Source organism: Grampus griseus (genome assembly GCF_964374135.1).
Source record: "Grampus griseus genome assembly, chromosome: 14".
Taxonomy (NCBI): domain Eukaryota; kingdom Metazoa; phylum Chordata; class Mammalia; order Artiodactyla; family Delphinidae; genus Grampus; species Grampus griseus.
This window is the reverse complement of record NC_139008.1, coordinates 331,492-547,992: the sequence shown is the minus strand read 5'-3', so window position 1 is coordinate 547,992 and position 216,501 is coordinate 331,492. Positions and strand designations below refer to the sequence as shown.

General features: G+C 53.3%; 5 protein-coding genes across 12 annotated transcripts; 2 read left to right on the top strand and 3 right to left on the bottom strand.

Annotated features, from left to right (window-relative positions):
• The first annotated feature begins 4,837 nt into the window (after positions 1–4,837).
• On the top strand, positions 4,838–8,874 carry COX19 (cytochrome c oxidase assembly factor COX19). Its single transcript, XM_082671155.1, has 3 exons — positions 4,838–4,962; positions 5,622–5,737; positions 8,652–8,874. The coding sequence occupies exons 1-3, from the start codon at positions 4,881–4,883 to the stop codon at positions 8,730–8,732; spliced, it is 279 nt and encodes a 92-aa protein (XP_082527281.1). The 5' UTR covers positions 4,838–4,880; the 3' UTR covers positions 8,733–8,874.
• Positions 8,875–21,068: 12,194 nt separating this feature from the next.
• Positions 21,069–82,256, top strand: ADAP1 (ArfGAP with dual PH domains 1; the record flags this gene model as incomplete). The annotated part of the gene is made up of 11 exons (XM_082671154.1): positions 21,069–21,150; positions 48,840–48,970; positions 58,600–58,691; positions 62,191–62,273; positions 69,502–69,614; positions 70,431–70,577; positions 80,812–80,895; positions 81,152–81,214; positions 81,655–81,726; positions 81,917–82,145; positions 82,228–82,256. The coding sequence occupies 11 exons, from the start codon at positions 21,069–21,071 to the stop codon at positions 82,254–82,256; spliced, it is 1,125 nt and encodes a 374-aa protein (XP_082527280.1).
• Positions 82,257–84,857: 2,601 nt separating this feature from the next.
• GET4 (guided entry of tail-anchored proteins factor 4) lies at positions 84,858–99,631 on the bottom strand. 2 transcript variants are annotated; one of them, XM_082671330.1, is made up of 9 exons: positions 99,425–99,631; positions 94,806–94,884; positions 94,466–94,547; positions 93,912–94,061; positions 91,582–91,720; positions 90,151–90,291; positions 89,879–89,954; positions 89,696–89,768; positions 84,858–85,143 (listed from the first exon to the last, which is right to left on the bottom strand). In XM_082671330.1, the coding sequence occupies exons 1-9, from the start codon at positions 99,574–99,576 to the stop codon at positions 85,058–85,060; spliced, it is 978 nt and encodes a 325-aa protein (XP_082527456.1). In that variant the 5' UTR covers positions 99,577–99,631; the 3' UTR covers positions 84,858–85,057. The 2 variants fall into 2 exon arrangements, with proteins under 2 accessions (XP_082527456.1, XP_082527457.1); XM_082671331.1 differs by lacking the exon at positions 99,425–99,631 and adding an exon at positions 97,526–97,543.
• A 2,308-nt stretch (positions 99,632–101,939) lies between these two features.
• Positions 101,940–152,131, bottom strand: SUN1 (Sad1 and UNC84 domain containing 1). Of its 7 annotated transcripts, none has more exons than XM_082669700.1 (23): positions 152,064–152,131; positions 137,098–137,194; positions 131,741–131,890; positions 130,175–130,359; positions 129,222–129,248; positions 128,933–129,118; positions 123,387–123,584; positions 122,823–122,906; positions 122,461–122,571; positions 121,237–121,335; positions 120,620–120,713; positions 119,761–119,819; positions 119,467–119,612; positions 118,417–118,593; positions 115,557–115,643; positions 114,083–114,126; positions 111,916–112,051; positions 110,262–110,516; positions 109,450–109,534; positions 106,635–106,750; positions 104,424–104,591; positions 102,470–102,562; positions 101,940–102,077 (listed from the first exon to the last, which is right to left on the bottom strand). In XM_082669700.1, the coding sequence occupies exons 2-23, from the start codon at positions 137,172–137,174 to the stop codon at positions 101,964–101,966; spliced, it is 2,691 nt and encodes an 896-aa protein (XP_082525826.1). In that variant the 5' UTR covers positions 137,175–137,194; positions 152,064–152,131; the 3' UTR covers positions 101,940–101,963. The 7 variants fall into 7 exon arrangements, with proteins under 7 accessions (XP_082525826.1, XP_082525828.1, XP_082525829.1 ...); XM_082669702.1 differs by having other exon boundaries at positions 111,916–112,048; XM_082669703.1 differs by having other exon boundaries at positions 123,414–123,584.
• Positions 152,132–169,121: 16,990 nt separating this feature from the next.
• On the bottom strand, positions 169,122–204,743 carry DNAAF5 (dynein axonemal assembly factor 5). The gene is made up of 13 exons (XM_082669985.1): positions 204,110–204,743; positions 203,151–203,335; positions 195,208–195,332; positions 194,732–194,850; positions 191,172–191,404; positions 190,406–190,618; positions 186,641–186,784; positions 185,081–185,249; positions 182,810–182,957; positions 179,834–179,984; positions 178,981–179,137; positions 177,168–177,359; positions 169,122–169,504 (listed from the first exon to the last, which is right to left on the bottom strand). The coding sequence occupies exons 1-13, from the start codon at positions 204,726–204,728 to the stop codon at positions 169,368–169,370; spliced, it is 2,592 nt and encodes an 863-aa protein (XP_082526111.1). The 5' UTR covers positions 204,729–204,743; the 3' UTR covers positions 169,122–169,367.
• Positions 204,744–216,501: the final 11,758 nt, after the last annotated feature.

The window sequence follows — 216,501 nt, the reverse complement described above, 5'->3', positions numbered from 1 at the left end:
AGCAAGGTGAGCACCCTCCCCGACGTACCACTTCCTCGTGCATCCTTCAGAGATGCACCCTGTCGTGTACACGCTTTGTTTTTACAGGTTTATTCACGTACGGTAAACGGCGCACGTAGAAGCGTACAATTGAACGGGCTGAGAGGCATAGACACCCGGGACCCTTTGCCACGTTCAGGACAGTGAACATCTCCATCAGCCAAAGTCTCTGCATTTTATTTTTATGGTAACGATGTAGCCAGGACCGAGCGGGGGCCTCCTTCCCACTATGTAACTGCTGCCGCGTCGGGCTGGGCCTGCCTGTCCGTCAGTCCGTCTCAGGCCCTTACGAACCTCCTGCTAAAAATGCCTGTGTGGGGCTTCCGTGGTGGCGCAGTGGTTAAGAATCCACCTGCCAATGCAGGGGGCACGGGTTCGAACCCTGGGCCAGGAAGATCCCACATGCCGCGGAGCAACTAAGCCCATGTGCCACAGCTACTGAGCCCGCGTGCTACAACTACTGAAGCCCGCGCGCCTGGAGCCCATGCTCTTCAACAGGAGAAGCCACTGCAATGAGAAGCCCGCGCACCGCAACGAAGAGCAGGCCCTGCTCGCCGCAACTAGAGAAAAGCCCACACACGGCAACGAAGATCCAACGCAGCCAAAAGTAAATAAATTTATAAAAAATAAAATAAAAAGACCTGTGTGCCCGTTCCTGTGCACAGCTGCCCGGCTGCTGTAAGATAACTTCCTGGCAGCGCTACCCGAGCCAAGGGCTGCTTCTCGTCAGATCTGGCAACGTTCCCACCCGGGGAAGCAGCTGCACCCGCGATGCCCCACACCCCAGGTGAGGCCCCTCCTGCCCCCGCGTCTGCAGGGCCTCAGGAGGAGCCGCCTCCTCCGGGTGTCCCTGGTCACCGCCGCGCCTTCATTTCCTGCCCCCCGATATCTGACACCAAATGCTGGGGGGTCTCCTGAGCTCTGCTCCAGGCCAGCCGGTCCCTTTTCTCGGCAACAAGAGTGATTTTTCAAGCTCGTGACCCCTGAACTTTGAGGTGGCGCCCACACCCTGGAGTCCAGAAGGGCCCCCTGCCTCTGCATTGCATCACCTGAACCCAAGGGTTCTGTGCCTGCTGGGACTCTTCATAGGGAAGAAACCCCGAAGTGGCTGGAGCAGGGCACTGGGTCGAAGGGCATCCCCCCGACATTCACACCAACCCAGAGCCTCAGAATAGGACCTTGTTTGGAGGGAGGGTCTTTAGAGAGGTCGTCCTGCCCCTCGCGCAGTGACAGAGGCAGAGGTGCGGGCCACAGCCACAAGCCAAGGAGCGTGGGAGCCCCAGAAGCTGAAAGGGGCAGGAAGGACCCCCCCTCCGCTGGAGCCGCCGTTGGGAGATGGCCCTGCGACACCAGCCTCCAGAGCTGACAGGGTGTGAGTTGATGGTGTTTGCAGCCCCCTAGGCTGTGGTCCTGTTAGGGCAGGCCCAGGAGACCGTGGAAGCAGAGTTCAGAAAATTACCCCACTCGCAGAAACGAGGCGAATGGGTGACGTGTGTCCCTTCACGGGGTCACTGTCTAACCAGCCTGCCGGGTGTCGCTCGGCCCGGGAGGGTTGCTTTCTCTGACTTGCCATTTATTATCGACCAGGCCCAGGTGCCACGAAGCTGGAGCTTACCTTGCGGAAAATAGGAAAAGTGCAGGTGATTTTCCCCCATAAACATGCAGGTGACTTCTGTCTGGCGGAGAAGATAAGCAAGGTTGTGGCTTTATTGTCCTGTTAAGACATTAACCTGACATCGATGTTAGACGTTAACTCCTGAGCCCAGCTCAGCAGCCTCGTTCCGGAGCTCCTTCTCTGACTGCACGTGGATCCGTCAGGGTTTGACGTTCTTCTTTGAACCAGCCTTGCCCTCTAGACTCGTTCACCTTGTTAACGGGTGAGATAAAATTCTGACACGTGCTCAGTATATGTTTGGCTGAAAGCCCTTTGAAAATGACACTTAGACAGCAGAATTTGTTGAAGTGGGAAGATCAGCTCTTCGTTTCAGGCAAGGGTAGATCCAGGGACCAGATGATGTTATTAGCATTTGGATGAATTCTCCTTGCTCTTGGGTCTGCTGGCTGCACTCTGGGGCGAGTCACGGTGGCCAGACGACAGCCGGCCGCCCAGGCTCGCGTCCTCCTAGCTGCAGTCCAGTGTGCAGTTCCACTGGCTCTGTTCTGGTGCTCAGGCAGAAGCCTGGGGATTGTTCTGGTCAGACCTGATTGGCCAGGCCCCCTGCTGGCCAGGGGTCGCCAGGCTCCTACTGGGGCTTAGGTCACACCTGGCCTTGACACCCGAGGTTCAGGGTGTTCCCTAGAGGGGTCTGGAGTTGCACACACCAGGCTCCACACTCAGCGCTTCCATCCACTTGTTAGCTGAGGCAGACGGCATGTTGCAATGACAGCACCCAGCCCATAAGTTCTTCATATAACTTGCCCTCCGCCCGTGGGGAGCAGGGGCCCTGCCCTTGAATGTGGGTGGGAGCTTGTGACCACGGCGGAGGCAATGCTGTGTAACATTTTTTTTTAATAAATTAATTTTATTTATTTATTTATTTAGGCTGCGTTGGGTCTTCCTTGCTGTGCGCACAGGCTTCCTCTAGTTGTGGCGAGCAGGGGCTACTCTTCGTTGCGGTGCACGGGCTTCTCATTTCGGTGGCGTCTCTTGACCTCAAGCCAAGGGGCTTGGCCTCTCTGTCTCTACGTGTGACATGAGGGTAATAATACCTGCCCAACTATGCTCATTCTACAAAAATATTTTTTTATTTTTATAGATTGATCGATTGATTGGCCGCACCACATAGCATGTGGGATCTGAGTTTCCCTGCCGGGGATCGAAACTGCGTCCCCTGCAGTGGAAGCGCGGAGTCTTAACCACTGGACCGCCAGCGGATTCCCTCTTCAAAAAATATTAACAGAACACCTACTGTGTTCTGGGCACTGTTCCCGGCCCCGTGACCCCACACGAAACAGCCCGGCGCGTAAGAGGGGTTCCAAAAACATTAGCTCCTTCCCCAATTTTCAGATCTGTGCACTGCTAAACATCTCCTACAAAGCAATAACCGCTTGTCAGGTACAGACATGTCAGTTAAAAGCTGGCCGTCACCTCCAGGTCACTGGGCCTCTGGTGCTTCAGTGGTCCCTCAGGGCCGCCAGACGGAGAGGTACGGGCAGCCCTGGTGGGGATGGGCTGTTCCTTTTACTGCTAAGTGGTACGATCTAGTCAAGTGGAAAAGTGCTACTTGCTGGGTAATAAAAGCTTCCATTGTTCACCAGCCCTGGAAACATATTAATGAATAACCCAGTGTGCGGCCCCTGGCCCCAGCGGTGTGAACGGTTGGTTGTTAATACGGCAGGAACAGGTACAATCTTCCTTTTGTAGTTTTAAGTGGGCCCAGAGCCCCAGGTCGACCAAGGCCCAGACAACGGGATGGGCTCTCCCTGCAGACCCCTGTTGTCGGCCCACAAACGTTTGGTGGAGCTCTGTGCTGGCTCTGGACAGAGAATCCAGCCTCAGGCACAGAGATCCGGTGGAGGGCACCACGGGTGGGGGGGCGGGCTTCAAGTGGGTGGAGGCAAGCAGATGCCTTCTGGAGGAGGGGGCACCCAAGTCAGCCCTGGAAGGGGGCAGGCCTGTGGGGGAGGGGCTGCTGGGACTGGCTGGCAAGCTCCTGACATTACAAGGGGCAGGGCCTGGGGGGAGGAAAGCTTGTCCAGAGGGGCCAGTGGTGACTCTGTGATGCTAAGGCCCCTCTGTGCTTACGTCTGGGGCCTGGCACACGGTGGGTGCCAGTGACTGTTATGCAGGTGGGGATTGGAGCTCAGGGCAGAATCACAGACAACAGGGTGTGCTGGGCGGGCAGCCGCCCACTTTCCCCGTCACCCAGATGAAAGCCAGAGGCTCTGCCCAGGGTGCAGGGCTGGGAGGGGCTCGGCTGGGGAGAGCTGGGGTCCCCACTGAGCGCTTTCCCTGTTGTTACTGTTGTCATAACAACAATAATAAATGATTACCAGGGGCTTTCCTGTTTATGATGCATTTTTACTCTCTTATCTGTTGAATTGTGTCCCCAAATTCATATGTTGAAGTCCTAGCTTCCCCTACCTTTCCGGGAACAGGGTCCTTGCTGATGTAATTAGTTAAGGTGAGGTCATCGGGGTGGGCCCTAACCCAATACAAGTGCGTCCTCATAAAAGGAGGAGATTTGGACAGTGACACACAGGGAGCTGCCACGTGATGAGGCAGAGATAGGGTGATGCATCCACAAGCCAGCAACCCACCAGCAGGGATGGGAGAGGCCAGGAGTGGACGCTCCAATCTCAGACGACTGGCCCCCAGAACTGTGAGAGAATTTCTGTTGTTCTAAGCCGCCCAGAGTGTGCACTTTGTTACGGCAGCTGCAGGAAGCTAACGCTCCTTCCTTCTCACCAGGCAAGCACCAGGATTAGGCCCTGGTGCCCAGTGGGGAGAAGCCCCTGCAGACTCTCGGGGATACAGAGACCCATAGGCACAGCCTGCAGGACCGTGCAAGTCTGCTGTGTGTCCTTGGGCAAGTTGCTGAACGTCTCTGAACTTCCATTTCCTCATCGTGAGGGGGTGACGGCTGGACCCTCTGCCGCTGGGTTGCCCTTAGGGTCATAGGGTCCCGCAGAGCAATTGGCGGAGGGTCCGGGCCTTTTAGAGCCCGGGGGTGGGGCCCTGGTGGTGAGGGCGGGCCCTATAGGGCGAGGGGCGGGGCCAAGCGACCAGGGGTGGCTCGCCGCTCGACGTGATCGGCGCTCCTGCGGGGGCCTGCTCGGCGCTCGGCCGGCCGTCCTGCGTACAGCGCGCGTCGCTCTTGGAGACTCCGGCCGCCGCCATCATGTCGACGGCCATGAACTTCGGGTCCAAGAGCTTCCAGCCGCGGCCCCCGGACAAGGGCAGCTTCCCGCTGGATCACTTCGGTGAGCGGGGCCGGTCGGGGCTCCCCGGCCGGACCGGCGCAGCTGTGGGCCGGCTCGTTGGAGCCGCGCGGCCGGGGAGGCACTGGCGTCTGCTCGCGGTGCGGGCGGGGCCGCTGAGGCTGGGTTCGGCCCGGCCGCGTCCGGTCCCGGCTCAGGGCCTCCCGCCGCGGCCCGAGGGTGGGCGCCGGACAGGGCTGGGCCCTCGGAACCGGGGAGGGGACGCGGAGTCCCGGCCTCCAGTCTGGGGCCGACGTTGCGTTGACAGGGTCCTTCGCGGGTGTGAGGCCCGCGGGGTTAAACAGGTGTCTCGCGCGAGAGCGAAGGACGCTCCTGATCGTCGCAAACTACGTGGAAACCAAGGCTTCGGAGATAGGTTTCTGGATGGATTTTTCGTGTGCCAGCATTTTACTGAGAAATGTTAGACACACGCGGCAACGTCGGGAGAATCCCGCGTGAGCTGCCCGGCGCCGCCGCCTGGATGCCCTCCTTCTCCTGTACTTGCTTTCCCACTTGGTACATTTGCTTTTTCCAGTCTGTTTCCAGCGTGTTTGGGAGGAAACCAGTTTTCAAAGGGGGAGGAGGGGTTCTGCCAGTAAGGCTGCGGGGCGGGCCTGTGATGTTTTCACTTTAAGAAGGAAACGCTTTTCTGTTTGTTACAGGGGAATGTAAAAGCTTTAAAGAGAGATTCATGAAGTGTCTCCGGGACAACAATTTCGAAAATGCTTTGTGCAGAAACGAGTCAAAAGAGTATCTGGAGTGCAGGATGGAGAGGCAAGTACATGCCAACGGTTATTTATGGCTTCTCCCCCCTCCCGCGTCTCTGGCTAAAATGTTGATTCCCAGAGACCTCAGTTCAGCTTGTGTTTCGGAACTGTAGGGCTGCTTGCCCGCGAAGTTGAGGCTTTTCAGAGATTCAGCTGTACTCCAAGTTGTTCAGCAAAATCGCGGGAACCTTTTCTCCCGTGATAGCATTGGACATGATTGCCCTCCTCCGAGTATTTTTTCTTCCCAAGTTTGGGTGCTACTGACATGTCATTCAGCTTTCAGAATCGCACATCATAAAAATGCTGACTGAGTCGAAAGATTTGAAGATTTGTGGGTACACAGCTTATTCCTTTAAATATTTTTCTTGAAACATAAAAGTATGTGCTCTGTTGTTTTGTTCCACGTCGGCTCAGAGCTGTTTGCAGCGTGACAGGCGAGACAGTGGGCCCTGTAAGGAACGATGAACGACGAGTGATTCTTCCTGCCTTAATCAGAATTTACTGGATGTCACCTTTAAAGAAAACAAGAACGCTCTTAACTGATCTGTTGAGATTTTCCTTATAATAAGTACTATTGTAAACCTTCACGGGGAAAGTGTGTAACGTACAATTACGTCCTTGGGTAGGAACTTTTATTTCTGCCTTTTGAACCCTTCGTTAGTTCACTAAGGAGTCGAGTCATCAGAGGCCTTGTCTGAAGACAGGTTGACATAAAGCTGAGCCTCATTTTCATTTTCCCTTAACAAACTCAGACATTCCGCCCCAGGCAAGATCTGCTGTGCTTCTCAGGCCCCGGTGTGTTGAGGGCTGTCGGGGACACTGGGGCCTTTGAGGGGGACGGACCCTCAGGTGGCTTCCTGAGTCGCGCAGGCTCGCGGTGCTGGCATCTGACGACGGGCCGGCCCCGGCCCCGAGTAGCGCATCAGTCGGATCTGCACGTTCCAGTCACTCTCTTTCAAATTGATGCGTCTTCAAAACACCTGAACTCCTTGAGTTTCTTCTTGGTGTGGCCACGCCTCCGAGACTGAGTTTGGAGCTGGTCTCCGCCCTGTGTGAGGGTGTGAGCAGGTCGCCCGCCTCCCCGAAGCTCGGGTCACCGTCCCTGGGTCAGTCATCCCTGGGCCAGCACGCGGCCCAGCAGCTCCTGCGTGAGGTTGCTCGGAGGGTTTGGCTGGTTGGGTCCCAGAGCAGCTCCTGCTGCCTGACCAGGGCTTCCAGGCAGGGCCAGCAGAAGCGCCCTCTTTTCCCCATTTGCCCCTGGGAGGGAGCTGCCCGCGCCTCCATGTGGTGGCCCTCACCCAGCGCAGCTTTTGGGCACCATCCTCCCTGGGCCGCTGAGGACGTGGGGAGACGGGGACGTGGCCGGCCGCTCTGTGGGTCCCACGATTCAAGTGGCTTCACTGGTTGGTCAGGCGACGTTTGGATGAATGTACGGGGATGTATGTGTTTCTGACTTGGTCATTTATTTTGACTGGAGACTTTCAGTTTGTTTTCAATGAAAATCCTCAAACGTACAGAAGCAGAGGATCGTCTAGATCTCCATAACCATCACCCAGATTCAGGATCAAGGTTTTTCCCATTTTGCCCTCATCCATCACCCTTTTTAAAGCCTCTTTTCTCCTCCTCTTTTTTCCTTTCTGCCGACATTCCAAACCTTATTTTGCCCCTACCTACTTCACGTGTGTCGTTTTAAAAACCAGACCGTGGTAGGGTTTGCAAGTCGCCTCACGAGGACTCGTGAGGACAGGGCGTCAGCCTGAAGTGGACGTGTCTGCGACTTAGGTGGGGGCACGTTTTCTCACAGCAGCAACTGTTAAAATTGAGGTTGCACTGTCGGCAGAGACCCAGCAAACACACGTGTGATCCCCGACCTCAGGTCCGGTTCCCGCCTGAGGCCGGGCCTCCTGACCGGGTGCCAGAGGGTAGAGCAGACAGTCCTGGGAAAACCCTCTGCCCGACCCAGGTGCGGGCAGGTTCCCTCTGGAGGCGCCGTCTCCTGGCCTGTTCCAGCTCCCAGCGACGCCGTGTCCTCAGCCTGAGGCCCCTTTCTCCACCCTCACGTTCCACAGAGCTGCATCCGGTCCCTCCTCTCTCCTCTTTACATTTTTTCTCTCTGACCAGAGCCAGCAAAGTTTCTCTAATTTTAAGGATTCATGGGATTAGGTTGGGTCCACCTGGATAATCCACGGTGGTCTCATCTCCAGACTGGCTGATTGACGTTATTTTCATCTTCAGCCTTAACCCCCCTCCCGTGTAAGGTCGCACTCACAAGCTCTAGGGAATAGGGTGTCCTTTGGGAGTCGTGGTCCTGCCGACCGCAGTGGAGCTGACAGTCAGTTGTAAGAGCTGTCGGCCAGTTGTACTCTTTTGGCAAAGGTGTGGGAAGGTTTATCATTATTTGCCTGTTTGGGGTTTAAGGAGTGTCTTGTGCATCCCATCACTGTACAGTTGGTTTAATCTGCTGCCAGGTTAGATTGTGCCACCTGGGGTTTGCGATTCTGGGGACATCGTCTTAAGGACTGTTGCTGGGCCACTGGGTTTCGTGCGCATGGCAATCGGGGCAGGTAAAGGGGGCAGGAATGGAGGGACTGCACCCCGGAGCTGCCAGGCTCTCCTTCACCCCTGCACCTCAACGCGCTCTGCCTCTGGTCTCCTGCTGGCTGTCTAGGCGGCCGGCCCCGCGAGTTCCGGGGCCACATGACGAGGGAGGTGTGGCCGGGAGCACGGCGGGGCTCCTCTGTCCCGGCCTCGGCTGCTTCCTGCCCCTCGGGGGTGCAGGGCTAAGGGTACCGCTCGGGGTCTGTTCCCAGGACGGAGTGGTTGGGGGTGAGATGGTGGCGGGTGCCCAGGGCCTACCTCAGCCCCGCGTGGACAGGGCTTGTCCTCCCGGCCACCCTGACAGCTCTCACTTTTCCTTTCAGGCAGCTGATGGTACCAGAACCCCTGGAAAAACTGGGATTTGGAGATTTGATAGATGGAAAGTCAGAGACAAAATCGGAACCGTGATGGGAAGAAGCCCGCAGAGCTGTGTGGGTTGTCCGATGACCTGCCGCCCCAGCAGCTTGCTTGTAGGTATCGTGGCTCAGGAAGGGGCTTTGGTGACGCCCGCGAGGTGCCACTCGAAATAAAGACATACACCCCTCCCTGATCGATGCGCCTCGTGGCTGGGAGATGGCTCGTCTTCTGAAACTCCCAAAGGGATTCTGGAAAACCGTTGTCTCTTTTAGATCCCATTTTCCCCCAGGAGTGTTAGGTTTTATCTTTAAGTTCAGGTGTGCGATGGGGCTCCCGGGAAGGTGAGGTGCCGGATGACGTCCGCCTAGTGAGTGGACACCGCAGGTTCCTGTGAGACGCTGGATTCACATCACGGGTTCTGCGTGTCTTTTCGGTGCAAAAGTGATAAATGTTCACGAATTGTGGTCTGTCACGTAGACAGAGATTATCAGGAAAACGTTTCCTAGCAAATGCGTTTCTCTTTGTATTCATAAATATACGTGCCTTTTCTTTCTTTTTTTCTTTCTTTTTGAGGATAAACTTGGAAGTGGGAAGCAGCCTGGCTTTTGATTTTTCTGACTTCTTGATTTTTTTTTGCTGATGCACAAACACCACGTATCTTTCTAGTCCAGGGGCATTTTCTGATTTGGATCAGACGATACTTGTTAAACTAGATGGTTTAATTTTAAGAACTCATTTGCTGTAACTGAGAAACAGAACGTCCCCCCGTCGATCGATGTGCACAGTAGCCTCCAGTGCTTTTACTCCGAGGAAGCCCCCGAGACGGCAGCCATCCCTGCTTCCCGGCCAAACGTGGTCGGGGCAGCGCGTTCCCGCTGAGAGCTGCCCAGGGCGCTGTCAGGACAGACCTCCTGGGGGTGCAGACCCCGCAATGGCGTTTCTAGGGCGCCTTGTCGTGTGGGCTCAGAACCACAGCAGAGCCCCCGGACTTGCCCTGTGGACTGCCTTCCCCGACCCCCCCAGTCAGCTGGCTTTTGTCCCAGTGTGGCCAGTGCTGGGAGGATCCAGGTGTGTCCCCGCTGGTGGGGACAGCCGGCCCTGATCCCCCACTTCTTCTGCCTGGCAACCCAGGCCAGGCTCCGGGAAACCCTTGTGGTCTGCTCCTCGGCCGTGTCCAGTTCTCTGTGTTGACGTCCCTCTGCCTCGGTCCTACAGTGATGGCCATTACTAGGTCAGGCCCTCCCTGATGGTCCCTCTGAGGCTGGTCCCATCTCCACGGGGCTCCCCAGCACCAAGGGCTTCATCTGTGGTTTGTCACTGTTCAGCATCGGCTCTCTGTCTGTGCTTCTAATTGTTCTGCAGGTGGTTTCCATATTTTTAGCTAGTTTATGAAAAGCCGTGGTTTCTATCAGCAAAGTGAGGCACGAAAATATTTTGTGTTTTCCAACAGTGCAGCGTCACACACACACAAGGTTATTTATCGCAGCATTGTCTGCAGTTGGAAAGCATTTAGAGACGGGGCCCTGGGCGGCCACAGGAAGGACTGGGGGAGAGAGAACGGAGCGCCCCGCGCTGCCCCAGGGTGGCTCACCGTGAGCGGGCTCCGAGAGGGAACCAGGGCCCAGAGAACGTCGTGGTGAGAGAGAGAGAAGGAACCAGCACAACACCCGCGTGCCTGAGCAGCAAGAAACTACGGAAGGCAAACTGGAAACCAGTGAGGATGGTTGCTGACAGGTGTGGGGTGGGGGGCAGCTCTCTGAGTGCTTCTGACTCAGAGCCATGTTCTTATTTTCTGTGCTCAAAAGATAAACCGGGACGTGGGGGGGGCCACCGTGGGACAGCGGCAGTGACCCCGAGCCCAGCCGTGTCGCAAACGCTGACTCTGCCCACGGCAGAGGGGCCGGTGGGACGGGACTTGTCCAGGTAGCTTTGGAAAATAGTGTTTTGATTAAAGCTAGAAACAAAAAGACGAGATTTGTACCCTGGTTAGTATGTTTGTTCTTCATGTGGACAGTGGTTCTGAGGCTGTGAATTTTAAGGTGGAAAAAGCTGGAGCTGTGCTGTGGGTGATAAGAGCCGGGGCTGTGGGATCCTGGCTCTCGGACATCTGCCAGGGCAGCGGGTAGAGAAGCAGACGTGTAAGTGTGTATGCGTGCGCGCGTGTTCGTACGGACGTCCCCTCGCTCTGGGCACCAAGGGACCAGGGGCAGTGACCTCTGGCAGCACGGATCTGAGCCTCTCTCCAGCAGGAGGACCCAGGGGCAGGAAAGTCCAGGTGAGCCTGGACCCTCTTGTGTCAGAAAGTAAGGAATTGCTGGAACCATGATGGGCTTGTCGAGAGGACATGCGATGGAGCTCCCAGTGGCCCGATCGGGGACCAGTGGAGCAGAAGAAGGAAGGACTGTTGTGGGCTTTGGCTGCAGAATCAGTTCCTACCCAGGAGCCCCCGTTGATGGAAATAATGAATGGGGTAAACGTATCAGTGCAGAAAGGGACACCCCTCCTCCGGGTCCCAACCCACATGGAAGGAAGGGGCGTCGGTGGTCCTGAGGTTGGTGGGCAGCGTGACGTGGAACAGCTTTGCCTGGTCTGGAGGGCGCCCTGCGAGGCACTTGGCAAGCAGCTGAGGCTTCTCAGCGTGGCTGCCTGACTGCCCGCTCCCCACAGCGCCTGCCCCGACCGGTGCCCTGAGAAGGCGGCATTGCTTCTGCCGTTGTCTTCCCCGGAGTGCCTCACCTCAGTCTAATGAGCACACGCAGACACACCTGACATGCGGGACGGGCTGCAGAGTGAGGAACAGCGCTCCCCAGAAGGGCCGCGTCCTGGACAACAGATGGAGGGGCTGCCCCGGGCCAAGGGTCCAGGGAGGCTAGGGCCACCGGGGAGCCCGAGGGCCCGCACGTCAGTCACAGCACTTCTTGTCCTGTGCTCGCAGCGGGTGCCGTCGGGAGAAGCAGGCAGACAGAACTGGCCTGTTTCTGCAACTTTCTGGAAGTCTGAAATTATTTTGGAATCATTTAAAAAAATGTTTTGTGCTAAGCTGTTTGTAGTTGAACTTTCTATATACGTGATTGGGTAAATACTCACTTTGAAACATATTCATGAATCTCGGATAGAATGCAGACGCAGTGGTTTCTGCGCCAGGAGGGGACGGTCGGGCTCTTGACAAAGGGCAGCAGCGTCCCGCGCTGCCTGCTGTCTCCTGGGTCTCTGTTGCTAAAAATGCCAGGCTCAGGGGTCCAGACGTCCTGTCTGGTCCTGCCAAAGCTCCTGTGAGATATTTTTAGTTGCCCGTCATTTGTCACGTAAAGAATGCCTTTTATTTCTCATACATACTCGTCACGATGAGCCAGCGACATTATTAGAAGACAATTTCCAGAATGTTTTCCAAGTGTCCTCCTTAGGCAGGAGGTAAGCCGGAGCAATCAGGTCAGACCTGGGCCCACAGCTGCCTTCCCGGCAAGTGAGGCCAACGGAGCCCCTTGACCTGGCTCTCACTCCAGCCCCTGGGGCGGAAGCTCGGGGCGCAGGGCCAGGCCACCCTCCGTCCACAGCCTCGCGCAGGCCTCCACTCTGCTGGCTGGGCCCCAGGTCCTTTTAGCAACTCTGTGAAAACCTCAGGCAGCACACAGGGTGGCTGGAATATGTCTACTGTTAGGAAGGCAGTGTTTTTATTTTTTAAAAAGGCAAGTCAGGTTCCTTCCCCACTAAGAGGTCAGCACAGACCTGGTGGCTTAAACAACACATTCCTGCCCCAGCCCGGAGGCCACACGTCCAAAGGGGAGGGTCCGTCTCCTCCTCTTCCAGCTCCTAGAGGCACCGCGGTTCGTGGCCCGAGGCCGTCCTCCATCTGAGCCAGTGGCTTCTCTCATCCCCGACTCGGCCTCCTCCCCACACCTCCCTCTGGCCCTGGCCCTCCCACCTCCCTCCTGTTAGGGCCCTCGTGATGACATTGCCCCCCCCCCCCCGCCCTGGCATAATCCCGCCTCCCTTCTCAAGACCCTTAACCACAGCTGCACAGTCCGCTTTGCCACGTGGGGCCGCAGAGTCTCGGGTTCCGGGACCAGGACGTGTGCACTTGAGGCTGGTCCTCTGCCGGCGGCAGCACCTGCCGGCGCTTTGGGAGGACGCTGGGGCGCGGCACGGGGCCGAGCGGCGGGCGGCTTGCTCGGACTCCAGGACGGCCGAGCGCCTGTCCTCATGATGCGCAGCAGCCCGGGTGTGGGTCGAATTTTCTCAGGGCTGAGTTTAAATCCCTGTGTTTTTCGGAATCTTTGGCCCTGGCTTTGCTGGGCTTGTTGCTGGCAGACGGCGGAGAATGGGTACGTACTTAATAACCGGGATCGGAAAGTCACTGCCAGCGTGGCGTGTGGGACGGGGCCCCCCTTCTTGTCAGGTGTCTGTCTGGACGTCCCCTGGTTCTCTGCAGGTGTGAGCGGGTTTGGAACCCTGAACAGCAGATGTTCAGGACGCCTGCCAGTCGGGGTGGTTTCCTGGTATTTTTCTTTTAGAAACTTTATTTTCCGTCAACCTATTTCCATTTTAAGAGTTTGTGGAAGAACAGCTTAAGACCGCTCGGTGGCGGTTCCTACCCACTCAGTGGCCTGAGCAGCGGGGAACCGCTGAACAGGCACAGAGGGCACCTGCACACCTTCGGACCAGTCCGCCACCTCAGGCTGAGCGGCAGGGAACTTTTCTTTATGGCTGTATTTTGTAACATGCACATATCATTTCGATAGAAACAATAAAATCATTAGTTTAAAACTCATTGTGTTTAGTTGTATTTTATATTCTCTACAAGTTGCGTGCCCGTGGTTGTAACTTGCTGCGGCCCGTGAGCAGAGACTGTGCTAGTTTGTGTGTCGGGTGCCGTGTGGCCTTGCTGGTTGAGGGCAGGCTGGCCGCCACCAGGGCGTGGACCCTGTCAGCTCTTAAGGGAGGGGCCGCGTTGGTTCCCCGTGGGAAGTGGGAGCTCCGGCAGTGACCCCGGGGCGGGGGACAGGCTGGCCCCCACGAGCATGTCTTCCCGTCTGCGGTGCCGCTTCCCCAGCCTTTACTGGGGAAGAAAGGGCTCCTGTCTTTGGTGTCTGTCATTCTACATGCCTGGTGCTTGAAGTCAGTCTTTTAGTGAAATTAGGTATTTATGGGGCTTTATTGTTGCAGGAGGCATGAGGAACGTTCTGTTAACCCGTGCAGCAAGTGACCTTGTCTTAACACTGTGAATAAAGTCTCTCCTGGAGGGATGGAATCAAGTCTCAGCTGTGCTTGTGGAGTGGGGGTCCCTCACCCCGGGAACAGGGCCAAGGGTGCTCTTGCAGAGCCCCGGGGGGAAGCGGGCGTTGGGGAATCTCAGAGCAGCGGGCTTCCTGCCGTGTTCCCTGCAGGGCCCAGCGATAAACCCGCGACTTCCAGCACCTTCTGGGAGCCTCCATCTGCAGGATTCTGCCAGCTGCGTTTGCGTGGGATTTACAGAGCTACGTGCGATGGCAGATGAGGACTCAGCTTCCGGGGGCCCAGCGGTGTCTCTGATGGCCGCTTTCTGAGTGTGAAGGGAAGCAGATCTCTTGGGCACTGGGGACAGAGTGAGGCCCGATGATGGGCGCTGGGGGCTGCAGACTGTGTTGGGGGAACAGGCAGACCCTCCCGGACGGGGAGGGTCTCCGGCACCTCGGCGCTGGGGGGACAGAGCTTTCTGAGGGTGCTGAGCCGCGTTACCACGTCAGGGCAGGGGTGGGGGCAGTTAGGGTTGGTTAGGCCAGGGGTGGGCTGGCCTTGCTACTGAAGGACAGAAGCCTGGGGGCCTTCCCCTTCTGGAGACCGTGGTCCTGGTGCCTGGGGGACAGAATGTGGTGGCGTGGCGGCCCCTGCTGGACGGTGGCGGCACTGCAGCACCTGAGAGACACCTGTGGGAGGGCTGTCCCCGGGGGCCCCCCCGAGGGGACAGTGTTATGTGCAGTGGCCTCCACACTCCAGGACCTAAAGATTGGACCAGGGCTTTGCATGCCTGAGGCCCCAGGTCCTGCTGACACGACGGCCCAGCTGGGGGGCCCTGAGTGCAGTGGGGGCCCCAGCTGAGGCTCATCAACTCCCCCTGCCCCCCAGCGCCTGGGCCAGCGCCCTGCCCAGCACGGGCTCAGTGACGGCGGCAGGGGCCTCGCCGTCCACACCCACGGGCTGTGTGCCAGAGGGCGGTGGAGCCCCGTCCAGAGGAGACCACCCTGGGGCACAGGGAACTGGAGGAGGGCTTGCGCCGGGCCTCCGTTCCCGGCCTCACTCTGACCAGAGAGTCTTGGGCGTGATGGCTGTGGGGCCGGCTTTCCAGAGACCCCCGTGCCCTCGCTGGGTGGCAGCGCCCCATACTTGGCTTCTGACCCCAGCATTCGATGGTTGCCACCCTCACGGCCCTGGGATGGGCTGCGGTCAGCCGGGGGTTCTCACCCCCGGTGAGGTGGTGGCTGAGGCTCCCTGAGGCCGTTCCGCATGGCCAGCACCTGAGCGGAGGGGACTCAGGCAGAGTGGCCTCCACGGGGCCTCGGCAGGAGAGCAAGACAGAGACCGAGGCAGAGAGCTAGAGGGAGAGACACAGAGAGAAGGAGAGACACGCAGAGAGGGAGAGACAGAGTGCGCCCGGTGGAAGCTGCATCCTTTCCCGGCAGCCCCGGAAGCACCGTCCTCCGCGGGTGGGAGTACTCCTGGCTCCCGCCCCAGGTGGGGGCGAGCAGGTAGGTCCCACCTCTCAGTGGGAGCTGGGGGGGATGTCAGTGACGTGGTGCGAGATCCTGGGGGAGGGGAGGTGGATGGATGATGGATGGACAGGGTGGGGCACAGACAGAGGACCCCTCTCTGGGAAATCCAGGACCCCTCACGCCCCGCCCCATCCCCCTGTCCGAGGCCTGTCCTGACAGGTTGGGTCAGAGCCCGGCCCGGCTCTGTCTGCAGTCTGCAGAGCCTGGTGAGCTGTGAGATGCGTCCAAAGGGGCTGCGGGCTTCCCCGCCGCCTCCCTCTGGGGGTGTGGGGGGTCCCTTGTGCTCAGTCCTCAGGCCTGTGGTCTGATCCTGGAGACAAGCCCCAGGAGGCAGGTGACCCAGGGCCTCCCCGTCACTAAGGGCTGCTGAGGGGCGGAATGAAGGACCCCTCCGTTCAGTGGACCCGGTGGGCTCAGCACAGGGGCTGGGACTGTCACGTGGAAATACTCTTCAGATCCGAGGACTCACATGAGCAGAAACGCACCCTGCCGTTTCGTGACTGGGTTCTCTCACCGAGCATCGCGTGTTCAAGGTTTGCCCAGGTTCTAGCTGTGTCAGCACTTCCTTCCCTTCCTGTGGCCGAGTCCTGTACCACTGCAGGGAGGGACCACGTTGTGTGTATCTATTCATCTGCTGATGGACGCGGGTCTGTCCCCTTTGGCTCCTGTGAGTAACGCTGCACGTGCGTGTTTCTGAGTGAACGTGTGTTTTCTGTCCTGCGTGTGTACCTCGGAGTGGCACTGCTGGGTTGCGTGGTGAGTGTGTTTAAGTGTCAGCACTGGCGAGTCTCTGGCTGAACTGCCCCCGTCCCAGCGTGTGTGCGGCCGTGTCTCGTCTCCCTGACCACGCGTGGTGCTGAGCGGCGTCACGTGCACACTGGCCGTCTGTGCGTCTTCCTTGGAGAAGGCTCTGTGCAGATCCTCTTCCCGTTGGCTTGTAAGAGTTCTTTATAAGTGAGTTTTTAAAATTTAGTTATTTATTTTACTTTTGGCTGCGTTGGATCTTCGTTGCTGCGCGCGGGCTTTCTCTAGTTGCAGCGAGCGGGGGCTACTTTTTGTTGCAGTGCGCGGGCTTCTCACTACGGTGGCTTCTCTTGTTGCAGAGCACGGGCTCTAGGTGCACGGGCTTCAGTAGTTGTGGCACACGGGCTCCGTAGTTGTGGCTCGTGGGCTGTAGAGCACAGGCTCAGTAGTTGTGGCCCGTGGGCTCTAGAGCAAGGCTAAGTAGTTGTGGCACATGGGCTCAGTAGTTGTAGCTCGTGGGCTCTAGAGCACAGGCTCAGTAGTTGTGGCACACGGGCTCAGTAGTTGTGGCTCGTGGGCTCAGTAGTTGTGGCTCGTAGGCTCTAGAGCACAGGCTCAGTAGTTGTGGCCTGTGGGCTCTAGAGCGCAGGCTCAGTAGTTGTGGTGCACGGGCTTAGTTGCTCTGCGGCATGTGGGATCTTCCTGGACCAGGGCTCGAGCCCGTGTCCCCTGCATTGGCGGGCAGGTTCTTAACCACTGTGCCAGCAGGGGAGCCCCTATCAGTGAGTTTGAGTTGTGCTGATTTGTGTGTGAACTGCAGATCCACGGCTGGATGTTGCTGCTGCTGCGGGCTCCCCAGACTGCATCTGGGACCTTTCCCTGCGGCTCCCGCCCCTGCCCCAGCCAGGCCGCCCGTGCTCACTGCCTTTGGGAAGCCACGTCCTGGCAGCCTCGCTCCAAGCCCGAGAGATGCTCCACCCTCCTCCTCCTGCAAGATGCTGGTTCTCTTAGGGACACCAAGCAAAATATATTTTTAAATGTCCCCAAACCCACTAAACAACCCATAGCGCCCTGCCCCCACAGACACCCCACCCCACATGTCACCTCTGGGGACAACCCTGAGACCCTGTCTTCCCAGGGGGTCTCCAGGGCCGGTGCCGCTCTCAGATGGAGAAACCGTCCTGGTCCCAGGGGCCTGTCCCTGCTGCCCCCTGGCTTTAGGGTGGGGAGGGGCCTCCATACCTGTGTCTGTTAAGCACACGCAAAGCTCCTGAGTGGCCCTGCTATACCAAGGGTCCCCTTTCCTTTGGGTTTTTCTGTGTTTCTCTTGGTGAAGAAAAAAAAAAAAAGATCCTTTTTGTTGGGGGTGGGGCCGGAGGCTGAGGGCAGAGGCTCAGGAGCTGCACTGGGTGAGGGCTTTAAAACAGGAACTGTCCCAAGCCACACCAGGAAGCTGGTCCTCGTGGCCAGGCGTGTCCTCGTCGCTCATTTTCGCCACCATCTTCGTGCCATCTCCACCCTTCTGGGGGGTGCCTGCTTCCTCAGCCCCCAGTGGAGGGCTGACCCCAAATCCCCAGCCACCCCGCTCCTGGGAAGACCCACGGGGGTCCCCTCTGGGTCTGGCTCAGCAGGCACGGGGAGGAGGGTGGGCGCAGGCGGAGGGATGCCTCTGCAGCCCTGCGAGGCCCCAGGAGGGTTCTGGCCTGGTTCCTGCCCTGCCCCATTCTCGCCCAGCGCCACCCCGGAACCTAGTGGCTGCTCAGCCCCCGAGCACAGCGCGTCCAGGGAAGGGCTGGAAGGCAGCGCCCACTCTCCCCACCCCCGTGCCGGGGCTGGGGCTAATTCATCCTAAACCCGGGTCTCAGGCCAGGGGTGCTGGCACAGCCTGGGGCTCCCCGTCTTCTCCCCTACTTAGACGGGTCAAGCTGCTAAGGGCTCTGCATACAGCAGGCGCTGCGAGAATGCTGTCGAGGGGAGGGGCCTATGGAAGGAAGGACCCGGCTGCCCAGAAGGCCGGCACACGCGTCAGCCAGGGAGCTCTGAGCATCGCTGTGCCCCTGCCGCTGGCGACCTCTGCGCTTGGCGTGTCCCCTCCCCTCCCTTCCCCTCCCCGTCCGGGCAGGAGTGCCTACCCACCTGCTCTACAGAAGCTCCTTAGGAGTCTGGGGACAGCTGCCGGTGGCTGGGGGCTGCACTGCCCTCTGTGGGGATGAGGATGCCTGCTGCACCCCCGCCCCGGTGCTGGTCCTCTGCCTGCCAGCACCCCCACCGCCTTGCAGCCCCCCTCAGCCCTCCCACCTCAACTTCTGGGCCCTCCCCTCCCCCCCCACCGCCCGTCTTCGTGGCCATCTCCCCACCTCCCGCACGGCCCTCTGCTGCTCAGGCCGTTGGTGCTGCTGCCCAGCGGGCCCCGGCCCCCTCCTGGGCAACCCACCCGCTGTAGCTGCCTCGGCGTCGACTGCCCTGGACTCTGTCCCCAGCCCTGGAGTGGACCCCTCCCTGGATCTTCTGTGGGCTTTGGCGGCCCCACCATCCCCAACGCCTTCCTCGGGCCACGAGGCCCTGAGTCCCGGGCATTTCCCATCCCCTACACCCAGGCAAGCACAGCTGTTTCCCCACTCACCCTCGTGTGCCCCCCCCAAAAGCAGACGGAGTGGTCACTCTCCTTCGTCCCCATCCCCCTCAGGACAGGAGCCGGACCCCCAGGGCCGTTCAGGGACCCTGGGGTCTGGCCCCCAGCAGCCCCAGGACCCTGGGCCAGCCCGTGTCTGGCTGTGGCCCACCCTGGGCTGCCTGTCACCTTCTGAATTTTGTGAGTCCTGAGCCCTGCACCCCAGCCCCACTGCACCCCGTGCCTTCACTCCAGCCTGGGCGCAGGGGGTTGGGGGGCGCTGCAGATCTTGACCTGCCTGTCTCCTCTTTTAAGAGTCTGTTTCTTGAATTCTCACTTCCTCCTGCCTACCTGGACAGTATCTTCACCTCCTTAGCCGGATGGGAAGACAGAGACAGTGAACAACCCACCGCCAAACAGGGCGTGGCTGTGCGCTCAGCCCTGCCTGCTCCGCACCTGCCCTACTCTGAGGCCCCTGTAGCTTCCCTGCCCCTCTTGGACCCTCAGCAGCCCTGCCCTGCTTGAGGAGTGGGGTGTCTCTTTGTTTCCGAGCTGTATGTTCATCCCAGCCCTTCCACCTAGAAGCCACGTGCGGCCTTGGGTGTGATTGAACTGCTCTGTGCCTCAGTTTCCCCATCTTTAAATGGGGATTATATAAGAAAACACATGTGAGGGGTCTGACCTAATGCCTGGTGCTGTTGGTAGAGTGGCTGTTGTTGTAATTGGCGTCAGCCTGTCTTCAGTGACGTGCTCCACTCTGCTGTGTGGCAGATTCTGACCCTGGCACGGGGACCCAGAGATGAAAATGCCACCCATCCCTCCCACAAGGCCCTAGAAGGGCTGCGTCCCTGCTGTTGGGCAGAGTGGGCGGCTGGGGGCCGGGCAGGGGCCAGGCCTTGGTGAATTGGCACCAGCACAGCCTCCACGGAGGACGAGGTGGCAGGCCTGTCACCAGTTGGGATGCTCTTCCCCTTGTCCCGGAGGTGCCACTGCCGGATGTGGACCCACCCGGGACGATTGCAGAGCGTCCGACTGTGATCCCAGCAGATGGAAGACGCCCGCCCCTCAGCCAGTCCCTGGGGAACAAGTCGTTGTTCAGCTCTGAGTAGAACGCAGCCGTTGGGAAAGAAAGGGGCAGATCTGTGTGTATGGACTCGAAAAGGGGCACGTACGGTTTACTCAGTGAAAATAAACCGACCCAAAACCCCCAGCAGCAGACCAGAGGAACAGGGACTCCCTTGGTGTTCTAACAGGCCGAGGACCATTCTGGAAGGATGCTAATGGTGTTAACAATGGTTGGCTCACAGTTGCCGGGGCGGGGGTGGAGGTGGGGAGATTCAGTCTGGTACTGTTTCAAGTTGTTTTTAACAAGATGCATCGTTGCATTCATAATTTAAGAAGAAAATGAAAAGAATTTGAAAAAATGCGGTGGGGGGGGCGCATCACCTCCCTCCCTCCCCGTGTCTCGGTCCTGGCCTCCTGACTCAGAACGGGCTTTATCGGGAGCACCGCGGCCCACCCCTTGTCCTGTCTCTGCTGGGTGGACGGCGGGGGCCCTTCTCCAGCCTGAGCACCCACCGCACTCACTGGGCCTTGTCACCTGCCGGCCATCTCCTCCCAGGGCAGGGATGGTGTGAGCCCCGGCCCCCAGCACTGGGCACACACCCCTCCCTCCAACAGGCATTCCCAGCGTGCCCACTGGACCTGGTGTGCTGACCCCCTGGGCGCACAGTAGGTGTCCAGGCGCTGTTGGGGCCCAAATGACCGAAGGATGATCCCACCCAGGCCTGTGGTTATTTGGTTCCCTCAAGCCCCCCACCACTGTGGCTGGTGGCCTCTCGCTCGGGCAGGTGGGCCGCTGCGCTGGGATAGGGTGGGCGGAGGCGGCGGCGGCGGCGGGCAGACCTCCCCGGGCGGGTCCCCGGGCGCGCGGGCGGGCGGGTTCCCGGGCGCGCGGGCTGGGACGCCGGGCGCGCGGGCTGGGACGCCTGGCCGGCGCGGGAGGAGGCTGCCCGCCCTCCCGCGCCGCTGGGGGCCGCCCGCGGGCCGCGCCGGCCAGAGCGCGCCGTGCGCCCCGGGCCCCGCGCCGGCACACGCTCGGCTGCCGCGGCGGCGACGAGAGCGGCGGCGGTGGAGCCGAGCCGGGCGGCAGGAATGCGGAACCGGCGCGCGGGCTGAGCTGCTCAGGATGGCGCAGGGGCGGCGGCGGCGGGCGGCCTGCGCGGGGCCCTAGCGCGGCGGGGCGGACGCTCCCCACCCGGCGTCGCGGGGGGCGGCAACGCGGCCATGGCCAAGGAGCGGCGGAAGGCCGTGCTGGAGCTGCTGCAGCGGCCGGCGAACGCGCGCTGCGCGGACTGCGGCGCCCCGGGTAGGTGCGGGCCCGTTGGCTGCGCCCGGGGTAGCTGGGGGTCTGGGTGGGTGCGGGCCGGGTAGTGGCCGGCCCGCGTGGGGGAGGGCCCGAGTGGATGCGGCCCGGGGTGGGTGCCGGCCTGGATGCCAGCCCCGGGGTCGGGGAGGGGTGCTGCGGCGCCTGCTTGGGGGGGGCGCGGGCAGCGCAGCCTGGTCCCCGCTCGGGTGGGGCGCGGGCCCGAGGGCACCTGCCGGGACCCGGACATCGCCTACCCGCCCACGGCCCCTGGCCTGCGGCTGTGTCTCCGCCTCCCCTCCCCCAGGCTGCGTGTCTCGCTGTCACCCGCGGACCGCCGCCGCCTTGCGAAACCTGGGGCTCCGCAAAGAAAGAGGAAATCGCGGCGGGCGACCGGCTGCAGGGAGGGGACGGACAAGCGGGCCGCGGGCCTCTGTGCGTGGGTGTGGGGTTCCACCTGGCCCTGCCCCCCACCTGCGGGTGACGTCATGGGCCCCCGCCTGGAGCCCCCCTCTAGCCCTGCACCCGGCGGCAGGGGGAGGAAGCACCTGCCGCCTCCACGTGGACCCCGTGGGAACGGGCGCCCCTCCCCCCACCCGGCCTCACTGCTCTGGGGCAGGTGGCCAGTTCAGGTGGGGCAGAGGGGCAGGTGCAGCTCGGAACAAGCACTAGGCTACCTGCACCCCATCCTCCCAGCAGGCATCTCCTAGACTTTGCTCCTGGGTGGTGCCCGCTATGGGTTGATTTCCAAGGCGCCAGAGCCCTGGGGCTACGTGTGCTGGGACTGGCAGGAGGAGAGAAGGCTTTGCTCTCGGACCAGTGGCGCCCTGCTTCTGGGCTGGCAGCCCCTGGCGCGGCTTCGCTGCGGTGGGGGGTGGAAGAGCCCCGAGAGGCTCACCTGCTCAGGCCCCCAGCAGGGAGGACGGCTCAGCTCAGGCGCTGTCCCCAGGCTCTGCGGGGACACACGGGGCGCTCCACTGGGGGCTCCTAGCCTGAGCCCCTCAGAGCAAACCTACCACAGCAGGGAGTGGCCGAGCCCCCGGGGGGAAGGTGGGAAGACTCTGCTTTTGTTCTGAGACTCCTGTTTGAGACACAGTCTCTGGACACCCCGCAAGTGGGACACCCCCCCAGCTCTCCTCTGCTGCTCGCCCGCTGGGCTAGGAGGGGTCCCCAGCGCAGCCCCCGCCCCTGCCGAGTGCTGGGCATCTGCTGGGCAGCTGCAGTGTGGCTTCGAGAGGCCACGCCAGAGCTGGAGTGTCCCAGAGGGGCGGCAGATTGAGGGCCTTTCCCCGCCGCCCTGAGGGCCTGCCTCGCCTCGTCTGTGCAGTGAGGCAGCAGCACCGTCCCCTCCGAGCCTGCTCTCGCCCGCTCCGCCGTCCCACCTCCCTCTCCCAGACCTGTGTTTCCACTTGCTGGGAGAGCGGCCGTGCCAGGGAGCAGTCTGGTGAGGAAGGGCTGTCAGCATGTTCTGCTCTCAGACTTGGCCTGGGGGGCCCGGGCAGCGGGGAGCTGGCCCCGGCCCTCCCCTTCCTGGCCACCCTGCCCAGCGGGGGCTTCTCTGGACCCAGAGCCTCCCTGGCAGGAGGGACAGTGGGCTTCCTTGGTGTGGTGGGCCCTGCAGCTGCCGTGCCCACCCACCCACTCGGTCCAGGGGTGTGGCCCTCCAGCAGGTACAGGGGGTCAGGAGTCGCCGGCTCTCCCTGGCGTCGGGCCCGCCTCTGCTTTTCAGACTCGGTCCATGACCTCAGCATCTTGCCTCATCTTGTCTGGCAGCCTGACAAGACAAGATACGGGCTGTTGCCCCCATTTTACAGCTGGGGAGACTGAGAACTTGAGCTGTCTTAGGGGACATGGGGCCTCAAAGGCAGACCGGCTCTCCTGCCCTGACCTCCCGTGACCCCCATGTGATGCCCGCGTATGGTCTCTGCTGGAGCCCCGCTGGTCCGTCCATAGTCTGTGCCACTGTGGGGTGTCACTGGGACCTCCCATCCCTGCTGTGGCCCAGATAGGCAACTCGGGCCCACTCTGGCATTGATGGGGGCTGGAGGGGGGACAGAACACCGTCACGTGGACTGGTTCATGGCTGCTCTTCTCAACTGCAGCCCACCAGGAGCTGGGTGCCTCAAGGGTGAGGGTCCCCATGGCCTGCACTCTGCACCACAGGACACGGGGTGGTCCCCGGCCCCCCTAACCACCAGAGCAGATCTGGGAAGACCTCACAGCTGGCCATGCAAGGGCTGCTGGGAGGAACGCAGTCTGGGGTTGGCTGCAGCCCCCATGGGACCTGCTCCCAGATCCTCCCATTGTCTGCTCCAAGAGTGGGTCCCCTGCCCTTGAACACAGGGCCTTGTCTAACAGCTTCCGGAGAGGCTGCTCTCGTTGCAGGCCTGGTGGTGGTGGAGGGGGTGTCCTCCACCTTGGAGGGTGTGGGTAGGGGGCTGTGCCTCTTACTTCCTCTGAGTCACCTGCCTAGTTGGGACAAATGACAGTGTCACCTTTGAAGCTCAGGTCTGATGCCCAGGAAGGGCATGGCCTGTCAGCTCTTCCATTGGGCTGAGGTGTGGGTGAGCATTCTGTGGGGCTTCAATGCACGTCACCTGGACCTTGGGATCGCCTAGAGCGCCAGACAGGACCACCTCTGAGCACACGTGGGCCTTCTGACTGGCGGTGAGGTCTGGGCTCGTTAAGGAGAGCTTCCTGAGAAGACGGATGGTTTGGGACGGCAGTGTGGAGACCCTGCTGCTCCTGGACCGGGGGTGTCTGGGTGTGAGTGGCCCTGGGGGCCCGTCCTCGCAGCTCTGCCAGGACTGGAGCAACTGCCTGCAAGACCAAGGGGGTGAACTCAGAGCGGGAGGTCCTCCCTCAACTCTGGAAGGCTTCAAGGCAGAGGTGACTTTTCAGACTTCGCTGTAAACCTGGGCAGAGAGGAATTTCGGGAATTTGGCTTAGTTTGGGAGAGGGTCCTCTGAGAGCGTGGTTGGCAGGGGGCTGCTGAGGAGTGGGCTGGGCAGTCAGTCCCTGCTCCCTGGAGCAGCAGCCCACTTGGGTTTTGGGTTCAATTGTTTTTTCATTGTGGTAAAATATACAAAAAAGTTATTTTTCAGTGTGCAGCTCGGTGGTGTTAAGTACATTCACACTGTCGTGCAGCCATCACCACCACCCATCTCACAGCTCTTTCCATCTTGCAGAACGGAAACTCTGTCCCCATTAAACACTGACTCCCTCTTCTTTCCCAGCCCCCACCCTTCCAGTTTCTGTCTCTATGAATTTGACCCACATAAGTGGAATCACACAGTATTTGTCCTTTTGTGTCTGGCTTATTTCACTGAACGTAATGTCCTCAATGTTTATTATGTTGTGTCAGGTGTCAGAATTTCCTACCTTCTTTAAAAAATTGAGTTATAATTGACTGTCACGTCATATTAGTTTCAGGTGTACAGCGTAGTGATTCGCTATCTGTACGTGTTGAGAAATGATCACCATGGTAAGCCTAGTTAATATCCTTCAACACGCAGAGTTCTTCCTTGTGATGAGAACCTTTAAGATCTACTGTCTTAGGAACTTTCAAATATACAGCACAGTGTTTTTCACTGTAACACCATGCTGTGTGTTACATCCGCAGGACTCATTTATTTTGTAACTGGACGTCTGTACCTCTTGACCCCCCTTCACCCATTTCACCCACCCCACCCTACCTCTGACAACCACCAATCTGTTCTCTGTATCTGTGAGTTTGGGGTTTTTTTGGTTTGAGGTTTGGGTTGTTTTTAGATTGCGTATACAGTATTTGTCTTTCTCTGTCTGGTTTATTTTATCAGCATAATGCCCTCAGGATCCATCCATGTTGTCACAAATGGCCAGGTTTCCTGCTTTTTTATGGTTGAATAATATTCATATATTATACATCCCATTTTCTTTATCCAGTCATCCATATCTTAGCTATGGTAAATAAGGCTGTAATGAACATGGGGTACAGATAGCTTTTTGAATTTGTTTTCATTTCCTTCAGTAAAATATCTAGAAGTGAAATTACTAGATTGTATGGAAGTTCTAGTTTTAATTTTTTAGGAACGTCCATACTGTTTCCATAGTGGCTGCATCAATTTACATTGTCACCCAGGTGTACAAGGGTCCCCTTTTATCCCCGTCTTTGTCAACACTTGTTATTTCTTGTCTTTTTTTTTTTTTTTTTTTTTTTTTTTTTTTTTTTTGCGGTACGCGGACCTCTCACTGTCGTAGCCTCTCCCGTTGCGGAGCACAGGCTCCGGACGCGCAGGCTCAGCGGCTCCGCGGCATGTGGGATCTTCCCGGACCGGGGCACGAACCCGTGTCCCCTGCATCGGCAGGCAGACTCCCAACCACTGCGCCACCTGGGAAGCCCCCTCTTGTCTTTTTTTGATGATGGCTATTCTAACAGGTGCGAGGTGATACCTCATTGTGGGTTTGATTTGCATTTCCCTGATGGTTAGTGATTTGAGCATCTTTTCATGTACCAGGCCATCTGCATATCTTCTTTGGAAAAATGTCTCTTCGGAGGCCTTGCCCGTTTTCTAATTGAAGTGTTTTGTTTCGTTTTATTGCTATTGTATGAGTTCTTTTTGGGTATTGACCCATTATTATTTTGGGTATTGACCCTTTATTAGATATATGATTTGCAAATATTTTCTTCCATAGGTTGCCTTTTTATTTTGTTGATGGTTTCCTTTGCTGTGCAGAAGCTTTTTAGTCCCACTGGTTTATTTTTGCTTTCGTTGCCTTTGCTTTTGGTGTCAAATCCAAAAAATCATCACTAAGACCGACGTCAAAGAGCTTATTACTGTCTGTGTTCTTCTAGGAGTTTATGGTTCCATGTCTTACATCCAGGTCTTTAATCCATTTCAAGTTAATTTCTGTGTATGGTGTAAGACAGTGGTCCGAGTTCATTCTTTTGCATGTGGCTGTCTGGTTTTCCCAGCACCATTTATTGAAGAAATTGTCCTTTATCCATTATATAGTCTTGGCTCCTTTGTTGTAAAGTAATTGACTGTATATGTGTGGGCTTATTTCTAAGCCATCTGTTTTATTCCACTGATCTGTGTGTCTGTTTTTATGCTAATACCATACTTTTTTCTCATACTGTTTTGATTACTATAGCTTTCTAATACAGTTTGAAATAAGGAAATATGGTGCCTCCAGCTTTGTTCCTCTTTCTCAAGATTGCTTTGGCTATTTGGGCTTCTTTGAGGTTCCATACAAATTTTAGGATGGTTTGTTTTTGTCAAAAATGCCATTGGAATTTTGATAGGGATTTCTGTAGATATCTACATTGAACCTGTAGATCGCTTTGGGGGGTAGGGACATTTTAACAGTATTAATTCTTCCAATCCATGAGCCCAGAATATAATTCCATTCATTTGTGTCTTCTTCAGTTTCTTTCATCAGTGTCTTATAGTTCTCAGTGTACATGTTTTTCACCTCCTTGGCTAAATTTATTCCTAGGTATTTTATTCTTTTTGATGCAATCATAAACGTATTGCTTTCTTTCTTTCTGCTAGTTCTTTTTATTAGTGTAAGGAGATGCAGCAAATTATTGTATATTGATTATGTACCCTGCAACTTTACTGAATTCGTGTAGTAGTTCTAACATTTTGATGGCGTCTTAGGGTTTTCCGTATTTTATATCATGTCATCGGCAAACAGTGACAGTTTTACTTTTTCCTTTCTTATTTGGATGCCATTTCTTTCTTATTCTTGCCTATTTGCTCTGGTTAGGGCTTCCAGTACTTTGTTGAATAACAGTGGCAAGACCGGGCTTCCTTGTCTTTGTTCCTGATCACACGATTTTTATTCTTCATTTGGTGGATCACGTTGATTGATTTGGGAATGTTGATCCATCCTTGCATCCCTGGAATAAATCTCAGTTGATCATGGTATATGATCCTTTCAATGCATCATTAAATTTAGTTTGCTAATAGTTTGTTATGGATTTTGCATCTCTGTTCATCAGGGATATTGGCCTATAACTTCCTTTTTTTTGTGGTGTCTTTGTCTGGTTTTGGTATCAGGGTGATGCTGGCCTTGTAAAATGAGTTTCAAGGTGTCCCCTTCTGTTTCTTGGGAGAGTTTGAGAGGGACTGGTATTAATTCTTCTTTAAATGTTTGGTAGAATTCACCAGCAAAGCCTTCTGGTCCTGGACTTTAGGTTGCTGGGAGGTTTTGATTACCGATTCAATCTCCTTATTAGTGATTGGTCTGTTCAGATTTTCTGTTTCTTCATGATTCAGTCTTGGTAGGTTTCATGTTTCTAGGAAATTATCCATTTCTTCCAAGTCGTCCAGTTTTTTTACTTCTAGGTTAATACCCTTGTGGGTAGAAAAGATGCTTGATGTGATTTCAGTCCTCTGAAATTAGACTTGTTTTGTGGCCTAACAAGTGATTTGTCTTGGAGAATGTTCCACGTGCACTTAAGAATGTGTATTCTGTGTTGCTTCTGGATGGAATTTCCCATGTATGTCTGTTAAGTCCATGGTCTAACGTGTTGTTTAAAGCCAGTGTTTCCTCGTTGATTTTCTGTCTGGATGGTCTAACCATTGGTGAAAGTGGGTGTTAAAGTCCCCTGCTATTACTGTATTTCCGTCTATCTCTCCCTTTAGGTCTGTTAATATTTGCTTTACAGTTTTAGGTGTCACTTATGTTGGGTACCTAAATATTTACAAATGTTATACCGTCTTGTTGGATTGCCTCTTTATCATTACGTAATGACCTTCTTTGTCTCTTATTACAGTACTTGTTTTAAAGCCTATTTTTTCTGAGTATTTTTTCTAAGTATAGCTATCCTAACTCTCTTTTGATTTCCATTTCCTTCCTTTTTAAGGTCAAATAGTATTCCATTGTATGAATGGACTACATTTTACTTATCCATTCTTCCACAGATGGACACTTGGGTTGCTTCCACGTTTTAGCTATTGTGGATAATGCTGCTATGAACATGGGTGTACAGACATCTCAAGACTCTGCTTTCAGTTCTTTTGGGTATATACCCAGAAGTGGAATTACTGGGTCACTTGGTAATTCTGTTTTTATTTTTTTGAGTAATCTTGTACTGTTTTCTGAAGTGGCGGTACCATTTTATATTCCCACCAACGGTTCACATGGGTTCGAATTTCTCCACATCCTCACCAACACTTGTTTTCTGTTTCTTGGTTAGTAGTCATCCTAGTGGGTGTGCGGTGGTGTCTCACTGTGGTCTTGATTTGCATTTCCTTAATGATCAGTCACGCTGGCATCTTTTTGTGTGCTGATTGACCATTTGTACATCTTCTTCGGAGAAATGTCTTTTTAAATTCTTTGCCCATTAGAAATTGGGTTGTTTGTTGTTGTTGTTGAGTTTGGGGAGTTCTCTGTATATTCTGCACATTAATCCCTTATCAGATATATGATTTGCAAATATTTTCTCTCATTCTGTGGGTCGCCTTTTTACTCGATGGATAGTATATTTTGATGCACAAAATATAAAATATTTTCATGAGGGAATTCCCTAGCGGTCCAGTGGTTAGGACTCAGTGCTCTCACTGCTGAGGGCCTGGTTTCAATCCCTATTCAGGGAACTAAGATCCCACAAAGCCGTGCAGCGCAACCAAAAAGAAAAAATTTTTTTTCATTTTCGTGAAATCCAATTTGCTTATTTTTTTCTTTTCTTGCCTGTGCCCTTTGGTGTCATAGCCAAGAAAGCATTTTCAAATCCAGTGTTATGAAGCTTTTGTCCCATGTTTTCTTCTCAGAGTTTATGGTTTTAGGTCTCACATTTAGATTCTTGATCTATTTTGAGTTAATTTTTGTACATGGTGTTAGGTAAGGGTCCACCTTTATTCTTTTTTGCATGTGGCTATCCAGTGTTCCAGCACCATTTCTTGCACAGACTGTTTTTCCCCATTGATTGGTCTTTACACCCTTGTCAAAAATCATTTGACCATATATGTGAGGGTTTATTTCTGGGCTCTGTATTCTATTCCATTGGTCTATTTGTCTGCTTTTATGCCAATACCACACTGCTTTGATTACTATAGCTTTGGAGGTCCCTTGTGATTACCTATGAATTTTAGGATGGGTTTTTCTATTTCAGCCAAAAAAGTCTTTGGGATTTTGGTAGGGTTTGCACTGACTTTTTAGATCACTTTGGGTAATGTTGACATTTTAACAATATTAAGTCTTCTAGTCCATGAACATGGGATGTGTTTCCATTTATTTATGTCCTCTTTAATTTCTTTCAGGAATGTTTGTAGTTTTCGTTGTACAAGTCTTTCACCTCCTTGGTTAAGATAATTTCTAAATATTTTATTCTTTTTGATGCTAATGTAAATGGCATTGTTTTTGTAATTTCCTTTTCAAATTGTTCTGTATATATAGAAATGCAACTGATTTTTGTGTGTTAACTTTGAATCCTGCTGCTTTGCTTAGTTTGTCTATTAGTTCTAACAGCTTTTTTGTGGAGTCATTATGAATTTCTACATATAAGATCATATCATTGGCAAATGAGATAATTTTGCTTCTTCCTTTCCAATTTGGATGTCTTTCATTTCTTCTTCTTTCTTTCTTTTTTTTTTTTTTTTGCGGTACGTGGGCCTCTCACTGCTGTGGCCTCTCCTGTTGCGGAGCACAGGCTCCTGACGTGCAGGCTCAGCGGCCATGGCGCACGGGCCCAGCCGCTCTGCGGCATGTGGGATCCTCCCGGACTGGGGCATGAACCCGTGTCCCCTGCATCGGCAGGCAGACTCTCAACCACTGCGCCACCAGGGAAGCCCTTTAATTTCTTTTTCTTGCCTGATTCCTCTGGCTAGAAGTTCCAGTACTGTGTTCAACACAAGTGGTGCAGAGGGCAACTTTGTCTTGTTCCTGATCTTAGAGGAAAAGCCTTCAGTCTTTCACCATTGACTGTTATGTTTGCTGTGGGTTTTTCATATATGGCTTTTATTATGTGGAGTTAGTTTACTTCTGTTTCTTTCTTGTTGATTGTTTTTATAGAGTGTTGACTTTTTTCAAATGCTTTTCCTGCACCAGTTGAGATGATCATGTGTTTTTTCCCCTCTTTATTCTATTTAAGTGATGTGTTACATTGATTGATTTTCATGTATTGAACTGTTCTTTCATTCCAGGAATAACTCCTACTTGGTCATGGTATATAATCCTTTTAATATGGTACTAAATTCAGGTTGATAGTGTTTTTTTAAACTTTTTAAAGCCTTTTATTATGGATATTTCAAACATATACAAATATACCCATTACCCAGGTTTAACCATTCACTCTTTTTTTCCATATTCTTTTCCATTATGGTTTATTACAGGATATTGAATATAGTTCCCTGTGCTTTAAAGTAGGACCTGTTGTTTATCCATCCTGTATATAATAGTTTGCATCTGCTAGTCCCAAACTCCCAATCCAACCCTCCCCAGCCCCCTCCCCTTGGCACGCACAAGTCTGTTCTGTATATCTCTGAGTCTGTCTCTATTTAGTTTGATAGTATTTTGTTAAGGACTTTTTTTCCTAAATTATTTATTTATTTATTTTGGCTGTGTTGGGTCTTCGTTGCTGCACACGGGCCCCCTCTAGTTGCAGCAAGCGGAGGCCACTTCTCACTGCAGTGCACGGGCCCCTCACTGTGGTGGCCTCTCCCGTTGCAGAGCTTGGGCTCCAGGTGTGCGGGCTCAGTAGTTGTGGCCTGCGGGCTTCAGCAGCTGTGGCACACGGGCTCAGCTGCTCCGTGGCGCGTGGGATCCTCCCGGACCAGGGCTCGAACCCGTGTCCCCTGCATTGGCAGGTGGACCCCCAACCACTGCACCACCAGGGAAGCCCATTGTTGAGGATTTTTGCACCAATGTTCATAAGGTATATTGGTCTGTGGTTTTCTTATAGTGTCTTTGGTATCAGGTTTATGCTGGTCTTATAGAATGAGTTAGGAAGTGTTCCCTCATCTTCAGTTTTTCAATTTTTTAAAAAAAAGTTTGAGAGGAATTGGTGTCAGTTCTTCTTCTTTTTTTTAAATAAATTTATTTATTTTTGGCTGCATTGGGTCTTTGTTGCTGCACGCGGGCTTTCTCTAATTGTGGAGAGCGGGAGCTACTCTGTTGTGCTGCCCGGGCTGCCCATTACAGTGGCTTCTCTTGTTGCGCAGCACGGACTCTAAGCACGTGGGCTTCAGTAGTTGTGGCTCGCGGGCTCTAGAGCGCAGGCTCAGTAGTTGTGGTGCATGGGCTTAGTTGCTCCGCGGCATGTGGGATCTTCCTGGACCAGGGCTCGAACCTGTGTCCCCTTCATTGGCAGGCGGATTCTTAACCACTGTGCCACCAGGGAAGTCCCCAGTGTCAGTTCTTCTTTAAATGTTAGGCAGAATTTGCTATTGAAGCCGTGAGGTCCAGTTCTTTTCTTTGTATGGAGAATTTGATTGTGGATTCAATCTCCTTCCTAGTTATAGGTCTATTCAGATCATGTATTTCTTCCTGATTTAGTCTTGGTAGGTTTTGTGTTTCTAGGAATTTGTCTGTTTCATCCAAGTTATCCACTTTGTTGGTGTACAGTTGTTCACAGTACTTTCTTATAATCTTTTTTATGTCTGTAGAATTGGTAATAATATCCCCACTTTCATTTCTTTCTTTTTTTAAGTTTATTTTTTTATATGAAGTATAGTCGATTTACAGTGTTTTATTTGTTTCTGATGTACATCAGAGTGATTCAGTTTTATGTGTGTGTATATGTATTCTTTTTCATATTCTTTTCCATTACGGTTTATCACAGGATATTGAATATAGTTCCCTGTGCTCTACAGCAGGACCTTGTTGTTTATCCATCCTCTACGTAATAGTTTGCATCTGCCAATCCCAAACTCCCATGCCATCCCTCCCCCACCCTCCTCCCCCTGGGCAACCACAAGTCTGTTCTCTACGTCTGTGAGTCTGTTTCTGTTTTGTAGATATATTCTTTTGTGTCATATTTTAGATTCCACATGTCAGTGATGTCATATGGCATTTGTCTTTCTCTTTCTGACTTACTTCACTTAGTATGATCATCTCTAGGTCCATCCCACTTTCATTTCTGATTTTAGTATTTTGAATCTTTTTTCTTAGTCCATCTAGTTGAATTTTTGTCAATTTTGTTGATCTTTTTGGACAACCAACATTCGGCTTCGTTTATTTTCTCTATTGTTTTTCTGTTCTCTATTTCACTTATCTCTGCTCTAATCTTTATTTCTTTCTTCTTTCCTCTGGCTTTGGATTTAGTTCTTCTTTTTCTAGTTCTTTACATTGTAAAGTTAGGTTACTGATTTGAGATCTTTTTTTTTTTAATGTCTGCATTTATAGCCATAAATTTCCCCCTTAGCACCGCTTCTGCTGCATCTCATAAGTTTTAGTATGTTGTGTTTTTGTTTTCATTCATCTCTAAGTATTTTCTAATTTCCATCATGATTTCTTCTTAGATCCATTGGTTGTTTAAAGAGTGTTGTTAAATTTCCACAGAATCGAGAATTTTACAGTTTTCTTTGTTATCGATTTCTAACTTCATCCCGTGGTGGTTAGAAAAGATACTTTGTATGATGTCTATCTTTAAAATCTATTGAGACTTAATGTGTGCCCTAAGGTATGGTCTATCCTGCCAAATGTCCCATGTGCACTTGTGAGAACGCGTGTGCTGCTGTCAGGTGGAGAGTTCTCTGTGTGTCTGTTAGGTCTAGTTGGCTTATTGTGTTAAGTCCTCTGTTTCCTTACTTCTGTCTGGTTCTTCTGTCCATTATTGAGAGTAGAATATTGAAATCTTCAACTGTTACTGTAGAATTGCCTATTTTCCCCTTCAAGTTGTCAGTTTTTGCTTCATGTATCTTGATGGTGTGTCATTAGCTATGTAAATATTCATAATTGTTATATCTTCTGGCTGTATTGAACCTTTATGAATATATAATGTCTTTCTTTGTTTCTTGTAGCCTTTTTTGATTTAAAGTCTGTTTTGTGTAGCCACTCTTCCTCTAACTTGTTTACTGTTTGCATGGAATATCTTTTTCTATCCTTTTAGTTTCAACCTGTTTGTGACTTTGGATCTCAAGTGAGTCTCCTGGAGAAAGGATACAGTTGGATGATGTGTTTTTCGCCATTCTGGCAATCTCTGTCTTTTGATTGGGAGTTTAATACATTTACATTTACAGTAGTTACTGATAAGGAAGGACTCACTTCTGTCATTGTGCTATTTGTTTTCTATGCCCTGTAGATTTTTTTGTCCCTTATTTCCTGCATTCCTGTCATATTTTATGTTTATTTTTTTAGTGAAATATTTAATTTTTTCTTAATTTCTTTTTGTGTATATTCTATAACTATTTTCTTTGTGGTTACCATGGGAATTACATTTAACATTCTAAAGTTATAGCATTCTAATTTGAATTTATAGCAGCTTAACTTTAATAACCTACAAAACCTCTGCTTTTTTATAGCTCCGTCTCCACCTCTTTCAGTTGTTGATGTTGCAGAATGATATCTTTATACATTGTGTGCCCTAAAACATAAACTACTAATTATTTTAAATGCACTATCTCCTAAAGTATGTAAAAAACAAGGTTTGGAGTCACAACCCGGAGCTACAGTAATGCCAGCTTTAACATTAATGTTTTTTCCTTTAAAAGTATTAGTCTCTTAAATCATGTAGATAACAAAAAGTTACGAACCATTGTTACAGCAATACTGGCTTGTATAATAGCCCACGTATTTACCTTTATTGAGATCTTTGTTTCTCCACATGGCTTTGAGGTACCATCTAGTGTTCCTTCATTTCACCTACAGGACTCCCTGAGCATTTCTTGCAGGTAGTCCTAGTGGTCACGAACTCCCTCAGCTCTTGTTTATCTGGGAATGTCCTCATTTCCCCCTTACTTTTTTTTTTTTTTTGGCCGTACTGCATGACTTGTGGGATCTTAGTTCCCCAACCAGGGATTGAACCTAGGCCCTTGGCAGTGAGAGCGCGGAGTCCTAACCTCCGAACTACCAGGGAATTCTCTCCCCGTTACTTTTGAAGGACAGTTTTGCTTGGATAGAGGAGTCTTTGTTAAGAGGTCCCCCCCGCTGCCTTGAGCACTTTGAATATATTGGCTGTCTTTTGCCTCCAACATTTCTGATGAGAAGTCTGCTCGTTATCTATTCAAGGATCCCTTGTATGTGACAGGTTGCTTTTCTTTTGATGCTTTCAAGATTCTTTGTGTTTTGAAAGTCTGGTTATAATATTTCTCAGTTTGGGCTTCTTTGAGTTCATCTTCCTTGTAGTTTGTTGAGCTTCTTGGATGTTTATATTCATGTCTTTCATCAAATCTGTGAAGTTTTCAGTGAGTATTCCTTCACATATTTTCTCTGCATGTTTCTTTCTCTGCCTTTTCTCCCTCTGGGACTCCCATACTGCATATGTTGCTCTGTTTCGTCATGTCCCACAGGTTCTTCAGGCACTGCTCACTTTCATTCAATCTTTTTTCTTTCTCCTCCCCAGCCTCAATAATTTCTATTCTCATATCTTTACGTTTACTGATTCATTCTTCTGCCTGCTCGTATCTGCCTTTGAATCTCTCTAGTGAATTTTTCATTTCAGCTGTACTTTTAGCTCCAGGTTTTTTGTCTGTTTATTTCTTTTTAGCTTACTGTCTCTTCGTCGATATTTCTACTTTGTTTATATTAATGCACTGTTTTCTTGACTTTCTCTGCATATTCCTGTTGTTCTTTGAGCATAGTTAAGGCTGTGCTATAAAATCTTTGTCTAGTATATTTGCCATTAAGTCTTTTTCAGGGACACATTCTGTTTAATTATTTTTCCCTTTGGATAGGCCATACGCTCCTGTTTCTTTGTGTGCCTTGTGTTTTTTGTTGAACACTGGGCATTTGAATCTAATAATATGGTGCCTCTGGAAATCAGATTCTGCCCCTTCCGCAGGGTTTGCTATTATTTTGTGATTGTTTTTTTCCCCTGGCTGTTATAGGCTGTGTCTGTGCTGTGGATCAGCCTGAGGAGTGAATTTAATGTCTTCTCAGGTCTTTTCTAAGCCTTCCTCTGGTCATGCGTGGTCACTTTCTAGATTTCCTCGTATATGCAGTTGTTTCTGAATGTCCTAGTCTTTAATGAGTGGCTCCCAAAAGGGGGAAAGCACAAATGAAGGGGGAAAGCTGGTGCTGGCCCTTTAAGTCTTTGGGAGGTCTTGAGATGCAGGGGGAGGGGCTGCAGCGAAGGCTGCCTCCCCCTTTTTCTGCGCGTCTGTGGTCAGAAGCAGCAATCAGAGCACAGATCCCGGACATTTGAGGGACAGGGTCCTTCTTCACCCTGGCTCCTGCGAACTGAGTGCCAGCTGCACCTAGGACACATGCCCAGCGGCCTGCTGTGCTCAGAGCTGAGACTGAGCAGAATTAACTGCAATTTATGTCCACGTTCTCCCCTGGAAGTTGTAAGACTTCAACAGGCTCTGGAGTTCAACAGTTGTTACGTCAGTCAGATTCTGCCAGTACCGTCGTTTTCCAGGTGGGGGGAGAGGTTTCTGGTGCTTCCTGCCCAGCCATCTTTCCAGAATCTTCTCCGGGATGGGCACTCCATCCAGGCCCAGAGGTGGACGGCCGTGAGCCAGTCTCACCTGGCCCCCGACCCTGGTCCGCGGCATCCTGCCACTTTGCAGAGGTGGCTCGCGGCTGCGCGGCTCTGCCCACGGACCCAGAGGCCTGTGAGGGCCAAGCCTTCAGTTGGCCGACCACCCCGGACTCCAGTGCGGGTGCCCCCTTACCCCATCCCATGCGTGTGCAGGAGCACCTTGTCCTGTGCCGTCGCCCGGGCTGTTTGCTCATGTGTCTGCATTCTGTGGGGAGGATGGATGGTGAGCAAGCGGTCCCATGCAGAGACGGGACGGGCAGAGGGTGGCTAGTGCAGTGGTGAGCACTGCTGGCTGCCCATCAAGAGCGGGCAGGGAGGATGATGGGCCGCCTGGGGCCTGCATTGTGAAAAGGAGCTGGGCCTGCAGGAATCTGGAGGAGGAGCATTCTGGACTCTCGGAGCAGCTGCCCAGATGCCTGGGTCCAGGCCTGGCCTCTCTAGGGAGCTGGAGGCGGGGGGTTGACTGCAGGGAGGCTCTGGGACAACAGGGGAAGCGTGGGGTCACCTTGTGCAAGGGTCACCTCATCTAATGACGGGTTTGGGGTGGGTTTGGTGGGGAGCAGCCTGATCCACATTTTGGGGTCCCGGGGAGGACAGGTGGAGGACAGGTGTGGGCACTGGGCACTCCCTGCTGGAGCCGCACCAGCAGAGGAGATGGTGAGGGACCCCCGGGGAGGGTGGAGACCCCCGTGAAGACAGCTGTTAACAATGCGAGGGGACGCCTGCGTGCGAAGGGGTCAGAGAAGAGAGCAAACTGGACTGAGCCCTGGCGGGGCAGCTCAGGGGTTGCTGGCTGACGGGGCGGGATGGTGGGAGCCAGCGGCAGTGCCTGGAGTCACCCTGTGAAAGGAGCCGAGACCTCCGTGGACACAGGTGGGACCGGGAGCACAGGAGGCGGCGGGGGCGCCTCTGTCCCCGGCGTGAGGTGGAGGGGTGGGCGGGGAGGAGAGCGTGAAGCAGCGGCTCTAATGCGGGAAGCCCCGGGAAGGGGGGCCCTGGCCACATGCCCTTGGATGTCCCCGTGATGCATGGTCCTGGGTCAACCTGCGCACCTGTACGTGGCTGGGCCCTTCCCTGTGCGTGGGGCGCCCCCGGGCGAGACCTTGGTGGGTGAGAGGCGGCCCGCGTTGTGCAGCAGAGGGAGGGCGGTGGAGACTCGGGGTCTGTGCTCTTGAGGTGCAGGGCAGGCGGGTCGGAACAGGGCCCCTGAGTGGGAGCGGCGGCCTCTGTGGTGACAGGGTGAGGGTGTGGCCCTGGGTGCGGCTGGGGTCTGGGTGGGGGTCACTGGGAGGAGGGTGTTACTGGGATGTGACGAGGGGACAGGTGGGTAAGCACGGGCACCAGGGTCATCTGGGGTCCCCCGGGGGTCATGGCTCCTCTGGAAGCGGGTGGGCCCGCCAGCTGCTGTGGCCCCGGGCCGGCCAGAAGCCGAGAGGCCGGTGTGTCCAGAGCAGGAGGCATGAGCTCAGAGGGGCCCTGACCGGGGGCGCAGGCGGGGCCTCAGAGCGGGACGGAGGGCCCGAGGCGCGGAAGCGAGATGGAAGCAGGTAGGCTGTTAGGATGCTCACGAATCCTCCAGACTGGAGGTGACGGTGGTGTGGTGGGAAATGATCGAGTCCCGGATGCATTGTGGAGTCTGGGGAGCAGGGCTTGCTGGCAAACGGGGCGGGGGGGGCAAGGGCGCCCCGGCTTTGGGCCGAGGCTGAAGGAAGGGTGAGGCGCCGTCGCCGGCTGGGGCCGGCCTGGGGAGGTGGGCTGGGGACCAGGGGCTGGTTTAGAGGCCGCGACAGACCTGGAGTGGAGGCGCGAGCCCGGCGCCCGGACGGCCCTGGGGGAAGGAGGGCAGAGGTAGAGACCAGGCAGAAAATAGCCGGAGGGGTGTCACTGTTTGGGTGTAACTGTTTCCTTTTCTCTTTTTCTTGATTGAGGTGAAATTCACATAGCATAAAATTGGCCATTAAAAGTGAACAATTCAGTGGCATTTAGAACATCCCCAGGTTGTGTGACCACCGCCTCCGTCTAGCTCAAAGTACAGTTTTCACAGCCAAGAGACCAGATGAGATGCCGGGAGGGTGCCTGGCGGGGAGGGGTACGCACGCGGCCTGGAAGGCAGGAGGACCCCTGGGAGGCAGGCGGCCTGGCCAGAGGCTGCCTGGTCCAGGAAGGATGGGGTCAGTGCCACGGAGGCCAGAGGGGTCTGCGATGGGGGTGGTGGAGCGGTGGGGTTGAGAGGGATGGGGGGCGTCTGGAAGGTTCCTCGGGGCCAAGAGAGGGACTTTGGCAGTGTGCGTGGTGCTGGCCGGAGTGATGGAAGAGCTGGGGAAGGACGGTGCGGGAGAGAAGAGGGAACTAGGCCAGGCAGGTGGGGAGGGCTCAGGAGGGGAGGCTGAGCGAGGCTGGGTCCCGTGCTTGCCTCTCAGTGGACTGGGCACTGGGGCCGGGAGAGAGGAGGTGTGAACCACAGGTATTCACTGAGCGCCTGCTGTATACAGGGTGCCGGCTTTGGCGATGGGAACCACCAGGCACAGAAGCCAATTGCCTGCCCTCCCGGAGCTTTGATTCCAGCGGGAGACAGGATAAACACAGCCCAGGCTGCACTGTGTGTTGGGAAGCGCCAACAGTGGAAACGGGGCGTGGGACCCAGATTGAGGCGAAGGGCGGGCGCTGTACGTGTGGGGAGGGCCTGGCCCCAGCAGATGAGTAACTGTGATGGGCGGTGGGCACAGGCTGTGGGCCCCTAGGCGGCCACTGGGCCTTCTGCCCAGAGCCAGTTGCCTGGCTGTGCCCACCAGGACTCGGCCCTCCTCTGCCTTGCGGGGGCCGAGGTCCCTGGAGCCGGGCCACAGGGCTCAGCCAGACCCACCGTGCCATTGACAGGTCCCGCTGCACACCCTCCTCCCCCTGCTGGGCCTTGGCCGAGGGACACACCTGCTCTTGCTGGCTCAGCCCCAGGACGTGTCTCACCTGGCCTCGGTCGGGCTCCCGGAGACGGAAGTAGTCAGGGGGCTGAGTCACTGAGAGTGCCCTAGGAGAAAGCCGGGCAGAGCCGGGGCAGAGGGAGGGCAGAAGACGGGAGAGGAGCCGGACGGAAGCTGGCGGCCTGGAGCAGCCTGCTGGGCGGCAGGTCCCGTCACCCTGATTCAGAGAGGGTGCGGCAGGAGCCTGGAGAAGCACAGAGCAGCCCCGGCACTTGAGGGGCCGGGGCAGGAGTGCACGTGGAGACTCAGGCCTGGCCCCTCTCCCGCCCCCTCTTATTGCAGGGCCCCGTGCGCTCCACCCACACCAGCCCATGCCCTTGGCCACCCCGTGGCCCGGGCCATTGGGCAAGGAATCCCTGAGTCCTGGGTGCTCAGAAGTAGACAGAGGGGCAGGGCAGGCTCTGGACGGCTCGGCGGCCCCTTGCCCTGCAGGGACGGGGTGCAGCCAGAGTGGAGCCCGGACCAGGGGTGGGGCCCTCCTGCCCGGGACTAAGGGGGTCCTGGTGCTGGGGTACCCCTACCAGCTCTCCTCCCGCCGTGGGCCCCTTTCCACCCCAGGAGCTCAGGAATGTGGGGCTTTCGCATATACACGGACACCCCAGCCCTGTGCCTGCCTCCTGGCCCTGTTGGGGAAGGGGGGCTTGTGCAGATGGGGTGGACCTGGCTGTGCCCCAGCGGCTTGGGAGGGAAGCCTGCAGGAACAGCCTGTCCACTAGGAAAGCTGAAGGTCACCCAGCCCCTCCCTTGGGGACCTCCTGCCAGCCACGATCCAGCCCCTCATTGCCCCCGCTGCACGCGTGCACATGCGTCCACCCCGGAGGTCCTTGGCCTCAGGGTCGGCATCGCCAGTGGACAGGCCGGGGCGGCCCTCCTGCCCGAGATTGTGCTGAGAGCCTTTTGTGGGAAGGAGGGAGGGGCTGGCGTCAAGTGAATTACCGATCAGCTGAAGTGCAGGCACAGCGCAGGGAGAGTTAATCCATTAATCGACCAGATGGACACACAGGAGACTGTCCTGGAGCTGCCTGCAGGGCCACGGCGAGGGGCCCGCACACCCCACGGGTCTCCATGTACTGCTTTGGGGGGCGGTCACTCTGCCTGACCCCAGGGACCTTAAACTGTTTCTCAGAGTCACCCCCAGAACTCGCCTCCCAGGGCCTGAATACTTCCTTAAAGTAGGGGCTCTTGATTGGAAAGCCCTCCCGGGGCTCAAAGGCCTGGCGCCCAGGGGTGCCGTTCCTGGCATGTGCTGCTTGACCGGCCCTCCGGGACGGTGAGTCCTGAGAGCAGCAGGTGGTCTGTGGGCTGGGCCGGCAGGCCCTGGACTGGTGCCCTTCTCACTGCCTTTAGGATTTTTGCAGCAATTTGCAGGGGCAGAGGACAGACAAGGGTGACCCGTGCGTCGGGGGCACTGCAGGCCCACTGTGCGCTGGGCAGGCGGGGAGCAGCCGGTGCCTCCCCCAAGCAGAGGCAGGCCTCTCCTCTCCCGCTGGCCTTGCCATGGTGCCGCGCGTGACGGCAGGGGTGGGGGGACTCCCCCAGGCCCGGACTCTGGGCTTCCCGAACTGCGGTGCGCAGGCTGGGCTTGGGGTCAGGACGCCTCCTGCTTCAAACCTGTTTCAAACCATCTTCTCACTTTTCCCCGCCAGCCCCTGGGGGAGCCCCAGGAGGGAGCAGCGGGGTGGTCACCTCCCGAGATGATGGACAGGCTTCCTCACCAGCCTGGATGCTGGGCTGGGGCTCCCGTGGGCGCCGGCCACCCATACACATCCTCACGCCCACCTTCTTTGAACCAGGAAGGTGGTTCCGGGGTGGAGGGTGGGAAACATGTGCCTGCCCTCTGATCCCAGCTTTGCCGCTGTGTGACCTCAGACACCATCCGACCCTCTCTGGGCTTTTTTTGCCTTATTGTGTAGAACTGGACTAACAGCAGGACACAGCCTCAGAGGGAGTGGAGAGGAGCGGCAAGGTAACATGGTCGGTCATTGCGCCGTGAGTGTGATGAGGCCGTAGAGCTGTTACAGCGGCTGAAGGGACCAGCAGGAGGCCGGGCGGCAGGCGCTGAGTCCCGAGGACACCGTTGCAGGTGTGAGGATCTGCAGGACGCCCAGGACAGACCAGGCCTCTGGATCGGCCCATGTGGCCCCCGGGTGCCAGCTGGACGTCACTCTGGGGGACGCACCCCTCGAGAGGAAGCAGGTGCCTGCCCCCTTCAGGGCAGGACGCAGGGGGCGGAAGCCCTGACTTATGCTGCTTCTCCTGTCTGTTGGGACAGGTCCGGGGTTGTAGACACATCTTTCTTAAATTCATTTTTATTGAGGTGTGACTTACAGAGGATAAAACGCACCCCTTTGGAATATGGGAGAAGTATCCGCCATCACCCCACAAGCCCCCGCGGGTCCTGTGCAGTCAGCCCTGCTTCCCTGATGACGTAAGATGGGGAGCATCCTCCTTGTGCTTATTTGCCGTCTTCCATCACGTGTTTGTTAAAATCTTTTGCCTATTTTTGTAATTGGGTTGTTTTATTACTGAGTTTGAATAGTTCTTTTTTTTTTTTTTTTTTTTTTTTTTGCGGTTTGCGGGCCTCTCACTGTTGTGGCCTCTCCCGTTGCAGAGCACCGGCTCCGGACGCGCAGGCTCAGCAGCCATGGCTCACGGGCCCAGCCGCTCCGCGGCATGTGGGATCTTCCCGGACCGGGGCACGAACCCGTGTCCCCTGCATCGGCAGGCGGACTCTCAACCACTGCGCCACCAGGGAAGCCCTGAATAGTTCTTTATATGCTTTGGACACAAACCTTTTATCAGATATATGATTTGCAAAATTTCTCCCAGTGTGACTTGCCTTTTCATTCCCTTGGCTAGTGCCTTTCAAAGAGCAGATTTTTAAAAAATTCTGATAAAGCAATGTATCTTTCTTTAAAAAATGGGTTCTGCTTTTAGTGTTATAGCTAAAACGTCTTTGCCTAACCCAAGGTCACAAATATTTTTCTCCTATTTTCCTTTGGAAGCTTTATGGTTTCAGGTTTTACATTTGGTGCTCTGATGCAGTTTGAATTACTTTTTGTATATGGCGGGAGGTTTGGATTGAAGTCTAATATTTGCAGATGATACCTGTTTCAGCTCCATTTGTTGAAAGATTATTCTTTCTCCACTGAACTGCCCGTACACCTTTGTCAGTAATTGGTTGTCCACACATGTGTGGCCTACTTCTGGACCCTCTATTCTGTTCCGTTGATCTGTTTGGTTTTTTTTGCTGATACCAACACCATCTTGATAACTGTGGCTTTGCAATAAATTCTAAAATAAATTCTAAAACCTTCATCTTTGTTCTTTTTCAAAGTTGTTTTGGCTCTTCTAGGTCCGCTGCATTTACCTACGGATTTTAGAATCAGCTTGTTAATTTCTGCTCTAAAAATCCTGCTGGAATTCTGATTGGGATTGCATTGAATCTATGGATTAATTTGAGAGAGTTTACATCGTAACAATATAGAGTGTTCCAACCCATGAAAATAGCATCTCTCACCACATATTTGGGTCTTTAATTTTTTCAGCAATATTTTGTAGTTTTCAGCGTACTGTTTTGCATATCTGGTCATATTTACTCCTAAGTATTTAATATTTTTTATGCTATTATAAATGGTATTCAAAATTTTTAAATTGTGGTAAAATACATGTAACATAAAATTTGCCATTTTACTCTTTTAAGGGTATAGTTCAGTGGTGTTAAGAACATTCACATTGCTGTGCAACCGTCTCCAGAATGTAATTGTATTTTTAAATGTCCAGTTTCTGACTGCTTGTTGCTGGTTTATAGAAATACGACTGACTTTTGTATATTTATCTTGTATCCTGCCACCCCGTGGGTTAGTTCTGGTAGTGTTTGTGTAGACTCCAGCAGATCTTCTATATGGATAAACATGTTGTCTCTGCATAGACCCATTTTACTTCTTCCTTTCCAACCTGGATGCTTTTTATTTATTTTTATTGCCTCACTGCACTGACCAGAACCTCTAGTGTAGTGAGTGTAGTGTTTATGTTGTTTTAAATTTTTTAATAGCTTTATTGAGATGTAATTTATATACCATACAATTCACCCATTTGAAGTGAACAATTCAGTGGTTTTTAGTGTACTCACAGGGTTGGGCTACTGTCACCACAGTCGGTTTAAAAACATTTTCATTATTCCAAAAAGAAATGCTATCTCCCCCCATTCTTCACATCCCCCCAACCCTAGACATCCACTGTTCCCTCCGGGGTAATGTTGGATAGAAGTGAACAGAGCAGATATTCCTGTCTAGTTCCCCGTCTTAGCGGGGAAGCACTCAGCCTTTCTCCATCGAGTATGATGTCAGCTGTAGGTATTTCACAGATGCCCTTTATCTAGTTAGGGAAGTTCCCCTCTATTCCTAGTTTTCTGAGGAGTTTTATCAGGGTGTTATATTTCGTCGGGTGCTTTTTCTGCATCTGTGGAGACGATCGTATGGCTTTTCTTTCTTAATCTGCACATATGGCGAATCACACCGACTGATTTTCAGATTTTATGCCAGCCTTGCATTCTTGGTATGAACCCCTGTCGGTTGCAGTCTTTGTACTTTTTACATATTGTCGGATGTGCGAATTTTTATGGACATATTTTCATTTCTCTTGGGTAAATACTGAGGAGTAGAATTGCGGGGTGATAGGAGAGATACATGTTTAATTATGTAAGCAACTGCAAACCGTTTTCCAAGGTGGGTTGAACCAATTTATGCTCCTGCCGGCAGTGTCTGAGAACCCTGCTCTGCGCTCTCATCCGTATCGGGTGGTACCAGTCTCGTAAATTTTACCCTTTCTAGTGAATGTGTGACAGTGTCTTATCACCATAGCTTTTTATTCTTTTTTTTTTTTTTTTTGCGGTACGCGGGCCTCTCACTGCTGTGGCCTCTCCCGTTGCGGAGCACAGGCTCCGGACGCGCAGGCTCAGCGGCCATGGCTCACGGGCCCAGCCGCTCCGCGGCATGTGGGATCTTCCCAGACCGGGGCATGAACCCGTGTCCCCTGCATCGGCAGGCGGACTCTCAACCACTGCGCCACCAGGGAAGCCCCCCACCATAGCTTTTTAAAAAGGCACCAACTTCCTGCTCTTTAAGTGACGACTTTCTGTTGCCCCTGCCCCCAACACTTGATTTCGCCGTGTCTTGTCTTCTTACTGTTATATGAAAGGCTTAGGGTCTCCGTTCCTTAATTTTAAACTTCTGTGAGCCCTCTTTGGAAGGAGGCCGCCCAGGTTGTATCTGTGGGCACACACCTGTGCACACCCTCACACACACAGTGGGCGGGCGGGCGGGGATCAGTGGGTCCCGGTGCCGGTCGCATGACACTGGGCAAGTGTGTCGCTTCTCCTTGAACTTCGGTATCTGTGGTCAGAGATGGACGGTGTGGGCAGTGGCCTCGAGGCATCAGTTCTAATCACCTGCTTCCTTAGGCTGCTCTCTGCGTCACACCTATTTTTCTCTCTAGAGCAGAGCTTGGCAGATGTAAAGGGCCAGATAGTGACTGTTTTAGGCTTTGTGGACCACACGTTCTCTGTGACAACCACTCAGCTCTGTCCCTGCGCCACAGAAGCAACCATGAGCAGAATGTAAATGATGGGCATGGCTGAGCGCCCATGGTTTGTAAAACTTCACGAGACCAGGCCCGAGGGCCGCTGTTTGCCAATCCAGTCCCTGCTAAAGTGTCCTGTAAACAGGGCTTCCGGGATAGGGGACAGACAGTCTCCTGCTGGAGCCTGTGTGAGAGGATGGGGGCGCGTGGGCACCGGTCCTGGCCCCGCGGCAGGGCTGGATCTTCTGGTGGCCCTTGTTCAGCCAATCTCAGAATTTTCACTTCAGTAGACAAAGGCTGTGAGGGGGCCCGGAGCCAAGGTCCACGCTCAGAGCAGAACCCAGCAGCATCACCGAGCTGTGCACAGGGGGTCTCCCCTGCACCAGGGCCCTCCCGGGGGCTCGTTTCACCCATCACCCTAGCAAGTGGCTGCCATCGTCCCAGCACACAGAGGAGGAGGGTGAAGCCCGGAGCGGTGCCGCCTGCCCTGGGCCCTGGGAGGACGGAGCACGGTGGGTGAGGGTGGGACCACCCCCCGGCCCCGGGCCCTGGGAGGACGGAGCACGGTGGGTGAGGGTGGGACCGCCCTCCGGGACCTCACTTCAGTCTTTCTCCGCAACCCCTGGGACACTGCCGCTCCCTGCAGCGCGTTCTTCCCCGGAAGCCGTGGTGCCTGCCCAGCGCGCCCTCACCCCGCTGGCACACGTCTGTTGATGCGGATCCCGGGCGCTGGGACTTAGGGCCTCAGGATGCCATAGAGGACGGGCAGATAGACTCCCTGCTAAACAGACAGCCCCACATCTCTGGGACCTGACTTGTCCTCACAGCAGTCCCCTTGGCGGTGTCCGTCCCCCTCTCTCCGGGCCTCTGTCCTCCGGGCAGTGACTCAGGGGTCCAGCTCTTCCCCCTGCCCCGGCCCCCGAGTCCCCCGTCAGCCCAGGATGGGCCCGGAGCACGGCGTGCGGGGTGTGTGGCTGTCGGCCGGGCCTGGGGGCACGTGGGTCCCCCTGCTCACGCTTCACTGGCCAGACTCGGATCCCGTGGCCACGCTGAGCTGCAGGCGAGGCCGGGAAGTGTCGGCGCCGTGACCCCACGGAGGGGCAGACGCTGGCGAGCCGGCAGGTGCTGGGGGCCAGGCCAGGGTGGGCCGAGCTGGAGCAGCCCCTGGAACCCCCAGGACAAGCGGTGCGGCTGGCCCAGCCGGACTGTGGTGGCCGCCGGGCAGGGAACCTCTGTGCCCAGAACTGTGCTGTCAGTGGCCTCGGGACGCACAGCCCGGAATGGCGGAGGGGGGGCACCCGGCGTTTGGCAGGCGGGTATAACAGGGCCGCGGGGCTCAGTCGGGAGTCCTCCAGGGTCCCGGTGAGCGGCCAGGTGCCAGGAGCTTGGGCAAGGGTGCCACAGCCCCTCCCCCTGCCCCGGTTCAGTTTTCTAGCGGTCCTGTCCCCATCCCCATTGCAAATGGGTTCCTGCACCACGGGACATGCAGCGGCCACCCCGCTCGGGCCCCGGGTGCCTGTCTTCTCCGTTCACTTGCTCTCGGACCTGCTAGCTTTCCGTCCGGATTTCCTCACTTCCGCAGAGGGGGCACCGCTGCTGGACCCGGCGGGGGGTGGGGGAACGTGGCTGGGCTGGGGCCTGGCAGGGGGACCCCGGGTGGGTGCTCTCCTGGGTCCTCTTTGCAGCAGCCAAGTGGTTTCTTGAAAGTGACACCCGTGGGGAAGCACGTCCTGAAGATACAGGGCTGATGTGGCACGTCGGTTCCTGCAGACGCACGTTTTCCGCCGCCCCACGAGCTAGTGGAAACTGGTCACGAGTGGGGGTCTTCTGTCCAGGAGCCCTTGGGCTGGAGGTCTTCTGGGGCTCCCTGGCCCCCAGTGTTTCCTTCCGCCCCCTCCCCAGAGGCTCAGAGCTGGGGCATGCGGCCTCCTCCCTACCCAAGCCCCCTGTGCCCACCCACCAGGGTCCTCACACACCCGTGCACCCCAGTACATCGGGGGCCTGACTTGTGGCCGCTGCCAAGCCCTTGCCACCAGAGTACCTCCCCGGGTCACATTCAGGGCAGTGGGGTGGTGGCCTCTCCCTGGCATCCCCCCAGCGGTCACCCTGGGGCAGTGGGAGGGAGCTTGCAGGCCCCCCACCCATGTACGTTCCGGGGGCCGAGACAGCCCGTGGTGAACAGGGACCTAAGTGCCAGGACGGGCCGATGCTGGGGAGAGAGAGGTGTTGCGAGGGATGCATGGGGCCCGGCCGTGGTCAGGGAGGCCCGGGGGGGACGTATGAGCTGGGGCGGGGGTGCCGGGGCAGAGGAGAGGTCCCCAAGGCTCCACCCAGAGAGTTGACGTGATGAGCGTCTGTGTGCCCAGCGGGCAGAGGCTTGGCCGGGGGGACGCAGGGCAGCAGGGCGCGAGGCTGGGAGTCAGGAGGATGGAGGGGCCCCTCCGCTCACAGCCCTTCTGAGCTGGGGTGAGGCCCGAGGCCCCCGGGTCTCTGGGCTGCCCCGACCCGTGCTGGCCCCGGTTGGGAGCCACCGCTGTCAGCCAGCCCCATGCAGGGGGGAGGCAGGGCAGGGGCCCCCCGGAGGCCTTGGAGCGCCTGCCTCTGTGTCCCTGGGCAGGGCAGCCCCTCCCCCGCCGCCCAACTGCAGCCCAGCCCCCGACCCTGAGAGCGGCCAGCATCCCTCATCAGGAGGCCGGGCTCGCCGGTGCCCGCAGCGCCCCGTGGAGCGTCTGCCGAGAGGCTGGGGCAGGGGCCTCGGGATGACACGGCCTTTTGACTCCCGAAGCTCCTCTGTTCCACGTGCCACCTAGACTGTGTGTCACGGGCCAGAGACCTACCTCCCTGGCTTCCAGTTTCTTCCACGAGACCCTAGAGCGGTCACACCCCGTGCGGCCTTGGGACTGGATGGCTGTGAGCTGGGCCGTGAGTGCCAGAACGGGGCTTTTCCTTCCCCCGAGCTCACCTGCCCATCCCGCCAGCCGCCTGGGCCCCTGTGTCTGCGAGCTGACCCTTCATTCCATACAGGCAGGGAGGTGTGTCTGGGGCCCAGGCCCCCGGGCTGGAGGGGTCTTGACCCAGGAACCAGAGGTGCCTGCCACCCCCACGGATCCCCTCCCCCCCCACACGCACGCACGCTGTGTGGGCCTGTGGCTGCTGTTTGGTCTCTGAGGAGGGCTCTGACCCTCTGGCACCAGGGTGGGTTCTTGGGGGTCCCTAAAGGGAGGTGCAGGGCTGTGTCCTCAGTAGGGTGGGGGCCTGGGCCGGCCCCCCGTGGGCACAGCCACCTCCCAGCCTTGTCTTTCTTTTATTTATTTTTGGCTGAGTCCGGCCTTCGTTGCGGCGCACGGGCTCTTCGTTGTGGTGCGCCGGCTCCTCTCTAGGTGCGGCATGCGGGTTTTCTCTTCTCTGGTTGTGGCGCACAGGCTCCAGGGCGCGTGGGCTCTGTAGTTGCGGCACGTGCGATCTTAGTTCCCTGACCAGGGATCGACCCCACGTCCCCTGCATTGTAAGGCAGATTCTTTACCACTGGACCACCAGGGAAGTCCCCCAGCCTTGTCTTATCACAGAAGAAAGTGTCCTCCTGACCTAGGGCTGGGGCATCCACGTGCTGATCCCAGCGACCCCCGGGTCTGTGGGCTCCCGGGCCCCTCGGGTGGCAGTGACCGCAGGGTGGGCTCAGTGCTGTGCTCTCACACGGGCGTGGGGGGTGTTTGCTAGTTTAGGGGCTGGGTGCAGACCAGCCCCCCAGGGGCTCCCAGGGAAGCCTGCTCAAGCTGGTGGCCCTCGGCTGGGAGCCACTGGGCATCTTGATTTAGACCAGTCTGATACAGAAGCTTCCCTGAGAGACGGGAAGCCTTTACTGGACAACCTGTCCTCTCCAGAGAAAACCTCCTCTGTAGGACTCCTTTCCGCGGCCCAGCCCCCCACGCGGTTACCACGTGGATGCACAGATGGGGAGGAACTGGGGGCTCGGGCACCAGCACCCACTTACCCTCCGCCCAACTGAACAAGCATCACGTCCCTCACTGTCTACGGTGCCGCTGTCCAGCTGAAAAATTTCAAACCTCTCGAAGTGTGGACACAATTGGGCCTCCACAGCCCCGCCCTAGCCTTATTCTGCTTTTTCCGTTGCCTCAACTGCAGGACGTGACACATGTTGGCGTGTCCTGGTCACGCCTGCCGGACAGGCACTGATCATGGGTTCTCATCAGCACGTCGCCCCAGTGTCTCCCACGCTACTGTGGTCCACTCAGGGTTCCCTCGGTCCCCGGGAGCAGCTAGGATGATGAGGTGGGGCTGCTCCTCTGTGCGGGGGGCAGGGACCCCCACTCTGGGCCCCCAGAGCCTGTGAACCTGGTCTCCTGGCCGGCCTCCCATTGCACAGACGAGACCAGGGCCAGAAAGGGAGGGGGCCTTCCAGCCCTGTGGGCCCTGGTCCAGTGTTCTGTCCCCTCTGGGGGACCCTCGGGGTCAGCGCCCCCTGAACATCTGGCCTTGTCTTCCAGATCCTGACTGGGCCTCATACACCCTAGGGGTGTTCATCTGTCTGAGCTGCTCTGGAATTCACCGGAACATCCCTCAGGTCAGCAAGGTGAAGTCCGTCCGCCTGGACACCTGGGACGATGCCCAAGTGGAGGTAAGGCCAGGCAGGGGTGCCAGGTGGGGAGGGGAGGACACAGGCCTGTCCCGTTGCCCTGGGTGACCTCGGCGCCACCCTCTGGGTCATGACACCTCAGAGGTCGCTCCATCTCTGGTGCCCCAAGGGGGCCTGGGCTGTCAGGGATTCCAGGCTGTGGGGAGACCATCCACAAGTGTCGGGAGGCCAAGGGGCCAGCAGCTGGACCTCGGCCCTCCTGTGCCGCTGCCCCCGCCCTGTGCACCCGGTCCCAGGACTGCCTCTCCCTGCCTCCCTCTTGCGGCAGCTGCAGAGTGAATGAATGAGCGAGTGAGTGCGGGGGACTGTTGATTCCTCTCCGTGGGCAGAGCCTGCGGCTTTGGGCCCATTTCCCCACACCTGGGGCATTCTGGTGCTCAGGGAACACAGCATATGGAGCAGCTATGCAATGGGACAGGCCCTCTTGTTGTTCGGGTTTTATTGCCATTAACCTTATGGAGAGTCGCAGAAGGTAACGAAAGTCAAGCCCTTCACTGAGCCACCCACCCACCCATCCACCCACCCATCCATCCATCCACCCACCCACGCATCCACCCATCCACCCACCCACGCATCCACCCATCCACCCACCCACCCACCCACCCACCCACCCACCCATCCATCCACCCATCCACCCACGCACCCACCCACCCATCCACCCAGGCATCCATCCATCCACCCAGGCATCCATCCATCCACCCACCCACCCATCCACGCATCCACCCATCCACGCATCCACTCATCCACCCACCCACCCACCCATCCACCCATCCATCCATCCACCCATCCATCCACCCACCCACCCATCCATCCACCCACCCACGCACCCACCTATCCACCCACCCACCCACCCATCCACTCACCCATCCACCCACCCACCCACCCACCCATCCACTCACCCACCCACCCATCCACTCACTCATCCACCCATCCACCCACCCACCCACCCACCCACCCACCCATCCACTCACCCATCCACCCATCCCCTCACCCATCCACCCACCCACCCACCCACCCATCCACCCACCCATCCACCCACCCATCCACCCACCCATCCACCCACCCACCCATCCACTCACCCATCCACCCACCCACCCACCCATCCACTCACCCACCCACCCATCCACTCACTCATCCACCCATCCACCCACCCACCCACCCATCCACCCACCCATCCACCCACCCATCCACCCACCCACCCATCCACCCACCCATCCATCCATCCACCCACCCACCCATCCATCCATCCACCCACTCATCCATCCATCCATCCATCCACCCACCCACCCATCCACCCACCCACACACCCACCCACCCACCCATCCACTCACCCATCCACCCACCCATCCACTCACCCATCCACCCACCCATCCACCCACCCATCCACCCACCCATCCACTCATCCACCCACCCATCCACCCACCCACCCACCCACCCATCCACCCACCTGACCCGTGTTTATTGCACAGTTGCTATGGGGGGCCTGGCGAGTGGCTGGCCCCTGGAGAAGGCCTTAGAGAGGGGGACACGCAGGTTGCTGGTGGGCAGGGGGTGGTGACTTGGGCCGGGGTGGCAGGCAGGGCCCCCCAGCCTGACTGAAGGTGAGAGCAGGGCACAGCCTGGGGTAGTGAGTTCCAGACAGAGGGCTGTGGCTGTGGAGGCTGCCCAGGTGGGGCCTGACCCCTGACGGAGGCTGCGGGGAGATGTGTGGGAGCCGAGGGGCAGGCCCCCTAACTCCTCAAATTTGACTCCAGGGTCAGGGGTTCGGGGGCGTGGTGACCATGCCCACCCAGCGAGAGGAGGAGTTCCCTGGCTGGTGGCTGCCTCAGGGCTGGGGATCCAGGCTCGGTGCTCCCTGTGTGCTCCCCCTGCTTCCGGGAGTAGCAGTTTGCTGCTGTCCATGCAGCCTTGGTGACAGCAGCCTCCCGGGCCTACCCAGGCCTTCCTGCCAAGTCAGTCTGCAGGTAACGAAGCCGCCCTGTGCACGTGGAACATTCACACATGTGGCTGGAGGTACCCTTACCCCAGTGGTCAGACAGCGGAGGCGGAGGCTGCCTTGACGCCCCGCAGGGGGTGATGCCTCGTGAGGAGAGAGGGAGAGGGTCCTAGACACGGGTGCCACCAGGAAAGCTCTGCTTTCCACCTGCGAACGCTCGTGAGAAGGTCCGAAGAGAGGCCGGGTTGGTGCCAGTGGTGCAGGCGTGGGACGGGGGCGCTGGGAGCTGAGAGGGGCCTTCATCCCCTTTCTGTCGTCTGCCCCTCTTCTCCGCCATTAAAACAGAGGTGACCTCGAGGGGCTGGAAGGGCTTGGCCTGCAGGGTGCTGGACCCCCGCCCCAAGGTGGGGCAGGGCGGTGTGGACGGGGACCTGCCGGGCCTCCGGCCCCGGTCCTCCCCTCACTCTGCCCGTGAGTCCCTGGGCTGGTGGTTGGCTGGGGGTGCTGAGCCTGCATGAGCCAGGCCCGCTCCCGGGAGGGCGGCCGTGACGCGGGGAGCTCGGCCCTGGCTGTGGGCCAGGCACGCGGGACCCTCGTCCGTGCCTTTTCCTTTTGTTTCTTTTCATGATTTTCCCCCCAAACTTTATATTTCTCTATAGCATCTCCTTTAGAGAAGCTTACTGAAATATAATTCACAAGGCACACAGCTCGCTCTTTGAAGCCCAATTCAGCGGTTTATGGCACAGTCACTGAGTTGAGCAATCGTCACCACAGTCAATTTTAGAACATTTTCATCACTTCAGAAAGAACCCCGAGCCCTCAGCTCCCACCCCTCCCCCAGGCCTAAGCCACCACGCGAGCGCTTCCCCCACTTTAGAAAGGCCCAGTGACACCCACTGTGTGGACACACCACGGTCACAGGTGGCGGACCCTGGCGCGTTTCCCCATGTCCGCGTGCACAGACTCCGGGGAATGCGGGTGCCCCTGGGACGGCCGTGTGTCGCAGGCCGTGGCTGCCCAGCGCACCCCTGCCTGGAGAGTCCCAGTTACCCAGCAGGCTCCTCCGTGCACACAGGGGCGCAGGGGGTCTTCCCACCGTGCCCACCGGGCCAGCGGAAGCGTCACCTCCTGCGGGGGGCAGCGACGGGGCTCACATTCCTCGAAGGGGAGTTCAGAGGCTCTGTGACTAGTTTTAAGGACTTTGCCAGTCTCCCCCTCTTAGCCACGCCTGCACCCGCACATGTGAGAGCGTTTGCCCGCGTTCCTGCCGACCCCTGTCTCCCAGGGCCCGTCTTTGCCGACAGAGAGGTGAACCCTTGTTCCCAGCGGGGTCTCTTCTCGTCTTGAGTGAGGTGCAGCGTCTTAGGAGACATTTCAGAGCCATCTGTGAATTTCCGGGCCCCGGGCCGCTGCTGTGAGCTGCTTCCGTTTTCTCGGGGGTTTTTGCGTAGGAGGGCTGCAGCCCTCAGAGACGGTAGGTGAAGGCGTTTTTCTCAAGGGTGTCTTTTGACTCTGCTCATGGTGGTTTTTGCAGTGGACACGTTTTTACTTTGAAGTAATCACATTTATCAACCTTGCCTTTTGTGGTTTTAGGGTTTACAGCACACTTAGATAGGCCTTTTTACTCACAACAGCCTGATTTCTGTCATTCACACACCATACACCTCCCCCTTTTAGAGTGTACAATTCAGTAGTTTTCATGAATTCTCAGGGCTGTGCAACCATTGCCACGATCTAATTTCAGAATATTTTCACATCCCCAGATAAGCCTGTACCCACTAGCCGCCACTCCCAGCACTGCCCCCACCCCAGCTCCTCCTGAGAGCAGGACCTCTGCTCTCTGTCCTGGTGGATTTGCCTGGCCCGGACACTGCGAGTCGGTGGGCTCACACCACGTGCGGCTCCTGTGTCCTCTTTCACTGAGCGCCATGTGTTCAAGATCCATCTACGTCACCGAGGTGGCAGCACTTCGTTGCTTTTTATGGCCGAGGTCATTTCCATCGCATGGATGGACCACATCTTGTTGATCCGTTCCCCAGCTGACGGACCTGGGTTGTCTCGTTTTTCCAGCTCTTCCGAACAATGCTGCTCAGAATATTTCTGTGCTTTCAGTCCTCTCAGAAGGGAGTGGCACTGCCGGGCCTTACGGTGGCTCTGTGTTTAATGTTTGGGGATCTGCCAGGCTTTTCCCAGCACGGCTGCCCATCCCCACCAACGATCATGTGGATTCCAGTTTCTCTGCGTCTTCTCCAGCATCCATTGCCATCTGTGTGACTTCAGCTGTCCTGCTGGGTGCATGGCGGGCTCTTGTGGTTTTGGTTCCCATTTCCCTAACGATGAGTAACGTTGAGCATCGTTTCATGTGCTTCTTGGCCATTTGTGTGTCTTCTTTTTTTTTTTTTTAATAAATTTATTTATTTATTTATTTATGTTGGGCTGTGTTGGATCTTCGTTGCTGCACGCGGGCTCCCTCTAGCTGCGGCGAACGGGGGCTACTCTTCATTGTGGTGTGCAGGCTTCTCATCGTGGTGGTTTCTCTTGTTGTGGAGCACGGGCTCTAGGCGCGCGGGCTTCAGTAGTTGTGGCACGTGGGCTCTGTAGTTGTGGCTCACGGGTTCTAGAGCGCAGGCTCAGTAGCTGTGGCTCACGGGCCTAGTTGCTCCACGGCATGTGGGATCTTCCCAGACCAGGGATAGAACCCGTGTCCCCTGCATTGGCAGGCAGACTCTTAACCACTGCACCACCAGGGAAGTCCCTTTTTGTGTATCTTCTTTGGAGAAATGTCCATTCAAATCCTCTGCCCGTTTTAAAAATGGGTTGTCTGTTTACTATTGAGTTAGGTGATTTTATTATTGAGTTCTTTGTGTATTCTGGACACAAATCCCTCATCAGATTTAGTATTTGCAAGTAGTTCTTCTCATCCTGTTGGTTGTATTTTAACTTTACTTTAAAATTTTTTTTTTTTTTTTTTTTGTGGTACGTGGGCCTCTCACTGCTGCGGCCTCTCCCGTTGCGGAGCACAGGCTCCGGACGCGCAGGCTCAGCGGCCATGACTCACGGGCCCAGCCGCTCCGCGGCATGTGGGATCTTCCCGGACCGGGGCACGAACCCGTGTCCTCTGCATCGGCAGGCGGACTCTCAACCACTGCGCCACCAGGGAAGCCCTAAAATAATATTTTTAAAATGCAAAAAGTGCAGTTTATATTCTTAAGGAGCTATGTAATTTTTTCAATTACTGAGGTGAAATTCATGTAACATAAAATTCATTTTAAAGTGAACAATCAAAGTGGTACATGTATATAATGGAATACTACTCAGCCATAAAAAAGAATGAAATAATGCCATTTACAGCTACATGGATGGACCTAGAGATTATCCTACCAAGCGAAGTAAGTCATAAGGAGAAAGACAAATACCATATGATGTCACTTATATGCGGAATCTGAAATACGACACAAATGAACCTATCTATGAAACAGAAACAGACTCACAGACATAGAGAACAGACTCGAGGTTGCTGGAGGGGAGGGGAGCTGGGGGAGGGAAGTCCTGGGAGTTTGGGATGAGCAGATGTAAACTATTATGTATAAATGGATAAACAACAAAGTCCTACTGTATAGCACACAGAACTATATTCAATATCCTGTGATAAACCTAATGGAAAAGAATATGAAAAGAATATACAGTATGTGTAATTGGATCACTTTGCTCTAAGCAGAAATTAACACAACTTTGTAAGTCAACTATACTTCAATAAAAGAATTTTTTTAATAAATTTTATTTTTGGCAGCATTGGGTCTTCGTTGATGCACGCGGGCTTTCTCTAGTTGTGGCCAGCGGGGGCTACTCTTCCTTGTGGTGTGTGGGCTTCTCATTGTGATGGCTTCTCTTGTTGTGGAGCATGGGCTCCAGGCGCGTGGGCCTCAGTAGTTGTTGCTTGCAGGCTCAGTAGTTGTGGCTCGCGGGCTCAGTAGTTGTGGCTCGCGGGCTCAGTTGCTCCGTGGCATGTGGGATCTTCCTGGACCAGGGCTTGAACCCGTGTCTCCTGCGTTGGCAGGTGGATTCATAACCACTGTGCCACGAAGGAAGTCCTCAATAAAATAAATGTTTAAAAAATGAAGCGAATAATCCAGAGACAGGAACATACAATGGGGGAGAGTCTCTTCTATAAATGGTGTTGGGAAAACTGGACAGCCACATGCAAAAGAATGAAACTTGGACCACTTTGTTACACCGTATATGAAAAATAAACTCAAAACGGATAAAGACCTAAGTGTAAGACCTGAAACCATCGATTAAAGACGTAAATATAGGACCTGAAACCATAAACCTTCTAGAAGAGAGCACAGGCAGCATATGCTCTTTGACATCCGTCTTAGCAATATCGTTTTGGATCTGTCTCTCAGGCAAGGGAAGCAAGAGCAAGAATAAACAAATGGGGCTACAGCAAACTAAAAAGCTTTGCACAGCGAAGGCAACTGTCAACAAAATGCAAAAGCCACCTACCGAACGGGAGAAGATATTTGCAAACAATTTATGCAGTAAGGGTTATTGCACAAAGTATACAAAGAACTCATACAACTCAGTACCAAAAAAAGAAACTGTCCAATTAAAAATGGGCAGAGGACCTGAACAGACATTTTTCCAAAGAAGACATACATATGGCCAATAGGTAGGCACATGCGAAGGCTCTCACTGTCGCTAATTATTAGAGAGATGCAAATGAAAACCGCAATGAGGTACCACCTCACGCCAGTCAGAATGGCCATCATTAAAAAGTCTACAAGTAATAAATGCTGGACTTCCCTGGTGGCGCAGTGGTTAAGAATCCGCCTGCCAACGCGGGGGACATGGGTTCAAGCCCTGGTCTGGGAAGATCCCACATGCCGTGGAGCAGCTAAGCCCGTGCGCCACAACTACCGAGCCTGCACTCTAGAGCCTGCAAGACACAACTACCGAGCTTGTACTCTAGAGCCTGTGCTCCGTGGCAGGAGAGGCCACCATAGTGAGAAGCCCGCGCACCGCAACAAAGGGTAGCCCCTGCTCGCCGCAACTGGAGGGAGCCCACGCGCAGCAGTGAAGACCCAACGCAGCCAAAGATAGATAAATAAGTAAATTCATTAAAAAATAATAATAGTAATAAATGCTGGAGAGTATGTAAAGAAAAGGGAACCCTCCTACACTGGTGGTGGGAATGTAAGTTGGTGCAGCCACTACAGAGAACAGTATGGAGGTTCCTCCAAAAATTAAAAATAGAACTACCATATGATCCTGCAATCCCACTCCTGGGTGTTTACTAGAACATTTTTAATCAAAAAGATACACGCACCTCCGTGTTCACTGCAGCGTGATTTACAATAACCGAGATATGGAAGCAACCTACAGATGAATGGATAAGGAAGATGTGGTGTATATATACATGGAATATCACTCACCCATAAAAAAGAGCGATATTTTACAATCTGCGACAACACGGATGGACCTAGAGGGTAGTACTATGCTAAGTGAAATCTGTCAGACACAGAGAAGTACTGTATGATCTCCCTTACACGTGGCATCTGGAAAACAAAATTAACAAATATTAAAAAACAGAAACAGACTCATAGGTACAGAGAACAAACAGCTGTTGCCAGAGGGAAGGGGGCGGGGGAACAGAAGAAGTAGGTGCAGGATACTCAGAGGCATGAACGTCAGTCATGATAAGTAAGTCACAGGATGTAACGCACAGCACAGGGGGTACAGCCAACAATGTTGTAATAACTTTGTCATCTCGTAACGTGTATACATGTCGAACCACTATGCCGTACAACTGAAACCAATCCTGTATGTCAACTACACTGCAGTAAAAAAATAAATAAGCATATTCACAATCTTGTTCAACCGTCACCTCCGTCTAGTTCCAGAACATTCGCCTCACCTCAGGGGAGACCCGTCCCCCTTCGTGGCCACTCCCCTCCCCCGAGACCCCCAGTTGGCTTTTCTGTCTCTGGATTTGCCTGTCCTGGGTGTTTCATACAAAAGCAGTCCTATGCTGTGTGGCATTTTGTGTCCGTTTCTCATGAGCCTCGTGTTTTTAAGGTTCATAAATCTTTTCACTTTCCTGATGGTGTCCTTAGAAACACAGAAGTTTTTAATTTTGATGAAGTTCCATTGATTTTTTTTTCTTTTGTTACTTGTGCTTTTGGTGTCACCTCTAAGAAACCACTCCTAACCCAAAGTCATGAAGATTTCCTTCCATATTTTCCCAAAATTATTTTTAAATCATCCCATGATTTTCACCTACCTTTGGCCATGCTGCACGGCACGCGGGATCTTAGTTCCCTGACCAGGGGTTGAACTCGTGCCCCCTGCAGTGGAAGCGTGGAGCCTTAACCACTGGACCGCCAGGGAAGTCCCTTCGTCTACTGTTTGTATTGTCTAACTTTGGAAATTCAGTCTTTAATCCAGTTGGAGTTTACTTTGCTGAAAGGCATACCCCCTTTTCTCCAGTAGCTTCCAGTTTCTTACTGGTCATCAAGTAATGGGCACTTCCCCCGTCGATCTGAGATGTTACCACTGTTGTACACCACTTGTCCTACTAAACCTGTTTAATATTGGACATTAGATCCCATTGGATCTGTTTCTGGACCTTTTAGGCTTTCTGGTCAGTACTGTTTGACTCATAGTAGCATTATAACAGGTTTGAATATCTGGTAGGAAGCATGTTCATTTTCAGAATTTTCTAGGATGCTTTTGCTTGTTAATTTTAAAATGAACTTTAGAATCTTTGCTAATAGCTCTTGAAAATTCTATTCCTGGTTTTCTTTTTTTGAGAATTGCTAAAAATAGACCAACACAGGGAGACAGCACGCTTTCTGTCTCCCTGACCACGAACTTGGTATGTCTCTGGAGTTGCTTTTGCTGCCCTGGAGCACGGGACAGTTTCTTCATGGAGACTGAGTGACCCTCATGAGAGCTAGTTCTTAGGTGTTTTGTCCACCTGCTCTTAGCGGCGGCCTTTCCTCCTATTAGACCTCTGAGCAGATCGGTGTTTTGTATAGAAAAGCCATCGCTTTTAGGATTCTAAGTTGGTGCCAGCCTTTTGCTGAAGCATCTTATTGTTTGTGATTTTTCCCCCGTTGATCGTCCACATCCACGGCCTGACGGTCCTCAAATGCGATGACTTAGAGGGAGGGGTTAGGGCACCGGCAGCCCACACTCCCTCCCTGCTCTTGAGGCCCCTGTGGTCAGGCCCCCACCCACGCCGGCCAGGCCAGGGCAGGGCATCTCCTCCAGTATGCCCAGCTCGCTCCACCTCAGGGCCTTTGCATGTGCTGTTTCTGGGCCCGGGACGCCCCGCATGGCGGCTGCTCCAGAGGTTCCCCCTCACCCCCCCCCCCCAGCTTGTTCATAGCTTGCAGCTGCATGCCTGGTCTCTGCAGCGTGGCTGCCCTACAGGAACGTGGGCTTCTTCTGTGCCGCTCAGGCAGAGTAGACAAGCCAGGCCTCGTGTGAGGCCAGGGGCAAGGGCCTTCGTCCAAGGAGGGCCCCGTTCTGGAGGCACCTGGCCCCCGCCAGCTGCGGGGAAGGGCAGTCCCCTAACCCTTGCTCACTCCCTTCCAGGCGCCGAGCTGCCAGGGCCCTGGGGTCAGCTGGCCTTGGCCTCTGGGGCCCTGACCCACCCTCTCTCTTGCAGTTCATGACCTCCCGCGGAAACCATGTCGCCAGAGCCGCATTTGAGTCCAAAGTGCCCCCCTTCTACTACCGGCCCTCGGCCTCCGACTGCCAGTGAGTAACAAAGGGCTTCTGTCACGGTCGCTGGTAAACAGCCCGCAGGCTCTGGAGATGGCTCGGGACGACCCGCTGGCGGGCGGGAGGCCGGGGTGGGGGAAGGTGGGCGCCGGCCTTGCGTCCTGGGGGCCCCGTCCAGGCTGTCCTCCGCTTGGTCTTGGTTCTTGGTGCGCCAGGTGTGGACCTGGGGAGGTAGGGGGCCCACTCCCGTGGGACCCCAGCCCCCGCACTGACCTCAGTGTCCCCATCTGCACCCCACCTGGGTTCCCAACCCGCTGGTCCCTGAGTGGCTCCCCATCCGGGCTGGATGGCCATTCCGCACGCCCCTCCCGCCCCAACATCCCCCGGCTGTTCCTTCCACCCGAGGCCCTTGCTTGACCCCCCAGGACCCCAGCCCCCCCCAGGACCCCAACCCCCAGGCTGGCTCCGTTTGGCCACCGCTCATTCCTGAGGACCCCTCCCCCCTCCTCTGGCCCCTCAGAGCCAAGGGGTCGCAGAGGCCTTTCCTCCTTTGGTCCCATGGGCTCAAGGGAGGGTGGGCTCCTCAAATCTCTTCCTGGCGCCCAGCAGAGGGCAGCACACTGTGGGGTTCCAGAAGGTTCTGGAAGTCAGGGGAGGTGCGTGGGGTCAGCTGCCCGAGTCAGGTTCAGCACCAGCAGGGAACCTGCCCACCAGGGGTCTCCGGATCCTTCCTGGGGGGCTCCTGGGGACTGTCCCCCGTCTCACTAGCTGGCCCCCCCAAGCACCCCTCATACCTTCTCCACCCATATCAGACCCACCCATCCATCCCTGGCAACCCTCCCAATGCCCTCAAGGGTCACTCAGGCCCCTGATGGCCCCTCCTCAGCTGGCCGGTGTCACAGCTGCTCAGCTGCGGCTCGGAGGTGAAGGGCCCCTCTGTGATGAGCGCCCCTCCCGGAGTTTCCTTTTCTGGGAAAGGAGGGTAGGGACGCAGCCCCATCTCCTCCCAGGCCGGGGATGCGCCCACGGCTGCGAGGCCCCTGGGCGCCCTGCGTCCAGCCCTGGCCCCCGGGCGGCACCTCCCTCCTGTTGGCTCAGCGCTGTCGCCTCCTGACTCACTGGTGTACCCCACACCCCGGGGACCCCGCCCGGCAGCACCTGGACCCAGGCTGCACGCAGGGCTGTGTGTTTCTAGTTCTGTGTGAACGAGGGGTGGGACACCGGGGGGCTGCTGGCGGCCACAGTGGGGAGACTGGGAGGCGCGTCCAGTTCGGACACTTCACAGGCAGGGAGACCGAGGCTGGCCTCACCTCAGCATGCCGCGCCCACCGCTTCAACCCTTCACGGGCAGGCCGGCCCCCCAGGCCCTGGCGCACCCTGGGCTCTGGGCTCCCGGGGAACTCGCGCCCCGCCCCACTGGGCTCCATCTCGGTATGAATCAGCAAGATGGCCGCTGATTCTGACCCGATTTTAATCACCCAGCCACAGGCTTCTCCGTTGTCTGGGCCATTTGCATGCACACCCTGCATCCCCACCGCTCTGAGCGTGTGGCCACACGCCTGCCTCCTGCCCAGGGCTCGGCCAGCCCCTCTGCAGCCTCATCCCTGCAAAGCCCCCATGCAGGGCTATGTGGTCAGGGCCTCTCGGGTGACCAGGCGTCCCCACTGGGAGGGTACTCTGAGCCCCAGTGGGCCCCACCTTCCGGAAACCTCCACTGAGTGAAGGTTCACAGGACCCGAGCCCGCCCCATTCCCCAGACTCAGGTGCTCAGGTCTGCCCGTGTACACTGTGGAGAGCCGTGCAGCGGTGGAGGGGGTGTGAATGCCCGCGTACACTGTGGAGAGCTGTGCAGTGGGGTGTGAATGCCCGTGTACACTGTGGAGAGCTGTGCAGCGGTGGAGGGGGTGTGAATGCCCGTGTTCACTGTGGAGAGCTGTGCAGCGGTGAAGGGGGTGTGAATGCCCGTGTACACTGGAAAGTACACCTCCTCAGCTATGCACACTTAGCACAGGGGCTGCAACAGCCTCCCGGCAGTCTAAGACCCAGTGGCCTCAGTTTCCTCAGCCGTGAAGCTGGAAGGATGCCACCTTTCCTCCCCCCCACCCCCCCGGGGCATCGCGAGGGTGCAATGAGGTGGTGAGTCAGGTGGCCGGGGTCTGGCCCAGGGTGGGTTCTGGACACAGTGGTCCCCCAGCTCCTGCTCTCTGGAGCTCGGAGCCCACCCCACCAGCTGGGGCAATGTGAGAAGCAGAGGGCCTGGCCGTGTGACTCAGAGCGTGGCCGGGGCCCAGATTCCCTTCCGGTGCCACCCGTGCCCTGAGTTTCAACCCCAGCGTCGTGGGTGGCGGTCAGTCCGGCCCCCTCAGTTTGGCCTCTGCTAGAAGCCGGGCCTCCTGCTTGCTGTGTGGCTGGGGCAGCTGGGAGCCACCCCCCTCAAGGCAGCCGTGGGCCTGTGGGTGCCCCTCCCTTGGCGGGTCCCAGGCGAGGCCCCCGAAGAGGGGCCACAGGCTGGCGGCATGAGCAGGAGAAATCGTGTCTCCCGGTCCCAGGGCTGCGTGGGGTCCTTCCGGGGCCGGCACCCGTGTCCTCGCGTGGCCGTCCCTCTGCGGCCTGTGTCCAGACGCCCCTTTTCCTGAGGGCCCCGGTGACGTGGGGTTAGGGCTTCCACACCACATGGCCTCGTCCCGGCTCACTGGTGTCAGCTGTCGTGTCTCCAGACAAGGGTAGGCCTGATGTCTTGCAGGTTGGGACTCTAGCATACATATTTGGTGGGATGGGGACACAATGTGACCCATGACAGCCCAGCTGGCTGCTCATGGGGGACCCCACGGGAGGGGGCGGCCTGGGAGAGGGGAGCGGCTGGGGGCTGCAGGCGTCAGGCCGCCCCCGTGGGGCAAGCCCCCTGCTCACTGCCTTGTCTCCCCTGCCTGCTGCCCTCCCGCGACCCGCGACCACTGCTGCGCTGGGGAGCCGCTCTCCGGGGAGCATGGGGCGGGCCCCGCGGGCAGGTGCTGGCCGGGCCTTTTCCTTCTCTGGACCCGAGCGTGAGCCTGGCTTCCCAGACAGAGGAGGAGGGTGGGGTGACTGAGCTGCCACGTGGTTGAGCCCCAGACACTCTGAGCACATCGCACGTTCCAGGCACAGGAGACGTCCCGACAGGAAGCGGACTCACGGTTGGGGCCGGGATGCGGGGGCACTGCTAACGGATGGGGTTTCCATTTGGTGTGATGGACTGTTGTGGAACTAGATCCTGGTGGTGGCTGCACAGCCTGTGAGCGTACCAGGAACTGCTGAATCGAACCCTTAAACGGGTGGATTTTATGGTACGTGAATTATATCTCAGTTTTTGAAAAGGGGACTCTATGAAGTGGTGAAACTATCCGATTAGCAGTGTTAAAACCCAAAGCTGGTGGCCCTTCAGCCCCGCCACCTGCGAGGCGGTGGGACCAAGCCCAGGGCCACCCCTCCGCGCGGCAGCTCCCGCGGGCCTGCGCTCAGGCCGGACTGTCCCCCAGCCCGTCCCCTCTCTCCCCAGACTCCTGCGGGAACAGTGGATCCGGGCCAAGTACGAACGGCAGGAGTTCACCTACCCCGAGCGGCAGGAACCCTACTCCGCAGGTGAGGATGCCGGCACCTGTCCGTCTGTCCTTCCGCCCTCTCTGTCCCCCCGCCCCTACCTCCCAGAGCTGGAGCAGGGTCCTTAGGAACCTGGGCAACCGCTTAAGTGGGCTGAATCCGTGTCCATCCGTTGGCCCCTGACACCAGCTGGCTGACCTGGCACCAGGGGTCCCCGCAGCTGCTCACAGCCCAGCCCTGAACCCCAACCGAGGGGTGGGGGGCTGCCCGGGGCCCTCCAGGCTGGTGGCGGCAGCACCTCTGCCCTGGGAGGGCCCGCAGGGTGGGTGGGTCCTGGCAGGAGGGATGTGGATGGGCCTGGGCCAGGTGGGCCCGGGGAAGGGGGGGCCAGGCCCCGGGGGCTCTGTCAGCACACGGGTTGGGGGTGATGACATGCGAGCGGCCCAGGTGTCTGTTGCGGGATTGGCCCCTTTATCCTCCATTGGCCAGGAGGGGCTCTGCGTGCAGCCCATGCTCCTGCACAGCAGGCGGCTCCAGGTCCCCTCTCCTCCTGAGCCCCTGATGTGGCCCAGGGCTGGGACGTGGCCGGGATTCAATTACGGTCCACCCCAGAGAGCCACTTCCTCCTCTCCTGATGCCCCCGACGTGCGAGGGAGAGAGGACGTGGGCGCCCGTGCCTGTTCAGCCCTGGGGCGCTTGTGTCCCGTCCTGCCTGAAACCCGGCCTCCCTGCTCTGGGACCCCAGGAAGGCTCAGCCCACAGCCTTTGTACCCCAGGCATAAACATCTCAGCGGTTTATAACGCATGGCGTGCGGCCTCGATTCAGAGGCAGGTACAGGATTTTGTTCCTGCTGCTGCATCAGGACCTCTGGTTGTGAGCAGCAGTTGTCCAGCCCAGGTGGGTGTAAGGAGAACAGGGAAAAGAGCGGCTCGCACAGCTGCCCTGGCTTCAGGCACAGTTTGAACCAGGCGCTCAGTCAGCGCCGTGAGGACTTGACTCGTGTCTCCCGCTCTGGTTCTGCTTCTCGGGGTGGCACCGCCCCTGCCGGTGGTGGCTTTACTGCCGCAGGTCCAGCTTGGAAACGCCTTTGGGTTCCATGAGAAAAGGGCAAGTGTGACTTTCACCCGAGTGTCAGGAAGAGTCTTAGCTTTGGTCCCGACTGGTCAGGGGTGGGTGTGTGACCGAGTCACGACGGCCGGGAGATGAGCGCGCACCGACCGGCTTCTGGAGCCCTCCCGCGAAAGTGGGGCTGTACACAGGGTGGCACGACCACAGACCTTCCCGTCTCGAGTTGCTGCCATTCCTCTCGTGAAACGACACCTCAGGAGTGCTTGGGGCGCCGGGCAAGGGGACTGGGATGGGGAGAGCCCGTTGGGGGTGCACACGTGGCGGGATGGAGCGGGCGGCCTTTGAAGGCCATGGCTTCTCCGTCAGACCCTTGGGGCAGCGAAGAGCAAAGGCTGGGGCCCACCTGCGGAGGCGGGCCCTTGTCTCACCTGGATAGGTTGTGTTGGCCACAGAGGGCCAGCCCTCACGGGGCGCAAGGGGGGCGAGCTCAGCTGGGCCCAGGGACGCTGCTGGGGTGCTGCTGAGGGGGCACCGGGCGGGGTGCAGGCCCCGCAGGGGGTGACGGTGAGAGCTTGGCTGGAGCAGGCGGTGCCGGCCCCCACCCCGGGGGCCCTGGCTTCCCACTGGGCAGCAGCTCATCCGCTGGAAGGGCCCTGTGCACGCGTGCCCCCATCTCTGATTGCCCGGCCCCTGCAGCTCTGCAGCCTCCCCCCGACTCACACGTCACCTCCGGTGTGGGGGGCCCTGGCCTCAGGCCTTGTCTCTGCTCCCCACACGAGGCGGCAGCCGCTTGCGGCCTCGGTGCAGAGACCCTTAATGGGGCTCTGATCCCTATTTCTCTAAGCCCACCCACCCTGCCCAGAACGCTAACGCCCCTCTCCCTCGAGCCCTGAAAATTCACGCCTGTGGCTCCCCACCCCCCCCCCCCCCGCTCAGCAGAGCCCTGAGATTTACAGGCGCAGAGTCCTGGGTGTGCGGGGCCCTGGGGACCGTCAGCTTGGTCCCCTGACTCCACGGAAGTGCTCATCAAGCCACCTGCAGGGCAGGGCCCCTCAAGGAGACATGGGGAGTGCCCGGGGCACCAGCTGCTGGGATCCACCTGGGTTCCCAGAGGTGCCTGAGCCCTGGCTCTGTGCGCGGGTCCTGAACAGCCTCTGACTCTCACTCCCGGCGGAGCCCCCCCTCGCCCACCTGTCTCCCCAGAGCCCGCCACCTCCCCTCCCAACCCCCGGCCTCCTCCTGAGAGAGGGCGCCGCTTCTCACAGCCGCTGCTGCCTGGCTGGCCGGGGCCCCTGGACCAGAGCCCCGCCCGGCACACTGTCGGGATGGTGGGCGACCAGGCCCCCGGCCCACCCACCGCTCCTCTCGCCCACCCGCCCCTCCCCCCGCCCCGGCCACGTCCCTCGCAAGGCCCAGCCCCCCCAGGAGCGCCTTTCCCACGGCACAGGGGCCGACACGCCCACGGTCCCCGAGAATGGGGATGTTCCAGGGAGGGGGACCGCGGGGCCAGGGCAGGGCCGCTCCAAGGTGTGACGTGGCCAAGGGAGGCCGGGCTGGGGCACCCACCTGCCTGGGGTGGGCTCGGGGGGCTGCTGGGGACCCTCGGTCGTGGGCGGGGATCCCTCCCAACACGACGCCTGCCGGGGCCTCAGGCAAGCCCAGCCCCCACCCGGTGCGCTTAGGGCGTCCGCGGAGGAAGTGTCGCTGCCAGGCCGAGCTGGACGGTTTGAGCAACAGCACGGTAGCGGCGTCACAGGATCTGAGCCGGAGCGAAGGGCGTCTCCACGGGTCCCTGTGATAACAAGGAACCCAACTGTGACAGGAGGGAGGGGACACAAGTTCCCGCTGAGTGACCGTGGGGGAAACGTCACCACAGCGAAACCGCTGTGGACAGATGTGACCGGGGTGGGGACTGGCCAGCAACCCCCAGAGTGGGGGCGCGGCCTCTCGGCGCTGCTGGGGCACCAGCCTGGCTTTGCCGGTTCCGCTGTGGTGCTGGGTGTGGCGGCAGGTGCTCGCCCCGGGATAACAGGACCGAAGCTTGGGCGCGCCGGGGCCGGGCTGCGCCTCTGTCGCCCCGCAGGCCCCTCGCCGGGGTGACCCCGGGTAACAGCTGCTCCTGGCTCCGTCCCCGGGCCATCCCCGCCTGCAGCCGGAGCCTCAATGGCCGCCTTTCACGGGCGACAAGGGCCCCTGTTGTCCGGAGGGCCGGCCGCCCCCGTCGCCGAAACGCTCAGCCTCCTGCGCGGCGCGGCCGGCCCTGCCTCGCGGGTTCAGCCCCCTTTGGAGAGCGTGGAGCCCTGGGGGCGGTGGGCCGGGGGCCCCCGGGGGGAGTGGCAGGCCCCCCGCCCCCGTCCCCGTCTGTGAGGTGGGGACGCGGTGGGACCGTGGAGGGAGCTCAGGCGCGGGGCATACAGGGCCCGAGGCATCCCTGGCGGGGCTGGAACCACACACGAGGCAGGCGCTTCGATCCCCCTCCTGGTGCCGCCCCGACACAACCCCTGTGTGTTCACTCGGGCTCATACACACCCCCGTGGTGCGTGTAGCCACAGATCACACACGTTCACAAGCGTGTGCTCTTAGATGCACTCAGTCACACACAGATCTCAGGTTCACACCTGTGTCCACACCCACGTTCACACCAAGAAGCACCCTCCACGTGTGCTGTTCCCAAAGCCTGTGATGTTCCTGGAACACCGGACAAGGGGCTTTGAGTCCTAGCAGCACCGCGCCCAGCCCAGCCTGCGCCCACTGACCCTCGGCCTTCAACCTTTCCCCACCGGCCCCTTTGGCCATTTCAGCCGGAGCAGCTGGGAACCTGAGTGGTGGAGGACCGGGGCTCCCAGGGCTCTCGTGCCAGCCTCTTGGGGAGCAGAACCCAGAAACCAGGTCCTGGCCCTTCTGGGGAGGTGGCTGGAGGGGCTATCCCTAGTGCCACCCATGCCCAGGGGACACCCTCCACAGGGCACCGCCCAGGAGAAGCCACCCGGCGTGGGGGCCCACCTCCTAGCCAGGGAGGGCCACCCTGGGGCCTGGGCACAGGACGCCTGGCCCAGCCCCCGGCAAGCCCTGTGCCTCCCTGGAGCACGGCCACGTGGTCCCTGCTCCAGTGTTTTACGACGTTAACGTGTGACTTGCACACTTGATGAACAGCTCCACGAGCTGCCTGGGTACCCCGCCCCACCCACCTGGTCTGCTCTGTGCCCGCGTGTGTGCCTGCGCTGGAAGGTCACGGATGGCTCCCCTCGGCGCTGCACGTCTGAGCCCTGCCCGGCCGCCCCGCGAGCCTGGCGCACAGCCGTCTCAGCGCAGCGTCCGCTGTGCGAGGGACCAGTTGGTCCCCAGCTGAGGGACATGGGTCGTGTCCAGTCTGTGACGCTGATGTGTGAAGCTGCTGTGAACACGTGAGTGTGTGTTCACCACGCTTGTGTTTTTCTCTGGGTCACGTGGGAGGTGCATGTCCAACTTGAGACGCTGCCCCGCTGCCCTGCTGCTTGCCCACTGGGGGGTGGTCAGTCTGTGGCTTGGTCACTGGTCCACCCCAGTGGGCATCTCGTCGCCGGCTCCGGCATCCACGGTCTCTCTGGGCTCGTCCCGGGCCACCCCACGCAGGGCGTGAGAAGAGGCGGCTGAGCGGGCCCGGGAGCGGCCTGCCTCCTCCAGCTCCCCTGCAGCGAGCACTGGGCCCAGCACACAGTAGGTGCTCAGTAAATGCTGGGTGAGCGCTCGGCTTCTGCCCCAGCACCGGCCAGTCCTTTGGGAGAAAACAGTCCCTTCCAGCCAGCCGGGCCCCGGGTGTGGGCCGGGGCAGGGGGGTGCCACTGGCAGGGGTCACGCGGGAGGCCTAGCAGCAGACCCCCAGCCCGCGGCTGTGTGCCGGGTGCTGCGCCGCTACGGCCCGGGAGTGGGCTCGGGAGTCTCCCAGCGCCTGGGCCCGCCTCAGGGTGGGTGGCCAGGGGCCCGCGGCCCGGAGCCCGGGACACGGTGGGCGGGCGTCCCCACGGCAGAGTCTGGGCTGCGCACGTCCCACGTCACGGGGTTGGGGGGCCCTGAGAGAGGACGGCTCGGGCGAGTTTGGACGCGGGCAGGTCGGGGGCCGCCACCTTCAGGCTGCGGCCAAAGAGCTGCCCATCTGCTGGGGCAAAGTCAGGGACCTGGCCGGCACCCACCCAAAAATGCCGCTGCCGCATCACAGACCCAAATCGGGCATCCTGGCGGCTCGCCATCGGGCCTGGGAGCCAGGCAGACTCGGGCCAGCGTTTCCGTCTGTTCCGCTGGGCTGGCCCGGGACATGTTAGCAGAGCCGCCTCAGGCGTGACCATGGGAGCGCCATTCCGGCTGCGGCAGAGACGCCCCCGTTCCGGGCCCGGCATCCCGAGGCGCTGCTGCCCCCTGCTGGGCCCCGCAGGCAGGCGCGGGCTCCTGGGGGCTGGGAACCGCTGACCGGGCCGGCGGCTCCAGCCTTGCTGGCCACTGGCCTTGGACAGGACTCCACGCCAGCCTCAGCTTCGTCCTCTGCAGTGGGGATGACCACAGGATGTTCCTAGAGGCCCGCGTGGGGGCCGTGAGACGGGTGTGCACGTGCTCGGCCTGCTGTGTCTCAGGCGTGGTCGGGGGTGCTGGCGGGGAACGTCCTTGCAGAAGAGCTGCGCCTTGGGCACTTTTCTGTGTGGCTACTGCAGGGTCCAGGGGGGCCGGCCTCGAGCCGACGGCAAGTGGACTTCCAGCCAAATGCTCACTGAATCAGGGAGGGCCCTGCTTGAGCTTGGGGACACGGTGGTGGCCCTGCTCCCTGGCGCACACAGAGGGGATGTGCCTGCTGGCGCTGTGTGCAGGGGACCCGGGGGACCTCTGAGTCGCAGGGGGAAGGGAGCAGGCCTTACCTGGCACTGTCCCACCGCAGACAGACAGGAGCCAGCTGCCCCATCCCCGACGCCAGACTGCTGCCTCTTCAGGACCACACATCTCGAGAGCAGAGAAACAGCTCCTAGCCTCCATGGTGCTGGGCGTGGGGCTGCCAGGACAGCCGACGGGCGGCAGCAGGCTGGAGCTGGGGGCTAGGGGGGCCAGGGCCCAGCGGTGGCGTCCAAACTACAAAAGCCACGCCGTCAGGCTCTGGGCTCCGGGCACCACCCCTACTGACGGCACCCCCGGCACGGACCAGCCTCAGACGGCGCCTGGCAGGGATCTTACTCAGCTCACGTGGGCATCGGGACCCTCTCCCCGGGGCAGGAGCAGAGGGAAAGCTGTAGGGCAATGACTGTGAGGGCCCCTGCCCCTAGTCGTGTGCCCCCGGGCTATGCCCAAGGGCAGTGGGACGCCTCCTGGAAGACACGGCCGCGCTGGGCGCAGCAGAGCTGCTCAAGAAGGCCGGGCACGACCAGGCGTCTGTCCGCCAGGCGTGGGTGGACAGCCCGGCATCCACAGGGCCCCGCTGGCGACAAAGAGGCACGAATCCCTGATCAGGCAGTAGCAGCACGTCCAGGAGTGTGGTGCTGAGAGGGAGCTGGCCCAGCCCCGGAGGCACGTGCGGGGCAGACCTCAGACACAGAGCCCCAGAACAGGCAGAGGGGAAAGGCCGCGGCCGCCTGAGGGGCTGCCTTCTCACGCACTGCTGCTGGGACGCTGACTGCGGGCTGCGTGCCTTCAAGCGACGTGAACAGACCCTGCGGTCCCTGCAGGTCGGGGCTCCACCATGAGGCTCGGGGCCAAAGCTGAGGAGAGTGCAGGGCTGGCTCCTCCTGGGGGGGTCTCCCCCTGCACCGCCCAGCCCCGGGGGGCTCCCCACACTCTTGGCCGAGGCCCCATCGCCCCAGTGTTGCCGGGCTCACTTCTCCCTCTGCCCCCCTCTCTCGAGGACCCTTGTGGCACCCTTGGGCCCCCCCCCCCGATGGTCGAGGACACTGGCCCGTCCCCAGGCCCTTGCTCACACCCAAAGAGCACACACCATGTGCCCGCCCGGTGCGCCCACATCCCCGCGTGCCTGTCACACCTGCCAAGAGAAAGAAAAGAAAAAGGGCCGGAGCGTGCAGCCCGGTGGAGAGGGGGTGGCCTGGGGTCCAAGGACAGGCTGATGCCCGCTCACACCCGCCGGCCTCCTGGCACCTGGGGGCTGCGGGTCCCCTGGGGATGGGAACAGGGTCCACCCCGGCCTCTGCTTCGTCAGGGTGGCGGCCTTCCGACAGGGCCCCTCTCCCCCAGGGTACCGAGAAGGCTTTCTCTGGAAGCGCGGCCGGGACAACGGGCAGTTCTTAAGCCGGAAGTTTGTGCTGACGGAACGCGAGGGGGCCCTCAAGTATTTCAACAGAAGTGACGTGAGTTGGGCACAGGGCCAAGGGCAGCGGCCGGGCCTCCCACCCGGGGCCTGGGGCGGCTGGACACTGGACCCTGGACAGCAGCGCCACTTCCTCGGCGGCCCTCGTGCCCCTCCTGGGAGATGAGCTGCCCCCTCCCGTGGGCACCTGCCGGCCCCTGTGGGGGCCCCTCCACCCACCCCGCTCACAGCCACTCCCTGTGCTGTGGGTGATCCTGGGGCACAGAGGTGGCAAGCCCTCCCCTGGCAGACACTCCCAGGTCTGAGAGGGACAGGGGACCAGCACCTGGCAAGCACGCCGGGGTGACCCCGGGTGCCGCAGGCAGTGCGTGGGGAGGCGCCGGGGGGGTCCCAGTGTGGCGGGGCAGCTGGCCGAGCCCCACCCACACCCGGAGCAGACTGGCTCCTGGTCAGAACATGACCCTGTGATGCAGTAACCACGGCAGCTCATGGCCCTCAGGCCCGCCGCCTCTGCCCAAGCGCGCCACACAGCCGTCTGCCGGCCCCAGCGCAAGGAGAGGAGAGAGGCCTGGCAGGATGGGAGCAGGAGGGGGGGGCCCGGCCGCGAGCAGGGCGGACCAGACGGGGCAGAGGGGGTCAGCCTACATGTTGAGCGCCCGCCTTGTCATCCCCCAGGAAGGGATGCTGTTATCTTAGACTTAGCCCAGGGAGCCTAGGCCCAGAGCGGGTAAGTAACTTGCTCAAAGCCACGCGGGACAGCAGGTGTGTGGCCGGCATCCGGAGCCCACCCTGCCTGCTGCCTCGCCCTTGGAGACTCCCTGCCAGGCCAGCGCTGAGGCCGGGCCTTGCTTCCCAGGCCAAGGAGCCCAAGGCCATCATGAAGATCGAGCATCTGAACGCCACCTTCCAGCCGGCCAAGATCGGTCACCCGCACGGCCTGCAGGTCACCTACCTGAAAGACAACAGTACTCGAAACATCTTTGTCTACCACGAGGACGGCAAGGTGGGTGCACGGCGGGGTGGTGGCAGCTGGACCACCCCCACTGTCTCAGGAGAACCCAGTGGACCCCCAGGGTGGCAGGCGCGGGGCCAAGGGCCCGCCAGACCACCCTGCCATGGCTGCAGTGGGGAGCCAGCCGGGCCCTTGGGGAGGGAGCCTAGAGGCCTCGTGAAGAGATGAGCGTGGCAGCTGGCTGGCAGAGCGCCGCACCCCACCCCGTGGCCATCGCCTCTGTGTCCCCACCCAGCGAGGGTGGGAGGAACCGCAGGCCCCGCGAAGTCTGTCCTAGGCGCTCGCTCTATATTCTGGATGTGAATCCCCTATCAGACAAGTGACTGGCAAGTATTCCCTGCCGTCCTGTGGACTGCCTGTTACTCGATGAGCGGTCTTTGGATGCACAAATTTAAACATTCATTTCCGTTGAATCCGTCTGTTTTTCTTCGGTTGCGCGTGTCTTTCGGTGTCACATCCAAGACATCACTGCCAAGTCCGATGTTGTGAAGTTTTTGCCCCATGCTTTCTTGGAAGAGCTTTATCGTTTTAGGGCTTACATTTAGGTCCTTGATTCATTTTGAGTTAATTGGGTCAGGGTCCAGCTTCATTGTTTTTTGTTTGTTTTTAAATTTTTATTTCTTTTCTTTCTTTCTTCTTTTGGCTGCATTGGGTCTTAGTTGTGGCATATGGGATCTTCACTTAGGCACGTGGGATCTTTCGTTGCAGCGCGCTGGCTCTTTGTTGTGGAGCGTGGGCTTCTCTCTAGCTGTGGCGTGTGGGCTGCAGGGCGCGTGGGCTCTGTAGTTGCAGCACGTGGGCTCTCACTGAAGCATGCAAGCTCAGTAGTTGTGATGCACGGGCCTAGTTGCCCCGAGACGTGGGATCTCAGTTCCCTGACCAGGGATCAAACCCGCGTCCCCTGCATTGGAAGGCGGATTCTTTACCACTGGACCACCAGGGAAGTCCCAGGTCCAGCTTCATTCTCTGGTGTGTGGATTTTCAGTTTTCCCGGCACCATTTGTTTTAAATTCAATCCCCATTGAATGCTGTTGATACTGTCATCAAAAATCATTTGACTGAATATGTAAGAGTTCATTTCTGGGCTTCCTATTCTAGTCCATTGGTCTGTATGTCTGTCTTTATAACAGGACCATACTGGGGGTTTTTTGTTTGCTTTTTTAAATTTATTGAAGTATGGTTGACTTAAAATGTTGTGTTAATTTCTGCTGCACGGCAAAGTGATTCGGTTATACATATATATATTATTTTTCATATTCCTTTCCATTATGGTTTATCACTGGATGTTGAATACAGTTCACTGTGCTATATGGTAGGACCTTGTTGTTTATCCATTCTATATATAATAGATTGCAAAAAAAAGGTTGCATTTGCTAATGCCAAACTCCCAAACCATCCTTCCCCCACTCCCCTCCCCCTTGGCAACCACAAGTGTGTTCTCTATGTCTCTGGGTCTTTTTCTGTTTCATAAAAGTTCATTTGCGTCTTCTTTTAGATTCCACATATGTGATATCAAATGGTATTTGTCTTTCTCTTTCTGACTTATTTGACTTAATCTCTAGGTCCATCCATGTTGCTGCAAATGGCATTATTTCATTCTTTTTTATGGCTGAGTAATATTCCATTGGATATATGTACCGTATCTTCTTTATCCATTCCTCTGTCGATGGACGCTTAGGTTGCTTCTATGTCTTGGCTATTGTGAATAGTGCTGCAATGACTGCTGGGGTGTGTGTATCTTTTCAAAGCAGTTTTCCGTAATCCCACTCCCAGGAGTGGGATCACAGGATCATATGGTAGTTCTATTTTTTGTTTTTTGAGGAATCTCCGTAGTATTCCATAGTGGCTGCATCAATTCACATTCCCACCAATGGTGTAGAAGGGTTCCCTTTTCTCCAAACCCTCTCCACCATTTACTGTTTGTAGAATTTTTGAGGATGGTCATTCTGACCAGTGTGAGGTGGTATCTTGTAGTTTTGATTTGCATTTCTCTAATAAGTAGCAACGTTGAGCATCTTTTCATGTGCCCCTTGGCCACCTATATGTCTTCTTTGGAGAAATGTCTTTTTAGGTCTTCTGCCCATTTTTCGATTGGGTTGTTTGGTTTTTTGTTACTGAGTTGTAGGAGCTGTGTGTATATTTTGGAAATTAAATGCTTGCTGGTCACATCACTTGCAAATAATTTTTTCCCAATCCGTAGGTTGTCCTTCCATTTTGTTTATGGTTTCCGTTGCTGTACAAAAGCTTGTAAGTTTGATTAGGTCCCATTTGTTTATTTTTGTTTTTATTTCTATTGCCTTGGGAGACTGACCTAAGAAAACATTGGTACGATTTACGTCAGAGAATGTTTTGCCTATGTTCTTTTCTAGGAGTTTTATGGTGTCATGTCTTATAAGTCTTTAAGCCATTTGGAGTTTATTTTTGTGTATGGTATCAGGGAGTGTTCTAATTTCATAGATTTACATGCAACTGTCCACCTTTCCCAGGACCATTTGTTGAAGAGACTGTCTTTCCCCCATTGTATATTCTTGCCTCCTTTATTGAAGGTTAATTGACTGTAGGTGTGTGGGTTTATTTCTGGGCTCTTTTTTAAAAAAAATACGAGGCATGTGGGCTCCTTGTTGTGGTGCACGGGCTCTCTAGTTGTGGCACATGGGCTCTGTAGTTGCAGCACCTGGGGTCTCGTTGTGGCCTGCATGCTCAGTAGTTGCAGCAGGCGAGCTTAGTTGTCCCGCGTGGCATGTGGGGTCTTAGTTCCCCGACCAGGGATCAAACCCGTGTCCCCTGCATTGGAAGGTGGATTCTTTTTTTAATTTAATTTAATTTTATTTTTTTAACATTTTTATTGGGGTATAATTGCTTTACAATGGTGTGCTAGTTTCTGCTTTATAACAAAGTGAATCAGTTATACATATACATATGTTCCCATATCTCTTCCCTCTTGCATCTCCCTCCCACCCTCCCTATCCCACCCCTCCAGGCGGTCACAAAGCACCGAGCTGATATCCCTGTGCCATGCGGCTGCTGGAAGGTAGATTCTTAATCACTGGACCACCAGGGAAGTCCCCTGGGCTGTCTTTTCTGTTCCACAATCCATATGTCTGTTTTTGTGCCAATACCATGCTGTTTTGATTACTGTAGCTTTACAGTACTGTCTGAAGTCTGGGAGGGTTTTGCCTCCAGCTTTGTCCTTTTTCCTTCAGGATATCTGTGGCAATTTGGGTCTTTTATGAGAACCATACTCTTTTGATTACTGTGGCTTTGTAATCAAAAGTGAATTCCTCCAGTTTTGTTCTTCCTTTTTAGGATTGTTCTGGCTGTCTGAATCCCCTTGAGACTCCATATGAATTTTGTCAAATGCATTTTCTGCATCAATTGAGATGATCATGTAGTTTCCCCCCCTTTATTCTGTTAATGTGGTGTATTACACTGATCGATTTTCATGTATTGAACTGTTCTTGCACTCCAGGAATAACTCTCACTTGGTCATGGTGTATAATCCTTAAATATGCTGAATTCAGTTTGCTAGTGTATTGTTGAGGATTTTTGCACCAGTGTTCATAAGGTATATTGGTCTGTAGTTTTCTTGTAGTGACTTTGTCTGGCTTTGATATCTGGGTTATTCTAGCCTCACAGATGAGTTAGGAAGGGTTCCCTCCTCTTTGATTTTTTGGAAAGTTTGAAAAGGACTGGTATCAATTCTTATTTAAACGTTTGATAGAATTCACCAGTGAAGCCATGAGGTCCAGGGCTTTTCTTTGTGGAGAAATTTTTTTTTTTTTTTTGTGGAGAGACTTTTGATACTGATTCAGTCTCCTTACTAGTTACAGGTCTTTTCAGATTATCTGTTCTTTTCATGACTTAGTCTTGGTAGGTTTTGTGTTTCTAGGAGATTATCCAGTTTCATCCAGGTTATCTAATTTGTTGGTATACCGTTGTTCATAGTACTCTCTTATAATCCTTTCTATTTCTGTACAATTAGTAGTGATGCACCCACTTTCATTTCTGATTTTAGTAATTTGAGTCTTCTTTTTTTCTTAGTCCATCTAGCTAAAGTTTTTTCAATTCTGTCTTTTCAAAGAACCAACTTTTGTTTACATTTATTTTCTCTATTGTTTTTCTGTTCTCTATTTCATTGATCTCTAATCTTTTTTTCCTTCTTTCCTTTAGCTTAGTTTGTTTAGTTTGTTCTTCTTTTTCTAGTACCTTAAGTTATAAAGTTAGGCTGCTGATTTGGTATCTTTCTTGTTTTTCAATGTCAGCATTTATAGCTATCTGTTTCCCCCTTAGCACTGCTTTTGCTGCATTCTGTAAGTTTTGGTATGCTGTGTTTTCATTTTGATGTACCTCTAAATATTTTCTAATTTCCATTGTGATTTCTTCTTTGATCTGTTGGTTTTTTACCTTCCACAATTTTGTGAGTCTCCTGGAGAAAGGATATAGTTGGATGATGTGTTTATAGCCATTCTGCCAATCTCTGTCTTTTGATTGGGAGTTTAATACATTTACATTTACAGTAATTACTGATAAGGAGGGACTTCTGTCATTGTGCTATTTGTTTTCTATGCCCTGTAGATTTTTTGTCCCTCATTTCCTGCATTCCTGTCTTATTTTGTGTTTATTTTTTGTAGTGAAACGTTTAAGTTCTTTCTTATTTCTTTTTGTATATATTCTTTCACTGTTTTCTTTGGGGTTACCATGGGGATAACATTTAACATACTAAAGTTAAAACATTCTAAACTGAATATATAGAAGCTTTTTGAATGTTTTTTCAATAGCATAAAATTCTACTATTTTAGCTCCATCCCCACTGCTTTTGGTTGTTGATGTCACAAAATTACATCTGTACAATGAGTGATAAAAAAAAACCCAAAAAACAAACAAACAAAAAACCCCCTACTAATTATTTAAAATGCACTATCTCCTAAAGTATGTAAAAAACAAGGTTAGGAGTCACAACCCAAACTTACTGTAATACTAGCTTTTACCTTAATTTTTTTTTTGCTTTATCCTTAAAAGCATTAGTCTCTTAAATCATGTAGATAACAAAAAGCACAGTTACAAACCATTGTTACAATAATACCGGCTTTTATAATAGCCCATGTATTTACCTTCATTGAGATCTTTGTTTCTCCACAAGGTTTTGAGGTACTGTCTAGTGTTCCTTCATTTCACCTGTAGGACTCCCTGAGCATTTTCTTTTCTTTTCTTTTTTTTTAAATATTACCTTTAATCTCTCCTCTTTTTTAGAAATTTATTTTATTTATTTTTGGCTGCGTTGGGTCTTCATTGCTGTGCGCGGGCTTCTCACTGCGGTGGCTTCACTTGTGGAGCATGGGCTCTAGGTGCACGGGCTTCAGTAGTTGTGGCACACAGGCTCAGTAATTCTGGCTCACGGGCTCTAGAGCACAGGCACAGTAGTTGTGGTGCACAGGCTTGGTTGCTCCACGGCATGTGGGATCTTCCTGGACCAGGGCTCGAACCTGTGTCCCCTTCATTGGCAGGCAGATTCCCAACCACTGCACCAGTAGGGAAGCCCTAGGATTCTTTATTGAGAGTTTTGTTTTTTCCTCCTTTGAATATATTGGCTAGCTGTCTTGTGCCTCCAGCGTTTCTGATGAGGTCTACTCATAATCTATTTGAGGATCCCTTATATGTGACAAGTCATTTCTCTCTTGCTGCTTTCAAGATTCTTTGTCTTTTCAAAGTTTGATTATAACGTTTCTCAGAGTGGACCTCTTTGAGTTCATCTTACTTGGAGTTTGTTGAGCTTCTTAGATGTTTATATTCACGTCTTTCATCAGACTTGGGAAGTTTTCAGCTATTTCCTCAAATATTCTCTCCACCCCTTTCTCTCTTCTCCTTCTGAGACTCCCACAATGCATATGTCAGTCTCTTGGTGGTGTCCCACAGGTCTCTTAGGCCCTACTTGCTTTTCTTCAATCTTTTTTTCTGTTTCTCAGCCTTGATAATTTCCATTTTCCTCTCAAGTTGACTGATTCTTTCTTCTGCCTTTGAATCCGTCTAGTGAAATTTTCATTTCCATGATTGCACTTTTAGTTTCAGAATTTCTTTACTGGTTTCTTTTTAGGTTTTCTCTGTATTGTTATTTCCATTTTGTTTATGCATTTTCTTGAGTTTCTCCAAATATTCTTTTCTTTGAGCATATTTAAGACCATGTTTTAAAGTCTTTGTCTAGTATATCTGCCGTTAAGTCTTGTCAGTGACAGATTCCGTTGATTTATTTTTTCTTTTGAAAGGGCCATTTTCTGCTTCTTTGTGTGCCTTGTGATTTTTTGTTGAACGCTGGACATTTGATTCTGATAATGTGGTAACTCTGGAAATCAGATTCTCCCCCTTCCCCAAGGCTTGCTATCTATTTATTTATGTCTGTTTGGCTAGCTAGCTGTTGCTTTTGGGCTTTTTGTTTTAGTTGTTGGAGGCCGTGTCTGTGCCAAGGACCAGCCTTAAGTGTAAACTTAATTTCTGCTCACGTTTTTTTCTGAGCCCTTCCCTGGTCATGTGTGGTCACTTCCTGATTTCCCCTGTGTATGCTGCTGTTTCTGAATGTCCTAGTCTTTGATGTCTGGCTCCCAAAGGGGTAAAACCAAAAGTGAAGGGGAGAAACTGGGTGCTCACCCTTTAAATCTTTGGGAGGTCTTGAGCTGGAGGGGTAGGGGCTGCAACAATGCCCCCCTCCTTTGTCTCCCTGTGATCAGAGCACAGATCCCTGATATGTGGAGGACAGAGTCCTTTTTGCCCACCCTAGCTCCTGCAAACTCTTGTGTAAGTTGCTCCAGGACACCTGCACAGCGGGCTGTCCTGGGGGAGGGGGGCGGGGAAGGATGGGTAGCTGCATCTGTTGTCAGAGCTGAAATTGACTGAAATTAACCACAATGTACTCTCCAAGTCTTCCCCTGGAAGTTGTTAAGACTTCAACAGACTTCAGAATTACAGAATGGTTACATCAGTCAGATTCTGCCAGTGCCGTTGTTTTCCAGGTGGGGAGACAGATTCCCAGTGCTTCCTACCCCATGTTCCCAGAATCCCCTTTTCAGCTTTTAGCTGATCCCTTGGGAACCCACATCCAGGTGCGTGCATAACATGCTCGAGCTGCTGCCAGACCTGTCCACGTTCCCATCGCCTGATGACTTCCCAGCACGCGGATGAGGCGCTGGCTTTCTCCAGTCCCCACCCCTCACCTCGCCCAGGCCTGCGCCTCTCCCACCTCACCCGTCACCCTTACGTTGCTATTCTGTCCGCACGTGTACTCAGAGTGTATGTTACCATGACCACAAAGATGCTCTCAAGCCTTAGCCGTGACTTTTCACTTCCTGCACGTTTCGTTTCTCCTACAGCTAACAGCTGCCTTTCCCCCCCGTTAACCACGTCCTCATTACTGACTCACCTCGCCACCGACTGTCCAAGTCCCTGGATATGTCCTGGGCAGCAACCAACTTCACCCTTCTGGAATCCTCTCTCCTGTGACCACATCTCAGTCCTGGGCTGATTCCATTTCCTGGAACCTAAGTCTGTCTTGGTTTACTCCCTCCTCCTGGTGGAACAAACCCTTTAGTAGCTTCCTGAAGGAGTGCCTTGGAGGCAAGCTTCCACAGACCTTGCACATCTGAAAATCCTAACTTCCACTTCAGAGTTTTCCAATGACAGCCTGGCCTTGGGTCTGTCTTCCTTCTCTGTGTTGGGAGCTTGGTGAGTCCTCCTTGCCTAGTAATTTACATCCATGAGGTGGGGGAATAGCTCTTATTTCTTTAATAATTTCCTCCTCTATTTTCTCTGTTCTCATTTTCTAGAACTGTTATTCAGATATTGGCTGTCTTAGATTGGTTCTCTCATTCTAGTCCCACTTTTTCCCTGATTTCTAGAAAATTTCAACTTTGTCTTGCAACTTTCCTATTTAGTTTTCTTTCTGCTCTCAATGTTTCAGTCTTCAGAGCTCCTCTTGGGTTTTGCAGTGTCCCTTTTTCAGAGTACATTGTTCTTGTTTCTTGATTGTAGTGTCTTATCTCTGATTATTAATGTTAAATTTGAAGCTTACTTACCCTTGAACAATGTTTATTTCTTCTAAGTGGCTATTTCCTGTTTGTGTGCTCTGTTCTCTGACTTCCATGTGAGAGATTTTTGGGGCTGTTCAGATTCTCTGGAGGAAACCCCTCCTGCCTGGTGCAGATACCTTTGAGTCCCAGCGCTGAGGGAGCTGAGAGGGAACAGGAGGGGCCTCAAGCTTGGTGTGCAGTCATGTAGCTTCACTCTTTCTGGAATGGTGCCTCCCCTCCCCCACACACACACCCTGTACCTGGCACAACTCTCCCCTGAGACCCTCTATTTCTACCCCCTGCAAAGAGTAAAGGTCCATCTTCTGCCAGGGTGGCGGAGGGGCCGTCTCTTAGCCAGTTCTCCTGCTGAGAACCCCCCTCACTTCCAGGGGAGCCTAGAGCTCTGCATTCCCAAGCCCTTTGGGGCCTGCAGTACAGACTGGGCTGTGCCTCCGCTTTCCCCTGCGGGTCACACCCCCACCTGTCTGCCAGCTCCTGGCACCTTGTGACCGTTCTCGCCATCTCGTGGGGTTAAGCCGTGAAAAAACAATCCCTTATGCAGTACTAACAGGATTTGGGAGGGAACCTGGCTCAAGGAACGTGAGCAAGTCTTCAGTTTTACCCAGAAGCCTCTGCTTTCACTTTCCTTGTGGGGAGACTGAGCCCAGGGAAGGCAGAGGGTAGGTGCCGGGAGCCCAGACGCTTTCTGCACGAGCAGTGGATGCTGGCCTGGCCCGCGTCCCCAGAGGGCTGTGGGCACCTGCTCTGCACCAGGCCCTGTGCGTAGGTGCAGCTGAGCCTGTCTGATGTGGCTCTGTCCTTGGTGAGTGACAGCACAGTCTGGCAGGAGATAGAGTCTATCACACGGGCGACTAAAACCCCAACTGTGCCGAGTGCCGGGAAGAGTGAGAGAACAGGTGATGTCCTGAGGGGTGAGGACACAGCCGTGCAAAGGCCCCGTGACCGAGACTCTGCTGAGGATGGGGGAAAGGAGAAGAGGAAGGGGTGGGGCACAGCATGACGTGGTCCTGCTGAGGGGGCTGACCCGACCCTGCAGATGTCCATCTATACTGGAGATGCAGTGGGGGGGAGGGTGTTGCAGCCCAACTTGAATTTCCGGAGCATCCCTCTGGTTTCCGTGAGTCAAGCGAGGTCCTGAGCCAAGCAGGGGGCAGTGCTAGGGACCGGGCAGGGGAGGGGCCAGAGGGACTCGGTGCGCTGGAATGGGGCTGGGGGGCACCAGGCCCGAGCAGGGCTGCCTGGCAGTGCCCAGAGGCTATGTCGCAGCCTGGATTGTGTGGGCTGGGCTGGGGGTCCCGTGCGCCGAGGCAGGAGGGACAGAGCACTGAGGTGGGCAGGGAGGTGAGTGGGGCCTCAGGTGTGGCTGGAGGTGGGCGTCGGGGTGACACTGCAGGACCCAGGGGACCTGGAGATCAGGGAGGGCGCTGTCTGTCCAGGTGTCGGCAGGGAGAGATGTTCGGTCCATCCAGGGTTGTGGGAGACCTCGGCCTGGAAGGGCCTGGGAGGGGAGAGATGGGGGAGCCTGTGGCGGGGACGAGGGGTGGGCAGGGGTCCCTGGGGCAGCGAGCATGGCAGCCAGGAGGAGCGTGGGGGGTTGGGCCGGGCCCAGGACGGGCGCTGGGCCTGGGGTGGGAGGGATGGTGTGGCAGCACCTGGGCTGTGACGCTTCAGCCTGGGGAGCCGGTCCTCTGCACGCCCCCGTGGGGCGAGGGCCGGCCTCCGGGAACAGCTCTGCCCTCCTTCCCGCGGTGGTGGTGGCGGGGAGGTGGCAGCTCCAGGTGGGTTTATAAATAAATGGGCCTCCCTCTAGGCTAGAGATAGCAGGTCATAAAGACAGAACGATCCGAGAGGAGAAGAGACCGCCCCGTGCCGGAAGCAGCAGCAGGGCTTGGGGGCAGCTTGGACGGCAGCCCCGCACCCACTGTCCCCGCCTGTCCGGAGGTGGCTGTCTGTGGCGCGGCCCACTCCTGCTGCCTGGGTGTCGGGCCACACTGGCCCTGAGGCCTGGTGCCCCTGCGGTGGAGCCTTCCCTGTCCCCCCCCCCCCGGCCACCCCGGGGGTGTCCCCCGAGCAGGCCCGGGCGCTGAGGGATGGGGTGTGTGTGCAGGAGCCTTGAGGCCGCAGCCCACACCCAGCCTCTGACCCCCCAGGAGATGGTGGACTGGTTCAACGCGCTCCGTGCTGCCCGCTTCCACTACCTGCAGGTGGCCTTCCCAGGGGCCAGCGACGCAGACGTGAGTGGCTGCTACCTTTGACCCGGGTCGGGGGACGTGTGCCCCAGGCTGGGACGGGATTGGGAGCCGACCCAGGGCCCACGTGGACCCCTCCCCACCCGAGACCCCCGCTGCTGACTGGCCTGAGGCCCCTGCAGACCTGCTTTATTCCGGGGTGTTTTAGCTTCGCTGGGAGGGGGAGGGAGGAGAAGGGCGGGAGGGGAGGGGGCAGCTGGGGAGGGGCTCCCAGGGCCCAGCCCAAGTGGTTCTGCCCTAGCTGGTGCCGAAGCTGTCCAGGAACTACCTTCAGGAAGGCTACATGGAGAAGACGGGGCCCAAGGTGGGTCTGACCTGGAACCCCAGATGCCCAGGCCTCACTCTGAGGTCGTATCCCGGGGGGGGGGGGAGGGCGTGTCAGCAGTGCCAGCCAGTGACACTTGCGCGCCCCCCCCCCCCACTCCCAGTGCTTTGCGAGAGCGCGGGCTCCACTGACTTGGGGCTCTGGGTCCAGCCCCAGCCAGCTGCGAGCCCTGCCTCCTGCCCTGGCCCCACCCCCACAACGTGTCCCTGTGCACCCCCAGGTCCCTGCCACGTGGGGGATGGGGGCAGACACGGGGGACTCGGCTCCCAGGACCCAGGTGGTCCCACAGCCCAGATGGGGCCCCGCGAGCACGCGCGCAAGGGGAGTGGACGTGCTGGCGGCCCTGCCCTGAGGGAGGGGGGACAGGCAGTAGGGGCAGGGCCTGCCTCGGGCCGACCAGTGGCTCCCTCGACCCCCAGCAGACGGAAGGCTTCCGCAAGCGCTGGTTCACCATGGACGACCGGAGGCTCATGTACTTCAAGGACCCCCTGGTAAGGATGGGCCGCGGCCCCAGGGCCCCCGCGGCGTGGATGCGCCCTCCTGGGTCACCCGCCTGCCTGGGAGGCGCCGACCAGCATTTGCTGGGTGAGCTGGAGGTGGCAGGCCCGGTTGGCAAGGAGGGGCCGGGCCTGGGGGCCGCACGTGGCTCTGAGCAGCGCTCAGCCCGGTCCCCCCACCCAGGACGCCTTCGCCCGTGGGGAGGTCTTCATCGGCAGCAGGGAGAGCGGCTACACAGTGCTGGACGGGCTCCCGCCATCCACCCAGGGCCACCACTGGCCGCACGGCATCACCATCGTCACGCCAGAGCGCCGGTTCCTACTAGCCTGCGAAACGGAGTCGGAGCAGCGGGCGTGGATGGAGGCCTTCCGGAAGGTGGTGGACAGGCCCATGCTGCCCCAGGAGTACGCAGGTGAGGTGGGCGGGGCGGCCTGGGGCCCCAGTCCCATGGCCCCGAGCGGCCCTGACCGGTTGGCACCCTGTCCCTTTTCCAGTGGAAGCCCACTTCAAGCACAAACCCTAGCACGAGACGGTCCTGGAGGCCTGAGGGCTCCGGACTCGCCAGACGTGGCAGGCGAGGCGGCAGCGGAAGGAGGGACTCGGCAGCCCCCAACGTGGTCAGGTGGGGCCTGAGCTCGAGCTGCTAGGACCCATTTCTCTGGAACGCCACTGGGACGCCACCGGGAGCCGGCCCAGCCCGACCCCGCCGTGCCGCTGCCCCCGGTGTGACGCCCACGGCCCCCCACTCGCCTCCCCGCCCGCCAGACCGCCTCCTCTGAGGCCCCCCAGCTGCTGCCACCCACCTCCGCGGGACCGCACCCCTGACCAGGAGGCTGGGCTGCGGGGACAGAGGGCCTGCCTGCATGCCCCCCACCCCGCCGTGTCCCCTCACTCCCCCCACCCTCCCCCAGCAAGTACTTACTGAACACCCGCTGTCAGCTGTGGGGTCCCAGGGGCTGGAGTGGCAGACAGGGCCCTGGCTCCCTCAGCACGCCGACCCCATGTCCGCGAGGGTCCCGGGGGTCGGAGGCCCCGACGGCTGGAGCCCCCCGGGCCTGGGCCACAGGGCTGGCTGCACCCACCCCCGCCCCCAGCCGGGGCACTTCCCACACCGGCTCCGGACTCCGTGCTGACATGACCCGCCCTCCGCCTGCCCTCACGGTCTTCGAACCCTTGGAGGATGGAGGCCCGCGTCCGCGCCTCTCCCCGGGTGCCCTGGGGGGATGGGGGACATCTATGAGAACATACCTGGGGGAGGAGGTGAGGGAGGGAAGGAACCCTGTGTGGTGGAGAACTTGGGGGCAGGACGTGCATAGGGGTCCCGTCTCCCCAGGAAATCTCACCTGCTGGGTTATCTGGGCGGCATCCTGTGTGGCTGAGACGTGCTCCCAGGGGAGCCCTGGTCCAGCTGTTGGGACCAGGAGAGGGGCCCTGAGCCAGGGTGTCCCCCCTCCATGTCACATCTTGGAATAAAGTGGGGGCTCTGGGCCCCCAGGAGGACCTGCCAGGAAAGGGACACCCCCAGGAGAGGGGCACCCAAGGGCCTCGGCCCGGCTGTGGGCGACACCCAGAGGATGAGGGAAGGTACCCTTCCTCCGAGCCCCCATCATCATCTCCCCTCTCATCTGAGCAAACGCCCACAGCTCAGACCCATCGTGCACCTGGATTCTGAGCAGGGACTGCAGGGTAAAAGGGGGAGCACAAGGCCCCCTCCCCTGGCAGTGGGGGCCCCAAGATGGCTGGCCTGGGGGTGAGAACAGCTGCAGGGTCACCCAGGGCCATGGTCCCTTTCTCCCCTAAACCCTTCCTGCCCCAGGCAGTGCCTCCTAGCCCAGGCGAGGCTGCGGGGGTCACCCTTTCCCTGAGAACCCAGGTCCACTGTCTTCCAGATGAGGCAGAAGGACTCGCCCTGGGTCAGAAGCGAAAGCCCGGGCTCCCCTAGACCTTCATGACCATGCAGGGCCACCCACCCACCCACGCGCCCTCGTGGACTCAGCCTCAGGCCCTGGGAGCTCGGGCGCCCGCTCAGCACCAGTGTGAGGTCTGTGCCCTTGTCTGAGCGTGTGCACACCCACACGCTCTACCCAGAAAAGTCCAGAGAGAAACGACAAAACACCCTGAACAGCTGGACGACCGGTGGGAAGAATTTCTCAGATGAGGCAGGACCCGTATGGTCCACACCAGGCCCGCCCCTCCTGCTGGCAGGGCCCCCGCCCTGATCCTCAGGCCCGAGGCTGGCGCAGGCTTGGGCAGCCCCTGCACAGAGGTGGGGGAGTCGCAGACACAGGCGGCCGCCTGCGACAACAGCACGACGTGTCCCCATCACAGCGCTGAGACCGCAGGGCGCCCCAGCCCCGCAGGCTGCTTGCAGAGCCTGGGAGGCCTCACCTGTCCGCAGATTGGAATAAAACACTGTATATTTACGTCTACAATCGCGACACTCTCAACACCGGCCACCGCCCACCAAGGACACACTCCGGACAGAACTGGACAACACCGGTCACGGTGCCCATGCCCCTCGCGGGGGGCTCCCTGGCCACTGCTCACAGCCCCAGCCCCGTGGCCCAGCCCACGACCAGCCCCAGGAGCTCACTCAGAAAGGACCAGTGCTGCCAAGCCCAGTATAAAGGATTTATTTAAACTCAACACGAACACCAACCTTCCTTTAAATTCCATTTTTACAGTAAATAAAATTGTGTATTCCGTTCCTTCCCATGCATGATCACTGGGTATTAATCTACGACTCTTATAATTGTGAAAAAATAAAAGTGTTTCCCATTTTGTAACTATCCTGGGGCATCTGACAGACACAATCGGTGAGAAGGGACAGACCCGCTCGTTCCTGGGCCGATCATTTGGTTAAACCCTAAAACATTGTCACCTGGAGACAATAAATACTGCCCCACGATGGCGGACGGTCCTGCAGCCTCCCAGACGAGACGCCTTTCCGACGGCTGGGCGCTCGGCTGCAGCTCCTGGGGTGTAGCATGGAGCAGGCGCTCCCCAGGACACGTGCCAGGCCACCCCCGCCCCGCCTGAGGGCATGGCACCCCCGCCGCGTGCCACAGGGCCCTCCTGTGCGAGACCCAGCCCTCCCCAAGCAAACCAGACACACGGGCCGGGAGAGGAGGCGCGGCAGGGCCTGTGCTTTATTGGGGTCATCTCAGGGTACACGGCGGCCTGGCCAGCACGGCCCCGGCAGCCCCAGAACACCCGCCGTGCGGCCCCTCGGCCTTGGCCGGAGCCCGGGGGGCCCAGGTCTGGACCCGCATCGGGAGCCGCACCCGCCGCAGTCCAGGCCGAGTCCGTGCAGGTCCGCGGGCGTCAGTCGAGCTCAATGGGGCTGCTGTCGTCCTGACTGTCCTCGCCCTCCTGCTCCGAGGAGCCCATGAGGCTGCTCAGAAGGTTCCCTGGAAGGAGGTGCACGGCGCTGTCAGGGCCACGGCCGCACCTCGCCCGCTGCCCGACCCCCGGACGCCGCCTCCTCCCACGGCGCGTGACCGGGGCCTGGCAAGACAACAGCAGCCCAACCCCGGAGCCCCCTCCGGGGGTCTGTCCACAGAAACGCGTCTGCCGCGCCTGGAGACGCAGGGATCCTGCTGGGGCCGCGAGGGGAGGAGACCCAGGTGCCTGTCGAGGGGCCGCTGCACAGCCGCCAGGACGGGCCTGGGAGGATCACGGGCGGCCGATCGGCAGGTAACTCGCTCACATGTTAACTCTCAAGTGACACAGAAGTCAGTCACATGTTACAGTTCCGAAGGCTACACATGACAACGTTAACTGCTGTGGGCCTTGTCAAGATGGACACTTTTCCTTTTTACCTAATTTTTATCCAAAGAACCATCATGTCAATAGAAAAGCGAAGTTTCAGAAGTGCGCTAAACCAACTCGCGAAGGGGAACAACAAACAAAGGGCGAGCGGCGCCCTCAGGGTAAAAGCCGCCTCGAGCTGCAGCGAGCTCGGCCCCGTCACCGCACCTGGCGCCAACGCGCTTGGAAGTTCTGTGGGAAAACGCAGGGAGTCAGACGGAACGCAGTAGCTGACGGTCACAGCAGCCCGAGACTGAACATGCTAAAATGTCACCACGACTGTGGACGGACAGACGCTGCAGAAGCCCAAGGCGTGGGCAGGACAGGACACAGCCACCGAGACGAGTGGCTGTGACATGAGAGCCTGGAGAAGGGAAGTGGCCCCCCACACCTTCCACTAAAACTCCAGACAGACCCAGTTTACAGGTAAAAAGTCCAACTTGTATTTAAGGGGAAACAGCCTTTCAAATAATCTGGGAGACAGGAAGACCTTTCCACGGAGCGCACAGTTTGACGATGGCAACGAAAACGACAAACGCTCATTCCACCCTCCCCCCAGGAGAGCCCCACGAGGCAGGGCCAGGAGCAGCAACTCGTCGGAGCAGCGAGACCAGGCGCCGAGGGGCCAGCCTGGCGGTCCTGCCACTGCAGGCCGTCTGCGTGCCTGCAAAGTTCCCCCTGGAAGGAAGCTAAGGAAACCTAGCACTGCCTGGCCTGCAAGTCACCATGGGACAGTGGCAGGGCTGGGTACGAGCCTGCACATCTGGACTCTGTGAGACAAGCTTTACCTATTCAAAAATAAAACATTAAGGATGGCAAAACCCACTTTTAAGTGCAGGCCTACACTGGTCCCCACCCTGCTGGAGGGCAGGAGTCCGATTAGGAGCCCCGAGGCTGCATCAGAAGAACGGGCAGGACACGGGGAGGTGGCCTGGCCTTGAGAGGTAGGGTCAGCGATCTGGCCACCAGCACCTACCAAGACTGAAGCACGAAGAAATACATACTCTGAAGAGACTCTAATGAGTAAGGAGACTGTGTAATCTCTCCCAACAAGAAAAGCCCTGAACTTCGCGGCTTCACTGGGGAAGCTACTGAATTGGTACCACCCATCCTTCCACTACCAAACCCAGAAAAGACACTATGAGAAAAGAAAACTACAGACCAATATCCCTTATGAACACTGATGCAAAAATCCTCAACACAATACTAGCAAACCGAATTCAGCAGCACAGTGGAAGAATCAGACGCCATGACCAAGTGGGATCTGCTCCTGGAGTGCAGACGGCTCAACATGTGAAAATCAGTCAACACGATGCACCACAACAGAGTGAAGGAAACACCAGTGATCACCTCAAATGATGCACAAAAAGCACGGGACAAATGCCACACTCTTTCATGAAAACACTCACCCAGCAAGAACATAAGGAAACCATCTCATGTTACGATGTAATAAAAGGCATATATGAACAGCCCACAGCAGACATCACGCTCAGCGGCGACAGAGTCAAAGCTCTTCCTCTGAGACCAGGAACAAGGCGAGAGTGCTGCTCCCACCACTCGTGTCCAACATGGTACAGGTGACCCCTGAACAACACGGGTTTGCACTGTACGGGCCCACTTATTGTGCACTGTTTTCTATATACATACTGAAGTACTACCTGGTCCGCAGCTGGTTGAATCCACAGATACGATGGGCCAACTGTAAGTTAATATGCCAATTTTCAACCGTGCAGGGGGTCAGCACCCCTAACCTCCACGCTGTTCAAGGGTCAACTGAACCTGAAGTTCTAGCCAGAGCAATTAGGCAAGAAAAAGAAATAAAAGAATTCCAAGTTGAAGAAGAGTAGTGAAACGATCTGCTTGCAAGTGATACGATTTTACTTGTCGTAAACATTTCTGAAGAGTCTACACAATAACTTCTTTACGGAGACAACTCCATTTACAACAGCCTCGAGAAGAATAAAATACCTAGTAATCAGCTGACCCAAAGAGGTGGAAAACTGTACAATCAAAACTATAAAAAATTCTGAAAGAAATTCAAGACGTAAATAAATGCAAACATCCCACGTTCCTAGACTAAAGGACTTAATATTGTTAAAATGTCACGCTACCCAAAGCAACCTACAGATTTAATGAAAGCTCAAATCCCCAAAACATTTTTTTGCAGAAATAGAAAAACCCATCCTAAAATTCATACGGAATCTCAGGGAACTCAAAGAGCCAAAACAATCTTGACAAAGAACAAAGCTGGAAGTCTCACACTTCCTCATTTCAAAATTTACTACAAAGCTGTAGTCATCAAAAGAGTGTGGTCCTGGCATAGAGACAGATATCGACCAATGGAATACAGAACCCAGAAACGAACCCTCGCATGTATGGGCAAATGATTTTTGACAAGGGTTCTGTGCCCACTTGATGGGGAAAGGACAGTCTATTCAACAACTGGTGCTGGGAAAACTGGAAATCCACATGCCAAAGAATGAAGCTGGACCCTTATATAAGTAGAACACCACATAAAAAAACCACCTCAAAATGGATCAAGGACCTAAATGGAAGACCTAAAATAATAAAACTCTTAGAAGAAACCACAGGGCAAAAGCTTTGTGACACTGGATTTGGAAATGACACCAAAGGCAGAAGCAACAAAAGGAAAATAGACAAATTAGACTTCATGAAAAGTAAAATATTTTGTGCATCAAAAGACACTCCAGGGAGTAAAAAGGCAACAAGGGAGGGAAGGACGAACAGGTGGAACACAGAGAATTTTTTAGGGCACCACGACAACTCTGCACAATAGTATAATGGTGGATACACGTCATCACATATTTGTCCAAACCCACAGAAGGTAAACACCAAAAACGAACCCTAATTTATGTATCAATATGTTGGCCTTCGGGTGATAATGACATGTCAATGCAGGTTCACCCATAATAAATGTACCCTCTGCTGGGGGACGCTGATAATGGGCAGGCCGCGCCTGTGGCGGGGAAGGGGTATTTATGCGAAATCTCTGTACCGTCCTCTTAATTTTGCTGTCAATCTGTAACTGCTTTTAAAAAATAAAGTCTTTAAAAAAAATAAAGAAGGCAACCCGCAGAATGGGAGAAATATTTGCAAATCATGTATCTGGAAGGGAATTAATACCCAGTGTAGAGAACCTGTAAAACCACCAACACGATTCAAAACTAAGCAAATGACACGAACAGGCAAACACACAAATGGCCAATAAGCACGCGAAAGATACGCAGCGTGCTTAGTCACTAGGGAAATGCAAATCAGGACGATCAAACCAGAGACCCACCTCAGACCCATTAGTAAGACGACAACTGTCAAAAAGACCAGAAAACAGCAACTGCTGGTAAGAACGTGGAGGAACTGGGACCCCTGTGCCCTGCTGGGGAGCAGCTGCTGTGGGAACACAGTATGGCGTTTCCTCAAAACATTAAACAGATCCAGCAATTCTGCTTCTGGGTGTCCCAGAAGCACCGAAAGCAAGGCCTTAAGGAGGTAACTTGCACACCCACATTCACAGCAGCCAAAGGTGGAAGAACCCAGGTGTCCACTGAAGATGCAGTCTTATCCACACGATGGAACATGAATCAGCCTTAAAAAGGAAGGAAATCCTGGCACCTGCTACAACAGGGTTGAACCTGACAGTGACATAAGCCGGCAAAGGAGGACACTGTGTGATTCCACTTATGTGAAGTCCCTGGAGGTTCACAGAGACAGAAAGTAGGGGGTGGGCACTGGGAGCCAGTGTGTAATGGGGGCAGAGTCTCAGTTTGGGAAGACGGAAAGTTCCGGAGATCCGCTGCACAACAGTGTGCATGCAGTTCACACAACTGTCCTGCGTGCTTAAGCACGGTTAAGGTGGGGAATTGTACGTAATGTGTACTTTACCACAAAAAAAAGAAATCTGGCTTCGATCCTGTGGCCAACGGAGAGGGACCCCAGGGGACAATTATTCATCGGGGGCCGTACGAGCTCTGCTAGGGGAACACGCAGAGGGAAACAGCTAGGAGCCCGCAACCCTCCTGCTGGCACTGGGCCCCGCTCCAGGCCCCTGCCTGCTCCGCTCCCCCGGCCGGCACACCACACTTGGCCTCACCCACAAGCCCCCACTATGAGCCCCCCGCCCCACGAGCCCCTCACCTAGCAAGCCTCCGTAGGAAGACGTCTGCTTGGGTGGCACGCCGAAGAAGAGCTGTCCTATCCTGTCGAGGTACTGGAAGAGGCACAGGCGTGGTCGCGGAGGGCGCTGAGCCCGAGGCTGCACGCGGACCCCGCGCACAGTGTCTCTCCCCCTCCCCCTCCAGCGGCTGCCCCCCGCCTCACCTCGTTGTACATGGGGTCCCGCCGGAGGGATGGCTGGTACTGTTCACACAGCACCGTGAACACCGTCAGCTTCCCCCTGGAACAGGACAGAGCGCAGCATAGCCGATGCCCACACGAGACCAAGGACGTGGACAGAAACCGCACGACTCCACCCCCCCCACGCGCTCACCCACACATCTCTGCGTGCTTCCACGCACACGTGTGCGCCCCTCCACACAAGCACGTGCGCACGCCTCACCCACACGCCTCTACACGCACGCAGGCACGCTCACCCATCGACGGCCAGCAGCAGAAACCAGAGGAAGTTGAGCAGGGGCTGCACGAAGGGAGGGCCGCTCTCGATGGACGGGTGTTTCCGTGTGTACGTCGTGAACACCACTGACGCGCTGCTCTTGTTTTTTAAACAGAGAAACCTGCAAATAAGATCCCAGTGAGTGGGCACACCTGACCGGAGGAGGAGGAAACGGGTTTCTACAAGCGCCTGCCCAGAGGGCCCCATGTGGCCCGTGCCCCCGTGCAACACACCGAGGGCACCAGCCAGGCCCCTCGCATGGACCAGCCACCCCAGGGAGTCCCAAGGTTTATGGCCGGGGAGAACTAACTTGAGAAGGTGACGTGTTCAAGCTCAGCAGATCCAGGAGACGGCAGGGCTCCCTGAACCTGTCCCACACCTGTCTGCCCCTGCCCGCGAGAGCACGGTGGCCCAGAGGCTGCCCGGGCTCCTGTTTCCGCCCCGTGGAGGGCGTGTCCACGGCCGGACTTCACTGTGGTGCACGCCCTCGACAGAGGCGGATGGGCGAGAAAGGGCTCGCGCCAGAGGAAACACTGCCAGCACATGCCAAAGCCAGGGCCAGCGAGTCCTGGATTTTAAACAGGTTTCGTTTTCAAAGTCGCAGATTCAGCAACAAGTGGTGACATGTCAGAGCTCGGAAGCTCCCCGTCCACCCCAACTCAGGGACACACCCCATCCCAAGGCCCGGCCACCAGATGCAAGTGCTTCCCTGGGAGGGAGTAATCTCATCGACAGACATGTGGTGGGACAAACACATGGTCCAGTGGCAAGGGAGGTCAGGCCCCAGGTCACCCAACGTGTGCTCTCGGCTGTGTGAGCCCAACAGGATGCTCACGCCTCTAGCGACTCTGCTGTTTCAGTATCTTCAAAATAAATTGTCGAGAGAAAACAAAAGAAGAGGAGGCCCAACGGGGACAGAGGGGCAGAGACACAGAGCTGGGGTGCGGAGTGGGCGGGCAACTCCCCCATCACTGTGTCTGGACGCACAAAACACCTGGGAAGGCAAACGGCCTTTGAACAAAGGCTGTGATGCACGCGCACGTAACATCCCAGGAGGCTGAAAATTTGGTAAGTGTACGTGTCCTAAAAAAAATAGTTGCACACCACTAACCACCGCCCCCAAACGTGATAGATAATGGGGAAAATAGAAAATCAACGGCAACAAAACGCTAATTTAAAGCACAGAAAGTACTTCTACCGCCAATGGAAACGTTACAAGTCGGCCTAGGGGAGCTGAGGGGCACGTCTGGGGTGCCCGGAGGTCAGCAGCAGGGGTCACACTGGGGGACGTGAGCTGCGTGTGGGACACTGAGTGACTTCAGGCCTGTCCTCACGCGAGGCTCAACCAGAGGCTAGCCCTGGACCCCAGGAGGCCACGGACGCAAGGGCCGGACAGCAAGCGGGTACCTACTGGAGGACAGCCTGGGCCACGAACATGTCCACCTCGCTGCGGAAGCCCCGGGCCGTGGAGTACTCCACCAGCATGTTGGCACAGCCCTCCCCGTCGCTGGAGTGCAGGAAGTGGTACCGGGACTCGCAGTAGTTCTGTTCTGCGGAGGCAGGCAAGCAGGCAGCTGTGAGTGCCCCTCCTCCCCCTGCCCCGCAGGCAGGGAGGATGGCGGTCCTACGTCATCGCCGCGCTGACTTCCACCTGGGCTGTGTCCCCAGCAGAGACCAGACTGTCCCCACTCGAATCGGGGTCACCTGGGAGCTGGACAGGAAGGCGGCCTCAAGCCCTGGGGCAGAACCCGCATCCCGCCAGTGCGGTGTGTGCACGACGGAGCCCAGCGGCCCTCTTGGCCCTGAGTCTGCCGTTCTGACGAGGACCAGGACAGGGCTGGATGCCAGCCCTCCAGGACGGTGCTTCCTCTGATGCTCTGCTGTTCTGAGCCTTTGACTCTAAACCGGCTACTGAGCTCTAAGGGGGTTCTAATGGTCTGTTTTCTTAAAAAGCGACCAAGCTCCCAACCTCCCCAGTTTCACCTGGACACACACACCCCCTCCTCCCCCTTGGATCCACCCTCCACGCCGATGGCTCTCACCCAGAGCGACTCGACCCCTACTCCAGACGCAGGGAAAGGTCTGGAGCCGGCGTCAGCCGTCACAGCTGGGGGTGCTTCTGGCACCTAGCTGGGGAGCCCAGGGATGCCACTCGGCACCCTGCAGCGCGGGAAGGACGCCCGGGGTCAGCGGTGCTAAGGCAGAGACCCAGTTCCAGGGCAGCCCCCCAGTTCCCACTCACACGCCGCACTGGCTCCCTCTCCTTCCGGACAGAGGGCACGCCTCCCAGGCTGGGCCTTCTCCCACCTTCCACCAGCACTCTCCTCCCACCTGGGCACCCCCAGATCGCCACTGCCCCCCAGCATCAGCTCCCAGCACTGCAGGTGACTTCAGAGAAGAGCGTGCTCTGTGTCGTTGTGTTCTGTTGGTCTCCTCTCCCTCCAGCCCCAAGAGCGACCTTTCGGTTTTAGAGCCTCCACGTGAGAAGAGAAATCCGGCAGGCCACTAGGCGCCCTCAAGCCCCGGAGAGGCGCCTGCGCGAAACCCCAGCGGAGCGGGGACACCGAGAGTAGGCAGGTCTCCCACGGCGCCCTGCACAGCATGGCGGGCCCCGGGCCACACCACACGCCTGCCTGGAGGCCGCCCACCGCCGGGGCCCTGCAGATGCCCCTCAGCACGGCCTCCCACAGGTGCGGGGCCCGCTGGCCTCACTCGCCATCCGTTCCTGACGTGACACCATAAGATGCCTGGGTCTTGAGGTTCAAACATTTAATGTTAAATATACGAGAGCTTAACAGCTCTCGACCCCAGCGAGGCCTCTGAGCAGCTCTTCAGCCACTGAGCAGGTGCCACACTCCCTGCTTCACGCCAGGCGCCGGTCCCAGTAACACGGGTCCCACAGACACGGGCCCCCTCCAGCTCTGCCTGGCACCTTGGCACACAGGCTGAGTGAGGCGGGTGTGAATCGAGGCACTGATGCTGCAGGTGGCCCGCACGGCCGACGAGGCAGTGCGGAGGGCGGCCGCTGGCTGAACGGAACCATCGACAGAGCCCCAGCACGAGCGTCCAGAGGTCTCTAGACCTTCCAAATTCCCACAGCCTCAGACAGACGAGGTCGGGCCCGCTCGCGCGATCCCAAGACACCTGCCCAAGGTCGCCGTCCCTCCGCCTGACCCCACCCGGGTGACGGCCCGTGAGGACGAGGCACAGAGCCGACCTGGCCGGTGGGGCCCAGACCCCTGGACCACCACGTGGATGAGCTGCACACACGGCCGCCACGCGAGGCCCCAGGTGCCACAGCTCCCTCACACCCGCCCAAGAGTGACTCAGGCCGCTCCCCTTCCTCTGCCTGAGCCCGGGCCTGACCCCCTCTCGTGGACTGAACAGCCCCCGCAAACGCTCACTTAGAAGACAACAGAAGTGCTGGCAGAACGCCGGCGGCGGAAGGACCGGGGGAAGGACGTCCTGGAAGGAGGCCCCAGCGCGGGGGAGCGGGTGGCCGGCAGGGGACCGGAAGCTCCATTAAAAGGAACGCCCCGCCCACCCGAGCGCAGCAGGTGTTCACACTCAGAGCAGCGGCGGCTTGGGACTCTGAGGGCCACCCCCCAACCCCCGTCAGCAGCGCAGATGATTGTAATTGATCCGAACGGACCCTGCCAGCAGCAGCCCGGAGAGCATCAGAAGGGCCGCCTGTTCCCTGGCCCACCTGCCCGCAGGGGCCCCCGCCCACCCACGGCCTACCTTTCCACAGGGTGCGGGCCAGCAGCTGGTGGAGCCGGGGGTGGCCCAGCTTCCCGGACCCCCCACTGGACCACTTCAGGGCTCGAGACACAAATGCCACTCGCTCCGGGGAGTTGGGATCCATCAGGCTGAACAGCTTGGCCAGACTTTCTGCAAACGACACCCACACAAGCCTGAGCCAGAGGAAGCCGCCGCTGCTGCCGTGTTATGCAGCTCACAGAAATTAATTAAGAACAACTGGTTCACGTTGAAAGAAAGCGCAGAAGCGGCAGGCACACCGGGGGGGTCCTGGGGCCACCCCAACCGTCCTCACTGTGACGCCTCCCCACAGCTGAGCCTGTGTCGGGGAGCAGAAGGGAGGGGGGCCGCCCCAGTGGGGATCCGCGCGCGCCTCTCCGGCCGGGCAGCTCGCAGCAGGGCTCGCCCAACGGGGCAGGGGCTCCAGACCACGTGGCACCCACCACGCGCCAGGGAGGCTGGGTGCGTCTGGGGGGGTGGGGGCGGGGGAATGGCGTGGTGATGTGGCAACGGCACGCGTGTCCACTCCATCTCACCCAGCAGCTCCTCGACCACCTCGACCTCCGCCTTCTCCAGCGACTCCAGGACCAGCATGGACAAATCAGCTGCACTGTTTTGCTATAAAACATACAAAAGGACTGTCAGTGGGACGCGAGGCTCTGGCCCGTTTTCAGAAGACGGTGAGGCTGGGCAGTGGCTCTGGTTTCCAGTTAGAAACCAGCGACCGACTGCACCTAAGAGATGGTTCTGAGCACCAAGGCCACTAGCCTTCAGGCCCCACACTGGTGCTGGGACACAGGGCCGCTCAGCCCAGGCTGCCCACCAGGCCTCTCCCTGGCCCCCCACGCCAACCCTGGCCCCGGGCAGACGGCTCACCTGGCCGTGGCTGAAGAACAGCAGAGCTCCTGAGCACATGAGCTCGCGGGCCTCGGCGTGCTTGCTCTGGGCCATGTACCTGCACGGAGAGAAGGGCAGGGCCGGCCAGGGCCGGGATCTCACAGGGCTCGTTTCAGAGATGAGATCCCAAAGACTCGGCCTCCGAGTAGGAAGCGAGCACCCGCCCCACATACGCCTCCGCTGAGAACGGAGCGGAGCTGGGCTTCGGGTCCCGAGGGCACCTCCCGGAGCTGCCCCCGACCCCCATCTGTCCAGGCCGGTGCTGGGCGCCCACAGCCCAGCCCTCCCGCCCACGAGGCGCCCCGCGGCAGCAGCAGCACCGTCTGATGACAGTGTGCCAGGCACTCTCTCCGCCCAAACGGACCAGAAGCAGAGCCTCCCTGCAGCTGGGCAGGGGTCTCAGCAGAGGGACCAGCGGGGGGCCGGGGGCCACTTCCAGCTTCAAGCACAGGCCTGGCTGTGGTGAGGGGCAGCAAGAACCGGGCGAGGGCCACATGTTGGGGCCGAGGGCCTGCCGGGCCGCCCCCTCTGCTGCCCCCTCCACCCCGACCACTTTCCACCGGGGACGTTTCTCACCAGGGACGGAAGCTGGGAAAAGCCGGCTTGCCGAACTGCAGACGGATGAGAGCCTGACAGGCAACCCGGCACACACGGGACAGAAAGGATGCTCCGTCCACGATAAGTGAGACAGACGTTCAGGGGGGCGGGGCCAGGCCCGAGCTGAGTGCAGGACACCGAGCCCACGGCTGCACGTTCCTCTCAGGGACGATCAGGAAGGAAACCCGCCCAGCCGGTCAGACCTGCGTCCCGGCCCAGACAAGCGGAGTCAGAGACGAGGCCTGCAGGCGCGCGCTGGAGGCGGAGACGGAGCCAGGGGAGCCCCGCTGCCCTCTGGCTCGCGGCCCGAGGCTCAGGCCGGGACCAACCACAGAAAAGGACTGTTGTGCACCAGGCTCGGGAGCAGCAGCCCCGTCCCAGTCAGCACCCGGGCTGGACCAGGAGAACCCCGCGCACCTCGCGGGGCAGACGGGGCACCTGGGGGCGTGGGCACGGAACGGGGCCTTCTGGAAAAATGAGCCCTCACGCCGCCACCGGCACAGACGCCCGGATGGCGGGCACGCCTCCTAGGGGACAGTCACGCAGCCCCGCTCAGCTCTGGGGACACGACAGGGCTCCGGACTCTCCTCCCCAGGCACAGCAAGAGATGAATGCCTAGAAGGTTGGGGAGGGAGCGGAGCCCTGAGAGGCAGACAGGCTGGATTCCTGGGGCGGCTTCCCCAGTGACCAAAGCCGCACGGCCCTCGGCAGCCCTGCCCTGCAGGAGGGGGCCTGGAGCTGGAAACCCTGCAGCAGCGACAGGCACCCTGAAAGCCGGACGTGCTCTCTGGGCACCGCAGAGCCCTGGCAAGGGCGGATGTGGCTCCCCGGTGCCCGAGCCAGAGGGGGCGGGGTGCCACCGAGGCCTGGGGGCTCAGAGCACCACCGCCCCTCCCCCACCGCAGCCCCCCACCCCCCCACGCTGCGTCTGTGCAATCGTTCATTTTGCACTTTTTTTTTTTTTAAAGCAGAGCATAGACACAAGCGTTAACACTAACGACGCAGACGCAGTGTCTACCCCACGCCCTCTCCCGGGCGCTCCATCCTACCCCCAGGTGGTTGAGTACACAGGTTTGAAGTTCCTCTTCCAAAAAATTTCTTCATTTGATTTAAGACACAAAACACCCACAATCGACACTCATCTCAGGAAGGCCCCTGGGCAGCGAGGCCCCTTTCACAGTTAAATCCTGGCAGGTGCAGAGGCCCCTCCAGGCCACAGGCCACCCTACAGAGCAGTCGCCAAAGTACCGACAACCCATCAGGCCTGGAAAACGGACCCTCCCCCGTCCCTGCAGAGAGAAGGCTGGAGAGGCAAGGGAGCGCCCTGGGCACCCGCACCTTCGAGGAGACGGAGCTCAGCCTCTCTCAGAACCATTGGCTCCTGCCGCGGGCGGCGGCACCCCACCCCCCATAAGTCCAACCTCCCGGGCTGCCCAGTTCCTCCTCTCCTCCTCAAACTGCTGGGGGACACAGTGTAAGTGAATTAAAATAGCACAGATTGGTGAACTTATCCAGCAGGTGAATGGGCAAACTGTAGTCCACCCATACGATGGAACACCACTCAACAATAGAAATTAACTAACGATACACATAAAGGCGAATCTTGAAATGATCGTGCTGAGGGAATTCAGAAAGCCGCATAAAAAGAGGACGTACTGTACAATCCTACGTACATAAAAGTCCAGAAAACGCAAACCCATCTACCATGACAGAGAGATCAGCGGGCACCTGGGGGCAAGTGGTGAAGAATTCACCGTAAAGGCAGGTGAGAAGGCTTTTGGGGATGATGGGTATTTTCAGTACCTTGATTGGTGATAATTTCTTGGGTGTATACATATATCAAAACCCATCAAGTTTTACATTTTATATAAACACTTAAAAGCACTTATTTATAGAAAGACATCAAAAGAGCGAAGCTGACTTCTCAGGGCCCCCGTGCAGAGCTCTAAACCAGGGCTGCAAGCGCAGGTCTGAACGCGGACGGTACCCAGCAGAGACAGGGACGACTCCAGGCCTATTCAGCTGGGCCCCCGGACGGCCACAACTGCTACGGTGCCTGAGTTCACCGCATCCCCCAAAGAGGCCCACAGGAGACCACTTACTTCTCAGGAGTTCTGAAGAGGTGTAAGAACCCCTAAAAGATCAAAGAGGAAGCCAAGGCTCAGAGAAGAGATTCAACAAGTTGTCCTGGATCACAGGTCACAGAGCAGAGAGAGAATGCGAACCCAGGTCAAGGCCGGGCTGGTGGACGGCCTGCATCTGTCCCCACGTCACCACAAAGCACACTCTGCGCACAGAGACTGGCCTCTTCAAAGCTAATCAACAATCACGCTCCTGGTACAGCAGCAACTGCAGAACTGGCTCAAAACAAGGAACACCATGTTTATCTTTGGGAAGATCCAGTTTTGTTGACTAGTCACCGGGGCAAATACTTTATATAAAAGTCCCCAAGAAAAGCAAGCACCACGACAAATCTTGAGCGCTACGAAAGCTCCCCATCACACAGATCTGACTGGCTAAGCTGCCAGGCCGAAAGCTCGACGTTACAGACCTTACTTAGAGCCTACTTACCGTGAAGAACAATCAACTCACCCCTACCGGGTCCTCTGGCGCCAGAGCTCAAACTCGGTCTGGGACACGAAGCGTTACGTCTAAACCCAACTACAACCAAAGCAGAAAGTACTGCCAGAGTTCCCAAAATATTGATTCAACTTGCTATTTGAAGAAGAAATTTAAATCTAGGCCTAAACGGTGTAAGGCAGGCATGAATGCCTTTAGATATCACAGCAAAGTATTTGCTGTTCTGCACCAGTTTAGAACGAAAAGGCATTCCACAGAACAGACGAAATCCTCTAAAACTATCTTTAAATGCTAACGAGCGTCTCAAATGTTTTCTGGCAAGAAACCTGAAGGCTAACAGAACGTGTGTAATATACAGGAATGCCTTACACATGTAAGAACTAAAAAACTACAGCAGTAGCTGCGTGACAGCAGAAACGGTGTGACACACTGCAGTCCAAAAGAAAACTGAGCTAGGTTTAAGAAAACCTAAATTCCTAAGGCCACACTAAAAAAAGACATTTTATTTAATCCAACATATTCAAGCATCACTTCAACGTGCGATCAAGAGTTGAAGGTTCCTAATACCTGACATTTTCTCTGCGCTAAGTCTTTGAAGGCCGTGTTTTTACCCTCACCGCCCAGGCCGTTAGGGACTCACATTTCAGAAGCTCAACTGCCGCACGTGGCCAGGCAGCGCAGGTACAACAAAAATACCGGCTTTATGGGAACAGCTGGTTTAGTAACAAGACACTCGGGTGAGCAAGGGCTACACAACAAGAGGAGAAAGACGTTTACAGCCTCGCGACGGGACTCCCAGAGGCAGGAAAACCGTGGAACTCAGAGCTGGGGCTTCAAACCCAAAGGCGCTCGGGGCGGGGGAGGGGGAGGGTGGTCTGGGCCGGGGACTGGGGTCCGGAGTCTGCGTCTGCGGTTCGGGTCTGGGTCCGGAGTCTGGGGTCTCGGCCAGGGCTTTGGGTCTGGGTCCGGAGTCTGGGCCGGATCAGGGTTCTGGGGCGGGCTCCGGAGTCTGGGCCGGGTCTGGGGTCTTGACCAGGGGTCTGCGTTGGGTCTGGGGCTCGGCCAGGGGTTTGGGCCGGAGTCAGAATCTGGGCCGGGTCTGGGGTCTCGGTCTGCGTCGGCTTCCAGAGTCCGGGCTGGGTCTGGGGTCTCAGTCTGCGTCTGAGTCCAGAGTCTGGGCGGAGTCTGGGGTCTCGGTCACGGTTCTGGGTCGGGGTCCCGGGTCTCGCTCCCCGGCCGCAGCCCTCCCCCGGACGCCGCACGGCCCCTGCTCCCACCGCCCAAGCGACGGACAGCGGCATGGGCCAATGGGGGCGCGGGGCGGCGCGGCGCGGCCAATGGGAAGCGGCCGAGGGCGGGGCACCGGACTCGGCGGCCGGGCGGAAAGCCCTGGAAGGCGGCGGCCGCGGCGCAGTGGCTACCTGAAGAAGAGGGTCCGGTACATCTGGTGCGCCTCATAATAGTCGCCCTTCTCGACGCTGGCCCGCAGCTTGCCCTCCACGCGCTGGACGCCGCCGCGGTTGCGGGCGCCGTTCCGGGCGCTCTCCTGCTCGGCCATCGCCGCCGCCGCCATCAGGCCGGCGCTCCGCGCAGGGCCGACGCTGTCGCAGGCGCGGTCGGCGGCGCCTCGCGGCTTCCGTCCCGGCGGCCGCCCGAAGCCTTCTACGGTGGCTCACGAGGAGCCGCGGGCGGTACGCGGGCGGCCACGTGACCGAGGGGCGTGCCCGCGCAGCACGGGGAGGGCGGGCACACAATCAAAGGGCGGGGCTCCGGAGTGACGGCGCGGCCAGCAGACGACGACCGCGGCGGCGCGGCTGAGGGGGGCACGTGACTCCGCGGGGCGGAGCTGGCACTACGATGGCGGGCAGGCGGCTGGGAAAATGCAGCTCAGCCGCGGGGAGGGTGGTCCTTGCTGTAACTGAGGCCGCTGAGGTATTTAGACTTTCCAATGAATACGTTCCGGGTATGCCGGCGGCTCGGGGTCCCGGGCAGCTTTCCCACTCGGGCGCTCGGGATCAGCGCTCGCCCCGACGTCCGAGACCCAAACACGCCGCTCTTCTCTCGTAAGTGGTTCGTGTGGAAGCGCGGAGACACGCCCGCGAGCGGGGCGCGCACGGCAGGGACGCACGCGGCCCCGAGTCCGGCGGCCCCACAACGCGGGCCGGACGCGCTCCCGGCCCAGAGTGGTCCTGGGAGGGGCCGCTCCACGCGCTGTGTTCCCCTCCCCGCCCGGGGCAGAGACCAAGCAGGTACAGAAAAGAAACACACAGTTTATTGTTCATCTGAAATATCACATGCATTTTTTTAAAAATTAAAGCTCTTTATTTAAACGTTTCGATAGCATCTTACCAATTTGGTGGCAGCGAAAAGAAGCTCTACCAATGACAAATATTTTGAAAAGCATTTACAAAAATACATTGCACAAAGTCCTATCTCTCATCTTTAAAAATAAATTAATATTCAAAATATTTCCACCCCATCTCCCAAATTTAGTTTTATATAGGAAATTTTGATCTATATATGTATCCTGTAATATATGAAACATCTGTATACGTTTTACCCAACTTAACTGCATAGGCATTATTTTCAATTCTAACAAGAGTGAAAAAAAATGCTAGTTTATGTAGTTTTTGTATATCTGAGGACTGTTGTGCAATATACATAAAACTCTTCAGAAAACCAGTCAGCACCATCATTTTATCTTTTTCTGAAAATACAACATTTATGGTACACCAAAAGACTGTCTTAACCCAATAAAACTTAAATAATTTTTCAGGTAAAACATCTGTAACACCTTAAGTGCCTTGCAGATATCTCATTTATAAAGTCTGCTCAGTAAAATAGTCTAAATATTAAATACTAATTATAACCAAAGCAAGTCTCACAGGAATTGAGAGAGAATGGCCAACAGCTATAATAAAAGGCAAATCCCAACCAGAGCCAGTACAAAGTGCTGCTGTAAGAAAACCTCATCACCAAATGTCCTGGTTTCATGAATTTGCCACACCGGACAATCTCCTTTAATAACCATCAGTGGAATAGAAGCATAAGCCTCTGAAAGACTTAGAGCATGTTAGTGTTTGCTTTTCCAGAAAAATTCAAAACAAAACCTGAACATATCCAAAAGATTGGATTTCTTGGTTCCTATTCATAGTGTGAAGTAAAACTGCAGGGAAAATCTGATGGGATGAGCCCAGTGGAGACCTGAGAACTCTCTTTACATGTTTGTGTAGATCCAGACCATCCCCTTTCGAAGCAGACCCACTTCAACCTGCAAAGGGAAACTCTCCAGGGTTCCTGAACGGATGTTCACACGCCAAGCCCTGACGGAAAATCGTTCTCAGAAGTGGGAGCAAACTAGGCAGGAGAACCCGTTTTCATTACTTCCCCACCTGGTGACTTGAAAGAACTACTGGTGCCGAACAGAGGAGAATCTCACCCTAAAGAAAGGGAGTTCAGAACTCTGAACTTTGGTGACACTGTTCTTCCCTGAAAGAAACGTGTGCTGGGTTGAACACATATCTGCCCCAAAAGGTCCTTTTTAAAAGGGCCAGTGAAGGCCGCTGTCAAGGCTTCAAGAACACTCCAAACCTTTTAACTTCCTTTGCTTTGTTGCTGATGTCAAGCAAATACAAAGAGTTTTATGTTCAAAAACAAATCCCCCAGAGGCCAAAAGTAAGTATCTTTGTGAACTATACATTCAGATGAATCTCCACAGAGACCACCTGTAGCTAGTGGGTCTCTGAGCCCAAGCAGTCAACATGCAGTGTTTCCTGTGGACAGAACAGCAAGCTGGGTGTCGGCATTTATCGCTTCCACACCCACGTCCTGCTGGCAGTCAGTGCGTTTATTTCAGGGGTGACATTATACTGCTCTCTGTATGCCCGTGTCCGTGAAGGATTCCAGTGTTCCAGGCTGTCCCAGTATATACAAAATGTACAAGAACAGTGAGTAGTCTCTTTACTTGATAGGCTCTCCGTGAACTCTGAACCGGTAAAGACACGTGTATTCGGGATGGCCCCAGTTAGAAAAAATCCGAAGTTCCACTATTTGGAAAGCTCTTTCTGGTCTTTTCTGCAATTGAGGAGGGGAAAAAACAAAAACAGAACACATTTATTTCCTATTACTACCACCAAGCCCAATCACTTCCCCAGGTAAGAGATTTGAGATTAAACAGCCAAGTTGGAGATTAAGCTTTCAACGTGAACTATATCATCTATCACAGGACGCAAAGTTCAGGTGAAACTCTTGAGAACTCATCACCCTTGACACATTTATGCAGAACAAATTATATACTAAAAAGGCTCACTCAGGAACAGAAAAGCTAGGAAGCTCAGATCCGCTTTCTCAGAAGTTGGCCCTCACACCCCGTGGGCATTTTCGTGAGTGCTGGCAGGTCCTGTGGATGCAGGCAGCAGGGAGGAGACCCGGGAGCCTGAAGCCTGTGTGAAGCCAAGGATCCTTACCGGGGCAGAGAACATCTGTAGTGACTCCCCTTCTTGATCGTAGGTAAACTGCCCCAGGAGCTGCCCTTCTTCTTGATACTCATTTTCTAATCCCTGAAACAAAACCATCTAGTCACTAAATAAAGGAAAAACGGTTAGTGAGGTAACTGGGAGAGGGAAATTACTGTTCCATTAAAGTAAGGCCCTCTGTGTGCTGGGCATTTTATTAAGGGCTTCTCGCAGATCACAAAGCCCGTGAGGTAGGCATTATTCCTCCCGTTATACAGATCAGGAAAACTGAAGCTGGGAGAGGGCGAGCTAACAGGTAGCAGAACACACTCGACACCCACGCGGCCCACTGTAGCCCTCCATGCTCCCAAGTGGAAACCCAAGGGCACGTGATGAGCCTGGGGAAAGGAGAGCAGGTCAGCAGAGTGTGGGGCCCCAAGGAGGTCAACTCACACAGCCAAGAAGAGGAGGACAGGCGCCGGGGGGCTGGGGGACAGGAGACAGTGTTTAACAGGGACAGAGTCTCAGTTTGGGAAGATGACAAGCATCCTGGAGATGACAGTGGTGATGGCTTTACGACAGTGTGAATGTACTTGATGCCCCTGAACTGCATGCACACTTAAAAACGCTTAAGATGGTAGGTTTTATGTTCTGTGTATTTTCCCACAGTAAAAAAGTAACCAAGTAGGAAGTACAGGTGACTAATTTGAATGTCTGTTTCATAAAGGGAAAGGACTTTCTAGGTACAAAAATGCCATGGAAGAAATTACAGGTAATGAGCAGGTGTAACTAAACAAAATTAAGACTGACAGTGGGAAGTATATCTGTAACAGAATAACACATGATTAATATTTTTATATTAAAAAGCTCAAATATTCATAAGGAAACTAAGATACCGAAAGATAAATGAATAGAAACAAAACCAGAATCTACAAAAAAGGAAACATGCATGTGAAATACATAGAAATGTAGATTAAAGTAAGATCTATCGAATTAGCAGAGATTTAGAAAGAAGAGGACTCAATTAGAAAGGGAACTACAAGATAAGGAACGCTTCTCATACTAACAATGCGTATGGTGCGATGAATCCAAGGCCCCCTTTGAACCCCTGAAACATAACGCCACCTGAGTGTCTAGCCTGAAGGATCACCAAAAAGTGAAGAGGCTTATCCTGAAACGTGGGGAGTGGAAACAGTCAACAACGGCGAACTGGGGACGTGGACAAGGGCACTCTGTGCTGCTCTTTAAAGAAGCATGTGAAGATCTCACTTCACACCCTGTGGGTGAGAGGGCCAGGGGTCCAGCGTGGGTGACTGGTGGTGACGCTCTAATGTGTTCAGATTTCAGATGCTGCTGCTGTCTGTACACCTGAAACTGGCACAGTAAAGCTCAATGCCATGGACAAATACTTAACGGCCAATTTGTTTCTTTAAGGCAGGAAGTGAAATTTTATGAATGGTTTTGTCTCAACTGTACTTCTTTTTCGGCACGCGAGATCTTAGCTCCCCAACCAGGGACTGAACCCGTGGCCCCTGCAGTGGAAGCGTGGAGTCTTAACCACCGGACTGCCAGGGAAGTCCCTCCACTGCACTTTTTAAGGGAAAATACCAGTGTTGGTGGTGACTTCTGTGGTGCTGGGATTCTGGGTGTCCTTTTCCCCAACGTCCTCGTGCTGTTCTGTACATTCAGCCTCACGCTGTTGTCAGAACAGACTTCACGGCCGAGCAGATGAGAGGCCAGTCCTCCCACAGCCGGGCTGTTGTTGTCCCCCTGCGCCCCAAGCCTCCCTCCCTGGGGAAGCCCTGGAACATCTCCCTCCACATTTACTGGCTACTCAGAGGTCAGTGGGCAGAGGGGGGGACGGCGACACCGGTAATATACTCAAGTCCCCAGCGTTTGCAGGGCTCGTCTCCAGGAGATTCCCAGACGGGGTGAGGAGGGCCGCCCCGGGACGGGGTGCACTCACGTAGACCGCGAAGTCCTTGGGGGCGCTGGTGATGTTCCCCGTGGGTGACAGAGTCCTTGGTATGTGCTCTAGGGTGAAGGTGGTCGGGTGGATCTTCATCGACAGCCTCACCACGAGGTACCCCTGGGAGCCTCTGAACGCCCAGCAGTTCCCTGGATAGATGTCAGGCTGGGGAAAAGGCAAACACTAAAACTCAATAGCTGAACAAGCTCTTAACCACTCGAAAAAAAGGAGCAGTAAGAGAAAAAACTGGTTAACATTGGGGGGGGGGTGGAAATGGAATTTTTGCTGGTAAGAAACGGTCGTGAGCAAAATCAAAAGATGAAGTGAGGCAAGGCATTTGTGACTTAATCCCAAAGGCCCACTGTGTGCAGTGTGAGGCGAGTGCTGAGTCAGCCAGAACCTTAAAGAGAAAGGACGGCACACATCTCAGAGAAACACAACTCTCGGTGGTCCTCAGACAGGAAAAGATGCGCCGCCCTACAGAAAACAAGAAATTACGAATTTAAATGACGGGGTGCCACCATGTCTCACCTCACAGATTGCCAATAACCCTGAACCGAACAAAACCTGCTGTGCACGCTGCGAGGACGTGCACTCTTGCACACTGACACCGTCGCCGAGGGAAGCAGCGCCGGGAAGACCAAGCATCGGCGTATGCGGCTACCCTCTGACTGACGGGAGAGCCACCTCCAGCCGAGCGCGTGTGGGCACAGGCACAAGATGCAGAGGCGGCGCACACTCATCGTGACAGCACTTTTAACAGCAACAGAGGAGCCACAAGCCCACGCCAGGGCTTGGTCAAGTCGGCGGAGCCGCGTGTCTTCAGAGGCCAGGACGATGTGGGCCCCCACTCGCCGTTCATCCTGATGCCACGCGTGCGTCTCCTGCCCCTCCAAACACGCCGCTGCCCACCTGCGTGAGGGGCTCAGGCCCTTGGCACAGCCCTCCCGCCCGCAGAGGCTGCCAGGCTCCACTGGGGTGAGCCAGGCTGCGCCCTCTCAGACAGGCCTGGATCTGAGCCGCAGCAGAGGGGCCGATCCTGGATCCTTTGCAGACTCTGGCTTCCCGTGAGCAGCCCCTCACCTATGACTCACAGTCCCTCGGTGTCAACTCTCCCGTCCAGGGTGCCGTGCGGTTCTCCCGAGAGGATGTTCCCAGCAGGCCCGCCTCCACTTGCCCCTTCACATCCACCCAGCACCTAGGTACTGGCCGCTACCTAAGCTCCAGACCCAACCTGCAGCCCAGGGACAAGGCTGTGGACCTGCTGCAGAACGTCGAGACCTCTGGAGCCCTTCGACCTCTGGGACAGCCCTGCAGCTTGGGGCCAAGGGCAGCGGGGTCAGTCCAAGCAGCTCAGACGACAAATGCCAAGCCGGGCAGCCCCCAAGGACAAGACGGCCACTAGGACGGGACTGGAGCACCCAAAACATGAGGTTCACTGACCCTGACTGGATGCTCAAGTCAACTCCCGACTCTGAGATCGGATTTGCGCTTTTTAAGTGAGAGACGGCTACTGTGTGCATGGTTCACACAGAGGGAGTTATTGGACCTTCCTTCAAACACTGTCATTAACGTTAGTGCCGAGGTCCGGTGGACGTCTCTGAGCGCTGCAGCTCTCTGTCCCTGAGCCCTGCGTGGGCACAGCCCGGGCGGTGAAGGGAGGCTCTGCAGCAGCGGGGCGCCCAGCGCCTCTGCAGAAGGCACTGGAGGACAGGGCCCTACAGTCCCCTGAGCAGCCGTGGGTGTGACATGCAGAGGGAGAGGGGCTCCTCCTGACGCCACCTGCGCGTCTCCACCCGTTCCACCTCCTGAAACACCGAGGAAGCGCAACACACAACCTCCTCGTGGAAGGCCCTCCAGCTCTGACGGTGAGCGACACCCCAGAGAAATGGGTGAAGTCAGACACAGGACAGGATAGGCAGCCTCGCCTGCACCAATCAAACACAAGCAGAACCAACAGATGGCATCGGAAGTCACCTTTGAGGTGAGAGGGGGCAATAGGGGACCTAGAGGCGCTGGGACTGTGCTCCTGGGTCCACAGACGTGCCCGCTTGATGCAGATCCCCTGAGCTGTAGACTGAGGGTCCGCATGCTCCAGCTTACACCTCAACAACAAGGTAAGCAAGCACACCCCTAAAACGGCTCAGCCGGCACCATGACTGTGCTGGAGGCCTCGACCCGCACTCGATGATCCGGACACCTGCTCACCTGGATGGCCACGCGGGGGGACTGGGAGAAGTACCAGAGCGGCACACCGAACAGGCTGATGAGTGCGGTCTTGGTCTCATACGTCTCAGAGCAGCGGGTACTCAAGATGCTCCCACCTACAGCAGAGTTGAAATGTGTCTCAGTATCTTGTCCTACTGTCTCAGAAACAATATCACTGCCCACCTGTAGAGGTTTATCTGAAGTGCTCTAAACTTCTCACGTCTCTAACTTCCATGAAGAACCTTCTGCTTGCAGGTCGGCTCTATTCTTACTGTTTCCAAATTCAGGGCCAACAGCTCACAACTACTTTAGGACACGCAGTCCCTCCCACCCACCAAAGACTCTTAAAACACTGGGCTCCCCGCCTGCCACTGTAGGGACAGCGACTGAGTGAACTTTTGTTCACGTTTTAAAATAAATAATGACGAATTCAACCCGGCACCAGTGTTACCTGTCAGGTTTTCAGAGGACCTACTTAATAGGCCAAAGGGATAAAATATTATGACGATTACCAATTGCTGGGGTAAATAGGAAGGTGCTAACAAGGACAGGGTTTCTATTTGGAAATAAACAGAAATGTCCTGGGGCTTCTTTGGTGGCGCAGTGGTTAAGAATCCGCCTGCCAGTGCAGGGAACACGGGTTCACGCCCTGGTCCGGGAAGATCCCACACGCCGCGGAGCAGCTAAGCCCGAGCGCCACAACTGCTGAGCCTGTGCTCTAGAGCCCGTGAGCCACAGCTACTGAGCCTGTGTGCCACAACTACTGAAGCCTGCGTGCCTAGAGCCCGTGCTCTGCAACAAGAGAAGCCACCGCAATGAGAAGCCCGCGCACGACAAAGAGTAGCCCCTGCTTGCCGTAACTAGAGAAAGCCCGCATGCAGCAACGAAGACTCAATGCAGCCAAAAAATAAATAAATTAAAAAAAAAAAAAAAGTCCTGGAATTAGGTAGTGGTGACTGTTGTACAACATAATAAATATACTAAAAGCCATGAAACTGTACACTTGAAAATGGTGAAGTTTGTTATGTGAATTATACCTCAATAATAATAATAAAGAGTGTTAAAAAAAAAAAAAGTCCACTTTGCCGGAAACAGGACAGACAGGATGTTGGTGCCAAAGCAGGCCAAAACAACATGGTGTGGGAAGAAACATCAACTAAAATAAATTAAAAAGAAAAACAAATAAGTGAGTAATAAAACTAAAAAGTCCTGAGCAGTCTGTATGCTAAGAGCCAACAGTCCCTAACGTGGCTGCACATCACGACCCCTCAGAACATCTGCAAACGCAGCCGCAGGCCCCTTTTAGAGCTTCTCACCCGATAACGGGGGAGGGGATTGGATGGGATGGAATTTTAAACAAGAAAACAATGTGATTTTGACATAGCTGATCAGCAGGTCCAAACTTCTGAACCACTGAATTCTTTTTAAAATATCTTATTCTCATTCTAAAAAAGTGTCTTCTTAAATACACTGACTCACTTTTTTCACTTAAAAAGAGCCAATATACGTTTTGTTCAGTAACAGAACGTTCAGTTCAGCCTTGTCAGGATTATCAGAATTCTGAATTAATAACATACCAACCTGTGAGGACTCATTAAGCCTCTAAGAAAAAATGACAACTACTGGTCCCACTGAACTGTTAAATCGTCATTTGATGTCTCTGAATTGCAAAAATGATTTCTTCAGAAATCACTGAATTTCAAAACACAAAACTAAAATCATTTAATATTCTAAAACAGTCATTCTAAACAAAATATACCGAAGAGCAGTTAGCAGCCTTACTAACTTCTGACGCTGGAAGAACCTGGCGGTGTCTGCCGGGAGCGGCAGCCTCCTGCACTGTCTGTTCAGCCCCCGTGAGAAGGTGAGCGATGGGGACGGGCCGCAGCTCCCGCCAGGCCGCTCTGAGCCCCATCGCCTGGTGCTCTGAATGGCTGGGGCAGGTGACTGACACTCACTGTGGGTTGATGTCCCCACCCCTCCCACAGGCCCTCACCCTTTATTACTGAAGTGTTATCAAGAACCTCCTTTCCTCCAAGAGACCGTATTAGTCACCCAGCCCTCATCTGCAATTCCTAAGTTTTAAAAATTCAGAAAACCAAGATTTTCTCTAACACGTATGGTGGCAAAATGCTCCCTGCATTGACAAGACGTCATTCCCGTTTTCACAGACGTGTTCCCATGTGTGATCCGGGTGTGCTGCCCTGGACGCCACCGAGGGATGGTGACAGAAGTCCACGGACACGATGCTTCACTAAGCCAAGTCTGGTTTATCCAATACACCTGGTCCAGAGCCTGTGCCATGTCCACGCAGCACTTCCAGACTCAATGGACCACTTCCTCGAGAAACCAGAATAGCACCCCCATCCTTCCCTCTATTCATTCAGCTTGACCCATGCTGCTCTAGGGTCAGTTTCTTTTTACTGAACTCTATACTTAAAAAAACCCACACACTGTACAACACACAAGATCATAAGTGAATAATCAATAATTTCTGTGGTGGTAAACTCTCATATGGCCAGAAAAACCTAAAAGCTACTGAAAGGCCCCCAAACTGAGATTTTGCTGATGTGTGTCATCTCACAGGCTCACACCCACAGCTGACGCGTGAGCTGCAAGCACAGCCACCAGAGCTCCTGGGGGAACCTGGCTGTGCTCTGAGGCAGAACACTAGGGGCCCGCCTAGAATAATGCTCTTTCTCAGATCTTTGAAAGTTCTAACAAGCTCCCTACTGTTGGGCGTGGGGCAGGTAACAGCCTCTTGAGTGGTCTCCCGCTGACAGTAGCACTTTTGGGTCAGGGGTCTGGCACTCACCCCCGGACTCCAGGGCGAAGTCCACCATGCCAGTCTTGTCCTGGGAGTACAGCCTCAGGGCGCTGTTCACGATGGCACGCGCTTGCTGGGCAGTGGAGGCACACACGGAGACGACCCCAGAAATGAAGGACATGTTTTCAGTTAACTCTATTTGGGGACAACAGGCACGGGGGCTGTCTCAGCAATCCCAAACTTCAGTCCTGCTCTCAACTGCGGGGATCCCGGCTCAGACACAGGCAAGAAAGTCTCAGAGCCGGAACCCCCAGTGCCATAAAAAGTGGACAAAGCAAGGACTAGCGTTAGAGATGGTAACTTGGGACTGTATTATGGGAAATTTTTGTGTAATTCCAGAAGGTATGTGGCCACCCAGGGAGACCAAGTCTTTGGGACAAAAAGATTAATAAAGTATAAAGTACTCCTAAGAAGTAGTGTGATAACAATAACACCCGAAGCTTACCGTTCCCAGCACCCTGCATGGTGCTAAGCACTTTTTATATCATAATCACATCCCTAGAAGACCATTCGTAGAACAAAACATCAAAATCTGCTAGCTTGGGACTTCCCTGGTGGTCCAGTGGGGAAGACTCCACGCTCCCAATGCAGGGGGCCTGGGTTTGATCCCTGGTCAGGGAGCTAGATCCCACGTGCCGCAACTAAAGATCCGGCGTGCTGCGACTAAGACCAGGCGCAGCTAGCTAGCTGAATACATACATACATGCATAATAAATAAATTTAAAAATCTGCTAGCTTAATACCTAGATGATCAGTTTCACTACCATGTGTATTTTAAACAATTCTCATCGTCTACTTACCGCTTCTGTTATTCCAGAAACGCCCGCTCCATTCACAGCAGATACTACAGTTTCAGAAGTTGGCATCTGTTTTGTCACAGAAATGTGGTGGGTAATGTTCTTCAGTATCTGCAGCTCTAAATCTCGTAATAAAATCTGCAAGTTATCCTTATTTACAAATTGAGCAGACAGTTTCTGGAGCAGCCACTCGAGAGAAGATTCGTGCTGATCTCCGGAGAACATGAGTCTGAGAGTTTCTCTGACTTGGGCGTCCACCTAGTAAAATCATTGGTGAATATAACATGAATCTACTGTTTTAGCGAAATCATTTCAACTCTTCACTCTGTCACCTTAGATACCCTGGAAAGATCACACAGCAGTTCAAAATCCATAATGGAAACTTGACACGGTTTCTTCCCTTCATACGAAACTTAAGAACCCTCCAAAGAGGCTGAAATACACTCAGGGGAACAGGGATAGAGGACAGCACAGCCTAGGTGCCCTGGGTGCCCACGGGACAGCAGGAGAGGGGCCCTGCCCCAGGTGAGGTGCAGATGACAGGGCCCCTCGTCTTCAAACTCAGTCTGAGAAGGAAACAGTCACACACACAACTGAAAATGTAACTTTACGCAGGCTGGAAGCGTCCAAGTGCATTATTTCTACACACACACCGTTATGTGTATAAGCTCCTCTCCTTGCCCCACAGAGAGCGGAAGACGGGGCAGAAGCACCAGGAAAAGCACAGCATTGTGACAAAGCGAGCACATCGACCTCCTCACTTGCAGGCTCTGGAACGCTCCGCCGCACAGCTCAGCCGCGGCCCGGACGCGGGCACTTGGGCCACCTCAGTGCTACTGTCACAACACTGCACACTCGTCCGTGGCCCCTGCACTGGCGCTTTCACCTCTGCGCCCGGAGTCCCAGGAGAGTGGCTGCTCGTCTCAAAGCCTGTGTGCCTCTGTGACCCATGACCATCTCAAGATCTTCCCCCCAAAGGCTGCAGGCATTCACAGTCCCCCAGCCATGAGGACACCTGTGTCCCGAGCCAGCCCCAGAGGAGACTGTCACCACCTCGCCATCCTGAGGACTGAGGAGCAGTCATTCATGTGACCTGCAAACCCATTCAGGGAGACGGGTTGCCTGCCGGGCTGGGCCACATCTCTGCTGCACTGCCCCGTCGGCCTCAGTAGCTCCCTGCACCGCAAACTGTCACCCTGGGCCTGCGAGACCTCCTCCCCAACAACCATCCGCCTTTGACTTAGGATGACCTGTGCCACTCCAATGTCCGTGTTTCCATTTTCACGTAGCTATGAATGTCTAGATTTCTTCTTCTGCACGTGGATAGAGGTCTGAAGCAATGTCCGTGACGTGAGGATGTGATACGAAACCGCAGCGTGACTCTACTTTGGTAAGAAGATACACAACTGGCCCTGCCCCCAATAAAGGTGAGCCCTTGGCCATGCGTGTGTAAAGGAAGGAAAGACATCTCGTGTCACTGGAGAGGCGGGAATTCGAGGGGAGCTGAATTTTTAATTATTCTATTCAAGATGGTTAAAAACTTCAAATATAGTAAAACAAAATTTTTAAAGGAAGTTGAAATTAACTTAATAAACATATCAACTCGAGTGTTTTTATCTTCCATGATAAAACAAAACGTAAAGCTGAGGACACCTACTCTTTCGGATGCCGCGTCCACCTCCTCCTGGCTGGCTCCCAACCGCTGCCGCCCGGACAAGCCTGCTTTCAGACGCCCCAGCTCCTGCTCCAGACGCCGGGCCACGGCAAGGAGGCGCGGCTCCTCGTCGGCTCTGCTGCAGCGGGGGGTGACGACAGGATAGGTCAGTCCTGCCAACAGTACGTGCAGGAGAAACGCCCGTGTTCCCCGGGCAGGTCAGCTGTGAACACACCACCCTGTCCCTCAGCAGCACACAAGTTTCAAGCCAAGGCCCCGGAGACTGTTCCCACCTCAAGGTCCGCACGCACACAGACACGCACACCTGCCCGGGCGGGGGCCAAACCTGCCATGGGCAGCGGTTATGCTTCTCTGGGTGCTGGTGCGGACTCTCATATACTATTTAATATTTAAACCTGTACCTATCGCCTTAAAATTCTGAAAAAGACTTCAGAGAAGTGACAGTGTTTACTGATAATCACTATAAAATTAAATATGAATTTTTCATGCTACTGGAAGAGAAAACTAAAAACATATGGCTTCAGGGTTTTACCTGTAGTGGAATAACTGAGGACATGGAAAGGAGACGTGACCCATCAGCCCCCCCTCAGCAAACTGGGGGCTGGCGAATAAGCCAGAACTGCAAACAGTCCTGATTGCTTTGAGCACCCCCAGCAAACCGGGGGTCTGCAGAGAAGCATTGAGTGCTTTGGGCACTGATCCATGAGATGTCCTAGTATAATCAGTGGTGGGAACGCAAGGAGATGTCCTTGTGCTACTTCAGTCTAATCAAAATAATGGTGGGAACTCTGTGCTGCTTTTGCGCTCAAGGACAAAGCACGGCAGGTTCTCAAGAAAGCGAATTATTGCTTGTATGATTAATCAAAACACAGGGTGCTGCTTTGGCACTTCTGAAGGGTTAAGAAAACAAGTCTTAACGTGTAAACCTAGACAATGCTCCAATAAAAGCTACCGCAGCAGGACAGACGGCGCTGTTCTGCCCGAGCGGGCGGCAGCCCTCTGCTGCTGGGCTTCGGCACAGTCCATCTCGTGGGATGAGCTTGCTTTCGGCCCTGTCCTAAGATAAACTACAACATTAACAATTCTATTCTAATGTAGGTATTGCACATGATGAAATACTACGATATTACATTTATAGTTGTCTATAGGTAGTTATAGTTGTTGAGACACCAACAGCTCATATCTCAGCAGAGTGCACTCTGGGGTAAACACTGCAGGAGCCACATGGCTTCAGCCAAAAGGTGTTTTGATACGTAAAGGCTCTAAAGGAAAGTTAAAAGCGTGCTAACACTCATACCCATCCCGAGAGGAGGGTGGGTGAGGTCTCAAATCCCACGATAGGACCCAGAGAAACACACAGGAGCGAGAGCGGGAAGATGAGAGGTTAACGCTCGTCATCTGCTCTCTCCTGAGTTGAGCGTTGAGCCGGTGACTGGAGTGGCTGGAGTAACAAAAGGGTAACAGTGTCCTATTCAGATAATGGGGTGGAGAGAACCCAGGTGACAAAACCAAGGGTGTGAAAACGGTGAGCGGCTCTGAGACAGGAAGAAGCTCCATGCTGCCAGGGGACTTCAGGGAAGCTGACAAATGTGCGGAAGAAAAGCAACCAGGCTACGAGGGACCAAACGCCACCCCCCTGAAACTGCTGAGGGACCAGGGCTGTTTAGCAACAAAGAAAGGGCTCAGAGGAGGCCCAGCCTTGGTGAGAGCCTTGCAGCTCAGAAGGCGCATGTCTGGCCCCCTCGAGGGGCTGCCGAGCGGGGGACCAGGGTTGAACTGTGATGCCCGCAGAGCCAGCAGAGGTCCAGGCAGGAAGCCCACTCCACGCTGTGCCATGAACTCACGGCCCGTTCCTCGCGCCCTGAGGACCCTCCCGGCACATCCGGGCAGGGATTCCCCCCAGAGCAAAGCCGGGGACCCCGCTGTCTTTGGTGCTGCATGGAGGTGGATGGTAACAAGCTCCCCGACCCCTCCTCCATCCTCAGGTGCCCTGAAGGGTCTCCCAGAAAGACAACAGTTGGGACTGTTACCACCAACACAGCCCAGTCATCCCAGGTGCAAACAGTGCCCCTTGCTAAGGACGGCACAGCCCCACGTGACAGAGAGGAGCACAGAAGACAGAAGAGGAATTTATCTGGAATTATCCTACCTGACTGTTCTTAGTGCAGTCTGTTCTAATTCCTTCTGGATGGCCTAAAATGTAGGAGAAACAATCCGTTTAAATACACAAGTTACATACCAACTTTCCATAAAATCATATACTTGACTCTATAAACAGAAATAGAAATACACATATTTATCTAGGATTTTTCCCCCCTTAATTTAAAGCCCAGACCTGCCTGCTGGCAGGCAGGTAAGGGATGTTCACTTTTCAAAGCAGACTTTTAAAAGACGACACACAACGTATACTTAGAGAGGTGCACAGGTCATACAAAATAAGCAGCTCCTGTAACCAGGACGCAGGCCAGGAAGCCAGACGCCGCCGCTGCCGCCGCCACCACCTCGGGTAAGTGCTTTCAGCGTGGCTGGACAAGGAGGAGGACGGCAGACTCACACATGAAGGCACGACTTATTAACACGGCCTGTTCACAGGCGCGGGCGCGCACCGCCCCACGCGAGCCGAGGCCCAGCGGCCACGGAGGCCGTAACTCGACAGAGGCGGGCGACACAGACAGGACCAACGCCAGCTCCCTCACGGAGGTGCGCTTCCTCCTCAGGCACCCTGGAAACATCTCATCAACGGATGGACTGAACTGCTCCCCTCTGACACTGTCAGCAACGCAGCGGCCAGTCCTGAGCTCCCGAGGGCTGTGCGTCTCCCCTGAGGCCCATCAGGGGGTCCAGGCCACCCACTCGGCGCCCCCAGTCCTTGTCCATGTCCACGCAGGTGCCGTCTCCTCCCTCCGCCTGCCCGACACCTGACAAGACTAGGCTTTCTGACCAGAAAATCCCCGGTCAGAAGGTCCAGGGTGAACCTTCACTCCCTTGCCCACAGACACCGTCACCCTGTGGAGGCTGGGTGACAGCGAGGAGAACCGCCCCCACCTGGGAGCCAGTGAGCTGGACACACTTACAAAACATTAAAGCAACACAATGGGGGCTTCCCTGGTGGCGCAGTGGTTAAGAATCCGCCTGCCAATGCAGGGCACATGGGTTCGAGCACTGGTCCAGGAAGATCCCACATGCCACGGAGCAACTAAGCCTGTGCGCCACAACTGCTGAGCCTGCGCTCTAGAGCCCGCGAGCCACAACTACTGAAGCCCGCATGCCACAACTACTGAGCCCGCACGCCTAGACCCCGTGCTCCACAGCAAGAGAAGCCACCACTGTGCGAAGCCCGCGCACCGCAACGAAGAGTGGCCCCTGCTCACCGCAGCTACAGAAAGCCCGCGCGCAGCAATGAAGACCCAACGCAGCCAAAAATAAAAATACATAAATAGAAAAATTTTTTTAAATTAAAAAAAAAAAAGAATATTTCCCTTTCGTTTTATAAAGGATGGCAGCAAACACCCTAAAAGAAGCACTTTAAAGGCTGGGGGCTGTGAGCACAGTAACTGCAGCTGACGCTTCTCAAGGAAATCACGGTGCTGGGGCTGCAAGTGAAAGGTCAAGAGCATGAATACCTCAGATCTTTCTGTCAGTTTTCCAAGAATATCTTCCAGGCTGGAGATGCGCAATTCATGTTCTTGGCGGAGAGTCACATAGTCGGTCTTGAAAAGGAAAATGAATGAACAAATGGTAGAGAAAGTTAAGCAACAAATAAGCCCAAACCTGGCCAGTCAGGCCACGCTGTTTCTACACAGCACAACAGCCATAGACTGTGGTCACAGCTGGGCACAGCATCCCATGGGGGTGACCTCAGTGACGTCCTCATCTCCGCCTCTGAAACCTGCCCTAAGATAAAAGGCACAAACAGCTTTTCTAGTCACAGAATATTCGTTAAGAAGACTGGTAATTACCAAAAACACCTGCATGGACAGCAGAGCAATTACCATTCATTCAACACACCCTCCCCAGGCACCTGCTGTACCCAGAGACTTACACCACAACCACCAAGGGCCCACTCACTCCTTCTTGATCTTTCATATTCGTATAAAGTGTGTGACATCTCAATGGTCATCAGAACCGGTGCTAGAGCCCTCAGAACAGTGCTGATCAGGGGAAGAAAGCTCAGATCAGGCGGCCAACAGGCACGTTCCCCCCCCGACCCCCCGGCTCAGGGACACAGGTGATCAGCACAGCGGCAGAGAGAAAATAAGATTTTTTTCTCAACATAAGTAACTTTGAAAACAGCCTTTGTCCAGCACATCCCCACCCATCTCTTCAGCAGTTCTTAGAAGGTAAATCTGGAGTAAGCATATCAGATACACTCCCTGGGAAGGTCTAGAAAAATCTCTGCCAGTTATATAATCAAAGGACATCCACACAGGAGACACCACCAGCAGCAAAGAACGCCTGCACATTCTGAACCACTAAAATCCAGTCAGAAAGAAAAACAGTAAGTCATTATACACTCTTATTACAGGAGTTTCATCCACTGATTTTATACCCCACCTTGTTCCAAAATATAACCACAATGACTTATAAAAACATAAGATGACAAATCAGGTGAAGCAAAGCTAAGGGATGAAGGGCAGCTGGGAGGATGACCCCAGGGCACTGGGATGCGGGAGGGTCAGCCGCTGGACTCGGCTGCACGTCCTCACGGCCAGGCCGGGTCTCCTACTGTACAGCCCGCTGGCCCTGGGCACAGCGGGACGGCCTCTGCCCAGCATGGCGGCCACATGTGCCCCGGAGCACCTGATGTGTGGCTGGGGCAACTGAAAGAGAAGCTAAATGTTACTTAGTGTTAATTTGTGTGTGTGGCGGTGGGGGGGCCTCGTGGCTTGTGGGATCTCAGTTCCCGGACCAGGGGTGGAACCCGGGCCACAGCAGTGAGAGCGCCGAGCCCTAACCACCAGACCGCCAGGGAAGTCCCTAAGTGTTAGTTACTTTAAACTCGCACAGCCACATGCAGCAGGTGGCCCACTCTCCTGGAGACACACGTGGGATAAACCTGTGCCAGCCGCTCAGGGAAGGATAACAGGTAGTCAGCACGCTGACCACCCGTGTGTGGCAGCCGCAGAACCAAGCTTCAACCTTCCAGGGTCACCGTCACAATCACACCTGAATAGGGGTAAGTGGTGGAGGACAGCGTGGGAAGGATGAGCTAAATCTGCACTCAGCTCAGCACATCTCGAATCTCATTTTAAAACAAGGAACAGAACACTCGTAACGGTGTTAACTGGATCTCACTGAAATCATCTCAGTTCTACGGCTGAGAAGCCAAAAATAAGCAACTAGTGAGGAATCAACGCAGGACGCCCGGTGGCCTTTGGATGTGAGAACCCCAAGCAGGCACCCGGGGGCCACGCAGAGAAGGTGGAACACGCCTAGTAACTTTGGGAACCAGTGCCTGTCAGCACGTTACAGGGACCCGACCGGAATCGAGAAGATTCACACATTCTGCCCCCAACAGGTGGAACACAGTGGATTAAGCCAGCGGCAGCTACAAACAGGGGCGCAAGCTGATGCCGGGACAGGAGAGCTCAGTTTCCTGAGCCCAGTCAGGAAACAGCCGGCAAGGGGCACCCACCCCGAGACAAGTCGAGGCAGGCTCCGGCGAAGCCAGGCAGAGCCAGGCTGCTCGAGAGCACGGTGGGGCCACGGGGAGCCCTGAGGGGTCCGCAGGCTGACAAGACATGCATGATCAGGGGTGGAGGGTCCCCTCCGGTCGGAGTGCGAACAGTTGGGTGGGTAGTGGGCTCTTTGCTGAGAAAACAGGATCAGGGAAAAGCACTTGTGGAGACAAGGGGCAATGCCTATTTTAAAGATTTCAATCCAAAATACCTAAATTGAATTATTGTGGAACTTAAGAAAATAAACCTCAGTTTTGAGGAAAACGGACTGACAAGCCTTTCCTTGAGAACCAAATAAGTGAGACACGTATATACAGGCCTACGGTTTCATAAGGAATAGTAGCTACTTAACTATTTCATGATCTTGAGATATTTTAAATCACAAATTTGAGCTTTTCCGTTCAGTGCCAGAAAAATTTCATCGAATTGTGTTCAATCCATTCACCAATTAAAACGCAGGATAGGGACACCCGTCTGTCCCGCCGCAGCCTGACCTCACTCTTGGGCGTCACCCACGCGCCTCCACCCCCTCCCCCAACCCTGCCTGCTCCCAGGGTGCACCCCACCCCCTACCCTGGCCTCAGACGTGGCATCTCCTCCGGGGGCACCTACCGCAGCTCCCCGCCACTGCAGGCCAGGAACCCACCTGCCATCCGTGCGGCCACCTCTCACTGCAGGGCCCTCCTATTCCTTGTCCCCAAAAGGAAAACACAACACCCGAGAACTCCAAGGTGGCATCACCTGGGAGCCCGACAGCCCACCAGTGCCAGCCCCCTTGAGACGCTGCCCCCACCACGCTCCTCACCGGGGGCCACACCCCCTCATTGCTGCCATCTGCCCGGTCCACCCGCGCCTGCAGTTTCTGGAGCAAGGTTGACAACTCTCCAAGCTTCTTGTCATGGCTGTGACACTGTCCCGACAATGCAGCCACCTGCCTTTCCACTTCACTCATCCGATGCCAGTGGAAAACCTCATCGCCAACCTGAAACAGTAAGAGGTTCCAAAGGTGACACAAATGAGAAGGTCAACCTGGCAAAGGAGAGTACAGTACAGGATAAGTCGAAACAACGAAACAGAGCATTACAGGAAAACGTCAACTACAATACACACACACCCCCAAAGGAAAAGACATGAAAATGTTCATCATTAGTGATTTCCTTTACGTGGCAGACTATGGGTGGTTTTTATTTTCTTCTTTATGCTTTCTGTATTTTCCAAAGTAATGAAAGCTTTTTTTTTTAATGAAAATGAACTAAATAATGAGACTGCTTGAAATACAGGCACGCCTCGCTCTACTGCACTTCGCAGATACTGCATGGCTCACAAATGAAGGGCTGTGGGGTCCCTGCGCCCAGTGAGTCTGTCCTCGCATCTCCCCAACAGCATCTGCTCGCTTTGTGTCTCTGTGTCACACTTTGGTAATTCTCAAAATATTTCAAACCCTCCACCAGCAAAAAGATTACAGCTCATTAAAGGCTCAAATGATGGTTAGCATTTTTTAGCAATAAAGTATTGTCAATAAAGGTCTGTACACTATTTTTTTAGACATAATGCTATTGCACACTTAACAGACTATAGTACACTGTAAAGATAACTTTTATATGCACCAGGAAGCCAAAAAATTCGTATGATACTGGAGCTGAACACGCAGTATCTCTGAGGTGCGCCTGTATGCATTACTTGAAGTGTTTCGGAACATTTAAGGAGCTGTAAGACATGCTTATTTGACGTTTTAAAATATTTTCTAAGACAGAGTGCCCAGCTGAACTACCTTGCAGTTTACAAGTAATATGGAAACTTACTCTGGAGAACACAGATTGGCAACGCCAGGGAAGAGCACATCCTAACTGATTACCTGCAGAGGCTGGTTCGGGTGCGAAGTGTCGGGTGTGAGCATGGTCCTAGGGTCATCCACCCTCTGTGCTCTGTGGCTGTGCATCCAGTTTAACACAGGCAGGAGTGAAAGAACATCACCCTGGCCCCATAATGAAATACTTGCACCTTGAAGGAGAGAAAAGCAACTGTATACACATGTACATACAGTGCTTTTCAAAAGGTGTACTTAAATGTTCAATTCTTTCACTGATTTACATATATATGCACGTGTACATATTAGTCATCTTAGGTAACAAAGTAAAATTTTACTTACCTAGTAAAAGTAATACTGGAATGAGCAAGATTAAAAACTTGCAAATATTTCGAAGGCACCTAAGGAATGAAAAGAAAAACATTAGGGCTTCCCTGGTGGCACAGTGGTTGGGAGTCCGCCTGCCGATGCAGGGGACACGGGTTCGTGCCCCGGTCTGGGAGGATCCCACATGCCGCGGAGCAGCTGGGCCCGTGAGCCACGGCCGCTAAGCCTGCGAGTCGGGAGCCTGTGCTCCACAACGGGAGAGGCCACAGCGGTGAGAGGTCCGCGTACCGCAAAAAAAAAAAAAAAAAATCAAAACATTTAACTTGGAAAAAGTAAAAGGCAGGGCTCACTATTCTATATGACCTCTCTAGATAATTTTATACAAAATATCCCCTCCCTAATTTAAAGTGGAAGTCACAGGCTGAGAAATGCAGTTAGTTTTATCTACAAGGTAAGTGGCTGCCTGAAGGAAAACCTGGCCACACGGTGCTGTCTCCCAGGCCCATGTGAACAACCCAGCAGGTCAGTTAACTGCCAACACGCTGGGCTGGGTGCACAGGAGGGCACTTAAGGACCTTGGTCATCGACCCACTGAGGCAACCTGGTGCTGGGGCAAGTGCACCAGAAGGTCCAGGCCTACAGTCCCGAGCACACCCTCCCAGCTGTGTAATCCTGGACACGTCACTTAAACGTTGCGCATCCGGTTTTCTTCAAGGATGACACCTGCTTTTCCTTTCTAACAGGAGTGGTTTGAAAAATTAAGACTATGAAAGCACTTTGCAAAATATAAAATGATTAAATCAAATGATACCATGAAATTAGCACAAAATCAGTTCTTTAAAACACCAAGCTGACACGGTATCAGTTTCCTTACCTTGTAAGAAGAAACACATTCAGCCAAGAAACCAAAGTAACAAACTGGTACCATCCAACCCCAAGCCACCAGAATACTTCAGATGCTGCCTTCCCTAAAAGAGAAAACACCACACATTCTAAGGAAACGTTCGTAGGAAAACCAAACTCCTAATGGACTGGTTTTGTGAAGGCCAAGCTAGCAGCATAAGGAAATATACTAACAGATGCTTTGAAAGTATATTAAGATGAAGGAAGTTAGGGATGAAGTATATTAGGACAATGCTTAGTCATCACAGCAGGAATATCCATAACTCAAACACAGGAACGTAAATAAGCCACAAAGCAATAAGTCATACACAAGACAAGATACAAAAGAGTAAACACCAAACCCATGCGTTCTCAAGTACAGTACTTACAACAACACCCAATACACTGGAGAAACAATGAATGTCATGCAGCCAAAAGCACAGTATGTTAGCATTTCTAAGTAATAAAGGATGGAACACGTTACATCAAGGATCAAAGCACGTAAACCGAAAATGCAATGTTGACTTGGTTAGGTGAACAGTTTACTGCAGGTGCTTAACTGCCAACAGCCTAGGAGCGAACGCTAACATGGAAAGCCAAAATAACCACCTGGACAGGCCACCGCCAACCACAGCACCGCTGACACCGTCCTGGACACAAACCCTCCTGTGGCTCCGACCTCGCGCAGCGCCTGCACCGAGAAGTGACCTGTGCCGGAGAAGATTTGGGCGGGAGGGGCACCTTCAAACACCAGCCCCACAGTCCCGACGCGGCAAGAGACACCCACCTCGTGGCACTGTACCAAAATCCTCTCGCATCAGACAGTCAACAGTCTCTCCTCAAGAAAAACAATCGACTACTTGAAGTCCAAGCAAGATGCTGAAACTAACTTATGAAAACCCTGCTCTGTGTCTGAACAGTTTTCACTCGCTTCTGCCTATCGACACGTAGGATGTAAAATGCAGACGTTTCCTATAAACCCGCGGGGCCTGGCTGGCAGCTACCCTACACGTGTGCACAGCTGCTGCTGGCAGAATGGGTATTGGAAAGACAGCACAATCGTTTAAAGCAAGTAAGATTCCATGGACACCAGCAGTTAACATGCTCTGGGTGAGACAAGAGTTACGCAAACAGCAAGATGAAAATCTTCCTACAGCCCAGTGAAAAAATATTTTGGAATTATAACCGGTAGTCCCACTGGATGACAAAATAAAACACAATTAACTTTATACCGAAAGCCACACATATAAAGCAGAAAACTGCTCGTGAAATCAATTCCTTTCATTTTTAAAGAGTGACCGCTGGAAGTAATACACCCACACCAGCATTTGCGTGTTGACTCCTGAAAACATTAAGCAATTCCAACACAGCTGACGTGCAAAGAAACGGTTTTTTAAAAAATCTATTGCTTTATGTTTATTAATTAACAGTTAAGAGACAACAAATTTTGAAGTTCAGCTTTTAAAAAAAGCTGCTATAAAGGCACCCTTCGGCAAGACACTGACAGGTACAAACTGGATTTCTCCATAGCACCCCGGCTGCACAGGCTCAGGACGCGGCCCGTTTCCCGGGCGCAGGCCGACTGTACCCCATGCAGGACACAGCTTCTTCTAAACCGTTCATTTCACCTGAAATACGTAACTTTCCATACGCTTAATTTATACTAAATACACTTACAAAGAAGCTTTTCAAGAGCCATATTCTCCATATTTTAAGACAGTTATTACATTCCTGTTTTTACTGAACACCTGAATTCCAAACACAAAGAAACAATGAACAAGGAGCATTTGCGAAAACACGACAGAAACAAAACACAAAAGCGCGAGAGACAACCTGCATGGGACAAGGCGAGCCCCACGGTCCCTGCCAGCCCTCCTGGCCATGAGGGCTGCGAGCGGGTGGCGGTGTGTGTTTCCAGGTGCTTCCTCCCCTTACAGTCATCGCCTGTGGGGTGGGACAAGCAGTTAATTGGACAGATGAACACGCAAACCCTGTCAATCTCAACGGTGCGCAGCAACGGCAGTTTGAAAAAACTAGGAAACTCAATTATGAAAAACCAAAATCCCAGCCAGTGTCCCCTGGTGGCTGTAGGCTCCTGGTGTGAAGCGGGCAGCGAGAGCCCCGGCCCCGTCCTAACCAGTGGGGCCCCAGGACGGCCTAAAAGGATGGCACAGGTGCGGCCGAGCCATACTTACACAGCGACGCCCCGTTTGCACGGAGGTGGCCGTCCTCGCCGAGGGGCTCTCTCACATTCATCCTCCCACAGTGACTGGAATGAGCTGCAACACAGGCGAGAGGGGCCTGAGCCCGGGACAGGAGCTCTGCAGAGTGGCCGGGTCGGGGTGGTGCTGGGGGTGCAGGCCGGGGGCGAGGTAACTGCCTCGCTCAGGAAATGCCGTCAAGCCCCGCCAACCTTGGGCGTGCCCCGACCACCACGCAGGATGGGCCGGCTTCAAACATTTTTGAAACATCATTCGAAATGCCAGTCAGATAAATTTTTTGCTTTGAAGATGGTCGTAAGAATAAAAAGATGAGTGTGTTCACTTTTTATTTAATGTTTAAACCCTGATCAACTTCCAGGAAACATCCAGAACTGCACAGAGAACAGGGAGAGAGATGCACAGCAAGGCTGCGAGAGAGCGAGGCCGCAAACGACGCGAGGAGAGGGCGTGAGCGAAGCGCCACGCGGGGAAAAGAGTGTTTTCTCCACCTTGAAAGCTCTATTTGGTGGAAAAAGGAGGAAGAAAGTATTTAAATACCTTTTGATTCATGGCTTTTTGACTCACAGCTTTTTGATTCGCGATCTTTTGATTCATAACTTTTCAATTTGTAATTTTCTGATTCATAATTGAGCTTCATTAAAGCCACTTGGAAGAGCTGAACTAAGAACGAAGGAAAGGACGCCGAGGTGCGCGTGACCAGCGACAAGATGCTATCCCTGCAGCGAGCGGCGCGGCCTAGTGAGAAACCGTGAACACAGTTACTCCTCTCGCAGCACGCGCTCCCTATGTCAGAGCCTGATTACTCACTTTGGGCAAAGTGGAACCCACTTTTTTTTCGGCTGTGCCTTGCGGCTTGCAGGGTCTTAGTTCCCCAACCTAATAAGCTCGGGCGGTGAAAGCGCAGAGTCTTAACCACTGGATGGCCAGGGAATTCCCTGGAACCCACTGTTTTAAATGGACACCAGAGACACACACTCGGGCCGAGTTGCAAACCAGCCCCATCCTGGAGCGCCAGCAGCACCACATCTCTCCCACAGGCCGTCTTCCATAAAACATCCAATCTGAGGTCACTTCACCCCAATGCTGTTTATGCACACGCTACCATCTTTAGAAATTGGCAAACGACTTCTCTTCCCTGACCTCCGGCCCAGCCATCCCACTGTGTTCCCAGCCTCGAGAAGGCCTGTCAGCGAGAAGCAGCCCCTTCAAGGACGTCCGCTACAGCACGTGCCGCAGGGTACAGAGAGACCCGACGTGGCCACCTGAGGCTCCTTTTCCTCAGCACCTGGAGCACCAGGACAGTGCGACCTCTATAACCTACAATGTGCAGGGTGACAGTCTGCAAATCACAGTGGCTAGAAGTTTTTATTCTTAAAAAAGTTATTTGTAGTGAGGTGGATGAACCTAGAGCCTGTCATATAGAGTAAAGTAAGTCAGAAAGAGAAAAACAAATACCATATCCTAACACATATATGGAATCTAAAAAAAAGGTTCTCGTGAACCTAGGGGCAGGACAGGACAGGAATAAAGATGCAGACGTAGAGAATGGACTTGAGGACACGGGGAGGGGGAAGGGTGAGCTGGGACAAAGTGAGAGAGTGGCATGGACATCTATACACTACCAAATGTAAAATAGATAGCTAGTTGGAAGCAGCCGCACAGCACAGGGAGATCAGCTCGGTGCTCTGTGACCACCTAGAGGGGTGGGATAGGGAGGGTGGGAGGGAGGGAGACGCAAGAGGGAGGGGATATAAGGATATATGTATACACATAACTGATTCACTTTGTTATACGGCAGGAACTAACACAACGTTGTAAAGCAATTATACTCCAATAAAGATGTTTAAAAAAAAAGTTTCTTCACTGAGTGGCAGCTGAAGTATGAGGCTTGTTCCTGCACAGTGACTCCATGGGACGGCCTGCAGCCGGGGCTGCTCGCCAACGTGCCCAAATGCACAAATACCCAGCCCGTTCACTCACCCCTGGCTCAGCTCCCTGAGTTTAGGGTACATGCGTGAGGCCAGTGGGGACTGGAGAGGTCTGAGTTGGAGTGATTTCAGAAGAAATAAAATCAGAGCTTTCCCCCCGCAGATAGCCTGAATAAAGGAGTAGGCTATCTGTGAATTGGAGCCCTGAACCAAAACAAATGTAAACCTGGGGCCAGGAGCCCCCGAGTGTCAGGGCCAACTCTGTGTTACCCCACTCACACTCTTCTTTGTTTTACACCGCAGCATGAACTTTATACAGAGGTCGGACAAGAACAGAAAAATTCATGAAGAGGTAACGCAGGATCTGTCTCACTGACAATCAGCGACACCAAAATCCATTTTTCATTCATCAAATCGGCAACATTTTAAAAGAACAAAAATATAAACACTTATTTAGCAAGAGTACATGGAATGGGGACCCTCACGTGGCCATAGGGAGAGGGCAATCCTGGTCAGTCTTTTGGGAAGTCAACTGGAAGAATCTATTTAAACTGAAATTGTAAACAATCTTCTTTTCTCAGCAGTGATAAGTATTTATTTAGAAGCTGCTGGGCGGAACACTTTTTAAAATATATTTAGTCGCTAATCGCGGTTTCTTCAGGAGGACGGGCTCCATCAGAGCTGCTCCTCCATAAAGCCGGTCAGTAGTATTTCAGCTGCTCAGCTCAGAGGCCAAGCCGCAGCGTGCCACGCCGCCCACTTCAGCCTCAGCCGCTCGGCAGTCACAGCTGTCCAACCCCGAAGTCAGCCAAGTTGGCTGGTCCCTCTCCCGGAAGCAGCAGACGTTTCAGTCCTTACTTCTCTAAAGACTAAGGCTGATTCAATTAGCAAAATTCTGCTCAAAGCACCCAAGACAACCGACAAAGTTTCAAAGGAATGACTTTTCATTCACTCATTCATTCATTCAGACCTATCTTTTCTAAGTTAGTTTACACCTTCTACTGGGGGACGCAAGCATTGCCTTAGGCAAGAGAAAAAACACAGAAGTGTGTGTTTTCAGATTCCAATTCCCTGGGTCCTTCTGTGCGGTTAGCCCAGGGGCCAGGGAGGCCCGAGGTGCGCTGGCCCACATAGGAGCGCCTTTTGGCAGAGCCGGGTCTCCCGGGTCTCCAGCCCCTACAGGTTTCTCACACAGGTGCCAGCCCTCACAGGAGTACTGAATCTGTCCATCTGCACGCATCCTATCAGCACCTTGCTTTGGTGAGCGCTGTTCGATGTCCCAGGGAAAACACATGGAAGGCTTTTAAAGCCTTTCTGACGTGGCCCAGAAAATCACGTTTTGTCAACAATGCACTCAACCTGAACCTCAAAAGGTTTCAGAATCAGAAACTACGTGGCTCAGGCGGGATGAATGATGTTTAATGCACACTTACGCTCCTTCTGGCCTGCCTACCCCGAAGACTTGTGCACATACACAAATACACCCAAAGAAAACACTGCTTTTAAAAGTGTACAAACAAGAAAGCCTGAATGTCCACCTAGACACTGACTAAACAAATTTCGATACAACCATAAATGCAATATTAGACAGGCATCAAAAAGAATGAAGTTCATCGCAATTACCATTTAAAATGAAAAAAATTGCAAAACCATGTATTTGAAGTAAAGACAAAAACACACTCCATGTTTCTGTAGGAACATGAAAGCAAAATTCAGGTGGTGCTTACACAACACTGTGAAATACCAGTGGATTGTACACTTTAAAATAGTCGGTTAATTTCATGTTATATGATTTTCACCTCATTAAAAAGGCAGGAGAACCCACAATGAACAGGATTAGCTGCAGCTCCCTCCAGAAGGGAAACCAGACAGGGACTGGGGAGGGACAAGGGGTGACTTAATTCATCTAGTAAATAAATAGATAAATTTAAAGGTTTAAAGATTTCACAATGAGAATATAAGAAAAAGAATAGAAAGAAAGGAAATGTGGGGTGGGGGTTAACTTATGATTGTGAAGAGTTACCCATATTTTGAGTAAATATGCCCATGTAACAAATTCATGCGGTGTGACCTCAACCACGCAATAAGAGTGAAAAGCCTCTGGGTGTAGGTTATGGGTGATTTTAATTTTCTTCCTTGCACACCTCTGTGGTTTTCAAAAGTTCTTTGATAAATGTTTTACTCAAATAATTAGAAACTAATTTTTTCAATGGTAACAAATTAGCATTGGGTCTACAAACCACTGCTATAATCTAAAAGAGCAAGGGGCATGATAAGAATAGAAGCTCAAAGCAAATAACAGTATAGTAACTTGTTTACTCCACCAAAATACTCAAGACCGATTTAAGCAGGAAGTGGGATGAGTTTCCAGAAGCTGCCACCAAAGCTACCACGGCTGACCTTCCCTCTGAAGACACAGCAACCACACAGCTGGGTTCAGGCCCACCATCCTCCATGCTGTCAGAACAAGTGGCTGCATTGTTGGTGATGCAGACGTAGCTGGGGGACAGCAGCAAACACTGCCACAGACAGGCGGCGACCTGTGAGCACCACGACTCCACCAGGTACCGTTTGTGGAACGTGCTTTTACTCTGAGAAAGGTGTTGTGCTCAACTCAGCAACGGCACACTTCAAAATGCAGCCTCAAAACCCGATACACGGCATGCCAGGTGCGGAGTCCCGGCCCTGGGAGAGCACTCAGAGGACACAGCGTCTCGGGGAGGGCGCCCTGCAGGCGAGATGCCTGGGGCCAGGTCCAAGCTCCATCACTTACCAGCAAGTGTCTGAAGCTGGCTGAACCTCAGTTTACTGGTCTGTACAATGAGGGTGACAACTGTCCAGCAGGGCTGCTATGAGGGTCAGTGAGGTCATGGGTACAGAGCGCAGGAGGCAGAGTGAGCGCTCAGCGATGCTGGTCTCTACAGCACCCACACGATCCAGAAACTGTTACAGAGGAAACGCTCACATTGATTCTGCCACCCCCTTCCCCTCACTGTATTCCCACACTGCTCTATCAACGCTAAGGAGGTCGGTAACACTACAGCAGCCAAAACCCAAAGGTCTAGAAACGAGGATGAGACGCCGAAATAGAAATAACTGTCAGTCCAGGTATCATCCTTCATCATGTCAAAGTCACCATTTGAGAAGTATGAACTGGGCATCCTCGTGCGCAGGGCACAGCCAGGAACACAGGGATAGACAGACAGCGCCCCGCCCTCCTGCACTGTTCTGTCCAGACCCTGTCCACCTGCCCGAGCATGTCCTCTGGCTCTGCCAAGCACTCCAGTGCTCAGATTAAACAGACAAGGTACCAAGGGCTTGGAAACAAGGCGACACATTTCAAGTCGAGGACTCCCAGCCTCCCTACGTGTTCCCTTAAGGCAAACAGTGATCACAGCAGCCGCGGAGCCCCGAGCCTGGAGGGGCACATCGGTCACACGGTGGCCCCCAGAAGGGCCTCTGTAGCTGTGTTCTCCCCAGGGGCCCAGCAGCGAGGCCGACTCAGTCTGGCCCAGGTGTTGATCAGAGCTGGGAACATGGGCAGGCCTGGGCCCTCTGTGGTCAAGCTGGCGCACCGGGGTCCCAAGGGCCTCCTCTGCCGGTCAGCAGGGCCAAGGTTGCCCCGCGAGACCTTCCACCGTGCCTGCCGCCCTCCCAAACAAGGCTGGTGTGCCATGTGCCCCCCAGAAGCTGCACACTCCCGGTAAGCTGCCCCTGCGGTCACGGACTCTCACCCACAACAGAGACCAGAGACAACACGTCCCTGCCTCAAGCATCACCGCCTCCCACCCTGACTCCCTGGGCGCCTGGCATCTGCGCCCCTAGGAAAAGAAGGAGCGTCTGCAGGTGACTGCACAGCCCACAGGTCCAGTTCAGGACGAGGTTTCTCCTGCTTACTCCAAGTTCAAATTTATGGAATTCCAAACACTCCCAGGTACAAAAAGACCAACCACATCAGATGTAAGTTGAGAGAGGAGGAACAAAGCTAATTTTTGGTGCATCTCTTAAACTTTTAAAGGATAACTTTGAGTTCGAGTCTACAGTAGAAACAGTGCAGACACTGAGGCCTATAAGACAAGGTTGATGAAAAGAAAAGGAAATATCTAATATTTGGACGTGAACTCTTTTTCTAACTTTTAAAAGAGCAAGACTTACGTTTCTGACTCCTATCCCTCGAGTAAATCCTTGAGGCCGGGCCACGGGCAGCGGAGTACGCGGTGAGCGCGCCTTTGCGCTCAGAAAGGAGGCTGCAGTCGCTGCAGGTGTAGCCGTTGCTCCCTGCTGCTTCTACGGCCCCTGCGGCCACATCGCCGTTTCCCTGAATGGCAGCTTTATTCCCACCTGAAGTTTGCAAGAAGGAGATGGAACCTGCTTATTACAATCTGCAAACACCTAACTAAAACCTCCATCTTGAAAAATGTGGGGAAGAAAAGGATGAAATTACCTTTAAGCTCTCCGTCATCGTCAAGACCTAAAACACACACATATTTTTGCTGTTGAGCTCAAATTATTAAAACAGAACAAAATACACAAACTCAAAAGTAAAGGTTACAATGGTTAATAAATCAGTATCATGGCACTGGTCAAGATTGACTTCCTACAACGCCTAGAACTAACAGAAATGTCTCCAGGTACATGCAGATGCTTGCTTTCAATTCCAGGTGAAAGCACAGCTCTGGAGAAAATACCTTCCCACACGCTCTGTTCTCACGCACTCTCACACTGTCTACACACACACACGCTGTGCACAGAAGAACAGGCAGGAACCTCAGCACCAGCACACTCGCCTCCTCTGCTGCCCGCGGGCTACTTTGCTAGTGAGCGAAACAGAATACGAGCTCCAGGGCTTCCCAGCTCAGCACATGAGGTTTCTGGAACTAATCTAATCTTTAATTCTTCTCAGAAGGGCCAACCGGAACATCAAGGGGACACAAGCAGCTTTGCGGCCCCTCAAAGCCATGGCCCCTGTGGCCATCGAGTCCCCCACAGGGAGGACCGGGGTCACGCTGCTGCCTTAGTCAATACAGGTCACAAGCCACATCGTTTCCTAGGGTCAATTCACCTACACTAGATGCTTTCCAGTGAGACAAAAACTGCTGTCTGGAACTTGAAATCGTGCTGGTGAGTTTACCAGTGACTTTGCTTAAACACCCCACAAAAGTCATGCATTTAGACACACAGAGTGCATCAGACTGCCCTGGCCACTCCACTCCATCTTCCACATCGCGACACACAATCGGCAGCTGGAAGCAGTTTCCCTGTGTTTCCCATCTCAGTCCAGAGGAAGGCCTCCAAACTTCCTGGGGCTCCTTCCCCCCAGTAAGGGGAAAAGGGACAACCTGGCCATGACACCCCTTCTTCCCAGAAGAACCGGAGAAATCACTGGAGATGACTCACCCCAGAAGTGGTCCACTTTGGTCTGCTCGCGGATCAGAGACTCGTCCAGCACAGGAGGCCGCAGACAAGCCGCAGCCCGCATGGCACTGGAGCCGCTCTGGCTGACAGCCAAGGACAGGACCTTCCTCGAGGTGTGGTTGATACTAAATGCCGGCTTGTGTGCACTGCTGTGCTGCTTTGCTAGTCTAAAAAGGAAGGAGAAAGGAGCAAGTCTACAGACTTTTTCTAGTATATACAAATGATTACATTTTACCAACACAAAATCTTTGCCTGAGAATGAATATACTACTGTTAAGGCAACGTGTTCTTATGCCCTTTCTGCTGTAATGAGACATCTGTTAATCTAAAAAAGGAATTGTTAAGCTGGGCTCAAGAACTCCTCCTAAAATTGTACACACAAAGTAGTTCTCAGATTATTTGGGGCCTCATGACCCAAAAGTGGTTCAAACTAAAAATAACCTAAGAATAAAAATGACCTATATTTTGAAATTATATGATTTATAGATTTAGTGTCCCCCCCACCATTTAAAACAAGTAACTGCATCCACAGGCACATTCCGCACTGTTTCTCAGTCACTAGTAAAGGTGGAACAGCATCAGGTACAGCGAGGAGAGGCTGTCGCCAAAATCCTTCCTGTACTGGATCTACCACAAGGATGGAGACAAAGCCCTTGAAGACCCTCCCCACTGAGGGAGCGAGAAGTGAGCAAAAGGCAGGGAGCAGAGACAGGAAGGCCCCCATGAGCAGATGCACCGGGAAACCTGGTTCCAGCGTTGCTCAGGGACAGAGAACCAGCCTGTTACAGCCGTGGTTCCCATAGCAGTACCTGCATGAACACCCCAAACCAGGATATCCAAGAACCTCACTGCAAATGAACCCCAGGAGGCCGCTGGGCGTGCAGTGTGTGAGTGTGAACCACAGATGGGGAGGTGACGCCACAGACACCAGCGCCCAGCCTTGCTGTCAGGCCAGTGTCCCATCACCTCTCAACAGCCACCATCCCACTCCCAAGAGTGGACCACTCAGGCAGGAAGCTCGTCACTCTTACATGAGTGATGTTAAAGGAAAGCTGTTACTTTTATTCTTTATCTCTAAATGGCACAAAGATCCTGCACACTTTTGCCCCTTCTTGGGCACAAATAAGTGATGGGCACGTGGAGAGTTCAGAAATCAAGTGAATAGGACAATCATAAATACAGGTAAACATCTAAACTTCACGCCTGTATCTGTCAGTTCACACAGATTTTGTATACAGACTTAAAGCACTAACAACACAGACACCTGCAAGGCCACATGATGATGGGCAGGGCTCCTCCCTTAACTGCTGGTGGGGCCTGCTACGCAGATGAGCTGGGAACACTTGCCCCGAACGGGATGGGTGCCCGCATCCCTCTTTACACCAGCGCCAAACAACCCGCACACCCCAGCCCTGGTTTCAGCCTCATTCACAGTAAAGCTACGACCATGTGTGCAGTTGTGTGTGTACACACATATCTGTAAATTCGAGAGAGTGAAGTTTTACAGACCGAAACCTCATGTGTTTGGTTTTAACTGTTTTCGCTCACCTGGCCGCTCTGTCCCCAGCGGGGCCATCCTCAGCGGCTCGGGCTGTGGTGACCAGGCGCAAACTGCGGCGGGACATTCTTGGAGAATCAAATACAGGATCCAATTTGTGCTCAGTCTCGAAATCCAGAGCATCAGAAGAATAACTTGAACTAGAAGGAAAAAACCTCATCATAGATGAACACCGCTTACCACACCACTTTGAAAAACAAACAAATAACAGAACGTGCAACCTAGTATGAATTTTTAAAAACAGCACATGCCACAACTAAGAGTCTGCATGCTGCAACAAAGATCCCGCATGCCACAACTAAGACCTGGCGCAGCCAAAATAAATAAATAAATAAAATATATTTTTTTAAACGAGAAAAACAGCCATCACTATGTGAAGCCTTTCCGACAGAGCAAAAGCAAGCTGGCACCCAACTTGCTCAACAACTGATGCCCCTACATTTGCTCTGATCACAGCACATGTGAAATGAATCCCCCAGCTGCCTGGTGTTCAAGGCTACACCCGGCCCTGGGGAGCACGTGAGGACGTGCTAAATTCACGAGACTCCCCACCTAGGAATGAGATCAACGTTGTTAGAAAATCATAACCGTTTACTAGCAGACACCGTCTGATAAAGCAGTTAACAAGACAGTGACCACTACGTGACATTTAATCCGAGATCCCAGTAAGTCACTGAATGAATCAACGTAAGGAGAAAAGGAAAAGCCAGTGACTGAGCCACCAGCGCACTTTGCATTTAATTCATCATAAACCCAGAGACAAACTAGTACACAGAAAAGCCACTCCACTACCCTTCCACATTATTATCTTAAACCAAAACACAGATCCTTCTGTGCTGTCAGCAAGTTTTCCAAATCCAGAAACGTGAGTTGAGAACCTGTTCTGTGCCTCCTTGGGGGCGGGGATCCTACAGACAGTCCAGCAGCCGGGGCCACCAAACAGTGAGGACTCCGCACCTCCAGGAGGTGAGCTCACAACCCGACAGGAAGGAGGAAGGTGAGAGAGGGAGGGAGAGGCCACGACTGCCACAGGAAGCAAAGCAGGCCAAGAGAGGAACTGCAGCCCAAGGCACAGAAGGTGGGGCTGCAAGAGAACCTCGGTCCTGGCTTCAACCAAAGGGCCTTCGTGCGCATGCACGCTAGAGGACAGCCTGCACCCTGGAGGCCCTGGGCAGGCCCCGCTGTGGCAGAGAAGGGAGCTCCAAACCCCTCAGGTAGTTTATCCGCAGGAGGAGGTGGAGACGCTGGGGGCACATCCAGCAGGCAGTGGGAGGACAGACCCCGCTCAGGACAGCAGACCACTGGGCTAAGGGTCTGGAAATCCACGGTAACCAGGGGTATCTGAGTTAAAGTAAATGGGCTTAAGAACATTTCCGCGTTTTATTTTATATTATAAAAATATTTTCAGAATCAAATTCACCATAAACTTATCAGATATGACACTAGAAACTGTTCAATCAAACCCTCAGAAAGTTATTACAAATTGCTTCAAGTTGTCATATCCATTTGAGGCGTCACACATAACTTCAGGAAAAGGTCCTCCTCAACTTGAGAGGCTGGAGTGGGGCAAGACAGAGGCTGCCCTAACCCACACTGAGCAGCAAGGATGCTAAACTCTACCTAATTTTAGTATAAAATATGCTTACTTTTCTTCCAAGATTATTTTTAGTATTTTACATAACTACAATTCTCGTTTAAGAAAATTGTTATTTCAAGTCAGAATCTACCACGTAAGAATGGACCAGTACCCCTCCACCATCTTTCTCTTAACCTAAGTCATGGGTTTAGAGGACGGCCATTTATGAACTTGAACATCAAGAGAGGACAGTGCAGTTCAAGTCCACCGGCCTCTGTCAGGCCCCAGACCAGGTGTGTGTCTCGAGGAGCAACCTAGACAAATACGCAAACGTGCAGAAGGCAAGAAGCTGACGACGGCACCCAGACCTCTGTCTCCCACCCCCACACGCCCCAGAGGCTGCAACTCAGGGGACATGACAACGCTGCCAGTCTGGAGAGGGTCCTGGCTTTCCAACACAGGACCTCTAACACAATGCCCCTGCCGGCAGAAGGGTGTTCCAAATACCTGTTACTTTGATTAGAGAGGGCCCTGGGAAGAAGCCAGTATAGCGGCTGTTTGTAAGAGCAAATGAGGGAGTTCCCGGTGGCCTAGTGGTTAGGATTCCGTACTTTCACTGCCATGACCCCGGGTTCAATCCCTCGTTGGGGAACTGAGATCCTGCAAGCCGCGCAGCATGGCCAAAAAAAAGAAAAGAGCAAACGACTGGGAAATGTCCATTAATAAGGGGATGATGAAATAAACTAGGATACATGTACCTTATGTAATGCAGTGAGGCCGTTAGAAAACATAAAAGATCTATATATACTGTCACAGAAAGACCTCCAAGATATACTGTTAAATGAAAAAAGAAATACTCTATTATCATCCTATTCATGTTTTTAAATATATATATAACATAAAAGCACAGGGTTCAACCCATGGTCGGGGAACTAAGATCCAGCAAGCTGTGCAGCAATGCCAAAAACAAATAAATAAATTAAATATTCAATAATAAATAAAAGCACATATTACCAACACAGATGGTTAAGAGCTCAGAAAACACCTCCAAACCGGTAACAATAGTTACCTCTGGAGTTGAGAGGAGGTAGGACCATGTGTACTTTCACTTTGAGCTGGATAGTGCTCAGCTAAACAGAAGCTGCAGCAGTGTTCACAGCGGGGGAGAGAGAGGGATATAGGGAGTGAGGGAGTGGGGGAGGGAGGGAGGCGGGGACCAACAGTTCTGTGCTGAGTTCAGACCTGAATGTTGACAAGCGCCTCTGTCTGCACCTGAGGGGTGCCCACCCCACGACTCTGTGAGCGCTCCACCAGCGCCTGTGCCCTCCTGCCCTAGGCTGGGATCCCAACCATCATCTGTAACAGGTTCCTATAGACAGATGCACCCAGGGCCCAGCAGGTCCCGACTGCCTAGCAACATGTGTGACAGTCACCTGCCCCAGACTCTCTCCTCTCCCCTCCTTCTACCTTGGGTTCTCAACACCTGGTATTCTGACTAGTTGTTTTAAAAATATCATTATCTTTTAGAGATTTGCTTCAAAACAACCCACTGGGGAGGGGAGACCAAGTACTGGTAACTGCTGAAAATAAGTGAGAGGCGAAGGGGCTTATCATCACTATTCTCCAAACTTTCACACTGTTTGGCATTTTCCATAACAGAAAAACATCTTAAAGAAATGGCATGACCAGGATGCTGCAGGATCCTTTACGTGTTTACTAAAAGTGCTGAGGCTGCAGGCCAGCAGTGCTGGACATGGGGTGGTCAGCCAGGGGCTACCCAGGTGGTAATGAGACAGACGGTCAGAGTTGGGAGTTTAGCAGGTGGAAGGGGAGGGTCTGGAAGGACAAGGATATGAGGAGGACAATTTTGGGCCAGGCCAGGTGGCCAAGGGCTGCGGGGAAAGGCTGCAGGGAAACCCAGCCTCCAGGGACCATGAGTTGCTGCTGGAGCTGGACGGTAAACAGAGGCTTCACTGAAGGGTGGGGACGTAGAGACACACTGGCAGGAGAGGGAAGGGCAGGTAAGGACAGAGCCGCCTCAGCACTGCCACGTGAGGCCAGTCCACAGCTGGGCGTGCCCCCTCCAGACTGGGTGTCGGGTGGCTGGGACCCTCGGCAGGAGTTCTGCTCCTCGTGCTGCGGCGCCGGCCCATCACCGCTTCCTGGGCCTCTGTGGGCCCTCGGCACCCAGGACACCCTCGGGCTGCCATCATGGCCTGCTGATGGCCAGACCAGAACTGCCGCCCACATGGCTCCTGAGCCTGGGTCTCACACCCCCTCCCGCTGACTGGTGGTCCTGCTCCTGTGCCCACGCCAAGCCGTGACTGTCACGCTTGCCTCCTCCTTCATCCCCTTCCTCCAGGCAAGCACAAGGCCCCCAGCGTTCCCTCCCGAATCCCTCCCTCCCCACGCCCTGCCCAGCGCTGCAGTGAGTGGTCAGGGCCCCCGAACTCCTGCCGGTCTCTGACCAGCACCGCCCCACTCTCCATATCTGCATAACCCTGGTTCCACCCACCCCGCCCGGCTGAAACCCTTCGCTGCCCTCCCTGCCCCCCCCCCCACCGCCCTCAAACACAGGCCCACCTCCCAGCACAGCTCAGTCCGCCCGCCTTTCCCACTTCAGTTCTCATCCACTTCCGATCCAGCTGCACGCCTCACTGGACGAGGGTTGGGTTCTCTGTAGAGACCCAGACATAGGCAACTTTTAAAAACTGTATTTAAAATGGGTTATAATAAATAAATATAAAAACAAAATAAAATGGGTTATAAAAGCTAAAAATAAATTACCAGGAACTATTATTTTTTATGCTCCACAATACAGAATAAGGAGGAATTTTACTTGAGTTGGCCCATTCATTTTGTTCTAAAATACTACAGGACTTTTAACAAAAACAAAGTGTGTTACTACAGAAAGTGTGACATGATCTAAAATTGTGACTAAAAACTCAATCATTAAATATGAGATTTGACTAATGCTGTTAAGAAGCAGTTTTCTTAAAATATCTTCCAATTTTCTTTAAGTTTCAATTACATTTTTACCCTTTAGAAGATAAGCCATTGATAAAACTGACACTAGCATTTTCCTTGTGTGCTTCAAACGTCTTGCCGGGATGCAAAGGTTTTTCTATCTGCCAATCAAATCTTCACCAATCCAGGAATGTTTTCCCTTTGGCAGTAGCCCATAATTTTATAACACTTAAGTTTCGTCTCAATCATCCTTTCTATCAATACTTGGTAAACTAGAAAGGCAAAGAGCAAGTCAACAGCTTCTAAGACTCAAACTTCAAGGTTCAGCATCAAATCAGATACAAATAAAAACAGAAAACTCAGTGCATTTGACAGAAGTTGTGGTCTCGAAACCGTGGGCTTCATCAAAATTCTATTTATGATGGCTCCTCTCAAAGCCAAGTCACTTTCCAGGTTAGTTCTGTTAATTTTAAAATACTCAGCCATTAATATAAATCACAAAACCCCACCATAACCACACAGATGTGTTCTTGAGACCACAGCCACCTGGGTGGAGGCAAAAACAGTCATTCATGTGCAATGACTAATCACTGAGTCATCAGAAACTTTCGGTTTTCAAAACAACCTCATAATTTCCAAGTCAGTTTGGCAGTTTTGTAAAACCAGAGCATAACATAAAGTTCATAGATATTTTCACTTCCAACACAGAGCAGTTGGGTGCAAGTACCATAAAGCCCCCACTAACCCAAAGGCATTCAAGAACAGCCCAGGCAAGACAACGTAACACGCACGCGAGCAGCTCACCTGAGTGCATACGTGTAGCCAGTGTTCTCGGGCACACACTGGGGAGGAGTGTACATGTGGAGCCGAGAAAAGTCCATGTTCACGGTCTCAAAGCATACTGCAGAAGGCGGGAAAAGCAATGCAGTCTGTTAAAGGCTGGAACACACAGAGGAGCCCTGTCTGTGGTGGCCCAATGCAGACTGACTAGAGTCACCGTCAACACTTTGATTAAACAAGGCCAGTAAAGCAGGGCTGGTTTGGTTTTTTTTTTTTTTAAGCAAAGGAGACAAGTTTTCTCACGGGTGCAAGTCCAGAACACAGTTGTCATACTTAGTTCCCTAGGATTATAAATCTACAGAAGCAACAAGGGGAAATCCTAGATCAACTGACTTAAAATGATGAAAAGAACACAGAAAGTAACTCAGAATCCTTTCTAAAATGTACTTTTAAATTCCTGAAGGTGTCAAAATGTTCTCATTCTTCTGGAATAAATTTTTATTGTTATTAAGTAAAGCAGAACTGATTCTTGTTCCGTGGTCAAGAAACACTCCCATACTTTCCTAGACAGCAAAATTTTTACAAGCAGCTCAGAATCAGAAAACTGCAGGGTGAATAAGAGATAAGCTTAAGGCACTGTTAATACTTTTATTTTTCCCCAAAGGAAAACACAGATTATTTTTAAATTAAAAAGTTTTGAGCATATTGTTTTTCATGTTGTCACCTACATTTCTTTGGAATGACTCAAACTTTCCTCTGGCTAAAAATACACACACACACACACACACTTCAAAAAAAACCCCACACCCTCGTAGGAGTAATGTGAATCATAATCTGCTGTTGAAAGATCAAGGAAGATAAACCTAGACAAAAAATATTCAGGTATAAATGACTGATTTCTATAAACTAAGCCAAAAATACTTAAATTCACTCCATATTCTTCGAAACAGTTCATATATATATATATATATATATATTTTTTTTTTAGAGAAGATGTTGGAGGTAGGAGTTTATTAATTTTTTTTTTTTTTTTTTTTGCTGTGTTGGGTCTTCGTTTCTGTGCGAGGGCTTTCTCTAGCTGTGGCAAGCGGGGGCCACTCTTCATCGCGGTGCGCGGGCCTCACTATCGCGGCCTCTCGTTGCGGAGCACAGGCTCCGGACGCGCAGGCTCAGTAGCTGTGGCTCACGGGCCTAGTTGCTCTGCGGCATGTGGGATCCTCTCAGATCAGGGCTCGAACCCGTGTCCCCTGCATTAGCAGGCAGATTCTCAGCCACTGCGCCACCAGGGAAGCCCCAAATATTCTTTTAAAAATTAAGCACCCATAGAAATAAGGACCATTGTTTATATATAAAAACTTTACTGTGCCTACTAATTTCAACATTGCTCAGTTCCTCTCAGGGACCTGGCCTGCCAGCCCAGGTAGAACACACACTCAACAAGTACAATTCATTCTATTAATAGACACGTAAATCTCTTGCTGCAAATACTTACCTTTGAGAACGAGTCCATGTATTTGTTCAGTACCTGTTCACTTGCCTCGAGCTCCCCTCTGTCTCCTCCACCAGCACTGGAGCCCAGGTTCAAGGGCACATAGACTGAGGAACAGCACACGAGGGGCAGCCTCCTGGCTCACCTCTCCTCCCAGCTCCCCGCAGAACAGAGCCACACCCAGCAGCTGTGTAATAATGGCTTCTGACTGCGCTGTGGTTAGTAATGACTTACTAAGCAACCATAACAATACTAATACCCCAAAACTGCTCTCATCCTCTAGAGAAGATGTAACTGATTTTTACTTCCTAACTCTCAAAGTGATCTTTCACTTCCATGTTTTACTACATCCACATTACCAACCCCCGGTTAAAGCAGTTCTAACTGCTGCTAACTTCTACCAACTTCTCTACAACTCGTATTCAAGAATTTAAGACGGGGGCTTCCCTGGTGGTGCAGTGGTTAAGAATCTGCCTGCCAACGCAGGGGACACGGGTTCGATCCCTGGGCCAGGAAGATCCCAGACGGCATGGAGCAACTAAGCCCGTGCGCCACAACTACTGAGCCTGCCCTCTAGAGCCCACGAGCTACAACGACTGAAGCTCGCGCACCTAGAGCCGGTGCTCTGCAACAGGAGAAGCCACCGCAATGAGAAGTCTGCGCACCACAACAAAGTGTAGCTCCCACTCGCCGCAACTAGAGGAAGCCCGTGCACAGCAATGAAGACCCAACACAGCCAAAAATAAACAAACAAATAAATAAATTTATTTAAGAAAAAAAAAAGAATTCAAGATGTCTTTAGTGAACTGAGTATTTGGACCGGTTTACAGAAACTGGTTTACAGTGTTATAAACAAGTGAATGGCAGGTGCCCGAAAGCAGCATTTAATTTAAACATCATGAATATGACATGGAGACAATAGAGCGTCCAGCTAAGAACAGGGACTGACCCCTACAGATCTGGGCTCTGATCCCAGCTCTGCCCACAAGCTGACTGACTGCCCTGAGGCCAGCTCCTCGCACACAGGAAGCTCCATCTGTGAAGCAGGGTGGCAGCGGCGCTATTGGCAAGGCCACTGAAGGGATCCAAGGAGGTCCAGCCCAAGGAGGTCCAGCCCATGACTCAGCACAGAAGGAGCAGTTAGAGCCTGGTGAGGAGGACATGTGCAAGAACTAACAGCCTTTTTATTTCACTTGCATGTATGTATGTATGTATGTATTGGCTCTGTTGGGTCTTCCTTGCTGTGAGCAGGCTTTCTCTAGTTGCGGTGAGAGGGGGCTACTCTTTGTTGCAGTGCACGGGCTTCTCACTGCGGTGGCTTCTCTTGTTGCGGAGCACGGGCTCTAGGCACACGGGCTCAGTAGTTGTGGCTCGCGGGCTCTAGAGCACAGGCTCAGTAGTTGTGTCGCACTGGCTTAGTTGCTCTGCGGCATGTGGGATCTTCCTGGACCAGGGCTTGAACCCGTGTCCCCTGAATTGGCAGGCAGATTCTTAACCACTGTGCCACCAGGGAAGTCCCATGCAATGTGTTTTTTTTGTGTGTGTTTTTTTTTTTTGCGGTATGCGGGCCTCTCACTGTTGTAGCCTCTCCCGTTGCAGAGCACAGGCTCCGGACGCGCAGGCCCAGCGGCCATGGCTCACGGGCTCAGCTGCTCCACGGCATGTGGGATCTTGCCGGACCGGGGCACGAACACGTGTCCCCTGCATCAGCAGGCGGACTCTCAACCACTGCGCCACCAGGGACGCCCCAATGTATTTTTTTAATGCTTTCTTTTTTTTGGACATCTTTACTTCATACTTTTTTTATTTTTTAACTTATTTTTGGCTGCATTGGGTCTCTGTTGCTGCACACGGGCTTTCTCTAGTTGCTGTAAGTGATGGCTACTCTTCATTGCAGTGTGCATGCTTCTCATTGTGGTGGCTTCTCTTGTTGCAAAGCACGGGCTCTAGCATGCAGGCTTCAGTAGTTGTGACACGCAGGCTCAGTAGTTGTGGCTCACAGGCTTAGTTGCTCCGCAGCATGTGGGGATCTTCCCAAACCAGGGCTCAAACCCATGTCCCCTGCATTGACAGGTGGATTCTTAACCACTGCACCATGAGGGAAGTCCTAATGCTTCCTAATTTTTTTAAATTGAAGTATAGTTGATCTACAAGATTTCAGGTGTACGGCAAAGTGATTCAGTTATATATACATACAAACATATATATACACATATATATTCTTTTTCATTCTTTTCTGTTATAGGTTATTACAAAATATTGAATATATTGATAGTTCCCTGTGCTATACAAAGGTCCATGTTGTTTATCTATTACAGTCTTTTTACTTTTAAAAGTTACATCAATATGTTCTCACATTTTCATCTACCTAAAAGAGAGGTTAATTTCTAATGCATAACAAACGGTGTTTTCAAAAGCTGTCAGAGACACAGTGGACCACACTGTTCAACCTGGTTCTCCCAATCGATGAGACAGATAAAGCTGTGCGACACCACCCTAGTTGGGTTTAATGAAGGCCTTATACCACAATTTAAAAAGAAATTTAATTTCTTGTCTCTGAAATAAAATTCTATCAAAGAACCAAATGCAGCTACTGGCCATCACAAGCCTATCACAAGCAAGACAGGATTACAGGAGAGTGACCACGTGAAAGTCCTGCGGGTGACAACACAGAGACACGAGCTGAGTGGCAGGCACAGTGGTAGACTTTTGGCTAAATGTTTTATGAGAGGAGCTTCAAACGTAATAAAATGCCCAAAGATAACACCATCAAGAGAGCACCAGTGTGGACACACACAACTCTAGGAAGAGCAGGCCACGCGGCTCTGGAGGAAAGGCAGACAGGAGACAGGGCAGGGAGGCCAAGGCCCGTCACAGTCAGAGCTCAGTGGCTATGACAGTGGAAGGAAAGGGAGCATGCGATTGGATGCCCTCACTTTTTTCTACTCATTCTGATTTCGCTCCTGTAACCATGTGAATTTTATGTTCTGTTCTCCAGTGAAACACATGTACGTATAAAACTATACAACTATACGCAGAATCCTGCCCCTGCTTAATCAGACCCATGGCCCAGGTAAATGCTGTTTTGGCCAGTACTTCCTCCACAGCCCGGAAGACCACCTCTCCAAGCAGACCCTCCAAAAGCAGCAGCAGAGGCCACACCAAGCGTGACTCAGTAATGAGTTAGGGAGTGATGACCAGCGCTGTCTCCTGCGTTCACTGTGGACCGCATCACACAGTGTGATCATGTATCTTACTAGAATGCGTTTTGCTGCTTCCTTCCACACCCGGCTTGTCCGCCATCAACCCTGCTGCCTCATTCTTCCTCCCTGGACAGATAATGATATGGACTCAGAACACTTCAAAATTAATCTTTAGTTCCTCTCGTAAAATGTGAGCATTAGATAAAATTATAGAATAAAATAAAGTAAAAAAGAGAGAATTAAATGAAATAATGTCTGTAAAGCAGTGCCTGACACATGACAAGCACTCAGAAAGTTAGCTTTAATTAGTTTGTGGAATAAACTTACATAGCCTGTTCTAAATTTTTTTTAAAAAAAGGATTTTTTTGGGCTTCCCTGGTGGCGCAGTGGTTGGGAGTCCGCCTGCCGATGCAGGGTACGCGGGTTCGTGCCCCGGTCCAGGAAGATCCCACATGTCGCGGAGCGGCTGCACCCGTGAGCCATGGCCGCTGGAGCCTGCGCGTCCGGAGCCTGTGCTCCGCGACAGGAGAGGCCACAACAGTGAGAGGCCCGCGTACCGCAAAAAAAAAAAATAAAGCATTTTTTTTTCCTTCTGAGTTGACAATCCCTGAGATGGAACACTCACTCAGCCCCAACCTAAATAAACGACGAAGTCCAGCAGCAGCTCAGATGGCTCCTGGGGCCAGCAGACTAGAACACCAGGTCCGGTCTCTCTCAGCTCATCAGGACCCCAGCAGCAAAAGTGCAATTGTGATACCAGTTCTCCCGCTAACAGTGCTTGGCATGTTCACAATGCCGTTCCCAGTCTCCCCTTACATCACTGCTACTTCAAGCCCGCGTGTAACATTAGAGCCTTCCTACTTGCTGCATGGCCTAAAGGCGGCCTCAGCCTGTGACTCAAGGGAGATCTGATTTGCATTTATAATCTGAGCAGTATTGAAAGAGCAAGTGAAAAAATGGATTGAAAACGTTTTCAACGCATCAGAAAATCTTGGAATGAATACAAAGTCAACATTTTGTAAACACGTTTGTTTACAGAGACGTGCCCTGTGCAGGCTTCACTGTCCTCATTTCTCTAGACTCTTCCTGGCCACTCCCTTCTCCGGAAAGTGTTACGACTGGGATGACCTCCTCACAGGCCACGTGCTCGTGACTGTCCCAGACATGGGAGGGAGGGACTGCACAGCAGAGCCGGAGCCCGGGCTCACACCAGGCACCCCCCCTTTTCCAGGCCCAGCGGCTTAACATGGGGGGAGGGAGAGGGCGCTCAGGGGAGCCTCCCCACGTCCCAGAAAACAGAGCTCTTTAACGGCTTTCGATTTGCAGCAGCCAGTCCCAAGAGGGAAAAGTGCTCACCTCAGGAGACGGTGGGCCAAGAGCGACATCTTCCAGCGGAAAAGGAAGCACTATCATCATAAATCACCCCGGTGTCTCCCTCCTATCTCGCTTTCACTAGTGACTAAGCACACATAAGCCGGCAAGCACAGCCAAAAGAGGTCCTCTGTATAGGGAGCAAACTTTGGTTTCAAACCTAAGAAATTAAGTATCTTTACAAACATGAAGGTCCTAGCAGGGTTTAAAATCTGAGTTAAGATGCTTCATAAGTGACACCTGGTTTCTCCTTTAATACCCTTTACCTTGCCTAGTACATATTGTATGCAACATCGGCATCACATGGTAGAAATGAAACATAAAGCTCCATTTCTGTTCTTGAATGCTTCGGTCAAAAATGGACTTTAGTTCAACCACCACATATAATTTGAATCTCTACTATTTAGAACATCTGTACTAAACTAGTAACAATCTAGAAAACATGTCTGAAAAATATCAAAAATTACAAGTCACACAAGGTTGAAAACAGAGCTTGCAGCAAATGGCAAAACCAAAGAAAAAATAAAACTGTTAATGGTCCTGAAATAAACTAGCATAAAATATTTTCTTAGGAAACGCTATCAGTTCTAAAATAAAACTAGAAAAAGACAAACTTTAAAAATGGTGAGCAGCATTTCTTCTCATCATCATAAACCACAAGCATCGTCACCTAGTAAATAATTATTTTGTATTAAACCATGTATAAGGCAACTAGATATTTGCTCTGAAAGCACTGTGTTTATAAAGACAAGCATGTTACAAATCAAGCTTTCTATGAACTGATGGGGTCGCGGACCAAGTAGGCTGAGACGAGAAGCGAGCCCGGCTGACACGGGCTAACACGGCTTCCCCGGCAGAAATCCTCAGCAGTAGCTTGCACAGACCGACCTCGTTAGCCCCGTCCAAATCCACCATCAGCACTGCAGCCCGTCCACAGAAAGCACAGCAGTCCAAGGGGACGGCTCCAAGCAGCACCCTCCTCCCCACTCTGGGCACAGCTCCAGACACTGCCATCTGCCACAGGGCCGTCTCCGAGGGCCCCGTGAGCTGACAGCACAGGCCCACGGGGCCCCCTGAGGGCCTTGCACCCGCAAACGCGGTCTAGCTCCACCCCCGCCAACTCTTCATCACCCAGGGCTTGGTTTTCAATGCGCACCTGCGCAATCAGGTGTTCCATGCCTTGTAGAGAAGAATTTTAAAACTAAAATTCAGAGGTGCCCTTTAAAATTTAGTATCAAGGGCTTCCCTGGTGGCACAGTGGTTCAGAGTCCGCCTGCCGATGCAGGGGACACGGGTTCGTGCCCTGGTCCAGGAGGATCCCACATGCCGCGGAGCGGCTGGGCCCGTGAGCCATGGCCGCTGAGCCTGCACGTCTGGAGCCTGTGCTCCGCAAAGGGAGAGGCCACGACAGTGAGAGGCCCGCATACCAAAAAAAAAAAAAAAAAAACATTTAGTATCAAATCTTTTTTTTTTTTTTTTGGCTTTGCTATGTGGCATGCGGGATCTTAGTTCCCTGACCAGGGATTGAACTCATGCCCCCTTCAGTGGAAGCACGGAGTCTTAACCACTGGACCACCAGGGAAGCCCAGAGTACTAAACCTTAACATAATTACTCTGCTCAGACTTAATCCTGTTAAAACTGCATAACGGAGAGACTAAAAAAATTAAGTTATTTTCCCTACAGATTAAAAAAATCATAAAATGGGTCAGAAATGATTGTTTTCCAAATATCATGTTCAGTGTAATTACTTCCACAACATAACAAACAGGAATAAGCCTCACATACCTGTTTTCATTTTAAGGAAGCAAAACATTGTTAGTTTATGAAAAACTATGATTTATCCTGTGAGAGTCCTTAAAAATGAACTCGTTATTTAAACCTGCAAATGAGAAACAAATGACTATAACCTAAAAATATTTGAAAGACCTTTACAGAATGCTATACATGTTATATATATACTTGAATATATTTTTAAAACTTCAGGAAAAATACTACACTAAACTTAATGGTAAAATTACAGAGAATGGGATTTCTACTTTTCACTTACCCCCTCGGGTACTATTCAACATTTTTTAAAAAGAGTAGGTTTTGCTAACTGGGAAAAGAATTTGAAAAAAAATAGATACATGCATATGAATAACTGAATCACTTTGCTGTACACCTGAAACTAACACAACACTGTTAATCAACTATACTCCAACATAAAATAAAAAGTTAAAAAAAAAGAGTAGGTTTTGGTCTTATAATATAAACAATTAACTATTATTTTCAAAAAAAAATTTAAACAAGTAACTATTATTTTCAAAAAGAAAAAAAAAATGGCCTTCATTGTGAAGCAGTGTGGGGCAGCCAGACCTGCAGGGTTCTTACTCAACCCTTGGTACCATTACTCACTCTACGTGGCACCGGACTCTCAGTGTTGCTGCAGGATTCAACCAGTTACCACACCTAACCCGCTCAGCGCTTCCTGGCACAAGGGTGAAAACACTCAACAGGAGTTAGTTATTTTCTGCAGCAACTATGTACTGACAGTTTCTAGCCAAGATCCGATGTTTCTTTCCTTTTTTTGGAAATGAAACAGGAAAGATGCAGGCTAGATGGGTTTGTTTACCTAATAGCTGAGTTTTAGGGAAAATAATTCCTTCTACGTGAAGATGCATTATCACATGCTTACATCTCCCAATTATATGTGCTCCCGATCTTTTAAATAAAAGCTGCATTTCCTCTTACAGTGAGATTTGTTTCAGTGTTTCAGCAAAAGCCAATTTACTTTATGCATGTTACTGTAAAGGGTCTTTCTTCTTAGAATACAGAAAACATGAACCACACGGTTTTATGTATTGCTTCAAACCTAGAGTGCTCTGAATTTTCTCACAACTGGTACAGTTAGAAGAGCTACGCACGGCTCTTCCAGTGGAAAGAGCTCAGCGACAGCGAATGACAGCGAGTGCCTTCTGGAAGGAATGCTGGGTGGCAGTTCTGGGACCCCCTAACCTGACAGTGCTCCTCCCAACACTGGAAGTGGTCAACTCTGCAGGGCCACTCTGACAGGCGAAGGCCAGCCCTATATCTCAACCTACTGGAGGTTTGTCTTTTTCTCTGTTTTATAGGACATCAACCGTAGTTATGTCACACACGCCTGGGATGGCCTCCGTCTGTTACTGAACAAACTTATGGTGACTTGGGCTGCACAGTCAGTCCTTCCCTGTCCAGCTTAGAAAGGCCTTCCCAGGGACTTCCCTAGTGGCCCAGTGGTTAAGAATCCGCCTGCCGATGCAGGGGACTCGATCCCTGGTCCGGGAAGATCCCACATGCCGCGGAGCAACTAAGCCCATGCACCACAACTACTGAGCCTGCACTCTAGAGCCTGCGTGCCACAACTACTGAAGCCCACGCGCCTAAAGCCTGTACTCTGCAACAAGAGAAGCCACCACAGTGAGAAGCCCGTGCACCGCAACAAAGAGTAGCCCCCACTCACTGAAACTAGAGAAAGCCTGTGTGCAGCAACGAAGACCTAATGCAGCCAAAAATAAATAAAAAATGAAAATAAATTTTAAAAAATAATAAATTCCCTTGATAATATGTGGATTTAAAGTTTCTGTTAAAAAAAAGAATCAAAACAATGCAAAATTAAAACAAAAAAAAAGAAGAAAGACCTTCCTAATCCAAGAACACATGAATAGTGTGTCATGGATTCTACTACTCTTACTGATTTGACTTTCACATTTCCCACCATTTTTAATTCACCTAATCCATTTGTAATTCCTTTGTATACACTGAGGTAGGCATCTGATTTTACTTCTCGTGGAGCATTTCTGCAAGTCACCCACAAGTAACTAAATTCAATGCGTCCTACTGCTCCCCCCTCTTCAGAACAGCAGCGCCCTCCCTCCAGCTGGTCCCCTGCTGCACCATCTCTGGCTGGCTTCCTGCGGGGGAGTGCCCTTAATTTCCCTGTCTCCAGTCTTGCCTCCTCAAGCCAGAAAACTGCCAGAACAGTCCACCTAAAGAGAGACCTGACCATCTCCCTCCCTTCAGATCCCACCACGGCTTCCCAGCACCTGCAAGTAAACCCTCTGTTCAACACCCCACTTCTCTGTCTCCCACCACCCATATCGCAGCTTCACTGAGAACCTGGCCTCAGGTAACCCTCTCCCCGCACCCCATTTACATACTGTTCTGTGCTCTCTCCTTGTCTGGGATGCCTTCCTGATCGCTGATTCCCCAATCCCTTGTTCTCTTTCCACCCCAATCACTCCCAGCTAACTTCTACTCATCCTTAGGCTATACCTGAGATACCACCTCCAGGAAGCTCTCCTGGATGCCCCCAACCCACATATCCAAGTTAGGTGCCAATTTTAGTGCTCCCTGGCATTTACCACTTAACAGAAATTGTAATATTTGTTTATTAAAGAGTCTTTCTCTCCAACTAGACCATGAACTCTCTGAGGGTAGGTGCTAACCCTGACTTGCAGAACCAATGAACATCTCATAGGTGCCCAGAGAAATGGGAGAACTCGTTGCTATCATGTTGCTTTGCCTTCAACCCAAAAATATTCTTGGGTTCCCCTCATCCCTCTGTTGCTCCACGTCTGACAACATCCTGGAAAAACCATGCCCCAAATGCTAGATGAATTGGTGACGATCAGTGAGGGTCCCACGTATTTGGCCTCCTTACTCCTTCTAATGAATTTGAAGCACTTCTTATGTTTCCTCATCTAATCAGAACAGTGGCGTCCACTCTGTTTCATTTCCAACTATAATTGGGAACAGTCAGAAACAACAATTACAGGATTTTATTTCTACTATAAATGTAAACAGTTAATCCACACCATTTCTGAGATCACCCTTTAATGCTCTGCCCTCCCGCATGTAAGTACGGGGCTAAAAGTGAGCACTCTCCAGTGCTGAAAAGGTTTGTAGCATAAATAGCAAGTAAAGAAACCTTGCAGTTGACGCTTTTCATATTCTACATATAGTTCCCATCTTCCAAGATCAAATAAAGCAAGTAGAATGACTTAAGACCAAAGCAACTAGGCAGAGCACTGCTTTGTTTTCAAGCCATGCATGCCCCTGAGGAGCCCCTCATGCCCCAGTGGGAATCACTGATCTACACTTAATCACTCTCACACTACCGAAGTCTGGCACCCGCAGTTTTATTCCGCACAAATGTCAAAAACCCGTCTGTCACATGATTCTCAGCTCCTCAACTAAAATTCGCAGCCAGTGACCATTCACTGAATGCCCCTATGTGACTAAATGAAAAACAAAGCACCCAACTAATGAGCACTATTACAGATATAATTCAAACTACAAAACTGACTAATGAATCACACAAGTCACTTAATGAAGTAGAGTCAATTACAACATGTGATTATAATGAACAGCATGTTATAACAGCAACATCATGGTCTGTACTTTCCCTCTATCAACCCTAAGCTTATTTTGGCCCAAAGGAAGTAAACAGTTTCAAATGCAGCAGGCCTTGTCTCTCCTAACTGGAAATCGAGTGGCCTGAGCTGTCCAAAAATAGCAATGAGTTCCAAATTTAGGAAGAAGACGAGGAAGAAGATGAAGGTGTTTTCAGTCAACAAAATAATACTGCAACCTTCCTGCAGGCGGCATTGAGCATAACTACCCACCAAAATATTCACTGCAACACCACTTGTGCTTGGCTGGCATCACTGTCTTGTTCCCACTGCCCTGCAAACCCCAATGTGGGTGCTCAAATTTGGGATGTGCTCAGGACACTTAGCCTGACACTGGGCCCTACGAAATGCCCTGCAATTCCCTGGGCTCTCATCTCACCTTGAAATATTGAGCTAAGGGCAGGTGCTGCAATGCTGAAGGATGGTTTCATCCTATCACCACCTCTACCAAAAGTGCCTGGCATTTATTGAAAGGGAGAAAAAACAAAAGCAAGAAACTCAAAAACTAGAAAGCAAATGGATGAATGAAAACTGACTTGGGCCAGAAAAAGCTGATAAGCCTGCAATGAGGAACACTTAGAAATAACCCAATTTTCATCACAGAACCCCAAAGGCTTAAGATAGTGACACCTGTGAACATTTGGGAGTAAGGATGTAGAGTGGAATCAAAATACAGGATGAGTCAAACGACGAAAGTCTGTTTAAGAAGCAGTTAGGCAAAACCATGGGATCATCTCAACTGGTACAGGAAAAGCACCTGTTAAAATCCAACTCTTTCATTACAAAAACATTCAACAAACTAGAAATAGAAGAGAACTTCCTCAATCAGGCAAGGGCATTTACTAAAACCCACAGCTAACACCACAGTCAATGGTGAAAAGCTGAAAGCTTTCCCCTAAAATCAGAAACAAAACAAAGACATTGCTTTCACCACTGCTATTCAAGATTGTACTGGAACTCTAGCCAGAGCAATTAGGCAAGAAAAAGAAATAGATGGCATCCCAACTGGAAAGGAAGGACTTCCCTGGTGGCACAATGGTTAAGAGTCTGCCTCCCAATGCAGGGAACATGGGTTCGTGCCCCGGTCCGGGAGGATCCCACATGCCGCGGAGCGGCTGGGCCCGTGAGCCACGGTCGCTGAGCCTGCGCGTCCGGAGCCTGTGCTCCGCAATGGGAGGGGCCACAACAGTGAGCGGCCCGCGTACCGCAAAACAACAACAAAAAAAAAACAAACAAAAATGGACGATGGACTGGAATGGACATTTCTCCAAAGATATATAAATGGCCAACAAGTACATAAAAAGTTGCTCAACATCATCAGTCATTAAGGAAATGCAAATCAAAATCAAAATGAGACACCACCTCACAACCACTAGGATGGCCATAATAAAACGAAATGGCAAATAAGTGTTGGAGAGGATATGGAGAAATCGGGACCCTCTCACACTGCTGGTGGGAATGTAAAACGGTGCAGCTGCTGTGGAAAACAGTTTGGTGGTTCCTCTATACGTTAAACCTAGAATTACCACGTGACCTGCAATTCCACTCCTAGTTATCAAGATATAGCGCAAGAATGAAAACAGGTGCTCAAACAAAACCTGTATACAAATGTTCACAGCAGCATTACTCATAATAGGCAAAAAGCGGAAACAACTCAAATGTCCATTAACAGATGAATGGATAAGCAAATTGGAATATATTCATACAATGGGGTATTATTCAGTTGTAAAGAGAAATGAAGCTCTGACACACGCTACAACATGGATAACCTTGGAAACACAGTGCTAAGTGAAAAAGTCAACACAAAAGGCCACATACTGTATGAATCCATTTACATAAAAAATCCACAACAGGCACATTCACAGAGACAGAAGAAAGACTAGCTGTTGCCAGAGGCTAGGAGCAGCGGATAATGGGGAGCGACTGCTAATGGGAAAAGGGTTTCCATTCAGGGTGATAAAAAAAAGTTGTGCAACTAGATAGTGGGGATGGTTGCACAGCACTGTGAACATACTTAATGCCAAGGAACAGCACAGGTTAAAAAGGTAAATTTTATATTGTGTATTTTTACCACAATTAAAAAGAAAGCAGTTAGCTACTCTGCATGGATCCCCTTCCTGCCTGCCCCGAACAAAGACTGGGGCATAAAGCCAAGGGCTCTCTAGACCAGAGGGTAAGAGGCATAGCTGAGTTCTAGAATGCCCTCCTGTGAAGGGGGATAAGTGAGCACTTCCCTGCTAATTTGGGGAGGCCACAGCCCCACTCTTCTACCTGACTTCTACAACGAGGCAGGAGGCTGGAAAGCCCATCTTTGGGAATCTAACAAGTCCAGTAAAAACAATGACACTGAGCGTCCCTCGAGGTAACCCCACCCGTTTTCCTAGCCGACGGTGACAGGACCAGCGCAGGCGCAGAGAACTTCCGAAGCGCTGGGCAGGGTCCCGCTCTCAGCTATGCGAGTTCAAGCAACATCACCCGACGCTTCAGGACAGGCGGACTCACGCCAGCGAACACTTAGGCCACGGACGGAGACTGCGACGCCACGGCATTCAGAAACAAGAACGTGTTACTAAATTTTAGAGGAAAAACAATAACCGCCAAAAACCTCTGGAAAATTTAAAATTTGATGGCCCCAATAAAACGTCCAACACATGAGTTACAAAACTGAAGAATCTAGAAAGTCGAACAAGAAGACAAAGCTGGAAAGCGGGGGAGAAAGCTGAAAAAATAGAAAACCGGTCCAAGAGGTCCAGTACCCCAATACAGTAGCATTCCCAAAACACACAGAAAAGAGAAGATTAAGAAAAAAGAGAGAATTGTCAAACCAAATAAACAGAAAATTCCCCAGAACTACCCAACCGTCCCGCGTTTCCAGACTTAAAGGAACTCTGAAGCGTCCAGCGAAATGGACGAAAACAGACCCGAACCGCTCACGTTTCCGAGCTGGGAGGGCGGAGCGAGGGAACGGGTAGTGCACGGAGGACCTGGCACAGGACCCGGCACCGAGCGGGCCCCGCCCGACGTCAGCGGCCTCCGCGGGCAGCGGCCGGCACGCGCGACCCCCGGGCAGAGCGCCGAGCCCGGGCACGCGAGCTGGGCAGCCGGCGTGGGGTGCGACGTCCCGGGGCCGCGCCGGGTGCTGGCAGGCGGGGGTCGGCGGGCCGGGGAGGAGGCGCCGTGGTGGGGGGAGGGGAGCTGACGGGGGCGCGCCGGGTTGGGGAGGGGGCGCGGGGGCGCTCAAGCAGGACCGGGTGAGGCAGAGGGCGCCTGGGGCCAGCGGACTGAGGAGGAGCGGGCTGAGGGGGAGGGGACTGAGGCGCCGGGGCGGCGATGCCAGGCTGAGAGGGGGCGCGGGGGCAGCGGGGCTGAAGCGCCGCGGCCGTTGGCGGCCCTAGCGGGGACCGCAGCCCGCCCCCACCCGCGCCCGCCACGAGGGACGCCCGGGCCCCGGCCCCACTCCGCCCGGACCCCCGCCCCGACCCCCGGCTGCAGCTCACCTGCCAGGCGCCGCCACCGCCACCGTTGCCGCCCCCCCGCAGCAGCCTCCGCCTGAGGCCTCGTCTGCACCGCCCAGGCCCCGCAGACCGTGCCTCTGCCAGCCAATCGCGCGCCGCGCCTGGGAGAAACGCGGACGTCCACCAATCACGAGCGCGCCACTCGAAGCTCCTCGGCCAATGCGGAGGCGGCCTACCTAGGCTCCCAGCCAATCGAGAACTGTTGCCGAGCCGTGGGGCGGGGAAATGGGCGGGGCTCAGGGGCGGGGCGCGGCGCGGAGGGGGCGGGGCGAGAGAGCCGGGAGGAGGGGCGGAGGGGCTCCAGTGTCAGGGAGGGTCTCTGTCCAGAGGAGGACCCCGGTCTCAGGAGAACCTGGGTCTCGGCCGGCAACAGCCAGGCCGTCCCGCGCCGTGGCCGCCATCCCTGCAACACCCGTCCCTGCGCTCCGTGGCTGTCTTCGAGCCCCTGCTCCCCACACCCAGAAACTGTGCGGTCTCCGAGCTCCGTCCGCTTTCCCAGGTGTGCGCGCCTGGCCGCAGGTGCGCTCCTCCGAGGCGGAACGTGGCGGAGCTGGGCCCTCCGGCTGCTGCCCCGGGGCCTGCCGAGGACACCTGCGCCTTCCTGACCTGCAGGCTTCTCCAACCACGGACCACACAGATAACAACAGGCCACTTTTGGGTGGGTTTTTGCAGTGGCTGAGCCCTGCCCTTTACTATCTCTTTAAGTTTCACAACCGACTTGCCAGGTAGATAAAGAAGCTATTATGATCCTACTTTACAAAAGAGGAAACGCGGCTCCAGCGGGTTAGGGGGCGGGTGAGGGCGGGAAGAGCCTACCACATTGCCCGCTCAGGAAAAGACTTCCAGGGCTGAAACGGAAAATCCAGTTGCATGGGCCATTTTAATGAGAACATATTTATTACAGTAATGGCAGTGGACTAATGCAGTGTTAGCTGGCTGTCCTTGTAGGGTTTAGGAAGAAGAAGGATGGCCTTTTTCTTCTCTTAGTTTATTAACTCACAGCACAGGGGCTGTGTCTTTAGCTGAGCTTGTAGGAAGTCTCATCCCTGGTATAAATTTTACAGATGGCGGTAGGTGTTTCATAAGCAGGGTAGGTGTTCAACAAGAGCACTGGCAGAGAGAGGAGAGAAGGTTGTGTTTTTTGAGTGTTGCCTGGGAGGGCGGGGGGTGGACTGAGGAGAATAAAGATCTGGATTAAGTCTAGTAGCTAGAGTAGCTACTGGCCACATGTAACTGTTGATCACTGGAAACGTGGCTAGCCTGAACTGAGGTGAGCTGTGTGTGTATAAAACAGAATTTTGAAGACTAAGTATGAAAAAGAAGGTAAAATACCTCACTAATATTTTAAAATATTGCTTATGTGTTAAGTTGTAATATTTTGGATATGTTGGTTAAATAAAACATTATCAAATTAATTTCATCTGTTTCTCTCTGCGTTTTTAATGCAGCGACTAGAAAATGTGAGATTTCACAGGTGGCACTCGTGGTGTTTCTAGTGGACAGCAGTGTAGACATCCGCGGACACTTCTGGGTAAGGATTCCACACGGAAGGCAGGTCACAGAAGCAATCTTCTTCCTCCCGATAATTACGAAATGACCGAGACCAGCTTAAAAGAAGAAAAGATATTTCACCAGCAACAACAAACAGGGAAGGGTGCAAAGCCACATGCCATAAGGCCAAAGGAGGGGATGAGATACTGGCGGGGCTCCATGGGACCCCCCAGTACATGATGAAAGGAAGCTCACGAAATCCTGAGGGTCCCGCCAAGTTTGAGAGGAACAGCAGAGGATGTGCAGGCAGCATCGGGAAAGGCACGAAAAAGCCTTTGAGAGTAGAAGCCGGTGCTTCCCATCCTGGGCCCGTGGTGGTGCGAGGCAAGGCCAGCAGCCTCTCAAATCACTTCAGCCCCACCCGCTCCCTCCCCAGCTCAGAATCGGGAATCTGAATGCCTCTCAGCCTTGGTGGAGGTGAGCACCAAGGCTGGGCTCACCATTTAGGCCTCCAGGCTGAGGAGTGGGGAGCAGCCGGCGGGGGCGGGGGGACACGGGGAACGGGGAAATGTCCCTGGCAAAAAAAACAACAGAAACAGGCCCTTAGAACACTCACCAGCAAGAGGAAACAAGCAGGACAAGATGCCCTGATGGAGGAAGCAGTAGCTGACAGCCCCCCACCTCCAGCACACAGTGATGGGAGGAAACCCATGACTCTCCCTGCTCGTGTCTCCTCCACCTGCAGGGAAAGAGGCTGCAACCAGGGACAGACCCCCCTGGTGCCGACTCAGGTGAGGCCTGGAGGTCTTCTCTGGAGGGACTGTGCCCACCCTGACCACTTCCATCTCGTTTACGCTGGCTTCGGCCGGCTTCAGCTGGTTGGTATCGGTCTGTACCGGTGGGTGGGTATGAATGAGTTCACCTGGCACTGCAGCTGCTCCGGGCCCTTCAGCACAGCCACAGACACCTGGAGAGCAGCCAGCCCTGCTCCTCTGGAGGCCGAGGCCCGAGCAGGAAGAGACTTCCCCATAGGCACCGTCAGGGGCGTTGGGAGTCTTCCCTCCCCTCGCCGTGCTGGCCCCAGTGCCCATGCTTTCTGCATTCCGTCTCCCTCTTGCTGTGGTCCTACTCCACGAGGTCTTCCCCGCCTGTGCCCACCTGTGCCCCTTGACTTCGACCCCAGCGTGCTCACCTGGACAGCTTCTTGGGCACTTACTCCCAGTCTTTCTTCTTATTGGGACTGCATTAATTTAACATGTTTACTGCATGCCTACTGTGTGCCCCATACTTAGTAGGTGTTGGGATCCACCGATGAAAATCAAGTTTGCTGCCCACCTGACACGCCTGCTTCCAGCAGGAAGAGACTTGCGTAACAGATACGTGTGTTTGTGCGTGTGTCTTATGCCTACAGAGTGAGAATTCACTATTCAAGAAAGCAAAATGGGTGGAAACACTGCTTTCTAGATGGAAAAACAAAAGAATTCTTCAGGTGACAGGTAGTTGGAGTGAGACAATCACAGTGCAGGAAGCTAACCTGGAGCCTGATGTCTTATGGAGTTAGATCACAGGAGGGAAGAGATAAACTCCAAGAACAAAGCTAGTTTTCCTTGAAAAAGAAAACAGCGCTCACAGTGTCATATGTGCAGAGACGGGGCATGAAATGTACTCAGGAAATGACAAGCTGTTAACTGAAAAATGTAGGTTCTATATGATTCCGTGTGTGTATAGACACACACACACACACACACAGACACACAGAGCACAGAAAATTGCCAGTAATTCTATCCAAGTGGGGCTTCGTAAATTGTTTTCTTATTTGACTTTACCTGTATTTTGCACAAAATACTAAGAAATTTTTACAAATTTTAGAAGTTTAGAAATGTTAAACTATGGAAAAAGTACAGTAATATGCACACTGACTCCACTGTCCTAAATTAACAACTACTAATATTTTGCCGTTTTCTCATTGAAATTTTATTTTTAAAGAAATAAAACTAGATTCCAGATGAATGACCACCTAAATGAAAAGGAACACTAGGGGGGCTTCCCTGGTGGCACCGTGGTTGAGAATCTGCCTGCCAATGCAAGGGACGTGAGTTCGAGCCCTGGTGCGGGAAGATCCCACGTGCCGCGGAGCAACTAAGTCCGGGCGCCACAACTACTGAAGCACGCACACCTAGAGCCCGTGCTCCGCAACAAGAGAAAGCCTTCGTGCAGCAACAAAGACCCAACGCAGCCAAAAATTAAACAAATAAAAAAATTAAATTAAAAAAAGAAAAGGAACACTATGATGTCAAAAGAAGATAATGAAGGAGGCTCTGTTTCCCAGGGGTGGGGAAGGATTTCTTAAAACAAACCTCAAAAGCACAGACCTTATGATGAAACATTGATGGATCTGATTACATCAAAATGAAAGATGTCTGCTCAATAAAGATACCACGAACAAGCCAGCAGACAAATGACAGGTCAGAAGATATCTGCCATCTTTAAAAGACAAGGAGCTACTGTTTAGAATATACAAGAAGCTCCTGCAAATCAACAAGAAAAAGAGGAATGCAATAGGAAAATGGGCAAAGGATGGGAACAGGCAATCCACAGAAAAAGAAACTTAAATGCAGGACAAGAATATAATAAAGAGTTGCTTCAGCCCATTAGTAATCAGAGAAATGCAAATTCAAGTAACTCCACTCCACTCTACCCCCATCAGATTGGCAACCATCAGAGTGGACGACACCGAGTATCGGCGGGCGTGTGGACGGCCCAAGCAAGTTCAGGGGGAGGGTCCCTGGAGCAGTCAGGGTCACAGAGACAGCAAGGAGGAGGGTGGGCACCAGGGGCTGGAGGAGGGGGATGGGGGTTAGTGTTTAATGGGGGCAGAGTCTCAGTTTGGGAAGATGAGAAAGTTCTGGAGACAGACAGTGGTGACGTTGCACAACAATGTGAACATTCTTAATACCCCTAAACTGGACATTGAAAAATGGTTAAGTTGGTAAATGTTATGTGAATTTTAGTACAATTTTGTGGCATCTGGAAAGCAGCCTCCCCGAGGTACCTCCTGTGGATGAAATCCTCCCACTGATTATAAAACCCACCTGCTTGGGGGCTTTAACCCGTTCCAAGGGGAAAGGGCAGCATGAAAATAGTGACCCAGGAACCGGATGGGCCAGAGTGAAGGCTGCTCCCAACATGGGGCACAGGTGTCCAGACTCGTGTAACTGGGAGTGAAGATGCTGGGAGGTTTCAGCTCCCCAGGCATCTCTCCTGTGCCCTCTGCAGCCCCCACCCCTTTCCACCGTCTGTCCTTAGCCCCTGGAAACCACTAGCCTGCCATCTTTTCCTAAAGTTTTGTCATTTCAGAAATGTTGTATAAGGACTTTCCTGCTGGTCCAGTGGTTAAGACTCCACACTCCAAATGCAGGGGGCCCGGGTTTGATCCCTGGTCAGGGGACCAGATCCTACATGCATGCCACAACTAAGAGCCCACATGCTGCAACTAAAGGTACCACACGCTGCAATAAATATCCGACATGCCGCAAGTAAGACCCGGCACAGCCAAATCAATCAATCAATCAATAAATATTTTGTAAACAGCGTTGTATAAATGGTATCATACGGTATGTCAACTTTTGAGGTTGGCTTTTTAAACTCGGCACGATTCCTGGAGATTCACTCAAGTCGGTATGTTTATTAGTATTTGGATCTGTGTGGTTTGTTGTGGTTTTTTTTTGGCTGCACCACGTGGCTTGTGGGATCTTAGTTCCCTGACCAGGGACTGACTCTGGGCCCTGGCAGTGAAAGCTTGGAGCCCTAACCACTGGACCACCAGGGAATTCCCATGGATCTGTTTTAATGCGAGACTTTTTAAAAGGAGGTTGCAAACACGATAGGACTAATCAATTGGACCATGACATAGATCTTTCTGTCGTGGTGAGTAGGACGCTGTCCCTCCTCCTGTCCCTCTCTGACGACACTTCTCTGAAGTTTGGGGACACCCTTCTTTCATGCAGCAGGAAATGGGACACAGAGAGACGTACACTTCACGCTGACTGGAGCCACAACACCTGGACTCCCAGCATCATCCATGTGATGACGACGTCCTGACAGCACCCGGGCTTAGACTTGTGGGGACCTGTTCCCGTTCTCAAAAGGTGCCCACCCTCCTGGTGGCCGCAGACATACGCTGGTGACCGGCTGTTTATGCATCAGGTCCTTTGCGTCTGGGAGTTTATCACACAGGCTTCCACGTCTCAAATGTCCATTCTTAAATGCCCCGAAGCGTATTGGAATCACCGTAAGGTAAACTTCTCCTTCTCGGGGATGTGGCTGTAAGGCAGAGGTAACTGAGGTTTGAATTCAAAGTGGGATTCTTTTGAGTTCTGAAGCATTTCTATTGTCATACAGTGAGTGTTTTTGCCTGTGGTGAGTCACTGTCACAATCTACACAGACCATCACACAACCAGGTGCAGCCAGTTCACCCACTTGTGGCCTCTTCAAAGACCCTCCAACCGGCTGGAGAAAAGCATATGAACCTCTGTCTTCCTGTAGGCCCTGAGTCCGTTCTCATCCCTGATGTATTTCCAGACTAGAGGACGGCACTCCTTTCCCGCACTGTGAGAGAGAGGCTTTGACGGCAACCAGCATGTGCACATCTTTCCTATGACCGCCAACAACGACAGGTATCTTGTAGGAAGTATCTAAGAGCTTCTGCTTCCATTTCTGTGGTCAGAAGTCTCCTTACTTCTGCATATTCAGAGGAAAGTGAAAGGTGACCCAAACTTGCCTTATGAAAAGCCCAACATTGCAGGTAAGCAGATCTCACCTTTATGGGCAGAGTTGTGTGTAAAGGCTGGAGGACATTTAGCGGCTAAGGTCTGTTCATTTCTTTGGTAAGAAGGTCACTGACTGAGTCTGCCAGAATTCACCTTTGCACCGGCACCAAACACGCAGACGGATGAGCACAGTTGAGTTTGTGGACAAGATAATGACAATCTTTGTTTTATGTATCCTGCAGCCTCATTAAACTCTTCACAGACATCAAGAAGACGATTTGAAACTCCTCTCTTCCAATCAAAGCAGCTAAGAGCTGGAAGAACAGTGTTTTGCTGCCGGGATCGCATGGGTCTCATTGGGGTGAGATCTGAAGGGTCAGCTCTACGCTGTCAGGGCAGGAGCCACATCTCTTAGCAAAACCTTAGTTCCAGTCTCAGAATGCGGAAATGTCACTTTACTCAGCTCCACAGGGCGTGAAGGGACAATGTGTCCCCAAGCTCCAGCAGCGGTTACTGACCATCTGTGGCTTTGGAGAGACAAAAAGTTGCGGCTGGTTTACAAGAACTTTCCTGTCACGTCAGGGACTCGAGGTCAGTCCCCACCTGTGCCTTCACCCCCTCCATCTGAAAGTCCGTATCCAGATCTGTGCAACCCCACAGCCCGAGGCTTTAGCCGCTATGCAAACTGCCACACTCATAACTGCAGTTTAGAAAACATAACAAAGTATTTAAAAAATTTTTAAAAACCCATAGATCACTTTAATCCCATCACCCAGAGCTAACTTTTGTAAATATTTTTATGTCTGTTCTGTCACTTTCTGTGTACACATGCGTACATTTTTACAGAAGTGCACCCTGTATGTGCCACTTTGCAGCCTGCTTCTCCACCTAGGATGCCTGTGGACACTCTTCTCCGCCCACAGACAGAAGTCAAGCTCTCAGTGCAGAGAAGAACTGAGCACAGGCAGTTTCTCCTCTTCTCACCTAAGGCTTCCTTGAAAGGATTAGTGGAGAAGCACAGAAAGGAGGTGGGTGGGGATGGGAGACGTCAGTAGATGAGAGCATTCAGCAAATCTGGGCAAGGAGAAAAGCAGTTAGAAGAGTGGCGGAGGAAGCAGCATCCCAGAATAGGCACGGGGGTGGGGAAGGGGCTGGGGGTGGCCTGGGCAGAGGCGGAGGCTTGTCTGTCCTGGTCTCAGAGGCTCAGCTTCGGGGTAGGGCTGACACCGGGGATTAACCAGAGCTCTGGGTTGAACAACTGTTCCCTCCCAAACGCAGGCCACAGAGCAACTGGCAGCTGGCCTGGCTCCCTGGTCCAGAAGCCAGATTTCTCTTCTCCAAACAAATCAAGCAAACTGCTTGGTGCTTTTAGGGTGGGGCGGGGCTCCCCAAGGAATTCCTCCGTCGGTCCGGCACCTGGTAACCCTTACCCTTGGACAGGACACTCCCGTCAACCTTTCTATTTAGGAGAGAGGCCTGTCAAGGAAACTGAGGTAGCTGGAATAACCAAGTAAGATCTGACCACGCCGAGTGATGGGAAAGATTCAGAGCGAATGGAACTCTCATACATTTCTGGTGGGACCGTCAAATGTTACAACTACTCTGGAAAACAGATCAGCAGTTTATAATATAGCTAAGCCTACACTTTTTATGCCATCCAGCGATTCCACCCCTCAGCATTCGCCCAGGCAAAATGAAGACGTATGTCCACGCAGAGACTTGCATACGAACGTTTCTAGCAGCGTTATTCAACACTGAACAGGAAGCACCCAAACGTCCCTCAACTGATGAGCAGGTAAAAAATTGTGATACAATGGAATACGACTCAGCAATAAAAATGGAATGAATAACTGCTACATGCAAAAGTGTGGCTAAGTCTCAAAAACACTGTGTTGAGCATGACAATATAGAAATGACATTGTAATCTGTAATGTCAGAAGGCAGATCAGTGGCTGCCCAGGGCCTGGCTGCGGAGTGGGGTTTGACTGGGAAGGGGACCAAAAAAACTTTGGGGGGTAATGGAAACATTCTATATCTTGATTGTGATGGTAATTGCACAACTGTATATATTTGTCAAAACTCAGCAAAATATACACTTAAAATGGGACCATTTCATTGTATGTAAATTAAATCTGAATAAAATTCATTTAAAGAAGAAGAGACTTGGGACTTCCCTGGGTGGTGCAGTGGATCAGAATCTGCATGCCATGCAGGGGACACGGGGTGGATCCCTGGTCCGGGAAGATCCCATGTGCCACGGAGCAACTAAGCCCGTGCGCCACAACGAAGAGTAGCCCGCTCTCGCTGCAACTAGAGAAAGCCCGCGCGCAGCAACAAAGACCCAACGCAGCCAAAAACAACAACAACAAGACCCAGAGACTTAAAAAGTAAATGGTGAAAATCAAAAGGTCAATAGAATACTAAGAAAATAGATGAGAAATGATGGAGCTGAGGAGGGTGGTCCAGGATGTTCAACTTCATGTACACAGAAGTTCCAGAATTAGAGAATAGAGAAAACAGAGCAAACAGAGAAAAAGTTCTTAAAAACAAAGAAACAAACAAAAAATTGTAGAAAATGAAAGGGCCCCTCAAGCACAGATCAGGGTGAATGAAAAAGGAATCCCCATCTAGACTTGTTCTTGTGAAATTTCAGAGTGTTAGGGATAAAGAGACATCTTCAAAGCATCTGGAGATAAAATTCCAGTGACTTCTCCAGAGCTGTGCCTTCGAAATCCTGAGGAAAAGTTTGGAATCTAGAAACCAATGCCAAGTTATGAATGCAAATTAAAGGCCTTTTTCGATACGCAGAGACATCCCTTGCTGAGGATGTGCCTAGAATACACTTCAGCACACGAAGCCAGGAACCAAGAACAGGAAAAGCACGGGACCAGGGGGCCATGGGTGACGTCCGCAGTGATGGCCGGGCAGCGGGCCTGAGCAGCAAAGAGGCCAGGGGCTCTGAGACAGACAGCTGCAGGGAGAAGGGCAGGCTCTGGGGGCTTCTACGATCTAGAAGCAAAGCATGAAAAAGCATTTTCAATCTGTTCTAACTGTAAAGAGCAATCTTGACAATGTACAAGTAAAAGTCTGGGTGATGGGAGTTGGGAGGTGGGTGGAAGGCGGAGAGGCAGAGGAAAGGACAGGACTCCTGTCTTCCGTTGGGGGAAAGGATAGCGATACCGTCCAAAGCTGGCGGGACAAGATATAAAGGTTTAAGGATTGTATATTGTTTAACGCCACACAGGTTCTCGAGGACAACCTACAAGAATAATATAATAAATGGAGGTGGGAGGAGACGTGAAAGGGTAAGTGAGAATATGTTCCCTGCCCTCACCTGATGTGGCCCTGACGTCTGACTCTTGCCGTCTGTCCAATCTTGCCTCCTACCGCCTTCCTCTCGATCGTTCGTAAGCTCCCTGACTTGTCTCCTTGCTGTTTCTTCAACTTGCCAAGTTTGTCCCTGCTCAGGGCATTGGTACCTGCCAAGCCAGTAGAGGCAGGTTGGGCAGCCGAGATTCCACAGAAGCACATTCATCCCGGCATCTCACCGGCTCGCGCCTTTCTGAGCCACAAGGGTCAGCCCTGATGCTGAAGGTCCCTTGCTCACCCGGTCCGAGAGAGTGGTAAATTCACCCTTGTCCACTTGTATTCTGCAAAAATAGTAGACAGACTTCCCATGTACTCTGTCTCATTTCCCCCAGTGTTAACATTGTTATGTCTTATACCTTAAACACTTAAAAAAATGATTTATAGGGCTGTCCTTCCTCCCCCACTTATTCTTATTTTTTTTTTTCTTTTTGGCCGCACGGCGTGGCTTGTGGGATCTTAGTTCCCTGACCAGGGATTGAACCCAGGTCCCTGGCAGTGAGCACTAACCCTGGAGCGCCGGGGAATTCCCTATTTATTCTTTCTTTATATCACTGTGGACTCGTGGATACTTACATTACTCTGTAACTCATAAGCAAATAGCATTGTTATTAATTTTGCCACGCATATAGTTCCAGCTTTGGCCACTAGGAGCTCCCTCAGGTCGGCTCCTGAGTCCCCATCCTTTTTGGAGCACTTCCTTACTTTCTGGCGATGCAGGACACTCCAGGCTCATCCTGGACTTTCCCTGCCCTAGCCCTGGAATCAGCCACTTAAGCCCATGTATACGTGTTGGTTGACTTGGAGCGCTCTCTGCCCCAGGTACGAAGAAAGGAAGAGGGTGTGGTGAGAAGGAAGGGCACCCCTGCCCTCTCCTCCCGCCCCCGGACCCAGAGACAGGTTCTCTCCGGCTCACTATTCTTCCCTTCAGGAGGGGTGTTGCTAACAGCAGGTGGGGTGGGCTCTCGGTGGACTGCGCCCCGCTGCCCCCGTCAGTACTCAGTACCAGCTGTGTTTGGGGTGTAGAGCTTGTGCTCAGAGCGTCACCGGAAGAGGATGAACTAACTGCCAACCGCGAAAGCTACGGCCTGTCAGCATCCCGAGCCCCCACTCACAGGCACCTGGTCCCCTTCCAAATCTCTGGGGGCCGGAGAACAGTGGGAGGGGAGCCCCAACTGGAGGGAGTCCAATCCCTACTGGCTCGAAGACTTTCTTACTAAGTCACAAGCTTAGTACATGAAAAATTCATTTTTTTTCCAGGTCGTTCTAATCAGTATTTATCTCTATTTGTGTTTCAACTCTGACGTTTAATCTTGCAAGTAAGAGAACGTGCTACTCAAACTGGCTTAAGCTAAACAGGTTTCGGGGACTCAACTGAAAAGACCTGGTTGGACCGCAGGTGCAATTTGACGAGGGTTCTGGCTCCATTTCTCATCAAAATAACAACCGCCACAGCGGCGCGCCCTGACTGGACCACCAGCCACTCAGGCGCGGCGACGCCTGTGGGCCGCTCCTGGAACCTGCCGCGTTCCCGCAGGGCTGCACTGGGAGGGGCAACTCGGCGAGGCCACGTGACCCAGACTCGGCCAATCGGGGCCGCCGCCGCCGCCGCCAGAGCTAGGCTGCGGGCGCTTCTGCGCACGTCCGGCCCGAGGCCGCGCCGGCGCCCCGGATTGGCCGAGGCCGGATTACACGGCCGCGCCCTCGCCGCAAGGTCGGCTGCAAGGACGGCTGGCTGGGCCCGTGAGTCGCGGCTCCGCGGCGATCTTGGGTGCGGCCGGGCCCGGCGGAGACATGGAGGCCATTAGGACGCGGGGCGGGAGGAGCGGGGCCCCCTGCCGGCGACGGATGCAGGGCTCGTCAGCGGCCGCGGGGATGGTGGTACTTTCTCTTCTGGCGAGGGCGGCGCGCACCTGCCGGAGGCGCGCAAGGAGGCCGGCCGCGGAGCTGCGGGCGGGAGGGGTGGCTGCGCGCCTGTGGGGGGCGGGGCGGGGGCGGCGACGGCGGGACCGGGGCCGTCAGCTCCGTCAGCTGCATCCGAGCGAGCGTCACCAGCGCCGCGTGCCCCGCAGCAGGAGGCCAGGCCGCCGGCGCTTCTGGGCCTCGGGCCGGAGTCGGTGGGAGAAATCCCGTCGCTGAACTGTTAGAAGATACATTTTTTTTACATCTTTATTGGAGTATAACTGCTTTACAGTGGTGTGTTAGTTTCTGCTGTATAACAAAGTGAACCAGTTATACATATACATCCATCCCCACATGTCCTCCCTCTTGCGTCTCCCTCCCTCCCACCCGCCCTGTCCCACCCCTCTAGGTGGTCACAGAGCACTGAGATATCTCCCTGTGCTATGCGGCTGCTTCCCACAAGCTATCTGTTTTACATTTGGTAGTGTATATATGTCCATGCCACTCTCTCACTTCATCCCAGCTTACCCTTCCCCCTCCCCGTGTCCTCAAGTCCATTCTCTACGTCTGCGTCTTTATTCCTGTCCTGCCCCTAGGTTCATCAGAGCCATGGTTTTTTTCTTAGATTCCATAGATATGTGTTAGCATACGGTATTTGTTTTTCTCTTTCTGACTTACTTCACTCTGTAGGACAGACTGTAGGTCCATCCACCTCTCTACAAATAACTCGATTTTGTTGCTTTTCATGGCTGAGTAATATTCCACTGTATATATGTGCCACATCTACTTTATCCATCCATCTGTCGATGGAAGAAGGTACGTTTTTATCTTGTAGGGACTTTGTACACCAAACCGAAATTCCTAATTTTAGTTTTGCCATTAAATGTCATTGAGGCTTTCAAGTTGTATGAGAAATGTTAACAGTAGCTTCTGAAACATTAATTTTATTTTGTTAATAATGGGAAGAGGTACAGGCTAAAGCACTTCCGTGAGAGGTGTTAGTTGCTAAAGCTGTCATCCTGCCATGAAAACCAAGGCCACTTCTCAGGGCAAGTGAAGTCTTTCCAGGAGGGTCATCTTCAGCAGGTAAAGAGCTGTGGCCAGGCGAGCAGCAAGACTGATGTGTATGCTTATGTGAAAAAAATACCTTCTGCCTGGACATGCAGCCCCAAATAATTGATCCTGAGGCCGAAAATCCCAACTCAAATGCCTGTCCTTGGGACACTGGAAACGGGCCAGTGTTCGGCCCCAAACCCAGTCCCTGTACATTAGTTTAAAAGGCCATTGTTGGGACTTCCCTGGCGGTCCAGGGGCTAAGACTCTGTGCTCCCAATGCAGGGGGCCCAGGTTCGATCCCCTGTCAGGGAACTAGATCCCACATGCCGCAACTAAGGGTTCGCGTGCTGCAACCAGGACCTGGCGCAGCCAAATAAATAAATAAACATTTTTAAAAATTAAAGAAAGAAAAGGCCATTGTGGTCCCCACCTTTACATTTGCCATTGTCACCACTTCTTTTCACTCTCAACCTTAGCCAAAACTGTCAACTTACTTTTTGAAGAATGGAAATATAAAGGGACGTCCTCTAGTAAAGTCCTAGAGGATAGAAGTGGCATCCGTTAGGCCAGGAAGACAGCACCTAGGTTTCTAAATGGATTCTTCTGTCTGCAGTTACCATGTGTTGCCAGCAGACAACGGGCACTGCTTTGCCTCTTCAAATTACACTTTTCCAGAACATTCAGAAAACCCTGCACAAGCACCTAAGAACAACGGAGCAAGTGCTCTTGCCTTTGGGACAGGCTCCAGGCCTGTGTCCCAGCCAGCTCCCGAAGCCATCACTTGCTTATGGGAAGAGTCACAGGAAGGAGGCTTAGACCCCTGGGGGTTCAAGGTCAAAGGAGAGAGGCTGAGGGGTAATGGAGGCTGCTGCCTCCCTACTGAGATAGCAGCTGGTAGTGGAGAGGCAAGCCTTTGCTTGGGAAGGGGAAACCACGCTTCCCGCTCCTGCCTGGGGAAGGCAGCCTCTGACAGCAATTCCAAACTCAGCCAATGATTGTTTTTAGTTTTGGTATTTTCAATTATGAAAAAGTTCACACAAAATCCACACGTACACAGGTAGAGAAAAGAGCACAGCAGATCCCTAAACATCCTTCATTAGTTCAGGGGTTAAAAAGAACCATGGAGGCTTCCCCAGTGGCGCAGTGGTTGCGACTCCGCCTGACGATGCAGGGGACGCGGGTTCGTGCCCCGGTCCGGGAAGATCCCACATGCCGCGGAGCGACTGGGCCCGTGAGCCACGGCCGCTGAGCCTGCGCGTCCGGAGCCTGTGCTCCGCAACGGGAGAGGCCACAACGGTGAGAGGCCCGCGTACCGCAAAAAAAAAAAAGAACCATAGAATAGCTTTGCCTGTTCTAGAAGTCCAGGAAAAGATGCACTCCTTCACATCTGGCTTCAGCCTAGTGTCTGTGAGAGCCACCCATGTTGCAGTGTTTAGCTTCTTTTGATTGCAGTATAGTATTCTGTTGTACAGATATACTACAGTTTATCCATTCGTAATTGTTGATGGACATTTGGGTGATTTCCAGTTTGGGGCTGGAATAAAGCAGCTATGAACACTTGGGTACAAATCTTTGCATTTTCATTTCTCAACAAGACAACTTTTTGGTAAACCTTTTGCTTCATCCTGAACATCCTTCCCTGGAATAGGGCTCTGGTTACACAGAAGAAACAGGTGTGCTGACTTAGGAGCCAAGACCATCACCCAAGTCAGTCGGGTTTCCGATTTCTGAGTTAGTCTCAGCTGAGTTGTATTTTTGACCACGGAACACGTGCACAAGAAAGTACATTCAAAGGTACCAAGAGGCATAGACCCAACTTCCACTCCAGTCTCTCAGCCCTACAGGTCCCCTTCCCAGAGGCCACGACTCTTACCAGTTTCTTTTGTAACCTTCTAGAAATGTCTTATGCACATAAAAGCAGATAGGCAGCTCCTTCTCTCCTCTTACATATGCCGCATTCCATGCACAGTGTCGTGTTCCTTGTTTTTTACAATTTTAGAGGTCATTCCATACTGGCACATACAGGGCTGCCTTTGGCTACTAAAAGGTAGGTGTTTCATCTTCAACTAAGCAACTCACCCTAGAACAAGGGTCCCCAACCAGGGAACCAGAGAACAAGGGTTCCCTGTTAGGAACCGGGCGCACAGCAGGAGGTGAGTGGCGGGTGAGCTCTGCCTCCTGTCAGACCAGCAGCAGCATCAGATGCTCATAGGAGCGCGAACCCTACTGTGAACCGCGCGTGCGAGGGGTCCAGGCTGCGTGTTCCTGTGAGCACCTAATGCCTGATGATCTGAGGGGGAGCTGAGGCGGTGACGCTGGCGCTGGGGAGGGGCCACAACTACAGGTCATCATTAGCAGAGAGGTCTGACTGCACAGAGAACATCATAAATCAATCGCTTGCAGACTCATCAAAACCCTATCAGTGAGTGGCAAGTGAAAACAAGCTCAGGGCTCCCGCTGATTCTGCATTATGGTGAGTTTTATAATTATTTCATTATATATTACAATGTAATGATAATAGAAATAAAGTGCACAATAAATGCAGTGTGCTTGAATCATCCCGAAACCATCCCTTCTCCCCCTTCCGTGGAAAAACTGTCTTCCACAAAACCGGTCCCTGGTGCCAAAAAGGTTGGGGACCACCGCCCTAGAAGGATGTACTTTCATTTAGGTCACGGAAAGGAGATTTTAAAAGGAAGTAAAACTTGTTTTTGAACCACAGCATAGGTAGAGGCAAATAGATAAATTATCTTTATGAAAATAACATTTTGAGCTTCTTAAATTCAGGAAATGAAAAATGTCCTGAATACAGGAAAAATTTCTTCCTAGATACAGCACAAAAAGCACAATCCATAAAAGAACAAATCAATAAATTAAACTTCTTTTGGGAATTCCCTGGCGGTCCAGTGGTTAACACTTGGCGCTTTCATTGCCACGGGCCCCGGATCGATCCCTGGTCAGGGAACTAAGATCCCACAAGCCGTGCGGCGCGGCCAAAAAAAATAACCTTTCATAGGCTGTTAAGATCGTGTCAGGTGTCCCGACTCACTGCAGTGCTGCCTCTGAATAGTTCCCCTAACGATGCACAGAAACGAAAGCGCACCGCTAATGCTTCCACGGCAGCCGCGTGGCAGCTGGGCTGGACAGCAGCGGGGGGGGGGGGGGGGGGGGCGCGCCCAACCCGCCTGCCTTGTGGGAGGTGAGGGGTTGAGCACGTGGTGTCCTCTCAGCCGTGACACTGAACGTCTGACCAAAGGCAGGGGTCCCCCGGAGGGCCAGCAGCTGGGCCCCAGCCCATTGTCTCCGATTCAGTAGGTCTGGGCCAAGACCTGATAATATGCATCTCTAACTCCAGATAGTGCTGAGGAAGGATACGCAGAGGATACAGAGGCAGAGGGCCATCAGGAAGCTGGGGGACAGAAATGGGGTTTGGAGAGGAACTGTGGCTTCAGAGACTCGCAAGGGTCACTGCGGTCAGGAGTTGCGTCACCATGGGGCCGGGGGTGCAGTGACCCAGGTCTGTGCTGCAGGTTCAGTTCTCAGCCCCTCTCCAGGTCCGACCCTCACCCGGAGGGTGAGCCCTTGGAAGCCTTGCTGACACCCTTGTCTTAACTTGTTTGGAGCTCCTGCCACCTGGTGGCCAGAGAGGGCACTACAATGAGCAGTGGGGACCCCTCAGTCCAAAGGCCCAGGATTCTGGAGGCTGCGATCACTGTGAGGTTAAATCTAAGGAAAGAATTTTCTTAGAGTCTGAATTTCAATTATCAAAACACACGAAGACAGGCATACAGAATAGTTATAATAGATATTTTAAGTTATATTTTCAAATACCAAAGCATACGTGTTAGTATTTGATTTTTGGAAAAAACACAGCATTTTTTTTCCCTTAACATAAATATTTGGCTTATGGAAATAAAACTCACTTAAAATGAACTCTTTTAGGCACTTGGGGATAGAAAGTACAGGAAAATGTAATACAACTTTACTGTACTGCTACTTACAAGAGAGCAACCAAAATTATATCTGATTAAACATCCTATTTTCAACCGTCAGAATTACTGACCTAAGAAAAAATACTGTGACCAAATATATCCACATAACATTTTAAATTCCAGTGTATCTTAAATGGGAAAGATTTCACTGATAATAGTTCTTAAGATTTCAAATTCTTTTCAGTCTTTCACTGAGATATTAAGTTTCAGTAGACAGAACCCAAAGAAAGAACATTCCTTTTAATCACTTTGTCTTTTTTCTTTTTAAATACTCAAGAACTTTCTTGGTGGGCATTTAAGCAAGAAAGAACCAATAACCCAGGAACCTAGCAGTGCACGTAGACTAAAAAAAAGAATGTGCTGATCTGGTATGAGAAGCTGACATTTAATTCGAAGGTGGCTGTCGATTGCTGGCAGACCTCTCAGTGAATTGCATGAGTTTGCCATAGAATACAGAAGCCACTCAGTGAAAGTTATTTATTTCAAAAACTGCTGGGTGTGAAGAACTGTCCCAGGAGAGCACTGGGCACGGTGCTTAGAGAATACATTCTTCTTGCTGTTAAAGGCTTGCTTGTGAGGGTCCTCGGCTGTTGACAGAAAGGTGCCCTGTGGCGAGATTTAAAGGCCACGAGTCCCAGTCCAGGTGAGGGCGTGGCTTGGGTGTTCGCTCCCCAGCTGTTGCGCTGAGGCTCCGCTCCCAGCACTCTGGTCACGGGGCGGGCGGCAGGGCCTGCAGGTGCTGTAGCAGCTGCTCGCAGTGGGTGGGTGAACGATGCTTATGGAGGACGGCCTCCATCTCTCTCACCAGGAGGCCAGGGAAGAGGACACTGCCTGCTTTGAGGGCCTCTGCAAAACAGGGAAACACCTTTATGATGCCAGGAACAAATACTAAGCCAAGCTTAGCTTCATATTAAAGTTACAGCAGCCGTAAACAGAGAGACTGCAGAGCAGGGGAAGTGGTGGGGGTTAGGAGGGCATTGCATAACGATTAAGGGGTCAGTACTCAAGAAGACATAACGACCCTTACCACGTATGAGCCCAGTAACACAGTGTCAAACAACGCGAGGCAAAGCTGAGAGCTCCTAGGAGAAACAGATTAATCCACCACTGCGGCTGGAGACTCCCATGCCCCTCTCTCAGAAACGGACAGACCCAGCAGGCAGGAAATCGGTACACCCCAGAGGACCCCACAAGCACCATCAATCAGTCAAATATCTACAGACTATCTCATCCAACAGTAGCAGAGCACACGTTCTTCTCAAGCGCCCATGGAACAGTCACTAAAATAGGCCACATTCAGGGCCATAAAACACACCTTCACAAATATAAAAGGCCAGAAATCATACAGCCTCTGCTCTCAGACAGCATGGAATTGAACTGGACATCAGCAACAAAGAGAGAATCGGAAGGTCCCCGAGTATCTGGAGATGAAGCACATGTGCAAATACCACAACGGTCCGAGAAGAAATCTCAGGAAAAATTAAAAAATATTTTGAACTAAATGAAAATGAAAACACAACTTATCAAAATTTGTGGGATGCAGCAGAAGCAGTGCTTACAGGGAAACTTATACCATTGAATGCACACATTAAAAAAAAGATCTAAAATCAATAATCTAAGTCACCTTAGGAAACTAGAAAAAAGAGCAAATTAAATCCAAAGTTAGCAGCAGAAAAGAAGAATCGGAGCATAAATCAGTGAAATCTGAAACAGAAAATCAATAGGATCATCCACAGAACCAAACATTGGTTCTCTGACAACTCCTTGCCCACAACTCTGATAACCCAGGTGAAATGGACCAATTCTCTGAAAGGCATAATCTGCCAAAACTCACACGAGAATAGACACTCGCAGTGGACCTACATCCGCTAACAGTAGACCTACATCCGCTCAAGAAACTGAATCAATAATCAATAACCTTCCCAAACAGAAAGCACCAGCCCCAGTAGGTGAACCAGTTGAGTTCAGGAGCGAATTCTGCCAAACCTTTAAGGAAGAAATGAAACCAATTCTCTGCAATCTCTTCCAGAAGACAGAAGCACAGGGAACACGTGCTAACTCATCCTATGAGACCAGCATTACCCCGATACAAACTCAGAAAAAGATGCTACAGGAAAAGAAAACTACAGACCAGTATTTCTCACAAACATAGATGCAAAAATCCTCAACAAAATATTAGCAAATCAAATCCAACAATGTATAAAAAGCATCACATACCAAGACCGAGTGAGATTTACCCCAGGTGTGCAAGGCTGCTTCAACACTTCAAACATCAATTAACGTAATCCATCACATCAACAAGCTAAAAGAGGCACCACATGATCACATCAATAGACGCAGAAAAGCATTTTGACAAAGTCGAACACCCACTCATGAGTAAAAACATTCTGTAAACTAGGAATAGAGGGCAACTTCCTCAATAATGAATATCTATGAAAAAATCTACAGTTAACATGACACTTAGGGTAAGAAACTTGAAACTTTCCCACTATAATCAGGAACAAAGCAAGGACGTCCCCTCTCACCACTCTTTTTCAACACCAAACTGGATGTCCTAGCTAATGCGATAAGATAAGAAAAGGAAATGAAAGATAATATACACATTGGCAAGGAAGAAATAAACTGTCTTTGTTTACAGATGACATGACCGTTTATGTTGAAATTGGGAAGAATTGACAAACTCCTGGAACTAATAAGTGATTATAGCAAGGTTGCAGGATACAAGGTTAACATACAAAAGTCAATCACTTGGACTTCCCTGGTGGTGCAGTGGTTAAGAATCCACCTGCCAATGCAGGGGACACGGGTTCGAGCCCTGGTCCGGGAAGATCCCACATGCCACGGAGCAACTAAGCACATGTGCCACAACTACTGAGCCTGCACTCTAGAGCCCGCATGCCACAACTACTGAAGCCCGCACGCCTAGAGCCTGTGCTCCGCAACAAGAGAAGCCACCGCAATGAGAAGCCCGTGCACACAGCAACGAAGAGTAGCCCCCACTCGCCACAACTAGAGAAAGCCCACGTGCAGCAACGAAGACCCAACACAGCCAAAAATAAATTTTAAAAAGTCAATCACTTTCCTATACACCAGATATGAATGAGTGCAATCTGAAATTAAAACAATACCATTTACAGTAGTACCTTCCAAAATGAAATACCTTGGTATAAATCTAACAAAATGTATAGAAGATCTATATGAGAAAATTTACAAAACTCTGATGAATGGAATTAAAGAAGAACTAAATAAATGGAAAGATATTTCATGTTCATGGACTGGAAGACTCACTATTATCAAGATATCAGTTTTTCCCAACTTGATCTATATATAGATTCAATGCAATCCCAATTAAAATCCCAGCAAATTATTGTGTGGATATTAACAAACTAACACAATATTGAAGGAGAAAAACAAAGTTGGAGCACTGACACTACCCAACTTCAAGACTTTCTATAAAGCCACAGTAATCAAGACAGTGTGGTACTGGCAAATAGATCAATGGAACAGAACAGAGAGACCAGAAATAGGCCCACATAAATACTGTCAACTGATCTTTGACGAAGAAATAAAGGCGATACAATGGAGCAAAGACAGTCTTTTCACAAATGGTGATAGAACAAATGGACATCCACATCCAAAGAACAAAAAACAACAAAAAAATCTAGACACAGACCTTACCTCTTTCATGACAATTAACTCAAAATTGATGATAGACATAAATATAAAACTCCTAGAATATAACATAGGAGAAAACCTAGGTGACCTTTGGGTATGGCAATAATTTTTTAGATAAACACCAAAAGTATAATCCATGAAAGAAATAATTGATAAGCTGGACTTCATTAAAATTAAAAACTTTTGCCACAGATTGAGAGAAAATATTTGCAGAAGATACATCTGATATATATGGAAACACAAAAGACCCCGAATAGCCAAAGCAATCCTGAGAAAGAAAAACGGAGCTGGAGGAATCAGATGCCCTGACTTCAGACTATACTACAAAGCTACAGTAATCAAAACAGTATGGTACTGGCACAAAAACAGAAATATAGATCAATGGAACAGGACAGAAAGCCCAGAGATAAACCCACGCACCTATGGTCAACTAATCTATGACAAACGAGGCAAGAGTATACAATGGAGAAAAGACAGTCTCTTCAATAAGTGGTGCTGGGAAAACTGGACAGCTGCATGTAAAAAAATGAAATTAGAACACTTCCTAACACTATACACAAAAATAAACTTGAAATGGATAAAAGACCTAAATGTAAGGCCGGACACTATAAAACTCTTAGAGAAAACATAGGCAAAACACTCTTTGACATAAATCACAGCAAGATCTTTCTTGATCCACTTCTTAGAATAATGAAAATAAAAACAAAAATAGACAAACGAGACCTAATTAAACTTAAAGCTTCTGCACAGCAAAGGAAACCATAAACTAAACGAAAAGACAACCCACATAGTGGGAGAAAATATTTGCAAATGAAGCGACCGACAAGGGACTAATCTCCAAAATATACAAACAGCTCATGCAGCTCTATGTCAAAAGAGAAAACAACCCAATCCAAAAATGGGCAGAAGATCTCAACAGACATTTCTCCAAAGAAGACATACAGATGGCTAACAGGCACATGAAAAGATGCTCAACATTGCTAATTATTAGAGAAATGCATATCAAAACTACAGTGAGGTATCACTTCACACCAGTCAGAATGGCCATCATCAAAAAGTCTACAAACAATAAATGTTGGAGAGGGTGTGGAAAAATGGAACCCTCCTACACTGTTGGTGGGAATGTAAATTGGTACAACCATTATGGAGAACAGAATGGAGGTTCCTCAAAAAACTAAAAGTACAACTACCATATGATCCAGCAACCCCAATCCTAGGCATATATCTGGAAAAACCTCCAATTTGAAAAGATACATGCACCCCAATATTCATAGCAGCACTATTTACAATAGTCAAGACATGGAAGCAGCCTAAATGTCCATCGACAGATGAGTGGATAAGGAAGATGTGAGAATATTACTCAGCCATAAAAAAAGAATGAAATAATGCCGTTTGAAGTGACATGGATGGACCTAGAGATCGTCATACTAAGTGAAGCAAGTCAAAGAAAGACAAATATCATATGATATTGCTTATATGTGGAATCTAAGAATATTATACAAATGAACTTATTTACAAAACAGAAATAGAGTCAGAGATGTAGAAAACAAACTATGGTTACCAGCGGGGAAAAGAGGGGAGGGATAAATTGGGAGACTGGGATTGACACATACACACTACCATATATAAAATAGATAACTAATAAGGAACTACTGTATAGCAAAGGGAACTCCACTCAATACTCTGTAATGACCTATATGGGAAAAGAATCTAAAAAAGAGTAGATATATGTATATGTATAACTGATTCACTTTGCTGTACAGCAGAAACTAACACAACATTGTAAATCAACTCTACTCCAATAAAAATTTAAAAAATAAAAAATTAAAGGGAAACAAAAAAATTAACAATAAAGTCTTAAGAAAGACAGATCTGATAAAGGACTATTATCTATAATATACAAATCTTAAAACTCAACAATATGAAAACAAACAACCCAATTTAAAAATGGGCCAGGGACTTCCCTGGTGGCGCAGTGGTTAAGAATCTGCCTGCCAATGCAGGGGACACGGGTTCGATCCGTGATCTGGGAAGATCCCACATGCCACGGAGCAACTAAGGCCGCATGCCTAGAGCCCTGTTCCACAACAAGAGAAGCCACCACAATGAGAAGCCCGCGCACCACAACGAAGAGTAGCCCCCAAACGCAGCCAAAAAAAAAGGGGGGGCAAAGACCTTAACAGACACCTCATCAAAGAAGATATACAGATGTAAAATAAGCCTATGAAAAGATACTTCACATGATATGTCACCAGAGAAATGCAAATTAAAATGAGATATCACTACACACCTATCAGAATGGCCAGAATCAGAACACCACATGCTGGCAGAATGGGGAATGACACGGACTCTCATCATTGCTGGTGGGAATGCAAAATAGTGTGTCCACGAAGACAGTTCGGTGATTTCTTACAAAAATAAATATACTCTTACGATATGATCCAGCAATCACATTCCTTGGTATTTACCCAAAGGAGCTGAAAACTTACGTTGGCAAAAAACCTGCACACAGATGTTTAGAGAAGCTTTATTCATAATCGCCAAAATTTGGAAGCAACCAAGATGCCCCTCAGTAGGTGAATGTATAAATAAACAGGTTCATTCAGACAACGGAATATTAGTGCTAAAAAAAAAAAAAAAAGAGCTCTCAAGCCATGAGAAAACATAGAGGAATCTCAAATGCTCATTACTAAGTGAAAGAAGCAATTCGAAAAGGCTACAGACTATATGATTTCAAGTACGTGACGTTCTGGAAAAGGCAAAACTATGGAGACAGTGAAAGATCAGTGGTCGCTAAAGTTGGGAGGGCGGACAGACGGACAGACGGACAGGTGGGGCACAGAGGAGTGTCAGGGCAGTGAAACTATTCTGTATGGGACTGTGAATGCAACGAGGGATAGGTGTCATTACATGCTTGTCCAAACCACACAATGTACGGCGCCCAGAGTGACCCCTAACGTAAACCATGGACTTGGGGTGACCGTGGCGTGTCTGTGAGGCTTACTGACTGGACCAGATGCAGCACCCGGGGGGGCTGCTGATCACGGGGGAGGCTGTGCATGGTGGGGCGCAGGTGTGAGGGAGTCTGTGTACCCGCTGCTCACCGTCTGTACGAACCGTGCGGTCTGTACGAACGGGGAGGGCGACGGCTGGCCAGGAACCCCAGTCGGGCACACGTGCCGACCCCTGGTGCAAAGCCAAGGCAGACAACCCGTCTGCTCTCAGCTGTTGCCGTTGTAAGCAGTTTCCATTGGTCTCGAATTCACAGTTTGTTTCCGTTCCCCGGAGAGCAGCGACGTGGTGCCCTACAACGGGGCACCTGAACCTGCGGGTGGCCTGGGCAGGGGCTCTCAAAGGGTGCCCCAGGGTTTTGGGGGGCCCTGAGACCCTTCAGAGGGTGTGAGTCAGAACTCCGTCCACAGTGACACGAAGGGCACGACCCCCGGCTCACGGGGCGCCCTCCGCACTGAGGGCTCAAGGCCAGGGCGGCACGAGCGCTGGCCGGGCTCTGGGGAGTGAGTCACTGCAGGAGTCAGTTATGTCCTCAGAGGAGCATAAAAATCATCTACTTCATGAAATCTCAACCCCTGAGCACCCAACTTTAGTAAACTCATTCCGATGAAGTCTGGATTTTCTAGGGACTGACAGCGTCTGCCCTCCACCGAGCGCCCAGCGCGGGTGGTCACAGATCACGCCGTGGCTGGATCTGCTCTCTGTCTGCTTCCTGGTCGTCCCTCCTCTGCATCCTTCTCGTTCTCCTTTCTTGACTTCTTTTGGGTTATCTGGACAGTTTTTAGAACTCCACTCTAAACTGAAGTCTGTTTATGGCCATCTCAGCCACGTGGCTTCGCTCACACGTCGGTGGTGGTTCAGGGGATACGACACGTGTCCTTCCTTTTTAGCTTTTCAGCACCCTGGGATGGAACGGGAGGCACACGCGTGTGCAATGGGGCCGAGGGCTGGGCAGCTCCCAGACACCACTTTTTACTTGAAAGAATGACCAGTGACAACTGCCTCTTGTTATTCAGACTTGGGGACTCAACAGGATGCTTTCTTGTAAGCGAATGAAGCGACAGTATTTGTGGCTGATGATAAAATTGAAGCTCTCAAGCAGTAATAAGAATTATAGAAACTTGTTTCTGCCACCAAAAGCCTGACAGCCTCCTGAAGCTGTTCTTCCCAAGACTTTTCTGAGCTTGACGCCAACAGTGACTTTTTGACACTGAGAACAGAGCGCGTCCAAGTTAATGAGCACGCGGGGCGGATAGATGGACTTGAGCGGAACGGGTGTGGTTCCACAGTGGCTCCAGGGTCTACACTCCAAGGAACCTTGAGGAGACTACCACCTGTCCAGTCAGGGTGCGGTAAGGGAGAGGACCGCTATCAAGACACTCTTCTCTTCCAACTGCATCTGTGTGGGCCGTTTGTTTTTCACATACTTTAACCAAACGACACGCATCACAACCGACGCAACGCAGAGATGTGCGTCTGGTTGTCTTCTATCAGCTCGACGTTAGAGAGATTCACAAAAATGTAAAATAATGCCACTGCTCTTGTTATTTTGTTTTACAAAACGCATCTTTCAAAACCACGTTATTTATGTTAAAATGTAATGGTTGTTATTTTAAAGAAATTAATCAGTACCTTAACATTTTCTCAAGTTTTAACTTCTACCACGGTGAACACCAGGGGCCGTAACCCACAGGACACAAGCTCGTTGGGACCCGCAGTAACTCGGAGGACACGGGTTGCAAGACTGCGGGCCCAAGGGAGTCCGGGCGCCCGGCCAGCTGCTCCCGTGCGGCTGGCCCGAGTATGGGGATGAAGCTCTTACCGAGAACTGCGTCCTGGATGGCGCTCTCAGGGTCGTCGAGGTACACGAGCAGCTCCCTGTACAGGTGCTGAATGTTGCTCTGGTAATAGCACTTGCCGGCCTCGTTCCCGACACACTCCAACCAGGTGACCAAGGAGGTGGTGGCCGCCAGCCTCACCTCATTGGAAACATCATCCAGGCGTTTTAAGAGTTCTGCAAGGAGGAACCAGACAGGAGTGTGAGGAGAGGTTCCAGGGCAGGCGGCTCCCAGCTAAGCTCTCAGCACTTGTGGAGCACCGGCCCCTGGCCTGGGAAACCCACAGGCGGGTGCTGGGGAGGGGCTGGTGGTAGCGGGTGTTCCGGGACCCTCAGCCACTCTGGCCCAGGGGTGGACTCCGTGGACACGGAGTGAAGGTGTGCTTCACACCCGGCGTGGGCGTCTTCGCCCTCTGACCTGCAAGGCGGCTGGGGTCCCCCCGGCTCCGAGATGCTCAGACTCAGAGTCACACACAGGCCTCACACCCCATCCTCCCCAAGGAGCGGACGGCACAGGAAGGACGTCTGCTGACCCCGCTTTCTGCCCACCGTGGCTCTGGGGACAGAGCTGAGGGCCCGGTGACACGACGGCCACCAGCTACATCAGCTGTGTTTCTGCTGAGCCTCTGGGACCAGATGTCCCACTGCTGAAAGTGGACTAACAGTCCTTCCTGATCCGCAGAAACGCTTCCTGTGAACGGGTGAGACTTCTATCAATGCGTGCTGTTCTCACAGATCTACACGACGCGCCTGCGGGCCTCTCACTGCTGTGGCCTCTCCCGTTGCGGAGCACAGGCTCCGGATGCGCAGGCCCAGCAGCCATGGCTCACGGGCCCAGCCGCTCCGTGGCACGTGGGATCTTCCCAGACCGGGGCACGAACCCGCGTCCCCTGCATCGGCAGGCGGACTCTCAACCACTGCGCCCCCAGGGAAGCCCCAAACGTTTATTCTTACACATGCAATAGGTTCCAAGATAACACTTCATTCTAGCTGTAGGTGGCAACAGATGTTACGGCAGGGAATCCAGATGTTCACACAGGAGGGGCTAAGGGTCGCCACTGCCTCAGGCGTGAGGAACCGCTTTTTGCCGCGTTTGTTAATCCCGCCTGTGGGCAGGGTCCTTCCCGCGGCCTCAGCTCTCAGCTCCTCCAGTTTCTTCGGCTCCTGTTTCTGCCGGCAAGCCTGGTCTTCCTCGTCTGCCTCCTGGGCTGCTTCAGGGGCTGCTTCTTGCCACCCTTGGGGCCAGACGTGGCCCCTGCCGCAGGAAGTGCTCAACTTGTTTGGAACGGCTGTTACCCTTGCAGATTTCCGCGATCCCAACCACACGTGGAAAAGATGGCACTGAGGGCCTGTACCTTCCACCTCCCCCCGCCACCCCCGGCGTGGGCACACCCACCAGCCCCTGAGCTTCTCGGCTGCAGGCCCACCTCCAGCGACGCTGCTCCGCTCGGGGCCGGGTTTCACTTCTGTGGCCGGGACTCATCGGTGCTCTCCGGCTCCAAGAGGCAATGACGCGGGGGACGCGAGGCAGGGCTGCAGCCCTCACACCGGAGGCCACGGGGTGGTACCCCGGCCGCCGTGGGCGTCTATGCTCCCACCCAGCCCGCAATTCCAGTCCACAAGACGTCTGTCCTGTTTCTTGTGCTACGTTACTTATTCAGTGACATTCAGTGACGTCATACCTGTCACATCCACGTTTAGACTCATAGCACCGACCTGACCAGAAGTCAAAGCAGCATTTTCTATTTTTCCTACCAAACAAACAGAGGCGTATGATTGGAAAAGAAGAATGTCCTACCAGGATAAATCTTGATGAATTTGTCTGCATCTATCACACCATTAGAGGTCTTTAAAAACACGTTAATGATTCGGCATGAAATCAATCGAGTCATCTGAGAATCTTCTTCCAGGGTGGTTAGAATTTGAGGCATCAACATTTCCTGCACTTCCTGTATCTGCAATAAAAAAACCACACAAGCTGTGGGTCACGGCTGGTGCCACCCTGGTGACAGAGACTGCTACTCACACACTGTGTACTTTGCCCGTCACTGAAGAGACTTGGTTTTGATGCAAGTATGATTGAGTCTGGAAAGCTACTTTGAAATTTCTATGTAAGAAGCAGACCTGAATCTTGATTTTTAAAATCCAGATAATTTGAACATCGGTCAGTTGGTTTTTAAAAAATCTGTTATTCAGCACCGATCCTACACAGCCCACTACTTACTAGCAGGACTGGGTATCGTGTCCAGTAAAGTTTGGGGGGCATTTCAACTTAAGTAACAGCTGTTCAGGTACCACAATGTTTTCCCTACTTCTACTGTTTCCTCAATTCCTCATCTATCTGGAAATATGAATACAAACAACACTCTTGAGTCAGACTCCTGTGATGAAATTCTTTTCTTGTAAACGGTAACAATCACTTAAGAAAACCCCCAGGTGACCCAAGGAAACAACGGGCTTTCCCCCCAGACCTCTGCTCGCCCTCTGGCCCCATAGTCCCGTCCCCTCGGTCTGTCTGGGAGCATCTGCTGCCGCTATCAGGACAGGAGACTCAGGTGAGCGCTCTTCACCTGCGACAGGTGTGCCAGGCAGGCCCCGGAAGCCAGGGCACAGCCTGTTCCCCTCTTGGGTCCAGGATGCATGAGCCCTACCTGCTCATCTGACAGGACTCCGCTGCTGACAAGCGCCCAGAGGCAGGACACAGCCGCTGTACGGATGGCCGCAGCCGTCCTCCCCGCGTGCCACTGCAGATTGGGGACGAAGATGTCCTTGACCAGGGTGTCCAGGTAGCCATGGAACTGTCTGGAGCGGAAGCAGGAGAGAGTGGGTGAGAGGGGCACCCAGACTCCCCGAAGGAAGCGCTTTCATTTGGGAAACGGACTGGGCGGAGGGAAACGGCCAAACAGACAAAACGAGCGGAAATCGAACACTGGACGTTGAACGAGAGCCCCCGCGCCCCGGGGTAGTGGCCAGGGAGGGGACGTGGGGCTCTCTCCCACGGCTATCACGGGGCAGGGCTGCACTCGGGCTCCTGCCGCCTCTCCTGGGACTGGACCCCGGGGCTGGGGGTGTTTTCCAGCCTCCCTCCCACTCTGTGGCCGAGGGGCTTCCCCAACACCCCTCCTGGATCTAAGAAAAGGGTGGCCGCGCCACCCCGAGCACCGATGGGGCGTCAAGTCACTCCCACAGGCGGCGACCTTACAGAGATGGGCCTCAAGGTCCCTGCAACCACGTGAGGTCCCTCTGACCACGCCCGCTACCTTGGCAAGAGGGCACTCTGGGGCTGCACGTATGGTCCCATGTGTCAAGACACGGGAGCGGGCGTTCACGGGAGACACGGATGTTCCCGCCAACATAGTCGGGGACCTTCCTCTCGACACGCCGTCAGGACAAACACAAAGCAAAACAAAATCCCAGCCCTGAGCTCCACTGGCTGGCCTGGCCACCCGGCAGCGGAGCCACACGTGAGGCCCCGTCCAAAAGCCCGGGGAAAAGCCTCAGCCCTCCGTATGACTCCTGTACCCCACGGGCCTCTGCTGATGGAGCAAGACGTATTCTGCTGAACAAAGGACTCATTGACTTGCTTCCCAGGGTCATTCCAGAGCACGCTTCACAGGGGGCTCCCGCCTCCAGCACCAGCTGCTTCGGGACCTGGACCAGCGTGAGGGCCTGTGAGCCCACGGCTGCGCCGTGCCCCCACCAGGGGGCACTCCTGAGCCACCTGCGCTTCCGACAGTGGACCTGGTGGCAGGGCGACTCACACACATTCAAGGTTTTCTACGTGCTTTAGTTTTTTAGCAAGGAGCTGCTGTTCCCTGCAAAGGGATTCACCAGGGGACTCTGGAAAGCTCAGCCCTGTGTCCTGGCTGAGGCGGCCCAGGCGATGTGGCCACGAGGGCCTGAGGGCCGAGTGCTGACCGTGAGGAGGGACGGGCAGTGGGACTCCAGTGATATGCTGGGAGCAGAAAAGGCACTGGACTCCCCAAGAATGAGTACCCTGCTTCCAGAGGACGCACACCTGTTCAAACGCAGCTGGGCCCCGAGACCAGGAAGCCCAGCCCGGGCAGGCCCACGGGCTCCTCCAGAGCCACCAGCGTCCGGGCCTTGCCCTACGGGAGAAGCTCCGTAACATCCTGCACGAGGGGACGGCACTGGGTGGTGTCTGGACGCCCAGAGAGGGGAGCAGGCCTCCTTCACTGGGGGATCGCACTCCAGCCAGGGTGCCCCTGCCCCCGCCGTCCTCTGGCTGGGAGCCCTGCACCACCGGGTGTGCCGGTGCCAGAGGCGCTTTTGGGGGTGGGGTGGGGTGAGGGGGGCCACATTCCTTTGCTATCTCAGACTCTGCATTCTGTAACCCTGAGGTTCAAAACCAAGCAGGTGTTGCTTTCCAAAATCTTTCCTGCCTGTAAAAACAGTTAATCCTTGCACTAGACAACTGTAAACTGAACAACTTTCTTCTCCTGATAGCGGTTTCTTTCCACAAGAAGCCTTCAAGGGCAGCTTCTTGAGGGAACTCGGTTCAAGAGCGGGGGCTTCGTTCCCGGGGGTTGGCTGTCCTCAGGGGGACGCAGCGGAGCAGGGCCCCAAGGGGTAGTGACTGATCCGCCGGCTCTCTCCTCACAGGGCAGCTGCCAGACCCAACTCAGTAACCTTTTTATAGTCTCTTCTAACCCTTGAAGTCTTTGCAGACAAGCAGGAAATAAAATTTCCTGCGATACAATGGGCTGGCTAGAGGCCCAAGAGCAGAGATCAGAGTAACATCCAGAGAAGTGAAGTCTGAATAATGACCCGTTATTTCCCTAGGAAAGTCCAGGACAGGCCGACGACAAAGATTTGCTCCCTCTCAGGGGATGGGTCCCGAAAGAGCAAACAGCATCTCACTGCCTGAAGCCCCACAGCCCATCCTGCCAGGACGCTGTGTCGCTTTGCAAAGGGAGAGGGTGGGGCCTGCTGATGGCTCTGCTCCGGGCCGCCTCACGTCCAGCCTGGGCCGCCCGCCTCCTTCCCTTCGGAGACCCAAGCTGGAGGCCCGGGTGTTTATGCTGCCTCAAGTCCCTCCGGAGGAGAGGAGTTTCCTAAGTTCTAATCTTAACGGTCATTCAGTCAATTCTCTGTGAGGCCTGAAAGGTACCAGAAGCCTTTTAAAGCTGAGAACAGCTAATGTATAAACCATTAGTAGTTAATGTTCCCTAAAACTTTTTCATTCAACGGAATTTTAAGGACCACAAGAACGCGACTGATTTAGTGTCTCTCTATGCGGTGCACTCGCTGCGGGGACTACGCCGTTTCCCTGGGGCGCTGGCTGTGTGGGGAGTCACACGACAGCAGGACCCAGAGCTCAGGGTCACCCCAGGTCCCACCTGAGACCTCAGTGCGGGGGCACGTGGGGACCACTCAGCCACAGCACAGCGTGGGGGGCAGCATGGGGGGACTGCGTGGTGGGCAGCATGGGGGACCGCGTGGGGGGCAGCATGGCGGGGACTGCGTGGGGGGCAGAATGGGGGGACCGCATGGGGGCAGAATGGGGGGACCGCGTGGGGGGCAGCATGGGGGACTGCGTGGGGGCAGCATGGGGGGACCGCGTGGGGGGCAGCATGGCAGACCACGTGTGGGTGGAGCCGACCTACCCCTGCGAGTCCACCGTCTCCCGGGCTCCCAGCAGCAGCCCCGACAGGGTGGAGAAGAGCTTCAGGCGCATGGGTGGGTCCCGGGCTGGCTGGAGGCAGCTCCTGAGGATGGGGACCAGCTGGGGCAAGGCTTCTCCGAGGGCAGGGCCTAGAGCACAGACAGGGGCCTCATTCCTATGTGGCAGGAGGATGGGAGGACGGAGCCCCGCAGCCACTCTGGCCGCGAGCGGAGGTGCATGCTGGGCACGGCCAGCGGACATGCACCCTCAGCTCTGGGAAGGATGCTCTCAGCACAGGACGCCAGGTTCCGCCTCTCCCTTTGACCCTCCCCCCACCATGGCTCTAATTGTTTGGTATGTAAGCTTTCTTTTTTTCCCTACATCTTACCAAATTCTTAAAACAATTTAAAATCAAGCAAACTTTTTTTTTAAATTTATTTTTAAAATTTATTTATTTTTGGCTGTGCTGGGTCTTTGTTGTGGTGCACGCGTTTCTCATTGTCGTGGCTCCTCTTGTTGTGGAGCACGGGCTCTAGGCGCGTGGGCTTCAGTAGTTGTGGTACGTGGGCTCAGTAGTTGTGGCTCGCGAGCGCAGGCTCACTAGCTATGGCGCACGGGCTTAGTTGCCCGCGGCTCGTGGGATCTTCCTGGACCAGGGCTTGAACCTGTGTCCCCTGCATCGGTAGGCAGATTCTTAACCACTGCGCCACCAGGGAAGTCCCCAAGCAATCTTTTAAAGGTCAACCAAAAGCCAACATTCAGACCATGTAGGCTGCTTGATGTCTGACCCTGGGCTTGGCAGCCAGCATCCTTTCCCATGCCTGTTACTAGATGAACAAATTGCGCCACTGTCCCCGAGCCTGGAAGGATCCCAGATGCAGTGATGGTGCTCAGGGCCCGGACCTGCACGTGATGGGGAGAACACAGTCTCCGGGGTCTAGGCGTGAGCCGCAGCTCGGAAGAATCGGGTCACCAGCTGCCCTCCCCGCCAGGCCCTGTGCTGACCCGGGACACCGTGTGTCGGAAGTGAAGCCGTCGCCCTCGGGCCCTCGGGTTTACTCTCCGTCTGCTACTTCTGTGCTCAGCCGGGACTTCAGTCTCTTCAGAGGCATCACCTCAAAGCCCAGGGCCAAAGCAAAACAAGCGCGACTGGAGGGTCCACTGTAGCCCGAAGCTCTGCTGCTGCCAGGGTGCACTGTGGCCAGAAGCACGGCATGCAAGACCGCGAGCTCGGAGTCCTGCTGCCCTGCCGGTCCTACCCTAACCCCCGGGACGGGAGGCCAAGCGGGCACAGAGGGTAGGCAGCACCTGGGGGAAGAGCACGGGGACGCCACTGAAGAGCATGGGCCACACAGGACGCCACGCAAAGGCACGCTTTCAAGGTTTAATTAACATAGGGACTTCCCTGGTTGCTCAGTGGTTAAGAATCTGCCTTCCCGGGCTTCCCTGGTGGCGCAGTGGTTGAGAGTCCGCCTGCCAATGCAGGGCACGCGGGTTCGTGCCCCGGTCCGGGAGGATCCCACATGCCGCGGAGCGGCTGGGCCCGTGAGCCATGGCCACTGAGCCTGCACGTCCGGAGCCTGTGCTCCGCAACGGGAGAGGCCACAACAGTGAGAGGCCCGCGTACCGCAAAAATAACCCAAAAAACAAAAAACAATCTGACTTCCCATGCAGAGGACGCAGGTTCGATCCCTGGTCCAGGAATGAACATGCTTCAGGGCAACTAAGGTCACGCGCCACAACTACTGAGCTCGCGCACTCTGCAGCCCATATGCCGCAACTACTGAGCCCATGCACCACAACTAGAGAGAAGCCCATGTGCCACAACCAGAGAAGCCTGTGTGCTGCAATGAAGAGCCCACGTGCTGCAACGAAAGATTCCGTGTGCTGCAACTAAGACCCGACACAGCCAAATAAATAAATAAACAAAATTAAAAACGTACATTGGTCCTATGTCACACTCTTGAACTAATTCTTCCAAAAAAAAAAAAAGGTTTAACATAAAAATGTGTGCCTGGGCAGACTTTAAAGACCCACGTTACAGCAAGTCTTCACTATAGAGTTCGCAGCATCTTTTAAATTAAGGTTTTGTTCCTTAAAACAGCTGTTCTCCGCAGGCTGAGAGTGACCGTGAGTGACTCTGAAGAACCAGGCCTTGGCGTGCCGCCTCCTGGGTGGTGCTGAGCAGCTGTGCCCGTCTGTGCCGGGGCTGCTGGGGCCACCACGGGACCAGCGCTCCGAACCCCACCCGGGGCGCCCGTCTGAGGCCCACCTGAGTGAGCAAGCACCACGTCAAACTGCAGGAACCCCGTGGAGTGGCCGGTCCAGTCCCGGTGCGAGGCAGCCAGCCGCTCCAGGAGGGCGCCCACGTGCGCTCGGAAGAGGTCCTGGCTGCCGTCCACGCTCTCCACCGCAGCCAGCTCGGCCAGCGCCTCCTGAACCTGGGGGAGCAAGTGACAGGCTGGGACAATCCGATCTTGGGACTCACAGACCCCACTGGAGACCCGTCCTCACCACCTGAGGGAGGGAGAGCCACTCGGGCACACGCCACGTGGCCCGGGGCTCCCGCGACGCCCCTCCTGTATGAGAAATAATGAAATGGACAAACAATGGACAGGCAGTTCAGGCACAGTCCCCCCACCCCCCATGAGGCACCACCCGGGGCAGGGCAGTCCCTGCAGGGTGGGAGGCTCACCCTGGAGTCCCAGCCAGGCTCCATCTATGGAGAAGTGGGAGCAGGCGGTTTCAGGGCCGGCACTGAACAGACTTAAACCACGGGTGCCAAAGATGGGCCCACGTCCTCGCTCTCAGAGTGCTTCACCTGACCAGACCTCCGGGGACAGGGTGTCTGCTGCTCTGCGGGCACAGAGGAGACGGAGGACCGGACCCTCCTCCCCCAGGGCTTCAGGAACAGGACGCCCCCAGCACGCTGTACAGCTGTCCCGGGGCCCCAGTCTGGCCTGCAGACTCACCCGTAATGACAGACTCGGCTTTTCTAGTATTTACAGCCCTACAGTGATGACCTCCCTGATCGGACACGTGCCCTCCGGAAAGGGGTTTTTTTAAGAGAGAAAGAAAACACAGTTTACGAAGGCCGCGGGGAAGGGGAGGGCAGGCGGGGAGCCTCCCGGACACAGTGTGGATGGAGAGGGGGAGACAGAACCAGGGGGAGAAGTGGTCAGACAGCCGGGTCTCTGGATGGTCCTCGCAGCCGCAGGGAGCTGGATGTCAGAAGATTTTAAGTTAAATACAGAGCCCGGGGCGGGGGGCACCTCCCGGGAGGTCCAGTGGTTAAGACTCCGTGTTTCCAATGCAGGGGATGCAGGTTCGATCCCTGTTTGGTGAACTAAGATTCCACATGCCGTGCGGCACGGCCAAAACAATAAAGAAGCAAGGAAGTTCAATGGAGAAAAGAATTTGAAAAAAAAATACAGAGCCAGGGGAATGGAAACAATTGTGTAAAGCTGGGCTGCAACCAACTAGGACAATCATCATATTATTTTCTCTCCTGACCTCCGGTGCATGTGTGTATTCCTAACCTCACTCAAATGCACATTTAAGACGAGGGAGGCCTCGTTTCTTGCCTGTTTCTCCAAGATTAAGCAGCCGGCCTCACTCTGAGATCCTGAAGCCAATGGGCAGTTGGAGGGAATTTAAAATCCCCTGTACCCCTGAGGCCGCCTAGAGAACGAATCACCCCGCATGTTCTAGACTCTTTCATCTTAGGTAGCCAGTTCGCTGGGCAAGCCCGAGGCTTGGAGTTTGACAGCAGAGACTGACAGATGGAAGCCTCCCGTCCAGGGGCTGAGGCAAAGCAGGAGGACCCCCTCACCTTGGCACCAAGCCCCGCGGGTCCCCACAGCGCCAGGACAGTCACCAGCACCTCCATGAGCGGCACGCCGGCGCCTCGGCAGTCCTCCCGGCTCACGGACACCACGGCCTGCACGCACTGCAGCAGGCGCTCCCCGTACAGTCGCTGTGGAGAGAGCAGGGCACCGTCAGCGACCCCTGCACCCGCTCGGCCGCCCAGACAAGGCCCCGCCGACCAGGGCCATGGAGCCATGGCGACCCCGCGAGGGGACTGGGCCAGGATTCTGGCACATCAGCCATAAAGAGGGCGTCCCTCTGCACAACAGGGAAACCGAATCCCTGCTGAATCCCTGAGAATCAAGGAATTCACGGCAACTCTGTTAAGTGCTTAATGGTATTTGAGTTACATATTAAAAGAGTTTGCATGTGTTAGTGACACACACTGTAGTAGTGATAAGTGGAAGGACAGGGAATCTGGATTTGCTCTCAGTACCCCAGCTCTTCCCACCCCACCCCCAAAGTCAGAGAGAAGCTGGACCGAGGGGGACGTGGCTGGAACCGGGCGGCAGGCACGAGGGGTGCACACTGCTCCCCTCCCCTTCTGTGCACTTCTGAGTGTTTCTATAATACTAAGTTAAGAAAAATAAAATTCTGTGATTCAAAGATGCTTCCAGACTGCCGGGGGTCAAGGTGACACCTCGGTTGGGTCGAGCCCTTCTCTCACCTCCCAGCCTCCAGCCTCATCCACTGTGAAATGGGGGCCAGGAGTGGGCACGGGGTGGGGCCCCAGAGGAAGAACCGCCTGGAACACCCCTCCCACACGCCTGCTCTGCTATGTTTCATAAAGGACAGAGGGAACCAGGGCAAAATGCTTAAGGTTTTTTTTTTTTTTTACTATTGGGGGTGTGAGCTCAAAAGTTTGGTGAAGATTTGGCTAGACAATGGATTGGTTCTAAATTCTGAATCAGCTCTAAAATCCTACGACTCATTCACAAATGATATAAATCATAGACGTTTAAACAAAAAATTCACTGTGGCATGTCCCCAGCCACTCAGGGGTCCTAACTCCCCCGAGAAGCCACAATTGGTGTTTTATTCAAACACTTGCTTTTCCCGCAGCCCCATTTCTCTCAGACCTGGATTGACTGACTGATTGATTTTTCTGAGGGCATGACTTTGGCTAATTTCTAAATGACCTACAGTACATATTTAAGGAGCTACCATTCTTTCAATTAAAATAAACAGGGATTGGGACTTCCCTGGTGGCGCAGTGGTTAAGAATCCACCTGCCAGTGCAGGGTACACGGGTTCGAGCCCTGGTCCGGGAAGATCCCACATGCTAAGGAACAACTAACCCTGTGCGCCACAACTACTGAGCCTGCGCTCTAGAGCCCGTGAGCCACAACTACTGAGCCCGCGTGCCACAACTACTGAAGCCCACGTGCCACAACTACTGAAGCCCACACACCTAGAAACCGTGCTCCGCAACAAGAGAAGCCACCGCAATGAGAAGCTCGCGCACCGCAATGAAGAGTAGCCCCTGCTCGCTGCCCGTGCACAGCAATGAAGATGCGACGCAGACAACAATAAATAAATTTTAAAAATTAAAAAACAAACAAACAGGGAGTTGCTCTCAGCAGTGGCTGAGCCATCTCACGACACCTCCAGATGCTGGAACTAACCAAAGGTCTGTGTCCTTCACAAGCACTGCCCTCCTGCTGTGAACACGGCACCACCTCTGAGGAAACGGGGCCTAATGTTCACGGATTTCACGATATTTAACCAGAGGATTTTCAACACCTACCTACCTACACACACACACACACACACACACACACACACACACACACACACACAGAGAGAGAAAGAAAACAAGACACAGAGGGAACTGACACAGAGGGAGATGCCACAACTTCACCGGAGAAGGCGCCAGGCACTCCCATCCCAGACCCCACACCCAATTCCTGAGTAAACAGGAGGAAACGAGTTACTTCTGTTTTATCAACCGTTTCTGCATCTCAGTCCCCTGTCGATAAACGGCCAGATTTCAAAGCAGAGGCTCAGGTCCTGTCAGCTGAGCCCAGGCCCAGGCAGACGAGCAGAGCGTCTCTGGGGCCCTGTTGGCTCAAGCCGGGGCTTTACATTTAGTTTGGTCTTGAAGCATTTGAGGCCTGTCCTCACAGTCCCTGGAGAACGACTGTAGGAAACACTAGGACGACCCCTCCCTGTGCGGAGGCCGTGCATCCTGGCCACAGGCGTGCGAGGATGGGAGTGGGTCGCACGACTGGGGTCGCACGGCTGGTCCCTTGGCCAAAGGCTGGAACGTGTCTAGAGAAACGTGTGTGGATGGAACTGTCAGGAAGGGGCCCCTCTGTTTGCAGGACCGAGTAAATCTTTCCTGGAAGGACTGGAGGAAGAGGAACCAAGTGTGCGCTCTGAACTAGATGGATCGAGGGACCAAGGTTTCCTGTAACAACACTCAGGTGTGAAAAGACGTTTCCTTTGCTGTACAGCTTGCAACACGTGTACTGAAACACCTACACAAACTTTCAAGCTGCACCTTCTAGAACAGAAATGCTTCTGGAATGAAAATCCTTGTTGGAACCAGTTGAGTAAAAATGTGGAACTTTTTTCCACATTTTTAGATAATCATAGTTTATCTTAAAAATGGCTTTTGGGAAAAGTTGAATTATGGTTGAAAACACCAGGAGCAGGTGAAAAAGCCCACGAACGTCCCCCCTCCAAGACCTCTGTTCCATCCCCCCCATCTGTGTTTCAGAAGCTGCCTTATAGGCTTAAGATGGTTCCCACACGACTGTGAACGTATGTCAGAGTTAAGGCCAGATGCAGGTGTGGAAGTGCATCTCCCGGCAGCTGAGCGGTAGCTGGGCACCCCTGTGGTCCAGCTCTGTGGCCAGGGCAGCCACTGTCAAGTGTCAGCTGTGCGGGGCCAGCTTCCCATGGCCCAGGGGGCCTGCAGTGCATGGGTCAGATGCCTGGCCAGGCAAACCCTCGTTGCTCTACAGAGAGGTGGGAGGGTGACTGGCCAATCCAAAGACTCAGGGTTTAAGCCCATCACAGCCACATGAAAACAAGGTCGTTATTTTTCCTTCAACAGCAAACAATTGTAAATTATTCCAAATGACTAAGCCTAACTACCTACATTGTTTCAGCTTCAGATGTAATGGATTTACTGCTCAATTTAAGACAAAACAAATCTGTAACCACCAAGCAAAGCTCCCAATAACGGTTGCCAGATCAGGTTGCCTGTTGGAAGCCCCGTTAGAAGCCAAGTGACCGGGGTAAGAATAAGCTCGCCATGGAGACACCGCGTGCGACATGGACCAAGAGATGGGGCGTGGACTCACAGGTTCTCTGGGGGTGGGTGGGGTGGGGGTCTCCAGCTGAGACCACCCACAGCAGCGCCACCCATAGAGCGAACTGCCCTCGACGATGGACGCGCTCTATCTGACACCGCCCAGTGCTGGCCACACGGGCCACTGTGCACTCGACATGCGGCCAGCGTGACAGAGGAACTGCCTTTGCACTTTGTTTCATTTTACTTTAAACGGCCGCCATGGTGGATGGAGAAGAACGGGCCAGGAGACACGCGGGTCCAAACAGGAGGACATCAGGGCTGCATCCCAGCTACCACGCCGGTCAGATGTCCCCGAGAGGCCTGTGGGACAACTGCTATGTGTGGATGGTCCCACAGGGGACCGAGTCACCATGGAGATGGGTGGACTCTACGATCCCCGCAGCCCCACCCTCTCCCGCGCATGCTTACATTTTCAGACCCCTGGCAGATGTGAGCGTGGGCCAACTCCACGGCGATGACCTTCACGTGCGGCCGGAGGGCCTCCCTCGGGCAGCCTCGGATGATGGAGGCAAAGACCAGGAGGCCGGAGGGGGAGGGAGACTTCCTCAGCATCGACAAGATCAACTTCAGAAACACCTCCGGGCTGACGAAGGTCCCGATCAGCTCTGCGGATCTCGTGCACTGAGGGCAGATGGAGGAGGCCTGAGGCTGCCGCCCCTCTCAGCCCCTCGCTGCTCTGCATCTGCCGTGCCCGCTTTCACCTGCCAGAAGCAGCCCTGCAGGCCCGTCTCTTCCTAACGTGCTCAAACACCCACGAAAACTGGTGAGTCCCCTCATGAGCTCAGAAGTGCCCGGGGAAGGAGTTCATGCCATTTGGCGTGGGCACGGCTGTCAGAGCGTCCTGAGGCCCGACTGCCTGAGCTGGACTCATGGGGGCGGCTCTGCACGTCTGTCCGAGCAGTGACCACTGCAGTGGCCTGCGGGTGGAGGATGTGTTTACCTTCAGACACAGGGCCGCTCACCTGCACATGCTTAATTTAAAGAGAACCGTTAAACGCCTTTTTTATGGGCACGAAGGCTGGATGCAGAAGGCTGGGGAGAGCCCGGGGGCCACGGAAACATCTACACCTTCACACAGGGGCGACTGCGTGACTGCTGATACGTGTCCAAGTTCACACACTGCAGAACTAGGAAGGGTGCATGCAGCCCCTGAGGACAGTGGAATGCCACTCACACTGCGGACCACGGCCTTCTCCTCGTCGGCACAGGCGTGGAGCAGGGTGCGCAGGACGGGCTCCAGGTGCTGCGTGATGTGGCCTTCCGCGTGCAGCAGCAGTACCGCCAGCAGCTGTGCCGACTTCACCCTGGTCGCCACCACCCAGTCGGTGATGTCGTGACAGATGGCGGGAAGGATCTTGGAGAGGTTTCTGAAGACCAGCTCCCGGCAGCCCAGCCCCGGGCGGCTCCCTGTGGGTCATAAAGATGGACGGGAACTGGTGAAATTTACAAACAAGATCTCAACGATTCACGTACGAAGTCACTTACTACACATTCCTCACTTAAGGCACACCTACGGGTTTTATTTTGAGGCCTTAAAAAACTCAAACCAACTCTGAAGACAGAAATGACGCCACGAAGTGTCATAATTTACTTTAAGTCTTTCCAGCGATCCTGAGGTGTGACTCACAGTAAACTACATGCTCGAAGGGCACAACCCTGAAGTTCTGACAGATGGATACCACTGTGAACCATCACGGCCATCAAGGTAACGCGCACCTGCCACCCAGAAGGTCCCTGTGCTCCCGACGATGCCCTCCCCTGCCCCCGGGCAGCCCCGGTCGGCTTCCTGTCGCTAGGGGGAGCCGCAATTTCCCGATTTTCTGTGAGTGCAGCTGCGCAGCACACGCTCCTCTCTGCCTGGCTTCCTCCGCTCCGAGGCCCAGCAAGTGGTGGGGGGCGCCGGCCCCTGCTCACTGCTGAGCAGCGTTCCAGCACACGGACAGACCACAGTCTGTCTGTCTACCTGCCGATGGACGTCTGAGCAGTTCTGCCGTGGGCTGTCGCCGACGAGACTTCTCTCGGGTGGGCGCCCTGGAGCGCCACGGCTAAGCACATGGAAGGTGGGCACTATACTGATTAAGAAATGGCCGAGCGGTTTTCCAACGCTGCTGCACTGCTGTCTGCCCTCCCCAGCCGTGCACGAGGCCTGAAGCTCCTCCACACCTGGCACGGGCAGTCCTAGGTCAAGCCTCCAGGCAGGGAGGGGCATCTCCTTGTGGCTTTGATGTGCATTCTCCTCACGAGCAATGCCCTGGAGCACTGACTCATGGGCTTGTTTGACATCTGTGTGTCCTCAGTTAAGTGTCTTTTCAAACTGTTTTTGCCACTAAAAAACTGGATTGTGTTCTTGATATTGAGTTTGAGAGTTCTCTCTGTGCTCTGGACACAAATCCTTATGTAGACAATTTGCAAACGTCTCAGTCTGTGCCCTGTCGTTTCATTCTCTTAATGTCTTTCAAAGAGCAGAAGTTTTCATTTTGATGAAAAGCAATTTATCAGTCATTCTTTTGTGGAGTGTATTTAGGTCGTACTCTTAGATCCACATGGCATTTGGGGTTAATTTTCATTTATCAGGATGGTTGGATCCAAGCCCACTTTTTTTGCACATCCAGTGATTCCAGCACCATTGCTGAGACGTCTTTTCTCCCCTTGTCTTTGCAACTTGCCAAAATTCAGAGTCCACATGCCTGTGTCTGTTTCTGGACTCTGCTCTGTTCCACTGGTCTATCGGTCTGATTTTTTATTTTTTTAATTTATTTTTGGCTGTATTGGGTCTTCGTTGCTGCGCACAGGCTTTCTCTAGTTGTGGTGAGTGGGGGCTACTCTTCATTGCGGTGCATGGGCTTCTCATTGCAGTGGCTTCTCTTGTTGTGGAGCACGGGCTCTAGGCGCGTGGGATTCAGTAGTTGTGGCACACGGGTTCAGTAGCTGTGGCTCGCGGGCTCCAGAGCGCAGGCTCAGTAGTTGTGGCACACGGGCTTAGCTGCTCCGTGGCATGTGGGATCTTCTTGGACCAGGGATCGAACCCGTGCGCCCTGCATTGGCAGGCAGATTCTTAACCACTGCGCCACCACGGAAGTCCATGTCAGTCTGTTTTTATGTTCATAACCTCACCATCTTGATTACTGCGTTTTATGTCTTAAAACCAGACGTACTCATCTTTCAACCTGGGCCTTTGTCTTCAAAGTTTTGGCTGTGCTAGGTCCTTTATGTTTCCTTGTGAATTTCAGGATAAGTTTCTCAATTTCTATAAAAAAGCCTTCGAGGATTTTGATTACAAGATTTTGACCTTAAAGACTCAAAACAACTCTAGAGATAGAAATGAGACCGTGACATGTCAAAGTTTAAAGCGTGTTTTAGTAAAAAGAACAGCTTGTACCATGAGGCCTCACTTTGAATTTTTGTTCCTGTTACTTTTCTCTTTTTATGGTATATGAGAGAATTAGTTCTAAATGTTTCAGATTCTGCTGGTGGTTTAAGTGAGCTTGTTACAATTTTGTAAAAAACAAAAAGGAAAACAATAAATGCCCTTTTCTTCCTGACGACATGTCCCTTGTGGAAAGTTTGTGGGATGAGGGGACAGGTTAGGATCGTCTGGGGAGTGGTCCACTGACAGGCGGGCACACGGCCTGAGAGGCATTTCCAGAGATGCGCGCCTCACTCTGAAGATGGCTCTGAAGCCTCCTTTCCTGTACTTGATACGGCAGACATGATAATTTAAAAGATGGTGCATTCTCAAACTTTACTAAATCAGAAAAAACCCTGCTGGCAACTAATTTTTGTACCTTTTCCAAAACATGCGTGATTTCCCCTCATAGCAGTTGTGCGGCATGGGAGGTGAAGCTGCATGAATAAACATGTGGACGAAAAAAAAAAAACACGGGCCTCCCAGGTATGGGGGAGGAGCCGCCTTCTGGGTCTCACAGTGAACAGCAGCGGGTGCACACGAGGCATGAGCAGTTGTCTTCATGCTGCCCTTCGTGCAAGGCGTCCCCTCCAGGGTGGCCGTCCGAGCCTGACTTCACCTGACCAGGGCTGGAGGGGCCTGCGGGCCCAGGTCCCGGTCCCTCCCATGGTGCTGCCTGTCTGACCTGGTGCATGTATACTAGGCTTTGTCCCTGCCAGCGGCACTCCACCATCACTCCACTGTAAGAAGACACCTGCAGACAGACTGCAGTGATACAGGCGTCCGATCAAGTTCAGTGGAAGGGACTTCGTTCCTAGACAGAAAGTGTTTCCAGAGCAGAAGAAACTAGACACATGTGGGGTTGAGGGGCAAAGAGGGGGGCCGCAGCCCGGCGGGCAGGGGGCTTCCTTGGAAATGCAGCCCGGATCTGACTCAAGAGCTAAGGGAACACATGGCATGCCCGCGCACACACACGCACACGCGGGCGCTCACGGTCTGGCAGAGAACCACGACGAGGGGCAGGATGGGAGGTCCAGCAACGGGAGGCTCTGTTCTGAGGGTAGCATCACCCGGAACACGAGGACTGCATCTCACCGGCTACCTGTGTGTTTGCTTCTCCAGGTGAAGCTCACAGAACAGCTTTGTGAGATGACAAAGCACCACCCATTTCCAACGTTTCCCCATCAGGCTCACGCTCCTCGGATGGCCGCGCCCCTCACATACCCAGGGAGGCCCGCCCAGGACCCCGAGGGAGGCCCTTCCCGCCGTCCGGCTCTACCTCCGGGACTCGCCCTGCTGCACCGCTGGCCTGGGCTGGCCGCGCTCACCTGGCGAGGGGTGGTGTGCGGGGGGCGGGCCAGCGAAGTCCAGCTTGTCCTTGAGGTCCTCCTCGTTCTCCATCTGCCAGCGCAGCCCGACCTGCTCCCAGAGGCCGGCTGCCTCGCACCTGCCGCACAACACAGACCCGGGTCAGGGGGCGCCCTCGGGGGGGCGGCCGGGTCTCTGCCCGAGGGAGCTCACCAGTGAGTCTGCCACGCCTCCATCACTAACCCAAGCAAAGTGCTAAAGATGCAAAACTGTACTGTCAAAGTCCCATGGCCTCCAAGCACGCGGGATGCGGGGACACGGTGGCTCCCACAAGACTCTGGACCAAAGGAAACAACCACCGCCGTAAACAACAGCTTAGGAAAAGCCAGCGCCTGGTGAGGCGAGCAGGAGGGAGGCGCGCGGCACGGCGGCTCTGGGGCGGGACGTGTTGCCCTGGCACCCAGAACCTCGGCCTGTCCGCCACGTTGCCACTTACGCGATCTCGGGGATCTCGTCGTCGAGGCTGCTCAGGAGAAGCGGGATGAGCTTGTGCAAGAATGAGTAGCGGTCCCGCAGGTGCAGCAGCCAGCCCCCGACCACACGCGCCACTGCCTGGCGCACCTGCAGGCAGAGGAGGGTGAGCGGCCTGCACGCGCGTGGGGCCCGCGGCAGCCCAGGCCCCCGTGCGGGCACACAGAGGCCCCAGAGCCCGCTCCGGTGCTCTGGCAGCTCTGCATCCCCATCTCGGGCCTGGAACGAGATGCTAGCACCCTAGGTCTCGCTGCTTCAACCCCTGTCCTCCGGGCTCAGGCCGGACCCTCCACTGGCCACGGCAGGTCCTGCAGCCCCGCCTCAGCCCTGTGGCATGTTTGCGGCCTCCTGTGTGGGAACCTCCTGGCTGGGCTGGGCACTGGCCGCCTATGTCCAAGAAGGTGACGTGCGTGCCTCTACCCACCTCACCCACTGCAGGGAAGAGGTGAGCTTCATGTCGCATGTGACCCGGGGAGCAGCAACAGGCCTGTTTTTATCATGTTCTGATTGGACCCAAGGATTCCGATGCCCGTTCCAGTTTAGTCGGGCAGGATCCCACCCACGGGGGCTCGGGTTACATTGCACCCCGCGGGCTCCCAAAGTAGCCAGCACTGGACAAGGAGCAGCCGCGCTGCCTCGGCTTCGGGTTCTCCTCTACGTCACTGGAACTCACCTGGGAGGTAAGTTTCATTCTTTCATCCGCCCCTCCCCTCCCCTTCCATCTACCCCCCTCCCCGGGGCCCCCCCTGTCATTCCTGAGCGCCAGTGAGGGGCTGGGGGCCAACCAGACCTGCTCCCTCTCCCTTCCACCAGGGTTCTGGCCCAGGGCAGGTGCGCACAAGCGCCCAGGGCCTGAGCTGATCGCCTGTGGGGCGCCAGCAGCGGGGCAGGTGGGGCTGTTCCCAGGCAGGCTCCTGGGCAAACACCTATACGGTCACATCCTTGGAGCCTCAACAGCAGGGTCAGTGCTTTATCCCAACTACACAAAGCACACAGAACTCCGTCTTCTAGATGAAACACCCACAATCAGAGACGAGCAATGTGCAGAGGGAGCGCCCGACGGTCAGGGCGAGCCTGGGGCAACCGAGGGCACGTGCCTGCTTATGGGCAGTGACTTAACCTGAGCTGGGTGCTCTCACCTGGATGGTGCACTCAGGGGACCGGGGCCTTTCTGGGCCTGGAGGAAGCTGTGACAGCCCTGCTGCACCGGGACACCACCCCTTCCCACCTCCTTGGACATATCCTGCAGACCTCAAGTGACCAGGCTCCCGAGGGAAAAGTGAGGCCATCCCTCTGGGGCCCCTGCTGAGAAAGTAGGGAGGGACGGGCCTCTCATCACTCCCTGGGTAAGTGATCGGAGCCTCTAATCTTCCTGTGTAATAGAACAGGCACCTGGAGCCATTCTGGCTGTCTGCACACACTCTAGCAAAACTGTCCTGACTCGTGCAAGTTCAATGTTTCATTGTATAAAGTAACTGTGACCAGCACAGAGAAAGGTGCTCAGCATCACTAATCACTAATCCTCAGGAAAATGCAAGTCAAAACCACAGGGAGATACCAGCTCACGGATGCAGAGGAACTGGATCCCTTGTACATTGCTGGTAGGAATGCAAAGCAGTGCAGCCACGTGGAACACAGTTTGGTGACTTCAACAAGCTGCACATGTGTTACTGTAGGACGGACACAGCAATTCCACTCCTGAGTGTTTACCCGAAAGAAGTGAAGCAGGACTCAAACGGATCCCTGCACACCATCGTCCTCAGCATCCCTATGCACAACAGCTAGAAGGTGGCAACAACCCAAGAGTCCGTGGACGGATGAATGGAGGAACGCAGTGTGGTCTGTCCACACGGTGGATGCTACTTAGCCTTAAAAGGAGCAAAGCACTGACACCTGCCACAGCTGGGTGGACCTCACCAACACAATGCTGAGTGAGAGAGGCCAGCCACAACAGACCCCATCCTGATTCCACTTACATGAAACAGCTAAATTGTCAGATCCAGAGAGACAGAAAGATTAGAGGTCATCAGGAGGGTGGAGGGGACGGGGAGTAATTGCTTAATGGTCACAGTTTCTGTTCGCGATGATAAAAAAAGTTCTGGATGGTGGTGATGGTTGCACAGCACTGTGAATGTACTTAATGTCACTGAACTGTGCACTTAAAAATGGCTAAAATGGCAAATTTTGTTATAAACATTTTACGAAAAAATTTAAAATTAATGATGTAATATATCAAAAACATTGAATGCTTTAAGTGAGGGAATTGTATGGTATGTAAATTATGGCTTGATAAAGGTGTTTTAAAAAATGAAACAGGGGCTTCCCTGGTGGCGCAGTGGTTGAGAGTCTGCCTGCCGATGCAGGGGACATGGGTTCGTGCCCCGGTCCGGGAAGATCCCACATGCCGCGGAGCGGCTGGGCCCGTGAGCCATGGCCACTGAGCCTGCGCATCCAGAGCCTGTGCTCCGCAACGGGAGAGGCCACAACAGTGAGAGGCCTGCGTGCCGAAAAAAAAAAAAAAAAAATGAAACAAATCAAAATAAAGAGTTAATTATAAGGGAGCCCCCATAAGACGATCAGCTGATTACTCTACAGAAACGCTGCAGGCCAGAAAGGAGTGGCAAGATATATTCAAAGTCCTGAAAGGGAAAAATCTGCAACCCAGGATACTCTATCCAGCAAGATTACCATTTAGAATAGAAGGAGAGAAAAAGAATTTCTCAGACAAGCAAAAACTAGAAGAACACAGCAATACTAAACCTATCCTAAAAGAAATATTGAAAAGTCTTCTCTAGATAGAAAAGAAGCGAGAAGCTATAGGAAAGAGAAAAATCACAATTGGAAAGTAAATCACTTAAATAACCCAGTATACAGGTTAAAAAAAAAATGTAAAAAATTTTTGTGACAGCAACAATAGCCACAATGAATGACAAAAGGATAACTATGAAGATGTAAAAGAGGACATCAAAATCATAAAACGTGGGCGAGATGAAGATGTAAAAGAGGACATCAACATCATAAAACGTGGGCGAGAGGAGTAAGAAAATGTCGATTTTTTTTCGTTTAGAATGTGTTTGAGCCCCTAATGACTATCAGTCTAAAGCAAGTAGATATACCTATGGGTTAACATACTTGAAAAACAGGGTAACCACAAATCGAAAACATACAACAGATTCACAAAACCCAAAAAGAAGAGAACACAAGCATAATATAAAAGGAAATCATCAAATCTCTGGCTAGGCTCACCAAGAAGAAAAGAGAGAGGTCCCAAATAAATAAAATAAGAAATGAAAAAGGAAAAATAACAACTGATACTGCAGAAATACAAAAGACCATAAGAGAATACTATGAACAATTATATGTCAACAAATTTGACAACCTAGAAGAAATGGACAAGTGTCTAGAAACATACAGCTCACCAAAATTGAAACAAGAAGAAATAGAAAACTTAAACAGACCAATTACTAGAAGTAGAATCTGTAATAAAAAAGCTCCCTGGGCTTCCCTGGTGGTGCAGTGGCTGAGAATCTGCCTGCCAATGCAGGGGACATGGGTTTGAGCCCTGGTCTGGGAAGATCCCACATGCCGCGGAGCAACTGGGCCCATGAGCCACAATTACTGAGCTTGCACGTCTGGAGCCTCTGCTCCGCAACAAGAGAGGCCGTGATAGTGAGAGGTCTGCACACCGCGATGAAGAGTGGCCCCCGCTTGCCACAACTAGAGAAAGCCCTCGCACAGAAATGAAGACCCAACACAGCCATAAATAAATAAATAAATTAAGTAATTAATTAAAAAAAAGAAAAAGCTCCTTGCAAGGAATTCCCTGGCGGTGCAGTGGTTAGGACTTGGCGCTTTCACTGCCAGGGCCCAGGTTCAATCCCTTCTTGGGGAACTAAGATCCCACAAGCTGCATGGTGTGGCAAAAAACAAACAAACAAGAACAAAAACAAAACAAAAACTCCCTGCAAACAAAAATCCAGGACTGGGTGGCTTCACTGAGGAATTCTACCAAGCATACAAAGAATGTACACCTATCCTCCTCAAACTCTTCCAAAAGACTGAAAAGGAGGTAACACTCCCAAAGACATTCTATGAAGCCACCATCACCCTGATACCAAAATCAGACAAAGACACCACCAAAAAAGAAAATTATAGGCCAATATCTTCCATGAATATAGATGCAAAAATTCTCAACCAAATATTACCAAACCCAATCCAAGAACACATAAAAAAGATCATACACCACGACCACGTTGGACTCATCCCAGGGTCACAAGGATGGTTCAACATACGCAAATCCATCAATGTGAAACACCACATCAACAAAAGACAAAAACCACATGCTCATCTCAAGAGATGCAGAAAAAGCATTTGATAAAATTCAACATCCATTCATGATAAAAACTCTTACCAAAGTGGGTATAGAAATAACATATCTCAACATAATAAAAGCTACTTGTGACAAACCCACAGCCAACACAATACTCAACGGTGAAAAGCTGAAAGTCTTCCTCCACTCTCACCACTTCTATTCAACATATATTGGAAGTCCTAGCCACAGCAATCAGATAAGAAAAAAGAATAAAAGGTATCCAAGTTGGAACAGAAGAGGTAAAATTCTCACTATATGCAGATGACATGATACTATATTTAGAAAACCATGAAGACTCCACACAAAAGCTACTAGAACTGATGAACAAATTCAGCAAAGTAGCAGGACACAAGATTACCATAGAGAAATTGGTTGCATTTCTTTACACTAACAATGAAGCATCATAAGGAAATTAAAACAAAAAAGACTTTTAAAAATTGCAACCAAAAAATTAAAATACTTAGGCATAAATCTGACCAAGGAGGTAAAAGACTTACGTGCTGAAAGCTATAAAACATAAAGAAATCTATAGATTCAATGTGATACCTATCAAATTACCCATGACATTTTTCATAGAGTGAGAACAAATAATCCTAAAATTTACATGGAATCATAAAAGATCCAGAATTGCCAAGGCAAACCTGAGGAAAAAGAAAAAAGCAGAAGGCATAACCCTCCCAGACTTCAGACAATACTATGAAGCTACAGTAATCAAAAGAGCATGGTAGGGGCTTCCTTGGTGCAGTGGTTAAGAATCCGCCTGCCGGGCTTCCCTGGTGGCGCAGTGGTTGAGAGTCTGCCTGCAGATGCAGGGAACACGGGTTTGTGCCCCAGTCCGGGAAGATCCCACATGCCGTGGAGTGGCTGGGCCCGTGAGCCATGGCCGCTGAGCCTGCGCGTCCGGAGCCTGTGCTCCGTAACGGGAGAGGCCACCGCAGTGAGAGGCCTGCGTACCGAAAAAAAAAAAAGAATCCGCCTGCCAATGCAGGGGACACGGGTTCAAGCCCTGGTCTGGGAAGATCCCATATGCCACAGAGCAACTAAGCCCATGCGCCACAAGAAGCCACTGCAATGAGAAGTCCGTGCACTGCAACAAAGAGCAGCCCTCGCTCGCCACAACTAGAGAAAGCCCATGTGCAGCAACGAAGACCCAACGCAGCCAAAAATAAATTTATTTAAAAAAAAAAACCAGCATGGTATTGGCACAAAAACAAACATATGGATCAATGGACTAGAGAGCCCAGAAATAAACCCACACAACTATGGACAATTAATCTTTGACAAAGGAGGCAAGAATACACAATGGGGAAAAGACGGTCTCTTCAGCAAGTGGTGTTGGGACAGTTGGACAGGCGCATGTAAATCAATGAAGTTAGAACACACCCTCTCACCATACACAAAAATAAACTCAAAATGGCTTAAAAACTTAAACATAAGACATGACACCATAAAACTCCTAGAAAAGAACATAAGCAAAACATTCTCTGACATAAATCATACAAAGGGTCAGTCTCCAAAGCAACAGAAATAATAGCAAAAATAAACAAATGGGACCTAATCAAACTCACAATCTTTTGTACAGCCATGGAAACCATAAGCAAAACGAAAAGATGACCTATGGACTGGGAGAAAATATTTTCAAATGATGTGACCGAGGGATTAATTCCCAAAATATACAAACAGCTCATACAGCTCAACACCAAAAAACCAAACAACCCAATCGAAAAATGGGCAGAAGACCTAAATAGACATTTCTCTAAAGAAGACATACAGATGGTCAACAGGCACATGAAAAGATGCTCAACGTTGGTAATTATTTGAGAAATGCAAATCAAAACTACAGTGAGGTATCACCTCACACAGGTCAGAATGGCCATCATTAAAAAGTCTACAAATAACCAATGCTGGAGAGTGTGGAGAAAAGGGAACCCTCCTACAGTGTTGGTGGGAATGTAAGTTGGTGCAGACACTATGGAGAACAGTACGGAGGGTCCTCAAAAAACTAAAGCTATAGCTAACATATGATCCAGCAATCCCACTCCTGGGCATATATCCAGAGAAAGCCATAATTCGAAAAGATTCATGCACCCCTATGTTCACAGCAGCACTATTCACTATAGCCAAGACATGGAAACAACCTAAATGTCCACGGACAGATGAATGGATAAAGAAGATGTGGTATATATATACAGTGGAATATTACTCAGCCGTAAAAAAAGAATGAAATAATGCCACTTGCAGCAACACGGATGAACCTAGAGATTGTCATACTAAGTGAAGTAAGTCAGAGAAAGACAAATACCATGTGATATCACTTATATGTGGAATCTAAAATATGACACAAATGAACCTATCTATGAAACAGAAATAGACTCAGACATAGAGAACACACTTGTGGTTGCCAAGGGGGAGGAGGGTGGGAGAGGGATGGAGGGGGAGTTTGGGAGTAGCAGATGCAAACTAGTTCATATGGGTAAACAACCAGGTAAACAACCAGGATGGGTAAACAACCAGGTCCTACTGTAGAGCACGGGGACTATATTCAACATCCTGTCATAAACCATAATGGAAAAGCGTCTAAAAGACAACGTACATATATGTCTAACTGAATCACTTTGCTGCACAACAAATTAACACAACGTTGTAAATCAACTATATGCCAATAAAAAAAAAAGAAGAAAGAAACAAATCAAGAACGTGTGGTTGGAGGCAGGGTGGGTTGCTGCGAGCGGCCTGGGGCCAGACCCAGGCCTGGAGCGGGAGGCCAGCTCCAGCTGGGGGCCCTGCGTACCTTACAGCAGCCCCAAGCCTCGGACGTGGAGGACTTCCGTGGGAAGGAATGAGATGATCTTTAATGTATGGATGGACAGGACACGAGGAGGCTGGCACTCCTGCTGTCGGGGCCACAGGGGCCACGGGCCGACCACCCTGCAAGTCCCCCACTGGCAACCACCGCTCCTCCCACCCCAAGGGACCGGAGCCCTTCACCCCATCCTCCCTTTGGGAGAGAGCCTGCCCTCACAGCCTTCACTCTGCTCCCCACGGCCTCAAATCCATGACACGCCCTCTGAGCTGGCTTCTGCCAACAAGAGCCGGTTCTCTCACCTCCACCTGCCTGCCTGTCTTGTCTGTCTGTCTCTCCTCAGGCCCCAAAGCCAATGGAAGGAATTACCCCAACACACCAACCCTGGCTCCATCCTCCTCCCAGGCCTCGTTTGCCAACCTCTGCGGCTTTTTGATTAAATCACCTTGATGGAGGAGGATGTTACAGATGCTTCTGCAAACCGTGGAAATACTCAGTTTAGAGTTTCTTCCTAAAAGGAAGCAGTCCTTAACAAATATATTAAGACAACTCAGGTCTCCCCCAGCTTCTCAAAGACGTGAAATAGGAACACCTGTGACCGCGAATGATGGAAGGACACTTAACGTCACATATAGTGGCTTTAAAAAAAGACAAAAGTGAGGGAGTGACAAATAGCACACTGGCACACTTCTGGTGGAGAAAAGGGACTGCCTGGAGGAGAAACTCTGGTTACCTGGGGGACATCATCAAAGAGCCGCTGAGCAAAGTGAGGAAGGACGTCGTCCACTGACTTCCCGCTGCCAAACTGGATCACCGTGCCCGTGGCCTCGATGACGGCCACCCGCACCTTCCAGTGCTGGTGGGAGATGGACTGCATCAGGGGGCCGATCAAGGATTCCGACTGCATGTGGAAGTGGTCTGTGGGATGGGGAGACCATCAGTCACCAGGGGCGCCTGTGAGCGTCAACCCTGGCCTAGTTCCCTTGGGCTGGCCACACACAGCTTTGTACCCCAGCACCAGAAGAGGTGCAGAGTTGGGCGTGTGACCCAAACAACACCTCTCCGACCCAGAGACTTGGGAGGACCAAAGGGAAAAGGCCGGGGCTGGACCCATCTCAGCTGAACACAAGAGCTGGGAGGGGAGAACCTGAAGCTGCAGATGGCTGCGACAAGCACTCCAGAGTACGCTGAGTGGGGAGACACTGTGTGTCCCCACCTCTGGATGAGTCTGCAGCCAGACACCCAGCACGACCGCAGGAAGCTGGATCAGCACCGCCTCAGGCAAAGCCACCCCACTTCCTAAAGGCCTCACAGGAAGTCACGACCAAGGGCTCTTCGTGACAGCCAAGCGAACCCTCTGGTTTAGCAGTTGTGCCGCTGCTTGAGACCTTTCTGTAAGATCGCTATTTCTGTGATACTTGGGGCCAGTTCTTTCAGCATTCGGGTCCTGAGATCGAGGCAGGCTTCGGTCCACTACTGCCCAGTGTGCGGGGAGCCAGAGGAGAGACCCCGTGCGCACAACTGGGGGGTGGGGGACAGAGGGGACGGCGTTGACACGGGGAGCTGCTTCACTCGGCAACCAGCGAGCATCCACTGCGGGCAGGCACTGCGCTCCGGGCTGCGGGTGCAACAGGGTGCGGACGAGGGCGGGCTTGGGGAGGGGGCGACGTGGGAGGAGACAAGGGCGGGCACCTGGCGTGGCGCGCGCCAGGCCCGCGGCGCACTCGCAGCTCTCTCGGCGCACGGCGGCGAAGGGGTCAAGCAGCGTGCAGCGCAGCACGCGCACCGCGTCGTCCAGGTGGGGCGCGAGCGCAGCGCCGCTCAGGCGTACGGCCAGGTGGAGCAGCTGCACTAGCGCCAGGCGCAGCTCCTCGCAGACCTCGGGCGGTGGGCGGCGCGCGGGCTCGGGGCCGGCCAGGCGCGCGGCGAGAGCGGGCAGCAGGCGCGGGAGGGCGTCACGGGGCCGGGCGGCTCGCCGCAGGCCCAAGTCCAGCAGGTGTACGGCCAGCGCGCGGCAGCCCTCGGCCGGGTCGGCCAGGCAGCGCAGCAGGCGCGGCAGCAGCAAGCGCGCCCACGGGCCCTGAAAGGCGGCGGCTGCGGCGGCGGGGTCACCGTCGGGCGCCTCGGGCCGCGCCGCCTCCAGGGTGCGCTGCAGCGCCTCCAGCGCGCGCCGCCGGCCCAGCTTGCTGTCGGCCTCCAGACCGGGCAGCATGCGGCTCAGTACGCGGCTTAGCTCCGCCGCCTCGGCCGTCTCGGCGGCTTCCGCCGGGTCCGGGGACGCCGCGGCCTCGGTCGCCGCCAGCGCCGCCATCTCCCCCGCGTTGCTAGTCACCAGGGGAGACCGGCGCTTTTACGACGGTCGCGGCGCGGATTACGGCGCGTTTTCCGGTCGGCTCCGAGAGTAACTTTATTGGCAGCTCGGAACACTGACAGGACACGGCCGGGGGGCGGGGCCGGGGCGGGGAGTCGGAGGGCTGAGGGGACGCGGGCCAGGCCGGGGGTCCTGGGCAGGTCTGGAGCCCGATATGATGGCCGCTGCGGACCTGTGTACAGTCAGGCGTGGTGGTCGTGCCCTTTCGTGTCCTCAGGTGGCTACTGTGACCCTCACCTCTCCTGCATGCCCGGGTCGGACCAGTTCCGTCGGATACGGTGACGTGGAGAGGGCACCTGGTCTCTCCGGCTCGGGTCTTCGTCTAGTGGGTGACACGTTAATCAGCGTGCAGTTACCGTGGTCCTGAGGGATGAAGGCCAAGGAACTTGGCGTAGACTGGAAGGCTTCCTGGAGGAGGTGACAGCCCCAGCGTAATATAGTGGGTAATTAAGAGTTAACTAGGTGAAGGGGGGTGAAAGCGTTGCAAAGGGAGAGGACAGCATGGGCAAAGGCCTATGGTGGGAGTGGGACTGCTCAGTTGTGCCCCCCAAAGTTCACGTAGTGAAGTCCTGACCCCCCCAGGACCTCAAAACATGACCTTACTTAGCAATAGGGCCATTTAGACTCATCAAGTTAAGAAGGATGGGCCGTAATCCATATGACTGTGTCCTTATAGAAAGGGGAAACTGGAGACAGACAAGCACACAGGGAGAACGATCATGAAACACGGATGGCCATCTGCAAGCTTAGGAGAGCGGCCTGGAGCAGACTCACTCCCTCAACGGCTCTGGGGGAAGCAGCCTCTGACACCGTGATCCTGGACTTCTGGATTCCAGAGCAGTGGGGAGATAAATTTGTGTTGTTTAAGCCGCCAGGTTTATTTATGGTACTTGTTTGGGCAGCCCCAGGAACAAATACGGGGAGGGGGCCTGACACTGTTCCGGGAAATGAAGAAAAGTGCCCTGTGGCTAGAGCCCAGGGGCCCAGGGGGAGCAGGGTCCTCTGGGTGGCTCCACTGGGTCCCAGTGGGGGATGCAAGGGAGGATTTAAGGTGGAAGAGTTTCGCGTAAGGTTTGTGATTTTAGAAAACTGCTTTGGCTGTTGCAGAACAGGTTAGCAGGGAGCCAGGCAGTCGCCACATGAGGCCGTTGCGAAGGCCGTGCTCTGGCTGAGATGAGTGAGTAAACACTTAAATGGGGGTGGTGGACTTCCCGCCCCAGAAGGTGCTGCAGACTCACTTTCCCAGCTGCTCCCCACGAAGTACAACTAAGTACCTTGCAGCTAGTTCAGCAGACAATGGGGAAAGGCTCTGAGCTGGAAAGGAGACGGGCTGACTGGGGACTCCAGCACTGGAGGAACAGCCATGGGATGGGTCCCTGGAGTTTCTCTTTCTTGTTTACAGGTTCCTGGAATAGGCGCTAGAGGGGGCTGCAACCCAGACCTGCCGACAGGCCACTCACTGAGTACACGATCACTGCCTCAGCATCTGTTCTGTGTGGCCCGCTGCCTGCGGGGCCTTGAACTGACAGGAGCCCTCCCGCGAGTGCGTGACCTAGATGACAGCCCGCAGAGTCACCAGTAAACCGAAGTTCCTGATGTGACCCCCCCGCCCAACACCCTTGTGATAACCTCTCTCCCTGTGGGCCCCATAGATTAAACCCCTGTGAAGCTCACCAAAACCCTGCTCCCTCTGGTTTGAACTGACCTATCCAGCCTTAGCCCAGGAACCCCAAAGCACAGCCCTGTGGACCTAATACAGGTGTGCGCCCCGGGTCCCGACTCCTGGGCACTCTGCCTGTACCTCCTCCAGGACCTGTGAGTCGTAAGCTTCCCTGTTCTGCTGTTTCTTGAGGTCTCTGTTGAACCACCAGGCAGCCTGGCCACATGCCTTCTGACACTGCAGGCAGCACCCACAGGGATGGAGTGACAGCCGGGGCAGCACCGGGAGAATGGAGCAGACAGGAAGGGCATTGCAAGGGATGGGGAAATAAAACTATCATTGGAACCACAGGCCATAAAAGTAGGCTGGAATTTATACACTAAACCTAAATTGGATGACTTTCTGCTGAAATAGAAGATTAATTTTTTGTTTGATGTGGACCATTTTTTAAAGTTTTTATTGAATTTGTTACAATATTGCTTCTTCTTTTTTTTTTTTTTAATATATTTTGGTGTTTTGGCCGCGAGGCATGCGGGATCCTAGATCCCTGGCCAGGGATAGAACCTGCACCCCTTGCATTGGAAGGCGAAGTCTGAACCACTGGACTGCCAGGGAAGTCTCTGAAATAGAAGATTTAAATAAAATCAGGATTCTTCTAACACAATAACCAAAATGTCCAGTATACAGTAAAAAACCACTGGCCATACCAAGAACCAAGGAAAACCATTATTTGAACATGAAAAGAAGTGAACTGACGTGAACACCAAGATAAATCTTGGAATTATCTGAAAAGGATTTTAAAGCAGTCATAAAAATGCTTTTAAAAATATTTATGGGGCTTCCCGGGTGGCGCAGTGGTTGAGAGTCCGCCTGCAGATGCAGGGGACGCGGGTTCGTGCCCCGGTCTGGGAAGATCCCACATGCCGTGGAGCGGCTGGGCCCGTGAGCCGTGGCCGCTGAGCCTGCGCGTCCGGAGGCCGTGCTCCGCAACGGGAGAGGCCACAACAGTGAGAGGCCTGCGTACCGCAAAAACAACAGCAACAACAAAAAAGTGCACAGAGCCTCAGATCTGCAGGACAATCGTTTTTATCACCAGAGTCTCAGAACAGGAGGAGGGAGAATGTGGGCTGAAAAAGTGTTTGAAGAAATAATGGCTGAAAACTTCCCAAATTTGGTGAAAGACATAAACCCATAGGTACAAGAAGCTAAGGAACCCCTATGTAGGATAAGCCTTCTGAAAATCCATACTAAGAAACATCATAATTAAATCTGTGAGGACTAAAGACAGAAAAAAAAATGTAAAAACAGCCAGAGAGAAATGATGTGTTCCCTAGAGAGGAACACCAGTGTGAATGACAGATTTCTCATCTGAAATCACAGCAGCCAGAAGGAAGTGGCATATTTTTTTTTATATATATTTTTTATATCTGATTGTTGAAGCAAAAACTATAATACTGGGACTTCCCTGGTGGCACAGTGGTTAAGAATCTGCCTGCCAATGCAGGGGACAAGGGTTCGATCTCTGGTCTGGGAAGATCCCACATGCTGCAGAGCAACTAAGCCTGTGCACCATAACTACTGAGCCTGCACTCTAGAGCCCATGTGCCACAACTACTGAATCCCAGGCGCCTAGAGCCTGTGCTCCGCAACAAGAGAAGCCACCGCTATGAGAAGCCCGTGCACCACAACAAAGAGTAGACCCTGCTCTCCGCACCTAGGGAAAAGCCAGCATGCAGCAACAAAGACCCAATGCAGCCAAAAATAAATCAATTTATATATAAAAATTATAATACCGATGAGCTCTGTGCACGTGGGGGAAATATTTACAATAATTATATTTGAAAAGTGAGGGTAAAGGGAGGTTTCTGCACTGCACTAGATGTGAAACATCGGTACCAGTAAACTGATAATTACATACGTGCACAGGAGTGTGTAGAACAGCCACTAAGAAAAGTAAACAGTGATATACTCAATACGTTACAAAGTGGAATTCTAAAGGATATTCAAGTATCCCATAATATGGCACGAGGAAACAAACACAAATAATAAAATGGCAAACTTAGCCTCTATCAATAGTTCAAAATGTAAAGGGGCCAAACACACCAGTTAGAAGACAAAGATTTGCAGAGGGAATAAAAAACCACGACCCAACTATATGTCATTTACCGTATGCTAAAACTCACTTCAAACGTAATGATGTGGGTAGGTTGAAAGAAAAAGGAAAAAGACATCGTGTAAACATTCACTTATAAAAAGCACAATGACTAATATCAGCTAATTTCCCTTCAGAGCGAGGGAAATTTCTACAGAAAAGGAGGTGCATTGTATAAGAATAAAAGGATCCATCCACCAGGAGGACACATAGCAATCGCAAATGCTTATGACCCAAACAACAAACCTTCAAGATACACGAAGCAAACACTGGCAGAGCTGAAAGGAGAGAGACCAACCCCCAGTTCCAGGTGAGGACCTCAGCGCCCACTCCACAAGTGCTGGAACTACTAGACATTCCACAAGGACACAACACCATCAACCAAAGGGATCGGTGGACATTTACAGACCCTCCACCCAACAGAGCAGGATGCCCGGTATTCACAGGTGCCCAGGGACATGCCAGGATAGACTATCCATAAAACAGACCTCAGCAAATGTAAAAGAAGTGAAGTCACAGAGAGCATTTTCTCTGACAAAAAATGGAATCAAACTAAAAATCAGTAACAGACAATCTTCAAACATGGAAATTAACTCGGTTCTACTCAGAAATAAAGAGGAAGGAACTATCGATACATGCAGGAACTTGGATGCACCTCTAGGGGGTTATGCTGAGTAAAAGAATACAATCATACCAGATACCAATAGTGTGATTCCGTGTGTATAACATGCATGAGATAATTACAGAGATGGGGGACACGTGAGTGGTCCCCAGCTGTTAGGGGTGGGGCTGGGTGCGACTACACGGGTGGCAGAAGGAGCTTGTATAGTGATGGTGCTTGAGTGTCCTGACTGTGGTGGTGGCTACATGAGTACTTAGGGGGTATCTGGCCTCTTGTCCCGTCCCCATTCTTCCAGACTGAATAGAATAAGCAGGGGCAGTAGAACAGGGGGACCAAGGAGAGAAAAGTCTTTATCTGAGCAACATGAAACAGGAACAAGAAGCTACATAAAAGAAGCTGCGTAAAAGGTGGATGATAGAAGCAGATAATGCTAATTTCTGGTTAGTACACGTCCTAGAAAAAGGGATAATCAAAATGGGGCAGAGAAGGTATTCAAAGGGATAACCGAGACATTTGCCAGAGTTAAAAGTGAAAGACCTTCAGATTGAAGGAACTACACAGCACCAGTGAGGCACACGTATTGACATGTTGTGAAACTTAGGAATACCAAAGAAAAACAGGAGTTTGTGGGAGACTGCCAGAGAGAGAACAGGGTGCCTTCAAAGGGACAAGAGTCAAACTGATGTCAGATGTTTTTCTTTAGTTCCACAAATACTTTTGTAATTGCTTCCAGGGGCCCGTTTAGGGTAAAAAAAAAAAAAAAAATGTTGATTTGTTTTTCCCCAACAGGAAAATATACGGACAAATCTGAACACAGTAAAGGAAAGGAAATGATAAAGGTTAGAACAGAAATTAATGAAAGAGTAAAACGAACATACATACAACACAGATTATTAAAACCAAGAGTTTATTCTTTTTAAGGGCTAATAAAATCGATAACCCACCTGTCAGGACTGACAAGGAAAAAAGAAGTTCAAAAGCACGAATACCAACATGAGGGTAAAAGTTTATCATGAAAGGTTCTAAACATTAAAAAGATACTAAAGTAATAATACTTTATGCCAAAAAAATATATGAAATAGAGGAAATCCTAGGAAAACATAATTTACTAAAATCTCCACTAGAAGAAATAGAAACTCAGAATAGTCTACTACCTATTAAAGAAGTTGAATTTATCATTTCAAAGCTTCCCACAATAAAGGCTATAATCACAGATGGCAGCAAACACTTCAGAACACTTAATAAGGAAATAACTCCAACCGCCAAGTTGTCTTCTAAAGTGCCTGTACCATTTTGCATTCCCAGACAGTAATGAATGAGAGCGACCATTGCGTCACATCCTTGCCAGCAATTGGTATTGTCAGTTTTTTTTGAATGTTAGCTATTCTAATGGGTCTGTAGTGGCGTCTTGTTGTTTTATTTGCAATTCCTTATGGCGTATGATGTGAATCTTTTCATATCCTTGTTTTCCATATCTTATTTAGTGAGATGTACGTTCAGATCTTTTGTCCATTTTTAATTGTATTTATTGTTGAGTTTTAAGATTTATATATTTTGATACGTCTTATCAGATATATGTTTTACTATTTTCTCTCACTCGGTGGCTTTTCATTTTCTTAACAGTAATTGGCAGAGCAGAAGTTTTAAATTTTAATAAAATTCAACTTAGTTTTTTTTTTTAAAAAGGAAATAACTCCAATCTGAAAATAGGAAGAGAGAACATCTCCCAACTCATTTTGTGGAGCCGGTGTCACAGCCTTGATCCCAAAAAGTGAGAGGGAAATTACAGAAAGGAATATTAGAGATCAACTTTTTTCAACACAGATGCAAAAATCCTAAACAAAATCTTAACAAATTAAATCTGGAGATAGGCACTTTAGAAAGGATAATACATTGAGACCAGACTGAGTTTATTCCAGGAATGCAAGTTAATTTTTTAACATTAAAAATGTGATTTACCACATTTTTAAAAACATAAATAAATTTATTTCTTTATTTTTGGCTGAGTTGGGTCTTTGTTGCTGCACACAGGCTTCTCTAGTTGTGGCGAGCGGGGGCTACTCTTCGTTGTGGTGCACGGGCTTCTTACTGCGGTGGCTTCTCTTGTCGTGGAGCACGGGCTCTAGGCACGCGGGCTTCAGTAGTTGTGCCTCGTGGGCTCAGTAGCTGTGGCTCGTGGGCTCTAGGGCACAGGCTCAGTAGCTGTGGCGCACAGGCTTAGTTGCTCTCTGGCGTGTGGGATCTTCCAAGACCAGGGCTTGAACCCGTGTCCCCTGCATTGGCAGGCAGATTCTTAACCACTGCGCCACCAGGGAAGTCCAACCACATTTTTAAAAAAGGAGAAAAATGATGTGATCATCTCAGCAGTTGCAGATAAAGCACTTGATGAGATTTGACGCCCATTTGTCATTTAAAATCTTAGCAAGTTACGACTAGGAGGGAGGTTCTCTACGGCATGTCTGCCAAAATCCCACAGCCAAAAAACATGTTCAGTGCAGCTGCTTCCAAAGTAGCCCATCCCCCGCTCTGCACACATGGCCGGCCCTCTCCCAGTCAAGTGGCGCCCCGGCTGGCCTGGAACTCGCTGTGGCCGCCAGAGTGCGCCAGAGGAGGGCCCAGCTGCTTGTGCCTGTCCTGAAGGTCTGGCCACCACCTCACCTGCTAGGATGGTTCTTATAAAAAACAAGCAGAAACTGACAGACATTTGGGAGGAAGAATGTGGAGGAATCAGGACGCTGAGGCCCGCCGGCGGGAATGAAAAGTAGTGCAGCCACCGTGGAAACTGTGGTGGTTCCTGAAAAAATTCAACAGGATTAGCGAGTGATCCGGCAAGTCCCCATCTGGATGTACGGGTGAAAGAAGGGGAGGCAAGGACTCTCGGGTTTGACACCCTCCTTCGCAGCAGCATATTCACAGCAGCTGAAAGGCGGGAGCACCCCACCCGCCCGCGCTGGGCGGATGGATACGCAATACACGAGGCATATAGCTGACTCTCAGCCCTCAACAGGAACGCGGAGCTGACACCTGCTACCGTGCGGACGAACCTCGACCGCGTTAAGCACAGTGAGAGAAGCTAGCACGAAAGGCCACGTGTTGTGTGATCCCATGTCCATGAGGCACCTGGCTCAGTGGCCTGGGCTGGGAATTCCAGTTGCTAGAGGCTGTTCCAAGGTCAGGTTTGGGGCAGGTGGATGGTGGGGTAAGAGGGAAAAAGCAAAACTTCTCTGTCCTTTCCCGGCCCGCCTCCCGCCTCAGCCTCACCAGAGGAAGGAAAAGGCTTTAACTTTAAAGTCAGGCTGGAGTTATGATCATTTCATAGCTCTGGACACTTACAATGACCGAGTTGACCCTGGGTTTATATCTTAACATGACAGTAGAACTTTGAAATTCTCTACGTTTGAGCCAAAATGTATAGGCAGGAGCAGAGAAGGAAACTCCTTCTCCGAATACATTTTAAAGACCCGGCCAAGGGCTTCCCTGGTGGCGCAGTGGTTGAGAGTCCGCCTGCCGATGCAGGGGACGCGGGTTCGTGCCCCGGTCTGGGAAGATCCCACATGCCGTGGAGCGGCTGGGCCCGTGAGCCATGGCCGCTGAGCCTGCGCGTCCGGAGCCTGTGCTCCGCAGCGGGAGAGGCCGCAACAGTGAGAGGCCCGCGTACCTCAAAAAAAAAAAAAAAAAAAGACCCGGCCAAGGTAGGAAAAAGCAGCTTCAGGTCTGTTCCAGGACCCCCTCACTCAGTGTCCTGGTTACAAACGTGAAGTGTGTCGTTTCGCCAGCATAATAAGCTGATGTAAGCAGATGCGCTGGGTTGGTCCATTCACTCGCTGTCTCCTCCGGCCGGTTCTCATGGGGCGCTCGGGGTCCCCGGCATCCGCAGCAGCTCCTCCTCCTAGCGGAGCCCGTGCTCGGTGCTCGGCGCTCGGGGCGCGGGGCGGGGACAGTCAATCGAAGGACGTCCTGAGCAGGTGCGGGGAGGAACAGAGGGCAGGATGCCTGAGGACAACACGGATGGGGGAAGACACTCGTCAGGGACAGACGAAAGCATGATGGGGCCCTGGGGACGGGCAGCCCTCGCTGCCTGAGGTTGTCACCAGCTTTGTTTTCTGCAGACGTTGGGGGAGTCACCATAAACTCAGGACCTTACACCCCCTGATCACCTCAGGGTCCTTGGGTCAGGAGTCCAGGCAGGGCTCAGCTGTGTCCCCTGAAGGTGGCCCCGGGTCCACGCAGAGGGCTGGGTCCTCTGCTGGGAGTGCCTTGGGTGCGCCTGGGGCCCACCCGCCACACCCCCAAACCATCCCCGGGAGCAGTGTGTGGATTAGATGCACTGACTGGTTCCTGCTGCCTCTCAGGAGCCTGCGGCCGCGCCCCAAGGCCGTGTCCCTCCCCTTCATCCCCGCTCTGGGCTCCCTGCTCTCCTGACCCCAGCTCCTCTCCCACATCCCCCCAGGTTGGCTCTCTGCTCCCGGGAGGAATTAGCTCGCTCCCCCATGAGGGACGTGGCTGGTCACGGGACTTGACCCTGGGCCTCTTGCTCTGCTCCCACCCGCTGGTCCCTTCAGTCTCTGTCAGCTGGGGTTGAGAGTCACACCCACCTAGACGGGTGGGGAGATTCGATGGCTCTTCCAGGTAAAGCCCCTGGCCCCGCCCCACGGCCCCACGCGGGTCAGGTGGCAGGGCCCACGTCAGCGCTGGGCGGGCGGGTGAGAACCCTCCTTTCCTCACCCCAGCGGATATCTGTCTCCTTGCCCTGCAGGAGGGGGGGATGGGGGGGACAGAAGTTCAGTAAATGGCCTCTGGCACACTTAGAATAGAGCTGCAGCTGCAGGGAGCCCTGGGCGGCACCCCAGGGCCCAACCTGGCCCTCAGGTGTGGGAGCCACAGGGAGGGCTCCCCGCAGAAGCAATGTCCCCGTTGAGTCTTGCTGGGTGAACTGGACTTGGCAGAGTCAGGAGTTTGGGGCGGGGGAGAGGGGGGGTTGGAAAATAATGTGGCTTTGAAGTTGGACCTTTGCAAGACTTGGTGATTCGGGTTCCAGGGCTGAGGTGAGGACCTCGGGGCTGGGGCACGTGAAGCCCTTCTGCTGGCTGTGCTGGGGTGGGTCCTTCCCTGTGGGTGGAGGGGACACACAGACCAGCACGACTTGCTGGGACTTCTGAATGATGACATGATCACCATTGCATGTTTTCGGGACACCCAGTAAACCGGGACTTGTCACCATCCAGCGGTGGCGACATCGACCTAGCTGTGTGTGGCATCACTGGTCCACACGGTTTCCTGTCCCTGCTCCGTGAGGCGGATGCCTGCCGTCCTCACGTCAGGCCACTGGCTGCCGGTGGTCTGGTCAGTTTCCCTGACGGACCCTGTGCTCGCCGTCCCCCATCACGGAGGGAGGGGCCGGAGGGATTGTGTCGTTCAGGGTGGAGCCACTTGGATCAGCTGCAAACAACCGCTGTGCCATCAGTGCAGACATTTGCTGGTTAACACAGCCTGGCCCAGACTCAGAGCGAGGCCAGGCTTTCTCGAGGGCCCCTGGCTCCCCTCCTTGAAGCAGTGAGTGCCTGGGTGTGTTGGAAGCATTGCCCTTCCACTCAGGCGACGCAGGGGGCAGGGGCACAGGAGAGATGGGGGGAGCTTGTCTGCAGGCTGGGCCACGGGTGGGGGACCTGGCCGCGCACTACTCCTTGAGGAAGGTGGGGAGGGAGTTCTTAGGGAGAGCCTGCTTGTAGCCCCCGGCTGGCAGGGCCTCTGAAACAGCTACCTGAGCGGCCTGGAAGGGTCTGCAGGGGACAGGCTGGTGGGAGCTGCCACCGTGGTGGTGTGAGGATGGGGCTCGTCCAGCCACAGCTGAGAGGGGTGGAGGAACCAAGTTTCTGGTGGGCTTGGTGCACTGAGCCGACCGCCAGGCCCTGAACCCGGAGAGCTCCTTGTCTTGCAAGACGTGGTCCAGGGGGCTCCCTGCCAGGAGGAGGCTATGTGTGTGGAGGGGGGGCTCGGGGTTAGAAGGCCATCCTCGGAGAGGGTCTCCCCCTCCCACGGAACCGTGCGAGGGGGGGGGGAAGGTCCCTGCAGAGATCCCTGGAGCACCCCAGGAGATTCTGAGAACAAAAGCCAGCCCTGGAGCATATGCCCCCCCCCCAAGTCCGTCAAGTGAAACCTGGCCCTAATTTTTTGTCATCCTCTTCACCAGGCCACCCTGAGGAGCCAGCAGTAACTGGGGGGCGGGGGGGAGGGGGAGCAAGCGGGGAGAGGAGGTCTGAGCAATCGGGCAGGTGGAGCGGAGAAACAGCCAACAGTTTAAATTAGTTGTGGAATAAAGTTTTGATTCAGTTGAGACTGGACTTCAGTTCCTGAAAATGACTCTTGCAATAAGTGTGATGGGACAGGTGTGACTGTACCTGAGGTGGGGATGGGCCAGGAGGCACGCCGAGGGCAGGGGATGAAGAGGCAGGAAGGAGTTCCTAGTCTGACTACCTGAGCACATCCTCTTCCTTTCGCTTCAAGCCGTCAGAAAGAAGCTGGGTCAGCGTCAGCCCTGCTGGGGTGCGTGCGGGGCAGCCGGCCGCCCTGCAATGTGTCTTTGTGGACGGGGCAGTATGGGTGGGAGAGCAGAGGTCTTCCCCTTTAAAGGCCTGAGATCCCTACCCCATCTCCTGGTATTCGGACTGCTCCAGGTAAAGCGTTGGGGACCCCCAACTGCCCGAGATGATGTTTCCACCACCACCCTGGCAGAATGGGAGCAAAACATGACTTTAGGCAACAGGAAAATAAGGGTGATTCCCTTTCCTGCAGGCCTGGGCTGGTGGATTAGGGGCTGTGATGGCCTCTGACCTCCTGGAAGCCCATGGGTGGTGGGAAGAATTTAGGATGACCCTGTGATTTCCCCCTGGGGCATCTGGGTGAAGCTGGTGCCCTTAACCAAGAAAAGGAGTAGCCTAGACCTGCCTGGCCACCAATGCAGGCCCTGTGACATGCAGATGTGACACCCCAGGTGTGAAGGTGGGGGAGGCCATCACCCCAAGGCAGCAGGTGGCTGCCACCAGCCAGGGCGGACAATCCGGGCAATCGCAGAGGCTCCAGTGGAGGGGGTGGAGGGGTGAGGAGGGAGCCTGCGGGGCGGTAGTAGTGGTCCTGGTCCAGCTGCGCAGCTTCACATGGATCCGTGGGTCTGTCTGTGCAGCACGAGGCCTGTCAGCCTGAATGCCGTGGGGGCGGGGGAGGGGCGAGGGGAGGGAAGAGGAGGAGAAAGAGAGGGAGGAGGGGGAAAGAGGGAGGGCAC

Excerpts from the sequence above, each read along its gene's own strand:
- SUN1 (XM_082669700.1), bottom strand. The coding sequence starts at position 137,174 with ATGGACTTTTCTCGGCTCCACATGTACACTCCTCCCCAGTGTGTGCCC. Across the intron at positions 131,891-137,097 it reads GGCTACACGTATGCACTCAG|TTCAAGTTATTCTTCTGATG; the intron begins GTGAGCTGCTCG and ends TTTTCCTTCTAG. Across the intron at positions 119,820-120,619 it reads AATGTGTTTCTTCTTACAAG|GTGCCTTCGAAATATTTGCA; the intron begins GTAAGGAAACTG and ends TTCATTCCTTAG.
- COX19 (XM_082671155.1), top strand. The coding sequence starts at position 4,881 with ATGTCGACGGCCATGAACTTCGGGTCCAAGAGCTTCCAGCCGCGGCCC. Across the intron at positions 4,963-5,621 it reads CTTCCCGCTGGATCACTTCG|GGGAATGTAAAAGCTTTAAA; the intron begins GTGAGCGGGGCC and ends TGTTTGTTACAG. Across the intron at positions 5,738-8,651 it reads AGTGCAGGATGGAGAGGCAA|CTGATGGTACCAGAACCCCT; the intron begins GTACATGCCAAC and ends CCTTTCAGGCAG.
- GET4 (XM_082671330.1), bottom strand. The coding sequence starts at position 99,576 with ATGGCGGCGGCGGCGATGGCCGAGCAGGAGAGCGCCCGGAACGGCGCC. Across the intron at positions 94,548-94,805 it reads TGTTCTTCAGCCACGGCCAG|CAAAACAGTGCAGCTGATTT; the intron begins GTGAGCCGTCTG and ends TATGTTTTATAG. Across the intron at positions 89,769-89,878 it reads GGGACCCCATGTACAACGAG|TACCTCGACAGGATAGGACA; the intron begins GTGAGGCGGGGG and ends TGCCTCTTCCAG.
- DNAAF5 (XM_082669985.1), bottom strand. The coding sequence starts at position 204,728 with ATGGCGGCGCTGGCGGCGACCGAGGCCGCGGCGTCCCCGGACCCGGCG. Across the intron at positions 190,619-191,171 it reads AGAAGGCCGTGGTCCGCAGT|TGCACGAGATCCGCAGAGCT; the intron begins GTGAGTGGCATT and ends ATCTGCCCTCAG. Across the intron at positions 186,785-190,405 it reads TCTGCCAGGGGTCTGAAAAT|CGACTGTACGGGGAGCGCCT; the intron begins GTAAGCATGCGC and ends CTCTCTCCACAG.